The sequence below is a fragment of the Papio anubis genome, unplaced genomic scaffold (assembly GCF_008728515.1).
Source record: "Papio anubis isolate 15944 unplaced genomic scaffold, Panubis1.0 scaffold63, whole genome shotgun sequence".
In the NCBI taxonomy this organism is placed as follows: domain Eukaryota; kingdom Metazoa; phylum Chordata; class Mammalia; order Primates; family Cercopithecidae; genus Papio; species Papio anubis.
In genome coordinates this window covers 7,106-290,618 of record NW_022166522.1, presented here as the reverse complement: position 1 = coordinate 290,618, position 283,513 = coordinate 7,106, and the positions used below count along the sequence as shown (strand labels likewise).

Below are 283,513 nucleotides of genomic sequence, written 5' to 3'. Positions count from 1 at the left end.
ACAGATAAACATCCCCATAAATTATTTGATTCCTTTTTATTTACTGCTTTTAAAAATAATGAGTTGGTTCCCCAGTGTGTTCTCTTATGTTGATCAATTAGATTTCTTTGATATGCTTATGAGCTCATGATTTTAAAAATATCTAATGTGTCTCAATTCATTGCATTTATTTTCCTTTTTATGCTCAATTGTCCCATCTTTGGCTATAAGGGCCTTTTAAAGTGGGCTCCTGAGTCCTTTTGACATGATGCCATTAGTCATTTATAGTTTTTCTTGCTGTCTGTAGGACAATTTGTTCTGGGCCGGGAATCAGTCATTTCTCTAAATAACTCTGGCTGCTTTTAATGGGAAATGGTATTATAAGACTATCGTTTGGCTGCTAGGGATACTTACTGCTACTAGATCGGTCATCATTTCTCTACTTTTTCAGTAGATAAGGCTAAGATTTATTTTTTTAAAAGAGATAAAATACATGACAAATTTAAAATGATGCTTCAATTTAAATTCAGACTACAGCTTTTATTATTTAATCTCTTCTATTGTGCCCTTTCTCCCATGATGAAAATTCTGATTTCAACAACACTGAGGATGACAGAATTTGAATTTTATGTAATTATTCATTTGTTTTATGTAGTAATACATACTCTACAACTTAGAATAACAATATCAATTTCTACAAACAATATGATTACTGAAAACTATTTAAATATATTTAGGAATAGTTTTTTGTCTTTGGAGTATACCCCACTACAGTTGTATGGTCAAAGTATTGCATTTTAAAATTACTTGGAATAGTTTCCTAGTTTTTTAACACTTTATTCTTAAATATGAATGGACAGCTTAGGATCACTAGTTATTGCTCTAAAGTCTTCAAAATAAAATTTAAAAATCCACCAAAAAAACTGACATCAAAAAGGATAGCCATATTTTTTAAAAGCAATAGAAGAGTTTGAAGATACAATTGAGAAAATATTTCAGAAAGTGAGCAAAAACAAAAACAAAAACATGAGGAGAGATAGGTTAGGGGATCAATCCAGAAGACTCAATTAGTAGGAACTCCAGAGTGATCAGAGAGAATAAAGAAGAAAAATTATCAGACAACCTTCCAGAACTGAAGAATATATTTCTAGGTTGAAAATGCCCAGAAGAATCAATGAATGAATGATTGAAGAAAACTAATTAAGATACAGGATAGTAAAATGTTATTACTTCAGAGATAAGGAGAAGATGGTAAAAAACTCAGAGGAGGCTGGACATGGTGGCTTAAGCCTGTAATCCCGGCACTTTGGGAGGCCAAGGCAGGCAGATCACCTAAGGTTGGGAGTTCGAGCCTGACCAACATGGAGAAATCCCATCTCTACTAAAAACACAAAATTAGCTGGGGGTGATGGCGCATGCCTGTAATTCTCCACTTTGGAGGCTGAGGCAGGAGAATTGCTTGAACCCGGGAGGTGGAGGTTACGGTGAGCCAAGATTATGCCATTGCACTCCAGCCCAGGCAACAAGAGCAAAACTCTGCCTCAAAAAAAAAAAAAAAAACTTTAGAGGAAAAATAGGTGCATAATTACAATTTGCAATCAGAATCATATCAGACTCTTCAAGAGTCACACTGGAAGCTATTAAGACTATGGAACAATGCCTTCCAAATCCAGAGGAAAACTTATTTCCAGCTATCATTCTACACTATTCAAATTACAAACAGGTATAAGAGTAGAATAAAGAATAGCATTAACCCTGACTCAACTGTTCATCCATCATATACTCTTTCTTAGAATGATATGGAAGATATATTTTAGCAAAATAAAGGATAAATGAAGAGTAAGACAGGAATCCAGCAAACAGCAAATCCAACACAGGGAAGAGGAAAAGGAAGGTTCCAAATCAATCAACCAAATTAGGGCAATAGAAGCAAGCGCTCAAGGAAGGAGGTACCAGGGGAAAACATATTTAACTGTAGATTATCAGATGTATTTAAGCACTTGGATAATAATATTGACAGATATTTGTCATATCTGTTAAACAGATTTACTTGAGGATTTGGAATGTAGTTTCATAAGCAAATTTAAAATGAGGCAAGTATTAACTCTAGAAAAAAATTAAATGTTGTACTACAAAGGAGTCATAACTATGGCATACTTTTTGGCTCAGCAGCAAATATATGTGTATCATAGTGTAAATACTGACTTTTCTTTGAATAACCTTTTAACTTAGGAATAATTTTAGATTTATAGAACAGTTGTCAATATAGTACAGAGAGTTCCTGTATACCCTTCACCCAGATTCCCTGCATTTTAATATCTTCCATAACAATGTGACATTTGTCAATACAGTACTATGTGACACTAGAGACCATTTTAGTTTTACCAGTTTTTCTATTCCAGGATCCGATGCATGAGTCCACATTGCATTTAGAAACACTGACTTGTAGTTTAACCAAAAATTGCACTTTAACCACATTAGGGGGATTAAGAAGAAAATGAGGGGGCTGTCTAAAAGAGGCAAAATCTTTGTCTTCATAATAGGATACCATGGCAAATCTCATCTAAAACTCAAAAGTCAGAAAATGGTAAGGTATCACTTCCATTTTTAATTTATTTCCATTTAATTTTACTTCCATTTAATTTACTTCCATTTAATTACTTCCATTTTCCATTTAAAAATGGAAGTAATATAGAAGAAACAGCTAAAAAATTGAAAGTAGTTGCTTCTGACACCTGAGAATAGGTCCTGAGGAGGGCTTGAGAGAAAGACTGTTATTATTTTATCACAAATCTTTTAGCACCCTGTCACTTTTAACTATATGGAGGTATTATTTTTATAAAAGTAAAAGTAAATTCAAATATATAATAAGAAAAATAAAACTAATATTCTTGCTGATTAGAAAACAGATTCTAATAGATCAAAAGGCAAAGGTTATGAACAAACCATTTTCATGAGAAAATAATGTAGTTAATAAAATATTTGAAAACAAATTCAATCTCTCTAATAGTCAAACAAAGGCAAACTTTAAAATAGCAGGTTAACATTTTGCCAATGAAGTTACAAAAGTATAACAAAATAATATTCAATATTGACTTTTTCGTGATAAGGCAAGCACTCACATAGAGATATTGACATTGGAGATGTGTACTATGGTAGTACTTTTTGTAAAATACTGGATAAAAATATGTACCAAGAATCTAAAAACTTTTTATGCTCTTTGACCTAGTTAAAATTACTTTTTAATTCTTACCTTTGAGAATATATGTTAAGGAAATAACCCAAAATATACAGGAATCTTTATTTGTAAAAACTTTATCATTAAAAAAATGATATTTAAGAAGTTCATCTACTGACATTACAATATGCTAATATTATGATATTAAGATTTAGAAAAATAATACAAGTTTGTGTATATAGAGTGATATCAACTATGTGAAAGAAATACTGTAGATAAAACATTCAAGGAAATTCATCAATATTGAAGTTAATGGTTATTATCACAAAGTGGTGAGATTGTGGGTGATTTTGATTTTATCCTTGTTTACACATACTGAACTGTCTATATTGTTTTATATTAAGACTGTATTGCACTTACTACCCAGAAAAACTTTAAGTGTTATTTAAAGAATGTGAGGTATGTGCAATAGACACAAGGCATGAACTGCCATTTTGAAAATGTGTCTTTGACTCCACCTTTGCTCTGGTGTCCCTGTCCCCATCCTGTTCCCTTTGTAGCACTCTGTCTCTAGCCTCTGGTGCATTGATTTCAATGTTTCTTTAATTTTTTAAATTCACCAGTTATTCAATACCTACTTGGTCTAATCCTTACAAGGTGTCATGTACTAGGCAACTTGATGAAAAGCAGAAGCAAACATGATCTCCTCAATCAAGCGGCTTTGAGTCTCATGGGAGACACAGATACAAAATAACTATAGCACAAGGTAATAAATACTATTAAGCTGAACCACATGAAATTGCCACTTTTTTACGTCGAAAAGAGTCAACCACTGGCAATTTCTTATAGTTATAAATGCTGTGAATGGAGAGAGGTCGGTCAAGTGGCTTTGTACCTTCCAGTGGTATTATCTTTGTAGTAGGGAGTTTCTTGTAGTAGAATATCAAGCACTGAGATAGTTGCTAGGTGACATGGAATGATAAGATGCTAGTGAGAAAATCCTTTGATTTTCCTGAGCTGTTATTTGTGAGGGACAAACGACTGAATTAGGTTGCTGAAAATTATAGTGAGCTTTCTTAGAGCCAGTTGAGAGTTGTCTGCAGGGAGATAATGGAAACCAGGAGAGTGGGTGTGCTTGGAAAGGGAGATGCCAAGAAAAAGAAGTGAATGCATTATGTAGTGGGTGAAGAGAGCCAGACAGAGGAAGCCAGAAAGAGAAACAAAAGAGTACAGGTTCTGCAGAATCAAAGGAGAAAAGAGCTCCAAGGATGCAGCATGCCGGAGTATTACAGAATTGATAGAGATGTGGACAATTAACAAAGGCTATTGGATCTGTCCATAGGAGAGCATCGGTAACCTGAGAAGGGCATGTTTTCTAGGGTGGTCAGAGCAGAAACCGGACTGTGAAGGGTAGGAATAAGGCAGTGTGCACAGTGGTTTTAACAGCCCTGGGCCCTGGGGTCAGATGGCCCAGGTTTACTTTCTGGTTCCACAGCTAAGAAGCTACGTGACTTTAGGCATGTTACCATCTCCATGCTTCCCCATCCTCAGGTACAATATTAGTAAAATAAAAATAGCCCCTTCTGTGATAGATTGCTCTAATGGATGCCGTTCTTCACGATTTCTCATATCTACATCCTTTGTAATGTAACCTTGCAGTACTCTCCCACTCTGACTCTGGGCTCAGCCTGTTGCCTTTTTTTGACCAATAGAATGAGGTAGAAGTGACACCAAGCCAGTTTTGACCACGAGAGGCCTTCTATGCTTCTTTTTGCTTGCTTTCCCCTCTGCCATCACCTGCAGAATATACTCAGACAAGCCTGCTGAAAGAAGAGAGGCAAGTTAGGGTAAAGCTGAGTCTTTCTAATAGTCCCACCTGGGGCCTGCCTTGATCAGCTGACACCCAGTATATGAGTGAGCCAGTCACAATCAGCAGAGCCACCCAGCTGACTCCAGATACATGAGCAATAAATGTCTATTATTGAATGCACTGAGACTTTGCTGTTGCTTATCAGGCAGCAATACTGTGAAAACAGACAACCAAAATACAGGTTGGTTGCAGGATTAAGTGAGATAGCATATGTAGACTACTTTGAACAGTGCCTAACACATAGTAACTGCTTAAACACGTGTAACTCATTATATCATTTTCAGAGATATGATTGTTTTCCTGGGGCGACCCAGGGACAGCTGAAATACAAAGGTAGCCTATGTAGGCTAATCATTTGATGTTTCTCCAAATTGATATTTTTTCTTTCTCGTTGTTTGTTTAGTGAGGGAGGAAGAAAACTGGATTCCTTTGAATAATTTTTGGAGCCAAAACTGATTTACTTAGTAAGCCATTTTTACGAGCTGAAAAAGCGCTGATGTTCTAGAAAATAGAATAGCAAATTATCTGCCACATTTTTGAATTATACTTCTTCTTTAGTGTTCTTTTGGAGTTTCCAAACAAGAAAACTTCTGGGGCAGGACATTAAAGAACCTCTCGTTTCCAGTAAATGACACTATTCTATGCATTATTCGGTTTTGGAATTTCAGCTGAATGAGACTTCTGACTCTTAGCTGACTGACTACATGTTGAATCATAAAAATACTTGACAGAAGTAGGATGCACTCACCAGGAAGTTTTCCTTCTTCTTCTCTTTATTATTATTCCCACATGAAATCAAGGTCTGGCTCTGTAGAACCAACTTTTTTTTTTTTTCAGTTCATTGCACTGGAGGTTTAGTGTTCCTTAGATAAAGCAAAGCTCGTGGACACCTTTACAACTAGCCCACTGCTTGCTTGGCTTTTGGGCTGTGAAGAAGCTGCATAATCAGATGAACCTTTTTTAAATGCATTTGCAGATGCTGGCATAAAGAATCAGGTGGGACAATTTGGCATCTGATGTAAGCATCTTGCTTTATAGTTGTAAAAGATTACTAGGTGTAGAATAGAAAGTAAAAAATATGCTCTGTCAAACCAAAAGTTTAGAACTCTCTAAATCCAGCCCCAGGTTTTTGTCCCTGCCTTTCCTTCCATTATTTACTGAAGCAAACCACAACAGGCTATTAACTATTCCCTGAAAAATAAACGTTAACCACAAGCAGCACACCACAGTTCCGGAGTTTATGCCCCAAACAGGTTCATGTGATTATCCGACAGGCTTCCCTCCCTCTCAACTGTCCTCAAAATGCTGAGAGCCCTATTGCCAAGGAGACTTCTGAATCTTAGCTATCAACTGCATGCTGAGTCATAAAAATACTTGACAGAAATAGCATGCACTCACCAGGAGGTTTTCCTCCTCCTCCTGCTCCTCTTCCTTCTACCTCTCCTCTTCTTCCTCCTACTCCACCTTCTCACATGAAATCAAAGTCTGACTCTGCAAAATGAACGTATATTTTTTCAGTTTACTGAAATGGAGGTTTAGTATTCCTTAGGTTAAGTAAGAGTCCTGGATATTTTTACAATTAACCCACTTCTTGTTTGGCTTTTGGGCCAAGCAAATCATTTGTACTTGTCCAAGCGTAATGAGTAGCATCTCATCAGTAAGTCTCTCATCCTATTTCACTGGGATCAAATTCCAGCTTTACCATGTACTAGCTGTGTGACCTTGGGAAAATTGCTTAACCTGTCTGTGTGTCTGTTTTCTCATCAATAAAATGAAGATGACGTTGCATAGTACTTTATTGTTTTGAGAAAATTCAAATCAGTAATTCATGTAATGTAGTGGTCCAGTTTCTGCTAATAGTGCCATTTTTTATTCAACAAATAATTATTGAACATATTATGTACCAGACACTGTTGTAGAAATTTAACAAAACAAATCAAGAATGGCATAGGTCTTACATTCTAGCAAGGGATACAGACAAGCAACCATAAATCAGCTGAATGGGTAAATTTCAGAGTATGTTCCACAATGATAAGTGATATGAAACAAAAGGAAAATGCAGGGTAAGAGGGATGGCGAGGTGAATGAAGTGTGGGGAAAATTGCGGTATTGAATAGAAAAGAAAAATCTTATTAAGGTGGAATTGGAGCAAAAACTCAAAGGAGGTGAGGGAGTGAGTTGAGCAGGTAACCAGTGGAAGAGCATTTCGAGCTTGAGCCAAGCCCAAGTGTGAGAGACCAGAGGATTAGAAGGAGCCAGGAAAGAGTGGCAGAAGATGAAGTCAAGGTGATAATAGGTTTCAATCACTTGGGGCCCTGAAAACCACTGTAAGAGCTTTAGTTTTCACTCTGAATGACATGTAGAAAGACTGCAGGACTTTGGGCAAAGGAGTGGCATGATCTGACTTACATTTTAAGGGACTCCGTCTGGCTCTCTGTTGAAAATAGTTCGTAGGGAAGAAAAGCAAAATCAAGGAGACCTGTTGCTACTGTTGCACCTTAGGTGGTGGATGATAGAGGCTCAGGTTGGAGTTTGGGGGTGGGAGTAGGGAGAATAAAAGGAGGATAGCCTTGGAGATGGTGAGAAGGGTTCAAATTTGAGATGTGCTTTAAGGCAAACCTAATTAAATGCTCTGAGAAATTGGATATGGAATGCAAAAGAAAGAGTCAAGGCATTAAGCCTGAGCAACTGAAAATATAGAGTTGTCATCTACTAGAACAAGGAAGGTTGTGGACAGGAAAAAGCAACAGTTCAGTCTTGTTACTTAAGAAACCTTAGCTACTTTTCTTATTATCACGTTCGGCCTCATACTGTTATAAATGCATGTACCTGTCTTATCTCTATCCCCAGATGGCAAACTACTTGAGACGAGAAACCATAACATGTTCTTTTAAATGGACCATAGTTCTATCACAGTTTAGTTGATACGGCTGTACTCCATATTTGCCACACATACTAGTTACTTTCCTGGTACTTGCCAAGTAAACAAAACAACTATTGTTCATCCTTCAAAATCTTATCTGAAGAAAAAAAAAAGGAAAAAGGACAAATAGGAAAATCAATGGAAGGAAAAATTCAGGGTGACATCAGCAAGATGGCCAAACAGAAAATTCCCCCATATCACTCCCCCGACAAAAATACAACTGGAAACTGTTCAAAGACAAACATACCACACTGAATTTATCCAAACTCAGGGGAGAAGTGGAGGAACCCCCTGGGCCCACAGAACTGACAGAAACTGCAACAAATAGGAGAAATGGTCATTTCAGACTGCGCCACCCCTACCCCAAGCCAGCATAATGCCACCCACAGAGAATTTCCTTGGACCCAGTTTCTGAGGTAAGAGTAGGGAGTTGTAGATAGACATTCAATCTCCTCACTAATCTGGGAATCTTCACAGGAAGCCTACTCCATTCTGATACCTCAGAAACCACTGGGAGAGCTAAGAGAGAACCAAAATACTTGAGACAAATTGAGGACAAAGAGTGGGGTGCTGACTGCAGCAACTGGCATGCAGATCTTGGTAATTACTCTGCACATCCATCAGTGGGGACACCACACTGAAGAGGCTGGCAATCACCTAGTGCTGCAGGAGGCACAATCCATGGGAAGGCCCAGCTGCCTGGTGATATTTTCTACAAAGCTCAGGTGTTTGCAAGAAGCCTTCCTTTGACCTGAAAAAACTAAAAGGTGGGGATTAAGTTCCAGTGTGTGCTTAAGTCTTCCCCAGAGTGGGAAACAATGGCAGGGCAGTGATTTAGTTCTGGGGCAGCCTTTAAGTTTTGGTGCCCTCTGTAAGTTTTCCCCAGATTGGGAAACAACAGGGCAATGAGTTAGTTTCAATGTAGCATTTTAGTGCTGGGGCTCACTATACATTATCCCCAGAATCAGAAGCAACAACAGACCAACATTGAAATTCTGATGCTAAGTAGTAAAGCTCTAGCATCACCAAAGAACATCTACAAAAACTAGAAGAGGTGGCTGCTTCCTCAAATATGCAGGCGTCAATGTAAAGATACAAGAATTGTAAAAGCTTGGAGAAATATGACAACACACACACACAAAAAAAAAAAAAACCCCACAAAACACTAGCAATGGACCCAAAAGAATTACAGATCTATGAAATGTCTGATGGAGAATTCAGGATAATTCTCTTAAAGATGTTCTGGAAAACACAAAAAATATGGATGGAAAACCAAATGAAACACTGAACTGAAAAACTCATCAGAAAGTTTCAACAGCAGACTTGATCAGAGGAAAGATTTTGAAAACCACCTGGTCAGAATATATGAAATTACCCAATCAGAGGAGCAAAAAGAAAAAAAAATTAAAAAGTGAAGAAGGCTTATGAGAATTATCTCCACATAACAGGAATTCCTGAAGGAGATGAGAGAGAAAATGTCATATTAGAAAGCATATTTAAAGAAATAATGGCTGAGAATTTCCTAAACCTGGAGAAAGACAACAGCATCCAGGTATAGGAAGCTTAGATATCACCAATCAAATTCAATTCAATGAAGTAGTTCCTGAAGGCATATCATAATCAAATTAGCAAAAATCAAAGACAAAGAAATAATACTTAAAGCTGCAAGAAAAAGAAACATATCACATTCAACAGAGCCTGAATACAACTTTCAGTAATAGTAGGTGACTTCAACACCCCACTTTCAACAACAAACAAATCATCCAGAAAAAAAATCAACAAACATTGAAGTTAAACTCTACACTCTAGACCCAAATGGACCTAACAGAAATTTACATACACTACATCCAACATATACAAAATACACATTTTTCTCAACAGCACATGGAACCTTCTCCAGGATACATCATACGGCAAGTCACAAAACAATCTTAGCAAATTTTAAAAAATTGAAATGATATCAAGTATCTTTTCTGACCATAATGAAATAAAATCAGAAATCAAAAACAGAAAGGATGTTGGGAACTGTACAAATTCATGAAAACTAAACAACATGCTTCTGAACAGAGAATGTATCAATGAAGAAATTTAAAAGAAAATATGAAATTCCTGAGACAAATAAAAATGGACACGTAACATACCAAAACCTGTGGGATACAGGAAACGCAGTTCTAAATGGAATCCATATGGCAATAAATGCATGCCTCAGAAAAGTAGAAAGACTTTAAGTAAACACCCTAATGATATTCTTACTTTTCTAGAAAAGTAAGAACAAACCAAACCTCAAATTAGTATAGGAAAAGAAATAATAAAGTTCAGAGCATAAATAAATAAAATTCAGACTAAAGAAAAACAATGTAAAAGATCAACAAAACAAAAATTTGGGTTTTTTAAAAATAAAATTGATAAATTTTTATTTAGACTGAGATAAAAAGAAGACAGAAATAAAAGCAGAGACAAAAAAGAAGACATTATAACTGATACCACAGACACACAAAGCATAATTAGAGACTATTATAAACAACTATACACCAACAAATTGAAAAATATAACAGAAATGGATAAATGACTGGACACACACAACTTACCAAGACTGAACCATGAAGAAATAGAATAGCTTAACAGACCACATAGCAAGTAATAAGACTGAAGCAGTAATAAAAAGTTTCCCATCAGAGAAAAGCTTAAGATCTTATGGTTTCACTGCTGAATTTTATCGAATGTTTAAACAACTAATACCAATTTTACTTAAAGTCTTTTAACATTTGAAGAGGAGAGAATCATTTCATATTCATTCTATAAGGCCAGCATTACCCTGATATCAAAACCAGAGAATGACATAAGAAAAAAGAAAACTACAGGTCAATATGACTGATGAACATAGATGTAAAATCATCAACAAAACACTACCAAACCTAATTCAGCAACACACTGAAACAATTATTAATCATGATCAGATGGGATTCGTCCCAGGGATGAAAGGATAGTTCAACATATGCAAATCAATAAATATGATACATCACATTAACAGAATCAAGAACAAAAACCACATGATCATTTCAATAGATGCTGAAAAAGCCTTTGATAAAATCCAATATCCCTTCATGATAAAAAGCTCTCAACAAACTGGGTATAGAAGGAGCTTACTGCCAACAAAAAAATATATGACCAAACCCACAGCTAACATTATACTCAATGGGGTAAAAATGAAAGTGTTTTCTCTAAGATCTGGAACAGAACAACAATGTCCACTTTTACCACTTTCATTCAGCATAGTACTGAAAGCCCTAGCCAGCGCAGTTAGGCTAAGTAATGAATAAAGGGCATCCAAATTGGAAAGAAAGAAGTCAAATTATCCTTGTTGGAAGACAGCATGATCCTATATTTAGAAAAGTCCAAGGAGGCCTGGCACAGTGGCTCACGCCTGTAATCCCAGCACTTTGGGAGGCCGAGGCAGGCGGATCAGTTGAGGCTAGAAGTTTGAGACCAGCCTGGCTAACATGGCGAAATTCCATCTCTACTAAAAAATAAAAAATAAAAAAAAAAAAAGCCGGGCATGGTGGCACATGCCTGTAGTTGCAGCTACTGGGGAGGCTGTGGCAGGAGAATTGCTTGAACCCAGGAGGCGGAGGTTGCAGTGAGCTGAGATTGCACCACTGCTCTCCAGTCTGGGTGACAGAGTGAGATTCTGGTTCAAAACTAAAAAATAAAATAAGAGTCTAAGGACCCCACCAGAAAAAAATTATTAGAACCAATAAATGAATTCAGTAATGTTTCAGGTAACAAAATCACCATACAAAACTCAGTAGCATTTCCATAAACCAACAGCAAACAACCAGTATAAGAATAAAGAAAACAACCCCATTTACAATAGCTACAAGAAAAAACCTAGGAATAAATTTAACCAAAGAAATTAAAGAATCCTACGATGAAACCTATATAACACTGATGACAATTGAAAAAGACACAAACAAATTAAAAGATATCACATGCTCAAGGATAGGAGGAATTAATTTAGTCAGATGTCCATACTACCCAATGCATTACCTATCAAAACACTAATGACATTCTTCACAGAAATAGAAAAGCAATTCTAAATTCATGTGGAACCACAAAAGATCCCAAATAGCCAAAACAATCTTCAGCAAAAAGAACAAAGATGTAGGCATCACAATACCTGGCTTCAAAACATACTGCTAAGCTATATTAACCAGAGCATCAAGGTATTGGTATAAAAACAGACACAAAGACCAATGGAATAGGATAGAAAACACATAAATAAATCCACACATTTACAGCCAATTTATTTTCAACAAAGGCATCAAGAACATATACTGGGGAAAGTTCAGTCTGTTCAATAAATGATGCTTGGAAAACTGGATATCCATATGCAGAAGAATGAAATTAGACCCCTATCTCTCACCATATACAGAAATCAAATCAAAATGGATTAAAGGCTCAAATTTAAGACTCAAACTATGAAACTACTAGAAAAAAAATTTGGAACAATACTTCAGGACATGGTCTGGGCAAATATTTCAGGCATAAGACCTCAAAAACATAGGCAACCAAAGCGAAGATAGACAAATGAGATTACAGCAAGCTAACAAGCTTATGCAAAGCAAAGGAAACAATAAACAGAGCAAAGAAACAACATAAAAGATGTGAGAAAATATTTGAAAACTATCCATGTGACAAGGGATTAACAACCAAAATACACAAGAAACTCAAATAACTCAATGTCAAAGCCAAAATAATCTCATTAAAAATGAGCTAAAGATCTGAATAGACATTTCTCAAAAGAAGACATACAAATGGCCAACAAGTATATGTAAAAATGCTTACCATCGCTATTTATCAGGAATATGCAAAAGAAAATCACAATAAGATATTAACTCACCCCAGTTAAAATGGCTATTATCAAAAAGACAAAAAATAACAGATGGTGGTGAGGATGTAGAGAAAGGAGAATGCTAGTACTCTGTTTCTGGAAATGTAAATTAGTACAGCCACTATGAAAAGCAGCATGGAGGCTGTGATAGTTAATATTGAGTGTCAACTTGATTGGATTGAAGGATGCAAAGTATTGTTCCTGGCTGTGCCTTTGAGGGTGTTACCAAAGGAGATTAATATTTAAGTCAGTGGACTGGGAAATACAGATCCACATCTGGGTGGGCACAATGTAATCAGCTATCAGCGTCCAAACAAAAGCAGGCAGAAGCATGTGGAAAGACTAGACTGACTTAGTCTTCCACCCTACATCTTTCTCCCATGCTGGATGCTTCCTGCCCTCAAACATTGGACTCCAAGTTCTTCAGTTCTGGGACTCCTGGACATTTGACCACAGACTGAAGGCTGCACAGTTGGCTTCCCTACTTTTGAGGTTTTGGGACTTGGACAGACTTCCTTGCTCCTCAGCTTGCAGGTGGCCTACTGTGGGGCCATACCTTGTGATCACGTGAGTCAATACTCCTTAATAAACTCCCCTTTATATATACATCTATCCTATTAGTTCTGTTCCTCTAGAGAACCCTGACTAATACAGAGGCTCTTGAACAAACTAAAAATAGATCTGTCATATGATCCAATAATCCCTCTATTGGGAATATATCCAAAAGAAAGAAAATCAGTACATTGAAGAGACATTTGCATTTCCAAGTCTTTTGCAGTACTATTCACAATAGCAAAGATATGGAATGAATCTAAGTGACTACCAATAGATGAATGGATAAAGAAAAGTGATACACATACACACACACACACAAACACACACAAAATGGAATATTATTCAGCCATGAAAAATAATGAAATTCTGTCATTTGCAGCAACATGAATGAAATTAGAGGACACTATGTTAAGTGAAATAAGCCAGGCTCAGAAAGGCAAATATTGCATGTTTTATGTTCTGACTCATACGGGGGAGCTAAAAAGTAGATCTCATGGATGTAGAGTAGAACCAGAGCCTGGGAAGAGTAGAGGGAAGCGAGGAATGATGAGAGTTTGATTAATGGGTACAAAATGGAATAAGTTCTAGTGTTTGAAAGCACTATAGTTAATGATAACTTACTGCATATTTTACAATACTTAGAAAAGAAGATGTAAAATGTTTCCAGTGCAAAGAAATGATAAATGCTTTAGGTGATTACCATTAATTATTCTGATTTAATCATATTCTATGCAGGTATTAATTATCACATGTACCTCATAAATATGTACAATTATTAAGTATCAATTTTTAAAAAAAGGATGGATGGCCTGAATGGTATAGAGGACATTCCTTCACAGATACATAAACTTTATCCCTATATTAAAAAGGGCATCTATACATGCTAGATCCCTGATTTGTAGCACACATTTCTAAAATACTTCTATTAACAGTGTTTTGAAATGATGCCTTTGGCCAATATGGAGAAATTTTATAAGAAACAGCCCTTTAAAAATCAGTGCTGTGTTTCCTATATGGATGTAGCTGAAGGTCTAGTTCAGTACATGGTAGTCTTTTTTATTAGACACATTTTCCTCCTGACACTATTTTCCCTCCCTAATACAGCTCAATATCTGTTTTTTAAAAATATGCAACTCAAGACTGTTGTCTATATCATGAGTTGGCAAACTTTTTCTGTAAAGAATCAGAGAGTATTTTAGGCTCTGCGGGACAGTGCATTCTGTCACATCTAATCAGCCCTGCTATTGTAATGAAAAAGTAACCACAGAAAGTACACAAGCAAATAGGCCTGACTGTGCGCCCATAAAACTCTATTTGTGGGAGCAGAGCAAGATGGCCGAGTAGTAGGCTTTACTGAATTTCCTCCCTGAAGGAGCATGGAATTTAATAACTATTTACATAATCCAAGCATGATGGCTCACATCTGCAATCCCAGCACTTAGGGAGGCCAAGGCAGGAGAACTGCTTGAGCCCAGAAGCTTGACACGAGCCTGGGCAATGTGGAGAGATACCATCTCTACAAAAAAATCAAAAAATTAGCTAGGTGAGTGATGTGCACCTGTAGTCCCAGCTCCCAGCTACTCAGGAGGCCAAGGTAGGAGAATCTATTGAACCTGAGAGGTTGAGCCTGCACTGAGCTATAATTGAACAATTGCACTCCAGACTGAGCAACAGAGCAAGCCCCTGTCTAAAAAACAAACAAACAAAAAACTACAGAAAACAAGCACCTTCATAAGAACTCAAAATTAGGTGAGCACTCACAGTACCTGGTTTTAATTTCATATCACTGAAAGAAGCATTGAAGATGGTAGGAAAGAGAGTCTTGAATCACTGATGCCACCCCTCCCTCAACCCCCAGCAGTGGCCACATGGAGTGGAGAGAAAATCTGTGTGCTTGGGAAAAGGAGGGTGAGACATTGTACTGAACTCAGTGCTGTCCTGTCACAGCAGAAAGCAAAACCGGGATGAACTTAATTGATGCCCACCTACCGATAAAATATTTAAACCAGCCCTAGCGAGAGGGGGGAACCCATCCAAGTGGTCAGAACCTGAGATCTGGCGAGCCTCACCACTGTGTGATAAAGAGCTCTGGGGTTCTAAATAAACGTAAAAGGCAGTCAAAGACACAAGAACTGCAGCTCCTAGGCAAGTCCTACTGCTGAATTATGCTCAGAGTCAGTGAACTTGGGGGGCACACAACCTACTAAGACACTAGCTGGGCGTCTAAGGAAGTGCTTGTACCACCACTCCCCAAACCCCAGGCTGCACAGCTCATGCCTCCAAAAAAGACTCCTTCCAACTGCTTGAGGAAAGGAGAGAAAACAGAAAAGAGGACTTTGTCTTGTACCTTGGATATCAGCTCAGCCACAAAATAGGGCACCAGTCAGAGTCATGAGATCTCCTTCCCAGCCCTAGCTCCTGGGATGACATTTCTAGACATTTCCCATCCTAGGCCAGAAGGAAATCCACTGCCTTAAAGGGAAGGAACCAATTCTGGCAGGACTCATCAGCTGCTGACTAAAAAGCCTTGGACCCTGAATAACTAGTAGTGATAACCAGGTAGTATGCCATGGGCATTTGGTGAGACTCTGAGACTTGCTGGCTTCAGGTGAGACTCAGCACATCCCTAGCTATGGGGAGAGACTCCTACTGCTTGAGAAAAGCAGAGGGAAAAGTAAAGCAGACTTAGTCTTGCACCTTAGGTACAGGCTCAGCCACAGGGGGATAGAGCCCCAAGTGGGCCCTTGGGGTCCCCAATTCCAGGACTTGTCTCTTAGATGGCATTTCTGGACCTGCCCTGGACCAGAGGGGAGCCTACTGTCCTAGCAGATGAGTCCCAGGCAAGGCAGCATTCACCACAAGCTGCCTGAAGAGCCCTTGGGCCTTAAGTAAACATCAGCAGTAGACTGGCAGTACTTCCCATGGGCCTGTGGTGGTGATGGCCACAAGATTTGACTCCTCTTCCTATAGAAAGGGGAGGAAGAGTGGGAAAGACTGCCTCACACGTGGTTTCAGTTCCAGCTCAGCTGCAGTACAACAGAACACCACACAGACTTAAAGTGTTTGACTCCAGACTCTGTCCCCTGGATGGCATCTCAGGACCTATCTACAGTCTGGGGAAACTTGTCATCCTGAAGGGAAGGACACAAGCCTGGCTGGCTTTGCCACCTGCCAATTATAGAGCCCCAGGGCTTGAGCAAACATAGGTGGTAGCCAGGTAGTGGTAACAGCAGGCATTAGATGAGACCCAGTGCTGTCCTGGTTTCTGACCAGTGCAGCCATAGTGGTGGTGGCCACAAGGGTGCTTGTGTCACAACACTCCCAGCTCCAGGTGGCTCACAACAGAGAGAGAGAGAGAGAGTTTATTTGTTTGGGAGAAAGTAAAAGAAGAGAACAAGAGTCTCTGCCTGGTAATCCAGATAATTTTTCTGGATCTTACCTAAGACCATCAGGGTGGTACCTCTATGAGTCTGCCAGAAACAGAGTGTCACTGGCTTAGAGTGCCCCCTAATATAGATACAGCTTAGATCACAACACACAAGTCCTTTGGAATACCTGGAAAGCCTTCCTAAGAAGGACAGGTACAAATAAGCCCAGACTGTGAAGACTATAATAAATACATAACTTTTCAATGGCCAGACACACACAAACATCCACAAGCATCAACACCATCCAAGAAAACATGACCTCACCAAATAAACTAAGTAAGACACCAAGGACAAATCCTGGAGAAACAGAGGTATATGACCTTTCAGACAGAGAATTCAAAATGGCTGTTTTGAGGAAACTCAGAGAAATTCAAGATAGCACAGAGAAGGAATTTAGATACATTTAACAAAGAAATTGAAAAAATTATAAAGGAGCAAGCAGAAATTCTGGAGTTGCAAAACACAATTGGCATACTGAAGAATGCATCAGAGCCTTTTAATAGCAGAATTGATCAAGCAGAAGAAAGAATTGGTGAGCTTGAATACTGGCTATTTGAAAATACACAGTCAGAGGAGACAAAAAAAAAAAAGAATGAAAAACAATGAAGCATACCTACAGAATTTAAAGAATAGCCTCAATAGGGCAAATCTAAGGGTTATTGGCCTTAAAGAGGAGGTAGAGAAAGAGATAGGGTAGAAAGTTTATTCAAAGGGATAATAACAGAGAACGCCCCAATCTAGAGAAAAACATAAATATCCAACTACAAGAAGGTTATAAAACACCGAGAAGATTTAACCCAAAGAAGACTATCTCAAGGTATTTAAATATTGAACTCCAAAAAGGTCAAGGATATAGGAAGCTTCCTAAAAGCAGCAAAAGAAAAGAAACAAATAACATTCAATGGCGCTCCAATACGTCAGGTAGAAGACTTTTCAGTGGAAAACTTGTAGGCCAGTAGGAAGTAGCATGACATACTTAAAGTACTGAAAACAATACTGAAATGTATATGGAACCAGAAAGAAACCAAAAAAGCCAAAGCTATTCTAAGTAAAAAGAACAAAACTGAAGGAATTATATTACCTGACTTTAAATTATACTACAGAATTATAGTAACCCAAACAACAGGGTGCAGGCATAAAAACAGACATATAAAAAGTGGGACAGAATTAATATCCCAGAGATAAATCTACACATCTTGTCAAAGGTGACAAGAACTGACATTGGGGAAAGGGCTGTCTCTTCAATAAATGGTGCTGGGAAAACTGGGAGTCCATATGCAAAAGAATGAAACTAGACTATAGCTACATTCAATCTTGCCATATGCAGAAATCAAATCAAAATGGATTGAAGACTTAATCAAAGACCTCAAACTGTGAGACCACTAAAAGAAAGCAATGGGAAAACTCCCAAGGACATTAATCTGGGAAAATATTTTTTGAGCACAGGAAACCAAAGCAAAAAATGGACAAATGGGATCATATCAAGTTAAAAAACTTCTGCACAGCAAAGGAAACAATCAACAATGTGAAGAGACAACCCACAGAATGGGAGAAAATATTTGCAAAAGAGATTAATAACCAGAATGTATAAGTAGCTCAAACAACTCTATTGGAAAAAAATCTAATAATCTGATCAAAAGATGGGCAAAAGTTCTAAATAGACCTTTCTCAAGAAAAACATACAAATGGCAGACTGGCATATGAAAAGGTGCTCATCATCACTGATCATCAGAGATATGCAAATCAGAACTACAATGAGATATTATCACACCCTAGTTAAAATGGCTTTTATCCAAAAGTAAGACAGGTGATGGTAAGGATGTGGAGAAAGGAGAACCCTTGTATACTGTTGGTGGGAATGTAAATTAGTACAACTACTATGGAGAACAGTTTGGAAGTTCCTCAGAAAACTAAAAATTGAGCTACCATGTGATCCAGAAATCCCACTCCTAGGTATATACCCAAAAGGAAAAAAAAAATCAGTTTACCAAAAAGATATCTGCACTTCCATGTTTATTCCAGTACTATTCACAATAGCCAAGATTTGAAAGTAATCTAAGTGTCCATCAGCAGATAAATTAATAAAGGAAGTGGGATCACATGATCCCATAAAGAAAATTTTGAAATATAGTAATATATACAATGGATTACTATTCAGCTATGAAAAAAACTAAATGAGATCCTGTCATTTGCAACAACATGAATAAAACTAGAGGTCATATGTTAAGTGAAATAAGCCAGGCACAAAAAGGCAAACTTTCTATGTTCTCACTTATTTGTGGGAGCTAAAAATTAAAGCAATTGAACTCATGAAGATAGAAAGTAGAAGGATGGTTACCAGAGGCTGGGAAGGGTAGTAGAGCATGAGGGAGAAGTGGAGGTGGTTAAGGGGTACAAAAAAAATGAATAAGACAGTTTTTGCTAGCACAACAGGGTGATCATAGTCAAAAATAATTGTATCTTTCAAAATAACTAAAAGAGTATAATTTGATTGTTTGTAACACAAAGGATAAATGCTTGAGGTGATGAATACCCTATTTGCCCTGATGTAATTATTATGCATTGCATGTCTGTATCACAATATCTCATGTAACCCACAAATGTGTATACCTACTATGTACCCCCCCAAAAAAAGTTTAAAGTATTTTTAAAAAATTTATTTGCAAAAACAGGTGGCAGGCCAGATTTGGCACACAGGCAATAATTTGCTGAGCCTTGGTCAATATCATTATCTCCAGTTCATCCTGAATTCTCTCAAACTTGTGGACCTCTCAACTGCCTCTTATGGAAATTACCAATGACCTCTGTGTTGCTAATTCCAGTGGTCAATTCTCAGCCCCTATTTTAATTTGACCAACAGTAGCATTTGACACAGTTGATCACTCTCTCCTCCTTGAAATTCTTCCTTCTCTTGGCCTACAGAACACCATGCTTAGCTTGATGTCCTTCGACATCACGGACTCCTCTTTATCTTTTTTCTTGGTTCCTCATCTTCTCCCTGATTCTTAACATTGTAGAGCCCAGGGCTCAGGCCACTTCTCTTTTATATTTATACTCCTTCCTTGGTGATCTCATTGAGTTTCATGATATTAAATATAATTTATAAACTGGTGAATCTCAAATTTTTGTTTCCAGCCCAAACCTCTCTTCCATCTCCAGAATCTTATTTCTAATGGCTTATAGAACACCTCCAGTTGGAGTCTAACAAACAAACTCAAACTCAAATTGTTCAGAACTAAATTTCTGCTCTTTGTCCACAAACCTGATTCCCCTTCAGTCTTCTTCATCTCAATTAACCTTGAAGTCTTCTTTGTCTCCTCTCTTTCACTCACACCCTACATCCAATCCACTAACAAATTCTACTGACTTCACCTCCAAACCTATATTGACAAACTATGTTCCCATTTTCCCCACTGCTACTTTCCTGTCTATGCCCTGTCATCTCTTACCTACGTGATTGATGTAGCCTCCTACCTAATTTCCCTGATTCCTTGCTCCTTCCCACAGTCAATTTTCAACACAGCAACTGGAGTGATCATTTTGAAATTCAAGCCAAGTCATAGCACTCCTCTGTCAAAACCCTATTTCACTCAAAGTAGATGTCACAGTCTGTACAATTCCCAACACTATCTCCTGTGCTGCATTTCAAGGCCCTCTGCCCTCTCTGATCATCTCTTTTACTGTTTTTCTCTGGACTTTCTCTGTTCAGTGTGCCCTAGACACACCAATCCTCTCTGACCCCCACCAATGTAGGGCCTGTGTCCCTGCTATTTCTTCCACCTAAAACATTCTTGCCCCCAGATACTCATAAGGTTCTCTCACCCTTCAAGTCTTTGCTCAAGTGTCATTTTCTTATTGATATCTGTCCTCACCATTCTATTTAGAATTGTAGCCTCCTCAATCCCCAGAAGCTCTCATTCTCCTTACCCTACTTTATTCTGTCTACAACACCTATCTCCCTCTAATGTATCTCTCCCTGGCATGTCAGGTCCACATGGGCAGAGGTTCCATATGTTTTCTCCACTGCTGTATCTTTAGCACCTACTACAGTGCCTGTCCAAAGTAAGCACTCACTAAATATTTGAATGCTCATAGAATTAGGAATAATCATGCTCCTAAGTAAATAGTTTATTTTAGGGACAATGTGAGTTTTGTAGCTGACCATACTTTCCTCTTCACTTCAGCTACTAGGAATCTTAGAATCAAACGTATGGAACATATACAGAAACTCACCTGCACTTTATGGTGGTAAAGAACTTCAGTTCTGGAGCTGGCAGTCCATTGAGTCCCAGTTCTACCAATTTACTAGATGTGTGATTTGAGTCAGGTTGCTTAATCTTTTTGTGCTTCAGTATTTTTTTCTTGTAAAATGACTGTAGTAGTAATAACATACTTGAAAAGGTTATTGTGAGAACAAGTGAAGACAGTAGATGTCAAGTGCTTAGAACAGGGCTCAGCATATTAAAAGAGCCCCATAATGGCTTACTGATAATATTAGAATTACCAACCATCTCGGTGTGCCTCGGACTAAGGCGTTTCCCCAGAAATGAAACTGTCAGAGCTAAAACCAGACAAGTCCCAGGTACATCATTTTATTTTTCTACAGTGACATTTCCCTTTGCCTCTTTTTATTTCTTATTTTTATTTATTTTATCTTGCTCTACAAATTTTTGAAAGGTGCTTTATATTTTTTGAAACAAAGTACAGACTGAATAAATCACACATGTACCCACACACAATGTGCACATTATTTACCTTAATAAAAATTAATAATTCATATGCTTTATAAAGGAAAAACAGATGACTGATGAAGGCATAGTCATTTCTTCCCTAACAGAGTTTAGATTCACTTTTTCAATACTGTATGCAAAGCAAAGGTAGAAAAAGATGAGACAGAGATGACAAAGCCTTTAGCACTCCACCTTAAGTAAGTTTAGTATTATACCAAACCACAAGATTATGTAAATAAAAAGACTAACATTGTTAAGTGCCACACAAATGTTAGTTGATGTTATTATAACAATCTGGTCTTATGATACCCTGAGGCTTCTTGAATAACAGAGAGGTGCTAATGGAATCAGGCTGTATATTTTCAGAAATACAATATAAACTCTGTGACTGCAATTCTCCACAAGTTCTTCTTATTATTAGCTACTTCTATGATTGCCAATGTTGGCATTTTCCCCCTTCTATAACCTTTGTGAATATCTGAAATATAAAACATTTCAAGACTTTTTAAACAACAAGTTATTAAAACCAGAATTGCAGTGTAAGGAGCTCTACAGACTCTCTCCCCTGCAAATCATAACTGGTGAAAATGATTCTTAAATTGTTTAAGTCTCTGGAAATTGTCCTAAGAGAATATGACAAATGGAGAAACATTTTTTTAAAACATGAATATCTTAGTAAGAAGAGTGAGAGTCTGTGGCATTTGAGCCATGACCTGCTCCCTTCTCTGTCCTCCAGCTCAGCATAATGAAAGCTCTACTATGGGTGGATGAACCAAACATCACAGGACTATCTTTTCCACAACTCCTAGTGTAGGGCTACAGTATTATTCCAAGAGGACCAGGCCATCAGCATTTCTCATCCCCACCCCTACCCTCAAACCCACTCCCAGAGTCTCTGTTGCAGAAGCTAAATTCCAGGCCAGGGTAGCTGAGAGATACGGGGCTCCCTTCTTTAGCATAGAACCCATTCATATGGTAGAAGCTCTACCATGCAGCAGGATGAGCATACTGAATCCAATTGCTCACACTGCAACTTGCTCATAGGGTGAAAATTTTATGCTAGGAGAAGCAAACCAAGAACAGAGGCTAATGCAACCACCTAGTGTCCCACTCATAAAGCAGGGGTGTTACTCCAAAAGAAATGAGTCACTGTCCCCACCCCCAGCTCTGGAATAATGGTGCAGATGTTTTGTCCAAGGATAGGGCCAGGTCCCAAGCTTCAAGCTCCCCTCAAGGGAACTGAATTTATTTGGAACAGAGTGTGGAATTTCAAGCCCACAGTTGCTGTTAAAAGCAATGACAGCAACACACTCAACAGTAGGGCAGCTATACATTTAATACAGAGAACCAAGGAAAGCAATAGCTAGAGTTGAAACAAGCCTCACAGATTTGTCTTCAATAACTACTGTTCCAAAGAGGCCTAAATTTAGATGGGAATGTTGTGACATTTGTACTCCATAGCATTACTGAAAACAATAGAGGAATCAGCCAGCAGTTAGTGGAGGCTATCAGCACGTGTGATAGCAATAGACAGGCAGCTTAACCAAGAAATCAGGAAAAGAAACTGTCGAAGAGAACCATGTTAAACCAATTGTTACTCCAGGGAGACTGTGTGCTTATCCAACCCTGAACTTTCTGAGAAATGACATCAAAGGCTACATACAAAGAAAAGAAATAGACTGAAATAGCTCAGCTAGATCACTGAACAAAGAAACCAGCAAACAACACCACCAAGCCACTGTGTGTGTGGAAGAGGGAGAGGCAGGGGTAAATCAGTATTCAGAATTGCTACAATGCATTATCTAAATTTTCATTTTTTAACAAAAAATTGTGAAAAATGCAAAGAAACAAGGAAGTCTGACACCTACACAGGAGAAAATAGGCAGAAGAAACTGCCTATAAGAAGGCCCAGATGTTGGAATTATAAGACAGACTTCCAAGGAGATATTATAAATATATTAAATGCACTAAAGGAAATCATACTTAAAGAAGTAAAAGAAGGAAGATGAAGATGTCTCATCAAATAGAGAATATCAAGAAGTAGATATAAATTATTTTAAAAGATAGAAATTTTTGAATTAAAATGTACAATAACCAAAGCAAAAAGTTCATGAGAGGGCTCAACAGAGGATTTGAGTTGGCAGAAGAAAGAATGAGCAAATTTTAAGATACATTAGTGGAGATAATTCAATTAGAAGAACAAAAAGAATGAAAGAACATTGAATGGAGTCTCAGAGAAATGTGGGACATTATTAAGCACCTGAACACAGGCATAAGAAATCAAGACAATGTGGTACTGGCATAAGGACAAATAGATTAATGGAATAGAATTGAGAGTCCAGAAATAAAGCCACATATATGTATATGGGCAATTGATCTTCAACAAGTGTACAAAAAATTGTGATGGGGAAAGTATATTCTTTAAAATAAATGTGCTGTGACAACTGGATATCCACATACAAAAGAATGAATTTGGACCCCTACCTCACACCATATAGAAATGTTAATTCAAAATGGATCAAAGACCAAAATGCAATAACTAGATCTAGAAAACTCTTAAGACAAAACTTAGGTGTAAACCTTTATGAAGTTTGATCAGTCAATTGTTTCTCAGCTATCATACCTAAAGCACAAGAAGCCAAATATAAAATTAGACTCTATCAAAATTAAAAACTGTTGTACTCTCTTAAGCACTTTTTAGGATGCTCTCAAGAAAGGGAAAATATAACACACAGAATGGGAGAAAATATTTGCAAATCATGTATCTAACAAGAGTCTATCCAGAATATATATAAAATCTATTCAAAATATATAATGAACTCTTACAACTCAATCAAAAGACAAGTAAAACCAAAAAAGGCTAAAGGGAATGGTTTATATAAACTTTTCTTCAAAGACACACAAAAAGCCAATAAAAACATACGTTCAAAATTACTAGTCATTAGGGAAATCAAAATCACAGTGAGGTGCCACTTCACACCCACTGTGATGGCAATAATAAAAAAGACAGAAAATAACAAATATTTGTGAAGATGTGGAGAAATTGGAACACCCATACATCACTGGCAGAAATGTAAAATGGTGCAACTGCTTTGGAAAAAAGTTTGGTAGTTTCTCAAAAAGTTAAACACAGAGTTGCCACATGACGTGGCACTTCCACTGCTAGATATATACCCAAGAGAAACGAAAACATATGCCCACACAAAAGCCTGTACACAAATGTTCATAGCATCATTATTCACAAGAGTAAAAAAAATAGAAACAACCCAAATGTCCATCAGCTAATAAATGCATAAACAAAATGTGGTATACCTATACAATGAGCTGTTACTCAGCTATAAAAGAATGAAGAATTTACAAGCTACAACATGGATGAACCTTGAAAACATTATGGCATGTTTAAAAAGCCAGTCACGAAATGCAACATATTATATGATTATATTTCTAAGAAATTATAAGACTAAGCAAATTAATAGAAAGAAGGCAAATTAATGGTGCCTAGGGGCTGGAGAAAAGGGGAAATGAGAGTGACTTCTAAAGGGTAAAATATTTCTTTTGGGGGTATTGAAAATATTTTGAAATTGATTGTAGTGATGGTTACCCAAATGAGTAAATGTTATGGTATGTGAGTTACATATCAATAAGGCTGTTTAAAAAGTTAATGGGGCTGGGCACGGTGGATCACACCTGTAATTCCAGCACTTTGGAAGGCCGAGGCAGGCAGATCACCTGAGGTCAGGAGTTCGAGACCAGCCTGACCAACATGGTGAAACCCCATCTCTACTAAAAATACAAAAATTATCTGGGCATGGTGGTGCATGCCTGTAATTCCAGCTACTTGGAAGGCTGAGGCAGGAGAATTGCTTGAACCCAGGAGGTGGAGGTTGCAGTGAGCCAAGATCATGTCATTGCACTCTAGCCTGGGCAACAAGAGTGAAACTCCATCTCAAAAAAAAAAAAGTTATTGAAAAATTATTTCAAATAAGAATGTATAACAAAGTTTCACATATTCACTAAGTATTTATTAAGCATCTGTTACATGCCTGACACTGTTCAAGGCACAGTGAATATAGTAGTAAACCCAATAGACTTAGATCACTGCCCAAATGAAGCTGGCCTTCTAGCCAAAAAGACAGACACTACACATACAAAGACGATACATTTTTAAAATATTTTGGAAGATTTAGCAATGAATAAAGTCTCTGCTCTCATGGAGTTTGACATCCTGTGTTTTCATCTTTAAATCTCTGGTCCCTAGACATTGTTATGTAAATGGGCTGAATGAAAATACACATATAATTTACACATACTGAAAATTCCCATGCTACCCAAATCATCCAAATTTGAGACTACTTATTCAAAGTACTCCTCTCACATATATAGTAACTGTCTCCAGCTATTCCTGCTGCTATAACAAAATATTTTAGACTAAGTAATTTATAGATGATAGAAATTTATTTCTCACAGTTCTGGAGACTGTGAAGTCCAAGATCAAGGTGCTGGCAGATTTGGCATATGGTGAGGGGTGCTCTCTGCTTCCAAGATGGCACCTCTTGCTGCATCCTCACATAACGGAAGGGACAAATGCCATGTCCTCACATGGCAGAAGGAGCAGAAGGGCAAAAGGGATATAATCATCTCCTCAAGCCCTTTTAGAAGGACACTAATCCTGTACATGAGGGTGGACCCTTATAGTATAACGCCCTCCCAAAAGCTCCTCTTCTTAATATCATTATATTAGGGTTTGACTTCCAATATATGAATTTTGGAGGGGCACATACATTGAATCCACAGTAGTGAATAAAGACAACAGAGAGATTTTCTCATCTAGTAGTAGGCTTTTCTGTATCTCTCACATATTCTGGGATCTCAGAACTCAGAGTCACTCAGTACCTTGGACTTCCTGGAAATTTGCTACACATTCATCTCTCTAGATGAAAGTGAAAGTATGCCAGTCCTTTCTCTCTGGATTGTCATAATTTAATCTGAAGCCTAGACATAATTCTCTGGCTTCAGGTGTTTCATTAATGGATGTTTCATAATTGTATATAACCAATTTCCTATTGTGGAACATTTAATTCTCCCCAGATTTTGGGCTAATTTAAATATTGTGAGGAGACTTCTTAGCATAATATCTTCATTTACCTTTGCATATCAAGGATAGGACCTTTCAGGTGGATTTCCCAGAACTGATGATTTGCCCAAAGGTCAGTTTCAGTCAACAACAGTGTAAATTAGAGAATTATTAGAAGTTTTGAAACTACATTTTTTCTGAGTTATACTATTCCAATGTCATACAGGGTCCTAAAAGAAAACAGAGGGCAAGCTCAAACTAGGTAAACTGAGAAGTGTTAAAAGTTGGGGGTGGTTTATTTACTAAAAGTAAGCAGAGTGTAAGGAAAACTGTCAGAAGAGGAAGATAGTAACCTAAGGCTAATAAAAATGAGAAGCTAGTGTTGACCCCCTCCCTAAGGGGGCAAAGGGAGGAGGCAATCATTAGATTTTTTTTCATTCAATAAATACTGATTAAATATATGCTATGTGTCATGGGGAGTGCAGATACAAAAAGTGAGATGTTTAGGTAACAGGTATTTCATTGCTATTACCACCATTTGTGATCAGAGCAGTGCTAAAGACACATATATTATCTCCTTTAATATTAAACTGCCTTTGAGGAAGGTAACAATAACATTTTACAGATAAAGAAATTGAGGTTCAGAGTGGTTAAGTAACTTGCCTGAGTTTATAGAGCTTATATTAGGCAGAGCTAAAATGTAAGCCCAGGTGTGCCTGACTCTAAAGCTTTTAGCCTCTGTGTGTTTCTTCGATATAAACCACTGCTAAGAAAGCAAGAATGTATGTAGAGATCTCTACCTTTGCAAAATAAACCTGGCCTTTGAAAAGGAAGACCTTTTTGAAATCTTTGTAGTGAAAACAGATTAGTTGTACCTATTTATCAGTGTGAAATTGGTTTTTGATCCTCTGCTCTAAGCACAAACACACTCAGAGCTGCAGCTGAGTTTTTCTGATTTCTCAACTTTTTATTTATTTAAAGAAAATTGAGCTGACACAAGCAAATACAGCCATCTCTGCACTTGTCTTTTGTTTTGGAAATGCACAGAAGAAGGCCCCCTGTGACAATTAATTTTATGTGTCAACTTGAATGGGTCACAGGATGCCCAGATATCTGGTTAAATATTATTTCTGGTTGTGTCTGTGAGGGGTCTAGAAGAGATTATCATTTGAATTGGTGGACTGAGTAAAGCCAATGGCTCTCCCCAATGTGAGTGTGCAGCATCCAATCCATGGAAGGCCTGAAGAGAAAATAGAAAAGACAGAAGGTTGGATTTACTCTCCCTAGAATATCTTGTTGTGTATATACATATACTTGCTCTTCCTAGCATATATCTTCATATAATTTTTTATATATAATTGGTTGTTTTTCAGCCCTACTGATTTCCTGTGTGATTCAGCTACCCATCAAATTCTAGCAAGTTCCTTGGCTACTAAGGATCCCATAAAATCACACAAGTCTGTAATAGTAAAATACCACTATGGAAAAGAAAGGAGACTTGGCCCATTTCATCTTCAGTTTTCACCTTAATTCAAATATCAAATAAAACAGTGTCTCTGGACAATGATTCTCCTCAGATATCAGCAAATTTTAAAGAACTGTTACTGCAAACATTTGCATAATTTCTTTCAGAAGACAGATAGGAAGATTTATGTGGCAATATGGTATCTGAGTAAACAGAAACATTTCAATAGTGTGCTTTCTTTAGAGAGAAGGCTTTATGGTTTAAAAAAATGGTGTGAAATCTAATTTGCAACTTATAGCATTCCTTTATGACAGGTTTGACTCTATTCAGCAAAGAAAAAAAGTGGAAACAGAAGATAAACAAATTACCCAAAATTATACAGTTTGATATTGCAAGAACTGACATAGAGCCCACTGCTTCTGATTCCCTAGAAAAATCATCTTTCTATTACACTGCAAACCCCAAAAGCAGACAGGGACCCACCTTGTCTCTTACTTGGAACAGATAAATCTGTTAATAGAAAAGCCTTATACCACATGAACTTATCAGGTGCTGCTACTCTCCCTTTATCATAGATAACAGATTTAGTTACAGATAGATGACCAAGAAGACTGAGCAATGGGTTGAAGAATTTGCCAATAGAAAATTTAAAAGTTTGAAGAATTAGAATGTAAAATCTATGTTGTTAGAAATTGCCTTTTTTGAATGATGTTTTTGTAGACAAAGTTTTAAAAAATGTTCTAATATCTCCCCAATGTCTTATATGCCTATTATTAACATGGAGATTTCCCTCAAAGAACCTTGAAGCATCTATTCTTCTGAACCAATCCAGACTCTAGGTCTTTCTAGGTCTGCTATCTATCTGAACTTCTGAAATGTTCTTTCACTGTGTCTCTCTGTTAAAGCTCTTTGCTTCCTGGATACCATGTCTTCCTTTCTTCATTTACTCCCTTCTTTTGCTTAAGTACTCCTCTATTAGCTTTTAAGACAGGACACTTGGGAATATATTTTTCAATCTTTCAAATACCTGAAATTGGTTTAATTTTTCACACTAGATTGATAATATGGTAGGTATAGAATCCTACCCTGAAAGTAATTTTAACTGAGAATTGGAAAAGCATTTAATTTATTCTGGTAATATTCAAAATTGTTGTTAACATTTTTCATTGGGGACCTTTGAAATTGCAATGGTGTCTTTTCTGGAGAGCCTTTTTTTTTTTTTTTTTTTACTAGAAAATTATTTCTTATCTTCTGATTGTGGGTGGGAGTTGGTATACCCCTGGCTTCTGTCATTCTGGAAGCAGTGCTAGGGAAGGGGGCCAAGGTCTGTTAGTAAAGGAAGCACATGCCTATTATTACCCAACTCTGTTTTCAGCACCGTGTCTCATTTAAGCTCTCTAATGTGCCCAGAGTCCTTGAGGTACTACTGTTCACTTTCCCCAGAAAATAAACTTCCAAAACCACAATGACCTATCACCTTACATACATTAGAATGGCTATTATTTAAAAAATCAGAAAGGAACAAGTGTTAGCAAGGATGTGGAAGAATTAGCTCTTGTGCACTGTTGGTGTGAATGTGGAACAGTGCAGCTCTCATGGAAAAGAATATGGAGGTTTCCCAAAAATTAAATATAGAACTACCATATGATCTAGTCATGAAATTTCAGTGTATTTATTCAAACAATACGGAAACATGATCTTAAGGAGATTTTTGCAAACATGTTTATTGCAGCATTATTTACGATAGCCAAGAGGAAGAAGCAACCTAATGGTTAATGAGCAGATGAATGGATAAAGAAAATGTGGCATATGCATACAATAAAATATTATTCAGCCTTAGAAAAGAAGAAAATTCTGCCACATGTTATGACATGGATGAACCTTGAAGACATTATTATAAATAAAATAACACAGTCACAAGAAGACAAATATACAATTCCACTTTTATGAGATGTCGAAAGTTGTCAGACTGTTAGAATGTGTAATGGTGGTTGGGAGGGGCTGGAGGATGGGAGAAAAGAAGGGTTGTTCAGTAAATACAGAGTTTCAGTTTTGTGAGATGAAAACGTTTTAGATGTCTGTTGCACAACAATGTGCATACAATTGACACTTCTTTGCTATACACTTAAAAAAGGTTAAGATGGTAAATTTTATCTTATGTGTTTTGAACACAATAAAAAGAGATACTTTAAATAAATAAATATATGTATTTGTATACACACATACAAGTTAACATAAAGCAATAATGAAAACATGAAACCCTTAGTGGAAAATGGATAAATAACATTAAGTAAAAAAGTAACTCCTAAATTATTTTACTTATGGGTAAATAAAATCAAATTAAAACCATTTTTTTAGAAAACAAAACCCTAGAGAAACCTTAGGTTTCTCTTTTCACCAGTCTCCACATGTGCAATCATTGTAGGTGAGTATATATACATATATATATGTATATATATACACACACATATATAGATCATTTTATTATGCTTCACTTTATTATATTCTACAGATAGTGCAATTTTTTACAAATTGAAGGTTTGTGGTAACCCTGCATCAAGCTACTCTATCAGCACCATTTTCTTTTTCTTTTTCTTTTTTTCTTTTTTTCTTTTTTTTTTTTTTTTTTTGAGATGGAGTTTCGCTCTGTTGCCCAGGGTGGAGTGCAGTGGTATGATCTCGTCTCACTGCAACCTCCGCCTCCCAAGTTCAAGAGATTTTCCTGCTTCAGCCTCCTGAGTAGCTGGAACATAGGCGCAGGCTACCACGCCTGGCTAACTTTTATATTTTTAGTAGAGACGGGGTTTCACCATGTTATTCAGGCTGGTCTCAAACTCTTGACCTTACAGCACCATTTTTTAAACAGCATGTGTTCACTTTTTATCTCTGTGTCATATTTTGGAAATTTGTACAATATTTCAAACTTTTCTTATTACTACATACATTATGATGATATGTGCCCAGTGATTTCTGTTATTACTATTGTAATTGTTCTGGGGAACCATGAACCATGCTAATGTAAGACAGCAAACAATAAATGTTGTGCGTGTTCTGGCTGCTCTACTGACTGTTTTCCTCATTTCCCTCCCTCTTTTTGGGCCTTCCTATTCCCAAAGACACAACAATTTGAAATTAGGCCAATTAATAACCCTACAGTGGTCTCTAAGTGTTAAGTGAAAAGGAGAGCCACATATCTCTCAAATTAAATGAAAAGCTAAAACTCATTAAGCTTAGTGAGGAAGGCATGTGGAAAGCTGAGATAAGCCAAAAGCTAGGCTTCTTCTACCAAACAACTAAGTTGCGGAAGCAAAGGAAAAGTTCCTGAAGGAAATTAAAAGCACTACTCCAGTGAACACATGAAAGATAAGAAAGTGTAATAGCTTTATTGCTGATATGGAAAAGTTGTATTTGTCTGGATAGAAGCCCAAACTGGTCACATTCCCTTAAGCCAAAGCCTAATTCAGAACAAGATCCTCTCTCTTCAATTCTATGAAGGCTGAGAGAGGTGAGGAAGCTGCAGAAGAAAAGTTGGTAGCTAGTAGAGGTTGTTTATAAGGTTTAAAAAAAGAAGCCATCTCCATAATATAAAGGTGCAAGGTGAAGCAGCAAGTGCTGATGTAGAACCTGCACCATGTTATCCAGAAAGAGCTCTAGCTTAGATAATTGGTGAAGGTGGGTAAACAACAGATTTTCAATGTACATGAAGTAGCCTTCTATTGGAAGAAGATGTCATCTAGGACTTCCATAGCTAGAGAGAAGTCAACACCAGCTTCAAAGCTTCAAAGTGAAGACTTACTCTCTTATTCGGTACAAATGCAGCTGGTGACTTTAAGTCAAAGCCAATGCTCATTTACCATTTGGAAAATTCTAGGGCCCTTAAAAATTATGCTAAGTCTATTCTGCCTAGCTCTATTAATAAAACAACAAAGCCTGGATGACAGCACATTCATTACAGCACAGTTTACTGAATACTTTGAGCCCACTGTTGAGACCTACTGCTAAAAAAAAAGAAAGAGTATTTTTAAAATATTACTGCTCATTGACAATGTGTCTTGTCATTCAAGGGCTCAGACAGAGATGTACAAGGGGATTAACATTGTTTTCATGCCTGCTAACATAACATCCATTCTGCAGCCCATGGAGCAAGAAGTTGTTTTGACTTTTAAGTCCTGTTATTTAAGAAATACATTTTGTAGGCTATAGCTGCTATTGATAGTGGTTCCTCTGATGGATCTGATCAAAGCAAATTGAAAATCTTTTGGAAATGATTCACCATTCAAGATGCCATTGAGAACATTCATGATTTATAGGAGAAGGTCAAAATTACAATATTAACAGGAGTTTGGAAGAAATTGATTCCAATTCTCATGGATGACGATGGGGAGGTTCAAGACTTCAGTGGAAGAAGTAACTGCAGATGTGATGGAAATAGCAAGAGAACTACAATTAGAAGATGTGACTGAATTGCTGCAATCTTATGATAAAAGTTTAACAGACAAAAAAGTTGCTTCTTATGAATGAGCACAGACAGTGTTTTCTTGAGATGAAATTTATTCCTGGCAAGATGCTTTAAACATTGTTGAAGTGACAACGAAATATTTAGAATATTATATAACTTAGTTGACAAAGCACAGGTAGGATTTAGAGGATCGACTCCAATTGTGAAAGAAGTTCTAGTGTGGGTACAATGCCATCAAACAGCATTGCATACTACAGAAAAATCTTTCATGAAGTCAGTTGATGTGGAAACCTTCATTTTTTGCCCTCGTTGTTGTTTTACTTTAAGAAATTGCCATAGCCACCCTAACTTTCAGTGAACACCACCCTGATCAGTCAGCAAAGCAACTGTCAACATCCAGGCAAGACCTTTCACCAGCAAAAAATTATGACTTAGAGGCCAGGCACGGTGGCTCACGCCTGTAATCTCAGCACTTTGGGAGGCCAAGCTGAGCGAATCACCTGAGATCAGGAGTTCAAAACCAGCTTGGCCAACACGGTGAAACCTCATCTCTACTAAAAATACAAAAATTAGCCAGGCGTCGTGGCATGAGCCTGTAATCCCAGGTACACAGGAGACTGAGGCAGGAGAATAACTTGAACCCAGGAGACAGAGGCTGCAGTGAGCCAAGATTATGCCATCGCACTCCAGGCTGGGCGACAGTGAGACTCTGTCTCAAAAGAAAATAAATAAAAAATAGATTATGACTCACTAAAGACTCAGATGATTGTTAGCATTTTTAGCAATAAAGTATTTTTAATTAAGATATGTATATTATTTCTTTAGACATAATGCTATTGCACACTTAATAGACAACAATGCTTTTACAAGTATTACATACTTTTTACATGCATACATAATTATTTAATACAATAATTACTTTTTACAAGTATGTAAAAAGTATGTAATACTTTACATGTGCTGGGAAAGCAAAAAATTCATATGACTTGCTTTATTATGATATTCTCTTTATTAAGGTGGTCAGAACTGAACTTGCAACAACTGTGAGGTATGCAAATATATAATTTCACCATATATGTATGTATGTGTGTATATTACATGCATAATCGAAATATCTCCTTCCAGAATTTCTCCCATACATTTCATTTTCTTTACTAGTTATATTATATATAATATCCATTTCTTCTTTTAATTTTCCAAATAGACAATCTGAATATTCATACAATAACAGCAAAGAAGGTAAAGCTGAGTGCTAAGTAATAGTGTTGACACCCATATTTTCATGGTCATTTATGTAAAGCAGTCTCACTGTACTGCATTGCGTTTTGTGTGTGTGTGAGTGTGTGTGTGTGTCAGATATTTACATAAGCCTTTTCCACCCCAGGTTTATACATATATACTATATATACATATATACTATATATACATATAATGTGTACATATATAATATATAGTTTTAATTGTGATATATGCACAAGTAGCAATAGGACTCTTACATTGCATAGATCATAAAAATGGTACAATGCACGAAAGTGTTAAATAGTTAGTAAATACTTCTTTCTTAATATAAAATAAATAAAATTGCCCGGGTATCAACAAAAACAACGATTAGAAAATCAACTCAATCTTTCTAACATAAAATGGATCAATTTCAGACAACCTTATTGCTTGTAAGTGTGGTGTTAATTTCCCACTTGTCTTAGGTAAACAAAATAATGGTAAATTTAAAAAATAAGTTCCCTCTGAATATGTCATAAAAGGCTTCCATCTTAGTGATAACTGGATTTCTCACAGTAATTTTTATTTTAATCTCATTAAAAAGAAACTCTTTCTCTACTAACACTTTTTGAAAATAGTGGTTTGGTAAGATGACATGGTTCTGCTAAGCCCTGGAAAAAGATCAGCAACATTCTCACTCAGGGCTAAGCATCTAGGATTCAAAACCTAGTGGGAAGATACTGGACTGAGAATCACCAAACTCAGTTTCAGTGCTCCCTCCACTAATAATCTGTTTATTTTAGTTCCATCGGCTGCTCAGGCCTCAGATTTTTTCACAATAGCAAAGGTCACATGCCACATTTCCAGCAATAAAAAAGCAAAGGTTCTAAGAATCACTGGGTCAAGAAACATCACTTTCACTTTAGTTTATTTTGGTGATAAAGAAATGATTTGTCTTAGTCATTTACCATGGAGCTTTAGTTATCCAGGAAATAAATTCAGAAGTCAACTGTGCCCCCACCTTTGTCCCTTATCCCTCCCAACCGCAACCACAACATCTTATAAACAAATTTCAGAATGTTCATGCTTATTCACTGTAGGAAATGTTTTATCAGTGATAAACAGTCTTCTCACTTTTGTTCTGCTTAGTAGTTTAGGATTACAGGGCTTTAGCCTGAAATCATTTGAGAATAAAAATCTGGATTTTTTGAAACATTTAGCCTCATGAGTCTTATCACTAGTTGTAAATATTAAAATATCATGTCCTCAGTGGACATGGCCAGGGCAGAAGATGCTTCTATGGGGAAAATGACATTGCTGATTCAAAAATATTATCAGGGAGAAATTACAGTGGGAAAGTTGAGAGATTTAAGCATTAATCATCAGTTCATGATCATGCGTTTGTGTCTAAGTCAGCTCCCCATTGTACTCTCTCTTACTACCCCCGAGTCTTCTTTCAGAGCAGCTATAATGATTCATAATTATGAATTTATTAATGGGATCATTTGTTTAATGTCTGTCTTTCTCACTAGCTTCCTTGAAGCAGGTATCATGCCTGTTTGACTCACCATTTGTTTCTATTGCCTAGAAGAATGCCAGGAACATAGTAGGTGCTCAGTAAATATTTGTCGAATAAATAAATGAAGATTCTGCAAACAGGGAGAACTGAGAATAATTTATTTTCTTCCTAAGTTCCAATTCTAAGCTATTTTCTTGTCTTGAGCCAAAGGGCTGCTCAAACCAACAAGTACTGAGTATAAGAATTTAGACACTTTTGGGAATCTCAGCAAAGAGAACTGTGTGTGTCTTTCTCCTCAAGAGCATCACAGCCTGGAGATGAGAATCAGAAAGCAGAAGATCTTGGAACAAAACTTGGTACTCAGAGACCTGGAATAGGGAGAGAGATTTGACCTTGCCCTCACATGAGCATACTGGTCACACAACTCATAAAAGACTAAGAAGGATCTGCATGAACTGAGTCTTCTTGCCTCAGAGGCCTCAAGAATACATAAAGACCAGGGAGCAGGGAAGCTTCCTCGGCAGAGAACTGACAGTCATTCTGCTTCTACAGAACACACCTTCCAGAAGCTACAGAGTTCTTGTGGCGTAGGGTGTTCTAGTGGTTAACCCTGAGTCCTGGAGAGACAACCCACCTAATGGGGCAGAGGAGCCAAAGAGAGGAAAAATGGGGGAGGAAAAAAAAAAAGATATATCCGGTGGAGTTTTCACACTCAACCATGACAATACAACCACACCATAAAGCAGGGGTGGCAAACTTTTTCCATAAAGGATCTAATAATCATATTTTAGCTTTTGAGGGCCATACAGTCTCTGTGGCAGCTACTCAATTCTGCTGTTTTAGTGTGAAAGCAGCGATATAAAATATGAAAAATGGGCTTGCTCTAATACATTTTACAAAAAATGCAGTGGGTCATATTTTGCCAGTAGATCATGGTTTGCTGACCCTTGCCCTAGTGTAAGACCAAGCTTAGTCCTGCCCTGGTGACTTCTAAAATCAAGCTTTGACAAGATCCACATAAAAAGTAGGTTTTGAAGACTGAGTCTCAGCCAGTAATATAAGCTTGGAAAACACCTTAGAAATATCAGAGATTTGCCCTTAAAAAGCATAAAACCAAACCATACAAACTCAAAATGATCAATCAATCAAACTGACAGCTAGAACAAAAAATAACATTCTTCATAGGAACAGCACTCAGAGACTCTACAATGTATTATTTATAATATCCAGTATTATAAATTATAAACAAAAAATTACAAGACATGTTAAGAAATAAGAAAAATGTCATCCAGAGTCAAGAGGATAAAAGCCAGTAGAAAGAGTCTCAAAAGCGAGCCTGAGGTTGGACTTAGCAAAGACGTTAAAATGTCTACTTAAAATATCTTGAAGGGCCTAGAGAAAAATACAGTCTTGATGAGTGAACAGACAAGGGGTCTCAGAAGAGAAATAGAACTTATTTTTCAGAAAACAACCAAATCAAAATTATAGAACTGAGAAGTACAATAAATAACACTTAAAACTCACTCACTGGGCTTAACAGCAGATTAGAAAAATTGTAAGAAAGGGTCAGTGAACTTGAAGACCAATATAAATGATCAAATCAGAGCAAAAAAGAAGACTAAAGACAAATGACCAGAGTCTCAGGGACCTCTAAGACAATATCAGACTAACGTAACGAATATTGGACTCCCAGAAACACATACAGTGAGCATAAGGCAATGAAAAATAATTGACAAAATATTTTTCAAACTTGATGAAAAACATTGACTTCAATACAGTAAGCTTAGTAAACTCCAGCCAGTATAGATGCAAAGAAAGCAACATCAAAATATATCATAGTCAAATCACTTACAAAAAAAATAAAAGATGAGGAGTCAACTGAAAGGAATCAGAGATCACCTACTAGGAATTAAAAATAAAAATTACTACAGGCTTATCATAAAAAACAATGGAGGCCAAAAGACAAAAGAATGCTACATTTAAAATTCTTAAATAGGCTACCCAGAACTCCATATCTAGTAAACATATTCTTCAAAGGCAAGTGTAAAAATAAAGATAATTTTCAAAGAGATAAAAATGAAGAGAATTTGTCATCAGCAAGTCTACACTATGCAAAGTGCTAAAGAATGTTTCTCAGGCTGAAGGGAAATAATACAGACAGAAACTCAGATTTAAAGGAAGAAATGTGGAATACCAGAAGCAGGAAGTGAGTAAATGTAAATATAATCTAATTTTTCTCTTTTTATAATTTTCTTATAGGACAACTGGTGTTTAAAGCAAAACAAGACAAAACAAAAAGAACAACATTGTAAGGTAGGTGAGGTTTAAAATAAGTGAAGAAAAAATATGATAATGGCACAAACAATGTAATGAATATGAATGAATAATAATATACCATTGTAATGTTGTTACATTTTTGAAAGGGGAAGCAGAAAGTAAGAAGTGTCCATGAAGTGTGAAGTCAGGTCCTACAATATTAACTCTAAGTAAACTTTGATAAATTAGGATACATGTTGTTAGTCCTAAAGCAGCCCCTAAAAATAATAAAAAGAGTTGTAGCAAGAAGCAAATAGAAGAAATTAAGTGGTGTATTAAATGTTTTTCAATTAACCTGAAAGAAGGCAGAAAGGGGGAACCAAGGATCAAAGAAGATATGTAAGTAAAATAAGAATAACAGGAAGACACGAGTAAAACCTGATTAAAAAATAATAGCATACTTAAGGAAGTTGAAATGAAACACAGAAAAGAATGTTTGAAGGTAGAAAACATAATTTCAAATTACATAATTTTGTGGATGAATTAAAAGGGAATCTGCTCTGTTGAGACATAAGTCAGTGGCCTGCAAGAACAAATGCAAGGAAGAGCTCCAAACAAAGTATAAAATATAAACAACAACAATATAAAGAGATGGCAACCATGAGAAAAAAAATAATAGACAATAGGTCCAGGAGCTTTGACATGCCAATAATATTAATAGTTTCCAAAAATGAAAACAGAAACATTGGAAAAGAGGCAATAATTAAAGAGATATCAGTAGAAAATTTCCCCGTAATTACGAACGCCTGAGTCTGCAGTCTGAAAGGGCCCACTAAGGCTCGGGAAGGATTGAGAGGAAAAAGGGCCATGCCTAGGCATATACTGGTAAAATTCTCCAACATTAAGTATCGGGAGAAAATCTTACAGGCTTCCAGGAGATAAAAACAAACAACAAAAAATGTTAAAAATCCTATTGACATTGAACTTCTCATCTACAGCACTAGAAACTAGAAGACAGTGGACTAATATTCAGAGTAAACAAGTTTGATCTGAGAATCTTCAACCACCCAAGGTATCATGGATCTTTTGGAAGACATCTAAGACTGGTCACGGGAAATGAAGATTTGCAAGAATTTAAAGAATATGTCAAAATACTCATGTTCTTCATCTATGGAAAATATTTGAGAAAAATATCCAATCAAATAGAAAATGAAAAAGATGCGAAAATAGAGTAAGAGAAACAGGAGAAGAAACAATGATAGACCATAAATTACTCTCCATCCCTCTCCTTCCCTAAGTCCATCTCACTATAACGTATTTTAGACCATTAATGAATGTGCTTCTAGAACAAACATAATTTTCTTATTAAAAACAAAACACCTAAATTGACTAATAAATATGGAATCACTAGATATTCTTAAGCTGTCATAAAATTATCTTGAAAAAAGCTGCTAGACCAAGATGCTTTTCTTTTTTTTTTTTTTTTTTTTTTGAAACGGAGTCTCGCTCTGTAGCCCAGGTTGGAGTGCAGTGGCGCCATCTCAGCTCACTGCAAGCTCCACCTCCCGGCTTCCTGCCATTCTCCTGCCTGAGCCTCCTGAGTAGCTGGGACTACAGGCGCCCGCCACCATGTCCGGCTAATTTTTTGTATTTTTAGTACAGACGAGGTTTCACCATGTTAGCCAGGATGGTCTCGATTTTCTGACCTTGTAATGCACCTGCCTTGGCCTCCCAAAGTGCTGGGATTACAGTCGTGATCCACCGTGCCCGGCCCAAGATGTTTTTTAAAAAGGTAGTTCAAAAGTCCAAGCATCACAAAATCGGTTTGCTACAAAAATGATTCCAGAGCATAGAAAAATAATAGTTTCCAACTGTTTTTATACAATTTTGACACAAAAGTGTGACTAAAATAGAACTTTAAAAAGTAGTCCCAAGTATAGATTACCAAATACAAAATTAATTGTAAAGTCAAATGCAGCAAAATTTTTAAGAGTTATTTATTCAAGTAATGCAAAGATGACTTCAAATTTTAAAATACATTAACATAATATTGTCATTTCAATAAGCCAAAGAAATATAATATTCCGCACAATATGGATAAAACAAGTCTAGTAAACTAGCATATTTTTAAAAATTCGTAAAACTTCCATTACGATGGAAGAAAAACATACCAGAGTTTTTTTCCATCAAACACAGGAATAAATTCTAAAGTTATTTAACAGAATTGTGGAAGTCATGATGAATACACTAAGGCATGACAGACTAAGTACAATAACTTAGGAAGGAGACAAAATATGTCCTTATTAGATACCATGTAAACAATACCCAGAAAACCCAAGAGCATCAACTGTGATGATCCCTTTGAATTGATGAGCAGAGGTCAAAAAGCATGGTCCATAAAGGGTCCGATAAAAAACATTTCAGGCTTGCCAGCCAGACCATCTCTTGCACAACTTCTCAGTTTTGCTTTTGTAGTGCCAAATCAGCTACAGACAATATGTAAACAAATGGGTAGTTCTGTGTTCCAATAAAACTGTATTTAAGAAAGCTTTATTTATTCAAGAAAAAAGTGTTATATTTGTCCCCAGGCTGTAGTTTTCTGACTTCTGATCTACAATTTATAATATTATTTTTTATTCAAAAGATTTCCTGAATATCTATGGCCAGTTTAAAACTATGAGAATGATCCCAATTACAATAAATATGCATGTAAAATTCCCAATAACTTTGAGAAGCAGTATGTGAGACCTACAAAAAGAAAATTACAAAAAAGACTGAGATTATATGAAGAATAACTTGATCAGAGAGAAACAGGGTAATTATATTCTTTTTAAAAATGCTTTCAACTTTTATTTTAGATTCAGGGGGTACATGTGTAGGTTTGGTACATGGGTATATTGTGTGATGCTGAGGTTTGGAGTACAGATCCGGTCACCCAGGTGCTGAGCACAGTACTCAGTAGTTAGTTTTTCAATTCATGCCCTTCTCCTAACCTTCCCCCTATGCAGTGTCTACTGTTACTGTTTTTTGTTTGTTTGTTTGTTTTTGAGATGGGGTGTCACTCTGTCACCCAGGCTGGAGTGCAGCGGCATGATCACAGCTCGCTGCAGTCTCCACCTCCTGGGCTCAAGCAATCCCCCCAGCTCAGCCTCCCAAGTACCTGGGACCACAGGCCTGCCCCATCCTGCCTGGCTAATTTTTCACTTTTTGTAGAAACGGGATCTCCTTATGTTGCCTAGGTTGGTCTCAAACTCCAGGGCTGGCCTCAAATCCTCTTGCCTCAGTTTCCCAAAGTACTGGGATTACAGGCATGAGCCACAGTGCTGGCCTATTTTTTCCATCTTTACTTCCATGTGTACTCAATGTTTAGCTCCCACTTATAAGTATTGACATACAATATTTGGTTTTCTGTTCCTGCATTAATTCACTTAGGATTATGGCCTCCAGCTGAATCCGTGTTGCTACAAAGGACATGATTTCACCATTTTTATTGCTGGATAGTATCACATGATATATATGTACCACATTTTCTTTATTTAATCCACTGTCAGTGGGCACGTAAGTTGATTCCACATCTTTGTTACTCTGAATAGTGCTGTAAGTTGATTCCACATCTTTGTTACTCTGAATAGTGCTGTGATGAACGTGCGACTGCATGTGTCTTTTTGGTAGAATAACTTATTTTGCTTTGGGTATATGCCCAGTAATGGGATTGCTGGGTCAGACGATAGCTCTGCTTTAAGTTATTTGAGAAATCTCCAGACAGCTTTCCATAGTAGCTGAACTAATTTACATTCCCATCAACAGTGCGTAAGTGTTCCATTGTCTCTGCAGCCTCGCAAACATCTATTATTATTTGAGTTTTTAATAATAGCCATTCTGACTGGTGTAAAGATGGTATCTCATTGTGGTTTTGATTTTCATTTCTCCGATGATCAATGATGCTGTTTTTTCATATGTCTGTTGGCCACTCGTGTGTCTTCTTTTGAGAAGTGTCTGTTCATGTTCTTTGCCTATTTCTTTTTAATTTCAACTTTTATTTTGGATACAAAGGGTAGATGTGCAGATTTTTTATATGGAAATATTGCATGATGCTGAGGTTTAGAGTACTGATCCTGTCATCCTGTTAGTGAGCAAAGTACTCAATAGGTACTTTTTCAACCTACCCCTTTACCCTCCAGCAGTGCACAATGTCTTTTGTTCCCATATTTATGTCCATGTGTGCCCAATGCTTAGCTCCCACTTATAAGTGAGAACATGTGGTATTTGGCTTTTTGTTCCTGAGTTAATTTGCTTAGGATTATGGCCTCCAGCTAATCTATGTTGCTGGAAATGATATAATTTCACTATTTTTATGGCTGCACAGTACTCCATGATGTATTCCATGTCTTTTTGGTAGAATGATTTATTTTATTTTGGGTATGTATCTAGTAATGGCTTTACTGGGTCAAAAGGCAACTCTGTTTTAAGTTATTTGAGAAATCACTAGACAGCTTTCCACAGTGGTTGAACTAATTTATATTCGCACCAACAGTTCCTAAGTATTCCCTTTTCTCCACAATCTCATCAGCATCTATTGTTTTTTGATGTTTTAAGAATAGTCATTCTGATTGGTGTGAGAGGTTATCTCATTGTGGTATTGATTTGCAATTGTCTGATGATTTGTGATATGGTTTGGATCTCTGTCTACACCCAAATTTCATGTTGAAATTTAATCCCTAATTCCCCAGGAGGTGGAGCCTGGTGGGAGGCGATTGGATCGTGGAGGTGTGGTCTCTTGGTTTAACATGATCCTACCTTTGTGCTGTCATCATGATAGGGAGTTCTCATTAGATTTGGTTGTTTAAAAGTGTGTGGCACCTCCCCACTCTCTCTCTTTCTCCTGCTTCAGCCATATGACTTGCTGACTCCGCTTTTGCCTTCTGTGATGACTATAAGTTTCCTGAGGCTTCCCAAGAAGCCGAGCAGATGCCAGCATCACGCTTCCTGTACAGCCTGCAGAAACGTGAATCAATTAAGTCTCTTTTCTTTATAAATTCCCAGTGTCAGGTAGTTCTTTATAGCAGTTCAAGAATAGACTAATACAGAAAACTGGTACCAAGAAGTGGGCCATTTCTATAAAGATAACTAAAAATGTGGAAGTGGCTTTGGAACTGGGTAATGGGCAGAGGTTGGCACAGTTTGGAGGGCTTAGAAGAAGACAGGGAGATGAAGGAAAGTTTGGAACTTTCTAGAGACTTGTTGAATTGTTGTGACCAAAATTCTAATAGTGATATGGACTGTGAAGTCCAGGCTGAGGAGGTCCCAGATGGAAATGAGGAACTTATTGGCAACTAAAGTAAAGGTCACTTTTGCTATGCTTTAGCAAAAAGTCTGGCTGCATTGTGCCCCTGCTCTAGAGATCTGTGGAAATTTGAACCTGAGAGTGACAATTTAGGATATCTTGCAAAAGAAATTTCTAAGCAGCAAAGCATTCAGTAAGTGACCTGGAGGCTTCTTACAGCCTATGCTCATATGCATTAGCAAATAAATGATCTAAAACTGAAACTTATATTTAAAAGGAATGCAAAGTATAAGTTTGGGAAATTGGCAGCCTGGCCATATGGTAGAAAATAAAAGCCCAGTTTCAGGAGAGGAATTCTCAGGAGAAGGCTACAGAAACTTGCATAAGAGGAGCCAAGTGCTGACAGCCAAAATAATGGGGAAAAGGCCTTGAAGGCATTTCGGAGACCTTTGCAGAAACCCTCCCACCACAGGCCTGGAGGTCTAAGAGGAGAGAATGGTTTACTGAGTCAGGTCCAGGGCCCCACTGCTCTGAACTGCCTCAACACACTTCTTGCTTCCCTGCCACTCCAGCCCCAACTGTGGCTCAAAGGGGTCCAGGTACAACTCAGGCATTGATTCAGAGGGTGCAAGTCATAAGCCTTGGTGGCTTTTATGTGGTGTTAAGCTTGTAGGTCCACAGAGTGAAACAACTGAGGCTTGGGAGCCTCTACTTAGATTCCAGAGGAAGTATGGAAAAGCCTAGATGTCCAGGCAGAAGGCTGCTGCAGAGGTAGAACCCTCACAGATAACTTTTGCTAGGGCAGTGCAGAGGGAAAATGTGAAATTGGATCCCCCACACAGAGTCCCCACTGGGACACTACCTAGTGGAGTTATGAGAGGAGGACCAATGTCCTCCAAACCCCATAATAGTAGACTCACTGACAGATTGCACGCTGTACCTGGAAAAGCCACAGGCACTCAATGCCAGCCATTGAGAGCAACGGTGGAGTCTGAACCCTGCAAAGCCACAGGGGTAGAGCTGTACAAGGCCTTGGGAGCCCAACCCTTCCACCAGTGTGCCCTGGATACGGAGTGAAAGGAGATCATTTTGGAGGTTTAAAATTTAGTGACTGCTCTGCTAGGTTTTGGACTTGCATGGAGACTGTAACCCCTTTATTTTGGCCAATTTCTTCATTTTAGAATGGGAGTATTTACCTACACCCCCACTGTGTCTTGGAAGTAACGAACTTGTTTTCTTTTTACTCTTTTTTCTTTTCTTCTTTTTTTAAACAAGCTTATAGGTCAAAGAGACTATCCTTGTCTCAGATGAGGCTTTGGAATGTGGACTTCTGAGTTAGTGCTGGAATGAGTTAAGACTGGGGGACTGTTGGGAAAACATGATTGTATTTTGCAATCTGAGAAGAATATGAGGTTTGAGAGGAACCAGAGGTAGAACAATATGATTTGGATCTGTATCCTAACCCAAATCTCATGTTGAAATGTAATGCCCAATCCCCCTGGAGGTGGGGCCTGGTGGGAGGTGATCAAATTATGGGGGTAGTTTCTCACGGTTCAACACTGTCTCCTATTTTTGCTATCATCACAATAGTGAGTTTTCATGAGATCTGGTTGTTTAAAAGTGTGTGGCACCTCCCCCTGCTTCCTCCTGTTCCAGCCATGTGAAGTGCTAGCTCCCCCTTTGCCCTCTGCCATGACCGTAAGTTTCCTGAGGCCTCCCCTGAAGTCAAGCAGATTCCAGCATCATGCTACCTGTACAGCCTGTGGAATTATGAATGAATTAAACATCTTTTCTTTATAAATTACCCGGTCTCAGATATTTCTTTATAGCAATATAAGAACTAAATAATACAATTAGTGATGCTGAGCATCTTTTCATGTTTCTTGACCACCTGTTTCTTCTTTTGAGAGGTGTTACGTGATGCTGAGCATCTTTTCATGTTTCTTGTCCACCATGTTTCTTCTTTTGAAAAGTGTCTATATGTGTACTTTGCCCATTTTTAATGATGTTGTTTTTTGCTTGTTTGTGTAAGTTCCCTATATTCTCAATATTAGGACTTTGTTGGAAACATAGTTTGTAAATATCTTCTCCCATTCTGTAAGTTGTCTGTTTGCTCTTTTGATAGTTTCTTTTGCTGTGCAAAACCTCTTCAGTTTAATTAGGTCCCACTTGCCTATTTTTGTTTTTGTAATAATTGTTCTTGGAGACTTAGTCAAAAATTTCTTGCTAAGGCCAATGTTGAGAAGAGTGTTTCCCAGGTTGTCTTCCAGGATTTTTATAATGTGAGGTCTTACATTTAAATCTTTAATCCATTTGAGTTAATTTTTTAATACATCAAAATGTAGCAGTCCAGCTTCAGTTTTCTGAATATGGCTAGCCATTACCCATGCACCATTTATTGAATGAGCACTTTCTCCATTGCTTGCTTATTTTTGTCAACTTTGTCAAAGATCAGATTGTGGACACGTGGCTTTATCTCTGAGTTCTCTATACTGTTCCGTTGGTCTATGTGTCTGTTTTGGTACCAATACCAGGCTGTTTTTGTTACTGTAGCCTTACAGTATAGTTGAAATCAGGTAGTGTGATGCCTTCAGCTTTATTCTTTTTGCTTATAATTGGTTTGGCTATTTGGGCTTCTTTTTGGTTTCATGTGAATTTTTAAATAGTTTTTTTCTAATTCTGTGAAAAATAATGTTGGTAGTTTGATAGGAATGGCACTGAATCTGTAAATTGCTTTGGGGAGTATGGCCATTTTAACAATATTGATTCTTCCATTTCATGAGCAAGGAATATTTTCCCATTTATTTCTGGTTTTTTTTTTTTTTTTTCCAGCCATGCTTTGTAGTTCTCCTTGTAGAGATCTTTCACCTCGTTGGTTAGAGATATTTCTAGGTATTTCTTTTTTTGTGGCCATTGTACATGGGATTCCATTCTTGATTTGGCTCTCAGCTTAAATGACATTAATTATAGAAATGCTACTGATTTTTCTATATTGATTTTGTATTCTGAAACTATACTGATGTCATTTATCAGTTCCAGGAGTCTTTGGCAGAGTCTTTTGGGTTTTCTAGGTATAGAATCCTAATGTCAGCAAAGACAGATAGTTTGATTTCTTCTTTTCCTGACTTATGCCTTTTATTTTTTTCTCTTACCTGATTTCTCTGGTTGAGACTTTCAGTACTATGCTGAACAGAAGTAGTGAGATTCGGCATACTTGTCTTGTTCTGGTTCTCAAGAGAAATATTCCAGCTTTTTGCCCATTCGGTATGATGTTAGTTGTGGGTTCCTCAAAGATGACTTTTATTATTTTGAGATGTGTTCCTTTGGTGCTTAGTCTGTTGAGGGTTTTTATCATAAAGGGATGATTATTTTATTAAAAGCTGCATCTATTGAGATGCATTTTTCTGCATTTATTGAAATGACCACTTTTTTTGCTTTTAATTATGTTTATGGGACGAATCACAATAATTGATTTGCATATGTTGAACCAGCCTTGCATCCCAGGAATAAAACCTACTTGATTGCTATCTGTTAACTTTTAACGTGCTGCTGCATTCAGTTTGCTAATATTTTCTTGAAGATGTTTGCATCTATATTCACCAAGGATATTGGTCTGGAATTTTCTTTTGTTGTTTTTGTGTTTCTGCCAGATTTTGGTATCAAATTGATTCTAGATTTATATAATGAGTTAAGAAGGAACCCCTCCACCTCAACTTTTTGGAATAGTTTCAGTAAAATTAGTACCAATTTCTCTTTGTACATCTGATATAATTTGGCTGTGAATCCATCTGGTCAGAGCTTCTTGGGAGTTAGAAAGTTTTCTATTACTGGTTCAGTTTTGGAACTTGTTGGTCTGTTCAAGTTTTTACTTTCTTCCTGGTTCAGTCTTGGGAAGTTATGTATTTCCATGAATTTATCCATTTCCTCTAGATTTTCTAATTTGTGTCCATAGAGTTGTTCTTAATAGTACATCTATTGTACAAAATCTTTTGTATTTCTGTAGGATCAGTTGTAATGCCATCTTTGTCATTTCTGATTGTACTAATTTGGATCTTTTCTCTTTTTTCCCTTGTTAATATAGCTAGTAGTCTATCAACTTTGTTTACTCTTTTGAAAAACTAACTCTTGGTTTTATTGATCTTTTGTATGAATTTTTGCATCTCAATTTTGTTCAGCTATGTTCTAATTTAGTTATTTATTTTCCTCTGCTAGCTTTGGGGTTGGTTTGTTCCTTTTATTCTATTTCCTCTATATGCAAAGTTAGATTGTTAATTTGAGATCTCTCTAATGTATTGATGAAGGCATCTAGCACAATGAACTTTCCTCTTTTTTTATTATACTTTAAGTTTTGGGATACGTGTGCAGAACATGCAGATTTGTTATATAGGCATACACATGCCATGGTGGTTTGCTGGACCCATCAACCCATCATCTACATCAGGTATTTCTCCTAATGCTAATTCTCCCCTAGGCCCCCACCCCCTGACAGGCCCCACTGTGTGATGTTCCCCTCCCTGTGTCCATGTGTTCTCATTGTTCAACTCCCACTTATGAGCAAGAACATGCAGTGTTTCGTTTCCTGGTCCTGTGTCAGTTTGCTGAGAATGATGGTTTCCAGCTTAATCCATGTCATTGCAAAGGACATGAACTCACCCTTTTTTTCTGACTGCATAATATTCCATGGTGTACATGTGCCACATTTTCTTTATCCAGTCTATCATTGATGGGCATTTTGGTTGGTTTCAAGTCTTTGCTATTGTGAATAGTGCTGCAATAAACATACATGTGCATGTGTCTGTATAGCAGAATGGTTTATAATCCTTTGGGTGTATACCCAGTAATGAGATTGCTGGGTCAAATGGTATTTCTGTGGTACTTCCTTGAGGAAGCACCACACTGTCTTCCACAATGATTGAACTAATTTACAATCCCACCAACACTGTAAAAGTGTTTCTATTTCTCCACATCTTCTCCAGCATCTGTTGTTTCCTGACGTTTTAACGATCACCATTCTAACTGGCATGAGATGGTATCTCATTGTGCTTTTGATTTGCATTTCTCTAATGACCAGTGATGACGAGCTTTTTTTCATATGTTTGTTGGCCACATAAATGTCTTCTTTTAAGAAGTGTATGTTCATATCCTTTGCCCAAGTTTTGATGGGGTTGTTTGTTTTTTCTTGTAAATATGATTAAGTTCCTTGTAGATTCTGGATAGTAGCCCTTTGTCAGATAGAGAGATTGCAAAAATTTTCTCCCATTCTGTAGGTTGCTTCTTCACTCTGATGATAGTTTGTTTTGCTGTGCAGAAACTCTTTAGTTTAATTAGATCCCATTTGTCAATTTTGGCTTTTGTTGCCATTGCTTTTGGTGTTTTAGTCATGAAGTCTTTGCCCAAGCCTATATTCTGAATGGTATTGCCTAGGTTTTCTTCTATGGTTTTTATGGTTTTAGGTCTTAGGTTTAAGTCTTTAATCCATCTTAAGTTAATTTTTTTATAAGGTGTAAGGAAGAGGTTCAGTTTCAGTTTTCTGCTATAGCTAGCCAGTCTTCCCAATACCATGGCTTGTTTTTGTCAGGTTTATCAAAGATCAGATGGTTGTAGATGTGTGGTGTTATTACTGAGGCCTCTGTTCTGTTTCTTTGGTCTATGGGTCTGTTTTGCTACTAATGTCATGCTGTTTTGGTTACTGTAGCCTTGTAGTATACTTTCAAGTCAGGTAGCGTGATGCCTCCGGCTTTATTCTTTTTGCTTAGGGTCGTCTTAGCTATATGAGCTCTTTTTTGGTTCCATATGAAATTATTTTTTTTTTCTAATTCTGTGAAGAAAATCAATGGTATCTTGGTGGGGATAGCATTGAAACTATAAATTACTTTGGGCAGTATGGTCATTTTCATGATATTAATTCTTCCTATCCATGAGCATGGATTGTTTTTACATTTGTTTGTGTCCTCTTTTATTTCCTTGAGAAGTGGTTGTAGTTCTCCTTGAAGAAGTCCTTCACATCCCTGGTAAGTTTTATTCCTAGGTATTTTATTCTCTTTGTAGCAGTTGTGAATGAGAGTTCACACATGAATTGGCCCTCTGTTTGTCTATTATTGCTGTATAAGAATGCTTGTGACTTTTGTGCATTGATTTTTGTATCCTGAGGTTTTGCTGAAGTTGCTTATCAGCTTAAGGAGACATGGGGCTGAGACGATGGGGTTTTCTGAATATACAATCATGTCATTTGCAAACAGAGACAATTTGGCTTCCTCTCTTCCTATTTGAATACCCTTTATTTCTTTCTCTTGCCTGATTTCCCTGGCCAGAGCTTCCAATACTATGTTGAACAGGAGTGGTGAGAGAGGATATCTTTGTCTTGTGCCAGTTTTCAAAGGGAATGCTTCCAGCTTTGGCCATTCAGCATGATATTGGCTGTGGGTTTTTCATAAGTAGGTCTTATTATTTTGAGGTACATTCCACCAATACCTAGTTTATTGAGAGTTTTTAGCATGAAGGGTGTTGAATTTTATCAAAGGCCTTTTGGGCATCTATTGAGATAATCATGTGGTTTTTGTCATTGGTTCTGTTTATGTGATGGATTACCTTTACTGATTTGCTAATGTTGAACCAGCCTTGCATCCCAGGGATGAAGGCCACTTGATCATGGTCGATAAGCTTTTTGATGTGCTGCTGGATTTGGTTTGCCAGTATTTTATTGAGGACTTTTGCATTGAAATTCATTGAGGATATTGGCCCCAAATTTTCTTTTTTCTTGTGTCTCTGCCAGGTTTTGGTATCAGGATAATGCTGACTTTATAAAATGAGTTAGGGAGGAGTCCCTCTTTTTTTTCTTGTTTGGAATAGTCACCAGCTTCTCTTTGTACCTTTGGTAGAATTTGGCTGTGAATCCAACTGGTCATGGGCTTTTTTGGGTTATTAGGCTATTAATTACTGCCTCAATTTCATAACTTGTTATTGGTCTATTCAGGGATTCATCTGCTTTCTGGTTTAGTCTTGGGAAGGTGTACCTGTCCAGGAATTTATCCATTTCTTCTAGATTTTCTAACTTATTTGCATGGAAGTGTTTATAGTATTCTCTGACGATAATGTATTTCTGTGGGGTCTGTGGTGATATCCTCTTTATTAATTTTTATTGTGTCCATTTGATTCTTCTATCTTTTCTTCTTTATTATTCTGGCTAGTGGTCTATCTGTTTTCTTAATCTTTTCAAAAAATCAGCTCCTGGATTCATTTATTTTTTGAAGAGCTTTTTGTGTCTCTGTCTCCTTCAGTTGTGTTCTGATCTTAGTTATTTCTTGTCTTCTGCTAGCTTTTAAATTCGTTTGCTCTTGCTTCTCTAGCTCTTTTAATTGTGACGTTGGGATGTCGATTTTAGATCTTTCCCCTTTCTCTTGTGGGCATTTAGTGCTGTAAATGTTCCTCTACACACTGCATTAGCTGTGTCCCAGAGATTCTGGTAAGTTGTGTCTTTGTTATCATTGGTTTCAAAGAACTTATTTATTTCTGCCTCAATTTTGTAATTTAGCCAGTTGTCATTCAGGAGCAGGTTGGTCACTTTCCATGTCGTTGTGCGGTTTTGAGTGAGTTTCTTAATCCTGACTTCTAATTTGATTGCACTGTGGTCTGAGAGACTGTTACGATTTTTGTTCTTTTGCATTTTCTGAGGAGTGCTTTACTTCAGTTATGTGGTCAATTTTAGAATAAGTGCAATGTGGTGCTAAGAAGAATGTATATTCTGTTGACTTGGGTTGGAGAGTTCTGTAGATGTCTTTTAGGTCTGCTTGGTCCAGAGCTGGGTTCAAGTCCTGAATATCTTTGTTGATTTTCTGTCTCATTGATCTAATATTGATAGTGGGGTGTTAAAGTTTCCCACTATTACTGTGTGGGAGTCTAAGTCTCTTAGTAGGTCTCTAAGAACTTGCTTTATGAATCTGGGTGCTTCTGTTTTGGGTGCATATATATTTAGGATAGTTAGCTCTTCTTGTTGCATTGTTCCCTTTACCATTATGTAATGCCCTTCTTTGTCTTTTTTGATCTTTGTTGATTTAAAGTCCGTTTTACCAGAGACTAGGACTGAAACCTCTGCTTTGTTTTGCTTTCCATTTGCTTGGTAAACATTCCTCCATCCCTTTATTCTGAGCCTATATATGTCTTTGCATCTGAGATGGGTCCCCCGAATATGGCACACTGATGGGTCTTCACTCTTGATCCAATTTGACAGTCTGTGTCTTTTAATGGGGTATTCAGCACATTTACGTTTAAGGTTAATGTTGTTATTTGTGGATTTAATCCTGTCATTATGATGCTAGCTGGTTATTTTGCCCTTTAGTTGATGCAGTTTCTTCATAGTGTCAATGGTCTTTACAATTTGGTATGTTTTTGCAGTGGCTGGTACTGGTTTTTCCTTTCCATATTTAGTGCTTCCTTCAGGAGCTCTTACAAGGCAGGCCTGGGGGTGACAAAATCCCTCAGCATTTGTGTGTTTGTAAAGGATTTCATTTCTCCTTTGCTTATGAAGTTTAGTTTGGCTGGATATAAAATTCTGGGTTGAAAATTCTTTTTTTTAAGAATGTTGAATATTGCCCCTCACTCTCTTCTGGCTTACAGGGTTTCTGCAGAGAGATCCACTGTTAGTTTGATGGGCTGCCCTTTGTGGGTAACCTGACCTTTCTCTCTGGCTGCCCTTAACATTTTTTCCTTCATTTCAATCTTGGTGAATCTGACGATTATGTGTCTTGGGGTTGCTCTTTTCAAGGAGTATCTTTGTGGTGTTCTCGGTATTTCCTGAATTTGAATGTTGGCCTATCTTGCTGGGTTAGAGAAATTCTCCTGGATAATATTTTGAAGGGTGTTTTCCAACTTGTTTCCATTCTCCCTGTTATTTTCAGGCACACCAATGAAACGTAGATTTGGTCTTTTTACATAGTCCCATATTTCTTGGAGGCTTTGTTCATTCCTTTTCATTCCTTTTTCTCTAATCTTGTCTTCACACTTTATTTCATTAATTTGATCTTCAATCTCTGATATCCTTTCTTCCACTTGATCGATTTGGTTATTGATACTTGTTTATGCTTCACCAAGTTCTCATGCTGTGTTTTTCAGCTCCATCAGGTTATTTATATTCTTCTCTAAACTGGTTATTCTAGTTAGCAATTCCTCTAACCTTTTTTCAAGGTTCTTAGCTTCCTTGCATTGTGTTAGAACATGCTCCTTCAGCTAAGAGGAGTTTGTTATTACTCACCTTCTGAAGCCTACTTCTATGAATTCTTCAAACTCATTCTTCATTCAGTTTTGTTTCCTTGCTGGCGAGGAGTTGTGATCCTTTGAACAAGAAGAGGAGTTTTGGTTTTTGGAATTTTCAGGCTTTGTGCACTGATCTTTCCTCATCTTCGTGCATTTATCTACCTTTGGTCTTTTATGTTGGTGACCTTCAGATGGAGTTTTTGTGTGGATGTCCTTTTTGTTGATGTTGATGTTATTCCTTTCTGTTTGTTAGTTTCCTTCTAACAGTCAAGCCTCTCTGCTGTGGGTCTACTGGAGTTTGCTGGAGGTCTACTCTAGACCCTGTTGGCCTGGGTATCACCAGTGGAGTCTGCAGACTAGCAAAGATTGCTGCCTGTTCCTTCCTCTGGAAGCTTCATCCCAGAGGGGCACCCACCAGATGTCAGCCATAGCTCTCCTGTATGAGGTGTCTGTCAACCCGTGCTGGGAGGTGTCTCCCAGTCAGGAGGCATGGGCATAAGGGACCCACTTGAGGAGGCAGTCTGTCCCTTAGCAGAGCTCAAGTGCTATGCTGGGATATCTGCTGCTCTCTTCAGAGCTGGCAGCCAGGAACATTTAAGTCTGCTGAAGCTGTGCCCACAGCCACTCCTTCCCCCAAGTTCTCCATCACAGGGAGATGGGAGTTTTATCTACAAGTCCCTGATTGTGGCTGCTGCCTTTCTTTCAGAGATGCTCTGCCCAGAGAGGAGAAATCTAGAGAGGCAACCTGGCTACTGCAGCTTTGCCAAGCTGTAGTGGGCTCTGCTCAGTTTGAACTTCCCTGAGGCTTTGTTTATACCGTGAGAGCAAAACCGCCTACTCAAGCCTCAATAATGGCAGACACCCCTCCCCCCACCAAGCTCAAGCATATCAAGTTGACTTCAGACTGCTGTGCTGGCAGTGAGAATATTAAGCCGATGGGTCTTACCATGCTGGCCTCCATGGGGGTGAGATCCACTTAGCTAGACCACTTGGTTCCCTGGCTTCAGCCCCCTTTCCAGGAGAGTGGACAATTCTGTCTCACTGGTGTTCCAGGCACCACCGGGGTATGAAAATAAACTCCTGCAGCTAGATCAGTGTCTGCTGAAGTGGCCACCCAGTTTTGTGCTTGAAACTCAGGGCCCTGGTGGTGAAGGCACCCAAAGAAATCTCCTGGTCTGCAGGTTGTGAAGACCATGGGAAAAGCATAGTGTCTGGGCTGGAATGCACTATTTCTCACAGCACAGTCCCTCACAGGTTCCCTTGGCTAGGGGAGGGAGTTTCCTGACCCCTTGCACTTCCCAGGTGAGATGACACCCCACCCTGCTTTGGCTCACCCTCCATGGGCTGCACCTACTGTTTAACCAGTCACAATGAGATGAGCTGAGTACCTCAGTTGGAAATGCAGAAATCGCCTGCCTTCTGCAATGATCTTGCTGGGAGCTGCAGACTGGAGCTGTTCCTGTTCAGCCATCTTGCCTAAGAACCACTTATTTTCATTAATTTCAATTCTTTTTATTTCTTCCTTAATTTTATTGTTCATCCAGGAATTACTCAGGAGAAAGTTGTTTAAAGTTCATGTATTTGTGTTGTTTTGAGAGATCTTCTTGATACCGATTTCTGTTTTAATTCCACTGTGCTCTGAGAAGATACTTGGTATGGTATTAATATTTTGAATTTACTAATTTACTTGCTTTATGACTGAGCATGCAATCCATCTTAGAGTATGTTCCTTGTGCAGATAAGAAGACTGTATAGTCTGTGGTTGTTTGGTTGTGTATTCTGTAGATACCTTTTAGGCCCAGTTGGTTGAGTGTCAAACTGAAGTCCAGAATTTATTTATTAGTGTTCTGCCTCAATGTCTAATGCTATCAGTCTGGCATTGAAGTAGCACATTATTTTTTTGGCTGTCTAAGTCTCTTTGCAGGTCAATAAGAACTTCTTTTATGAATCTGGGTGCTCCAATGTTGGATGCATATATAGTTATAATAGTTAAGTCTTCTTGTTAAATTGAACCTCTTATCATTATGTAATGCCCTTCTTTATGCTTCTTAATTATTGCTGGCTTAAAGTCTGTTTTATCTGATATAAGAATAGTAACTGCTGCTCTTTTTTGTTTTACATTTGCATGATAGATCTTTCTGTATCCCTTTACTTTGAGCCTGTGGGTATCATTACATTGAGATGGGTATCTTAAAGATAGCAAACTTGCCACTTAAAGATAGCAGCTTGCCACTCTGTCTTTTAAGAGGGCCATTGAGACTATTTTTATTCATTGTTCATATTGATATGTGAGATTTTGATCCTGCCATCTGTTGTTAACTGGTTATTTTGCAAATGTGGTTGTTTCGTTGCTTTAACTGTGTTTTGTGGTAGCAGTTGTCTTTCTTTTGTTTTCATATTTAGCTCTTCCTTAAGTACTTTTTTTTTCAGACAGACTCTCGCTTTGTCACCCAGGCTGGAGTGCAGTGGGGCAATCTCGGTTCACTACAACCTCCACCTCCTGGGTTCAAGGGATCCTCCTGCCTCAGCCTCTCGAGTACCTGGGACTACAAGTGCGTGCCACCACACCCAGCTAATTTTTTGTATTTTCTTTTTTTAGTAGAGATGGGGTTTCATCATGTTAGCCAGGATGGTCTCAATCTCCTAACCTTGTGGTCTGCCTGCCTCACCCTCTCAAAATGCTGGGTTTACTGGCATGAGCCACCATATCTGGCTGTAAGTAAAGCTGGTCTAGTTGTAATGAGTTTCCTCAGTGCTTGCTTGTCTGAGAAGGATTTTATTTTTTGTTTGCTTATGAAGCTTAGTATGGCAGGGTATTGAATTCTTGGTTGGAATTTATTTTTCTTTAAGGGTGCTGAAAATAGGCTCTCAATCTCTCCTGACTTATAAGGTTTTTGCTGATATGTCTGCTGCTGGCCTGATACATAAGCTGACTCTTCTCTCCAGCTGCCTTTTAGATTATTTCATGTTCACCTCAGTGAATCTGACAAATGTGCCTTGATGATGGTGTTTTGAATGATACCTAGCAGGAGATCTCTGTATTTCTTGAATTTAGGAAAATTTTCATGGACTATGTCTTTAAATATATTTTCCAAGTTGCTTACTCTCTCTCCTTCTCTCAGGAATTCCAATGAGTAGTAAGTTTGATCTCTTTACATAATCCCATATTTTTCCGAAGTTTTATTCATTTTTAAATCCTTTTTTTCTTACTTTTGTCTGACTGACTTGATTTAAAGAACTTTTCTTCAAGCTCTGAGACTCCTCAGCTTGATCCCATGCTGTTTCTCAGCTGCATGACACTGGTGTTGTGTCTGCATTTCTTTTTTTAGGTATTCTGCTGGTAATACTTCCAATTGTGTTATGAAATTCTTATAATGAATTTTTTGGCTCCAGAAGTTCAGTTTTGTTCTTTCTTAAAATTGCTATTTTATCTTTCAGCTTTTTGACTATTTTGTTGGATTCCTTGGATTAGGTTTCAACTTTCTCCCAAATCTTGATGAGTTTCCTTGACATCCAGATTCTGAATTCTATGTCTGTCATTTCAGTCATTTTAGTCTCGTTAAGAATCATTGCTTGGGAGCTAGTGGGTTTGTTTGGAGTTAAGGGGACATTCCAGCTTTTTGAATTGTCAGAATCCTTGTGCTGATTCTTTTCATCTGGGAGGGCATATGTTCCTTTAACTTTTGTGTAAATTGAATACAGTCATTTGGCTTCATTTCTGGATGCTTTCAGAGGGCCAAAGATCTGTATAGTTTCTTTATTTGTGACTGGATTCTTGACCTTGGTTTCACAATGACAGAATATTTTTGGAGCTGTAGTTTGGGTTGTGTTTCAGTAGACGGCACTAAAGAATTATGGCCAGAAGATAAGTGCTTATCTGCAGGACTTTATTGTATTTCTTCACGTTTGCAGCTGTCCTCTGTGGTGGAGGAGGGGGAGGTGACTCCCTCACCAGGTCCATTTCTAGGCCTTGGGGGAGACCCCTCTGATCACTGGTGTTCTGTCTGCATTTCCTTTATTAGGTGTTCTCCATGAGACTCCCTCAGGCAGAGGCTATGGCAGGGCGATAGGCAGTTCTTTGCAAACTGGCCCTGTGGAGGGAGGCACACCCTGCTCCCACTCCAACCCATGAACCCATATGTCTCACCCCTTTCAGTGCTCTGAGCATGGGGACTCCTCCCCAGCTCCAGTACCAGCCACAGATCTCAGCTCAACACTCTCGAGCTCTGTGCCACAGCCCCAGGGTGCAGGGACCAGTCAGCAGTTTCATCCCCTGGACCCTTGAGTTAGGTTCCAGCTGTACTGGGGGATCTGATGTGCTCCCAAGCCACTGGGAAACTACTCGGGTGGAGCAAAGGATCCAGGCTAAGCAGCAGAGGCTGTGCCATGTGCATACTCCTGCAGGATGGCCAGGCAGGGGTCCTGGGAAGGGCTGGTAGGCAGGTGGGCCTGCAGAAAAGATGCACCCCAGTCTCATGGGGAAGCACCAGCCCTGTTCTTTTCTGGTCTGGTGGTCAGCTGGGGTTAGAGTTACTTGGAAGAAGATAGGGAGCCCTATGGGTTCCTATGGCTATACTCCACTGCAGCTGCCCCAGGCACAAAAGCCCCTAGGCTCTGCTCCACTTGAAGCCCTATCTCTGCCTACTCTCTGGGAAGATCCCACTGCCAATTCAAACATCCAGGGAGCATGTGGGGTCCACTGTAGGTAAGATCCCAGAGGGCCATGGTGAAAGTAAGCTGTCCCTCCGTTTCTTTACTCACTCCTTCCCCATGATCCATTCAGGGCCATGCACTAGCCCTACCATTCATGTATCCTGCAAAGGGTTCCTAGCTTTCTCCCTCTTCACTCTCAGGGTCTGTATCATCTTTCCAATAACTTTTGGTGTTTTCTCTCTGAAGGTCTGCTCAAAGTATGTGCAATACTTTGGTCTCTCTCAGTGGAAGCAGTGCTTCCTGGATGCATCTAGTGAGCCATCTTGTCCCCTCTGAAGACAACTGCCAATCTCTGCAGCATGAACTGCTTCATGCCTAGGGGCTCAAAGGTGCCACTGACCACAAGGGCTACAGCCATGCAGAGCATGAGCGTGCAGGCCTGGGTGTCGAGGGTGGGGAATAGGGCTCTGGCTTCTTCAAACAGTAGGCACAAGCATGCTGTCCCCACCGTCAGCTCAGGCACTGGCAGGAGGAAGGTGCCACTCAGGAGTCTGTGAGAGAAGGATCAACAATTTTTTTTTTAAACAGGGTCTCGCTCTGTTGCCCAGGCTGGAATACAGTGGCACTATCTCAGCTCACTGCAACCTCCGCCTCCTGGGTTCAAGCAATTCTTCTGTCTCAGCCTCCCAAGTAACTGTGACTACAAGCACCCACCACCACGCCTGGCTCATTTTTGTATTTTTAGTAGACACAAGGTTTCACCATACTGGTCAGGCTGGCCTCGAGTTCCTGACCTTAGGTGATCTCTCTCCTCGGCCTCCCAAAGTGCTGGGATTACAGGTGTTAGTCACCACACCCGGCCAACAATTATATTCTTGAAGGGAGAAGGAGGTAGTATTATAAACATGATAATTTTTCCAAATGAGTATTGTATTTAACATAATTTTAATCAAACCTCCATGGGAGGTGGAATTTGAAAAAATTAGTCTGAAATTTACCTAAAGAGAGAGAATAGTAAAGAATTTTTAACAGTAAGAATAATAAGGGTGGAAGAGCACGCTCTGACACATAATAAAACTGATTTTAAAAACTATAATACTCAAGACAGTATACTTTTGGCAACACTAAAATAAAATAAAATACAGATGTCTGAATTAAACAGAATAGAAACTTCGAAAATGACCATGCAAGCCAATACCATGCAAAACAATTTTAATAATCAATAGGAAAATTATAATCCTTCATAAATGTCTTAAAAATTATCCTGTGGTTAGTTACAAGTGCATAGAAAAATGGAAAAAAATGGAAAAACTAATGTTTATTTAGCACGTCGGAATTTTAGAAACGTTGATAATTAAAGTGCTATATTTATCTGTAAAAAACTCACCAAGAGTCGTTTTAACATTGCTCACCTTCTTCTTATGGTATATCTTATGATAGGAAGCAAGCTTCTTTTCTGTATCTTGGCAATTTGTCATATTCCTACTTAAGTTTGGATTCGTTTACATTATTTTACCCTTTGCACTTTTGATACTATAAAATGTCTCTGAGAATTTTTTTAATGCTGAGTTTATTCCTGGCAGCACTTCCTCAAGGACATCTTCATTCTTTTTGTCAGAACCACTTTCCTTATTTACACTATTAAGTAGACTTTTACTAAGTTCCTTCTGGCTTCTTATCTAGAATCTCTCCAACGACAGCAGTGTCAACATTTTTATGGTCATTTTTGCTGGCAGATTTCCTCTTTTTATTATTCATCTTTTGTAAAACATCACATGTTTATCATTGTGAGACAAGGGGCACTATAACTTCTCACTTTTCTGTGTGTGCATAGACTGATAACAGATGCACAGTGACTAGTGATAGACAGACTTTAAAAGAATGTGGCTGGTCATGGATGATGATGCACATCTTTTTTTTATGCAGTAATTTGTGGGCTTAAACTTATACCTCACACAATCACTCACAATATACCATGATAACTGAAATTTAATTCTGTTGTTAGGAGACTGGTGTCATTTAATCAAACCATAGTAACTAAAATCCATGCATATCAGAACCATGTCAAGTAAGGAGTTCGTGTGTGTGTGTGTGTGTGTGTGTGCAAGAGACTACTATAATTCAGGGTCAAAAGAAAGGGAAGAATAATTCAGGGTCAAAAGAAAGGGAAGAATATTGTATAAGAGATGCTGGGATAGTTGATGTTATTTGAAATATGACAATGTTTATATCTGTCACACTATAGAATAAAGTCAAGGTTTCTCATGTTAAAAATAAAATCATTAAGCAGTAAGAAAATTATGTGAGACTTAAAAACAGTTTGCTGATAATATAAACCGGGGTCTATAAAGCTCAGAACAGTGTGTGGTGGTTGAGCTCCTAAAGTTTAATAAAGTAAACTTTATTGAAAGGTACTTTTAAATATATTATATCATTCTATCCTTTCAACAATCTTGAAAAATACCTAATAATGATAGCTCATGTGTAAGAATGGCTTCGTTCTTATGAGATACAGGTTGAAGTATTTCGATATGAACTGTTTTGATGTCTGCACTCAACTTTCCAACAATTTGGCCAAAAATATGTATATCTCTAGATAGATGACATAGGTAAATAAGTAATGGTGACAAAATATTAACAACCAATACGTGTAAGTTAAAAATATGTAGGCGTTCATTACACTATTCTTTCACAGTTTCTGTAGTTTTAAAAGTTTTTAAAATGCAAAATTTAGAAAAATAAAGCATCTTCAGTGTATTTTTAAAGGATGCTTAAACAAAACTTTCTTCATAAATTCTGGATTTATTATTTTCTTTAATGAGAGTCAGAAGAAAAATTTATTAATTTGAATATTTGTCCATTTTGTGCTTTTAGTATTAAATATTTACTACAGTTCTGCTGTCTTTTAGAGACACAGATAATTTTAAGGATTCATGTTGACAGCTTTTTCTTAGTTAAAAGCTAATCAAAATAGATTTGGTCCTGAGAATGAGGGTATGTAATGAGGCACTTCTGGTAGGGCTGAGTGAAAGATAAAGCATTGTTTCAAGTTTATGCTTTTATAAACCAAAAAGTCTAATTGTGTCCCTATTGTCTCACATAACTTTTTTCAACTAGCTTATAATTGACCATCATTGGCAATTGATCTTCTTGACTATCCAGGACACAAGATATGGATGTGACAGTTGACTCTACAGGCCTCTCCAAAAGTAGGAAGTGCGAGGGCACATGTGGAGCTGCCTAAAGATTGCACAGAGATGTTGCTCCAGAAACGGAAACCACACAGAATTCCGCAGGCATCTAAGCCTGGAGCAGCCTCAGCTGGGTGCCATTCTGAGCCCAGAAACCAGGGATTTACAGATATGGCTGCAGCCACTGCACTGCTCCAAGGAGGGAGAAAGGAGAATGGGTGCACTCATGCACGCTCAGGCAGGGACTTGCTTCCCTGCTACAATCATCTGTTGAGACTGAGACTCAAGTGGACCACACTTCCCACAGCTTCTTGCTCATGCTGCCAGCCTGGGTGGTCCCTGGCTCTCTCTGGTCCCAAGCCCAAGGCTCCATTTTGAGAGTTTAACTCTGGACTGTCCCCCATCTTCAGCCTGAGCTCAGGTTGATGCAGCTGCAACCACTGCCTGGCTAAGGAGGGACAGGGAGACCAGGTCATCCTACTCATATCTAGGACAATACTCACTGCTCTGCAACAGGCTGCTGTGAAACTGACTAAGATGTGAGTGAACCACACTCCCCACAGCTTCTTGCCCACACTGCTTGCTGGAGCATTGCCTCACTCTCCCTGGATGTAAGCCCAAGGCATCCTTTTGAGAGTTTAATTCTGAGCTGCACCTCACCATTGCCGTGAGAAAACTATGCATCGGACCAAGGACTAATATCTGGAATCTATAAAGAATGTAAAGAAATCATGAAGAAACTCCCATTGAAAAGTGGGCAAAGTTCATGAACAGACACTTCTCAAAAGAAGACTTACAATCAGCTAAAAAACATATGAAAAAATGCTCAACATCACTAATCATCAGAAAGATGCCAATCAAAATCACAATGAGATTACTGCTTCACACAAGTCAGAATGGCTACTAAAAAGTCAAAAACTAATAGATGTTGGTGGGGCTTTGGAGAAAGGAAATGCTTATGACTGTTAGTGAAAATGCAGATTAGTTTAGCCCTGTGGGAAAAAGTTTGGTAATTTATCAAAAAAACTAAAAATATAATTACCATTCGACTCAGCAATCCCATTACTTGGTATATATACCCAACAGAAGTGAATAATTCTACCAGAAAAATACATGCACTTGTATGTTTATTGCAGCACCCTTCACAGTAGCAATGACATGGAATCAACCCAGGTGTCCATCGACAGTGGATTGGATGAATAAAATATAGTATATATAACCATGGAATACTACACAGCCATAAAAAAGAACGAAATCATGTCCTTCACAGCAACATGAATGCACCTGGGGGCTGTTATCCTAAGCAAATTAATACAGTAACAATGAACCAAACACTGCTTATTCCCACTTAAAAGTGGGAGGTAAACATTGGGTACACATGAACGCAAAGATAGGAACAATAGACACTGGGAACTTCTAAAAAGGGGAGGGGTGGGTATGAGTTTAAAAACTACCTATTGTGTACTATGTTCACTACTTGGGCGATAGGATCATTAGAAACCCATGGTATATTGCATCATGCAATATACCATGTAACACACTTGCACATGTACACCCTGAATCTAAAAGAAAAAGCGAAATAAAAATAGCATATAAATAAATAACATGAATAAATAAATGGTGCCACCATTGGTCAAGGTTTCCAATTTAAAGTCCTGGAGGTAAGTCATCTTTGACTTCGCTTTCTACCTCTCCCTTTATCTTAGGGGTTCGGTTGATTTCGCAAGGATGACTAATCACTCCCGTTTGCCAGGCACTGAAAGGTTCCCAGGATTTTGGACTTTCAGTGCTAAAGAAAAGGAAGATCTAAGACAAACTGGGACAAACTGCTTACCCTAATTCCACCCTTAAGTATTTCTCAAAACCCTCCACTTCCCACCATCCCCACTGCTTTAACTCAGACAACCACAGTCTCAAGTTAGAAATCCTCCAGTGGCTCTTGCTCTAGTCTCCCCACTCCTAATCTTACCCTTTCCCATACATTCTCCATATTATTGATAAGATGCTCTTTCAGAGACGTAAATCTGATTAGCCTCAAATTAAGTCATCCATTGGCTCCTACTGTCTCAAGGATAACTTCTAACTGTTTAACACAATCCACTGCAAATCCTCCCAAATGTGGCTCTTGCCTGCCAGTTCCATTCCTTAATTCCCTTCCCTTTTTCACAGACATGCATGCTCCAGTCATATGGAATGACTCGTAATTCCTCAAATATGCCATGGGATTAGATGCTTCTGGGTCTTCCCAACAAAATCTACCTATATTGCTCTCCTTAGTTTCTTTACCTGGTAACCACCTACTTTTTACTGAAAATTCAGGTTCAGAGTCACCTCCTCAGGAAACTTGTGTCTGATTCCCCTTCTCTACTCCAGCTTGAATTAAGTGTCACCTTTGCATGCATCAAGGTGCTCCCTGTCCTGGGAGCTATCATGGCACTTATTGTGTTGTGTTAACTGATGTATCAATCTCTCCATTAGACTATGGAATTATTGAAGGGAGGTGATGTGATTTCTTCTTGTTAATTCTACTGCTTTGGATATGCCCAGAATAAGAAAAAGCAAGGAACTGGGAGTTTGAAGGTTTGAGAAACAGTCCTGGCTCTCCCCTTAAAAAGTCACTTATTTTTCCTGGGCTGTAGCTTCCTGTCTTCCCTTTGCTTGGCTGCCACTTCTCATTCTTCAGGTCTTAGCTCATATATCACTGGCTCTGAGAAACCTTCCCTGAACCCCCAAGACAAGGTTTGGTGAAATCCTATAGCACGCTATGTTGCCCCCACCTGTTGTCTATACATCTCATTAGTGGAGGAATTATTTCTATCTTGTTTATCTCTGTCCCCAACATCTAGCATATTACCTGGCACATGGTAGAAAGTCAATAAATAATGGTTGGATTAATAAACTTTAAACTACAGGGCATCAAACAGAAGAAGATGATCTCTAAGATTCCTTTAGACTTTAACCTTCCAAGCAGAGATAAAGCCCTATATTTCCACAGTGATCAAGAAGCATTAAATTATGATCGCCACCTTTGGAAACTGCTCTAAATGCCATTGCGTCATCCATTGTTCAGGCAAACACACATTCAGTCGAGTTTCTGCCAAAAGTAGGGGCATCATGAGATAGAAATTTGAGTAAAAAGAAAGGGTTATCTAAAAGCAATGCTAGAGAAAGAAGGAGCATGAAAGGCAAACTATTGGTTCCTCATGAGTGCAGGAAATGATGCATCCTCACGAGAGGACCTGACGCCAACCCACAGCAGGCCACATAGAACCTTCTAGCATCTCAGTTTGGAAAGGCCATGGATGCTCTGGTACCTTGTCCATTCTACCTACTCCCACCACAAGGGACAGGGAGAACCCTTAGGTCAGCCCTGGGACAGAGAAAGCCTTCAGGCCTTGCTCTTGCTGTTGCTAACCTGAAGAACCATAACTGTCCGACTACACAGGCACACCCAGCCTGAACCAAGCCTCCCTAGCTGTCTAAACTGCAATTTCTTCACCTCCCACTATCCAGAAATCCCTGTAGCTCATGCCTGTCCAGCCTACTTTCCTTCTGACAACATTCTCTGTTTTGGCAAATGGAGGGAACTCAATTAGAATCACTGGCAGTGACGTCTTGTTGTTGCTATTCCTACATAATTATATTCTTCCTCAGAGAGTCACTTTCTATGTCTGCTGATTACCACCATGGCTTCCCGCCCTTTATCTCCACAGTACAGCTCTGTGTTAACTTTAAATCTAAAGAGAACATGGATCATTCATTAAGCCTTTTTCCAGTCAATTTCTTAAATTATCTGCCAAACATTCTCCTCAAGCCAGAACTGAAAACTTTCAAATGGCCAGACAAGATTAACATACTGCTGTTAGGAGGATTACTTGGATCCTAGAGATTTCTCTACTTCTTCCTATTATTGTCATAGTCTTTCAATTTCCTCTCCTCGTGAAGAAACGGCTTAACGTAGAAAAAGCTTTAAAGTAAAATACGAGTCTCATGTCCAAAGGGCTGATTCTAGAACTTATGGGAGTTGGTGAATGATGAGAAAGAATAAGGCTATGAGAAAGAATAGAAATTAACTTCTGTGGCGACTCCTGTGTGAGTCCTGAGGAGAAAGTGGCTGCAGACAGAAATGGAAGGCACTATTTTACTGAAAGACTCAGTCACTGGGATGCAAAGAGGGTCACACAAGAGGAAGATGGATAATGCCCCCAATTTCTTCTTACTCTTATGGTCAGAGAGTCTTGAGGGTGGCAGCTCATTGGTGGGCAGCTGGGACAGCGAACTTCATAGGCCTCATTAAAAAAGACTAGAGAAGGGTAAAGGAAATAGCAAGTGCTATGTGGTGGCTGGAAGGATTTGTTAATAAGCACTGATGAGAGAGTCTCTGGAAATAACTGGGAGTTTTCAGGGTCTAGAGGTCCTTTTAAAAGAGGATGGGGGCCGGGCGCAGTGGCTCAGCCTGTAATCCCAGCACTTTGGGAGGCCGAGGCAGGCGGATCACAGGGTCAGGAGATCAAGACCATGGTGAAACCCCGTCTCTACTAAAAATACAAAAAATTAGCCGGACGCGGTAGCGGGCGCCTGTAGTCCCAGCTACTCAGGAGGCTGAGGCAGGAGAATGGGGAGAACCCGGGAGGCGGAGCTTGCAGTGAGCCGAGATCGCGCCACTGCACTCCAGCCTGGGCGAAAGAGGGATCTCCGTCTCAAAAAAAAAAAAAAAAAGAGGATGGGGCCAGGAACCAGTGTATTCAGATTATTGTAGTTAATATGACCCTAAAATAAAGTGTGGTCTCTGTGAACAGAGGTTATACATTGGATGTTCTAACCCAAGGTTTTTGATGAATTCTGATATAGTGCCCATTTGCATAATAAAACACTATTCATAGAATAAAACCAGGAGGGCATCTGCATCATGGCTGCCCGACCACTGGCAGAGTCATGTCTTGAAATATGTGCCAATGTTCAAAGATTAGGCTGGTCCCACTTCCTTTTATCCCCAAGGTAGGGAAAAAAAATGAAGCTAGTCAACTTCCTGGGGGATAACACTGATTGGACTTGATATGGCAGACACAGAGTTGGACCTTCACAAATTCGTGAATAGCTTTAAGTGGGAAAATTGTTAAATGAAGAGAAGTACTAGAAGCCAGTATCAAAAGAAACCAAATTTATGAAATTATTTTTAATGGGGTCTTTCCCGTAGCTGGAAGAAAAGTCTTATGATAGAAAGTAAGTTTGGATCAGTTCAAACGCCCTTTGAATCCCCTGGGATGAGCTTCTGCAATAGGCAAGAGGGAAAGCAGTCAGGCCTGGAGAAGAAGCAAATGATACACCAGATGTACATGTTTGGAGACTTGGTGACTCCCAGTTCATGCAGAAGAAGATTTTGAAATTGGGTTAGAATGCACTGCTGAGGTGGTGCCTGCCATGGTCTGAATGTTTGTGTACGCCCAGAATTCATATGATGAAACCTAATTACCAATATTAGAAGGTGGGGCCTTTGGGAGGTGATTAGGTCATGAGGGCAGAACTCTCATGAATGGCATTTAGTGCTTTTATAAAAGAGGTCCCAGAAAGCTGCCTTATTTCTTCCACTATGCAAGGACACAGCAAGAGGTTGCCATCTATGAACCAGGAAGCAGGCCCTCGCCAGATATCGAGTCAGCTGTTGCCTTGATTTGGACTTCTCAGCCTCCAGAACTTGGAGAGACAAGCTTCTGTTTGTGGGCTGCCCAGATTATGGTATTCTTCAGTGGCATCCCAAACAGACTAAGACAGTGCCATAATGGCAGGTCCCTGAGGCAAGGAAGAGAACAAAAATCACAAAGTCAGTGTTTCTTCCATTAGAGGTCATTGGAGCCTTGAAGTGACTGACTGCTAAAAAGCAGGTGGAGATTTAACACTGCCTCACAGTCCAGGCAAACTACCCCCAGCTGGACCTATATCAAAAGTAATCATTACAAAAAATAGTGAAGAAGGGTCAGTAGATTTGAAGACTGGCTAATGCAGGCCTATTCAGAACCTGTGACAACAGATGCTATAAACAGTGACATGCTACTGTGGATACTCAAACTGCTTTAAAGTCTCCAGGCCTCTTTAGATTTTCACTGTCACAGTTAATCAGGAAAAGGAAATGAACAGAAGAAAAAGCACAAGACACAGAAACCCTGCTTCAGGCTTTAGTGGTAGAAGTCAAAGCAAATATGGCCCAGCAATTTGAGATCACGTTAAGGTCATTAATGCTTTCAGGGGGTAGACAAGACAAGGTCTTATCTCTATTAGCAGAGAACCACCCCCAACACACACACACACACACACACACACACATTATTCTGCAGGGAAGAGGATGGGAATAATTTATCAGCTCCAATGGTTGGGATAAACCATCCTCTGACTGAAAAAAAATTAGAGGGAATATCAGAAAAGTATATTTCTTTTTTACATTATGAAAAAAAACACCTAAAGTACCTTAAATATAAATGAACAATATATTGGATAAGTATAAGTGAAGACTCACATAACCACTACACAGGACAAGAAATAGAACATTGCAGCACCTAGAAATCTCCTATATGTTCCTTTTCAAAATACTGCCTAGAATTTTTTATTAATTGCTTACTTTTTTCTTTAAATTATTACTACTTAAATATGCATCCTTAAAATTATAATTTACTTTTTCATGTTATTTAATTTATATAGAGAAAATTTATTGTGTATGTTCTTCTATAGCTTGCTTTCTTTCCATTCAGCATTATGTTCATAAGATTCATTCATGTTTTTGTGTGTTACTCTAGTTCATGCATTCTCATTGCTGTATATTATTCATTGTATGGCCATAGTACAATGTGTCTATATATATATTACTGCTGATAGACATTTGTGAAGTTATTGGGACAGCTATGAACAATGTTGCTGTTAACATTTTTGTCTGTGCATCTGATATTCACCTTCTCCACTTTCTCCATGGTACATACCCAAAGGTGGAATTACTAGGTTGTATAGTTAGCATATGTATTAGACCAAGTTATTCAGAAAAATAGAACTGATAGGATGTGTGTCTATATAGTAAGAAAAATATTTGTTTTAAGACACTGGCTTTTGTAATTATGGAGGCTGGCAAGTTCAAAATCTACAGGATGTGCCAGCAAGCTGGATACTCAGGAAAGAGCCAAGCGTACAGTTCAGGTCCAAAGACCATCAGCTGCAATTTCCACCTATTTAAATGTTAATCTCATCCAAAACACCCTCACAGAAATATCCAGAATAATGCTTGACCATGTATTTGAACAGTATGGTCCAGCCAAGCTGAGACACAAAATTAATTATCATAGTATATGTTCAACTTTTGTAAGTGAGACTATTTTCCAAAGTGACTATACTAACATAGAGTCATTATGGATGGGGATCTTCAACTTCTCATTAGGATATGGTTGACATTGATAAGCACCCTATTTTATTCCTATAGAATGAGTAGCCTCCTAAAACTCCCAGAGAAGTGGGGATTTTGAAAGAAGGCCTTGACTCCTGATGCTCAGTGGCTAATGTAATTGTCAAGTCTTTCTGTCATCAACAACAGGCCAGCTTTCTACTATAAAAACTAACAGGATGGGGTGCCTGGGTCTTAGTGCTTTCACTTCTGCCTGTGTTTTCCATCAGTGAATGATGTCACAATCCACCGAATAGTGCAATCAGAAACTCGGGTCTCGTCTCTGACTCTACCACCTGTTTATAGCTAATAACTCATCAGTTTCTGTTGACTCTGCCTCCTATGACTCTGTCAGACTCATCCATGTCACTCTATCCTCTCTAAAACTACTGAAGTTCAGGTTGCAAGAATCTCCCAACTGGATCCCTGCCTCCTGTCTTGCCCACTCCAATCCATTCTGGACTCTAAGAAGCCAGAGCAATTTTTCTAATACATATTTGTGAAGTTACCACTCTCCTGCTTAAAATGCCCACTTTCACATTGAATGAATTCCTTTCTCCCTAAAATGAATTAACAAAACTCAGCACAATGAGCGCCCCTATCTGGCTTTTCTTTACTGTCTTCTCTTAATTCCTTCTCCCAATATCGCCCTCACAGCATTTCAGCCACAGAACACTTCTGTCAATTCCTTCAATGATCCACATTCTTTTTAGTCTCCAGGCTTTCACATACGTAATCCTCTCTGTCTGGAATACTCTTTCTCCCTTTCCATTCCTTTTATCTCATTAACTCCTTACAACTCTTTAGGTTTTTGGCTAAGAGGAGACAATATTTTATGTTTATAAAATGCAGTTTAATATTTCCCTTTCTTGGGCACATGGAAAAGTACACTTCTCAGCCCTTGTGATATTAGGGGAAGCTATTTCACTAGCTTTTACCAATGAAATGTGATCAGAAGTGATGTGTGTCATTTCCAGCCTGCGGCAGTGAAAGCTTCTGCCTGATTCTCATGTCTTGCTTCACCTGCTATTGCAAACTCAGAGGTCTCAAGTTGAGAAGGCAGAGCCTTAAGCCTGAAGCGGCAGCATCTCTTGAGTGACTACAGAAAAAAGAGTCAGAGTCACCCAAGCCGACAGCAGGCTTTGTGTGAGCAAAAAACAAGAGGTTTTGTTCTTCTTGTTGTTGTTAACCCATTAAGCTTTGGAAATGTTCCTGACCATAGCATGGCCTGGTATTTTCCGACTGATACAGAAAATGGTGTCAGGAGTTGGATATTACCACAGCAAAAACTAATATATGTGGCATTGGCATAGCAGATGGGTAGCAAAGGTAAGAAAATAGATATTCAAGGCTGGGAAAACATTAATCCATGTTATAAAGTTGTAAAATATTTAGTAAAATTGTTTTCTGTGAATACTTGGAAACGACTTCCCTAGTGAAGTTGTTCAGCTCTAATGGAAGACACTGGAAAGAAGAAATGTAATAATCTGTGTTATTTGTCATTTGGCTGCATTTGGCGGGGAATTACAAAAAGAGTTGGAATGAGGAAATGAATTAAGCAGAAATGAAGAACAGACAGCTCAGAAATTGATAACTTTGAAGGACCAGAAAAGCCAATTTCTTTTGTTCCTCAAACAGGAAGAGATAACAATGTTAAAAAAAAAAAAAAAAAAGAAAGAAAGAAGAAAGAAAAAAAAAATGAGTGGTGGCAAAAGCCTGCTAAAATTCAGTCTTGGGTCAGAGATGAGGCTAAATGTGAAGCCTTTCAATAAACACTCCAGACCTCCACTAAGACAGCTTGGGGGATGATAAAGCAAAAAAAGAGAACACGTATGAGAAGCGTGTTGTGATGGTTAATATTAAGAGTCAATTTGATTGGATTGAAGGATGCAAAGTATTGTTCCTGGATGTGTCTGTGAGGGTGTTGCCAAAGGAGATTAACATTTGAGTCAGTGAACTGTGAGATGTAGACCTACCCTCAATCTACAAAGCAGGCAGAAGAAGGTGGGAGAGACCTACTTGCTGAGTCTTCCAGCCTTCATCTTTCTCCCATGATGGGTGCTTCCTGCCTTCAAATATCAGACTCCAAGTTCTTCAGTTTTTGGACTCTTGGACTTACACCAGTGGTTTGTCAGTGGCTTTCGGGCCTTCGGTGACAGACTGAAGGCCGCACTGTCAGCTTCCCTACTTTTGAGGTTTTGGGACTCAGACTGGCTTCCTACTCTTCAGCTTGCAAATGCCCTCTTTTAGGACTTCACTTTGTGATTGTGTGAGTCAATACTCCTTAATAAACTCCCCTTCATATATACATCTATCCAACTAGTTCTGTCCCTCTAGGGAACCCTGACTAATACACATGTCTTATAAAGAACTTTGGGGATGAGTACAGACACAAGACACTGAGAAGAATTAAATAGACATGTTTTTGAAACAGTTAAGCTATCAAAGAAACCAAGAATCAGGAAAAAAAAAAACAAAGTTGTGACTATTCAAGACTTTTAAATGACACTTGGGTCCCTCATTTTACAGAGGTAACATCTGTGTTGCACTCAAGGAGAAATATTCCTCAATACTCCATTTAGATGTGACCATGAAGAAAAATGGGGGGGAAAGGACAAGGCTCCAAAAAGTAAGAACTAAGACCCAAAGCCATAGTGGATGAAGACACAAGATCAGGGTCTACTCCAGGAATCCTTCTTATCCCAAGCTCAGGGTTCTCAGCCTTGGCATTATTGAACTTTTGGACTCAGTAATTTTTTTGTTAAGGGATGGGGGCTGTCCTGTGCATTGCAGGATGTTTAGCAGCATCCCTTACTTCTACCCACTAGATGCCAGTAGATTCTTTTCCCCAGCTGTGACAAAAAGAAATGTCTGGAGACATTTGTCAAATTTCCCCTAGGGGACAGAATTGTCCCTGGCTGGGAACAACTGCTTCAGGTGAAAGGTATCCCGTAAAGACTGCCCAGGATGATTTCAGAATTATCATGGACTAGTGACTGCTATGTATTTTCTATCCTTCTCCCTTCTAAATGAGAATGTTTATTGTGATTTCACCCATCTTATTTTACAATCGCATATTTGGTGTAGGGTGGAAGCACAGATACTTGTCTATTTTTAGTTCATATGAGACTCTGTCAATACATTCATACCTAGAAACATTTAAATATGCATGCTGTACCATATTCTTAATCATCTAATTTATCCAGAAATCCTGGACTTCGAATTTGATACTGTAACTGGCTGAGATACTGAATTGACTGTATTCTATGTGTGGAAGAGAGAATAAAATGGGTATCTGGTAGCCAGAAAGATGGATTGTGGCAGAGACAATGCCATTCAAAATTCTGTTTCACAGTCCTCCTTTCTGAGTTCATGACAATCACCCTTCCTGAGCTCCGGGGGAGCTCAGGGGGACCATGTGATTAGTTGTGACCAAGGAACTGTAATTAGAATGTTTCCTACAGAAGCAAGAAATAAACCTCCATTAGTTAAGCCACTGGGATGTGGGGGCTGTTTGTTACCACAGCATGGCATAGGCAGCTCAGATGTCACCCCATTGTGAAGCCTGCCCTGACTCTCCAGCTCAGGGCCAGGTTCCCTTTATGTGCTCCATGTTTCCCCTAATATTACATTTATCATGCTATATTGTACTTGCCTTTTTACATGTTTCTCTTGTTCGGAACAGAAATCATACTTATTTACTGTATGTGTAGCACAGAATTTGGCACTTGAATATTTGTTGAATGAACAGATAATGATTACTATCTTATATTGTTGAGATTGAAATTCACTGAACAGATTATAGAAAGGTAGAGACAGCTGTTGTGACTGTTGATATCCCATGGAAATAGTAGGAGGGAAAAACCCTTGAGTGGGCAACACTACCCCATTAAAGGTTGTGGCTGATAACAAATATTTAATTATGTTCTCCATTAATTGTGCCAGACTTCCAACCAGAACGTGGAGAAAAGTAGAAAACAAAATAACTCACAAACCATATTCGTCCCCAGCACTGTTCTAGAAAATTCCGTAAGCTGAGTTCAGACAGATTTAACTTTGATGACTTTTCAGTTTCTGAGACATGAAGGAGAGACTGAAAGAAAGTGCAGGGGGAGCAACACAGTTTTCTCCATGGAATATGATATGGGGTGTGTCAAAGCAACCTGAGCATCCTGAAGCTAAATGACTCAAGAGCATTCAAGGAAAGATCTATTGACAATTAATGACATGAAGAATTATATTAAAGAACTGACGTTTAACTGGACCATTACCAAGATCCATAGTCCATATGCTTTTCCCATTGTGGTTATGAGAAAAATGTCTGGAAACATTTGAATATGTGTGGTGTATCATACTCTTAATTATCTGATTAATATTGATGATTACACAGCACCCCAAGTAAAAGACATGTTGGATTACTTGATAGGAAGTCGAAGGTTCACTGCTTTACCATTTCAGAGTAGATATACCATATGCCAATGGCTCCTGAAGAGATAAAGAAAAACAGCCTTTATCTGCCTGGAAAGCTTTTATCCATTTTGAAAGGTGCCTCAAAAGGTTTCCAGAGCCCTTCTTAATTTTAATGCTTAAATAGAGAAGGTTGCAGATGAAAAAACTACTTGAAGATGCTCACATACATAAAAAGGCATTAGAGAGGCAAAAGTCCTAAATCACCTGGTTGAATCTTCTTTGAAATTATCCCTGGCCAATGCCAGCCTTATTGAAACTTTACAAAATAAATTAGGTGTATAGTATTGTAGGTGAGAATGAGCAGTGGCTCAGAAAAGATTTCTGCTATTACCTTCTTGATCATGTCACAACATCTATTGAGATTTAAAGAACTATGCAAAGTTCTGTGGAAGAATTAAAGAACTTCGTAGAATTTTAACTCTAAGAAAATTTGTAAAACAACATTTTAACATCATACATTTTTTTAAAATCTGACACCAGAGTATCAAGTCCGAGCTGGGGCAATGGTTAAAAAATAAAGTCAGGGATATTTTCTCTTTGGAGGTTGGTAGGAAGATGAATATGAGAAGGCTTTCAAAGCTTCACTGGTCTGCTTGGTTCAGACTCTAGTGAAGGCATTAGCTGACCCTCACAAGCTTTCTCTTGTTGTTTTGAGGTTTTGTTTTGTTCTGTTTTTTTTTTTAACTATTGCTGGTTAAACTCTATTAGGAAGATGAAAGGAGTAAAAAGCTCATGATTTTGCCAGAAAACACCTGTCAAATAACATGATTGGACACTTTGTCTATAAAGATAGAATTTTGGCTCTGAAATGGGTAATCAATTTCCTTCATAGATATTTGCTGACAAAATATCCTGTACCTGTGTGCTTACTAATGCCAGCTTGTCACCTCAGAGAGCCAGGTAGAAGCCAAGGTGATCAGAATGGGAGAAGATCAAGACCACAAACATTAAGCTTCTCTGGGCTCATCTTCCACTAGAAGTGGACACTGGCATTAAATCAGAGCATTATTCAGCTGGTGCACATTGTAATAGGGGAATCTGGGGGCAGTGGAGGAGGTATGGAGGAACTTCTATATTTTCTGCTCACTTTTTCTATAAACCTAAAACTGCTCTTAAAAAGTAGTCTATTCATTAAAAATATATTGAAACAATTCCATACTTGTCAATAAATAAGTGCAGCCCACATCCCTTAGCTGTGTCTCACCCCGGCCTAATCACTGGCCCCTCTCCCCTTCAGGCTTTGCCTTTTCTTAAGGGCTTAGTAAAAGACTAAGAAACTGAGTAGACATTTCAATAGTCTCATTGGGCTGAAAATACCCAAAAAATGGAGTTTGGTGATCATGAGGAAGAAAGGATCCTGATCAATGTCCAGGTTTGTCACCTGGGGCTCCCAAAGAACATTACCCTAGGAGTAATGGTGAGCTGAAAATAGACCAGGCCTCGTAAGTACTAACTTTTTTCCATACCTTGATTGGATTAAAGTCATCCTAACCATATGCCAGGAGCAAAAATAACTCCTCTCTGAGGAAATAAAACATCATCCTGCGCCTCAAATTATCCTATAATTTTTCAGACACCTTTTCTGTCATAAGATGAAAATAAATTAAGCATGCACAAAGACAATGATGGACAAAAACCAGGAGAAAAATAGATAATAGAAACAAACCCATAAGATACTCAGATATTGGGCTGGGCACAGTGGCTCAGGCCTGTAATCCCAGCACTTTGGGAGGCCAAAGCAGGTAGATCACCTGAGGTCAGGAGTTCAAAACCAGCCTGACCAACATGGTGAAACTCCATCTCTACGAAAAACACAAAAATTAGCCGATTATTGTGGTTGGTGCCTGTAATCCCAGCTACCCAGGAGGCTGAGGCAGGAGAATCGCTTGAAGCTGGGAGGCGAAAGTTGCAGTGAGCTGAGATAGCACCACTGCACTCCAGCCTGGGCAACAAGAGTGAAACTCCATCTTAAAAAAAAAAAACTCAGATACTGGAATTATCAAGCATGGACATTAACGAAAATATAATTAATGTGGTTAAGAAAATAAGTAACAAGATAAAAAAATTTCCGCACAGAACTGGAAACTTTGTAAGAAATAAATGAAGATTCTAGAACTAAAACATAAAATATGCACTGCAAATACTAACCAAAAAAAGGTAGAGTAGCAATAGCAACATCAGAAAAAGTAGTTTTGAAAGCAGGAGATACAACTGGAGATGAAGAGGTACATTTTATAATGATAAAAGGATGAATTCAACTGATATATACATAAAATCTGTATAAACATAACCATGTCCAAATTTACAAAGCAAAACCTAACAGAATTAAAATTAAAATGTCTTTATTCCCTTCAACAATTATATACATGGAAATTCCAGAAGGAACCTAAAACTAAGTCATGAAAATTAAAAAGTGAATTTACCAAAGTCTCAAATATAGGGTCAAACTACAAAGATCAATTATATATCCATATATAACAACACTTAGAAAGTAAAATTTGAAAAATTGCCACTTACAACAAAATTATAAAACATCTAGTAATGTATGTAATGAAAGATGTTCAAGACCTCCATACTGAAAACTACAAAACTTAATTGAGAAACATCAAGAAAACCTAAATACGTAGAGATATGCAAACTATAGATTCAAACCAATCCCAATTTAATTTGCAGCAGAGTTTTGTTGGTTTTGGTTTGGTTTGGTCCTTTTTAAAATAACAATTGATGAGTTAATTGTAAAGTGTGTGTGGAAATGCAGAAGGATAAGAAAAGCCAAGGCAATCTTGAAAAAAAAAATAAGGATTTATATTGCTAGATTATAAAACAGGTTATTATAGAGCTAAAGTGGTATTGAGGCAAGAATATACAAGTAGGTCAATGGAACAGAACAGATAATCCAAAAGTAGAGCTTCTCACACAGAGATACCTGATTTATGCAAGAGGTTGCACTGAAGACACTAGAAAAAGACATTTTTCTAAGTAAATTGTCCTAGGACAATTAAATACCTATGAGGATGAAGATGACTCTTAACTCCCAACTTCATACTATTCATATTTATCAATTTCAAGTAGATTATAGATCTGGAAGTAAAGTTAAAATAATCAAGTTAATGGAAGATAACATGAGAACATCTTTATATCCTTGGGGCAGCAAAGATTTCTCAAACAAAGTACAACCAAAAAAAAAAATTGGGATTTATTAAAATAAGAAATTTCAGACCGTTGAGAGACGTAGGCAAACCAGAGTACAGAAAGATTTGCAATACACATAACTGACAAAGAATCCATTTTATTATATATAACAAACTCTTACAAATCAATAAAAGAGACCAACCAATTTTAAAAATTGGACAAATAACTGGAACTAATATAATATGAAAAGATGCTCAACTGCATGTTCTCATTCATCAGAGAAATGCAAATTAAAGGCACAGTAGGATCTATTATAGTTATCTCAACTACCAGAGCGGCATGAATTTAAAAGACTGACAATACCACTCATTGATAAGGAAGTGAACAGTCATAAAATGCATGTGCTGCTGTGGGAGTGTAATTGGCACAAGCAATTACATGTTGGTAAGTATCTACTAAAACTGAGCATATGCAAATCCTGTGACCTGGCAATTGTTCCCCCAGGCATATATCCAACAAAAACACATAAACTTGTTAAAAAGACAGAGTAACATTATTCTGATTGCCCAAAAAAAAAAAAAAATCAAGTGTCCATCAATAAATGAATAAAGGAGTATTTTCAAAAAATGGAATGCTACATGGCAACAAAAGCAAACACACTCTTGTTACAACAACATAAATGAATCTCACATTTGTACCGTAGGGTGAAAGAGGCCAGAGAGGTATGATTCCATTAATTTAAAGTTCAAACTGAATCTATAGTTTTAGAAGCTAAGACACGGTTAACATTACACCTCAGCAACAATGAACATGTCTAGCACCCTGATTTTGGCTCTTCAGTACAATTTTCTACTAAAAAGAATGATAATTTCCTTCAGAGATAATCTTCAATAATCCACTCACTTAAATTGACTTTCCTTCTTTCCCTGTTTTCCTCTTGCCAGACTCTGCTTTTTGGAATCACTTCCCATCATAAATTATCTGCAAGCAAGGTCCTCTCTCTAGGCTTTGGAGGAAATCTAGGCTAAAACAACCGCATTTTACAACTACCACAGTAAGAGTTGATTCAGGCAAAGATCATCAGTGGATGCTAAATGGTTCAGGTGTAAGATTGTTGGAAAACAAGATATTCACATGTTCTCAAAATGTCAACAACAGATTACTTATTAATTACCAAGAAAATCTTTTCACAATGGAGAGATTCTGAGGACATTGCCTTAACATGATTAACCAAAATTGAAAGCAACTGATATTAAGCACCTGCTGATACAATGCAATGGAATATATGCAGAATCCCCTTCATAATGTTCTGGATAAAACATTTCTTAATGCAATCATGATGTAACAATCAGACACTTCTGGATTGTAAAACATTCTACAAAAGTATTGGTATGGACTTTTCTTTTCTTATTTCTTTTGGTTTTTTTGTTTTGTTTTGTTTGTTTGTTGTGTTTGTTTGTTTGTTTTTGAGACAGAGTCTCACTCTGCTGCCCAGGCTGGTGTGCAGTGATGCTATTTCAGCTCACTGCAACCTCTACCTCCCGGGTTTAAACAATTCTCATGCCTCAGCTGAGATTACAGGCATGCCACCACGCCCAGCTAATTTTCATATTTTTAGTAGAGGCAGGGTTTTGCCATGTTGGCCAGGCTGGTTTCGAACTCCCGGCCTCAAGCAATCCACCCACCTCAGCCTCCCAAAGAGCTGGGATTACGTGAGCTACCACGCCTGGCAACTTTTCAAAAAAAATGTTTGAAAATACAAGTTAGACTTTTCAAAAAATACCAAGTTAGTATTTGTATTTTAATTAGTATTTTCAAAAAATAATAACTTGGTTTTTTGAAAACACCAATCTCAAAAAATACTAACTTGGTATTTTTTGAAAAGTCCATGCCAGTAGTCTTATAGAATGTCTTACAGTCTGGAAGTGTCTGATTGTTACACCCTGATTGCATTAAGAAACATTTTATCAAGTGTGGCTCACACCTATAATCGCACTTTGGGGGACTAAGGCAGGAGAATCCCTTGAGCCCAGGAGTTTGAAACCAGCCTGGGAAACATAGTGAGACCTTGTCTCTACAAAAAAAATTTTAAAAATAGCTGAATGTGGTGAAATGCACCAGTAGTCCCAGCTACTTGGGAGGCTGAGGTGGGAGTATCTCTTAAGCCTGGGAAGTCAAGGCTACAGTGAGCTGTGATTGCCCCACTGCACTCCAGCCTCGGCGACAGAGCAAGACCTGTCTCAAAGAAACAAACAAAAAAATACCAAATTCACTGAAAGATTTTTTTCAAATAATAATACATAGAGAAGTATTCAAGATTAGAGAAAATAAAGTAACATGACAATCAAATGAATACAGCATATGGTCCATGATTTGATCTGCATCAGAAAAAAAAAAGCTAAGAAAGACATTTTAGGATGATTAGAAAATTAAAAATATACCATCAATTAGATAATAGATAATAGATTATTGTATTAGTGTTAAATACATGACAATATGACAATGTTATTTTCATTGTATAAGAGAATGTCTTTGACTTTAGGATGATGGGTCTCAAACATTTTTTGATTTTTAGAGCCAGAGTCTCACTTCATTCCCCCAGACTGGAGTGCAGTGTTGCAATCATAGCTCGCTGCAGCCTCGACCTCCTGGGTACAAGTGATCCTCCCACCTCAGCCTTCTGAGTAGCTGGAGCTACAGGTATTTGCCACCACACCCCAAACTGGATCTTAAACTTAAGAATACGTCACAATCATCTGAAGGGTTTATTAAAACACAAATTGTGTCCCTTCCCTATACTAGCACCTTCTCCTTCAACTCTGTTTCTGATTCAGTAGATCTGGTCTGGGGCTCCAGAATTTGCATGAGCTGGATCAGGTGTCCTCCCATTCGGGTAGAGGAGTGTGTGGAGTGATGCAAAGAGGAATCCCTCAGCCAGCAACTGGCTGGAGGGCCATCCAAAGGCAGCGCTGTTGGCAGGGTGATTATTTTTCCTTTTATTGCCCTTTTCCATATGCAATTTAAAAAATTATTACAAATTACTTTGATAATAAATAAAATGGATACAATTTTCAGATTAAAATTTTTCCAGTTCATGTTATGGAGCAGCATCTGAACCAGGCAGACTTAATTACCATCCTTCCAAGTCAAAAACTGGTGCCCAGCATGAATAGATGTATAGCAGAGCCTCGTTCACAGTTGTTCTGGAGTGGGAACCGCTGCTATCTGACAGGTTTCAATGTCTTCCCAGATCCTAGTATGGTGCCTCCAGTGCTGAGGGATGAATGAGTTTAACAGCAATGCCCTATAAATAGCTGCATTTGCAAAACTTGAGAAGATGGCAAAGCCCCAAAACGTGCAGCCATCCTAAAGAGTCTATAACCAGGATCTGAGACATCACTCCAACTGGATATGGCTCAGAAGATGGCTTCATGAGACAAGGTTAACCACTTCCCCAAGCCACTGGTTGCCTGAAACTCAATTTGCCCAGAGACCTCAAAAGGCATGATGCTCAGGCCTGCCACATGTCACATCCAGGAGCCAAAACAAAGGAACAAGCAAACAATTATCAAGAGCGAAACCAGTTTCGTACAGAGGGATTTTGCAACAGGATAATTTTGCCATTTGCCAGAAGATAGTTTCATGAGTTAAGGGAATCACTTCAGTCACGTTGATTATTATAGTACAGGTCACCAGAATGTACCCCTGATTTTCTTTAATAATTTTAGAGAATGTCACTTTAAAAATTTTACTTTTTTAATATTAAAAATACTAATCATAAAAGATTTGGGAAATACTGAAAAGTAGAGAAAAGAACATTTTAATTGTCTCTATGGTACCCTGCTAATTTTTAGTGGGTCTCTTTTCAGTCTTTTCTCTCATAAGTAATATATGTACTTATTTTTACAGAATATGATCAAATTACAGACACCATTTGGTATCCTGCCACTCTCAAACATCTTTGCCACATCATTAAGTTTGAAAATATGATTTTTAATGGATGGATAACATTTCATTATAAGGATATGCCATGAATTAACGAACCCCAATCTTCTATTATTGAACATTTAATTTATTTTTATTATTTGCTGTTACACATAAAGCTGCAGTCAGCCTTCCTAAACAAAAATCCCTGGTTTTTATTGATAATAAAAACCTAGAAATAAAGTCACTGGATCAAAGGGATAAGTATTGTTTTAAGGCTTGTAATACCTAATGTCATACTGTCCTCCAGAGAGTTTATGTCAATTTATACCTTTGCCAGCCAACGATTTGATGCCAAAGCCCTAGTAATAATGTCCATCCGCCTAGGGTCCCATATATACATCTGGCCTTCAGTAACATGGGATCCAATAGGTGATTGGTTCAGGATTTGAGGATATTGGTTTCCAGCCATTAATTTCTTTGTACCAAGTGTTTAAAATTTATCAGCGTAAGCTGTTGTACTTGGTATTATGCAGTTTTCTCTTATTTTTTAAATCTCTCTTACTGTTTATATACATAGTTTTTTGTTTATTTGAATTTTGCATTTCTTAAATTTTTAATCTGAAGTTTTATTTCAAAAATTTTAATTCTTTATATAATAAATTATATTTTGAAACAGAATCATCCTTAGAGTAAATTTAAATTTTTTATGGTTTTGGAAGAGAAGAATAATTATTGAGTTAATTTTGTTTCTAAAAGAACTCTAATTGAGCCAATTTATTTATTTAACACTGTATTTTAGAAGGGATGACAGCATATGAAAATATTGGTTGATACTGAGTTCTCTCTGTCAAATGTAATATATGTGAAACAGAGACACATTTAAATATGTACGTTCATAGCCCTAATCTAAGGAAAACATCACCGTAGCTATAAATCCTGGGAAATACAAGTGAAAACAAAACTATAATTAATATATTTATTAATGTTTCATCTACCGTGTATTCATTAGCTAGAATCTTAGTCTTTAAGAGGCATGTCTTTGTTTTAAATTTTATTCCTCCTTTCTCTTCCACTTTGCAAAGAAACATTCAGACTCTTATGCTCACTCTGCATCTTCCTCAAATTTTTGTATATACTCTTCTTTGTCAGATAGAGACACTAAAATGCTATTATCCTCCACTCATGCTGATATCAGTTTCCAGCCCAGAAACTCACAGTACCCACAACCCAATACAGATGTCAGTGGACCTAGAGCATCTGCTCACTCTTGTGCTCCACCCCCGCCCCCATCCTAATAACAGCTTCTTTTCTTCCAATTGTCACTTAAATGGCAACTCTCAATCAGTTCAGCTAAAATAAAATAATTTGTTTAAGGCTGTTGGTGGCAACTTTCTTCTCTAAAACTAACGCACACATCCCTAGGTCATTTACTCCCTAAAGGCGTGCTGATGCCACTCTAGCCCTCTAATAAACAAAGCCTTTGTGAAGGAGCTCTTCGGACAGATCATAGCCTCTGTCCCTACTCTGACTGAGCAGACCACACTGCCGTCCACACCACCTCCAGTAGAGAGGGGTCTCACTACTCAGTACATAAACATCTGTGTGGAAAATGGCTGGAGTGAGATCAACGTTGCTTAGTGAGAGGAATAACATTCGCATACAGTTATAATCTCAGTCAGTACTCATGTTATAAGTTAGAAGTGCTGACGAAAGTTCAAACAAGATGCCTGCACATAAAGCAGGCAGAGCAGTTCTGGCATACATAGACACTTTGTAAGTGCCAGCTGCCCTTCTCTTCTTCCCCTGGCTTCTTGTTATTACCATTAATTTTTATTACTGTTTTGTGTTGGGATGATTTACAGTTTGATGATTTCTTTTCTGTTGCTGCCATCCCACCTCATACTACCTTCCTAAAACCAACTATTTTTATGCAAGTCAATCCAGTTTAATACGTACGTATTGCTCATCCACTTGAGTAAAGCACTGTATGGAAAGAGGTGCTAGAAAATGAATAGTAGAATAACATGGTTCCTGTTCTCAGGCAGCTACAATCTAATTTGAAAGAGACATAATGCACACCAGACAGTTTACCTCATGAAAGGATGGCTAAGGAAGGGAGCCAGTGACTAACAGTAACTCATCGACTGCAGACGAAAGAAGGGAATGCCTCCATATCCAGCTTATGAGGACCTGAACATAGTTGCCATCACTCTCCCTGCCAATATTGTCTTTCATCAGCCAAGTGGCTTCAGAACTTCAGGGCAGCTGGACGTAAGTGGGCCTTGAGAGCTCTGTTGGAGGGTTGGGCTGAGAGAATGACAGAACTGGGCAGGGCTTCCTCTGGCAGGCTGGGCATTGATGGGAGATCAGGAAAGAGACCCAGAGGGAGGACCAAGACAGAGGAGCCTGGGTAGGATGTGGCACTCAAAATGTCTCATGTACCCCATACATATATACACCTACTATGTACCCACAAACATTTAAAAAATAACAAATAAATAAAATAACATTGAGGGAAAATTTTAAAAACATCTGAGAATCGGAGTGGCCATCTGCCCCATGTTGGACCAGGGTGATTCCTTACTATCCAAAAGGCCTAGAGGGAGAAGGAAGAATGAGGTAGGTCTCTCTGGCCCTGAGACAACAAAATGAAAGACAAGGAGGCTTTCTGGAGGTATCCCAGCAGAACTCTGATAACCTGCCAGCTTCTTGATTAAGTAAGTGAAAGGAGGAGAAGGAACTAACCCTAACACTAATCCCCCTACTTTTTTAATGACGTGGGGGATCCCTTAATGCCCACTGTTTAGGGTACACCAACCACCAGACGTGAACCCTGGTGACCCAATAAGGAAAATAGCTACCATATCTTAATTATGCATAATGCTGCAATAAACATGGAAATACAGCTATCTCTTCAACATACTGAATTCATTTTTTTGGATAAATATCCAGAGATGGAATTGCTGGATCATATGCTAGCTCTATTTTTAATTTTGTGAGAAACCTTCATACTGTTTTTCATAAACACTGTACTATTTATATTCTCACCAACGGTGAACAAGGATTCCCTCTTATTCACAGTTGTCAAGATATGGAATCAACCTAATTGTCCATCACTGAATGAATGAAGAAAATTATAGATATATAATTTTATATAATTATATAATTATATATAATTTGTATAAAATTATATATAATTTTATATAATATAATATAATCTTATAATTATATAATATAATATAACTATGTACATAATCCCATTCCATTCTGTGTGTACATGTGTATGTATGTATGTGTGTACATACACAAAATGGAATGGAATATTTTTCCGCTTTTAAAAAGAAAGAAATCCTGTCACTTGCAATGACATGGATGTTGGAGGACATTGTGTTAAGTGAAATAAGCCAAGCACAGAAAGAAAACTATCACATTGTATTAGTCCATTTTCATGCTGCTGATAAAGACATACCTGAGACTGGGCAATTTGCAAAACAAAGAGATATAATCGGACTTACAGTTCCACGTGGCTGGGGAAGCCTCACAATCATGACAGAAAGCAATGAGGAGCAAGTTCCATTTTACATGGATGGCAGCAGGCAAAGGAAGAATGAGGAAGACACAAAAGTGGAAACCCCTGTTAAACCATCAAATCTTGTGGGACTTATTCCCTACCATGAGAACAGTATGGGGGAAACTGCTCCCATGATTCAATTATCTCCCACTGGGTCCCTCCCACAACACGTGGGAATTATGGGAATACAATTCAAGATGAGATATGGGTGAGGACACAGAGCCAAACCATATCACACATGATCTCACTTATATGTAGAATCTAAAAAAAAATTGAATTCACAGAAATAGAGAGTAGAATGGTGGTTACCAGGGGCTGGAGGGAAGAGAGCATGGAGAGATGTTGGTCAAAGGCTACAAAGTTTCAGTTAGATAAGAGTCATAAGTTCTGAAGATCTATTGCACAACATGGTAACTATAGTTAATAATAATGTACTATACACTTGAAAATTGCTAAGACAGGAAACCTTAAATGTTCTCACCATGAAAAAAAAAATGATAAATATGTGAGGCAATTAATATGTTAATTAGTTCAGTTTAATTACTGCACAATGTATGCATGTATCAAAACATCATCGCATTGTACCCCATAAATATATACAATAAAAAATAAAATAAAATAAAAAGGAAAGAAAATAGCAACCTAAGCAAGGGTACCTCCTAAGAGAGAGCTCCTGAAAGAGCTCAAAGAACACCTGAGTAAAACATAGCAATAATGATGTGTCCTTAAGGAGATTCAAGTGCAGTAAAAGTAAAACATTATTTTCAGAAGCTAAACAATAACTTTTGGCTAAAATATTCAGTAGCTGTATTGAAAGACCCGAAGGAATGACTTAGAAGATCAAATGCGATAAATATCTTTGAGCACAAAGCAGAAACATAAAAAAAGATAGAAACCACGAGAAAATTGTTGACACTTACAGAATTGCTTTCAATATTTTTTATGGCAACCTATGTTTCAAAAAATAGAGTTTACATTGAAACCCTGTACACAGAGGGAAGTAATGAAAATCAAAGATTCACAAAACAGTAATTACCCTTACTATATCTATTATGCATTCTGATATTTTCTAGTCTGTGCTATTTTATTTTTTTAAGTGCTAATCACCACCAAGAGGTCAGGAATAGTTTTTAAAACATTCAGAGAATGAATGCAGGAGACATAGCATGCCAGCAATAAAATTACCAAAAGAGAAAAAAAGGACCGATGAAGAAGAGGTAATAATTTCGAAAAATACTAAAGGAATATTTCTTTGAGATGAAGAAAGGACTCACCTAGTTTCATGCTGGGTTTAAAATAAAAGACTTACATATTTTCAAAACTTGCTTGAAGATAAGACTTATTCAGAGGACTTGTTAAAAACAGATTGCTGAACTCCAGCCCAGACCTACAGAATCAGAATTTTCAAGGGAACATAATAATGTTTACTTAATAATCACCTCAAGAGCTTCATATCATCTGATAATTTGGAAAACACTGAACCTATTTTAAGTTCCTCAAACCTTAATGTGCATATAAATCAATAAAATGCAGATTCTGGTTGAGTAGTCCTGGATCTGTTCAAGAATTTGCAACTAATTCCTGGTAATGCCAGTGCTGTTAATTCAGGGACTAGGACTGAAATTATTTCTGGCTATAGTTAAAGATGAGATTCTTCTAACTTCATTTTTTTTATTAAAAAAACACTAATTCTAAAATCTGATCAAGAAAGAAAACTAAAGAAAAAAATCTATACACCAATCTCACATAGAGAAATATATGCAAAAATTCAAAATAAAGCATTAGCAAGTTGAATCTAGCAATATATCAAAGGAAGGACACAGCCTCTGACCAAGCAGAACTTATGCCAGGAATGCAAAGGCGGGTCAGTATGAGGGTCAGCATTGGGAAGTATATCCACTTAATCCATTATGTCAACAAGTTAGTGAAAAAACTTACACAATCATCAACAGATTCTGAAAAAGGCATTTAAAAATAAAAGAAATAACAAGCCATTTCTATTAACACTTCAAAGTAAAAAATAAAGTAGAAAGAAAGTATATAAACATAAAGATTATTAACAAGAAATTTAACAAGATTTTTTAAATTTAACAAGAAATATTATTCTAAATGGTGAAAAAAAGAAACTAAAGCAACATTAATTTAAATTTGGAACCTCTACAGAAATACCTGATATCTCTTTTTTTTTTTTTTTTTTTTTTTTGAGATGGAGTTTCACTCTTGTTTTATGTTTGTAGAGACAGGGTTTCACCATTTTGGCCAGGCTGGTCTTGAACCCCTTACCTCAGGTGATCTGCCTGCCTCGGCCTCCCAAAGTGCTGAGACTACAGGCATGAGACACCATGCGCAGCCCTTGGTATCATTTGGAATTTAACATTGTCTTGGTAGGTAAAGGAAATTCAGTGAGACAAGAAAATGCTAACTATGTGCTTGAAAACTAAGGAAACTCAAAAAACACTAGAATAAATTTAAAAATAAAATGGATAGGATATACAGCATACATATGCATACATAAACACACACAGAAGTCAATAGGTTTGATCTAACAAAGAAAGGGAAAAATGTATATCATTTACAATAGAAACAACCCACAAAATACGTGGAAATGAAGTTAATCAAAAGACTAGAATTATTTTAGACAACATTATAAAATCATTTTTGAAAGATATAAAATAAGACCTAAAGAAATAGAAAGGCATATCATGTTCCTGGATGAAAAATTTTAATATCAAAAATATAAATATTGTCAAAATTAACAAGTAAATTTCAGACAGTTTCAATTAGAATACTAATACTAATGCAGTTTAGTCTCCTAAAGTCTTCCAGAAATGAAACCAGTCAACTGGCTTGGGGTTTTTAATTGAATAAAAAATATTCAAGTTTAAATGTGGTTCCCAGAAATAGATAAGAAAAGCATGTGATGAGCACTTAGGTGAACTTGTCTTACCAAATATCAGAATCTTTATTCCTGTAATAGTCAGGATGAGTTATTGCATGGCGAGGAACAAATTAATCCAAAGCTCTGGTGCCTTAACACAACAAAAATTTATTTCTTGATCATGCTACATGTCCATAATGATTTGACAGGGGTCTGTGCTACACAGTCACTTGGCAATTCAAGGTAATAGAGACCTTCCACCTTGTAGCTGGATTATCTGGAACAAGGGGACTTGGTAGTGGAAAGAGAATACATGAAGTAGTCTCTCTGTCTTTCTTTCTTTGTCTCTCTCTCTCTCTCTCTCTCACACACACACACACACACACACACACACACTTTTATGCTTCAGACTAGAAGTGACATACGCCATTTCCAGTCACAACATACTGGACTGAATTAGTCACATGGTCTGCCTGATTGCAAGGGATAGAAAAAGTAGGAAATTATGTGGTATATATAGCAATGCCATAGGAATAAACAAATGGATCAGTAAGATGATTGGAGAATATAAATATTAAATCACATGTTTGAAAACTTAATCTTTGACAATAATAATGGTTTAATTCACTAAAAAAACTAATGCAGCTGTCAAAACCAGCTAACCACATGAAAGAAAATAAAAGTAAATGTTTTTACTTCCTTTAATCATATACAATAACAAAACTCCAGGTGAATTAAAGACCTATATGCAAAAATAAAAAAAACAAGAAACCACCAAGAAAATCTAGCACACTATGTTAAAAAAGCCATACTGGAAAAGCTAAATACTATTAAAGCAAATACGACTACACAAAAATTGTGTAAGTTTTTGTGACAAACACATCAATTCAAGAGAGAAATAATAGCATTAGAAATAAATATTTGAAATATTTATGAAAGGAAAAGTGTTTATATCCGTAAATATACAAAGAACACTTAGAAAAAAAAATGTCTAGAAAGCAATTCAACAGAAAAGAGGCAAGAGATGTGAATAAACAATCTATAGATAGGAAAATCCAAATAACCGAAAACAGAACAAAACAAAAAAAAACGTAAAGAAGTCCAAATTCTGTAGTAGTCAGGAAAATGTACACTCTATCATAACAATGTCATAATGTTTTATAGCCAACAGACTGATAAAACTAACAAGGTCAGTAACTGGAGTAGATGTGGGGAAAAGATAATCCAATTGCTAGTAAAATATACAGATTGCTTTTTTGAAAGGTAATCTGGCAACCTTTAAATACAAATAGAGTCCTGCCACACTGCCACTGCCACTGGCATGAGCACACACAGGAACACCACAACCCCACTCCCCCTGGTATCCCACCCCAGCCTATACACATGTACCCTGCTACACTGCTGTGGCTGCAGACACATGCAAGTAAGCGTGGATCCCACTGCGATCTCCCCTGTGAAGCACTTTAGCCAGCACCACTCATCAGAGTGTTGTAGCCAACGGACTGAGAACACCTCTGCCTCTCCAGTGCAGAAGGTTCTTAACCTTAAGTGACCAGAGAACAAAGCCAGAAGACTGCTACCAGCCATGCAGAATTAGAGAATGCAGCCCAGGAGTGCTGAGCTGAGCCTTAGTTTCCTAAAATTGTCCAGAAACTAATCCAGTAGACTGAACCCATGTTACACCAAAATCAAACCTCCAAGGGCATTAGAGAAGAGAAAAGCAAAATAACTCATCCAAAGAACAGCAGCTTCAAAGACTGAAGAAACATCAGCTCACACAGATGAGAAAAAACCAGCACAAGAACTCTGACAAATCAAAAAGTCAGACTGTCTTCTTACTTCCAAACAATGGTGGCACTAGTTTCCCAGAAATTGTTCTTAACCAGACTGAAATGACAGAAATATAATTCAGAATATGGATAGGAACCTAGATCATGGAGATTCAGGAGAAAATTGAAACCCAATCCAATGATTCTAAGGAATACAATAAGACAACGTGAAAGATTAAATGGCCATTTTAACAAAGAACCAAACTGATCTGATAGAACTGAAAAGCTCACTGCAAGAATTTCACAGAACAATCACAAGTATTAACAGCAGAATTGACCATGCCGAGGAAAAAACTTCAGAGCGTGAAGACTGATTCTCCAAAATAACTCAGTCAGACAAAAATAAAGAAAAAAGAATATGAAAGAATTGACAAAACCCCCAAGAAATACGGTATTATGTAAAGAGACCAAATCTACAATTTATTGGCATCCTCAAAAGAGAGAGAGAAAGTAAGCAACTTGGAAAACATATTTGAGGATATTGTTCATAAAAATTTCCTCGACCTTGCCAGAGAGGCCAGCATTCAAATTCAGAGAATGCAGAGAACCCCTGTGAGATACTATACAAGGTTACCGTCACTAAGATACATAGTCATCAGATTCTACAGGGTTGAGGAAACTGGCAGATAGGTGGCAGGACTAACATGCAACTCCCTCTTGGATGGACACAGCAGTGGAGACTCACACAATTAACTTTTGCTCCAAGAACTGCTGCAGAAACACACCAGGAAAGGCAAGAGAATCCACAGACCTCTTTGAAAGAGGCAGTTTACCACTGCAGTCCCCATGAGACAGCTGAAAAACTGTGAGTGTCCGAAGTGTGTAAGGGAAAACATCCATCCCCAAACATACATCCTCACTGGGAAAACTGAAAGTCCAGATCACAGCAGGAGTATTTGACCTTACCTGGGGCTGAAGCAGAATTAGAAAGCTAAGCAAAAAATGCAGGGAGAGGAAGCAGTGGGAAGAGCCCTGTGGGCACTCTCGGTCCCCAGGGAAGCCGTTTCTGACTTTGTCTCCCAGAGGTCTTTAGGAAGGACTGCCAGTATAATTGGGGAAACACCACAGAGAGAAGGAAACTTCTAGGTGAACTTTGTAATAATTTTGACTGAACATGAAGTTTCCTGGACGGAATCTGGAAAACGGGGTAAACGCAGAATGCAGATACAAGCACAGAAGCCGCAGCAGGTGGGGAGGTGCAAAACCTGAAAGCCCTGTTTGCTTTTTCAGTGGGAAAGCTTGTGGCCTGGGGCAACAGCTCAGTCCTGCTTCTGACTGCCCAGAAATAAACTTTGTGCTGTTGCAGGGGCATGATGGGAGTGAGACTGGCCTTGCAGGCTGTGCGGGAATTGTGTGAGACCTGTTACTTGTCTGATTGCCCTGGCCGGAACTTCCAATACTATGTTGAATAGAAACCCATCCCTTGCTCATAGGTGGGTAGAATCAATTGTGAAAATGACCATACTGCCAAAAGCAACCTTCAGATTCAATGCAATTCTCATCAAAATATCACCATAATTCTTCACAGAACTAGAAAAAACAATCCTCAAATTCATATGAAACCAAAAAAGAACCTGCATTGCTAAAGCAAGACGAAATAAAAAGAACAAATCTGGAGGCATCACATTACCAGACTTCAAAGTATACTATTAAGGCCACAGTCATCAAAACAGTATTGTACTTGTAATAAAAATAGGCACATAGACCAATGGAACAGAATAAAGAACCCAGAAGTAAACCCAAATACTTAGAGCCAACTGATATTTGACAAAACAAACAAAAACATACAGTAGGGAAAGGATACCCTGTTCAACAAATGATGCTGGGATCACTGGCAAGTCATATGTAGAAGAATGAAACTGGATTCTAATCTCTCACCTTATACAAAAATCAACTCAAGATTGATCAAAGACTTGGGAGGCCGAGACGGGCGAATCACGAGGTCAGGAGATCGAGACCACCCTGGCTAACATGGTGGAACCCCGTCTCTACTAAAAAATACAAAAAACTAGCCGGGCGTGGTGGCAGGCGCCTGTAATCCCAGCTACTCGGGAGGCTGAGGCAGGAGAATGGCGTGAACCCGGGAGGCGGAGCTTGCAGTGAGCTGAGATCCGGCCACTGCACTCCAGCCTGGGCGGCAGAGCGAGACTCCATCTCAAAAAAAAAAAAAAAAAAAGATTGATCAAAGACTTAAATCTAAGAGTTAAAACCATAAAAATTCTAGAAGATATCATTGGAAAAACTGTTCTAGACATTGGCTTAGGCAAAGACTTCACGACCAAGAACCCAAAAGCAAATGCAACGAAAACAAAGATAAATAGGGGGACTTAATTTGACTAAAAAGTTTCTACACAGGGAAAGAAATAATCAGCAGAGTAAACAGACAACCCATAGAGTGAGAGAAAATCTTCGCAAACTTTGCATCAAACAAAGGACTAATATCCAGAATCTACAAGTAACTCAAACAAATCAGCAAGAAAAAAATAATAATAATCCCATCAAAAAGTGAGTTAAGGACATGAATAGACAGTTCTCAATAGAAGATATACAAATGGCCAACAAACATGAAAAAATGCTCAGCATCACTAAGGGAAATGCAAATCAAAACCACAATGTAATATCACCTTACTCCCGCAAGAATGTCCATAATCAAAAAATAATAGATGGGCCAGGTGCAGTGGCTCACACCTGTAATCCCAACACTTTGGGAGCCCAAGGCAGGCAGATCACCTGAGGTCAGGAGTTCGAGACCAGCCTGGCCACATGGTGAAATCCTCTTTCTTCTAAAAATACAAAAATTACCCAGGTGTGGTGGCATGTATCTGTAGTCCCAGCTACTTGGGAGGCTGAGGCAGGAGAATTGCTTGAACTCAGGAGGCGGAGGTTGCAGTGAGCTAAGATCATGCCACTGCACTCCAGCCTGGGCAACAGAGCAAGACTCTGTCTCCAAAAATAATAATAATAGATGTTGGCATGGATGGGGCAGAAAGGGAACACTTTTACACTGCTGGTGGGAATGTAAATCACTGTGGAAAACGGTGTGGGTATTCCTTAAAGAACTAAAAGTAGATTTACCATGTGATCCAGCAATCCCATTACTGGGTATCTACCCAGAGGAAAAGAAGTCAATATATGAAAAAATTTTGCAATTGAAAAAAATATGAAACCAGAACAAATGCCCATCTGTCAACGAGTGGATAAAGAAACTGTGGTATATATATATGTGAGATGGAATACTACTCAGCCATAAAAAGGAATGAATTAATGGCATTCACAGTAACCTGGATCAGATTGGAGACCATTATTCTAAGTGAAGTAACTCAGGAATGGAAAACCAACATCTACCAGAGGCCCATCTCACATGCAATGACACCCATAGGCTCAAAGTAAAGGGATGGAGAAAAATCTACCACGTAAAGGAAAACAGAAAAAAAGCAAAGATTGCTATCCTAATTTCAGACAAAATTAAAGCAACAACAATCAAAAAAGACAAAGAAAGGCATAAAATAATGGTAAAGGGAGTTCAATTGAACAAGAAGACCTAACTATCCTATATATAGATATAGATACATATCTCACCTTATATGTCATATATAAATAATCTCTTTAAATATAAATATATAGGATAGTTAGATCTTCTTGTTCATATATATATATATAAACACCCAGATTCATAAATCAAGTTCTTAGAAACCTATGAAAGATTTAGACAGTCACATAATAATGGTGGGAGACTTCAACACCCCACTGTCAGTATTAGACAGAACATCAAGGATGAAAACTAACAAAGATATTCGGGACCTGAACTCAAAACTTGATCAATAGGAATGAATAGAACTCTCTGTCCCAAAACAACCTAATTTACATTCTTCTTAACTGTACATGGCACGTACTCTAAAACTGATCACACAATCAGCAATAAAACAACCCTCAGCAAATTAAAAAACAAAAACAAAATTATGCCAACCACATTCTTGGACCACAGCTCAATAAAAATAGAAATCAATACTTTAAAAATTGCTCAAAACCATACAATTACATGGAAATTAAACAACCTGCTTCTGAATGACTTTGGGTACAATGAAAATGACAATGTACAATTGTCATTTGGCACAATGACAATGAAATTAAGGCAGCAATCAAGAAACTCTTTAAGAATAAATACATTCTCAGAAAGAATAAAGATACAACATACCAGAATCTCTGGGCACAGCTAACGCATGTTAAAAGGGCAGTTTATATCACTAAACACTCACATGAAAAAGTTAGAAAGATCTCAAATTACCAACCTAACATCACACCTAGAGAAACTAGCAAAGCAACCTCCAAACTAGCAGAAGACAAGAAATAGCCAAAACCAGAGATGAACTGAAGGAAATTGAGATGTGAAAAAATCATACAAAAGATTGAGTCCAGGAGTTGGTTCTTTGAAAGAATAAGTAACATGGGTAGAATACTATCTAGACAAAGAAAAAGGGAGAGAAGATCCAAAAATTTTTTTAAAACCCACACAATCAGAAATGACAAAGGAGATGTTACCACTAACCCTACAGAAATAAAAATTTTAAAAAACCTTTATAGACTACTATGAACATCTCTATGTATACAAGCTTGAAAACCTAGACAAAATGAATAAATTCCTAGAAACACACAGCCTTCCAAGATTGAACCAGGAAGAAATTGAATCACTAAACAGACCAATGAGTTCTGAAATTGAATCAGCAATAAAAAGCCTATCAATCAGAAAAAGCCTAGGACCAGATGGATTCACAGCCAAATTCTACCACAAGTATAAAGAAGAACTGGTACCGTTCCTTCTGAAACTATTCTCAAAAATTGAGGAAGAGGGACTTCCTAATTCATTCCTTGAGGCCAGCATCATTCAGATACTAAAACTTGGCAGAGACACAACAAAGAAGAAAACTTCAGACTAATATCCTTGATGAACATTGATGCAAAAATCCTCAGCAAAATACCAGCAAACCCAATCCAGCAGCAAAACTAATCCACCATGATCAAGTAGGCTTTATCCTTGGGATGTAAGGTTGGTTCAACTATGCAAATCAATAAATGCAATTCATCACATAAAGAAAACTAAAAACAAAAACCACATGATCATCTCAATAGATGAAGAAAAGGCTTTTGATAAAATTCTACATCGCTTCATGTTAAAACCCCTCAGCAAACTAGGTATTGAAGGAACATACCTCAAAACAGTAAGAGGCATCTATGACAAACCCACAGCCAGTATCATTCTGAATGGGGAAAAACTGGAAGCATCCCCTTAGAGAACTGGAACAAGGCAAAGATGCCCCATGTTACCACTCCTATTCAACAACAGCACTGAATGTCCTAGCCAGAGCTATCAGGCAAGAGAAATAAATAGAAGACATTCAAATAGGAAAAGAGGAAGTCAAACTATCTCTGCTTGCAGATGATACCTACAAAACCCCACGGTCTCTGCCCAAAAGCACATAGATCTGATAAATTCAGCAAAGTATTGGGATACAAAATCAATGTACAAAATCAGTTGCATTTCTGTATAGCAACCACATCAAAGCTGAGAGCCAAATCAAGAATTCAATCTCATCAAGAATGCCAAAAAATGAATAAAATACCTAGGAATACAACCAACAAGTGAAGTGAAAGATCTCTACAACAAGAATCTCTACAACAAAACACTGCTCAAAGAAATCAGAAATGACACAAACAAATGAAATAGCATTCCATGCTCTTAGATACAAAGAATCAGTATTGCTAAAATGGCCAAACTACCCAAAGCAATTTACAGATTCAATGTTATTCCTATCAAACAACCAATGACATTCTTCATAAAATTAGAAAAACAATTTTAAAATTCCTGTGCAACCAAAAAAGAGCCTTAATAGCCAAGGTAATTCTAAACAAAATGAACAAACCTGGAGACATCATATCTGACTTCAAACTATACTACAAGGTTACAGTAATCAAAACAGCATACTACTGGTACAAAAACAGACACATGGACCATTAGAACAGAATAGAGAGTTCAGAAATAGTGTCATACACCTATAATTATCTGATCTTTGACAAAGCCAACAAAAGCAAGCAATGGAGAAAGAACTTCCTATTAAATAAATTATGCTGGGATAACTAGCTAACCATATGCAGAATGCTGAAACTGAACCACTTCCTTATACCATATCCAAAAATTAACTCAAGACATATTAAAGACTTAAATGTAAAACTATAAAAACCCTGGAAGATAACCTAGGATATATCATTCTGCACCTAGGGCCTGGCAAAGATTTCATGATAAGATGCCAAAAGCAATTGCAACACAAACAAAAATTGACAAATGGGACCTAATTAAACTAAAGAGCTTCTGCACAGCAAAAGAAATTATCAACAGAGCAAATGGACAACTTACAGAATGGGAAAAAATACTTGCAAACTATGCATTTAACAAAGGTCTAATACCCAGAATCTGTAAAGAACTTAAATTAACAGGCAAAAAATAAACCTCATTAAAAAGTAAGCAAAGGACATGAACACTTTTCAAAAGAAGACATACCCATGGCCAACAAGCATGTGAAAAATTGCTCACTATCACTAATTATTAGAGAAATGCGTATCAAAACTTCAATGAGATACCATCCCATATCAGTCAGAATGGCTATTATTAAAAAGTCAAAAAGTAACAGATGCTGGTAAGGTTTCAGAGAAAAGGGAACACTTGTATACTGCTGGTGGGAATGTAAATTAGTTCAGCCATGGTAGAAAGCAGTGCAGCAATTTCTCAAAGAACTTAAAACAGAATTACCATTTCACCCAGCAATCTCATTATAGGGTATATACCCAAAGGGATGTAAATTGTTCTACCACAAAGACACATGCCCTGATATGTTTATTGCAGCAACTATTCACAATAGAAAAGACATGGAATCAACCTAAATGCCCATGAATGGTACATTGCATAAAGAAAATGTGGCACGTATTTGTGTATGTACCACATATATAAATGTGGTAATATATACATGTAAATGGAATACTACACGGCCATAAAAAAGAAGAAGATCATGTCCTTTGCAGCAACATGGAGGCCATTATTCTAAGCAAACTGAAGCAGGAACAGAAAACAAAATACTGCATATTCTCACTTAGAAGTGAGAGCTAAACGCTGAGTACATATGGACACATAGAAAGGACAACAGACACTAGGGCCTACTTGTGGATGGAGGGCGGGAGGAGGGTGAGGATCAAAAAACTACCCATCAGGTACTATGCTTATTACCCGGGTGACAGAATAACCTGTCCACCAAACCCCTGTGACCCACAGTTTATCTATATAACAAACCTACACATGTTACTCCTGAACCCAAAATAAAAGTCTTTTAAAAACCATGCTGGTATCTGTGTATGTGCAAATATATGGGCAAATTGCAAATAATTCATGTTTTTGCTTTAAAAAGTAATATATGAAGTCAGTATAGACTCTTAGTTATTTGTACAAAATATAGTAAATAATTCAAAGAAACAAAACTTTAAAACTTTTAAAAAATAAACAAACATAAATAGAAACTCACAACATATATACATATATGCATAGGAATATAAATATAATCTACTTCCCAGCAATTCCACTTTGAATCTACCCCCATAGAAAGAAAACACCAAGATGCAGAGAATGTTTATTGTTACATTGCCTTTAGTGACAAAAACTGGAAACAAAGTTAATTTTCATGAATAGGGAATTGAATATATAAATTATGGTGTATCCATAACATAGAAGTAATATTTAGCCACTGAAAAATGAGTTAAATCTGTACCTGTTGACTCCGAAACAGTTGGGCAAAGTTTAGAGTGGAAAAAACAAAATACAGACAACAATGAAAGCCCTATATTTGCATTTACATGTGTGAATATTATGTATGTTTGTATTTCCATCTAGATAGTATTAAAGAGTCTGGAATAAGGAAGGATTTACACTACACTGTTAAGAGGGTTTACTTTAAGATGGTTTACTTTAAGACGGATGATCCTGTGTTGAGTGTCAAGGAAGATGTTCAGTGAAAAGAGGAACCAAGGGGGGAAAAGGATAAGAAAACAAGAATATCGGCTCTTGGAGGGAAATAGCATGTGTAGAATTTTGTCTATACATTTGTGCAAAGTTGTAGGGGGAAAATTCATTACTTTATAGATGGGTGACGCTAGATAAGGTGTCTCCTCATATCATGGGTATGAACCAAAAACAACTTCTGCTACTGTATAGCTGAGGCTTTTTTTCCTTCAATTGTGAACCCATCATGAATATGCATTTTTTTTTTTTTTTAGAAGAGAAACTAACTTTAGCAGTCATATGGATTCCTAAGATGGCTACCAGCCATGAAAATCCCAGAGTAGAAAGAAAAGCAACTCCAAGCCAGACTCATCAACACACCAGAGTTGAAGGCCAGGGCAAGGAATGTAGGTGTCCCAGTGCCTGGCACCAGTTCCACCATTCGAGGTGGCCTTGGACAGGCATACGTAGCCTCAAAGTTAGCCAACGGCTAGGCAGGATGGAGGCAGGGAGAGAAGGCGGGCTGACCTGCGTTGCAGTCCCTATGCAAACCTGGAAGGTGAGCAGGGAGAAGAACCCCTGATGCCACCCCGTGCCGGCAGGCTGACAGGCGGGCAGTCATTGTGGGACTTTAAGCAGAGTGACGAGGTTTGATTTATAAAACTTCTGCCTGAAATATTCGCCTTTTTTCCACCCTCAACCTCTTCCCATCCTAACTCATTCTTCACGCTTCTTCATGGATGAAATTTTCTTCCATCTGTACGGATACCCCTCATTGTTTAGGTTAGGTGGCCTCCCTCTTCTCTTCTCACTCAGGGCTTAATACCTTTGGTTATCACAATACCGCCCGTTTTGTATAGTTAATTGCTTCTCCTTTCTCCTTCACCATCCTGTAAGTGCTCGTTCATCCCCAGCCCCAGTGCCCAGCACAGTACCTGCTTCAAAATATCAACTTGCTGTACTAATGGAGGATAAATGGATTAATGTTTACTTTTTAGCTATTTCATATTCATTTTATATTTAGCTCTTATTACATACTACATATTTAGATTTTATTCAATTAGCTTTCTTGTTCTCCCCTAACCACTGAGTAAAGTTCCTTTTGAAAACGTCAGCCTGGCTCTGTTGGACAGGGAGAAAGAAGAAAAGATAATTTTAAACAGTTTAGAAGGAAAATTAAAGATAGAGAAGCTTTCCCCTCCCCCCTGCCAACCTCTCTCTCCCCCCGCATCCCCTTCCCTCTCTCCCTTCTCCTCCCTCTCTCTGTCAGCTCTTTGAGACGGTGGAAGCCTCAAGGAGAGATCCAAGGTGGAGGAGGCATTCCCTTCCACAAAGCCCTCCTGCGCAGCCGCTCTAAATAAAGGGACGCTGCTCTCTTCAAGGCATCTCTGGAGTTTTCTATGCAGTGTTTACGGGTGCGTGGGAGAACCTGGCAAAGCAATGTGCGGTTCCTATATACGCTAAAATCCCAGGCTCCGAAAAAAACAGAGTGAACCAGCAGATTCCCCTCCCCGGCGTGGGATCCAATTTTTGCCCAGCATAAGGGTGCGGTACATTTCCCAGCCTTAAAGCGCTTCCCAAGAGATGGTTTGAGCGCTAGCGGTACGGATGCGTAAACGCCGCTCCTGGGCGGGCGCGGGCCGGAGCCAACTCCAACCTGCGACAAGTGTTTACTGCCGGTCCGCGCTCGCGTCCCACAGCTGCGAGTCCCCGCAGTGAAAGGAGGGGGCAGGGCACAGGGGTAGATGGCGCCCTGAGGACTCCCGGGGTTCAGTTTTCTGCGGAACTCGAAAGGCCTGCAACAGTCTGGCGGGAACACGCTGCGGAGCTCATTCCATCTTGGCTTCTCCAAAAGGGTTCATACGGACTGGCGAGTCTTTCCCCTGCCTCCTCCAAGTGTCTGGCCCCAGTTCTACCGTTTGAAATGGTCTTGGACTGGGATACGAGGCCTCAAAGTCACGAGAGGGCAGGGCAGGATGGAGGTGGGGAGAGAAGGCGGGCTGACCCGTCCTCCAGCCCCTATGCAAACCTGGAAGGGGAACAGGGAGAAGGACCACCGAAGCCACCTCGGGCCCGGCCCTGGCCTGCAGGCTTGGCAGGCGCGGAGGCGGAGGCTGCCAGGTCCCCGGGAGGCAAACGCAGCGCCGCAGTGGGTGCTGGCGGAGAGCCCAGAGCCGCGCGTCTGAGCGACAAGCTGCCTATGAGTGTGGCTTCTGCACTCAACAAGCTTCGCAGGGAGCTCAGCCCTGTCCCCAGTGCTTGAGCAGAGGCTCATCCAGAGGGGTCAGGTGGAGGGCTCCAATGGAGCTTCTCCTGGAACGAGGGGCCCAGTCAACAGGGGGGCTGAGGAAAGTGTCCTCAAAGCTTAGAGTCTGTCACTTCCCAGGTGAATCAGCTCGCCAGGAAATGGAGCTAGATATTTCGTGGGGGTGTTTCCTAAACACAGTCTCAGGAAAGTTGTTTTCGGGACACCTGGACCAGGGAGTCGCCTCGGGTTTCTCGGTAGCTGGAGCGCGGCCCGGCGCGCGGCGCTGGCACATCGCCCCCACACTTGCCCGTTTCCCATTGCCACAGGCAGGCCGCCTCTGCAGAGCTGTCGCAGGGCTCTGGGCTTCCCTCCCTGGAAGCTGATTGTCCTGCACTCCAGCTGTTTCCCAAATCTTTCCTTCCTCCCAGCACCCCTAGTGAAACGACGATTCCAGCTGCGGACCACATCTGTCTCAGTTACTTCCAAGCCACCTACTGCCCCCTCGCGGAGTGCGTGGGGCTCCCGGCTCGCAGACTCCCACGGCAAGTAGCAAGCAGCAAAAGGCGTGGTAGCTGCGGCGGTGGAATGAGACAGTTGTCAACAGCTGGCGCAGCTGCCGCGCTGCGCACCGGGACTGGCGAGTACGCAGCCCAGGTACTGCCCCTTCCCAGTGACGTCTCTGCAGCGGGTTATAAAAGCCTCGTGCGCAGCTAACTGCCGAGCTGAGCAACCCGAACCGAGAGGTGCCCGCGAAACTGCAGGCGGCGGCAGCGGCAGCAAAAGCGAAGGAAAAATCTCCAACTGGACACGGAGCTCCAGAATCCTGACCATAGGCTCAGAACTTTTACAGGTCGCGCTGCAATGGGCCCCCACTTCGCTCCTAAGTCCTCACGTAGCACAGGGCTTTGCCTTTCCCGGCGGAGGAAGGGGAAATAGGAGTTGCAGGGAGCAGCAGGTGCATAAATCATAAAGGCAGGGATCTCTTGCTTCTTAGAACCATGACCGGTGGAATTTCTTTCCCTTTTTCAGTTTAACGCAAGAGAGATGCTGTCTCCAGACTTCTGAACTCAAATGGCTCCTGCAGCTTGAAAGTGGAGGAATTCAGAGCCACCGCGGGCAGGCAGGCAGCGCATCCAGAAGCGTTTATATTCTGAGCGCCAGTTCAGCTTTCAAAAAGAGTGCTGCCCAGAAAGAGCCTCCCACCCTCCTGTCCGACTTCAGCAGGACCCTGAGCCCCAGGTGCCAGCCACAGGACTCTGCTACAGAGGGGGGTTGCGTACAGATAGTAAGGTTTTACCGCCTAGCTTCGAAATGGATAACGTCCTCCCGGTGGACTCAGACCTCTCCCCAAACATCTCCACTAACACCTCGGAACCCAATCAGTTCGTGCAACCAGCCTGGCAAATTGTCCTTTGGGCAGCTGCCTATACGGTCATTGTGGTGACCTCTGTGGTGGGCAACGTGGTAGTGATGTGGATCATCTTAGCCCACAAAAGAATGAGGACAGTGACCAATTATTTTCTGGTGAACCTGGCCTTCGCGGAGGCCTCCATGGCTGCATTCAATACAGTGGTGAACTTCACCTATGCTGTCCACAACGAATGGTACTACGGCCTGTTCTACTGCAAGTTCCACAACTTCTTCCCCATCGCTGCTGTCTTCGCCAGTATCTACTCCATGACGGCTGTGGCCTTTGATAGGTGAGATTAGCCTTTGTGAAAAGGCGAGAAAGTGCTCATAGAGAACCATGGCATTGCTATGAGGTTTGGGGCTGGATGGGGTATGGGTCAAGGGGAAGGTTGGCCACCCATGCTCTGAGGGTTTTTTTGCTGATATCAACTGAGTCAGTTGTTGATGGGAACTTCATCTTATCTATTTTAACATTTTTTCTACTCTTTTTTACCCATCACTAATCTCTCTTCCTTTCAACACACATCCCCCTTTTCTTCATTTAACTCCCCTTTCTTCATCTCTTCTCCACTCATCTTCCTGACACTTTCAACTTCTGCTTTGCTCCTTTTCATATATTCCTTCTCCCCTTTACCCTTGCAGGCTGCAAACAATACCTAGGGCTTGGTCAAAGGACTAGACCCTGGATGGGGCTTTGTAAATTCCTCCCGGCCTATTATTCTATCAGACAGCCTCTTGTTGCCTTCATGTTTTAAGTACACCTAGAGGATTCTAGAACTTTCTGCTCCCACTGCAACTCTCCAGTTTTTTGTTGTTGTTGTTTGGTTGGTTGGTTGGTTTTTTTGTTTTTTGTTTTTTTTTTTAATGTGAAATTGCATTTCATCAGTATTATAAGATACTCAGAATTCTAATTCAGTTTACTCTATAATGCTAGGAATTCTTATTCAGGAATGAGAGACAACTATGTTATCCTTAAGAAACTCCACAGATAGGGATCCAGGGAACTTATCCAAGAGGTGTTCTAAATTTCTCCTACAATGTAAAAGTTACGTATTTAGCCTGTCTCTATCCACAGAGAAACATGCTTGGCAAAGGCATTTGAGAGCTCTTCCGTTCCTGCAACCAACAGGTTAGGGTTCCCGAAGCTGATTGAAAGTGAAAAGGTTGGCATTTCAAACACTGGGGCTGGTATTCTGGAATAAATGGCTCTTCAGGTAACATGATGGAAAATTGATTATTGTAGCACAGCTCTATTGGTATTGTCTCCTTTGTGAGTATCTTAGGTCTCCAATGTGTATGTCTATGTGTGCACAGGTGTTAAATGTTTACCTGGGATGTGAAAGTGTGTTTAAAACACCTACCGCTGTGATTTTAAAATGGATTCTTTTGATGTCCTTCCTGAGATAACTGAATGTGAGAAACTCAAAGAAGGAGCTAAGACAAAACTTCCAAAAAAAAAAAAATTCCAAACTATTAACCCTCTTTGCATAAAGATTGTTTATAACTTGCAATTTATTAGAAGCCTTTTTTAGCTCCTGTAGTCAATGAACACTTTTAAAATCAGGGCAATCTTCATTTCCATCCTTTGCAGTGGTGTCCTAATACTGATTTGCTAGTTCCATGTACATCTCTCTATATGCAGCTCCTATGTGCTTACTATGTTTTATGTAAAACAGATTGTGGAAAATCAGTGTATGTTTTAAATGTAGATGGTAAACCAATTACTCAAAGTGGGAGTGAAATGAATTATTTTGCAAATTTATCTTTTGTACTACACTGATTTTCAGATATTCAGTTTGCTGAAAGTGAGGTACACTTGTAAATCTTTCTGCATTGACATGCTCCTTTAATCTCATGACAACTTCCTTAAACTTAAAAAAGTCAATAGCATGATATATAAGTGAATATCTGGGTAGTGAAACCTGATGCTATTTCAGCCTTTCACACACTCTCTTGATGCCCCCTAAATTAGGGGGGAAGTTTTTTTGGGGAGGGGGTTGTTTGTTTTTTCTGCACTGGGGCTTTGCACAAACTCTAGGAAGACCTGTCAGTCAGTGTGAGCTGGAGCTTTCAGTAGCTGATGGAGCACCAGCAGACAGCTCTCTCCTTTTGGCTTACACAGAAACATGTTCTGCAGCCCTGATCTTTCCTCTGGAACTTAGAAGGTTAGGGGTGGGGATAAGAGTCAGAGTCCGCACAGCGGATCGGGCAGGGAGCCAGATTTCAGCTCCATTGTTGTTTTTCTCCAAGTAAACCATCGCAGAGCCCTGACCCTCTGTGATACCTGCTCAGTGAGATCAAAAGTTCTCAGATGCCAGAGCTTTAGGAAATGACAGCAACAGGGAATGTCACCATGTTTCCAACATACAGATACAGTCCAGGGAGGTTATCAATGGCATGCCTAAGATTAGAGTTCAAGGTAGAATTAGGGATGAGACTTCAGGTCTCTGTCTCCATGTCTGCCAAGTGCTCTTTCTGTTTTTCCTTGCTTAGCCTGGTGAGCACACTATAAACTCATCCCCTCAGGCCTTCCAGTGAATGTATTTCCTACATGTGTGGTCATCCATTCTCTCCTGGAAAGAAAGGAGGATTTAAGTCCTCTCCCTGTAAGTTATCTCTCCTTTCTCCAGCATGGAAATGCAGACTAAGAGGAAATAGTAAATCAGCTGTTTGTATATTCCTTGAATTTTTAACAGACAATCTTTGAATCAAGTCTTTAAAAATAACAGCAATGTGGTTTTCCTGATTGTAAAATTAAACCTGTTCACTGCAGAAGACTCAGGAAATACGAAGAGCACAAAAATCCAATCCCCCTTACCTAACCGACCACAAACAACACCTGCTAATATTTGAATTTCTCTTTTATGACTATTACACTACATAATTGAGGTTAGATTCTATATAATTTTTTAGCCTACATTTTTCCATTGGTATTAATGAAAGACATTAATAACACCTTCCTGTGTTATTCAAAAGTTTTCAGAAACATAATCTTAATGGCTTCATACTATTCTATTATGTGAATATGCTATTATTATTTATGTAGTCATTTCTCTACTATTGTGTATTTAGTTCATTTCTAGATTTTTGTGATTATAATTAATAATCTAAGGAATATTTATATGTGATAACTTTGTTTTGCCTTCTAAATTATTTTCTTAGGATAGATCCCAATAAGTAGAATTACTATATCAAATAAAATGAATTTTTTAAAAAGCTATATCTTCTCATTTTAAAGAATTTTTAAAGGAATCGTTGGGTCAAACTAACTTTGCCAAATTCCCTGTTAGAACCAAGATATATGCAGAGAAAAAACTTCAGCTGCAGATTGCAATACTAATTTAAATGTTTCCTGTAGTCTTTCTACAAATGGTGGGATAGGGGCAGGGAAGGGAATAAAGGGAGGGGGGAAAGGACAGGAAGAGAGGAGAAGGAGAGGAGAGGGAAGAAAAGCGGGAAATGGGAAGGGGATAGGAGAGGAGAGGAGGGAAGAAATATCTCCGTTAGAAAGAATTTTAGTTTTTTGAAGGTAGTGGTTACCTAGAATTTAAAAATGTTTTAGAGACAAGTATAGCTAAATAAGATCAGGTTTACCTCTATGTAAACTCCAACAAATACCAGGGATTTTAGCTACTGAAACTATAATTTCTCTTAGAATTTAAAAATTCCTTACAACTATAAAACTAAAAGGTATGTGTGATGTTTCATGAAATTTGAAAATGGGGGACACAGAGAGGTGATGACTCCCCCCCCCCCCCCCCCCTCCTCCCTCCCCCCCCCCCCCCCTTCAGGAGTTGGTGACAATTACTGGTTCTATTATGATGCTCTGGCAAGTACTGTGGAGCAGAATCTAAGAAGGGAATAGTGGAAGGGAGGCAATCCCTAAGCCCTGCAGGGAACTGGGTAATAGGCAGCAGATAACCTGATTTGAAACCGTGCACATAACAACAGGAGCAACAGGCAGGTTCAGACAAGCACTGACCTGGTATCACTGCTTCTCTACCTGGTAGGGCAAGTATAATTTCAGCAAAATGAAAGGTAACAGTTGCTCACTCAGACTCCAAATAGAGATGGTCTCTCTGAGACCAAAACATATAGTTACCCAGAGAGAGTAATGATTGAAGGCAAAAGAGGCATTGAGTTCTCTGAGAGAGCTGATAATGTAAAAGAGGAACCTAGAACAAAAACATGCATAAATCACAAAAATTTTGTCCACTGAACTCTGGTTCTATACACTGTGTCGCAGCCATACTCAGCTACCGATTTAAATATCCTGCTTTCCAGGTCTCTATTAGACCTGCAGTCTGTCCTTGAACTTTACCTTGTTGGCTGAACTGCAATCTCATTGTTTATCTCAGAGCAGTCTTTCCTCACCCCACCTGGAGGGGGAATTAAATTCCAGGATCCTTTGCACTAATTCAGATATCCCTGGAAACCCATTACCATGCACTGCTGTAATGCTGTGAATGGCCATTCACTAGAAGCTCATTGGCCACAACTGGCCCTGTCTTTTCCAATGTCAGCACTGATGTGGATCAAAATGGAGTTTGTTAATTCTTAGATGGGTCATTTAGATTTCAGGACCTTTCCTCAGGAGGTTCAATGCCCACCTCCTCTCTGAAGCTGCTCCATTACATTCGCCACACTCTCTCCCGACTCCTGGGAGCCTGCAGTGTCCTGAATGGTCAAGGGTGTTACTTTTTAAAGAAACTGGAAGAAATCATTGTTTGAATTCGACGCAAATAAAGAATAATTCTCAACATAAAAGCACGTAGTAAAAGCACAAGACGCTGTTACTATTATTGTTGCTGAATTAGAATGAGGATCATGAGACAGAAACACCATCAAACTTAGACAAAGCTATTCAGAGTTGATGCCATCAAGGTAAGGTGATGTTTCCTAACTCACAGCCTTGTTTCTTCCCTCAAAGGGCTATATATGAGGGCAAATAAGACTGATTTAGAGGTAACTAAAATATAAGGTATTAAGTAAAATGTTTAATATGGGTTGTACAGTTATATTCTATAGGAGACAAGAGGAGGGACATCTTGCCCAGCAGTGACGAAAGATCAAGAAAGACCTCAAGACAGGGCAATTGAGTTGGGCCTTGATGATTAGATAAGATTTTTAGAGAAGATGATAAAAAAAAAAAGAGATGACATTTCAGGTAGAAGAAGCTGTATGACAGAAGCATGGAAGTCAAATGTTGCAAAGTGCCTCGGGTCAATGACAGACTGATTCAACTGAAGTGAATTCACAGGTGAATCAGGGAATGAATTGAGGAGCTGCTTGGAAGAAAATGAGAATACTCTATGTTGAATTTAATGCTAAAGTATAATGATTAGTTGGAATACCTGAAAAGAAACTTGAGAAGTGAGGTGGGAGAGAATGAAAAGCTAGGGATCAAAGAGACAGTATCAGCACAGAATGGTAAGAGGAAATAAAATTAGAAGGCAGTGAAGGGAATGGCCTTTCTCCTCACTCATCCATCCATCCATCCATCAAACCACTATTGAGCACTTACTGTGTGCCATATTCTGAGGCAGTAAGACGTGACTTTGCCATTGTGATCTCAGTCTCTGGAGTGTAACAAGGTCATAAACAGCATATAACCCAATGCAATCAATGCCATGCAGAGAGAGCAGAGTTAGAGCAAAGAACTACCCTTGGGAATATAGGAAAGACTTCCTGGTAAAAAGAGAAGCAGAAGGAGAGGGAGGGCAATAGGGGAGAGAGGAGGGAGGGGAGAGAAAAGAGAAGGAGGAGACAGAATGAAAGAGAATGAAGAGAAAGAAGAGGAAGAAAAGGACAAAGAGGAAGAGGGGCAGCAAGGCACAGGGAAATGAATGTGGAGTTTTGTTTTTTAATTAATTTCAAGAACGCCGGATTGGGAATACTCATAATAATTTATTAATATCCATCATTTAGAAACTAGAAAGGAAGTTTTATGTTAATAAAATTGATAATGATACCTTTTACTTATGGTCCCTCCAGTCCATTATCTCATTTAATCCTCATGATGCCAATGAGGATTCTGTTTCAACCTGGAAGAGCGATTAGAAACAATTTCTTTTAGCATTGTCCTCCCACTCTCCAACCCCTCAGAGCTTGGAGACCTATGCAATTTACTTTTGTGTGCCTTAGACATCTGCCTACATGTTCTTGCACTTGGTGGCTTTTGGATGATAACTTATTTAAGTAAAACTGTCATTGGAGGCAGAAAAGCAATGTAAGAGTCCTATCACACAAGAGAAAATATTAGAGGCAATATTTTGAGGAAAATTGACAATATTCCACCTAAATAAAAGTTCAACCCCACAACTTTCCAAACAGGGCCATTATAAAAGTACCAAACTCTGCTTAAATATTCTACTCAGTTTTTTCCATTTGTTAAATTCAATAAATTATTAAATCATCACAAAATTATTCCTTTCCTTAAAATGAAATCTGCCTCTTTGGTTTTAGACTGCTCCTACTTGTCTCAGACCTCTTCCATGTAGCAGGCTTTCCAGTAAGTATAAGTATAAGGATAAGATATTAAGCTTCTATTTATCTTGAAGTATCCCCAACTCTGGTTAACTGTCTCTGGTTCCTCCAACTTTACATCATCATTAGTCTCTACTGGTTATTTCCATTTGTTAATGGTCCTCTTAAAAGGAGATGACCAGAACGGAGCTACCTTACTACCATCACTCTGTCTAGGACCACCTAGACACCTTGGACTGGCATCCTCCCTGGTGACCTTGTGTCCTCTTTGACTTAGCTTAGTGCTTATACTAAGATGCTGCCCTTGACCTGCAAGTCTAGCTGAAGTGTCCTTATATTTCCACAGCATTTATCCCATGGTGTTGCAAATGTCTGTACCTTGTCTATCTCTCCCACACTCCCTGCTCACTAGACTGCAAGATCCATGAAAACAGGGATCCCTTATTTGGTTTCCTGTTCCCAGCACCTATCCAAGTGCCTGGCACGGAGTAGGTACTCATTAAAATGTGTACTTCATGAGCAAACTGGCCATGCTTCTCTTCTGCACACATCAGCCAAAATCTGAAAACCAGACCCCATGCCTCAGGCAGACCGTACAGCACACTTATGATGCTATGCCTTGATGCAAAAGAAAAACTAGGCCAAATTTCTGCTTACCATAAAGGTTTGTTACAAAATAGAACGCTTTTGATTCAGAATCCCCTGTTCTAGAATAACCATGGCTTCTAACTCACACTTACCTCTTCCACACTCCAGTTGACTGAGCCTCACAGGACACCTGACCCACACCTTGCCACCCTCAACAGGTATTGTGCCCCAGGAAAAGACTTCCAATTGGAGGAAGTGCTTATCACTTCCATCCTACCTCCAGTCTACTCAGGCATACCGGAAGCTCAGAGAGATGAAAAGTATAAGCACCTCCTCCATTTTATGGGTTCTTCCCTGGCCTAACTGCTGTCAACCCCCTGGATTTTTCTCTAACACCCCCCACTAGCAGCAGGTGCACTCTCCCCTTTACTTGTCCTTGCTGAGGTGAAACCAGCAGAAACCTACCCTCCACCCAGCCCTCCAACTCCTGCATCCACAGTAGTTGTCTGATTGTTCACACCATATTAAAATACCATAGACACACGAAAATTCCAGCATGCAGTGGTGCATGTGAGGTCCTATGTATGTGAGACAGACAGGGCAACTGGCTTACATTGCCCCAAACTTCCCTCTTGCCACCTTGAGAGACTTCAATTCCACCTCAGTGGAAGGGGAAATATGAGGCTGTCTGGATGAGGAGTACCAAGGATGAAGAGGTGCTTTAATGATGGCCTGGAGGCATACTCATCAGCATGCGTTTTAACGCAGCATATGAACTGCTCAAGGAAACTTGTCTAAGCAGCCCTAGGCCTCATCTCCTGCCCTTCTCTTGTATAGTTCTTAATCTACTTTCCAATTCAGCTTTATCACTATGTTTAATATTTGGGATTCCCTGTTGAGTGCCTTTCATGTCCTTTGTATGAGCATGCCCTTTAATAACCTTACTCCTAGCCTTTGGCAGTAGAATGGTTAAGCAAGAACCCAGGTGATGGGTTCCAGTGCTGGTTCTACCACTTACTAACTGTGTGTACATATGCAAGGTATTTAACCTATCTGGGCCCCCAGTTTCCTCAACTGATAAAATGGATATAATGAAACTTACCTTGTAGAATACTGTTGCAAGGAGAGAGGGAAAGATTTGAAAAGCCTCTAACTTATTGCCTGACGTCCTCTAAAATATCAGTTAATAGTAATTAATATTATGCTCTCTAGTAAACTGTGACAAACAATCATATCCATTATACAAGTCCATTCTTGTCTCAGCCTCCTCCTGGATTCCTTCTACATCAAGTACAATAGCTACAGGGTAAACACTTATGTTCTTCCCCCTAAAGATGGTAGTTTAAAACTGTCCTGACTGGGTCAGCAAATCTCTTGCTAAATGCTTTTCAGCATTCTTTCCATCTTTGGAAATGTACACACAATCTACCAGTTGTATATCATGGTCCAAAAAACCCAAATGTTTTCTTTTATACCATCCCCTAAACATTCATTTCCAATCCTTTATGTCGCAAAGTCACCACGCTTATATGGAGTGAGCATCATTGTTTAATATCTGAATGAAAATGCATTCATTGCAAAAAGCTCTTACAGCTGTGTAAGTTTTAACTGATATTCAATTTGTTGAAGTTAGAGTGTTTTTAGCCTTTGAACATATTTTATAAATCATGGAAGTTTTCTTATAAATCTAGTTTGTGTGTGTTAAAGTATGAAACATTCATTTGCCTTTGTTCTTTGACTAAAGCTCAATAAATTGTTAAACATGAGACAGAATACTTCCAATTAAATATTTGAACACAATTTTCAAACTTAATCAAGTCAACCTCACATATTTTTGTTAGTCACAATTTTTATAAGCTTAACAAATCAAATAATCTTTTAAAATGTAAACAGTATTTATAAACTTGATTAATTAAATTCCTCTAAGCATTTCAAACTATACTCACAAATTTGATACATCTGGCTTTGTTAAAATCTTAAAATCCCTAACAGGAAGACTTACAAACAGAAGAAACAAAATCTTTCGCAGGACTTACTTAGCTCTTGTAAGACTAATAAATCAAAACTTCTAAATTTAGCATGCAAATTATCTTAAAGCATTTCAACCTCCTGAGAATTAAACGGATAAATTCAGGTTCTCCTGAGCATCCAAACATTGACTACAAAATTAATTCGTTAAATCCTCCTAGGTGTTACAATTAAAATTGCAAATCTTGTAAGTCAAATTCTCTAATATATCAGATTCTCATTTCCAACATCTTAAAAGCAAATCACATACAAAGGAACGTGTATCGATCACAGAACTCACTACTACACATGCACTACTTACGTAGAAGTACCATTTCTTTATTGCCTACTTACTTTTTTAAAATGTCTTCTTAGGGTTACGAAGTCATACAAACAAAAGTGGCAGAATCATCTTCTCTGTAAGAGGCAGCCAAGGTTCTGGAATCAGGGGTTTAGTTGGAGACCCAAATCTGGCTATGCCTCACAGGGGTCTTGCCCAGAGCTGCATCCCAATACCTGAGCCCCTACTCATGGTGGAGCTCTGCCTGCCTGGTGCCTACAGAGTCCACTCATGCTTTTCCACTGGAATGGAAGTTTTGTAGTTCCAGTGTAAATCCTTAACTGATTCACACAGATGGAATCATGCACCGCCTCACCCCACCCCTAGTTTGCGTCCTTTATCTACCCTATCAAAGTTAACTACATCCTTCGTTTTACCTTTCTATTGACATGAAAAAAAATGACCAAAAAGAAAAAAGAATCACCACAAGACCTTGTCCTGAAGTTGCCTTTTTGAGATTTTGAGATCATGAAAAATATGTGCCAGATTTTTTCTGGGTGTATCCTATTTACCCACATAAATCATCAAAAATAGGATAGTATGTGTTGGGTTTAACAAAACCAGGCTCTCAGTATGGTTCCAACCTGTACTCTTATAAAAAGAAGGTCTACATAGCAGCTTTCTTGTCTCTTGGCATGAGGTCGTCAGTGGCAGGGACCTTCTTCCTGGAGCCTGAAAACCACCTAGTACCCTTGAATCCTTCAACTGGATGATTAGAGATTCCTTCTTTAGATTAACTGGGTTTCTCCTTCAGGCCAGAGCCTTATGGCTTTTTCATAGCTCTAGGAGTGCTGGGTTTCTTCACTTTCCCTTCCACTTTATTGCCATTATTTCAGATAATAAAAAATAATCTGCAGTGATACTCTGCCTTTACAGCTTATCCCAGTGCCCTAAGCCACAGATGGACTGATGGGCAGCCACCTTCACAAATCACACAGCTGCCTGAGCTCATGAGGGGAGGGTGCTGAGCAGTCATGCTAGCAACACCTCTGTTCTCTCTATCATAGAATATAATTGAGACACTAATTTTTAAAACCCTCATGTGCACATTGAGTGGCATGTGAGGAGATTAGGAGCATCAGCTTAAATACCCACTTTGTATGATTTACTAATTTTATTTTACTGTGGAGAAACATCCACTTGAATAGTTAATATGTTTTCATAAAAGAATTTGTCTGACTCTGAAAATGTTTAAACAAAAGAAAACCCTACAAACAACTGAGAGACTCTTCTAAATAGTCCCAGCGAGCCAAGGGGAACATTCAAATGCCTTTAGAATTCGTGATGGGAACCAAAATGAATGCAGCCCCGAGCTTGAAATACGAGTTAGCTCAACAACTTAGCTGGGCTCTTCAAACATGAACTAGGAAGATAAAAGAAAACTTCACTGAAATTTTCATCATTTAACAAATTCCATTTTTTAAATTTGTTCCTGAAGTTCTTTTCTCTTCCCAGCTAGAATGATGAGGGGTCTGGAAGTCAATGTGTTAAAGATTCAGCTAGATTACCTGCCAAATCAAAGCCATCATAGGTTTTCAATGATCCAGTTAGGACACTGGCATCCTAAGACTTCAGGCAGAATGCAAAGAAGGCACAAATACTATCCCCTTCGTTTTTGATGGTTTCCCTCCAATAATGCTATAACCAGCTAGAGTCTGCATTGAGGTGCTCCCCAATCCTGCCTTACAAATGCAGGATCCCAAATTACTGCTCCATTCCCTTCATAGCCAATTCAATTTAGTAAGCTGAGTTGAACCAAGAGAAGAGCAGCTAATTAAAATCACACTAAGGTACGAACAATATGGACGTCTTTCTACCTGCAAGGTCCCATTTGTATCTTAAAACGGGAATGTGTTCATTCTAGTCACCTACTCCTTGAACAGGAAAGATTGTAGAGAATTAAAACAAACAGTCCTCGGAACTGTGCCAATATGGAATGTAAGAGGTGCTGGAGTTTAGGTAATACAGAAGTATCCACAGTTTGGCTTTCAAAAAATAGTCCCAGGTATCCACCAAGGGATCTGCTGGAGGATACTGGCGGGCGGGCAAGGGAGCGGTCTGTCACCACAAGCTGTCAACCTGCTATTGAAAGACCTTTTCCTGTCACAGGTGGAATTACCTTTGCCCTGAGGTGCTAGTGAATTCTGCATCTGTTTGGGTATTTGCTTCCGTCTTCTTCAGATTTCTTATAAGTCACTAATTGTCTTGATAAATATATAATATCTTTACAACCTGGAAGGATATTAAGAAGGGACTGTAGAATATATTATCAGCCAGTCCAGTGGGTTGGGGTTAAGGGGAGCAGGGCAGTGCTGCTGAGATGGCCAAAGCAGATTCTTCACCTCTCCTGCATCTTCATCATTGAATTTGTGCTGTTTACAAATCCTGGGGTGAGGGCCAGTTTTCCAAGAGCTGGGCTTTCTGCCAGGGTCTGTCTGGACCCACACGTCATCTGGAAGCTTTCATCCTTTTTTCTTTGTCTGCATCTTTCCTTTCTTTTTTTCCGTCTACACCTGGATAAAAATTCCTTGCTTCATTTCCTCCCAATCCTTCCTCAGCATTTTGAAAATAGCACAGCTTCAATAAATGTCAGTGACTGAAAAATGGAGATGAAACAGATGAAAACAAAAACTGCTGTATATAAAACAGTTGATGAGTACAGCAATAGAAAAAATGCAAATTACTAACATTCTGATTAAGCAGATGAGTCCAGAAGGATCCTGAAAGGATTCTTGAGGCTGTTCATTTAGGTAAGAACTTAAGCCACCTTTTTTTCTTTTTTTAAGAAAAATAACTTACTGTTGAATATTACCTGCACAACTCCAATGTTTTTCTGATCACATTTTAGTTTAAATTATAGTTTAATATAGTTAAATTATAAATAAATCGTAAAATATTACATATTAAAGAGAATTAGCAACTTACAAAAAAATACTTTGAAGAAAAATAAATGTAAAATCAACACTCATCTCGCTGCCCAAGCACCACTATTGTCAAATCTTAGGAATTATTTCAAGCCATGACTTTCTTTTTTTTTTTTTTTTTTTTTTTTTTTTTTTTTTTTTTTTTTGAGACAGAGTCTTGCTCTGTTGCCCGGGGTGGAGTGCAATGGCATGATCTCAGCTCGCTGCAATCTCCTCCTCCCAGGTTCAAGCAATTCTCCTGCCTCAGCCTCCTGAGTAGCTGGAATTACAGGTGCGAGCCACCACACCCAGCTAATTTTTGTGTTTTTAGTAGAGACAGAGTTTCACCATGTTAGACAGAATGGTGTTGATCTCTTGACCTCGGGATCCGCCCACCTCAGCCTCCCAAAGTGCTAGAATTACAGGCATGAGCTACTGTGCCCAGCCCAAGACTTTCTTTCTATGCATAGAATCTTCATAATTATAGTCCTACAGCATATACAATTTTATTTTTGTTTTACATAATAGAGTAAGAAATATTTTATGTAATAAACTTTATTCTATAAGATCATGCCAAGTGGTTACAAAGTATCATAATTTAAATAATCCTTCATGCTTAAACCCTGGGGATGTTTTGAGATTTTGCTACAATATATAATTTGTCATCAATATGTTTTAGCAAAACTAGCACACATGGATGATTATTAGGATAAGTTCTTAGAAGAAAAGTTGTTTGTTCAGAGTATTAGCCTTTTTTTGCTTCATTCTGTTAAGTCACTCTTCAGAAAGCTTTAGTAACTTGCAGCATGAATCAGAATATATAGAGCCAACATATTGGAGTGTTCCTTTATCCATATTCCTAACAATTTTACAAAAATCTTTTTCAATTTAAAAGATTAAAATGTTAGTTATGTTTGCATTTCTTACTAGTGAATATATTTTAATATATTTGTTATTCCTTTGTATTTGTGAATTAATAGAGTTTTAAATTTAAATCTTACTTTTTAAATTCCATATTGAATTGCAGAAACTATATGTTGAGGCTGTATTAAAGGCTATAACCTTTTGACTGGTATGTGAGGCAAAAAGTTTTTATATTTCAGGTTAAAATGTTCATTTCTTTTTCAGTGATTATTTTATATTATTTTATGTTGTTATGTCTATCTGCCTTTTCTTTCGTGCTTTCTCCCTTTGTTATTATGCTTAAAAAGACCTTCCTCAGCTCAAAAGTAGACAAATATGCATAAATAATTTCATTTACTATACTTCCATAATTTAGAAGTTCTTATTTAATATTCCACTCCAATGATTTAATATAATTAGATTACCTCTTTTTTAAATGCCATATAAGTTTATCCTATTGTTTAAACACCATTTATTGATTGATCATTTCCCTACAGATTTGAAATATTACTTTGTCCTACGATGAATTTTATTTATGTTTAGGCTTTCTCTGATCTATCTACTTTGTTGACAATTTCTTTAATCATATCAACATGCATATATGCTTCCTGATAAATGCTGGATTCATAATCTAAAATACCCCTATGGATAAGTCATGTTGAAATTTTTACTGGAAATACAATAGATGCATTAAATTTAGAAATTAGCTTTGGAAAGAATTATTAGCATATCAAGTTTTTTTCAGTGTATGAACATGACGCATAGTCCATGTAGTCAAACTTTTAACATGCTTTATAGGTTTTTACATTTTTCTTCTATAGATCCCACACATTTTTAAAAAAGTTTTGTTATATATTGCATAATGCATAATATAGAAGCTAATATATATTACTACATAGGTTGTATATAAATTATAAATATAAATTTAACATTTTTGGTTGCTAATGAAAATACAATATTTCCCCTTGGCTTTTTTTTTTTTCTAATGGATTATTATTAGTGTACTAGAAGGCTATTGATTTTTTAATGGTTATTTTGAAACTAGCTATCTTAATAAGTCCCGCAATTCAATTGAAGTTCTAATGATTTTTCTGTTATTTTTTCTCAGGTTTTCCTCAGATAATGGCATAATCTATAAATCATTGTCATCTTTAATCTTACATCTAGTGTCTGTGTCCTTTACTTTTTTTATTAGATCTTTTAGAACTAGTTAATTAAAACTCATGATCATAAGCACCTTTTTTCTAACCTGTGATGGTAACGTTTCTCTTAATATAATTGCTAAATATGTTGCCCATCGGCTTAAGACAGACCTTTAAAAATTACATCATTTAATTTCTAGTTTACTAAGAGATTTAATGAAATCTAGATATTTAATTTGCCAATTGTGTTTTTGGCATCTATCAATACATTTTTTCCTATTGCCTACTTTCCTAATCTTCAACTGTTCTAGAACTCCTAGAATAAACAATACCTGATCTTGTGCTTTGTCCCTTTAACACACTACTAGATTTACTTGCTAACATTTCACTTACGGTTTTGCATCTTTGCTATAAAATACAACTCACATAAGCTTTAACTTTTAATGCTGTCTTTTCAAGTTTAGATTTAAGGCCATGAATAAGTGAAATAAGTATTTTCTAAAATTCTGTTGACTGAAATAAGTGAACTTCAGTGAGAAGCTTTTCTTCCAACCAATTTCCTAAATAATATCAATTCCTTATTTTTCTCTGTTTACTCATCACACAGTAGCACAGGACTTTTGCTGAGCCTTTCAGGTGAGGCAAAAGAATAAAAGAAATAACACAATACGTTATTGACACAGAAAACTAATGGGAATGGAGTCTTCACAGTAGTTTGAGCATTTTTACCCCCTCAGCGTAAGGGCTTTGCCAGACAATGATATAAACGCAGAGAAAGAACCCCAGCTGTGTACTCCTTTCTGGGGTGATCAAGGCAAACGCCAGCTCCGGGCAGAGCAGGGGAGGGAGGACTGCAGTGGTTCTCAGTGAGCAGAACCTCGGTGCTCCATCTTTTTACTGGCATACTACATGGTTTCCCGAGGAGACACATCCTCATGGGCATAGATTTTGACAACACCCTGGGAAATGTAACAGATAAGCAAAGTATAGCAATGCAGACTTTTTCACTTGGCTGTGCATTTTGTAAGACATTTGACAAGACTGTGATTAATATAGCTGTTGATTTAAGGATCTCAATAATTAACTTTTTTAGAGAAAAAACATAGATAAACGTTGCAATTTTTAAAAATTTAACTTTTCTTTTAAAACATTGGGTTTCATTTTTTCCAAGCCCTCCCTTCCCATAAACTATACAAGTAAGACAAGCAAGTAGATACTATTGAAGAAGAAATAGAAATAAATCTTACTTTGTGCTGCTAATGTGTTCTTATTGCGTGTAAGTTATTGGTTTCTAACACTATTTTTAATACAAGTCAAGTTTGGCACATTTTATTTTTCTCATGACTTTGCTTTATTATTATCTTCTACTGACACTTCTATGAACACCCTTATGCTTGTAAATGTAGATCTAAATATTTATAGAGCTCCTACATCATATATACCTGAGCTTCAGGGATACAATAGCAAGAATCAAACACTATTTCTGCCCTCCAGGAGCTTACAGTCAATTGGGAGAAATTAGTATTAATAAGACATTAATCCAATGATTATTCAAATCATTGTATAACTATAAACTGTCTTAAGAGCTAGTAAAGAACATTAATGCTATAAGAGTACAGAAATACATCGCTTAACAGTGGGGATACATTCTGAGAAATGTGTCACTGGGTGCTTTTGTCATTGTGCAAACATCATGAACAATGTGTAAGAACTTACACAAATCTAGATGGTACAACCTACAATACACTTAGGCTATATATGGAATACCCTGTTACTCCTTGACTACAAACCTATACAGCATGTAATTGTACTAAATACTGTAGGCAATTTGTAACACAATGGCAAGTTTTTGTCTATCTAAACATACCAACCCACAGAAAAGGTAGTGTATTGTGCTACGACATCACTAGGCAATAACAATCTTTCAGCTCCATTATAAACTCATGGAACCACCATCATATACGCAGTCTGTTGTTGACTGAAACATTGTTCTGTGGCACATGGCTGTATATGAAAATTCACAGTCAGTATGGTTCAGGGCTGAGATCTAAAGGAAGAGCAGGAGTTCAGGGTGAGAGTGTCAGGGGTGGGCATTGTGGCAGATGCTATAGATTGACCACATACAAGCCATTTACAGTTGCCTCCCCTTTGCCGTCCCCTACTAGTGATGCTGTCCACATCCAAGCCTTCCTTGCACGGAGCACAGGCCATGAGACAAATTTTGGGGCAGTGGGGATACAGGAGAAGTCCCTATGTTGAGCTTCTCTTCCTGAATAAAAAGGCAACAGCCACAAGGAGAAATACTTTTTCACTCTTAGCTTTCCCCCTTCTTTCTGTCTGAAACACAGGCGAGAGGCCTGGAGAAGAGCACCAGGTTTGATTTATGAGAACAAGCCCTGCCTAATCCTCAGCCCAAGCTAAGGATTAGAAAGTTAGAAAGTACCTGGAATTCCCTTGAGTACATCACTGATCCTCAGACCAGCTCTAAACTGACTAGCTCTGGGCTTCTTGTTAAGAAAAGCAATTAAACCTCTAGTTCTTTGAGCACTTGATAAACAGATGTTCTGTTATTTGTAACCAAATATAGTCTTAACTATTTAAGAGGAGTGAGGTCAGGTTGGGAGGAAAGAGTTGTAAACAAGTTAACTGCATTTATGAAAACCCTGGGCAGGAGGAAGCATGACTCCTTGGAGGATCAAATAGTTTTCATTTATACTTTCCATCTCTTACATTAAAAATTTATCCATGAATAAAATTAAAACAAAAAGGGGAGAAACATAAAATCACAACTTATAAGCACTGTGGTAATTCACTACCACCCAACTATTAATGGAGCCTCAGTAACAGAAACTCACTGCAGGCTGGAGTTCAACCAGATAGTCTGAGTATTATTGGAATTTGACACTATGAATTCACCATTTATTTCATACTCAGAAGAACAAATGAATGAGAGTGACATGACCATAGGGATAACGTTAAATCCACTATTGTTTTTAAAAATAATTCTAATATCTCATTTTATATGGGGAAGGATAAATTAATTTTAACATCAGACAGTTAAGAACCTGTGGTCTGGAGTATGTTTTCTTTGTCATTTTTTATTTTATTTTTTTCCCTTATTGAACTTGCTCAGATTGTATTTCCTTTTTTTTTTCTTTTTAAATTATTTTCTAGATGTTTTTAAAGGAAATTTTGGAAAGAAATTTTTCAAAATGACCCCTCAATTTTTAAATTCATATTCGTTTTTGAGGCTAATAAAATTAAGAGAAGTGGGAGAATGTTGTAGAGTGGGGAAGAAATAATTGGTAGTGATTCCAAATAGGAAGTTATTATGATATTGAGGCAAAATATTATTCAAAACATGGGACTAGGGAAACAAGATTCCAGAGATTTGGGGGTGGAATTGGATGATCTATTTGGCCATTAGATGTTTGCAAGGGAGTAAAGAATTACAAATGAGAATGTGGAAGAAGTCAAAGCTTCTCCCAGCTTACCAACTTGGAAGACTGCTGGACAGATGGTTAAATCAGGAACACGGAGCAGGTTGTAAAAGAGCATCTACATATTCACTGTAAAACGTCTACAATATCCCCTGCAGAAATTCAACAGTTATTTATTGAGCCTCTGCTGTATCAGTTATATATTGCCACAATAATGTTGTGTAACAAACAACCACATGACCTCAGCAGTATACACTGAACAATTATTTAGTTCATTAGTTTGGAGCACTCAGTGAATTTGGGCTGTGCTTGTCTGAATCTTGCCTGGGCTCACTCACATGCCTGGGGCCAACCAGCTGCCAACTGATCTAATCTGGGCCCTGGAGGGTTGACTGGGGCCACTTGGCTCTGCTCCACGTGTCATTCATGCCTCCACAGGCTAGCTAAGGTATGCTCTCGTGGTTATCCCATCACAGCAGGATAATTTTGGATTTGAAAAGTGCAAAAGGCACACAGACACATGCAAGCACCTTCTCAGGTCTATGCTTGTGCCACATCTAATACCTCCCACTGGCCAAAGCAAGTGCTACAGCCAGACCAGATTTAATGTAGGGAAGCTATATTCTACCTCGTCAGTGACAAGAACTGCAAACGCTCATAGAAAAGGGCAAGTATGGCCGGGCGCGGTGGCTCAAGCCTGTAATCCCAGCACTTTGGGAGGCCGAGACGGGCGGATCACGAGGTCAGGAGATCGAGACCATCCTGGCTGACACGGTGAAACCCCGTCTCTACTAAAAAATACAAAAAAAACTAGCCGGGCGAGGTGGTGGGCGCCTGTAGTCCCAGCTACTCGGGAGGCTGAGCCAGGGGAATGGCGTGAACCCGGGAGGCGGAGCTTGCAGTGAGCCGAGATCGCGCCACTGCACTCCAGCCTGGGGATAGAGGGAGACTCCGTCTCAAAAAAAAAAAAAAAAAAAAAAAAAAAAGGGCAGGTATACAGAGAGGGATAAATAGTTAGGGCCATTAATGTAATTAATACACACATCAACTGTAAGCCAGTATTGTTCTAGATTCTAAGGATACAGCAAAGAACAATAAAAGCCCTTATTCTCCATTTAGAGAGATAGACACCAAGCCATAAACTATAAAATACGTAATTTTGAGTACTGACAAGGGTAAGAGGATAGAGAGTCTTGGAAAGTAGAAGGAAGTTATTTAAAATAGGGAGATTGCAGAAGGCTTTTCTGAAGAGGTGATACTTGAACAAAGACCTGGAACTTGCCAAGTGATGATCTTAGTGAAGGACTTTCCAGGTAGAAGGGACGGCTAGAATAAAAGACCTCAAAGCAGGAGTGATATTGGCAATAAAGCCTGAGTGGTTGCATTGGAGTGAGTCAGGGTAGAGGCGGGAAGAAGGCCATATAGACCACAATTATTAGTCATGGCAGGCTATGATATGCTGGAGTAACAGGCAAACCCCCACATCTCAATGGCTTTATCACTCAGCTTATTCATCACTCTCTCTAAGTCTACTCTATTGTAGGCACAATTTCTGTCCTGGGAAACTCCCTGAAAACATTACTTGATTGAAGGTTGTTTCCATCACATGGCTCAGCCATCTCAACCTGAGTTCCTTGGTTGCTACATTAAAGGATGAAAGAACTGAGAATTGCACAGGAGGTTTAACCTGTCCCAGTCCAGAAGCAATACACATCACTTCTCTTCACAATCCATTAGCAAGAGCTAGTCACATGACCAGGCCCAACTTCAAGGGCTCTGGAAAATGTGGGCAAGCCTGTGAATATTTAGTGAGCATTAAAAGTCTCTGCCACCACAGGATAAGCTTAGATTTCATTCTATGCATGATAAGAAGAAATATGAGGATCATTAGCAGGGAAGGGACATTATCTTATCTACAGTTTTAAAAGATCATTTGGCTGATGTGTGGCAAATAGACAGTAGGGGACAAAAGTGGAAGCAGGCAGACCAGTTAGGAGCTCTCCTGTGGTGACCCCAGGAAGAGATTATGGTAGCTAAAACCAGGGTCTGGTGGTAGACATGGTGAAAAGAGATCAGATTTGGGAGACATTTTGAAAGCAAAGTCAAAGGATTTGCTGATGGAGTAGATGTGAAATAGAAGAGAAAAAAGCACAGTCAAGAATGACTCCTAGGTTTGATGCTAAGCAACTGGGAGAATGGTGATTTCATTTACAGAGATGGGAAAGACTGGAGAAGAAATAGGTTCAAGAACAGAAATGAGGAGTTATTTTGGTCCCAGGAAGTTTGAGGTAGGCAGTAGATAGGCAAGTAGAGATACTGCGTGAATAAGCAGTTGATTTTTAAACCTGGAGCTCAAGAGAGCAATAATGTCTGGGATACAGACGTGGGACTTACTGACATATAACTAAAACCATAGGACTGTATACAATCACCCAGGAGAAAGAGGGAGATAGAGACATTTTCCTGCCTGAGCCCTGGCGGACTCTAAATTTAGAAAATCAGGAAGATGAGATGGAACTAGCAAATATGACCAACAAGGAATAACAGCCAGGGAGTTAAGAGAACTAATAGGTAAGGTATTCTGGAAGTTAAATAAGAAAGCATTTCAGGAAGAAGGGGTACCTACTGTGTCATAAACTGCTGAGAAGTTAAGTAAAATGAGGACCAAGACTGGAAGACTAGATTTCACAAAATAAGATCATTACTGACTCGAGAGTGGCTTCGTTCAAGTGGTGGATTAATAGAAGAATGTGAGGGGAGAAGTGGAGTTATAAGGGGGAGAAAAGAGAAAGTATATTAGGTAGAAAAGTCATTGATTTAAGGGATTTTTTGTTTTAATGGGGAAAGGTATTGTAGCATGTTTGAATAGAAATAAGAATGGGGAAATTGTCAGGTGTGGTGACTCAGGCCTATAATCCCAGCACTTTGGGAGGCCAAGGCAGGCAGATAACCTGAGGTCAGGAGTTTGAGACCAGCCTGGCCAACATGGTGAAACCCCGTCTCTGTTAAAAATACAAAAATTAACTGGGCATGGTGGCAGGCGCCTGCAAACCCAACTACTTGGGAGGTTGAGACAGGAGAAACGCTTGAACCCAGGAGGCAGAGATTGCAGTGAGCCGAGATCATGCCGCTGCACTCCAGCCTGGGCAACAAAGAGCAAAACTCTGTTTCAAAAAAAAAAAAAAATTAAAAATGGGGGGTGGGAAATTGAGAGAAATGTATGATGCTAGTGAGGGATGAATGAATGTAGGAGCAAAGGTTTTAAGTGAGCACATGGGTCCAGGTTAGCCTTCAAAATGAAGTAGATCTTCTGAATCTGGAGGGAAGGTGGACATATGGTGGACAAAGGTGAAGATAGACTGGTAGATTTTGTGATAAAACGACAGCTCATTTTTATTGCTTCTGTTTTCCCAATGAAATAAAAATTAAGGTCCTAGATGAAGGTGAGGAAGGAGGTGTCAGAGGTTGAGAGGAGAGGAAAAGTGAAATCGCCATGTTGTAGAGCTAGAGGGTGACGTGACTAGAGAAGTATTTGGGGATTATCAAGCAATGTTGAAGAGTCCCTTGAGATTTGTGAATTAATGGGAGAATTTAGAAATCAGTCAACATAAGGTATGGTTTCCTATCATGTAGGCATAGAGCAGCCAGAGAATTATTAGTATTGGGGTTTTGTGAGAGGAGTAAAGTGGAGTCAAGGGCATATGTGAGGAGTGACTGTAGGGTGGTTCATGGAATCTAAGTGAGGTAAACAGAGAAGCAAGGACATGGGTGGGAGATAGAAGATAAAAGTGGCGCAATGGGCTGGAGATCCTGATGAGTATTAAGAATTGTTGGACTTTAGCTGAAAAGTGCATGAACTGGAAAGATAGGAGCCAATGGTCAGAGAGTAAGAGGCTTGAAATAGACATTTTGAAAATGATGTAGTTATTGTTGATAACAAAGTCCAGATAATGATTTAACATGAAAGTGAAAGGCTAGAGGCAAGTGGAGAAAACTATATTGGAAGTGAGGAAGACAAGAAACTGAGTCAGGGAGTTGAATTAATCATGTATGTGGATACTATGGTCACCAAACGTGAAGACAGGCACAGTGGTAGGGATGAAGACAGTGAGCCAGAGTGAAGAGGTCCAACAAACGAGAGGGAATGAGCAATAAATGAGTCAAGAAATGGCTTCAATATAGTGCAGCAGGCAGATGGTGTAGTCATGTGCTTCAGAGGGGGTGGGGTCTGAAAGAGGAAGAGGAAGTAAAAGTCTGGAAGTGGTGGTGGGGGGCAGCAAGTACTCCTGGTCCCGGCTCTGTGGTGGGTGGACTGTGGAAGAGGAACAGCCACCATCTGAGATGACCGCAGTGTTGGAAGTGGTTTCCTGGAACAGTCAAGTTTGAGGTAGTGAAACCTTTGAAGAAGAGGATGAGGATTTTGCTGAAGACAGTGTTCCTTGGGGGTCAGGGAGGGCAGGAGAGTACATCAGACTAGGAAAATGTATGGAGTAATATTGGACATAAAAGCCTAGTCACTGTTAACTGGAGAAGCCCAAACCTCTGGTGGTGGTCAGGGAAGTAAGGGATGATGAGATTGGTCCTGGGGGTCATTAAGAGGAAGGCCCATAATCTTCCTAATTAGAGTTTCCTACCTGACATTAGATGCTGAGACATCTTGTGATAAGGCAGGTAGTGCAGGGAGGACAAGGTAGAGGCCTTGCCAAGAGCGCATGGGGCTCTATCAGTCCCCAAAGTCCTGCTGTGGAACAGCAGTCTAGATGAAGAGTCTCAGCGGGCTAGCGGCCTCCCCCAGAAATCTGGGAAAGTTCATTTGGGGAGTGAATGCCACCAGAACTATGCTACCAGAACTATGGAATCTATTATGAGGGAATGGCTTGATGAGCTCAGCAAGGATAGGTTCAGAGGAGTTTTAAAGGAGACTGAAGTTTTAAAGGAGATTAAAGGGAGTGAAACACAATACATAGTGTTGGCCTGGAGAAGACGCTCCAACCGAGAAAGGCACCTGGAATCTGAGATGCCCATAGCCAACTTAATGCTGTACTTTAAAAAAAAAAAATTTATAATGTCTCCTTTACTATAATGAAAAAAATTTCTAGATATTACAATCTACCTATATAAACAATTTCAAGCAAAAAAAAAACCAATATAATGTCCTAACTGTATTATAAAAGAAAATGAGAAAAAAGCAGTTTATAATAAAATACTCTGTTGTTCAATATGGAAATTGAACATCAGACACAAACATTGGGATAGAGGATGAATCTGCTAGGCTTACATCTTTATTTAAAATAAAAAGAATGTAATAGCAACGGATGGCAGATATTAGAGTGGGATTTCTTTTTCCTGTTTTCCTTTTTTTTTTTTTGGACAGCTCACATACAGTGAGCCATGCTGCTGTCAGTAATGTGATTTCTGAAATGAGGATTAATTCTTGGTAATAAAACAAAATAAAATCTTCCTTGACGTATATGGTAGTTAGCTTCTGAGAAAATCCAGGATATCTGTTTTCAAAGTTCAAAATGTATATTTTCTATGATAGGCAGAATAATGCCTTCCCAAAGATGTCCACATTGTAATCCCTAGAATGTGTGACTATGTCACTTTACATGGCACAGAGGACTTTACAGATGTGATTAAGCTAAGGATATTGAGATAGGGAGATTTCCCTGGGCTTTCTGGGTGGGCTCAGTGTAATCACAAGCAGCTTGCAGTGAAAGTGGGAAGCAGGAGGATCAAAGTCAGCAGGAGGGTCAAAGTCAGAGAGAGATTTGAAGGTGCTATCCTGCTGACTTTGAAACTGGAGGAAAAGGTCATGAGCCACGGATTAAAGGTAGTCTCTAGAATCTGAAAAAACAAGGGTCAAAGTTATTCTCCTAGAGTCTCTGGAAGGACACCTTGATTTTAAGCCAGCAAAACTCATTTTGGATTTCTGAACCCCAGAACTTTAAGAGAAGAAATTTGTGTTGTTTTGAGCCGCGAAAGGAACTATTCACTTTATTTTTATTAAGATCAGAGCTAGGTTCTAGGTTTGAGTAATTATAAGATTTTTCACCTGCATGAATATCTGGAGGGACATTCAAAAATCATTTGGGGCATGGGACAATATTTCCTTGTGCAGGACCAATACCACTCACTGCAGGACATCTTGCGCTCCTGGTTCCCACAACAAAATGCCGGCCGCTCCCCTGAGTCATTGTGACAAAACACACTTCCACAAATATCCAATTTGCAAAAGGAAGTACTCACCACCTAGAAGCAAAGGGATTTGAGGGCATTCATATCTGAGGACTTCTTTGAGCTAGAAACAGTATCAAAGATACTTTCACTGGCCTTTAGTTACTTAGAACTCAGTAGCCTCAAAGGAGACATTATTTCAGGGTAAAAATCAATAAACTATTGGGATTCTGATCAATCTATAAAGACTCCTGAATTGATTTCTTAAAAGCCTATGTTCAGCCCCTCCTCATCCTCTGCTCCTGAAATTGGGCCTGAGAACAGAATCTCTCTTTGGTAATAGAAATCATCAAAATCCATAGCTATCTAGTTTCCTAGGGAGATATCTTTAATGAAATCCCCAACCATTATACAAATTCTCAACTGGGGAGAATGAATACAATCAAAATGGAAATAGAAGTGATTCTCCTTTCATTCTCCATTGCTATGGATTAAGAAGCGAGAAAAAAAAGAACTTCTTTTACATTACACCTCTTCCTCTGTCAGGAACCATTTGTTGTTACAATAGTCCCCCTTTATCCATGGTTTCAATCTCTGCAGTTTCAGTTACCCACAGTCAACCAGGGTTTGAAAATATTAAATGGAAAATTTTACAAATAAACAATTCATAAGTTTTATATTTCACACCATTTTGACTAGCTTGATGAAATTTCACACCGTCCCACTCCAGCCCACCCAGGACGTAAAACATCACTTTATCCCAGTGTATCTACTGTCTATGCAACTACCACTAGTCACTTAATAGCCCTGTTGGTTATCAGATCAAAAAAACATAAGTTAGGTCTATAAATATAGGGTTCAGTACTATCCATGGTTTCAGGCATCTGCTGGGGGTCTTGGAATGTAACCCCTGCAGGTAAGAGGAGACTACTGTATCTGCAAAGGTGTTGCCTATTTAGCAACTTCTCTCAGTAGAGAAATATTAGAAAACAATACAGAAGAGTCCTTGGTGTTGCAGTGGATGTCATAGCAATGATACCACTTGAGGGTTCAGTAGGGTATTTGGGGTATCATATCAAGAGAAAGGACCACAGAATTCAGAGATGGTAATGTGCAGACTGGGAGCCAAGTCAGGAAAGTCCCTGGGTTTGGGAATGAGGCAGGAGAGAGGGTGAGGAGTGAAGCAAAGAGAATGTTTTGTTCCTGAGCGGCAGTGTTGTAATGAGCCCTCACCAGGGAGACTGGTGTTTAGCACATCAGGCTGTCTGTCCTCCGGGAAGGCCGTGTGGCTCAGAAAAAAAGGGGCAGAGGAAGACACCTCATTACAGAACTGTTCTTTGCTTACAAACGGGAAGATCTCATTTCTGCCTTTCTCTCGACTTAAGAATGTAGCTTGATCATTACCAAGTCAAAGGATGTTCTTTTTGGTGAGGGAAAAGTATGATGAATATTCTTTCAAGTTAAAAGAGTAGATAATTGTTGTGTAATTAGACAAAATTTCAACTTAGGATTGGTTGGAGGTTCACCGCTGCAGGGAGGTTAGGGAAGGAGCTGTTTCCTCCTTTTTCCCCAGCTTCATTACAGAGATGGCAGCTGCTAAATTCCTCCAGTCATTTCCATTCTTCCTTCATTTTTTACATTCCTTTTTTAGTTTAACCAGATCTGCTTGTCAAGTAGATCAAAAGCCAACTTCCATGATGGAAATGACCCCTAATTATTATTCATTTTATTTGATAAATAACCCCAAAAGTCATAATACAATTGGCAGTGATGAGGTATGGTATAGCTACAGTAAAGCAGGCTCAAAAAAAATCACTTATTTATAAACAAATATTTCATGACTGGAACTTCCAGATTAATCTGGCAGTCAGGCTTTATTCTTGCAATGTAATACTCAGCAAAGCCTTAAAGTCCATGTCTCACATCCAGGTCATGCTGATGCAAGAGGTGGGCTCCCATGGTCTTGGGCAGCTCCGCTCCTGTGGTTTTGCAGGGTACAGCCCCCCTCCTGGCTGCTTTCATGGGCTGGCATTGTCTGCAGCTTTTCCAGGCACATGGTGTAAGTGGTCAGTGGATCTACTCTGGGATCTGAAGGATGGTGGCCCTCTTCTGACAGCTCCACTAGGCAGTGCCCCAGTGGGAACTCTGTGTGGGGGATCACCCCCACATTTCCTTCTGCACTGCCCTAGTAGAGGTTCTCTATGAAGGCTCACCCCTGCAGCACACCTCAGCCTGGACATCCAGGCATTTTCATACATCCTCTGAAATCTAGGCAGAGGTTCCCAAACATCAGTTCTTGACTTTTGTGCACCCACAGACCCAACACCACGTGTAAGCTGCCAAGACATGGGGCTTGCACCCTCTGAAGCAATGGCCTGAGTTATACATTGGCCCCTTTTAGCCACAGCTGGAATACAGGGCACCAACTCCAGAGACTGCACAAAGCAGCAAGGCTCCTGGCCCAGCCCTTGAAACCATTTTTTCCTCCTTGGTTTCCTGGCTTGTGATGGGAGGGGCTGCAGTGAAGACCTCTGACATGCCCTGGAGACATTTTCCCTATCTTCCTGGAGATTAACATTTGGCTCCTCATTACTTATGCAAATTTCTGCTGCTGGCTTGAATTTCTCCTCATAAAATGGGGTTTTCTTTTCTATGGCAGCATCAGGCTGCAAATTTTCTGAATTTTTATGGTCTGCTTCTCTTTTAAACATAAGTTCCAATTCCAAACCATATCTTTGTGAATACATAAAACTGAATCCTTTGAACAGTACCCAATTCACCTCTTGAACGCTTTGCTGCTTAGAAATGTCTTCCACCAGATGCCCTAAATCATCTCTCTCAAGTTCAAAGTTCCACAAATCTCTAGGGCAGGGGCAAAATGCTGCCAGTCTCTTTGCTAAAACATAACAAGAGTCACTTTTGCTCCAGTTCCCAGCAAGTTCCTCATCTCCATCTGAGACCACCTCAGCCTGGACTTTATTGTCCATATCACCATCAGCATTGTGGAATCAAAGCTATTTGACAAGTCTCTAGGAAGTTCGAAACTTTCCCACATCTTCCTGTCTTCTGAGCCCTCCAAACTGTTCCAATCTCTGGCTGTTACCCAGTTCCAAAGTGGCTTCCACATTTTCAGGTATCTTTACAGCAGCACCCCACTCTACCAGTACCAATTTACTGTATTAGTCTGTTCTCATGCTGCTAATAAAGGCATACTCGGGATTGGGTAATTTATAAAGGAAAGAGGTTTAATTGACTCACAGTTCCACATGGCTGGGGAGGCCTCAAAATCTTGGCTGAAGACAAATGAGTAGCAAAGTCATGTCTTACATGGCAACAAGCAATAGAGCTTATGTAGGGGAATTCCTCATTATAAAACCAGCAGATCTCCTGAGACTTATTCACTATCACGAGAACAGCATGGGAAAGACCCACGCCCATGATTCAATTACCTCCCAACAGGTCCCTCCCATGACATGTGGCAATTATGAAAGCTACAATTCAAAATGGGATTTGGGTGGGGACACAACCAAACCATATCACTGCCTTAGATTCTCTGAATATACAAGAAAATGTTTCCTCATCAATGGAAAAGTCAGATGAGAAGAAAATCAAAAGGGTCTGGCTAAGAGAAAGGAAAAAAACAAAAGAAATCTAAAAATACAACCTCGGAAATAAAATTGCATTGAAGGTAGTAATGGAAACAGAAAACCCAAATTTGTCATGTGGAAGAAAAATTCAAGTTCTAGAACAGAGAAGAAAGGGGAAGAAAAAATGAAAACTAGAGAGAAAAATCATCAGTTATGTAAAAGACAAGCCAGAAATCCAACTCCACATACTAGGTATTCCTGAACAAGAAACCAGCATAAGTTGAATAGCCATCATAAAATTACAATAGAATAAAAACTTTCCTGAGCAGAATCTGCTTTCCAGAATCAATATAAAACGAGCTTACATATTCAAAGTAACATTAATGGAAAACAAAATCTATACCCATTAATATTCCTTTCACTTTATGGTAAAATTTTGAATTCCAAGTTTAAATTGTAAAATGTCTTCATCTATCCCAGCAAGAAAAATAAAAGATAACTAAAAGAAACAAAAATTATTCTGATCTCAGTCTTCTGATAGATGGCAATAAATGTCAGACAGTAATTGAGCAAAATCCATACAGAATTTTTAGCAGAAAATATTATGACCTTATATACTTAGCCACATTGTTACTCATTGTTATTCCTGCATGAAAGATATTCTCAGATATGCAAGGTTTTGAAAGTAGAACAGTCACATCCTTTTCCTGGATAAAAACTAAACCAATACAAAGACATTTTATAACTAGTGAAGAAATGAATCAAAATTGAGGACTCAAAGGAGGAAGAAATGATACAAAAGAAGTGATTATGAGAATTGTAGTCTGTCAAATATGATTTCCACTCAGTTGTGATATGTAATTAAATTGAAACCAAAAAATGAAATTGAAAAAAAAAGCCTTGAAAGAGATTTATATTTTATTAAAAACAATAATACTTTTCAGAAAGTATTAGATAAAGATTTAGTTAGGGTTAGAAGGTAGAAATAAGTATTTGCCTTAAGAAATAAAGTGATTGTAAATTAGTTTATTCTGATTTAATAATTACAGAAATGTAGATTAAAGTGTATTTTACCTAATATTTCTTTGTATTTTTTTCTGATTACAAAGGGAAGATATGTTTAGTTTGGAAAATAGAAAATCAAGTAAGGCAAAAACTCTCTAGTAATTACAACACCCAGAAATAATCATTGCTGCTATATTCATATTTCATCATTGGAACTAGGCTGCCATCCTTAAACAATTTTGTAGTCTGCTTTTTACATGTAACTAAATAGATTCTTAACCAAAATGATTTTGAATTACTGATAGCAAAACATCCCATTTGTATCAGTTTTCCATTGCTACTGTAACAAATTACCACAAATTTAATGGCTTGAAACAACACAAATGTATTATCTTACAGTTGGGGCAAAGTCTGCCACAGATCTCAGTGAGCTAAAATCAAGGTGTTGGCAGGGCTGTGTTCTTTCCTGACACTGAAGGGGTGAATGTTTCCTTGCTTTTTCTAGCTTCTAGAGGTCAAAGGCCTTCCTTGGCTCACTGCCCCCTTCCTTCATCGTCAAAGCCAGCAACACAGCATCTCCATGACCATTCTGCTGCTGCCATGTCTCTCTGGGGCCACAGCTAAGAAAGATTCTCTGCCTTTTAAGACCCCACCTGATTAGGCCGGGCAGACCTAACTAACCAGGATGATCTTCCCATCTCGAGGCCCTTAACTTAATCACGTCTGCAAAGTCCTTTGTTCCATGTCAGGTAACAGAATCACAGACTCCTAGGATTAGGGTTTAAACTTTTGGGAGTGGAGGGGGCACTATTCTCCCTATCCCATTGTTATATGGTCATAGTTCATTTAACCACCTCTCCTTTGTTTGACATTTGTTTCAAGATTTTAAAACTAATAAACAACAAATATTATTCTACATAGTCTGTGAAAACTGAGTATTTCCACAGGGCAAACTTCTAAAATTGGAATTTCAAGTCAAATACTATTTTTTTGAATACCAAAACTCTTGACATGTTGGTGAATTTACTTCTTGAAAGTTCTGAACTCATCTTTCTCCAGTGGTGTATGAAAATGCCCAATTTTGCTTCTTGGCAACTGGGGACCATGTATCTAAATTTTTTTATATTTGACAATTTGATGAGTAAACAATGGTATCACATTATTGCACTGACTACATTTCTTTGATTACTAATGAGTCTAAACAGTTTTTTTTTATATTTTACTGGCCATTTGTATTATGTTTTAAAATTATTTTTAAAAGGTTTAACTCCTTTACCCATTTTTCTGAGTTTATTGGCTTATTTCTTAAATTGGTTTGTAAGAGTTGTCTTTGTGTTAAGAATATTAACTCTTTTAATATAAAATACAAATATACTTCAAGTTAGTTATTTTTTCTTAATTTTTCTGAGATCTTTTTGACATTGAGACTTTTACATAATATGTCAGGCATTTAATTTGTTCACTACTGATTTTTAGTTTAGAAAGTTCTCTGTTGCCCCAAGATATTTGCCTCTATTTCCTTGTAGTTTTTGTATGAGTGAGATAATGAATTTTTTTTTCAAATAGTTTAGCAATTGTGACAGAAGAATGTCTTGGCAAATGTTTCTCTCTTCCATAAATTTATAATGTCATGTTATATTAAATTCTTGTATGCAGTAGGGTTTGTTTCTAGGCATTTTATTACAGTTATTTGATCCATCTTTCAATCCTCATGTTGATACCACAATGTTTTAATTATTAGGACTTTATTCTGATATCTGACAAGGCAGGCAGGTACCTTCTGCCACCCTTCAATATATGCCATGCTACTCTCTGTTTCTGATCTGTTGGGCCCTTTTGCCAGTTTACTTTCCTAGGTGAACTTTAGAATCACTAAGTCATGGTCCAGGAAGAATTTCATTGTAATTTTATTGGAATTGCATTAAAACATAAAAACATTGGGAGATAATTAATTTCCTTTCAATTATAAGCCTTCCGTTTTCAAGTTTTCCATTTTACCTCTGACAAGCGCTGACTGTGTTTCTCATACAAATGTCCTGCACATTTTAGTTTCATTGTTCCGGTTGTTTATCTTTTTGTTGTTAAGTGTGGAAAAATATTTTTATTCTTATATGTAGTCTTATTTATTGTTATTGTGAGCATATTTTTTGAAAATCCAGGGTTTGCTGTCTGTTTAGTAACTAACTGCCTCTTGGTATTAGCTCAATTCAAACTACCATAAGCAAAAAGCACATTTTATTATAAGAACACTAAGGCATCTATAACCCAAATGTAGCACAGCAGCTGCATCTCAGAATGACCTAGAACTAGACTTTCCTATCTCTGCACTTCTCTGTATGTCTGCTCCATCCTTCTCTCTCTTCCAGCAAATAGTTTTCCTCAGATAACCTGAACCAAATAAAAGAGGATGTAACCTCTAATAGCATCCAAGTTTTACATTTTGCAACCCCAGCCGCCCACAATCTCTAGCCCACTCACTTGCTGTGCTCTCATTCTCTCACTCTTGCTCTCTTTGAAAATATCTTGAGACTGTTGGCCAGATTGATTGCAGTTTCTGTCTCTGGAAGAGTCAGTGAGAGCCCCAAGGCCAAAGACCAATAAAGGTGTGTGGGAGTGGGGTTTGGGAAGTGGTAAGAGAGAAGGAGTGCTGACTGATTGGCCAGTGACTAAGTTTTCATCACTATCCTCTGGAATGTTCAAGTCAGTTGATTATATTATTTTATTGAATTTCTTAAAGCAGCCTTAATATTAAAACATATTAAAATATGTTTATATTTAAAATTTTAAAATACGTTTAATATTTAAATTTTTAAAATATGTTTAATATTTAAATAATGAACATTTCAAATATAATGGGAATGCTTTTATAATTTCATCATTCTATGTTTGTTGATTTGTGATACTTTTCATCCTGTAAAGAAAAGATTTGCCCTAGTTTCTGAGATTTTATCAAGAATGGATGTTGAATTTTACTGAATCAATTTCTAGTCTCTCTCCAGATGGCCACATGTTTTTCTCCCCTAACCTAATCATGTGACATTTTATTATTAATGAATGTTTTAATATTAAATCATTTTTGTTTTAATAGAGCAATGTGCCTATATGATTGCATGTTTGGGATTGTCTTAGAGTCTCATTCCTCTCTAGTCACAGTGAGGGGAAAAGTATCCCTTTAGGAAATGTTCATTTGCATGACTTTTTAATTAAAGACTAAGGGCTTAAAGGATATTTGTGTGCTTCTTTAATAGATGTTAGTTGTTTGAATTGGCCCATTAAAGTATGGGGTTTTTCTTCTTGTTAAAAAGTCATTCCAAAAGAATTGGCAAGAGTTTGCTATACAACGGAGGGACAGAGAAACATGAGCTGGGGAGTAGGCTCTGACAGAAGGTGGGCTGTCTTCCTGACTCCATCGTTGGGCATTTGTCATATCAGAAGCGGAGGACAAAAAGAACAGGGACCTGAACCTAAAGGATTTGCCAAGATGAGTACCAACGTTAGCCTGGGCACACCATATTTTATGAGAACTCACTCTTAGGGGCAGAGAAGTCAAAGGCCCCTCCCAGACTACTCCAGTGGCCCAGTGCTCTGACCCGAAGAACAGAAAATGGGACACCAACCCCAAGTGGGCATCGTCCCTTGAGTATCCTTAATTAAGGAGGTTGTAGTGAGAAGATAGATCCTCCTTCCTCTCCTTCTTTCAGGATCTTTCATTCAAAAAGGAATTAAGGCCAGAAGTGGGAGTTGTGACCAATTACGCTGAGACATTTTATCTTAGTGGTTTTCTTTATAGGGGTCTAATCCAAACCCTCGTCTAGCTTCTGACAAGCCCCTTTGGGAAGGTAGTAAGACTCACATGGATGGTCAGGTGGTTGATCCAATGCTCCTGCTAATGCTGGGTCCCATGCATCCACTCCTCTACACATCCTCTACAATAGGATGAATCATAAAATTCAAGAGAAGGGTTGGGACAAGTTCAGTGTCACACGGTCATGGATCCAACTTCATGCCTTGACTTTGCTCTATCTATGGCTTCCTATAACTAATTATTTTAATAAAGTGTTAATGGAACTTGGGACTGAACATTGTCAGCACCCTCTGCAAAGGCCAAGTTAAGGCTTGAGCTGGACCAATTAGCAGTGGGCACGGTGAGACAGGAGCCCAAATGACAGGGCCTTCTAGGAGCCCTCAGAGCCAGAGTAACTACAGTCATAGAATATTAATTCTGCTTCATGAAATCAATTCAGTGGTTTTACCTATTTTTCTTTGTACAGGAATAGTTTATATATCATATAATTTATTTTTTTAAGTTTACCTTTCAAACTGCCTGAGCCCAAAGTCATTCAACAGATTATTTTTCATTTTCTTCCAAGATTATTGTTCTTTTTAGATTATCAGTTTATGCTTCAGTTGGTTTGGGTCATTTGTATTCTGCCAGAAAATTATCTATTTCACTTACTGCATTCAATTTTCATTATTGTTATACCTTTTTAGATAATGTCTTTAATTTTTACAAGATAATTCATTTAGTCATAATTATTTTTCTATTATTTTTATTTTGTACAATATAAATATTGTCACTCCTGCTTTTGTTGTTTTTTTTTTTCTTTTTTTTTCACATAGAGTCTTGCTCTGTTGCCCCAGGCTGGAGTACAGTGGTGTGATCTTGGCTCACTGCAAGCTCTGCCTCCTGGGTTCATGCCATACTCCTGCCTCGGCCTCCCAAGTAGCTGGGACTACAGGCACCCACCACCACACGGGGCTAATTTTTTGTATTTTTAGTAGAAACGGGGTTTCACCGTGTTAGCCAGGATGGTCTCGATCTCCTGACCTCAGGTGATCCACCCACCTCGGCCTCCCAAAGTGCTGGGATTACAAACGTGAGCCACCATGCCTGGCCCACTCCTGCTTTTTTAGTTTATATTTGCTTGATTGTTTTTGTACCTCCATTTGTTTATTTTTTTAAGAGATTTTTTTTCAAGTCAAGGGTGATAATTTATATCACTTCATGAAATACTCCAAAGAAATAGAAGAATCATTTTGTGCAAAATATAGACTGGTTAACTAACATGAAGAAACTTAAATGATTCATTTTAAATTTCATTGAATCAAATGACTAAATCCATGAAGATAATGCAATATTGGCATACAAATGACTCTCTCTCTCCCTTGCTCTCTTCCCTTACTACTAAGACATCCACAGTTTTATACTGAATTGAATATTTTCTTCAAAATAAGTCATAAAATACTTCTAATGAAAACAAAGTTGAATATAATATTTTTAACACACCTGTGCACCAACTTTGTAAAATAAGTCATTAGGGAAGAAGTTCAGAGTTCACTGTTTCTATTTCAACTTTTTTCTCATTTATCTGATAAAGATTTAATTTAAAAATTATAAGAAATCTGGCAACATTTACCTTTGCCCTGCCAAGCAATCAATTTAGAATTGCATTTAATACAATATATGCCTATGAAACACAAAACTTGTTATTAAGACTTATGTAAATGCCTTTATTTTAGAGCTTGTTCATTTTAGCTGCTGTGAACTGATTCACATTTTCATTCAAGGAAAATAAATATTCTTAGGTCCTGAAGAAGTTGAGCCCAAAAGGAAAGCACAAAAAAACTTATGTAAGGGTAAATAATTAATAGAAGTTGCAATAGACAAACCCTGACTTCTCTAGTTAGCACAACAGTTTGGTGCTTGCTCTCCCAAAGTCTCCTGTGAGTCAATGGGGGCTCTCCACCATCTGCTGTCTCAGGGATCAAATCTCCCTCCATTCTGTGACACTGTCATTTCAACACATGACTTACAAGGTTGCCATGACTGGGTAAGTGGGAAGGGGAAGTCAGTTCTTAACTGCCTTAGCCAGGAAGTGGCATGCATCACTTTCACTCACATTTTGTTGGTTAAACTTATTCATACACCCTTGCGTAGTTGCAAAGGCAATGGGCAGTATAATCTCTTATGGGACTGGGACAGGGAAAATATGAGATAGGCCCAATAATCTCTTCCACAGATGATAAATGCATAGTTCTTCATACTCAAGTATAGCAGATTGTAACTGGAATTCTAGCATGGAATTTTAACAACCTTGAAACATCAACAAAATTTTAGAGTCATCTATCTTTCAGTGAAATGGTAATATACAATTAATGTGCAAAATGATTTTAAGCAGAAAAATGTTGGAATCTTGAGTATCTCTCAGACAAAAAATAGTGCACAAAAAATTGCTAAAAATATAATCATACTGACCTTCAATTACAGGGAACTGTGTTCCTAACCAAGAAAGTCATGAAATATAATTAAGTATGTCTGAGATAAAACAGAGCTCGAATACATCTATTTCCTTTGATATATTTTTCACTTCTAGCTGGAGCTTCTCAATTTTCACGGGCGTGTTTTATCCTAGTCCCAAGGTTCTCTTTCCTAAAATAGAAGAACTAAATACTGTAAACTTTCATATGAAGGCACTGGCACTCTTCCAGTACTATTTGGAAATCTAGAACCATTGGTCCTTGGCTAGAATTAGTTAGGGAACAAAACACTGTGTGCCTCTAACACATTTTTTAAAGATTCTGTCATTTTGCTTAAAGAAATATTTAGGTGGGGTAATGAAAGCAGGCAATACGTTAGGATGCCTTTGACCTTCATAAATCTGATTATGTAAACTTTTAATTGGATGACTGTATTCTACTGAATTTGTAAGTGTCACAAAGCAATAACATTTTATTCTAAAATGCACTTTCAGAACATTCTTTGGCTTACATTCTGCAAACGGATTTTCAATACGCTCCTGAGTGATATTAGTTGGAAGGTTTCCAACATTTCCCCCCAACAGACATTGACTCTTTTTTTTTTTTTTTGAAGAATCAGTACTTGTTAGCATCTCAATTGGTCTTCTCCTTCAATTTGACAAATTCATCTAATATTCACTCTGGATTAGTGATTACCTGATACACTCACTGACCTAGATTCAATATTGCCCATCTGTTTCTCTCTATAGAACTGATGAGAAGATACAGCTCAATCTCCACAAGCCATATTTGTACACAAGTTGTCCATCTTTTAGTTTGTAACTTTTCCTGAGTAATAGTTTTTTTAGGAAGTCCATATGGTTTTTCACATGCGTCTGACCTTTTAGAGTCATTTTTGTTTCATAAAAGTGTTTTAACCATTAATGTTTCATGTAATAGTGACTATGCCTTGTCTACTTCTGCTTCTATTTTAGGTGATTTGTTGTTGTCTCTACTGTTTTCATTTTTACACCTCCTTTACTACATGGACTATTTTCTTTGACTTTGTTTTGTCTCATGACTTGAAAGTTGCGCATTCTGTTGTTATTTTCCTAGTAGTTTTACATTAAAAATAACTTACTTGAAACTATTATTTTCTTCCTATCAATGCCAAAAATAAAACTGTATTTATTGTACCTCTGTGAAAGATTAACATTTTAGTATGCATTTCTAATTTCCTTTTCTTTTCTCTCACTGTCCCAGTTTTTATGCAATGTTAACTCACATTCTTACTATTAAATATTATGCGGTATATTTTCTCCTTAAAGGGCTATTTTTGACATTTGTAATAAGCCTCATAACAATATTACAACTTTTATTAAGCTTTAATTTTCAGTTTAAATATTTGCAAGATTTGCTATAATTCTTTTAGTAAACAGCTTTCCTTTTTTAATATTCTTCTGAACCATTTCTCCCCACGGAATAATGTCTTTGAGTAGTGAGATTTTTGTTTGGTTGTGGGGGGTTGATTTTTGTTTATCTTTTCAGGAATGGTATGTGAGTATACTTCCTGATCTCTTATATTCCTGAGAAGTTCTTTCTGTTACCTTAGCCCGTAAATCACAACTTAGGTAGACAATTATCATTCCGTAAGATTTCTCATGTCATAATTTTGTAAATGTGGCTCTATTATTTTCTGGCATTGTAACAGCAGAGGATTAGAGCCCAGCCTGATATTTTTCCTTTATAGGCAAAATGTTTACCTTCTTGGATGACTGGTAGAATTCTTTCTTTACCGTTGAAATAAGAAAACATATCAGAATGTCTCTGGATATGTATCTCCTCTGTCACATGTATTGATTTTGCTTAGTATGAGTAGATCCAGACTTTTATTCAATTAAGGAGCTTTTTTTTGGGTTATGTCTTAAATCATTACTTCTATCCAAATTGTTTAGTTCTCCTGTCCAGGAATCTGTTTCCTCTTTATTTTTTATCTTATTGTTCTTTTCCTTTTCATTCTGGAGCAACTTCTTTTTATTATTATTATTTTTTTATTATTATTATACTTTAAGTTCTAGGGTACATGTGCACAACGTGCAGGTTTGTTATATATGTATACATGTGGCATGTTGGTGTGCTGCACCCATTTGCATCGTCATTTACATTAGGTATATCTCCTAATGCTATCCTTCGTCCCTCCCTCCACCCCATGACAGGTCCCGGTGTGTGATGTTCCCCTTCCTTTGTCCAAGTGTTCTCATTGTTCAGTTCCCACCTATGAGTGAGAACATGCAGTGATTGGTTTTCTGTCCTTGTGATAGTTTGCTCAGAATTATGGTTTCCAGCTTCATCCATGTCCCTACAAAGGACATGAACTCATCCTTTTTTATGACTGCATAGTATTTCATGGTGTGTATGTGCCACATTTTCTTAATCCAGTCTATCACTGATGGATATTTGGGTTGGTTCCAAGTCTTTGCTATTGTGAATACTGCCGCAATCAACATACGTGTGCATGTGTCTTTATAGCAGCATGATTTATATTCCTTTGGGTATATACCCAGTAATGGGATGACTGGGTCAAATGGTATTTCTAGTTTTAGATCCTTGAGGAATCGCCACACTGTCTTCCACAACGGTTGAATTAGTTTACAGTCCCACCAACAACGTAAAAGTGTTTCTATTTCTCCACATTCTCATTCTGGAGCGACTTCTAAAGCTGGTTCTTTCATTTCTAATTTGCTTTTCTGCAATTTACCTGTCCTAATGCTGAATCCGATTTTGTAACTGCATTTTTAACTCTTTCAGAACTGTTTCTCATCTCAGTCATTCTTTATTCCTTCCTTTTTGTCCCCAGCAAGTTCCTTTTTACTTCAGCTTCTATTCCTTTGATTTCCAATCAGAACTGTTCCACAGTGTCCATGTTATGAATAGCTTTTAAAGTCCAAAACTACCATATTTTCTAATTTATTTTGAAAAACTGTTAAAAATCTTCTTTCTAAACTGTTTTTTCTGCCTTTCGAGCATTATGTTCCCCTCCTTTTATAATATGTACTCATAATTCATTGTCATCAAGTTCTTTTTTTTTTTTTTTTTTTCTATTTACTCATTCTTTAATGTGCAAATGTCTGCTCAGGAGAGATTTTCCTGTAAACTCCCAAAACTCCCAATGTATGTTTTAAATTTTGTTCCCCTGGCTGTCCACATAACTGCTGATATAATTCTTTTCTCAGATCTTATGAGCAAGTGTTGTTTGATATTCTTACTTTCCAGCCCATCTTTTGCTGTCTTAAAGTCTTGTATGTAGTGTGAATGTATTGCCATGGGGAAATATCCAGTCCCACTGCCTTTCTTTTCATGAGTGGTATTGATTCCTGTAGAGTCAGGCCTACTTCCCAATTCCTTATGTGCCTGATCGAGAGAATGGCACCTCTATTGACACGTAGTAAATGCTCAGTAAATAGTTTTTCCAGGATTCAGTATAACTCCCAGAATGCACTAGGACTCTGTCAGACTCAGCTCTTTCTAGCTGCCACCCAGACCCTCTAGGTATAAGCACTCCTAGTTACACAGCATTTTATGGGTAATTGTAGCCTCAGGCCAATGCAAGAAAACAGTAACTAATAATAGGGAAAGTGTGATGAAATGGCTCTATTATTCTAGAAGTCGAATTGGGGCTAGCTTTCCTTTCTCTGCTGGGAAGACTCCATGTTTCTAAGGAAAGTATCTAGAGTGGGCATCGCTTTATTGAATTTAAAAAGATGGTAACCCTTATCCTTTTACCTGCCTGTAACTTCCTCAGAACTTTGGCTAGTGGAAACTCTTCCTGTTTCCTGGCATATCATTGAGGAATTCTAGGAGTTTCCAGTTTTACAGAAACTAGTTTCTCTTTGTTTTTTCTTAGTTATTTCACTGGAAGTTGGGGGGGGATCAGAATTTATTAGATTTTTAAATAAAAAGATAATACAATTAATTCATAATTATTTACATTTCACATGTCTTTCCTATCTAAATTCTTTACTTTGGTTTGTGTTTCAGTTGACTTCAGTGCTTAACACTTTAAATGACATAACTGAGGAGGGCTTGTGTTCGGGATATGCTTTCTGAACCTTTACAGACCTAAAATTAGTTACCAGTCAAGCTGGACTAAAAATCGTGTCCCCTACAAAACTAGCTACTTTGGTCTTTCGTACAAAATTAGTTACATTGCTTATCTCTCTAAAACATGAAAAAAAAAGGTACCAATAAAAAATTATTTTACCAGCTAGTGGTTGTGGTAAGAATTAAATGAGATAATACTTCTGAGTCACTTAACACAACAATCTTCCGAGGTTGGTACAATTACTAGCTCCATTTACAGATGAAGAAGCAGATGCTCAAGGTTGAGATAACTTGCTGGAAGCTGCACAGCTGGTTGGTGGCAGAGCCAGGCCTGGGACATGAGACCCTCTGAGTTCAGAACAGAGCCTCAACTCCTGCTAAATCACCACACTGCAAGCATCTCACCCAACCACCCATTCCTCTCTTTTCAGCTCTGCTTCCTTTGAGACCCTGGGCATATTGATTTGAAGAATACTCAGCTTTCAGGTCCCAGCTGCCAAATTAGATTATGTTGCAAACATTCAGCTGTCTCCCTACGCTATACCACATACTACTCAGCAGGCATTTCAACAAAAATTAATTGATGAAAATATATGGCAATCACCCAGAGCTGATAAAAACAGCTTTTAACCCTGCTGCTAAATACTAACAGATTCTAAGGTTAGAACTTTGCCTGAGGCCTGAGATAGAGCACTCTTCCCTCAGGACCATTTCAATTTTTGCTATATATCAAAATGAATTTTTTTTATATTTTAGAAAATAGATGTCCTATTGCTGCCTTTTATAATAATCCCTCTTATTAAGCCAGACACTGGGAATATATAATATGCATTTTCTGCCTGGGAAAAAGGCAGAGAGCAAAGGAAAGTTAATAAACCATGGAAATCTCTCCATGTCCAGTTGGTCAAATTAAAATTCTACTGATTACATAGTTGCCTAGAGTCCATATGAAGATCTCAGGAGACATTTATCTGAAGTGAATCAGATCCAAAGATAGTAAAAAGTGTTGGAGGACCCAGTTGGGTCATAGTTGGAGTCTTGAGTTCTCTCTGCCCTTAACTCTGTCTATGATTTTAGATGCATTCTTCACACAGCTGGGTTTCCATTTTGTCAGTCTTAAAATGAGGTTTAGACCTAACCTGTGAGGTAATAATGAGAATTGCCCAAACTCATGTGTACATATGCAAGTTCCTTGAGAAACAGGCTCCAAACTAAAGCTCGTTTGATTGGGGACTTGGATTCAGATGCTCTTACTTCCCTGTCTCTAGGTAGAAACACTGCGAATTGCTTTGCTGTTGTAAATTCTCTTTCAACAACCAGAAGATTTTCTTTCAGTCTTCTTCCCACATCTTCCTGATAATGGCCAGTAGCCAGAACTGAAAGAACAGAATGAAATATTTGAATTGCTTAAAACCCACATCTCCCTGCATAAGATTAATACATGTATCGGGTTTTCTTTCTTCTTCTTTTTTATAGAGGAACAGTTCCATCTAGTGTAAGGACAGGACACTCCTGTTCCTGACTTCAACCCTGAGGTGGGGGATGTTCCCAGTGAGCATTTGTCACGGTCCTGGCCCCAGGCTATTTCAGGGCTGCCTGGCCACTTACCTGCCCCTTCTCTGACACATTGTTTGTGAACAGGTAGAGGAACAAGGTGGGTACAATCCCCCTTCTTAACTCTGAACAATGCCACCTCTGATTTTCCTATGTCAAATCCTGTCTTTGTAGGTCGTTATGATGCCTGTGAAGGGCTTCTTCGTCAGGGCCTGAGTCCTCTCTTTTGGGAGAGTAGGAAAGAGAAGTGTGAGTACCTACCCAAGTCACTGGGTAAGCCTTGCTTCCATGGGTGGGTGAGGAGGACCACAGTGGGCAGATGGTAGAAAGGAAAATGAAAGGAAAGGGAATTGGTTTAGACTTGGAGGAGAGGGGTCTAGCTTTCCTCCAAGCCTCCGTTACCAGTTAGCTCCAAGGTAGTGCCTTTCCTCCTTCATCTTCCTCCTATCAATCCCCCAACCTGCCACTGCCACAGACCTGAATACAAGCTGAGGACATAATCCCTTCCAGCCTCTGTTTCTGAAAACCACTGATCCAGGTCTGCAGCTGGAATGCACGGGAGACGTGAGTTCTTTGGAGAAATGGATGGAGCACCCAGCCCCGACTCCCATCTCCGTCATGGGAGGAGAAGAGCTGTCAGCTTCATAATGCTGAGCATTCTTTCTCATTTTCTTAGGCATTTTAATAGAAATGAAGTGCATCCCTACATTTCACTACCTCTTTACTTCATTTAGAAGAAAATTAGACTTTCTATGAAAGACCAGTGTATTCATTTCCTAGGACTGCTATAACAAATTACCACGAACTGGGTGGCTTGAAACAAAAGAAAATTATTGTCTCACAGTTATGTAGACGAGAAGTCCAAAATCAAGGTGTTGGCAGGGCTGTGCTCCCTCCAGACACTCTTGGGTAGAATTCTCACCTGCCATTTCCAGGTTCTGGTGGTTCCAGAGGTTTCTTGGCTTATGGCTGCATAATTCCAGTCTCCACCTGTTGTGACCATGGCCTCATCCTCTGTGTGTGTTTCTTCTCCTCTTCTATCACTTACAACGACACTTGTCATCATATCGAGGACCCAACACAATAATTTGTATGCACCATATGATATTTGTCACCACTACTCAACTCTGTGTTATAGCACAAAAGCAGCCATAGACAATATGTAAACAAACAATGTGACTGTGTTCCAGGATAACTTAACTTATGGGCATTGAAATTTGAATTTCATAGAATTTTTACTTTGTGAAATACTCTTCTTTTTATTTTTTTCAATCTTTTAAAAAGGTAAAAATTGTTCTTCACTCAGAAGCCATATAAAAAATAGGCAGCAGGCCAGCTTTGGCCTACGGGCCATAATTTACCAATCCTGACTTAGAATATATCCTAACCCATCTTGATTCCTTTTTGATGGTGTCCAATAGCCTTCTAATAACTCCAACTATTTATTCTGTCTACAGTATTCTAAGTATTTCTATGTCTCTTGACATACATTTGACCACTCTCCTTTTTAAAATTTTCCCTCCTGTCATGTGGATATGATAAAATGTAAATGTAGCTTCACAAGAAATATAATAATGGAGGGGAATTGGTGATTTTCCAAGGCAGAAGGGTGGTTGTCCTGACCTTGTTTCTCTGTATCTGAGTTATGTGACCCTAAGAACAGGAGACAGTGGCCTCTCTGGAAGGATACAGATTTTACAGGTGAGCTGGACCAGATGAGCTGGTGATACACAGGTGAGGGTTGAATGGGGCAGTTGTGAGGCACTTGTGGACATTAGAGAGGGAGAGACAGAAAGAGGAGAGAAAGGGGGAAGAAGAGCATGTAAGCAAAGGGAGGGGGAGACAGGAAAAAGAGGAGAGGAGAAAAGAGGTAGAAAAATGAGCCAAGGTTGCTCACGGCAAGAGAGGTAATTAAATCCAGATGACGCTAAGTGAGCTTGAGGCTCATTAAGCCATACCAGGAGAGAGGACAGTTAGAATTGTCCTTGAGCTGAAGAGAAGAACTATGTTAGGAGCTTCGATCCCAAGAAAGGAGAGAGGGTCCCAGAAATCTTGAGGATGGGTGAAGATGCTGGGGCTTGGGAACAGTTCCTCAACGTTTTTGGGTTTTTAGGTTTTTTTGTTTGTTCTTTAAATGGAGGTCAAAGTGTAACAGCCTTCCAAACTAAACTAAGTTGTCATTACACAGCCCTTTCCTTTGGTTTGAAAAGGTGAGGTCAGAGATGTGCATGCTTAGTGCGTATTTGGAGACGCAAAGGAGAGAGGCAGAGCACAGACTCATCTGGAGGAGAAGGGCAGCTTCCTGCATCATTGCTCAGGAATGAGGTAAGGAACAGGCCAAATGCAAACTTGGAAGCCAGTGGCAGAGGCTGGGCCAAAAGGAATGATAAGGGAGTACCAGGAGATAAGCAGTGTTGTGGAGAAACTCTTTAGGGGACTCCTCCAACAGCAGCAGGGATGCAGGGTAGATAGGGAGAGACCTGGAGCCAAAACACCCAGAGGAGAAGACAAAATAGTTAGGAGACTCCAGCCACAGTCCAGGCAACATGCACAAGGGCCTAACTTACAGCGGGGATGAAAGGGAACGATAGCTGGGAAACCCTCCTCGGAGGGAATCACCATGGCTCATTGGCTGACAGGTTGTCATTTCTCACTCAGCTGTGCTGGGTTAGTGCTGAATCCCCACTGGGTTTCTTCTGTGTGTGTGTGTGTGTGTGTGTGTGTGTGTGTGTGTGTGTGTGTTTGGCTGATTATCTCCCTGGACCAAATTTCCCATTGTAAATCTCCCAGAGTGAGTGGCTTCAGCAAAGCAGTCCTTTCTTGTGACATGCTCAGTCTGGAGGTTCTGCCTACTCCCCCATGAGCCCCATAGGGGAGCTATTTGTTGTTTAGGATTTTCAGAAACAGGATTTTCCTGCTTGGGCAGCAACAGCATGACCCTGAGTGTTCAGATCCTGAGGGAGCCAGGAGCTGGGAGGAAGGCAGCAGCAGGCTCAGCTTCCTGTGGGCCAAGCATTGCTTTGGGCAGTGAGAGGGGGCATCCAAATGAACTTCAGTTGTGCACAGCAAGCCCCACACCCCCGCCCTTCAATGAATCAGTGAGCCAGCAAGCTTGGCCTTTACTGAACTCCTACAGTGAGGCCAGTTTCCTTACCAAAAGTGAATGGCCTCATGGAGAGACGTCAATCCCACACCCTGAATAAAGCTGAATAGTGCTGCTCACAATCAGTGATTCCAGGAAAAAAAATTTAATGAGTCTGATTAGAATACTTAGAGTACACTGATGACCTGGAATTAGCTTTAATAGGAAGAGAGGATACGTGAGAAATTAAATCCTTGCACACAGAAGTTAGAACCACCTCCTCCCTTTTGCATCCCTGGTTGGCCCACCTGGATCCTCTGTCTTGACAAGTTAAAAGGATTAGCAGCCACATGGAAGGAAATAAGGAATGTGCCAGGCGAATTTCAGAAGTTTTGCCGTTGCTTCTCCCCAAGTTGTACACAATTTCAATAATACTCTAAGAATTAAGAGATGTATTTTAATGTTTTTTTTTCTGATTCTAAAAACAAATCTTAGGTCATTAGATCTGGAAGAGACCTCAGACCTTATGCTCTGCTTCCCTTGTAAAACTGAATGCCTTTAGCAGCACAGATCAGAGTACCGTCAGTCAATATTGACATTCCACAAGAGAGGGCAGTAATTCTCAGCAAGTAGGTAGCTTGTTCTAGCTCAGTCGCCGCACTTAGGTGTCAGGACTATCTTCTGAGAAGCAGTCTTTCATAACATCCCACTGAGGCTTGGATGTCTTCAGAAAAGATTTCTGACAATTCCTGTGCTTTCTTGCTGTAGCATCTTGTTCGACTCAGTCAAGGTGACTGCGATCATGGTATTGTTCCTGCCCTGCCCTCTGCTGACCTTTTGCCTGAAAGAACTCTTATAAGAAGTCTTAAGCCGGGTGTGGCAGCTCATGCCTGTAATCCCAGCACTTTGAGAGGCCAAGGTGAGCAGATCATGAAGTCAGGAGTTCAAGACCAGCCTGACCAATATGGTGAAACCCCATCTCTCCTAAAAAATACAAAAATTAGCCAGGCATGGTGGCACGCACCTGTAGTCCCAACTACTCAGGAGGCTGAGGCAGGAGAATCACCGGAACCCGGGAGGCAGAGGTTGCGGTGAGCCAAGATTGTGCCACTGCACTCCAGCCCGGTGACAGAGCGAGACTCCATCTCAAAAAAAACCAAACAAACAAACAAAAAAGAAGTCTTGGCCCCATCTTTCTTTGGAATTAATAGCCTTCGATCCATCCACTAGAAATGGTAGAGTGAGGTGTACAGTCTATTCTCCTAAGGAACAACTCCTCAGGAGTGAATTTCTGTAATGGGAATGCATTGGGGTGACTAAGAGAGCTGTTATCTATACACCTGTTTAGTGATATTTATCAATCATTTATTAAGCATTAATTGAGCATCTACTATGTACCAACTGCTAAGCTTCCTGTTTTCTGATTTAGAAGGACTCAAACCTCTGACACTTCAACTCTCAGGCTTGGAGCATGTATTAATCCATTTTCACACTGCTGATAAAGACATAACTGAGACTGGGAAGAAAAAGAAGTTTAACTGGACTTACAGTTCCACATGGCTAGGAGGCCTCAGAATCACGGCGGGAGGCGAAAGTCACTTCTTACTTGGCAGCAGCAAAATAAAATGATGAAGAAGCAAAAGCAGAAACCCCTGATAAACCCATCAGATCTCATGAGACTTATCCACTATCATGAGAATAGCATGAGAAACACTGGCCCCCATGATTCAATTACCTTCCCCTGGGTTCCTCCCACATGACGTGGGAATTATGGGAGATACAAATCAAGTTGAGATTTGGGTGGGGAAGCAGCCAAACCATATCATTCAGCCCCTGTGCCCTCCAAATCTCATGTCTCATGTTTCAAAACCAATCATGCATTTCCAGCAGTCCCCCAAAGTCTTAACTCATTTCATCATTAACCCATTAACCCACAGTCCAAAGTCTCATCTGAGACAAGGCAAGTCCCTTCCACCTATGATACTGTAAAATGAAAAGCAAGCTAGTTACTTCCTAGATACAATAGTGGTACAGGTATTGGGTAAATACAGCCATTCCAAATGGGAGAAACTGGCCAAAACAATGGGCTTACAGGGCTCATACAAGTCTGAAATCTAATGGAGCAGTGAAATTTTAAAGCTCCAAAATGATCTCTTTTGACTCCAGGTCTCACATCCAGGTCACACTGATGCAAGAGGTGGGTTCCCATGGTCTTGGGCAGCTCCACCCCTGTGGCTTTGCAGGGTACAGCCTCCCTCCCATCTGCTTTCACAGGCTGGCGTTGAGTGTCTGCAGCTTTTTCCAGGTGCATGGTGCAAGCTGTTGGTGCATCTGCTATTCTGGGGTCTGAAGGACAGTGGCCCTCTTCTCAGAGCTCCACTAGGCAGTGACTCTGTGTGGGGGCTCCAACCCCACATTTCCCTTCCACGCTGCCCTAGCAGAGGTTCTCTATGAGGGCCCCATCCCTGCAGCAAACTTTTGACTGGGCATCCAGGCACTTCCATACAGCTTCATAAATCTAGGCAAAGGTTCCCAAATCTCAAGTCTTGACTTCTGTGTACCTGCAGGCTCAACACCATGTGGAAGCTGCCAAGGCTTGGGGCTTGCACCCTCTGAAGTCACCACCCAAGCTGTACATAGGCCCCTTTCAGCCATGGCTGGTGTGACTAGGACACAGGGCACCAAGTCCCTAGGCTACACACAGCACAGGGACTCTGGGCCGGGTCCACAAAAACAATTTTTCCTTCTGAGTCTCCTGGCCTGTGATGGGAGGGGCTGCCATGAAGGTCTCTGACATGACCCACAGACATTTTCCCCATGGACTTGGGGATTAACATTAGGCTCCTTGCTACTTATGCAAAATTCTGCAGCCGGCTTGAATGTCTCCCCAGAAAATGGGTTTTTCTTTTCTATCACATAGTCAGACTACGAATTTTCCAAACTTTTATGCTCTGCTTCCCTTATAAAACTGAATGCCTTTAACAACACCCAAGTCAGTTCTTGACTGCTTTGCTGCTTAGAAATTTCTTCTGCCAGATACCCTGAATCAGCTCTTTCAAGTTCAAAGTTCCACAAATCTCTAGGGCAGGGGCAAAATGCCACCAGTCTCTTTGCTAAAACATAACAAGAGTCACCTTTGCTCCAGTTCCCAACAAGTTCTTCATCTCCATCTGAGACCACCTTAGCCTGGATTTTGTTGTCCATATTGCTATCAGCATTTTGGGCAAAACCATTCAACAAGTCTTTAGGAAGCTCCAAATTTTCCCACATTTTTCTGTCTTCTTCTGAGCCCTCCAAACTGTTCCGATTTCTGCCTGTTACCCAGTTCCAAAGTCGCTTCCACATTTTCAGGTATCTTTTCAGCAATGCCCCACTCTACTGGTACCAATTTACTGTATTAGTTTGTTTTCACACTGCTGATAAAAAGCATACCCAAGACTGGGAAGAAAAAGTTTAATTGGAATTACAGTTATACATGGCTGGGGAGGCCTCAGAATCACGGCAAGAGGTAAAAGGCACTTCTTATATGGTGGCAGAAAAAGAAAATGAGGAAGAAGCAAAAGCAGAAACCCTGATAAACTCATCAGATCTCGTGAGACTTATTCACTATCACAAGAATAGCATGGGAAAGACAGGCCCCCATGATTCAATTACCTCCCCCTGGGTCCCTCCCACAACACATGGAAATTATGGGAGATACGATTCAAGTTGAGATTTGGGTGGGGACACAGCAAAATCATATTAAAGCATATGTTTATTAAAGTTCTTATCTCACCAAATTGTAATTAAATGACAGCATGTTTCCCTTTTTCACTAAACTCTGAGCTCTTCAAGGGCAATTCAATATCATTCATCTTTTTAAACCTTATTCCTGGAAAAGTGTCTGGTGTTTCATACATGCTTAACAATACTGAATTCACCAGCACATCAAAAAGCTTATCCATCACTATCAAATCAGCTTCATCCCTGGGATGCCAAGACTGGCTCAACATATGCAAATCAATAAACATAATCCATCACATAAACAGAACCAATGACAAAAACTCATGATTATCTCAATAGATGCAAAAAAGGCCTTCGATAAAATTCAACACCGCTTCATGCTTAAAAACTCTCAATAAACTAGGTATTGATGGAACATATCTCAAAATAATAAGAGCTATTTATGACACACCCACAGCTAATATCATACTGAATGGGCAAAAGCTGGAAACATTCCCTTTGAAAACCGGCACAAGACAAAGATGCCCTCTCTCACCACTCCTGTTCAACATAGTATTGCAAGTTCTGGCCAGGGCAATCAGGCAGGAGAAAGAAATAAAGGGTATTCAAATAGGAAAAGAGAAAGTCAAATTATCTCTGTTTGCAGATGACATGATTGTATATTTAGAAAACCCCATCATCTCAGCCCCAAAACTCCTTAAGCTGACAAACAACTTCAGCAAAGTCCCAGGATACAAAATCAATGTGCAAAAGTCACAAGCATTCCTATACAACAACAACAGACAAGCAAAGAGCCAAATCATGAGTGAACTCCCATTCACAATTGCTACAAAGAAAATCAAATACCCAGGAATACAGCTAACAAGGGACATGAAAGATCTCTTCAAGGAGAACTACAAACCACTGCTCCAGGCAATAAGAGAGGACACAAACAAATGGAAAAAACATTTTATCCTCATGGGTAGGAAGAATCAATATTGTGAAAATGGTCATACTGCCCAAAGTAATCTACAGATTCTATGCTATTCCCATAAAACTACCTTTGACTTTCTTCATATAATTAGAAAAAAATACTTTAAATTTCATATGAAACCAAAAAAGAGCCCGTATAGCTAAGACAATCCTAAGCAAAACACAAAGCTGGAGGCATCATGCTACCTGACTTCAAACTATACTACAAGGCTACAGTAACCAAAACAGCATGCTACTGGTAGCAAAACAGACACATAGATGAATGGAACAGAACAGGGACCTCAGAAATAACACCACACATTTACAACCATCTGATCTTTGACAAACCTGACAAAAACAAGCAATGGAGAAAGGATTCCCTATCTAATAAATGGTGCTGGGAAAACTGGCTAGCCATATGTAGAAAACTGAAACTGGACCCCTTCCTTGTACCTTATATAAAAAATAACTCAAGATGGATTAAAGACTTAAATGTAAAACCCAAAACCATAAAACCCCTACAAGAAAACCTAGTTAATATCATTCAGGACATAGGCATGGGCAAAGATTTCGTGACGAAGACACCAAAAGCAATTGCAACCAAAGCTGCAATTGACAAATGGGATCTCATTAAAATAAAGAGATTCTGCACAGCAAAAGAAACTATCATCAGAATGAATAGGCAACCTACAGGATGGGAGAAAATTTTTACAATCTGCCCATCTGACAAAGGTCTAATATCCAGAATTTACAAGGAACTTAAGCAGATTTACAAAAAAAAACAAGCAACTCCATCAAAAAGTGGGCAAAGGATATGAACATACACTTCTCAAAAGAGGACATTTATGCAGCCAGCAAACATATGAAAAACAACTCAACATCATTGATCATTAGAGAAATGCAAATCAAAACCACAATGAGATACCATCTCACACCAGTCAGAATGGTGATGATTAAAAAGTCAAGAAACAACAGATGCTGGAGAGACTGCGGAGAAATAGAAATACTTTTACATTGTTGGTGGGAATGTAAATTGATTCAACCATTGTGGAAGACAGTGTGGTGATTCCTCAAGGATCTAGAACCAGAAACACCATTTGACCCAGCAATCCCATTACTGGGTATATACCTAAAGGAATATAAATCATTCTGCTATAAAAATACGGGCATACATATGCTTATTACAGCACTATTTACAGTAGCAAAGACACGGAACCAACCCAAACGCCCATCAATGATAGACTGGATTAAAAAAAAGGTGGTACATATATACCCAGGAATACTATGCAGCCAAGAAAAGGAATGAGATTGGCCAGGTGTGGTGGCTCACACCTGTAATCACAGCACTTTGGGAGGCTGAGGCAGGTGGATCACGAGGTCAGGCGATCAAGACCTTCCTGGCTAACACGTTAAAACCCTGTCTCTACTAAAAAACTACAAAAAAATTAGCTGGGTGTGGTGGCACGTGCCTGCACTCCCAGCTACTCGTGAGGCTGAGGCAGGAGAATTGCTTGAACCTGGCAAGGCAGAGGTTGCAGTGAGCCAAGATTGCGCCACTGCACTCCAGCCTGGCCAACACAGCGAGACTCCATCTCAAAAAAAAAAAAAAAAAAGGAATGAGATCATGTCCTTTGCAGGGACATGGATGAAGCTGGAAGCCATCCTCAGCAAACTAACACAGGAACAGAAAACCAAACACCGCATTTTCTCACTCATAAGTGGGAGTTAACAATGAAAACACATGGACACAGGGAGGGGAACAACACACGCTGGGGCCTGTGGAGCAGGTGGGGAGCAAGAGCATCAAGACAAATAGCTGATGCATGTGGGGCTGAAAACCTAGGTGGCAGGTTGATAGGTGCAGCAAACCACCACAGCACGCATATACGAACTTGCACATTCTGCACATGTATCCCAGAACTTAAAGTAAAATAAAAATTAAAAAAATATATACTTTGTAGGGATGGATAAAGGATGAAAGGAATGTGGGGATAAACCCATTATGTTATGACCACTTGATGGTTGTCACTGGAATGTTCCCACTGAGGTTCTGGGGAAATGTCAGCCCTATGGCCACACAATAGAAGTAAAGGAAAATTGAAATGTCAGCTGGTTTTGGCCATATGCCAAGCATCTCAGGGTTCTCTTTGGTGGGGGCATTTTCCAGCTAAATTCTGGGAAGGAACATGGTGTTTATTTAAGTGCTGGCATCTACTTAGACAAACAGGAAAATATTCTGCCACCTAACTTGACTGGAACTGGAATCCTACTCACCATCTGATGGTTGAAACAATGCACAGTATTGCAAAACATTTCAAATCAGTTGACTTCCCCCAGCAGCTTAGTTTGCGTCAGTGTAAATGCACACAGCAGATTGTGTTTCTGTGTTAAAAGGGTTACAGAACCCATCCTGGGATGAAACCCTGGGATCACAGAAAAGGTGATGGGGAAGTTGTTCAAGGCCATTATTTCAGTGCCATCATCATTAGCACATTTCATGTTAAAATGTTGCCTGGAAGATCACCAGAACCAAAAATAACGCCGTCTGTTTGTATAGCGGTTTATAGTTTAAAAAGCATTTTACAGTCATTATCACACTTTTTTACTGCAATTGCAACTCTATTTTATAGATGAGGAAATTGAGACTCATTAGGATTTGGTGACTTCACTCAGTAACTAGTAGATTCCACATGTACTGGCTCCTCTATGGTTATTAGCATCACAAGTAACACAATAATCCTCCTCTCCACTTTGGCACCCCTACAGCTACAATGAATTAAAACTATTCTTGCCATTGTGACCAGTAATCTCCTGGAAGCCAAATACAGTGGACTCTTCTTCATCCTTATCTTGCCTGATTCCTCTGTAACAAATGACCACGTGGGCTACTCCCTACCTTTTGAGGCTGTCTTCTTTGGTTTCTAAGATGCTGCTGGCAGGGAGCCGTGGCTCATGCCTGTAATCCCAGCACTTTGGGAGGCCAAGGCCGGCAGATCACCTGAGGTCAGGAGTTTGAGACCAGCCTGGCCAACGTGGTGAAACACTGTGTATACTAAAAATACAAAAATTAGCCAGGCATAGTGGCACATGCCTGTAATCCTAGATACTCAAGAGGCTGAGATGGGAGAATTGCTTGAACCCGGGATGTGGAGGTTGCAGTGAGCCAAGATTGCGCCTCTGCACTCCAGACTGGGTGACAGAGAGAGACGCCATCTCAAAAAATTTAAAAAAAAATTTAAAGGTGCTTCTCTCCCCTGGTTTTATGCCTTCCTTCTATGTCTTATACCGCCCCTCCTTTACTCCCTGCTCTGCCCCAGCATTCCTTGTGAATGTTAATATTCTCTAGGATTTGATCTTTGGCCACTCTCTCTTTGAATTCCCCACAGTGTTCTGGGGGATCTTATCCCCGTTCATGGCTCCAACCACTCACTCTTCAATAGTAACTCCCACATCTCTGTCACCAGATTTGTAACCCAGATCTCCCTACCGAATTCAAAATATATATCCCAGCTACCTTCTGCACCTCTCCACCTGGATCTGCAATAAGAACCTCAAGTTCCACACACCTAAAAGTGACTGTACTAGAGTATCCCAACAGTGCAGTATTAGGTCTGCCCATTCGGCAACATGTAATGCTTCTTTGCTTACTCAAATTTCTAATATTTCTTTTAGTAAAGGAATATTTGACAGTTTTATTCATATAAGTCCCACATATTTCAGTATGTATTTATGTCTAGACATTATATACTCTCATAACCATTGTGATCGTATTTCCATTAGATTTTGTAAATGGCTGTGCTCTTATATAGAAAAGTTATTGACCTTTAACACATTTGTTTTGAAGCCAGCAGCATTCTGAAATCAATTTGTTCTTGTTTTTCAGTAGATTTTCTTTTTTTTTTAGATAAGCTATCATCTACAATAATTATAGTTATCTCCTACTTTACACTATTCATATCTTATTCCTTTTTCTTGTCTTAGTTGCACTGACTCGCGTTCCTAGAACAATATTACTACTAATAATAATGGTCATTACTGTAGTTCCTGACTCACAGACAGACCACTTCTATTTTTCATCATTGCACTTAAGATATTTTCACCATTAAATAAAATATATACACTTCATTTAATTGAAGACATATTATTCTATTTCTATCTTGCATTAGAAATGATGATACATTTTTATTAAATGTCTTTTAGTCATCCAAAGAAACGATTATAATTTTTTTCTCTTTTGGTTTAATCATATGATAAATGATATTAACAGTGAATCATCTTTGTGGTAATGCTTTTTCTAGAAAGGACCCATTTAATTTAAAATCTTATTCAGCTCAGGCTGTGTTAATCCATTCCAAATGTATTGATTATTGCATTTCTTTCTAAAATTCCTACTATACTCTATTTTATCTCCTAAACCTACCCCTCATATCTCTTATATTTTTACATATTATATTCATCTCTATCTTTTGCTTCTTGGTTTTTGGGGAATTTCTCAAAGTGGACTTTCAAATCATCAATGTCATTTTCTGTGCTATCCAATCTGTTATTTATTGCTACCACTTCCAATTAAAAATTTGAAATTTAAAATTTGGATTTATAAATTTATAAGATAAATTCACATTTAATTTTTTAGATGTTTAAGAGTAATATTTCTGATATCAGTTAGTTGTGTATAGAATGAGTGCTTGAATCTCAAGTCTCATTGATAATATAAATCAGTTTTCTTTTTGATTATGTCTCACTTTTTGGAATAAGATTCTTTTAGTGGAAAACATTTGCTCTGATTCTTCAGATGAGTTTCTTCAAACTGCTAAATCATTTCATAGACCCGGTGATTTTTTCTGTTTATCCATCTTTCCTGAGAATTCACTCTATGTCCATGGTTCCAAGTTAGGATCGTTTCTCTCAGAGGCTGTCGGGATGCTTATTCAAATCTTATATCTAAGAAAAAGAAAATGATAAATAAATATGCAGCTTCAGTTTGTGGCGACATAGTTGGCTGTGAGGAGCAGAAAGAGGCCACAGTCAGAGACATCTGCACCAAAGAGAATCTCATGTTGTGCTGAAGGATTCCTTCCAGTCTATCGTGAAGTCCACGTTATTTCAGAAGCCCACAGGCTGTGCCCATGCTTTAATTATCACACCTCTCCAGTCCGGGGAGCTCCATCGATCAGCTCCCACTGTACTTCCGTATACTTATGTAAGACCACACTTTTTGTATCAATTGTGGCCCCATGGAGTCTGGACTTTACTGCTGAAAGTTAGGAACATTTGTGCCAGGTTAAAGTTTCCCATGATCATGGAAACTAGGAAACTAATTACCAAGGAAGACAGTCCTGTGGTAGGGAGCTTCACTGCTAAGCAGGTGAGGAATTGATCCTCTTCTCTTGTTCTATGTACCAGCATTAGAATATTCCCTCTACATGCTTGGAAGTTAGGAAGGTTACACTATGTACCCTGTTCACCCACTGCCTGAATCAACTTTTCCTTCATATGCACAGAATTGGGGGCAGTGGGCTCATCAGTCAATCCAGGCCACTAGCACCACATTTTTCAATATATCAAGCAATGTAATGCTGTGAGTAAGCATCCAGTCTCCAGAGCCAGTCTCCTTGGGTCCAAATACTATTAAGTTGGTGCAAAAGTAATTGCGGTTTTTGCTAATTTGCTTTCATTTTGCACCAACCTAATATCACTAGCCATGAGACCACTGGAGTTAGTAATCTTCCCTGTGCCATAGTTTCTTCATCTGTAACAGGAGGACAATAATAGCTCATCAGTGTGGCTAATGACAGCATCTCTTTCATGGAATACCATGAAAACTCAATTAGCTAATAGATGCTAAACATTTCAGACAATGCCTACACACAGTAATACTCGATCAATGTTAACCGACGCAAACCGATGCAAAACAGTGCCAATACTTCTGGTTTGAAGAAGGCATCCTTCCCTGATGTTTTCTTTTTTCATACATTTCTTTGGACATTTCAATGGGCTCTTAGGAAAACAAGAGTTAAAACTGGAAGAGTCATGTTTCCATCTTGCTCCAGAAGTCCTAAAGTGATGTTTTTGAAATGAATCAAAAATGTCAAAAATGTCTGAAATGAAAATACGTCAAAAAAAGGTAAAATTCAAACTTGTTGGCATATCAGCGAGGCCAATCAGGATCCAGCCTGCTTTCTACCTTTTCTCTAACCTTGTCCTCAATTGCACCTCAGACTGTAGCCCAACCAAACCTCCTGGTTTCATTGTGGCAGCTCACACCACAGGGTCTCCGCTCAGATGAGGCCTTCCAAGTGGAAAGTCTGTCCTCCCTCCCTTGTTAGCACCCCATGCACCTAATTTGCTTGTCTGTAATTCTGAGGGCTCACTTCATATATTGCCCCCTCTACAAAGCCCAGAATCACATCAGCTGACCCGTCCTTGGCATCCAGCCTGCACCCAGAGCAAAGTTCTCTATACTGCGTCTGTGAGGCTTTACTCCACAACTATCACGGTTGTTGAAATCAATGAGGGAGCTTATTAAAAGTACAGATAATGGCTCTGGAAGATTCCAATTCATTAAGCCATGGATAGAGCCCAGGAATCCATATATTTATAAAACAACTGGGATGATTTTGAGAATCAGCTGGATTTGAGTTAATAACACATCCCCTCTGGTTTGCTTGCCCTCTCCTCTGGTAACCTTCCCTCCCAACTGGTTAACTTGACTTCCCCTCTGGTAACCTGCACTCCCCTCTGGTTAGCACATCCTACTCTCTAAGAGGCTGTAAATTCCTTATCTGTCTTATTTGTCTTATGTCTCCAGCACCTTGCACAGTTCCTGGCACTCAAAAATGTGTTCATAAACGCATGAATAACTGAATCACCGCTTCCCTCCAGTGGATTAGGTATTTCTATTGTTGTTATTCATTGCTTTTACCCACCACATTTGATTTTCAGAGACTTAATTGAAGAGCTTGTAAGACAGACAGGAACAATTGTTTCTGGTTTGGCAACATACACCAGACTTGTTTGCCAAACTTACTGTGAACCTTCTGTCTTCTTGAGAAAGGAGGCCCAGGGGATCAGAGGCACTATTGTGTAACAACCTTCTCCTGAGGCTTAAATATTTGGCAACTTTAATCCTGGCGTGAGAATTGGCACAAGGAATGAGAAAAATGGAACACTCAGGAAGTGTGAGCCAACACCTTAAATGGACTTAGTGGCGAGCTAGCCAGAAGGTGGAAGCAGAGGCTGGAGGCTGTAGAATTGAGCCTCATCTCCTCTCCACTCACTACCTCACCTCCAGCTGGTTACTTTAGGCAAGGCATTAACCACGCTGAACTCTGTGTCTTCCTCCACAAAAGAGGTCTAAAAGCAGATTGTCACAGAATTATTTGAAATAGTATACATGAAAGATCAAGTAGAGTGCAATAAATGTTTCCTTACTTCTTTATGTCACATCTCAAGCTGTGTCCTAGAAAATTGTAGAACAGTTGAGAGAAGCCAACCAGAGCCCTGGGGTTGGACTCTCACAGTAGGATGGGCAGATGTGGGGTATGCAGCTTCAGGAAACCAGAGAGAGTCTACTAAAGCCCAGTCCCAGGTATGAAAAACAGAGCAATGAAATTTGACCCTCTCAGAATATCCAAGAATCCTCATGGGATTTCTGTAATACATTTGAGCACATATAAGTTCTTTCTGGGGAAAAGGCCATGCCTCATTCATCTGTGTATTCCTAGTGCCCAATAGAGTGCCTGATAGGACCAGGAAATATTTGTAAATTGAATAGTGGGTTGACAAAGGCGTAATTTGGTACCTTCTCTCCCTAATTTCCTAGTTCTTTCCTAGTTCCATCCTCCAAACAAATCTTTGGGTTTCTTTTTTTTTTCCTTGCCTCCATGCCTGGATGTGGTTAAGCCAACCAGACAGAGCCGTAATTCCCATGCTCCTAAGCTTCAAGGCTTCCAGAGTCTACATAGCTTCCCTCTGCGTGGCAACTTTGAGCTTCCTGTTGTTAAACAAAGTTATAAGTGTTGTAAAGCGCTTTCATTAGGGAGGGTTTTATCTTGGAGAGGCAACAAGTTCTATTCAATGGAATAGGGAAAAGTTAACATTTAAAACTCCAGCTATTTTCTGAGGATGGTAGGTCCTGTTATGAGTTGACTTTGTTCTGCTGAGACCATACAAATGTGGATTTGCAAACTGGAAGAGCTAGAAGATCCTAAATACTAAAGGAAGAATGTCTTCTAGCTCCTGAGGTAATACTAGACGGAGATAAGAGAGGAAGAGAGAGAGCTGAAAAGATTATATGAGTTGCCCAATGAGACCCTCCTGAGGTCTCTAAATTCCCAGTTCTTACTAGACTCACCAGCTTTTATGGAAGTCTATAAAAGAGTGAGTTTTGTAACCATGTTAATGAGAAGGAAAAAAGAGATAGTCTATGGTATTTTGAACTAGTCACAATGGGAGCCATCAAAAGAAAGATGATAAGAATTCTCACATATCATGAATAGGGCTTTGGGCTTCATCAAGATTGTTAAACTGGGAGTTTGAGTCAAATTTATTCAGCTCATTGGAGGGGTCGGAAAGAGACATCTCAAGTAATATCTGAGTCTTCTGAACTTGATATTATTCTAGACACCACAAGGAATGCATAATTAACACACAGCCTGGTCCTTTTCCTCAAGGAGCTTACAATCTCATTGTGCAGACAAGATATAAAGCCACTGGGCAGCACGCCTTCAGGATGCGTTTTAATTTCAACAGAGAATGATGATGGAGAAGATCAGAGAAAGGCCTCAAGGAGGGCTTCTTAAGGGGCCACCCTGAGTTCTTCAGAGCAAGATGACAGTATTTGGTTTGGCAGAATCCCAGGAACAGCCTTTTCAAGAGCTCCCTGACAGGATCTCTTGAAACAGACCAACCAGGAACTACCCAAGACAAAAGCAACTCCATCTACTGCTCATTTTAAGCACTTGCCTCACATGATCTGCTTGTGTAAACTTTGCAGGCAAATTTGATTTCCTTTTTCCTCATACTGACTTTAAAAATCATTTTTCCAAATGTACATTTACTTGCCTTTGCTTTTTTTTTTTAAAGTAAAACAAAACTTTTCTGCCACTTCTAGCATTCCACTCTCATTTTCATTTGCCCCTTGCCTTTCTGAATTAACTTGAGTGGGAAGAAGGTGTGCGCTTACATCCACCCAGCCTCCTACCCCTAAAAATACTGTCTACCTTCAGTGCTAAGGAAAGGAGGCTACTGTGAGAATTTCAAAGTTGTAACTTCCAAAGGCTAATGGATGAATGTGAGTATTTCCATTCTCATTGTGGCCAGGAAAGATAGAGATAACCATATAGTACCCAGAAAATGACTGCTTCATATCATGAGGATTTGATTTCCATTTTAATGGAAACATGTTCATTTAAAAGAAAGAAAAGCAGATTTCTGAACTATGTCTCCTCTCTCCATTAACAACCTGGATATGCATCTAGAATTAATGAGCTACGTTTTTATTTCCATTTTGCTAAAGAGACTGACCAAGGCTGTGGCATTACCTGATGTCTAATCTTTCCAGTGCTCCCCTCACGTCCCCCCTCACTGTTTTCTCCCTTATGAATGAGATGTTAGTATTTTGGCTTTGTCTCAAATAAACTTACAAGTTGAGTTTTTATTTCTCCCCAACGGAGCCTCTCAAATCCCTTATCTTCATCTCAACGGGAAGGAAATGACTTTGTTACCACAATATTGAACACTGATGATTTACTTGTTCATACATAGGGGGAAAAAAAGCTCTGACATATTCTATTTCCTATACAACAGTTCCTAATTCTCTATGGGGAGATCTAGTGGCTTAAGGGCATAGAAAGATGCCACTGTACACTGAGCAGCAAAGAAAGGACAGATAAGCCCGTGTTCCGACGGAGCTGACCATGTGCACAGCTATACATTCGTGGCTACAAGTGGGGAAGCCAGACAGCATAGATTCTCCTTTGCTGCTCTCATTTTAGTCAAGAAATTACAGATGCTAATGTCAGATAGCCTGAACTCAAATCCTGTCTGATCTCTGATCCTAGCCTGAGAGGCCTGTTCAGATTCCTCCTCTGCACGAATTCCTTGCTAGCAGTGTGACCTTAGGCAAATGACTTAATTGCTTTGTGCCTCTGTTTTCTTAGAGGCAAAATATGGATGCTAATACCTGACCAATGGAGCAGTTCATAAGAAATGATAGCTATGAAGAGTCTACATGATACCTGGACAACTCTATTTGTTAAATATCCTATATTGAATGCTTAAACAAATGTTAATTTCATTTCCCTTTCCTTTAGAAGCCTTAATTAATACCTTAACTATTTAGTACAAAGCTCAGTAAACTATGGCCAGCAGATCAAATCCATCCACCCTTTATTTATTTATTTATTTTATAATAAATAAAATAGATCCCTTTGTTGCATGTTCTCATGACCCTTTTTTTCCGTAGGACTTACCACAGTTGTAATTGCACATGTATTTGTAGGTTTAATTGCTATCCATCACTCTCATAAGACTGGAGCTTCCTGAGAGGAGGGGTGGTAGTTATGATCTCTTCCTCTGTGTCCCAGCTCCTGCCATAGTGCCTGGCTCTGATAGGTACTCAGTTAGTATCTGAATGAATCAATGAATGAGTACATGAGTCTCCAGGCTACCACCCAGCCATGGGTCAAGACTACAGAAGTGACCAATGAGGACAGAGCCAGGAGAGACAGATCCCCTAGTCCTTGACAGGACGACAGGCCAGCAGAAATTTGTTTACCATGGTATGTAATAACATACCACAGTCCAAGGCTTCGTCAAAACACAACCGCATCAACTGGGTGACACTCCCACCTGACTGGGATGGACTTGTTCAAACATTTCCTCAGTTTTGAGTCAAGAAAATGGAATTTCTTCATGGGAAAGAACCAGTTCAGCCCTGTAGTGTATTTCTGTAATACTTGAGTAGCCACCACCTTCCTTGGGAAGAAGGCAAGAGCCCAGGCTAGGTAGTTTTAGTCATGGGTAGAAAGCAAAGATTCAATGAGTTTATTCACTCATTAATCTGCCCAAAGGGGAACTATCTTGTGGTACACAGCCCCTGGCACATAGGAGATGGAGAAGACAAATAATCGCCAGCAGTAATGCTAAAGTCTGTGACTGAGCCATTCCCACTGCCCTGTCTTCCTGCTGGGCCTCTGCACTGTGGAACACTCACATGCCCTTTTCCAAGTGGAGAATTTAAATCAGGCAGAACTCATGGGTGGGGTCCCCATCTCTACTCTGTAACTGCTGCATATCCACAAACCCCAGTTTCCTCACCTGCTGTCAAGGGAGAATGTGATGGTAAATGTTTGTCTTTCCCAGTACACCTCACTACTGGCATTCAGAGTCAGTGCCGTTTTATCCATTGAAGCTATTAAGCTGTCTTGGATGTAAAAAGGTCCTAGGTAGCACTGATGAAGCCTACGACTGTATGCTTAATACTCTGGAATGTCTTATGCCAAAGATCCCATCATAAAGAAACACAATAAAGATCTAAGAGTCTAGAGAAAGTAGATGAGTACAGGAACGACAAAGACGCTCTAAGTATCTCAAGTACTGGAAGATCCTAGAGGCCAAAGAGTCTTCCTGGACAGCTGGATTTCTTTGCTTTTTTTTTTTTTTGACAGAGTCTCCCTCTGTCGCCCAGGCTGGAGTGCAGTGATGTGACCTCGGCTCACTGCAAGCTCCGCCTCCTGAATTCACGCCATTCTCCTGCCTCAGCCTCCCGAGTAGCTGGGACTACAGTTGCCCACCACTACACCCAGCTAATTTTTTTTGTATTTTTAGTAGAGATGGGGTTTCACCGTGTTAGCCATGATGGTCTTGATCTCCTGACCTTGTGATCTGCCCGCCTGGGCCTCCCAAAGTGCTGGGATTACAGGCGTGAGCCACCACACCCTGCCGACAGCTGGATTTCTAAGGAATATTTTCTCTTGGACCTAGAAGATGCAGGGAATTGGAGGGAGTACCATGCGAGACCACTCTACCTATATGTCTAGGATTCCATTTATAAAAACTCTATTTCATAAATACTAATTTTAAATAACTTGTAGAAGTGAAATAAAATAAGCCGTTCTTTCTATTAGAAAATACGGCCTTTTTATTATGCTCTGTAAAGACCTGGAATGTGTTGTTTGAAATCCTAAGGATGTCAGAAACATGCAAATTCTGGGTTTGCCTGAAGTCCAGTGGCCGCAGGGAGATCCAGTGTTCCCTAAAACACCAGGGGTGTTTGGAGGTTGGTATGCAGGCCAAAACTAGAGCTCACCACCTTAGTAGGACAGGACCGTAGTCTTAGCTCCTTCTAAGGGTGCAGGTGTACAACCACCGTTTATATTACTTCTTTTTTGGTACAAGAGCAGTTTTCAGAATTTATCTGATTCAAATTAGGGTCTCATTACCAAGAAAGAGAAAAGAACAAAAGTTGAGGTGGGCCACCAGCTGGCTCTGCTCTAGACAGTGATTAGATCGCCTATCTGAGAATGGTGAATGGACATCTGATATAAAGAGCATCAGAGAATTTCAGGGAGGCACTGCTTTCTGGATGGGGGTGGGTGGATAGTCACTGACCCCACTGGATACTCAGAAGTACGTGAATGTAAGTGGATGAGACTTGACAGAAGATGCATGCTGATGCAGCTGGAAGTCAAACCACTGCTATTCCAGACGTTTCACTAGACTCCTCCATCCCCTTCCTGGGCCCCAGCCCATCTCCCATCTCATATCATTCCCAATCGTTTCTTAAGGATGTACCTTAATGCAGTAACAGTAACAAAGAGGAAAGTCTGAAGGATGGAGAAGTAATTTTCTGCACATTACTGGAAATCAGAAAATTATTTCTACATGTTGACCCCACTCAGTTAAAAAAGGTCATATCAAATCTGTTGAGTCAAACCATCCTGCTTCATGTCAGGCGGGGTACCCGACTCAGTGGCAGGGCCAGGTGACATTTCAGGAGCCACTGGAATATGAACTATCCAGCCCCTTTAAAGACAATAGTTCCTGAAATGGCCCACGGCCATCTCTGTCAGTTGGCCTAGTCACCCAGGGAGCCTGCAACCACTCAGAGTAAAGAGTCATAAAGAAAGAAAGAAAATGTTGGGAGGCCTCAAAGCCTCTGGTAGCGATGAAACAGAAACAAAGCCACTGAAGCTGTTCAAACAAATGTCTTTAATCTGTGACACCTGTCACCAAGGCACAGAAACAGTACTGCAAGGTCAGAGGCCTTCATGACACAGTAGGAGAGGGAGTCCTTTCATGATCCCCTCAGAGGGCATTTTAAAGCTGGGCATAAATCATGACCTGTTCTGTGTGCAGTTATTCTTATAAGTAGAATCTGATTTTAATAAATTCCATCAACCCTCCAAATTGCTTTTTGTGGGAATAGAGTTGGTGCTAATGAGCTTGTTGCTAGAAATCACTTTCCTGAGCTTCTAAGTCTGTGTGTGAGATGGAGGTTCAGGCAGGCGCCTCTCTGTAGTGAAGAAACATTCACGGCCCAGGCAGGCCCCAGCGCTGCTCCTCCCTTCTGCTTCCACGGGAGCCTGGCAGAGGCAAGGTTGGGGCTGCCTAGGCCGGATGGTGGGCTCGTTGCTGTGTGGACCAAGGAGGACTTGCTCTCCTTCCCCTTTTCCTAAAAATGTTCAGATGGTCAAACCTAGTGGGGAAGAGCAGGAGAGTCCCAGGGCCTCAAGCTGCATTGGTACCAAATGAAGCTTTAGATCTCTCCCATCTGCCTCAGCTCTTCCCTCCTATTTTCTGACATGGACAGTTCACACTTCTCCAGTTTTATGTAAAGTGTTAAGCAAAAGCAGCTTCAAGACAACCTTCCCCCATTCCCTCAGCTTGATTTCTTCCCCAGCCCTTCCAATATAGAAACTCTGGAGCCACTCCTGACTTCAAGCACAGAATCCATCTTGAGTGTCCATGCCGCCTCTCTGGGCCCCACGGTCCTCAAGTGTCTAGTGAAGGGACTGAACCAAACAGCCTTCAATCCCCCTCCCCATCCTAACAGCCTACATACTAACTGAGGTCCCTTGCACCATGAGTATACAAGGAACACTCATGCTGACCCAAATCCCTGACTCAAGCGACTTCTAGCCTAGTGAGATACCATTGACCTAACCATTTCTCCTTACGTGCCTGGGTTTCTTTCTAAAAGGCCCAAGTTCCACCAACCCCTTCCCACCCCCCTGTGCTTCCTTCTTGCTTGGGGAGGTGCTTTTCTCCACCTGTGCAATCCTGAGATTCACAATCTATGCTGCTTCATCCTCTGACAATGACCCACTAGTTCCTGCTGTCCCTGGTGGGCCTCTAACAACCATTCTCAGAAGTGAGATTTGCAAAAAGATGATGAAACAGAATTCCAGATGGAGAGGGGAGAATATAGGGGAGGTGGGAGAGGGTGAATCAGGCTCTTCCTCCACAGGAAAGCTAAGTCTTAAGGTCCCCCTGCAAGGAAGCAATTCGTTCCAGCAAACTCTGGAGGAGGTTCAATATGCAGCTGCTGGGTGTTAGTGCCGCCTTTACCGGTCTGCAATTTCAGCAATCGTCGTGCTTAAGGGTCTCTGTGGAATTAGCATGTGTGGACTACGGGGATGAATAATTCTACTCCAATTTACTTTCTCCCATGAAATACTATTTAAGTTATAAATTGAGTATTTCCATCCTTGACAGCAGCTATTAAGCTGACGCCACTGCCTCATTGGCCTTTTGCTGTTTTGAGTGTCTTTGGGCGCCTGGCCCTGGTTCCAGCCAGTAGCACGGATAGTTTAAGTGTCTGGTGTCCTGGGTACCCTGGGTTTCAGCTAGGCACTGAATCTCTGGAAAGAGACCACACGGCCTCTGAAAGTTACAAAGATAGGAAGGGGAATGTGATCAAGTGTTGGGTGCCTGCTACGCACCAGACTTTGTCTATTCCCTTCATGCATATTATCTTGTTCGGCATCACTGCCCAGTAAATATTATGAATCCTTCTTTCAGAATGAGAAAACTGGGATTCTAAGAAATCACTTTAAGAAGGATTAAGTAGCTGAAAAAGCAATAAGTAAGAGTAATGGGGAGAGGGAAAGAGATATGTCCTGTGCTGGGGGCCGCATAGGAAGAGGAAAGTCATAATTCAGGCAGCAGGGGTTCCACTGCCAGAGAATCCAAACCAAGGAAGTCTTATATCACCAGTAAGACAGGCCACAGGGTGGTCTGTAAACACAGATCTGGGAAGTGTTTACTTTCTGGAGAGCCTATTTCTCTCTTGCTCTGTGTTTGGCAGCCCTGGTTCCAGCATCTTTCGTGTATTCCTTTGAAAGCTAGCATTCTCTCTGAGCACTTCACCAGCAGAGGCCTGCGAGACCTTGTCCTTCCTCCCTCAATCCTCTATCCTTGTTTCTTTATCAACATCTGAGAGTCAACATCTCTGCCTGCTGCACGCTAAATAGAAAGAAGAAAGGAATCATTAAGTTAATCAGCTGGTAGTTACTAAGGAGCTTTCTTGTGCCTGGTCTGGTGCCATGGGGATTCAATGAAATAGAAGATGCAATACTGACTCCTGATAAGCATCTAATAAAATGTTGAAAGAGATTATAAACAGCCATTTATTTTTGCTTCTCTGGGCCTCTGTATATGCTGTGGCCTTCTCCTAGAAAGTATATTGCACACAGCTCTCTATAGATTGTGCGTGCCAGCTCATTCTTCCAGGTCAAATTCAAATGTCACCTACACTGAGAAACTCCCCCAACCTCCCTGCCCAGGCATAAATGTCCTCCTGTCTGCTCATGCTTCTAATGCACTGCAAGTCCTCTGGAGCACACAGCAAATTGCATTTTCATTATCATGTGTGTCCCTCTCCAGAGACAGCCACTCCTTCAGAACATGAATATACTGAACTCTTCTCTGACATCTAGAAAGGGGGTTAAATAAGGCTTATTGAACGAGTGAGTTAAAAAGCAGGACAGGAAACAGTACGGATATGTTACCAGAAAGCCATGCTGATCCAGGCCCCAAGAGAGGGTTCTTGGATCTCGTGCAAGAAAGAATTCAGGGTGAGTCCATAAAGTGAAAAAAGTTTATTAGGAAAGTAAAGGAATGGCTACTCCATAGGCAGAGCAGCCCCAAGGGCTGCTGGTTGCTTATTTTTATGATTATTTCTTAGTTATATGCTAAACAAGGGGTGGATTATTCATGCCTCCCCTTTTTAGACCACGTAGGGTAACTTCCTGATGTTGCCATGGCATTTGTAAACTGCCATGGCACTGGTGGGAGTGTAACAGTGAGGACAACCAGAAGTCACTCTCTTTGCCATGTTGGTTTTGGTAGGCTTTGGCCGGCTTCTTTACTGCAAACTGTTTTATCAGCAAGGTCTTAATGAACTATATCTTGTATCTTGTGCCTATCTCTTATCTCATCCTGTGATTTAGAATGCCTAGCCATCTGGGAATGCAGCCCAGTAGGTTTCAGCCTCATTTTACACAGCTCCTATTCAAGATGGAGTTACTCTAGTTCAGATGTCCCTGACAAATATATATCTTTATATGTTCAGAGAAAAGAAGGTTGTACTCATTGTTGACAGTGGGTGTGAGGATCCTGGGTAGTGCCTTGATAAAAAGCAAACCAAAGGTGCTGAAGCCAGACTTCCAAGTTTAAACCCAGCTCCAACACTTGGTGGATGAGCTACTTAACTTCTCTGTGCCTCAATTTCCTCGTCTGGAAAATGGAGGTCATAACATTAGCCTGCCTCAAAGAGTTAGTTAAAGATGAAATGAATTAATGCAAAGAAAGCACATAGAATGGAGTGGGGCACTTACCAAGTGCTTGGTATGCTAACTATGTGTTACTCCTAAGGACTGAAGTCAAAGAGAAGCATTCCCTTTACACCTTCCTGCATTCTTTAAATTTTTACTTGGAACAGTTAGACAACAAAAAGAAAAATGAAAAATAAGACAGCAGCAAAGTGACAGACTAGATATCCTGATTGCTGCTCTTGAAATTAAACCAAAAATGCTGAATAATATACCACACACACAAAAATTTCTTCGTTAAATCATTCATTGTCTTGCAAGAAAGTAAAAAAATGCTCAAGTTAAAATTTAACTAATGGCAGGAATTCTACATATTGACAGCAGTGAAGCTGGCCTTTGTCTTAAGGGCATTTGACCTTGACCTTGACTCACAGAGTATGGGGACAAGAAACAAAGCCTAGGACCTGCCCAAGGTGGGTTGTCTAATAGGCCACCTTCTCTTGAAGTTGGAAACCAAAAAGCTATATCCTCAGTGTAAAAGAGAACTAGAAATGAATGCCTCGCCTGCCAACAGCTGCAGGAAACCTGCCCATCTCCAACCTTGGTGCTGTCAACAGAAAACAAACAAACAAACAAAATCTCTTCTGAGAGTTTGTAGCAGAAAAAGTATCCTCACATGGGGATGCAGACCAAATTCATATCAGTTGGTTGGTCTAAAACAAACCTCACTCTGAAATCCAGTTTACAATGGTCCCAGTCTGGAAGTATTCCCAGGTTTCTGTCAAAAACAATTGTATATCATCTCTGAAGGAACCCACCTTCAACATAGGCATCAACAAATTCTCAAAGATAAAGTTCCAAAGAAAAGAAGCAGGATGCAGTCGGCATAAAACAGATAATGGAAGAAGTCACCATGAGTGAGAACCTGCAGAAGCAAACCCAGAAACTTAAGCTGTTAGAGTTAACAGAGACACTAAATATAAATTATGTTTATTATGTATAATGAAATAAAAAAGAAGCCTGACAATATGAGGAGCGAGTAAAAATTATAAAGAATGATTAGATTTTTTTAAAGTATGCAATCAAAATTCTAAAAATGAATAATAATAACAGTTGAAATGTAAAACTCAGTGAACGAATCTAATAGCAGATTAGACTTGCTGAGGAGAGTCAATGAACTGGAAGATAGCCAGAACGCAGCGCAGAGGTACAGAAGGTTAGATTTAAGAGATAAAACTAAGAAGACAAAACTAAGTTGTCTTAGTTGACAGGTTGTTTCATTTTAGTGTTTTGCCAAATTTAATCACTGTATACTTGTGAGAAATGCAATTTTCTCAATTTTATACTTTATTTTGATAGAGAATGTTAATAATTTACTAAAAAAACAAGAAATCCATCAAAAGATTCTTTCCTCTAATCAAAATATTCCTAAGAGCAACTCAAGAATCTCAAAATCAAATTGTGCACCCCATAGGAGCTTTCAGTTTTTATTTTATGCAGTTTGTCTCTGGCTTTTATAGAAATGAATTTCAATGTCTTTTTGTTTGCCGGATTTGTATTGAGAAATTGCAACTTGCCAAAAGCTTCAGAAGTTAAAAATTTAGGAGTACTCCCTTGAAAATATTTTGATTTACAATTTTCAACTAATTTTAAACAAAATATAACCAAAACTTTGAGGACTCATTTACAAAAAGTTTGGTACTATTACTTAGGTTAATTCATAAAACAGTCAAAGGCTCAAACACTTTTAAAATCCTGTGTAGTATACTTTTGTATTCATCATACAAAACCACACCCAAAATAAATTAGTTCAGTTACTGTATACCTACGAAACGTTTTATAAATTTCAGCTACAGCTTCTATTTCAATTAGTAAGATATCACAGTTTATTTGTACATAGTTGCAAATTATGTGTATCACAACCTATTACAAGGACATTTCTGTTCCATGCCTTCCTTAATTTAGTAAGCACATTATTTTTACCACAGTGTATTCATATTAGTACCAAAACAAATTAATCTTCACTGCTGAACTTTGAAATGGACTCATGACAACATTCACAACAATGTCCGTGCTTTCACCTTCCAAAAACTTTGAATCTATGAATTGAATTTTTTTTAAAATTGGCTCATTATTGGCCGAGTGCGGAGGCTCACGCCTGTAATCCCAGCACTTTGGGAGGCCAAGGCAGGCAGATCACAAGGTCAGGAGATCGACACCATCATGGCTAACACGGTGAAACCCCATTTTTACTAAAAATACAAAAAATTAGCCAGGCATGATGGCAGGTGCCTGTAGTCCCAGCTAGTCGGGAGGCTGAGGCAGGAGAATGACGTGAACCCAGGAGGCGGAGCTTGCAGTGAGCCGAGATCGTGCCACTGCACTCCAGCCTGAGTAACAGAGAGATACTCCTTCTCAAAAAAATAAATAAATAAATAAAAATAAAAATAAAATTTCTCATTATTGAAATTAACTGATTTTCTATTTGAAAAATCTGATGACACTGACATAAAATTAGAATCATTTAGCTATTTGCCAAATTTCTCTGATAACTGAGCTAACATATTAATAGCTATTACTCGACCTTTTGTACATGCACAAGAAACATTGGAATTGAAAAAGAGTGAAGTTAATTTAGAAGAACGGTCGTTTAATCTAAGTGAGAAGTCATGCTTCACAGAATGATGAGCAAATGCACCATTTTCCCTGCATAGGTTAGATAATTGTCTTTGAGCATGGTTGTCTTAAAATAACTACTAACATTTGGTGTATATGCTGCTGCTGCTTCAGCAGATGTGTGTCTTTTGGTTTTCACAGGTTCAGTGATTAACGCTTTGGCCTGATAGAAGGTTAATGTCTAAAATCATTTTGTGCAAGTTACACATTCATCATGAACTTTTACGAAAAGCAGAAATCCAGTACTAAACTGTTCATTTGACGTGTGCTCCTTTGAAATTATAACTTATTGCTGTCAAAGATTTTTTTTTTTTTTTTTTGAGACGGAGTCTTACTCTGTCGCCCAGGCTGGAGTGCAGTGGCCGGATCTCAGCTCACTGCAAGCTCCGCCTCCCGGGTTTACGCCATTCTCCTGCCTCAGCCTCCCGAGTAGCTGGGACTACAGGCGCCCACCACCTCGCCCGGCTAGTTTTTTGTATTTTTTAGTAGAGACGGGGTTTCACTGTGTTAGCCAGGATGGTCTCGATCTCCTGACCTCGTGATCCGCCCGTCTCGGCCTCCCAAAGTGCTGGGATTACAGGCTTGAGCCACCGCGCCCGGCGCTGTCAAAGATTTTTTTAACTAAGAAAGCACTATCAAAACTAAATAAACGGTTGTGGATTTATACTCTACAAGAGAAAGCAAAATCACTGTATGTAGCAAGGGTGCCCAAATGATATTCATACTCTCCAGAGAAGGATTACTCAGCATCTTTCCTGTTCATGTTAAACTGTTAGGGGCTTCCTGCTGAGCCTGCCACCCCATCTGGTGGTTGCAGGCACAGGACGCAGCACAACAGACTGGTACATCAGCTGCCTGACGGAGGCAGTGGCACTGAATAATGCTGAGCACCTGAGTCTGAGTACACTTCATTTGATTAGTGATTGTCTTGCCTGCTGTACTTCAGTAGGAGACATTTTCAAGGCTGGGATTAGGGTGAGGCAAATGTAGCCTTTGCCTGGGGTGCAAAATTTAAGGGAACCCCAAAAGTTCAGCAATCAAGACAAATAATATTTTAATGCAATACATTAAGATATCAAATTTAATGCACAACAATCTATGATTAACAAAATATCAAAATTTTAAATAAAGACAGGATTTAATTCCTCACTTGCACTGTGAGTGCCTCACTCACCTCACTCCAATCCCATCCCACAGATTCTGCTTTTGTGGGTCGAATAAAAGAGATCTGTGGGAGAAGAGAGGCTACCCTGAGTGAGGAGGCAAAGAAATTTCATTCTCCCTCCTAGCCCTTCCTTTGGCCCCAAGTGCCTCTGCTTTAAGTTTTCTGCTGCCAAAATTAAAAGTCAAGCCTATGGTCACCCCGAAAACATGCCTACCACTGGGGGAAATAGGATGCCAGAGAATCAGGGAAACTCTAAATATATTTGTGAGTGACTGCAGCAGTTTTTACATAGCCTGCCAGGCCCAATGCAATGGATGGTTCAGCCCTCCAAAAAATGCATCATTTTCTTCAGATTTCAAAAAATTGTTTATTTGTTTTAATTGACACGTAATAATTGTACATATTTTGAGGTGCAGTGTGATATTTTGATACATGTATACAATGTGTAATGGTCATATCAGGGTAATTAGCATACCCATCACCTCAAACATTTACTGTTTTGGGGGGTTGGGAACATTCAAACTCCATTCAGCAACAATTTATTGTGCATTTTCAAATAGCTAAAAGAAATGCATCTTTGATGTTGTTCACAAAAACTTCAAAATTGGTCAGAAGAGAGCATTAATTATTTAATAACTTAATATCAAGGCCACACTGCAAAAGATGAAAATACAATTCAAAGATACAGCCAACTACATTTTCCTAACTAGCTTACCACAGAGGACTACTCAATACTGCAGTGACAGCAGAGGCCAAAAAGCACAGTGCCAACAATTTTAAAGATGCCCTAAATTTGAACTTCTTTCCATTATTGAGTTCCCACTAAAATCATGAATTTCAATCAGTGCAATTCCCCCTTTCCCTTACAGTAATTAAAATCTCAGAGACATCACAATCCAAACTATTCTCTTCTCTTTTTTTTCCTTACTCTGCTGCTGGAGCTAATGTGGTCCTACTGTCACCTCCCCAGTCAAATTTCTGTAAACCTGAGTCTCCCTTGTGTCCCCACACACCTCCTACCTAAGTTTTAGCTCTAAATCGCAAACAGGTCAGTGTCACAAAGGATCTAGTTTGTCCCAGTAGCATTAACCTTTTGCCCAGGGGATAGCTATTGCTGTGTGTATCTGTCTTACACATGTCAGCACAGCCTCAGGAATGGAGTCCCAAATGCAAGCATGAGATGCCACAGAGGAAGAAAGCAGTAGTTACAAATGTTGTGAGCTATCAAGTAGCTTCTGCCAACCCTTGACAGGAGCCCTCAAGCTGGAAATGAAATGGTGTATTACTTTACTCACCTTCCATTGCATTACAAACTTGCTACCATTTCTCTTTTCAGGGAGAACAAAAAACGCATGCTCTGTCTTCCTGCTTCACCCTAGCCACTCCCATCCTTAGTGCCAACCCTGAGGGGCAGCATTTTATTGTGAAGGGCAGGATCCCAGCGATTAGCTGACTGGTACTCCTAGTGTTGCTCATTCCCAATGCTTACTGCCTGGCCCACCTACTGGCAGAAACACTCAGAATATTATACTTAACTTGGACCTTCACTGTCTTTTCCCCTTAGTTCACATCAGATCTTAGTCATATGTATTTTTATGGTAGCCCTAGCTCTGCAAAAATCAAAGGGCTTAACCTGGGCTGCTTAGGGGACATCTTCTATCTATTCCCAACTAGGGCGCTTTATCAATCCTGGCTTAGTGCCTAACATTCCAAAATAGCTTTAAGGAGTTCACTGTTGAAGGAGTACTCCAGAATTGTATCTATCCCTTTGTAATCTTGTCTTTTAAGACTAGTCTGAATGCCCTAAGTGGAGCCGCCAGCTTGCAACTGCTGAATGAAGATGGAGTTCTTTGGTCAAACATCAACTGGCACATCCAGGCAAACTTTTACCAGTTGTGTAAGGCTCTTTGGTAAGTTTACCAAAAGATAAAAATATATGTGAACACAACCCCTGCCCTCAGGAAGCTTACCGTCCAGTGATGGGATAGAACAAGAGCACAGATTGTCCTGCTATAAAATAAAATGAGATGGTTGCATAAGGGAGGACAGCTAACAGGAGCATGGGATGTGGTTATGATTATCTCCATGAGATTTTTGAACAGTCGAAAAAGTTTTCCTGAAGGAGATGGATTCCGATCCACATTTAAAGGATGAATAAAATTTCTACAGATGGTAGTGAGATAGGAAGTAGAATCTAGACAAGGCTGGTAGGCTCCCATGGTCTGGTATCACCTCCTCTCATGAGCTCCTATATCAGGTACTTTGTTTCCTAATAGCCCAAGGACTCTATTTCTGAATCTTCTTTGAACAATATGGGTCATTCTTTGATCACACATGAGACAGGACAGCTCAAACAACAGTCAACTGCATCCCCTCCTTCACTTCACCCTAAACTGTCACAGGCCTTCAAATCCATCTGTCGTTACATCCATTTTTTATGGTCTTGTCGATGGTGCCCTTGCTGTCTGCTGGCACCTTTTGAAGTGGGTCCATTGATGATGCTGTGAATCTGCACTGCACATGGAGATCAAAACCTCATGCTTTTTAGAATTGTGCACAACATAGCAGTGAGGACGCAAGGGACTCTGCTGCTAATATTAATAAACAATAATTAATTAATAATAGAAATGATTTAATGGTGTGTGAACTTTGTGTCATCTCTGCAGGCTGCTAAAGGCCTCTTTGGTTATATAGCTCTGTGAGCTTGAGCTTAGCGAAATAGATAAGGATGCTAGTCAAGTGATATGCTTAAATAACATCCCTGAATTTTGATGGTAAAAAAATATCCTGGAAGAAAATCTCAACTGATGAAGTGTTAGTGACCTCAGGTAAAAAGACTGTGTGCTCCCTGAAATGGATGGAGGATGGAAGGAGAATGGATGGAGCAATTTGTTCAGAAGAAGAGCCAGAGGGTGATGCCATATAGAAAGACAGAATCCAAATTTACTTCCGTCAACAGTATATAAGTGTTCCCCTTTCTCCACAACCTCGCCAGCATCTGTTATTTTTCGACTTTTCAAAATAGCCATTCTGACTGGTATGAGATGGTATCTCATTGAGGTTTTGATTTGCATTTCTCTAAGGATCAGTGATATTGAGATTTTTTTCATTTGCTTGTGGCCACAAGTATGTCTTCTTTGAAAAGTGTCTGTTCATGTCCTTTGTCCACTTTTTAATGGGGTTGTTTGTTTTTCTCTTGTAAATTAGTTTAAGTCTCTTACAGAGGTTGGATATTACGCCGTTGTCAGATGCATAGTTTATAAATATTTCCTCCCATTCTGTAGGCTGTCAGTACGCTCCATTGATAGTTTATTTTGCTGTGCAGAAGCTCTTAAGTTTAATTAGATCCCATTTGTCAATTTTTGCTTTTGTTGCAATTGGTTTTGGTGTCCTTGTTATGAAATCTTTGCCCCTTCCTTTGTCCTGGAGGGTATTGCCTAGGTTGTCTTCCAGGGCTTTTATAGCTTTGGGTTTCACATTCAAGTCTTCATTCCTTAAAGAGCTAAAACCAGAACTACCATTTCACCCGGCAATCTCATTACTGGGTATATACCCAGAGGAATATAAATCATTTTATCATGAGGCTACACGCATGCATATGTTCATTGCAGTACTATTCACAATAGCAAAGACGCAGAGTCAACCTAATGCCCATCAATGACAGATTGGACTTTTAAATGTGGTACACACACACCATGGAATACTATATATAAAATAAAATTCTTTCATAAAAAAGAATGAAATCATGTCTTTTGCGGGAACATGAATGGAGTTGGAGGCTATTATCCTAAGCAAACTAGCACAGGAACAGAAAACCAAATACCACATTGTAAGTGGGAACTAAATGATGAGAACTCATGAACACAAAGAAGGAAACAACAGACACTGGGGCCTACTTTAGGGTGGAGAGTGGGAGGAGGGAGAGAAGCAGAAAAAATAACTATTGTGTGCTAGGCTTAATATGGGCGATGAAATAATCTGTGCAACAAACCCCTGTAACATGAGTTTATCTATAGAACAAACCTGGCACATGTACCCCTGAACCTAAAATAAAAGCTGAAAAACTAAATCCTGCACAGTTCCCAACATATAGTCAACACAAAAGTTAGTCAACAAGTAGTTATTGAGGCTTTATTTAAGGGCTTAATGTCAAGAGATAAAAAATTCTGGAGAGCCAGGTCCAGTGAGGTCACTCCTGCAGGATGATCCTGGGGGATGTCTATATGACAGAAAACACTTTGAGCAATAATTATTCTCACCTAACAGTCTTACATGTGTTGAGACTGGGAGGAATAAAGGTATACCATATACGCTTTTCTCCTGCTACATTTATTTTCACTCAACAAGGCTTTATGAAACCATTGCTATGTGCCAAGGTATCATTTACGCAACCAAACTTTCATTGAGTATTTACTACATTCTAGGCACCTGGGCAGGCCAAGGACCTGTGGAGGGTGATAAGAGAAAAGAAGGATATGAAAATAGAAAAATAGAGGCCCAGCACAGTGGCTCATGCCTGTAATCCCAGCACTTTGGGAGGCCAAGGAGAGCGAATCACTTAAGTTAGGAGTTCAAGACCAGCCTGGCAATCATGGTGAAACCCCTTCTCTACTAAAAATGCAAAAAAATTAGCTGGGCATGGTGGCGGGTGCCTGTAATCCCAACTACTTGGGAAACTGAGGCATGAGAATCACTGGAACCCGGGAGGCAGAGGCTGCAGTGAGCCGAGATCACACCACTGCACTCCAGTCTGAGTGAAAGAGCGAGACTGTCTCAAAAGAAAAAAAGAAAAGAAAATAGAAAATAAAGTGAAACGTGGTCAGCACAAGGTTTAGAGATCTTCACAGCAGTAAAGGTAGGGCACCAAACCCAGCCACAAGGACATGATGACTGGGCCAAGTTGTGAAAATAAACAGGAGCAACCAGGAAGGGACTGAGGAGGAAAAACATCCCAGATTGACCACTGTGCTCATGTAAGAACCAGGGCCATATGTGATTCTGGGTCATGACTGGCCATAGACCACCTTACTGATTGCTTGTGGGACACAGGAGTTATCTACCCAATGAGTTCCCATCTGCCAAAGGTAAAGAGTGTTTCTGAATATTACACCATCTTCTCCTATGGTTCTAATTCCTCCTGCTCTTCACTTCCCGTAAACCAGACCTGGGGACAGCAAGCTATGGGCCAGGGGCCAAATGCAGCCTACCTCTTATTTTTGTAAATAAAATGTTATTATCATACAGTCATGCCTAATAGTTTCCTTGCTGTCTGTGGCTGTTTTCACACTACAAAGATAGAGTTTGATAATTACAACTGAAACTATATAGACCACAAAACTCAAAATATTTAATATCTGTCTTTCCCAGAAAAAAATTGCCAATCCTTGAGCTAGACTACAGCAGCCATACTCTCAGCTCTTACCACCCTGGTTATCTGAACTCAGGAAGATATGGTCCCTTAAAGGAAACTTGTAACACCCCAGGAGTGAGTGGGAGAAGCGAGGGCAGGAACTGGAATTGGATGAGAAAGACTGTGGAAGAAGGGCCCCACCGGACAAATCTCATAGTAGAGGAAAGACATTCTCTCTGCCGAGTGTTTTGGGACCGGTATAAGAGGAAGTTATGAAGATACTGTGGCTTGTCAGAGGATTGAAATTCTTTTTCACAGTAAGATTGTTTCACACTGCCTACAAGAAAAAAAAATGTGCAGCAGAGAGTTCTTTTCATAAAGCATCATCACGCAAGAGGAAGGCTACCTCTCAGGTTTTTCAGCTGGGAGGACACATACAATTCAAATCAGAGCTGATGGCCCTCGGTGGGACTGGAACCACCTGAAGTAGAGAACGTAATCCACATCCCACACACCTCCAGACCCCTGTCTCTGGCAGCCTGATGATTAATGCTTACACCAGAAAGACGTTTCATTGACTGCCTTAGAGTCCCGTGAGCATGATGCAGTCAATAAATATTTATTAAATGTATTTTCCTTGGGCTTGCAGCACTTGCTCATAACCAAATAAGCAAGAATTGCTCAGGATGGTTCCAGAAAAATATATAAATGTATGTTAATGGATCCAAGCTTGAAATGGGGAGTAGGAAAGAAAATGTTCATCCATCTGTGTACAGGTTATCCAAATGGTGCTAGCTTTTGGGTAAATAAGAAAAAAACATGTTAAACAAGTCCCAGAAATGAGGATTGCAAGAGAGAGATAGAAGAAAGGAGGAAGGAGAGGAAAGGAGGGAAGGAAGGAGGGAGGGAGATTTACAAATACCTCTGCTTTGAACAAATGAACATATATACATTTTTTAAAGCCAATCTTTTTTTTTTCTCTCTGGCTTTATGTGGGTAATACTTTCATCTGTCACTAAAATGGCTCCTACACTCAAGGAACGGCAGAGAGTTAACTGAAATGGGTTCCCAAATTGCAACTTTTGCAATAAGGATAAAATATGGCTTTCTGCCACCCATTTGGAGTTACAGTGCCAATATGCTGATGCAATCCCCCATAAGCCCAGTCACATTAGATTCTGAATGGTGTATCGCCAATCTGAGCATGGGGAGTGGTGTTAGGATTTGTTTATTTAAGACTGAGCATTTATCCTGAATGAGAAACAAATTAAAATCTTGCATTTGAGGTAATATTAAAAGAGGGCAATGCAATTACCACATTCTCCCCTGAGCGTCCTCCTTAAGGTACTGTGAAGCCTGAGAATGCGCAGCTGCCAGCGGGGGTAGGAACTGTGCAGTGCTGGAGGTGAGATAAGGCATCTTCACGGCTGCATTTCCAGCTTTGTAGGGGGAAAACAATTTGCCTTTGGGAAATAACCCAACAAGCAATCCTATGGTTTTAATACAAACACTCAAAGAGGTTTTGGCCATGACCATCTGGGTCCAGCCCTTCACTGAATTGGAAAGACAGCAACGATAATGGTTGAACAGGCCTACCATGTGTTGGCTCTGAGTTTCCCCCCCCCCCCCCCCCCCCTGCCTGAAGAGGATACAGGGCTCCACCACTGTCAGGCATCAAGGAAGACACAGGTCTAGGGGAGAAATCAACACTTCTCAGGGTCCTTTTCAGGGGTCTACTGCAGAGATGGAAGGTCATCTAGTCTATGGTGTCCTGGACCTGCCTTGGCAGTAGTCATGGCCCTTTGCAGGTAATCTAAAGGAAACAGACAATGCTTGATTTGCAACATCGTGAGAGTTGTTTTAGCCCTTTTGATGACCTTCAGACAGCATTTGAGTGATAGGCTTTACAGCATCAACAGAACCAGGGAAACTTGCCCAGAGATGTATAGATTACTACACACCCCCAACATCATATCTTTTCCAAGTCCCTTCCTATAATTCCACTCTCTCCTGACTTTAAGACCACCTACCCACTTTCTAAAAGAGGCAGAAGGAAGAGTTTCTAGGAGTTTCCTTCCTGGGAGTCGTCATGACTTCTGATATAAAGTTTGACATGAAGTGTCCTCCTAGTAGTCAGACACTATACACTGAACACTTTCAGTGGCCCTTACAGACCAGAGAAGGAAAGCCCAGGTCCCTAGCACCAAAATGCAGAGAAAAGTTTCTAAAGTTTACAGTGATAAGAGGATGCTAAAGGAAGCCTTCATGCAAACAAAGCCTAATCCTAACATGGAGAAAGAAGAAAGCTGCAAACGCTTCCTGCCGTTGGGGCAGGATGCTCAGCAGGCTCACTCAAATCCAGCACACCTCTTGAAGCCCCTCCAGTAGACCACCTGCCATTCCAGGGCTTGCGTGTCTCCGCAGCTCCCCTAAGACTCTAAGGTATTGATCCAATTACCACTTGAGGTCACTTATCCTACTGCTGTGTTTTGAGCTGCTTATTGATGCACCTTTTCTCCCTGGAGAAATTACAAGCTCATAGCCCAGAAGGAAACACTGTGCTCTACCGTGGCAGGTGCCCAGTGGGAATTTATTGAGCGCATACTGAATAAAATTGCTTTACTTGTAACCCTGGCCCTAATTCTGGTCTAGAGATCCTAGGAGTCCAAAGAATACAGCAAAATAATTATGTGGAATGATGTGGAGCCAGCTGACAGCTGTGCTGCTCTTTGTCTGCAGATTTTTTAAGTCTCCGTTGACCATTCTGTCCCATGGATGTTGGAAACACCTGACTGTCAGAGAATCAATGTGTAATTCTGAGGTTTTGTCAGATAACATTTAAAAGCCAAAGGCCCTATAAGATATCATTCCTTCTCTTTAAAAAATGCTTATTTTAAGGTATAGAGCTATAAACTTTACAAGAAAAATATGCATAGAGAGATGCCTTTGAAAATGAAAGAGGCAGAATTGATGTGCTTATCACTGATATGAAAGGCTGATAGGAAGTACCTATCCTTCAAATCTCTGCAACATCTCAGGGGCTGTGCACAAATTCAAACATGTGGGCACATTCATTCAGATGACACTGTTTAGTGCCAGAGCCCAGGAGTGAGGAGATGGAGGAATGGCTTCAGACATGAAGTCATCATTTGCTGTGCTCCACTCTTCCTGCAATGAAATGTCATCCACACTGGTCCTTTGTGCATTCTAGTCTGTCTGCCTCAGCAGGTAGAGACCGTCTTTCTCCTCATGAAGTATGTATAGTCAGCCACACACTGACTCCTAGATGCTCAAAGAATTGATCACAATTTCTCCAGGAGCTGTTGTTTTTTGCTGACTTTAGGCCAATGCTTTGTCACAGAGACATGTTTACTTCCCCTCAAATTGTATGGACCGAGGTAGGACTGCTAACCTTTTATAATATCACATAAGGATTGAAAAAAACTACTATTCTGATCACCATTATCCCTTAATCCAGAAAGAATGAAAGTCAGTCTTTATATTAAATAAATTTACAACATTGTTCTTATTTTTCTGATTTCACTTACCTATACTTGGCTGTCCTGTCCCCAGCACAAGCATTTCAATAATGAAAATGTCTCTCCTTGAATGTTGCTAGATGGGTTCGGAAATACTGAAAAATCTAGCTGGCTTTTCTTAGGCATGATGGCATTGTATGGCATATCATAAAGCTTAAGGATAGAATATGGAAAAGGAATTGGAAAATAATTGTATAAATCATCAGGAATCAAAGGGTTTCCATGAATTTTCTTATTGGCAGGAAAAATATGGAATCTCTGATGCAGATTTTGGTGACCAAATCAGAACTTTATTCTTTCTTCTCTGTTCCAGGTACATGGCCATCATCCATCCCCTCCAGCCCCGGCTGTCCGCCACGGCCACCAAAGTGGTCATCTGTGTCATCTGGGTCCTGGCTCTCCTGCTGGCCTTCCCCCAGGGCTACTACTCAACCACAGAGACCATGCCCAGCAGAGTCGTATGCATGATCGAATGGCCAGAGCATCCCAACAAGATTTATGAGAAAGTGTGAGTAGAGATGACTCCTCATGCCAAAGCAATGATGGTGCAGGGTGCCTTCCTGGCCCCTTCTTGATCTTTCTTTCTTTCCATATTCTTTTGATGGTACCGATTTAATGTGTATCCATAAGCATTTCTCACATATACTCTCATATCACGTTACTATGTCCACAGTTATCAGGGGACTGTAGTATCCCAAATACTATTTTAAGCATTGAAAGATAATTTTTGAAATATAAGATCTAGATCCTGTTATAGCAGAGCCATATCCCTCGGGCCTTTTACCAGAGACATTACCCTGCCGGGATCTGCCTTTCTTTGCCTAGGAACTTTTTCCTAAGCTACGGAATGCGGAATGCCGCTCTTCTCTCCTGCACAGGATGCGGGAAGGTGGGGAATTACCTCCCACTCCCAGCAGCTCTCAACAATGACTGAAGGGCTGCTCTGTCTGTGAGTAGCCATTCTTTTATACCTTTACTTTCTTAATAAACTTGCTTTCACTTTGCACTGCAAAAAATAAGAAGAAGAACAAAGCCTGAGGGGAGCTGGCATCTGAACACCCGTCTCTCACCCCTCAGGGGAGTGTGTCTCTGTGGTGTGTGTTTTACATCATGTCCAAGCTTTTCTTGTGGGATTAATCTCCAGGGGTAGCTGCCTGGATAATATACCCTTTATTGGCCACTGTGTCTTCCCTATACTACAGCCCCCTTTTCCTACTGGTGTTTCTTCTCCCTGATAAGGTACTTGCACTTGAAAATCTTGAGATAGAGATTCCCCTTTGCAGAAGACCAAAACAATACAATTACACCCAGGATGTTACAGCTGGAGAAATAGAACATATGCAGGTGAAACACAGGTGAAGGCCAGGCCAGGCATTGAGACCTTATGAGCTACGGGTCCCTTACAGGGCAGACAGACTTACCTTCTAGGGGCCTGCCTGATCACATTTAGGGTTTTTCAAAGTATCCCAGCAATTTTCTCCAAGACTTCTTATCCTCGAGGCAACATTGAAATGGCATATTCTTTGTTTTGCTCTGCTCGAGTGAGCCACAATGTGACATTTATATTACAGTTAGTTTTCGGGACTCAGAGCACATAGATAACGTGGATCTTTTTGAAAGCCCTCTATAATTCTCCAATCTCAGGTTTTTTATGTGAATCATAAAAGAACACTGGTGTTAGAATCAAAAGATCTGAATTTTAATTACAAGATTGCCAGTTACTGGCCATGTGACCCTGGGCAAGGGTCACAGCCTCTCCTCGTTATTCAAATAAGAGATAATAGAGCTCTGTTTCCTATAAACAATTCTTGTGAAGATCAAACTAGATAATATATTCTCACCTTGTAAGCTATTAAATGCCATACAAAAGGTATGAACCAAATTGATCAGCTGGCTCAGATAGCAGTATAATTATGAGACCTTGAAACTTGAGTTAAAATGAGACGCCACACCTGTCATTCCCCCCAAGATTTGAGGGCTGAAAGCCTGTTGCACACAGTTACCCAGCTGCTTCTGTTCCATGAGCATGGAAATGCAGCTTGCCAGAAAGCAATACATAAAGCTCAGACGTCGCCTTCCAGACACAAACAGTGGGATTTAATCGATCAAGCAATGGAGGGATTAATGCTCAGCCTAGGAAATATTGAAAATTATTCTTTCAAATGAAACTACAAGCCTGAGCAAGGTCTCAGAGGGAGAAAGAACACAGCTTGTTACAAGCCATACAGGACCTGTGAACGTATTCAAGCCAGAGGGTTTCCTCAAAAGGGAAAAAAAGTCTCTGAATTAAAGCTCATTATATAAACTGCTTCAGAAATGTCGCCCGTCGTTTCCATGGGCTGTAGCTCAGCTCTTAGTTTTTCATGGTCTTTTCAAAATCTGATCACTTTCTACAACTTTTGTTTCAAATACTCATAGTTCTTTAATCTTATAACAAATTCAAAGTTTAACTTGGAAATAAAGATTAATTTTCCCACAGATCTCTGGGGTCTTTTCCAAAAAAGAATACTGTTTTGGGGGGAGTCTTATTTTTGAACATTTTGGTGTTTTTTGGTGTTTTATGCTTATGAATGAATAGAAAATCCCTTTGAGACTCAACATGATGTGTTGGATTGTCTTGTTTCCTTGCTTTGAGAATTTAGGGTAGCTGCTACTGGATATACAGTTACGATTGCAATTGTTGTTTATTTCATCATTTTAACCTAAAAAATAAACTTGGCTTAACAGCATCTATTGTTATCTATTCATGAATTGTAACATGTTTATTGATACAATAGTAAGTCAAAATAGTGTATTTGTCACTCACTGAATGACAGTGATGGAAACATAAGTGCATAGCATAGCTTTATTCAAACCTATTTTGTTTTTGTCAGTATCATTCAAAAAACATTATAATATATTTCTAGACAATTTCAATTTTACCATGTCTAAGCAAACTACTTAATTATATTCTCTTCTTTTAGAAGAAATGATTGCCACTTTCAGAGTACACAACAATCCCAAATTTGAAACCAGATGGAAACTTTGTTTTGAGGCAGTATAATAATTAGAAGAGTGTGTGCTCTGGAGTTAGATGAGCGATCAGCTCCCAGTCCCATCACTGTCTAGCTGACTCATAATGGTCAAGTAATTTAAGGCTCTGAGCCTAATAGTACAGACAGTCCCCCATTTGCGAAGGTTCAAATTGCAATTTTTCAGCTTTACAATGGTGGGAAAGTGATATGCATTCAGTAGAAACTGTAATTTGAGTATTCATACAACCTTTCTGTTTTTCATTTTCAGTATAATTTTCAATAAATTACATGAGATAGTCAACACTTTATTACAAAATAGGCTCTGTGTTAGATGAGTTTGCCCAACTGTAGGCTAATGTAAGTGTTCTGAGCACATGTAAGGTAGGCTGGGCTAAACTATGATGTTTGGTAGGTTAGGTGTGGTAAGTACATTTTCAACTTAAAATATTTTCAATTTATGATGGGTTTATCTGGATCTAACCCTATTGTAAGTTGAGGAGCAGCTGTACATTCCACAAAGAAGCATAGAGAGATGTAAGTAAAAATAACCTACATGAAATCCTCAGCCTAGTGCCCTGCATAGAGGTAAGGGTCTAGTGAATGTTAACTACCAATGTTAGCATCATTCATTAATCTGGGTTCACTGGAAGATGACTGGCAGCAGACAGTGTGATGGGCAGATGCTTAGACCCAATTTAATTGATGAATAATTTGTGTAAGCTAATTACATGAAACTTTTCGTGAAAAATCTCAGGCTGCTGCACCTGCCTTCTGGCTGTATGGTGGGCCTGCAACCATGATCATTCATTCAAACTCTTTACTAACTTTTACAAATACAGTTAGATTAACATTTACTAAAACATCGATTAAATTAAGCCCTATTAAAGACAGGAAATCCGATAAAAGAACGGACAAAGGTTTTGAACATGGGCTTCACAGACACACACACACACACACACACACCATCCACACAGCCAATAAATATATGAGGAGGCACACAAATTCATTTGTTACCAGTGAAATGCAAATTAAAGCGATAATGAGATCTTACTACACAGCCATCAAACTAGAAAATATTAAGAAATCTGACAAAACTAAGTGTTTCAAACTGAGCAATAAGAACCTTTGTCAACTGCTAGAAGAAGTATAAATTAATAATTACATTGGAAAAAAAATTTTTTTTTTTAAAGATGGAGTTTCACTCTTGTTGCCCAGGCTGGAGTGCAATGGCGCTATCTTGGCTCACTGCAACCTCCACCTCCCGGGTTCAAGCAATTCTCCTGCTTCAGCCTCCAGAGTAGCTGGGATTACAGGTGTCCACCACCACGCCCAGCTAATTTTTTGTATTTTTAGTAGAGACAGGGTTTCACCACATTGGCCAGGCTGGTCTTGAACTCCTGCCCTCAGGTGATCCACTGGCCTCGGCCTCCCAAAGTGCTGGGATTACAGGCATAAGTCACCATGCCCAGCCCAGAAAATACTTTCATAGTGTCTAGAAAAGAAGAAGCTATGCATACCCTATAACTCAGAAATTTCACTTGCAGGTAATTACCCTAAGAAAAACCCATGCACGTATGCTCTCGATTACATCAAACAAAATGTTCCTATCAGCATTGCTCTTAATACCCCCCAAACTGGAGATGTTTCAAATATCCATCATCAGTAGAATGGATTAAAAAATTAAAAAATGTGGTGGCCCAGTGCGGTGGTTCTTACCTGTTATCCAAGCACTTTGGGAGGCCCAAGCAGATGGATTGCTTAAGCTTAGGAGTTCAAGACCAGCCTGGGCAACATAGTGAAACCCCATCTCTACAAATAAATTAGCTCTGCGTGGTGGCAAGTGCACCCGTGGTCCCAGATACTCGGGAGGCTGAGGTGGGAGGATCGTTTGAGCCTGGGAGGCAGAGGTTGCAGGGAGCTGAGGTCACTCCACTGCACTCCAGCCTGGGTGACAGAGTGAAACCCTGTCTCAAAAAAAAAGAAAAAAAAATGTGGTGTCTTATAAAAATTTGAAGTGCCTTATATAAGTAGAAGTCAACACAAATATAGATTGTTTCTCTCTTTATAAGACAAAACATAGCCTATTATGCACACTGTTATGCACCTTGTTTTTTTAAACTCAGTATGTCTTAGAGATATTTCCATATTGTTCATAAAGAGCTTCTTTTTTTTTTTTTTTTTTGAGACAGAGTCTCTCTATGTCACCCAGGCTGGAGTGCAGTCCCATGATCTCAGCCCTCTGCAAGCTCTGCCTCCCGGGTTCACGCCGTTCTCCTGCCTCAGCCTCCTGAGTAGCTAGGATTACAGGTGCCCACCACCATGCCCGCCTAATTTTTTTGTATTTTTAGTAGAGACAGGGTTTCACCATGTTAGGCAGGATGGTCTCGATCTCCTGACCTCGTGACTGTCCCTCCTTGGCCTCCCAAAGTGCTGGGATTACAGGTGTGAGCCACCGCGCCCGGCCCCTTCTCTATTATTTTCTTAGTATTCCACTTTTTGAATGTATGCTATTATTTAACCCATCATTTATTAGTGGAGTTTAGATTGCCTTCAATGGTTTGCTATTACAGAATGCCACCATGCATAACATTTATAAATATCATGCAAGAATACCTATGGCATAAAATCTCAAAAATAGACTATATCATCTTAATTTTGATATTTGCCCTCCATGCAGGATTGTACTAATTTACATTCTCACCTGCAATGTGTGAGAGTTCCTGTCTCTCCAAGGCCTCACCAGCAAAGTATATCATGAAGCTTTTAGATTTGTATCCATATGATGGGGAAAAAAAAAAAATGAGAATGGGATCTCATAGTTAAAATGCTCATTTCTCTTTTAGGAGTGGGGATGAACATCTTTTTATAATTTAATGGTCATTCGTATATATATATTTTATAATCTGCTTATTTCATTTACCATATCATAAACGATTTCCTATGTTATTAAAATTGTTTCTACGACATGATGTGAAGACACACACACGCACGTGCACATACACACATATGTTGTTAACAAATCCCCTTTCGAAAATGTATTACTTCCGTGGTTTCTCTTAACTGACTAGTAAGATAAGCCACTAGCTTCAAAGTGAGCTGCTTCTAGCTATATTCCTAGATCCCTGAAGGAACTGGTTCAGTTTTGTCTGCCATTCCCTGTCTATGTTTACAATCCACAGTTATAGATGATTTCGCTAACATTATAACATTCATGAAAATGGGGACTTAGGCTCATCATTAATACAATATTATCATAATTTTTAATTAAGTCCTGCAATAATTAGCAACCCAGCAGCTTAGCATGGCTGCTCTGGCAAAACTATGACACTACACAGGAAGTTCTAGGAAGGTGGAGATGACTGACAGGTAATAAAGAAAGATTTTACATGTGATCAAAGGTGACTTTTCCCATTGGAGAAGAAAGCACAGAAAAAGAAAGGTGAATGCATGAAGAAAAATTTGGCTTTGCAAAATGTATTGACCGTTTCCTTTTTTCTATAAAAACTGTGAGGAGTATGCAGTAGTTTTCAAAGATAATCAGAGCTACACCCACTCTTGTAGTTGTTATGTGGGCTGTAAGATGGCGATGGTCCCAGAAGGTACTAGGGCAATGCCCCTGAGGACAAGGAAGATGAACGAGCCACCATTTCTTCATCAGAGGACCCTCCACCAAAGCCAAGAAAAAATCTGTAATGAGGATGAAAAATGAAAAAGACATCCAAAAAAATGAGATTTAGACAAGCTGGGAATTTCTGCTTCCCTGAGTCATTTATTAATATTGGCCATATGTCATTTTCTGATAATTAAGTTTCTATGTACATAACATTATGGTAGAGTTTTAGCAAGAAGTAAGACATTCCTATTCTGAATTCTAAATATTACCAATAATAATGGGAGAGGAGACTATGTTAGAAAACAGAATCGTTCATTGATATTTTGTGGAAATGTGAGTGAATATGAATATGTTAGCTCTAATATAATTCTCTACAGGTACCAACTGTAACAGAAGCTACAAAAATATGCCATTGTCATTATTTACAGCACTTTATCTTTTGTATATTATGATTCATTATCAAAAATCAGCTGAAATGTTTATATTTATATGTATTATTTACTTTCGTTCACAATAATAAAAATTGAAAATCAGCTCATTAACAGGGAGTAAGACAGGAATATTTAAAAATATACCTACAGCACTACTTCTCAAATTTTCCACCTTCTTGATTATTTTACAAATTAAAAACAAAAAATGTGGATCCTTTGCCAAGCTGCTCTAGGCCTTGGCCAAAGGGGTGTCAACATATTTGTGTTTCCGGGATTGACTGTTTATGCTAGCTGTTGTGATTAATCTCTTCCCCTGACACCCTCTACACTTATAAAGATAGCCCAGAGCCCCTAGTATTATCGCTTTGGCTGATGAAAAGCAATTAAACTGAGAAGGAAGAGTGCATTGACACTGCAGGGGAAGATGCTAGCATAAAAACATGCCCTTAACCTTGACCCCCAGACAGAAATCAGAGTGAACAAAGTCAAAAAAAAAAAAAAAAAAAGGGAGGAAAGTCCACGTTACTGCAGAAACTAGGAAGGTTGCCACACAAATGTCAGAAATTTTACTACATTTCTGGTAGACATTGTACAGATAGGGCCAAACAGGAAGCAGCCACCAAGGGCTGTTATGGCCTCTATATACCAGTAGCGCCTAATTAGGAGGTGAAAGTGTGAGCCTTGAAGCCTTGAGAAAGATGGGCCCACCCAATTTAGGACTCCTTTGGGGTGCTGCCATCAACTTCCGGAGGCAGCTGCCCTCAGATGGAGAAAGAGAAAGCACAGAGGCCAGAGAGCATAATTCACAATAAGATTAAATGGATGATTTTCTACAAAACCATAAATTATCAAACTGATACAGCTTGGAGGTAAAGGGGAATGAAACTACTGTTCAAAAATTACATTTACAAAAGGCACTGGTATCAAAATCTGTGCAGGGAAAATCTTTCAAATACCCTTATAAGTTATTCAAGAGTACAGAACAATGTGGAAATCTTGCTCATTTATTATAGAGATTTGGTAAAACCTAAATACAGAAAGCTAACAAAGACAACTCCAAAAACAAACCTTCAGACCAACTCCATTTACAAATATAGGTACAAACATCCCAATTAAAACATTCACCAAAAAAATACAAATTATATTGAAACAGCAATGTTATGTTTTTGAGCATGACTTTTTCTAGCAAATAATACTAGTAAATAAATTATCAGGAAATCTGTTATTATATTTCTTCAAATTAATTTGTTAAAGGAGAGCATCATATATTTGCCTCAAGAAATGCCAAAATTAAATTTGTTAAAATGTAATACGTGTTGAAGAAAAAAGTAGCTCATTTCAGCAATAATTATTCAGCAATAATCCTTGACAAAATAAAATGAATAATGGATCTCCTTTTCAACAAAAACAAAGTAAGAATCCTGAGAATAATTAAGAAACAGCCAGAATTTATGTGAAGAAAATGAAAAATATCATGCTAATTTAGACTTTACTGGATGGTATAAGAAAATATTTGAGAACTACATTCCACGTGATTCAAAATGCAGAAAGTGTTTAAGTGTATGTAGAAAACAGTTTCCCTTCTATCTTTATATAATTCTTAAGGATATCAGTTCTTCTCAAACTATTCCTAAGAGTATGTTTAGGCAGTTTGATAAAGTGAATCATCTGAAAGAGTTAATGGATAAAAACTGTTCAAGAAAATAATAAACAAGAAGAATTAATTTTGATATCAGCAAAATAACTTTTAAGAGAATAATAATAAATGACTTGCCATTCAAGATATCAAAATACACAGTACTAGAAGCAGAATCGTTCAATAAAAGCAAACTAGAAATTACACACGCACGCACAAAAACTCAAACGTATAAAAGTTTGTGTTTAGTATATGCTAAAGATAGCATGTCAAATTTGTAGGGATTATTCCATAAATATTTTTGGAAACCTGAATAACCTAAAATTGTAGGATTCTGTACTTGAATGAGTTTGTAGATTACTCTCTATTCTACTGCTGCCCACAACTTGGAGAGTCACAATATATAATAGCATATTGGAGCCTTTGAGATGGTTTCCTTTTCAATTTTTTAAAATTTTATACATAATATATTTGTGTGGTTTAAAAATCAGGGAGTGTAAAAAAGTAATTAGGAAAAGATTTCTCTCTCTTTCTCTCATACTTGCCCTCTTTCTACCCCTACCACTTTATGGATAACCACTATTCTTGGTTTCTAATAAACCTTCTAACATTTCTTAATGTCATCTAAGAAAGTGTAAACATATATTGTTACTGTCTCCTTTCTTAATGTACAATACAATATATAATATATTCTGACTTTTTCTGTTAGCAATCTTGGATATCCTTTCCCATCAGTATTGCAAGCATTCTCACTTCTTTTCTTTACAGCTGCATAGTATTCCTTATATGGAGAAACCATAATTTACTTATCTAGTATGATATTGACATATCTTTGCATTGTGTCTAATGTTTTGCCACTTCAAATTCTATTGCAAAGACTAGTCTCCATTCTGGTAAGTGTTGATTGCAGTAAAGAAATTCAGTGGTTTTTCCTAAACCTTGTGCTTCTCAAACTTATTTGATTGTGAAATCCTTCTTTTAATTAATCCTGTAAACATCACACAGAAGTATTATCCATAAAACATATTCTGGGGAAACTCTGGACTAATCATAATACTGGATTCCTTTCTCACAACTTAAAACCAATATAAATTCCAAATAAATTGAGATGGAGTAGAGGCTTTCAAAGCATAACCCTCAAGGCAGAAGCCGTAATGAAAGATTGCTGGTTTGCATATGTAAGTAAATAGATACACAGATACAGATGTAGTTATAGATGTGTTTGTTAAATTCTATATATCCAGAAACTCCAAGAAGAACTTCTGCATGTGACGAACTGAGAAAAAAATTATAATATATGAGGAAAACTAACATAGAGGACTCTAACTTATCAATAAGAGTAAGGCAACCCTCAAAAAACTACAGCCCATAAAAGATTATGAAAAAATTATATTCCAAATAATGGATGCAATTTTTCCTTTATTTGAGTGGCCCATGTTAAAACTTAATGAAAATGTTAAGTATCAATGAGGTTATAGGGAAGGTGGGAGCTGTTTTCAGGAGCAGAGTTTGACAATATCTGTCAAGGTTTTCAAAAGTATAGTTGGTTTGAATCAGCAATTGCATTCTTAGAAAGTCTTAACTGCAATTATACTATGTAAGATTTGATGTCCGCATGGTTTATAGAGCTGTAAAATTAGAAACAAATACCAAATCATAAAAGATTGATTAAAGAAATAATGGATCATTCATACAAAAAACTATACAGCTGTTAAAATGGCATTATACAAGCACATTAATTAATGCAAAAATATTAATAATATTGATCATATATTATGATCATATTATTTATCATAATATTACAATTAGTAAATAAAGCAGGCTTCAAAGTAATATGTGCAGTTAGTGCCCCTTGTATGTTTTATAAAGTGTATCCATGTACTTATGGGTTGTAGGTGAAAAGTCTGGAAAATTATGCAGCAAAATTTAATACGCAATGTTTTTACTTTGATGTGGAATAGTAGGTCATCTAAACCTTTTACTTTAGCTTTTCTGCAGTTTAAAATAATTTATCTCTACTGAAAATAAATTCTTGCCTTGACTGCATTTTTTAATTAAGTAACATGAACTTTTTAAGACATCTACTTTTAGAATAAAAATATTATCACTTGAAAAAAATCACCAGGAAATAAAAAGATGAAATAAAATGAGTATTTTAGCACCTGAAAAATAGACCACAATCATTTTCTCACTAAATTCTTAAGACACTGTTCCATGGTCTTCCAACATTTACTTAAGTGAAGAAATCTGATACCATCTGATTTTTTCCCGTTTTACATAATTTGTGATTTCTGCCTGCATACATTTAAGATTTCTCTTTATCTTCTTGTAATTCTTCATTTCGTACTGTATTTTCAAAAGCCGCACCAGAAGACATGTATATGTAGAGGATTCTGTCATTTTCTGTCATTGCTAAGAGCTTTTAATCTAAAGTCAGATCTCTAGTTCAGGGAAATTCTCCTTTAAAAACACATTTTTTAATGGCCTGCCCTCTTTTCTGCTCTCCTTTCAGAGTTACTGCTACACATAAATTGTGTGCTTTCCATGCCCCTTACTATTTTACTAACTTGATTATTTCTTTCATCTTTTTATGGTTTCTGGGTGAATTCTTAGGCATTTCTGATGAAACTGTAAGATGAAGAGATTATCTGCTCTTCACGGCTTCCTCTGCATTTTTAATGTTGTAATCATGTTTTCATTTGAAAGCAGTATTTTCTGCCCTTTTCAAAAGTGCAACAGTATTTTCAGTTCTGTAATTATGTTTTCATTTGAAAGAAGTATTTTCTGCCCTTCTCATAAGTGCAACAGCCTCTCAAATCTCATTTAAAAACAAATATGGGATTACTTTGAATTTCCACCTGTTTCTTGAAGTAAGATATCTCACAGACACTTACTTTTCTTCCCACATTAGCTTCAGCAAACATCCAACCGTTTTCTCTTTTTGCTCATTCTAATAACTGTAGCCCGGAGAGTTAAAATGGATTCCAAGTTACAGAGATCCCTACTCAAGTCTTTCAATTCCAGATTTAAAAGGGGTACGTGTGGCTTTGCTGTGGTTCTGCCCTTCCCAACTGCGTCAACACTGTACAGGAGCAGCCTGGGGATATTCAGAGCCCTGCCCCTACCTCATTAGTCATTACAGTTCATGTCTCCAGATGATCAAGCCAATGGGAAGTGCACATTGGCCCGCGAGCTGTCAGTTTCTTACCCTAATGCCAATTGCACATCCCAAAGATAACAGTAGGTTCAAGGTTTGGCCTCACCCCTTCTCTCAAGCCCTTGGTCAGCTCCACCCTGCAGCCTTCAGCGCTGCAGCAAGTTCCTTACAATTGTTTTCCCAAAAAGGTTGTTCTTCCTGCAGCAGCCCAGATTCTCCTTCAGTTTGGTCTCAGCTGCTCAGTAACTGAAGAAATTTGTTCTGGCCAATGGGTGACCTCCTGCACTTGTTTCCAGAGCTGAGATGAATTTTTACATTCCTTTGATAATTTCAGGAACCGTTTCAGAGGGAAAAGGAATTAACTATATTGAGCTTAAATTGGAGTATTATGTACAAATTTTGAAATGATTTCTTTCATATTTTCTAGCTGGTGATATATCAAAGTAAGTTAGTTTTGTGAACTTATCTTTTATCTAGCCAATTTTTTGATTCTAATAGTGATTAAGCTGTTTTTTTCCAGGAATACAATCATATCATCTATAAATAATTATTTTGTCTCCATCTTTCTAGCAGTTATGCCTCTTATTTCTGCTTCATGTTGTACTGGAATGACCCTAACTTTCACAGTATTAAATAATAATAATTTTGTTAACTTTCTTGCTTTTCTGGAAACACCTACAATACTTTACCATTAAGTAGGTTTTTGGTTATTGGTTTCACAATTAAGTTGAGTGTTCAATGAACTGCTGAGAAGACTGTTTATCAATAGTCACACATTTTATTATTTTAAGAAGCATTATACTATTCCCAGTATGACAGAGTTTTGCAAAAATATATCAGCATCTGTTGAGAAAAGTATTTTTAATATGCTCCATGTATGCAAATCATTTTAATTCTATTCCCTGTATCTCTTCAGTAAATCTTAGTTGGTCACGTTAAGTTATGCTTTTAATATACTGACTAGTTATGTTACATAGGATTTTTATATCAACATCAAAAAGTAATATTTGCTTGGTTTTCTGTGTGCTGTCTTTGTCAGATTTTGGTATCAAGGTTAGGGATGCTTTTAAAAACTGTCTTTGTTTTCCAAAATAGCATTGAAATTGGCAAAAGAACTTACCCATAAAACCAGCTGGCCCTTGAGCCCTTTATGAAAGAAACTCTATAGCACATTTTATTTCATCACTGCCACTTTTAGTTTATCTGCTTTTTCAATTTGTTAATTTATATTTTTAAGAAAAAAATCTATTTCATAGTGACTTAAATTTAATAACATACAATTTTACATCAATTATACATCATCTTTTCACATTTTTAATTTCTACTTCCTCTGTTTTTATTCCAAAATACTTGCCAAAATAGTTTATTTACCAGTTCTATTGCCTTTCATTCTTTAATGTAGCTTTTATTTTTATTTTTCTCCCCCTACCTAAGTTCGTTTAAATGCGCATTTTCTGGATTTTTTATTTTATTGCTCAGTTCATTTATTTTCGATTGTCAAATAGTGAAAACATCTACCAATAAAATTCATTTTGTCTCCATTCCATAAACACTGATATATAGTGCTCTCGTATTCTTTACTTTTTAAACAATCTACCACTATATAAATTTTTTTATTGACTCAATAGGCATTTAGGAAAATTTTAAGTCCACGGTAGTTCAACTTTTCTTTCTTTCTTTTCTCCTTTCTTTTTTCCTTCCTTTCTTCTTTCCTTGCTTCCTCTCTTCCCCCTTCCTTCTTTCATCCTTGCCTCCATTCCCTCTTTCCTTCCTTTTTTATGCGAAACAGACTATGGCATATACCAAAGGTTACCTTTTGGGACTTATTAGAATGCTTTTTATGGCCTGAAATATGGAGACAGATGAGGATTCAAAGTTGGTTAGTGAATCATCTTACTATTTTGTTCAAATTGTTGCTATTATGGATTTTTGATAACCTATCCAATCACAGAGCGAGAGTGATACCTTAAAATCTTTCATTGTAATTGTATTTCTGCTAAATTCTCTTTATATTTTTAAAAGCTTTGCCCTACATGTGCTGAAGATATGTTTGTTTTCACTAGGGATTATACTTTTAGTAATAGAAAATATATTTATAACTCTAGTGCTTTTTTGCCATTAACACTACTTCCTGTAGTATTAATAGTGACACCTCTGTTTTGTTTACTTATACTTTTTCATCATTTTGTTTTAGTTTTTTCCATATATTTAGTTTTTCTCTATCATTTTGTTGTGAGACTTCCTCTTACATACAGTATATTTTGATATTGGTTCATAACTTAAGAGTCTTTTTTCTTTTAATAGGCTAGTTGAACATTTCCACACTCATTGTCTTTATCTATATATATTGTTATAGATGGTCTTCTTTCATCATTTGGTTTAATACTTTCTGGTTTTTCTTTATTCTTTGTTCTATTTTTCCTTTATAGATGGTTTTGTTGACTATTATCTTTGGTAATTTCAAAGATACATATGTTTTATTTCATTATATAAATAGTTATCTTAAAGTTTTTTTAAAAAGTTCCCTACTTTCATAGCTATTAACATTTATAATATTTATAATGTCACTTGGCATTATATTGACAATTATTGACATAATTTTGACAACAGAATTCATTTTTTACTTCCATTTATAGGAAAAGGATATTTGTCACTTTCTATTCTCATATTCCCTTGCCAGTTTTTCTGTTAATAACCTGGGGTTTATAACCTGTGTGTTCTATAATATATGTCAGCATTCTCAAAGTATAATAACAAAACTCCTGCGATACATTTAAGAGGTATATGAGGTTAAAATTACTTATATAAAGACAGGAAGACATTATTTACCTTTTTCATACTCATTCTTTCATGAGCCTACAGTAGAGTTTTTCAGAGGTTCCATGACTTCTGATATCACAACACACTGAATATAGAAGCAGATATGAGAATCCAGATGTCTATCAACCTAGATATTAAAGGGATTTGCAAAAATCCAAAACAATGCTCCTCTCTTTAATAATCTTTTGCAATAAATAGAATAGTTTTTCTTTCATGTATTATTTATGTTAACTTTCAATGAGTTTATCATTGCCATTTTTAATAAAGTTATATTTTAGAGCAGTTTTAGATTTACAGAAAAGTTGCAAAGATAGTACAAAAAGTTTCCAGATACTCCACACCCGGTTTTTCTTAGTATTAATGTCTGATTAGTATAGTACATTTATCACAATTAATAAACTCAATATTTATAAATAATTCATAACTAAAATCTGTACTTCATTCAGATTTTCCCAGTTTTCCTTTTCCTGTCCCAGGATCCCATCCAGGACGCCACATTACATTCTTGTCTCTTTAGGCTCCTCTTGGTTGTGACAGCTTCTCAGACTTTCCTTGTTTGTGAAGTCTTTGATAGTTTCAAGACATAGTGATCAGGTTCTTTGTGGCAGATCCCTCAGTTAGAATTTTTTTGACATTTTTTTCATGAGTACACAGGGGTAATATGTTTTAGGAAAAAAAAAACATAGAGGTAGAGTTCCATTCTTGTCACCTCATTAGAAGGTATACACTATCAATATGACATTACTATTGATGTTAATCTTTTTTTCAGCTTTATTGAAGTATATTTGACTAATAAAAAGTATGTGCATTTATGGTGTACAATATGATGCTTTTATACATTGGGAAATGATTAAACCAAGCTGATTAAAATATTTATCACTTCAATACTTATCATTTCTTTCATGGTGAGAACATTTGAGATCTACTCGCTTAGCAATTTTCAAGTATACGATGCATTATTATGAACTATAGTCATTATGTTGTACAATAGATAGTTGCAACTTATTCATCCTGACACTTTGTGCCCTTTGACCAACATCTCCATTCCCCTCCACCTCCAGCCCCTAGAATCTACCCTTCTGCTCCGTGATTTTATGAGTTCAACTGTTTTAGATTCCACATGTCAATGAGATGATGCAGTATTTGTCTTTCTGTGCCTAGCTTATTTTACTTAGCACAGTGTCCTCCGGGTTCATCCATGTTGTCACACATGACAGTATCCTCTTCTGTTTTAAAGCTGAATCATATTCCATTGTGTATATTTATCACATTTTCTTTATCTATTCAATTATACATCATCTTTTCACATTTAATTTCTACTTCCTCTATTTTTATTCCAAAATACTTGCCAAAATAGTTTATTTACCAATTCTATTGCCTTTCATTCTTTAATGTAGCTTTTATTTTTATTTTTCTCCTCCTATCTAAGTTTGTTTAAATGCACATTTTCTGGATTCTTTATTTTAATGCTCAGTTCATTTATTTTCAATTGTCAAATAGTGAAAACATCTACCAATAAAATTCATTTTGTCTCCATTGCATAAACACTGATATATAGTGCTCTCGTATTCTTTACTTTTTAAACAATCTACCACTATATAAATTTTGTTATTGACTCAATAGGTATTTAGAAAAATTTTAAGTCCAGGTTGATTCCATATCTTGGTTATTGTGAATAATGCTGCAATAAACATGGAAGTGCAAATCTCTTATCAACATACTGATTTAATTTCTTTCAGATATGTACACAGAAGTAAATCTGCTGAGCCGTATATTTCTATTTTTAATTTTTTTAGGAACTTCCATATGGTTTTCCACAGTGGCTGTAATAATTTACATTCCCATCAACCATGCACAAGTATTCCCTTTTCTCTACACCCTCTCCAACACTTGTTATCTCTTGTCTTTTTAGTAGTAGCCATTGTAACAGGTCTGAAGTGATAGCTTATTGTGGTTTTAACTTGATGATTAGTGCTGCTGAGCATTTTTCTCATATACCTGAAAGCCATTTTTATGTCGTATTTTGAGAATTTTTCCTCTTGTTATTGATTTCCAGTTTCATATCATTGTGGTCAAAAAAGATACTTGATATGATTTTGGTCTTCTTAAATTTGATAAGACTTGTTTTACATCCTAACATGTTATCTGTTTTGGAGAGTATTCTGTGTGTGCTTGAAAAGAATGTGTATTCTGCTGCTATTGGATGGAATGTGACATATATGTCTGTCACATACATTTGGTCTAAAGTACGTTGTAAGTCCTATGTTTCCTTACTAATGTTCTGTCTAGATGATTTATCCATTGTTGAAGTGGCTTATTGAAGTCCCCTACTATTATTATGTTGCTGTCTATCTCTCCCTTAAGATCTGTTAAATTAATATGTGTTTTATATAGTCGGGTGCATATATATTTACAATTGTTGTATCCTTTTGATGAATTGACCCCTTTATCATTATATAATTATATTATTTGCCTCTTTTTACAGTTTTGACTTAAAGTCACAAGTCTTTAAGTCTGATACAAGTATAACTACACCTGCTCATTTTTCATTTGGATGGCGTATCTTTTTCTACGCCTTCACATTCAGTCTTTGTGTGTCCTTAAAGCCAAAATGAGTTTCTTACAGGCAGAATATACTTTGGTCTTAATTTTTCAATCCGTTAAGCACTCTATGTCCTTTGATTGGAGAATTTAATTCACTTATTTTCTGTTTTCAAGGTAATTATGGATAGGTACATACTTACTACTGTCATTTGGCCAATTGTTTTCTGGTTGTTTTATAGATTCTTTGTTCCTTTCTTCCTCTCTTGCTCTCCTCCTTTGTGATTTGACTATTTTCTGTAATGGTATGTTTTGATTCCTTTCTATTTATCTTTTATGTATCTACTATATATTTCTGCTTTGTGGTTACCATGAGGCTTATGTAAAATGTCTGACAGTTATAACAGTCTATTTCAAACCAACAACAACTTAGGCTTGTATCCCCTACTCCACCATCTTTGTCAGATTTCTCCACAAATACTAAAATTATTATTTTTCCCCTCTTTCCCATACTGTAGTCTTTGGAAGGAAGTCACTGTGTGAAGGCTATCCTTAAGGAGTGGAGAATAACATTCCTACTCCTTTACTGCAGAGTAGCTACATAAATTCTTTGAAATTTTTATGCACTGAAGATTTGTCTCTTCTCCACCATTTACATGTTTATTTATTTACTCAATCATTTATTTATATTAGTATGGATTCATGGGTATTTATTTTGGTCTTAGGGTATAATTTCTTTGAGTTACTCAATTTATTTTATTGCTCAAATTGTTCCAGTTTGGGCCATTGGGGCCACTTTCAGGTTTCTTCTGTATCTCTTTGACATACCCCATTATGAAATATTCCATACTTATAGGGATTTGAGGGTTTTGTTTTGTTTTTAGTTTCTAGTTTTGTGCTTTTTGTGTTGTGTCATGTGTTTTGAGGACTTTCTTACTTTGTGATACTACAGGATGCCCCAGGCTCATCTTGTATATTTCCTGCCCCAGTTCTACAATCAACCACTTCTCTAAGAAGCCCTGGTTTCTTTTATTAGGGAATGATATTAGAAACTAACACCTAGGGTCTCAGTGTATTATTGTTATTTTTAAACGACTTAACACACACTGCCAAATGGTTCTCTGCTTTTGTTTCTAGTGTAGTAAGTATTGATAGATATGACCCACAGGAACAAAAGTTCTTTGGGAGTCCTCAATTATTTTTATTAGTGTAAAGAAATACCAAGACCAGATAAGTTGGGAACAAGTGATAGAGATCTGCTCTCTTAAAAATGTTTTCTATTCCATTTCATAATTATGGTTCACAAACAATGATTTACTGTCCTCTCTATATATTTTTATTTTACTAATAATCACCAGTTTGTTAGTTCTATGGCCTCATTATTTTGAATTTTAAGTTTTGATCCGTCATCCATCATTCTGAATCATGTCTTTTGGTAGTTTCTCTGCAGAAAATAGTACTTTCTTGCATATTTGATAATACCTTTCTTTGGCATATAAATACAAATGGCTGCTTGACTGGGTATAAATTGTGGGAATATCACGATTTATAAATATGTAAATAATTTTTTTTTTCTTTTAAGCTCAGCAGAGAGTGTTCCTTTGTTGTTTGAAGCCAAAGTGATATCTTCTTTTGTGGATAACCTAAAATGTACCCTCAAGATACTTGTATGACTATATGTTAATCTAGAAAATCCAAACGGGATTTAAATAGCAAGTCTTCCCATAATCTAACACTTACTGTCGATGTTCAGACCAAGATATATATTAGATCTGAAAAATAAATTTTAGTCTATTACAGTTAGAACCTTTGGCTTCAAATAATAGAAGTAAAACTTAAGATAGTGTATCAGTTAGTTCCTGCTGAGTAACAAACCATTCCAAAACTTACTGGTTTAAAGTAACAACTGTCCATTTAGGTCATGATTTTGTGGATTGCTGGCTGCTCTGGTTTGTGCCAGCTCAACTGAATTCTGTGGGAGTGTCTCATATGTCTGCAGTCACCTATGGGTCATATGGCTGCTGGATAACCTAGGAAGCCTTATTCACTTATCTCGTACTTGGAAGATTGTCAACCAGGATGACAGAGGTAACAGAACCATGTGTTTCTCATTATCCAACAGGCAAGTTTCAGCTTCTTTATGGTGGCCTGAGTTCAAAAGCAGGAAGAGAGGACAAACCCCATTGCCCTAATGCTTTTTGAGCCTCTGCTTATCTCATATATGCCAGCATGCCACTAGTCAAGCAACCCATATGGTATGTCTTTATTTTATTTTTATTTTTATTTATTTATTTATTTTTTTGGAGAGAGAGAGTCTCACTCCATCACCCAGCCTGGAGTGCAGTGGCATGATCTCAGTTCACTGCAATCTCTACCTCCAGGGTTCAAGCAATGTGACTCAGCCTCCTGAGTAGTTGGGACTACAGGCACGTGCTACCATGCCCAGCTAATTTTTGTATTTTCAGTAGAGATAGAGTTTCACCACATTGGCCAGGCTGGTCTTGAACTCCTGACTTCAAATGATCCACCCACCTTGGCTTCCCAAAATGCTGGTATTACAGGTGTGAGCCACCATGCCTGGCCTTTATTTTCAATTGCCAAAGAGAGCCTAGCATTTATTTCTTAGGTGCAGTTCCAGAATCATGATGATGATTTGCCCAGTGTGAGTCAAGGGCTCACTCCCAAAGTAATCTACAATGGGGCTACCACTCATGAGCTATGTGACTTTGGCAAGTTACTTTTTACTCCTCTGAGCGTCAGTTTCCTCAATCTGAAAATTAGGATAATAATAGTACCTACATCATGAGTTATTGTGAGAATTAGATAAAATATTGTATATAAAACCCTTAGCACAGTGTCTGGTACGCAGTGATCATTCATCCACCTTTAAGATGCTTTACTTTAATGAGAGGACTTATTAAAAAGATGCTGACATTATTTTTACTTTTTGCTTCATCTCGATTATTCTTAATCTCTTTCAGAAAATCTTCTTATTAGAAGCTAGGATTGCTGAGAATCTCACTTCCATTTCTATTATATTCTTATCTGTATTTTCACCTTGTTTTCCTTTTTCTAAAATATTCTTAGTGAATAATCAACTTGTCCTCTGCCTGACCAATTCAATTTTCTGTTGTGTCCAACGTGCTATTCACCATTCTTTTTTTTTTTTTTTTTTTTAATTCAGCAACCACATTTTTTATCATGGTTGGCTGGGTGTAGACATTGGAACTCATTTCATGGAAGTCTCCTTGGGTTTCTTGAAGACAGATGTTATTAAGTACATAAATTAGCTATTTCAATAGTATTTTTTTCTTATAGTAATCTATTTCAGGGGACACATTTATGTTACCAACAATATTCAGTGAATTGAAGGTTGCATTCTTCTGAACCACAAGATTTCCTTATAGTTACCAAGAACATTATTTTCTTATTTATTCTCACAATGAGAGAGCTATGGCTCTGCAATGTGATTTATCATTTTATTCATTCACTTAGCAAATATTTATTAACCATTACTTTATAGTATGTACTATGCTAGAGATAAAACAATGACCTAACGCACTCCTCACTTCAAAGCTCTTAGAGTCTACTGGGCATGCAGACAGGTAAGCAGGCATGTGAATACAGTAGTTAGTGCTGCAATAAATCCACAGTGCCATTCATTACCACAGAATCATGAAATGCTCAACAGACAAAGATAGTAACCATCTGAGTCCTGGAGGTTATATATGAGTCAGTCATATGGCATTTGGGGGATGAGGGGAAGCAAAGCAGTAGGCAGGATTTGTTGGAAAAAAGAATTCCAAGTCGAGGCAACCGCATGCACAAAGATTTGAAAGAGAGGTTATAAATTATGCCAAAGAAACTAAATTTAAAAATAATAACTGCTAACATTCATTAAGCACCTATTATGCTCCAGGCACTCTGCCGAGAACTTTGCATGCATCATCTCATTTCATACCCTCAGCAGCTCAATGTGGTAGGCAAATTGCCCAAGATGCTCCAGCTAGTATGTGGCAAAACCAGAATCTGAACTAAGGGAGTCTGTCTTTGGAGCTAACTCATCAGCTACTACATCATCCTGCCTCTCTGAAAAAAAACTCAGCATGGTTATGTGGAGTGTGTGATGTGTGTAGGGGTGTGGGTGGCATGGTAGGTGAGGAAGAATGGGAATAAGGGAAGAGATCCCAGGCTGGAAATCATAAAGAGTATTGTAGGTCCATTGAGTTTATGCTTTACTCTAACAAAAATGGGGAATGAATGCTGTAAGAAGAGGGTGGTCATGAAATGCCTGTGAAATGCATCCCAGTGGACATATGTGTTCAGTGGGATCTGAGGTAGAGATAGAATAATGTGAGTCATAAGCTCATAGATGGATTTACAACCTTGGGGACAGATTAATCACCTGGGGAGAGCTGGCTGAAGGTCTAGACAAAGCCCTGAGGAAGTCAGTAGAATAGAAGGACTTGATAAAGGGGGTTGTGAGCCAGTGGCCAGAAGGGTAGGAGGGAAACTAGAGGTGTGGTGTCTGAGAATGCAAGGAAAGGGGCCCAAGAATCTACAGTCACATCTGTCAACCTGGCTGCACAAACCTCTCCCCGGGTTCAGCCTCTGGGGCTGCTGTGGGTAAGAATATGGGTGGCTGGATTCATCCCAGCCTGAGATTTTTATCAGATGAGTATCATAGAAGGAGGAAAGAGTAAGGGAATTGGAGGTGACTTGTATAGGAGTGATTAGATTGATGGACAAGGAAGGAAAGAAAACATGAAGAGGCTGAGGAATAGGGAGAAAGTATCAGGTTCGGTGAATGTGAGTTTCCACAGAGAGAATTGTAATAGCAGAGGTACTTAGGCAAGTGACCTGAGAGGATGGACATGGTATTTATGGACGAGATGTTTTAAAAATTCATGAATATCCTAGGTGTGGCCAGGATGCAGATAACTGAGGCAAAAGAGAGAGGGAGCTCACTGGAGATGAGGAGTCTCAGCACTGAGATGCCAGAGTGCTGGGTGGTCCTCCTCAGGGAGGATGAGGTCACTGGGGTGAGACGGAGGGTGGGATGGAGAGGGAGGCTCCGAGCCAGAGCTGAGGTCTTCAGTGATCAGGGAAGAGTGACCAGGAGGCTGGAGAGTGACAGCAGTAAGTGAAAAAGAAGATGTGGCAAGATATGTGCTCCTCAGAGGGGTGGCGTCTGACAAGACACAAGGGGAAGTAGTCTGGAAATGGCACGGAGGAGCAGGAGAACCCTCACTCCACCTGCTGGTTCTGAGGGGAATAAATGTGAGAGCAAGAAAAGAAAAAAAAAAAAAAAGCCTTAATTTGCAGGAACAACAGAGAACACATATTCTCAGGAAGCAGCCAGAGTTCTATTAAGGCTAGAATTAAAAAGAACATTCCTAAAACTTCAAGTATTGACAGGGGTTTGCCTGCCACAAAGCAGGAGCCCAAAGGCAGAGCAGGAGAGTTTGAGAGGAAAGTGGGAGAGACTGGGTTAGCTAATGGACCAACCCAGAAGTCAGGGGATGAGAATCCACTCCTAGAACAACCTGGACATGGTGGCACACCTGCACGTCATTCTAATTTTCATGGCTGTAACCTAGTTCATAGTAAGGCTTCAGGTAATTGACCAGAGATACCAGCATTGTATACTGCTTTCTTCCCACAGCCTCCATTAGAGGAGGGAACTCACTGAAGGGTAAGGAGTCTGGACAACCTCATGAAAGAGGTGATATTGATCTAAATCTTGGAGAAGAATAGGATTGGATCAGCAGGGAGGGAGGGTGTTTTGAGAGGGAAGAAAGCAGGGGCTGAGGTTTAAGCACTGGCATGAATGGATCAGTTTTGCAAAAGTGGGCACTGTTGGATGGACTCATTCAGGTCAAAGGAGGAAAGGCCTTGAATGTTTAGGTAAAGAAGCTGGGCTTACCCTCAGGACAGGGGCTTTTGGGTCAGGAGAGTTAGCACTCGCCTGATATCCAGGAGCTCTCCCTCATGACTGGTCTTCATTGTAGTTAGTTGAGTGACTCTGGCAAATGGGAATGTGAGCAGAAGTGACACATCACTTCCGGCCAGGAGTGCCTGTGGGATGCCTCATCCATCCCGTCCCTTCTGTGTGCCCTTCCCAAGGTGCTCCTAGTGGTGGTGAGCAAGGCTGGTAGGGATGAGGTTTGGGGACGAGGCTTGGAAGTCTCTCTTAGATGAGTCCCTCACTTCAAGTCTTGTGGTCCCTCAGGATTGGCCAATATTGAGGCAGCTATTCCCAGAGGTCTCTCTTCATCTTTCTCATCAGACAACTATCTGCTCCCTTAGGCATCTCCAAAAATATTTCTGGGATATTTGAGGATGAATTTTAAGGTAAACAAGATCATTTTCTATGAAAAATTAGAGACAAACCCAACATGCCATGATATGGTCTGGTTTGATGATGCATTACGATATTCTATATTATAAAATGAAAATGTTTAGGACAAATTTGTGATAACATGAGAAAATGCTCATGTTATGTTTGGGTAAAATAAGAAAACAGAACTGCAGTATGGTAATGACGATGTAAAAACTAGGCACTAAAAGCAATCTATGCATAGAATTGCCTTTCTTTCTTGAGAATGGAATATATCAAATTATTAAGTCTTTTTGGAGAATGAATCTGTCTCCCAGTACTTTTTTTCTCTCTGCATCTGCCCTGCATTTCTATGATCTTCAGATTTTCTATGGTATGTGTATTATTTTTAACAGAATGTGTGGCATATTCAGCAGTGTGCCAGAGCCAGCTGGCAAAAGCCAACTGTGCACATCTCTTCCCAACTCCATATTCAGTGACATCACATTGTGTTTTGAAATTGTAATTAGCTGTAGCAGAAGTATTGACACCACAGAATGCTACAAACTGGAGCATTTTTCTTTTCAGAGAGCCAAGTGTTACCAGCATACCACTGGCCATGTACTAGCACCAGGAACAGGCAAGGATTGGAGAGACCAAATGCTCCATTTGTCCTTACCTTAATGAGGATTCCTAGGGAGAAGAGAAATCACTTGTTCACATTTCAGCTGAGCAAGAGAAAAAAACAAAATATCTCTTGAATTTAAAGAGTAAATAATAGCTGCCTCAAGTTTGAGTGACCCTGGGCATGGACAGTGGTCAGATGCTCACCCCAAGACTGGGAATAGGAAGGGTGCCTAAGACTGGCTTAGCCTCCCACAGTCCTGACTCATCTTTGATGATCTGTCACTGTCATTGCTTTTAACGTGTTGAGTTCCGTGATTTTGCCATTTATTTAAAAAGATCCAGGTTTGCTCTAATCCGGAATGTGCCATTTAATAGGTAAGAGGATGTTTAGGTCAAGTCTCCAAATACTTATGTACTTCACAGAACAGAAATAGTTTCACCACCTACAGTAGGAAGAAAAAAAGTAATGAAGCAATGGTGTTGTTGAAAACCCGGAGTGGGAAAGGATAAAAGAAATGTTAGTGAGTTATTTCACCTAGTTCCTTCATTGTAGAATATTTTTTAAGTACTGTGTACCTACTCAGAACAAAAGACTGAAAAAAAAAAAACTTCCCTATCTTTATTTGTCCACATTTATCACTCCCATGAAAAATTAATTGACTGTTTAATTGTGGTCAGAAGGCACCTACTTCTATTCTTCCCACCAAATGCACATGGAAGTGGGGAACCTGAACTATTCTTTCAGAAGTGTATGTGGTAAAGAGAAGGAGAGAAAAATAACACTTAACTTTATGAGGCAACATGCTAAAGTAATGTCATTTTCCAGAATACAAGAGACTTCCACACATTATCTGACTGAGATGATGGAAGTACTGGCAGATACAAGAGAGATAGGGGTTGATTGGTGGAGCAAAGTCCTGAAGGAGGTGTAATAGAATGGGATGTGAGCCCACATGGAGGATTTGGCCTTAGGTCTGAGGAGGATCTCATCTTCCACTGAAGCAAGAGAGAAGAATGAGTGGATGTGAAGAGGTAAAGAGAGAAGTTGAGATACCTATGTTGGAAGCTCTCGATATTCTCAGTGAAGTGGGAGGCAAGGTCACTAACAGAAAGAAGTGAGAAGGTTCTGGAATGTACATCATAGACAACGTGAGAAGGTGTTGTGAGCCCCCGACTGAACCAGTTTTGCAGCTATGCACTCATGATAACAAACAAAACCCAGATACGTACCAAAACATCATTTATATATTTTATCTCCATTTGCACAATAGCCCTGTACAGTGTAAAGTGCCATTATCATATCCAATCTTATATTAAGAATATAACCCAAAGTGATCAAGAAATTTACCCCAATTCACACAATTAAATTTATCCATCATACAACTGGTGATGCCAGGATTTAAATCCAGATCTTCCAGATCCAAATCTGGCACCCTTTCCTACTACCTGGGCATTTTCAAACTGGACTCTGAGTTGCATGAGGAATATTGAGCAGCCGCCACTGGGACTGGTTGATGGTTACAGAGAGCAGAGAGGCCCTGCTTCAGCTAGAGTACAGCCCTTCTTTTCAAACATGTCAACCCAACCACTCCACAGTGTTCAAAGAGCAGCGCAGGACAAAGACTGGTGCCCAGAGGAAAGGAGAGGGATTTCATGAGTTTTACAATCAACCTCTCTCCCCAGTGCCCAGAAGAGCACTGCACAATCTGATTGCTTCACAGATGAAGAGGACTTGGCTTTGTACATGTCCTCTCTTGTACAAAGTTGTCCCCTCACTGCCTCCACTATTTCTCACCTTGACACTAAGCCTTAGAGGCTGTCAAGATAGTTGCTCTAACAAAATAATCCAAAACCCCAGATCCTTATTACAGCACAATTTTATTTCTCACTCACAGTTTAAATCCCACCCAGGCCAGCAGAATCTTTCTCCTCACAGTCAGAAATTTGGGTGATGGAGGCTCCGCCATCTTGCAGCTGTACCACCTCAAGCACCTAGAAGGGCACACAGAAGGGACGCGGGGATGGATGAGGCATCCTAAGAGGAATTGGCTGGAAGTGATGTGTCACTTCTGCTCACATTCCCATTTGCCAGTCACTCAACCAACTACAATGAAGACCAGTCATGAGGGAGAGCTCCTGGATATTAGGCGAGCACTAACTCTCCTGACCCAAAAGCCCCTGTCCTGAGGGTAAGCCCAGCTTCTTTACCTAAACATTCAAGGCCTTTCCTACTTTGACCAGAATGAGTCCATCCAACAGTAGTCCATCCAACATCCAACTTTTGCAAAACTGATCCATTCATGCCAGTGCTTAAACCTCAGCCCCTGCTTTCTTCCCTCTCAAACACCCACTCTCCCTGCTGATCCAATCCTATTCTTCTCAGGATTTGGTCAACCTCTTTCTGTGAGGTTGTCAGACTCCTTACCCTTCAGTAGGTTCCCTCCTCCATGGGCTGTGGGAAGAAAGCAGTATACAATGCTGGCGTCTCTGGTCAATAACCTGAAGCCTTACTATGAACTAGGTTACAGCCATGAGAGTGGTCATGTACCCAGATTATTGCCCACTACCCGAGTGTGCACCTCCCAGGAGTGAAGGGACAAGAAAAGGGTGAAATCCAGCCACATATCCAGTTCCTCAGCCAGGGTTACTCAAAACAGTTAAACAGACACCAGACATTTTCAGAAAGCTTACCATGTACTAGACACAGGAAGAGATCTTATGGAAGAGCCAAGGGACACAATTCCCCACCTTTGCCCTCATGGAGAGGATCGCTTATTACACAGAGCATGACTCTCACTCCATCCTCACTCCCAGTCAGTGGTCAAGTTCTGTTGATCCTCAGAGGACTCTCATACCTACTCTAACTTCTCTATCCTAAAGGCTACTGCTGTGAGTGAATTCCTTATCATTGCTCATTTGAATGATTCCAATCACATTCTAGCTGTTCTCTTTGCCATCTTGGGGGAAAAAAAAAAAAAAAAAAGTGTGTTCAGAATTCCTGTGCTAGCATCCAAGTTTTCACCAGGTGGCCCCAATGCACCTATCTGAAATTATCTTTCACATTCTTATGACATGCCAGTCACCCCGCATTCCAGCCAGTCTAAGAAACTTACCCTACCTAAGCTGCTTCCTCAGCTTGGAATTTCCATTCCCACAAACTCTGCATATTGAAATTCTTGCCCATCCTTGAATGCTGAATGCAGATGGCACATCCTTCATCACTACCACTGCCTCCACCTTCACTGCTACCACCACCATCACTACCACCATTTCCACCACTTCCTCACCTCCACCACCTCCACCTCCGTCACCACCATCATCATCACCACCACCATCATGTCCACCTCCACCACTACCACCATCACTACCACCAATGCAACCACTGCCATTATCACCACAAGGACTACAACTCACTATCTTGGAGAACCCTCACTACAGAAGGGTTTGGGAATCACAGACTATGTAGACTTGACATTCTGTAAATATTGTTAGCTTTAAGAGGCCAGCTACCATGCAAGGAGACTTCAAAGACCATGAGGTCCCTGGACTGCAGTGAACACCCCTCCTAGTGATGGACAATTTCATGGCTTGTGGAAAAATCAAGGAAATGAAGCTTTGGTTCTGTTTTCTTAATATTTTACTTGACTAAATTCCATAGCCTACTTCTCTTTATTTTAATTCAAAGAGTGTATATGGAACACTTAATCTGAACCTGGAACAATGCCTTAACTCTCTTGTTTATTCAACTTTATCCCTTGCATTTAGAAAACTGTAGAAGTTTTTTCCCCACGTCATCCTATAATTAAATCAGCACCAACAGCATTGTCATCATCCACTCACAAATATGTTTTAAGGAGCTATTTGCATGTGGTGCCATCTGCACATGGGACAGAATATCTTAAATAAAACCATGAAAACATGAGGTGGGAGCATGAAAACATCAGGTGGAAGCACTAAACTGTTCAGAGTTTGGAGACTCGGTCTCTAGTCCTAGTTTTGCCTCTAACAGGCTGAGTGACCTGAGTACATCTCTGCTTCTCTGTGGGCCTGTTTCCTCATCTGTAGAAAGAGAGAGCCTCTTGAATGAGATCACGTCTAATGCCCCAGGATTCTAAGGCAAAAGCACTTAGCTTTGTCTCATTATCCCACAGGTAAATCCAATTATCAAAGGGGATAGCCATGAAACTTTTCCAATTAAAATGCCTAACAGCATTTATTCTAATGTTTAATAAGAATAATACATATTATTCTTATTTATAAATCACTCTCTGCCAAACAGCCTATATGGTTGGTTGCTGGGGTGTTACAAATCAAACAGAATGTGCTAGTCATAACCCCACAAAGACTTAGAACAGCACCCAACCAAATACGAAGCAGGGAGCTCCTGCAGTCTACACAGATGGGCGGGCTCAGGGGCTGCAGACTCCTGTCTACTTCACAGATGTTAAAGCCTTTGTCCTCAATGCCCACCCATAGCACTTTATTAATGTCTATAACCAGTGCAGCCTGAAGTTTGTTGAGAATTCCACAGGGGGTACTAACAGAAGATCAGACTCATTCTGCTCCAAGTTCACTGATGGAGAAAATCTAGCTAAGAGAGCAAGGCTTACAGCTGTCACTGACAAGCCTTCTGCTTCCTTTCATTGCCCAGCCTCTAATTCCTGAGATCTGTGAAACTTTTGCTGCATAGATGCTATGCAAAGATGGAAAATTTAAATCTTTAGCGTTCAGGTATAGTCTTTTTCTGCTCTGTGGAAAGTCATATAGGAGAATTGATTTGTGAAAAAGAAAATGAGGATTAAACATGTCTAGACTGTCGCAAATTGTAATAATGAAACTGCAACATATTGTCACCTTCTGTCCTGTCCCCTTCTCCTTTGCACTCTTAAGGGGTCTCACTCGCAGATACACAGCCTGTTTCTCCTGTTGCCTGCCTCCCATTGGTGGATGATTAATAACTCACTAAGACATTGTAAATGAACTTAGTTTACCACACATAAAATAACTTTTCCTGTAGATAAGTAGTTGAAAACTCTTGATCAGAAGTTTACTTATTTTGATAACTTTAATTCCATTTCTCCATAACTTTGCAACTCCCACTGAATGGTGATCAGTGAGATTGGTCTCATGAACCAGATTATAGAGGATCCCATGTATCTGCCCAGAAAGTAGGGGTCTGATGTTCTGGGTGAGGCAATTCCAAGTGGTCTTTGGAGGCTGCCTTACCCCTCCCCCAGGAGCTTTCACAGATGGATTAGCTGTGAGAATTCAGTGGGGCTCTGGGTCTCCACTCTACACTCAACCAGTGTAGAGTGACAGTTGAGCTTTGGTGGCTGTATATAGTTGGTTCAATTATTCTGACCATAGGAGGCTCATTCCAGAGCTACTTTATCCAGTGCTGGATTTTCTTGATCCATCTATAAATCTTTTGAAAATTGTACTACAATGCCCCCATTTCCCATTTTCTAGCATCTTTCTGAATCATTCTTCTAAGTTACCAAGTAAAGTTTTTGTTGACGAAACTGATGATGATAATATATAAGGAAAAAAAATCTTTATTTTTTGTAACCCCAATGACTGACCAAAGAAAGTAAGTCCTACTGGCAGGGACTTGGTTTTCTGAGCACCACAATACATGAGGTCAATACATAAGGGTCACGAGTTTGGAAATTAAAGCTGGTGGTGGGACCTTCAAGCCCAGGTTCCCCTTCACTGCTCCCAGTGGTATTGCATTCTGCATAATTAAGCCGGGAGATTTCTAAAATTGGGGGAGGGATGGGAGGTAGGCTTAGCTCCATGTGAGGAAAGGCAACCCAGAATGTGAATATTAAGTTGTTTGCTACGGTGTATGTGATATAAACCTTCTCTTCTGTCACCCTACAAGATCATCACCCTCTGCTGCTCACTAGTGTGTGTGTGTGTGTGTGTGTGCTTTTGAGAGAATTGAAAAGTATGCTGAGTTCTGCATTCAGACTAGTTTGAAACAAAAACAAACACCCCCACAGATGTTATGTTCGTTTCCTCATATAAAATTCCCCTCACAATCTTTGGAGATAGATGTCATTGTCCTTATTTAATAGATGAAGATAGTTTGTAAACTGAGGCTTACAGAACTTACATAACATGTTCACAGCCATACATTAGTGAGTGGAAGAACTGCTTCCTCCCCATGTGGGCTGCCTTCTGCCCAACTTCCAGCATCAAGGAGCCCTAAGAGTGCATGGCGCAGCCCACGCAGCAGATAAGTCACAGAGCCAAGCAAGAGAATGTGAGTGAATCCCTCTTCTTAAGTTTTGGAACCCACTTCTAGAGTTCACGTCAGATTATTTGTTGTGCCTGGGCCTGTCAGTCATGGCTAAGAGTGATATGAAAAAGTAGAAGACACAGGACAGATCAGAAAGCAGAAAGGAACACAGGCTGTGACTCAGGGTAGAATCCCAGCCCTATTGCACTAACAGACTCACTTGAGCACGCTGGGTTTTTTAACAGTTATGAACGTTAGTTTTTCTCATCTTTAAAATGGGTATTACAGTACCTCCCTTATAGGATTATGGAAAAGATTGGAACTGACACAGTTGAAGGGTCTACCAGGCCCTTGTGAATGAGAACTGTCATGTTATTATTGGTCGTGAACCATGCTGTTAAACTGCCTATAATCTCCTAGAATGTGAAATCTGAGGAGGGCTTGAGCATCATCCAGTTCAACTCCTTATCTATAAAATGGAGAGAATGAGATCCAGAGTGGTTGAGTAACTTCCCAAGTTCACCATGAGTTATGGTAGATTTAGGAGTGGAAATTCAGGGGAGATTTTTTTTTTTTTTTTTTTTTTACCTCTGAGCACATAAGAAATTGAGGACTACAGGAAGAAGTTCTGTCAAGCACTAAAATGTATGAGATAAAAAATTTACTCCATGAGCAATCAGGAGGAAGCAGAATTGATGCAAACCAGAGCCAAGAATGAAGGTTATATATTGATTGGAACTTGAAGGAAGAGTAGAATGCTAATGGACAGAGAGTGGCTGCCTTTTCAGATAAGGTGAGAAGTGCTGGAAGCTAGCTAGGTGGCCCCATTTCCACAATGTGACTACAAGAACAGACCAGTCTGAGAGATAACAGAAGCAGGGAGACCTGTATAGTCCAAGTTCAGAAGTGTCCTGAGTTATAAGCACAAGTTACTCGGGAACACTTCTGAACCTGGACCACACATTCTACTCTTCAGAGAGGATGACTTTGGGATCATGAAGGATACATTCTTGGTGACAGCGTGGGTCTGATGGGGAATGATCACCACTCTTCCTTGGGAAATTTTTGTCCTAATTCTCAAAAGGTTTAAGATAGCATAGAGATTAAGAGAGTGGTGATTTGGGATGGGATAACAACTACTAGCTGACATTTGTTGCTTATTATGTGAGAAACTTGAACTTAATTTCTTACCTACAGTTTCCAGGCTGTAGGTAAATTTGAACATTTTTTGGATGACAATTGGTTGAGTTTGTCTAAAGACTTTGGATCAATAGAGAGGATTGTTTGGTGCAATAAGAGGTTGTGGAGACCAAAGTTTTGTCATGCAGGTGAAGCTTTTAGCTAGCAGGCTTCAGAGAGAAGAGGCTGTGAAATGTTTAAAGTCCGTGTTAATGTTATTGCCCCATAGAGGTACGATGAGGCCTATTCGACTCCACTTCCCTTCATGGCCTGAACCAGTCTTTCAGATTAAATTTTAAGAGCCCTGGCCGAGGAAGAAGTCTGTTTAGATGGTTGGGGGCCCTTAGAATTTTATTTTTGGTTTACAAAGTAAATTATGTCATATGTTAGAAAGTGAAAAGTGCTATGGATAGAAAAGAAAAAGCAGAGCAGGTTAGGAGAATGGACATTCAGGGGAGGGCACAGCACAGAACTGCACACCCTAGCAGGATGATCATGTCATTGAGAAGTGACCTTTGAGCAGACTTGAAGGAAGTGGGGAGTATACTTGTTTTAGAAAATGTATGTGATAAGTCCTAACATTCTCCTTATTGACAAAACAATGAAATACAGGCAATTAGTTGAATGGTGATGATGATGATTTTGATGAAGATTTTAATGAAGATTAAGATGGTAATGAGCTGCTGGTCCAGGTGGTGCTTTCCAGAAGTTTGTTTCTTTGAGATTTGTAAAACCTTTGTAATGTACTATGGTTTGGCTGGGGTGAGAGGACATGGGGTGGTAGTGGTGACAAAGCCAAGACCTTCAAGCCCAGGTTCCCCTTCACTGCTCCCAGTGTCTACATTAAGAATGTAAACTCTCTCGGCCTCACTTTCCTCACCTCTCACCTAAGGTACTGACAGCCTCTGCCACCAGCGCACCATGTGACTCAGCAATGTGTCCACATGGCCAAACATCTCATTTCTCTAAAATATGCAGAAGTAAAATCTACATATGATTTCATTTAATGAAAGGGCTCCACTTATTCTTTTAAGTTTGAAACCATTGCCTTTGTCTCTAAGGTCTTTTTTAAGTCATCAGATACTTTCAAGCAAGAGTGATGAGTCCCTAAAGGGCGCTCTTAACCTGCTCATGTTTAACTGTAATCTCAAAGGTTTGTCTTTCTGTTTTCAGAATAAAACCAAGGAGGAGTCCAATGAAAAGTTAGGAGAAAGACATTAGGTCCACACATTTTCCAGATGAAGTCTGAGCAGAGTCCTGGAAGAGGTGAGGGCAGGGGCTGCCAGTGGAGGTGGTAAGAAGTGCTATTCCTCTTGGTATATCTTCGAAGGGATAGCTAGAAGATTTTACCAATGAAAGAAAGCTCTCATTTATGCAAAAGGCAAGTCATTCTGTACCTACTATATAAGGTCATGACAGCTGTGATCTCCAGGAGACGAAGAACTCTCCACCAGTGGACTCATTTAGAGCTCTGTGCCTGGCTTGCAGCCCTGTGTTCTAGGCCAAAGGGTAGCACATGTGATGAAGTTAATTGAACCTGTGTGATTCAATTAGGGTGTGTTAAAACTAGAAACCACTATAATCAGATGGAAAAGTGCCTACATGCATCCCAAGAGAGCTTGATGCTCTCTGTGGGAAACTGCCAAACTCGCAGGAGGGTGGGGGCAGCATGTGGAAAGGGAAGGAAGAGAACCACACGCAGCTAAAGCAGATGAGCTATGGGGAAGAGCGAGAAGATGTGAAATTAGAGAGAAGGAAATTGCAGGGAGTGAGGAGAATCAACCCAAGCCAGGGGAATAAAGAAAGGAAGAATGATTCGAGATTCAGGGGCGAAGGGGATGCCATAACTCATATCTTTACCATATGCCCATGCTGGCCTTCCTTGTCACCGACCTACCTAAACCCCCATCACCCCACACATGGTGATTATGGTCTAAAGCACAGGGGTCTCCTCCACCTGCTAGAAGGAGGAGAAGACAGGGGAGTTCCCCCTGCCATGCAGACAGCACCTGCAGGAGGCCTCCAGCAGTCTGCAGGAGAAACATAACAAACACATTTATACACTCATTCAGTGAATATTTATTGAGTCTCTAACCCTGGGATACAACAATGAACAAAACAAATATTATCCCTCTAGCTAGCTAGTCAAAACCAAGTAGTAAGCACAGACTTTATATAATTATATAACCATGTTGACTATATATCATTAGCTGTGATAAACACTTTGATAGAAAAGTCCAGACCCTCATGACAGCAAATAAAAAGGCTGGAGATTTCAGGAGCTAAGCTTTGAGGAGTTAGCTGCGTGGAGTGGGAAGGAAAGAGGGTGTATTCCAGGCAAAGAGCACTGCAGGACCAGGACATAAGGGTGGACAGCAGGACCTGATCAAGGACAAGAGCCAGGGCTAGCCAGAGTGGCTGGAGCCAGGTGCAGAGGAAAATGGACTGAGTGTGGCCACAGAAGGAGTAGGAGCAGGTCAGGCAAAACATCACTGGCTACATGGATGGTTTGATTCTTTAACCCAAAAGAAGTAGGTTGGAGCTTTCAGCTAACAAGATCCAACTGCAAGGTAGATGTCAGCTAGAGAAATGAGGACCCAGACATGGGGGTACTACAGATGAGGGAAGTTCATTCCACCACAAAGGAGAGCTTTCCTTAGAAGGATTCCAAAAACAATCCCTGCATGCCTGCCACTGGAGGCTGAGTTCGTCATCAGTGAGTAGTTCTTTATGTAATGCTATGTAGCACTTTGCCAAATACCACTAACAGCAAAGAGGCAATGAGACTCCTGAACCTGCTACAGCTGTGACAGATGTTTAAGTCTCAGTATCAAAAACATTTCCATTTTTCCAAGGGGATGGACTAGTTATGTCTAAAGGACTGGGCTTTAGCAGGGGAAAAGTGATTAAGAATGGCAAGGAAGTGAACAGAAATCCAATTATTTACTGTTTCAAATGGCAAGAGGTGAGGGGAGTCACTGACAATGTGGAGATACAGCTGGGGAAACGTAAACTAGCACAGAAGGGAGTTTAATCACAGATTCCTGCTTAAAGTTGCTTGGGATTGGTGGGGCTTCCTTAGGCAAGGGTTTTAGTTAGTTTCAAATTTACACTTCTATAGCCTTTCTTAACAGTAAGTTCTGTCAAATGTGCATGGTGAATGATGATTGTTCTTTGCAATCATCTATTAATGGTGTCTTCCGAACACTCCAGAGAGAAAAGCACGTTTTGCAAAGGGAGGTTTGCAGAAGTTTGTCACTGGTGGTCTTTGGGGAAGAATTACTGCGATATCTTTTCCTGGATCTGTTACCAGGTCATCTTACTTCATCATTCTAGACCAGCACAGTCAACGTAAATAACATGCAAACTACAAATGCAAGAAGCAAATGGAATTTTAAATTTTCTAGTAGCCACATTTCTTAACATACAAACAAATAAGTGAAATAAATTTTAATAGTATATATTGTTGAACCTATATATCCATAGTAGTATTTCAATATGTAACCAATATAAAAAGTATGAATGACATATTTTCTATTATTTGGGTAGAGGTGTGAGTGTGGGTGTGTACTGTCTTCAAAATTCAGCATGTATTTTAAGCTTACAGCACAAGTCAATTGGACTAGCCACATTTCAAGGCTCATTGGCCACATGTGGCGACCATATTGGACAAGATGGGTCTAAACAGTGATGATTTCTCTTACCAGATTGAAATGTGAAAGTCATTGTCACGTTGACAATGACTCTCAAAGTCTCCTCTGCTAGGAAAGATGACCTAAGAGTACCTGAATCTGCCACTATCATCACAAACTCAGAGGCCGAAGTTGAATTAAACGTTCTTGCTCTTTTGAAACTTCCCCATTTCTGATTATCATCATTTTTGGATTCCATTTGCAATAATTTAGTCCCTTTTATTATTCCTTTGAAGTATCTCTCATATCCATCCTTCCCCTACACTGCCAAAACCTTGACCAGGCCCTTTTCCTCACATATGGACCATTGAAATAGCATCATAATCCCCCATTACACAAAATCAGGCTTGCTTCCTCCTGGAAATACAGTACAATGGACTGAGTGTATGAGACTCCCCAACCTGGTTCATTCATTCAGTCAGTCAGTCAGTAAATATCTATTGAGTGTCCACTGTGTGCCAAGTGCTGCACTTGGACCTGAGAATAATTTGCACTTTATAAAACTGGCATGATAAATCTTACAAGAGAGTTGATTTTTCTCAGTGATAAGTAATTTAAAATTCTATTTTAAGAGAAGAAAAAAAATCATGGACTAGAAATCTGCATGAGGTTTTCAGATAAAACAGGAGATTCTATATAAATGTCTAGACTTGACATGCATAGCCTAGGGCTATGCTCTCAGTCTCCCCAGAGGATACACATTCCCAGTTCCTCTGCTGTGAGAAGCAACTTTCCTGGAAAAGTTTGAGAAGACCAATAATTGATCCTCTTCTTCCACTTTCTCTCTCCTCAACCCAAACAACACAGAACTGTTAAGATGATCTTATCACAGCCCAGTTTCATAGTCACTTGGGGTTTAACTGAAGAGTTCTTGATCTCTGGGAACTTCTAAGAACATGAAACTAATATTCCATAAGCTATTACTTTCATAATTAAATTCTATACTGGGTAGTGCCAACTAATCTATGGTGTCACATACAATAGCTTCTCTAAAAATGCTGGTGAATACTGGTGGTGTAGATAAAAAATTCCAGAGGTGATCAGAGAAAGAGGATGAGTTTATGGAATTATTTGAAAAAGTTCCACCGAGTAAGTAGAGCTTCAATAAGATGTAAAAAAAAAAGCAAGGGAATTTAACCCCAGGGAAGAGTAGGGAGAGTGGTTGGGACTGGAAGGAATCAAAAGTGACTGACTCCAGCCAGGTCACCATCATCACCCTCATTATCTCCTGGACATTGCTCAGATTCCCAAGCCTTGGAATTCCTTCCCAACTTAATAGCCAGTTCAAGGTAAAAGTCAGATCCCACCTCCTCAAATCCTCTATGATATTTGCAGTTAATTTCAGTAAGAATTAACTTTCTCCCAATCTTAATATTCTGAAGTATAAGTAATAAACATGAAACAACCTTTTGCAAGATTGGAGAGTAATTACTTCCTCCAGTGTGATTGCTATAGGACCAATGGGTTTATATTACCATTGTTCAGTAACAGACCAATTCCACTGAGACAGAAGCGTTTGTAGCAGAGAAAGAGTAATGATTGCAGGACACCATGTGAGGAGATGGGAGAAGACCCTCAAATTTATCTCCCCAAGGAGTTCTGGGCTGGGTTTTTTAGGAGATCATGGAAGGTAAGGGGTTGGAAAATTGGGGGTGTTGATTCGTTGGAGTAAGGGGAATAAAATCAGCTTCTGACAGACGACTTTCTTTGCACCTTGTGATGCGGCAACCTGTCCAAGGTGATGCATAGGCTTAAGAAATGTTGGTTTCTCCCTTCTCCAAGCTACTGTAGCACTCAGACCTATAACTAACATTTGCAAGGCAGAAACAAGAGCACAGTCTGCATATCATCTCTAAATATTTAAGTTATAGGTCATGCTAATAAATGATGAATTAAAATCTCTGTCTCTTACCTTGAAAAATATGCATTAATGTGGACCTGGAGACCAGATTTGAACCCCTGGACTCCTTGGAATTATTTGTGGAAACTTGCCCTTGAAGGACAATGCAGCCCATAGCTCTCAACCTGGCCCACTTTCTTTTCCACCCCTCCCTGACTCTGCCCCCAAGAAGGGTCTTATACATGTGACACCCCAACCTCTATATCCAGGTTATTTTCACCCTTTGGCCACCCCTAAGGCAACAAGAGCAGCATGGTCCCCCCCTGGAGAGACTAATCCAATGGAAGAGGCTCACACAGGCCCTAGAAGAGGCTCCAGGGAATTTCAGCATCCCCTGTCCAACAGCATAATGAGGGTAGAGGGGTCACCTGCATGCATGTCTTCTTGGCCCTGTAGATTTCTCATTGTATGGGGGTGGGTTGGTCATGGAAGAGCCTTCATGGGACCCCTATATCACAGGACCAAGGACAGGAACCCCTCTTGCCTTAATATAAAGGTAGGCCTGGCAGCACTAATACACTTTCCCTTTATATAATTTTTTGTTAATTATTATACAATCTTGTTTTGTTTGCTAATTTACATCGTGTTTCTCTAGTCAATGTGATTTCCCCCAGGGCAGGCCTGGCTCTTCTTTTGTATTCCTCCTAGCACCTCTGGTGTGATGAATTGAGAGGTTGATGCATTGATTGGCATGCCCATTTTTCTCTCGAGCAATCTGCCATATGGCCTGGAATTATAGCAATTTCCCAATTGATTTTATAAAGATAATCCTTCCCTCACTCTTCCTGACTCATTCATCCATTCTCGTTCTGTCTTTTTATTTCCTTATCTGGTTTCTACCCATGGCTTCCTTCCTTCCAATTATCCCCATCCCAGGTGGAGATGGTTTAAGAAGTATTTCTTTTGTGTGTGCTAATCTATCAGCTAATAGGGTAACAATTGAGTAATAATTACATTAACAACAATAATATTTGGGTGCACTTTTTAACTTTCTGAAGTATTTTCACACCAGTTATTCCTATATACCCTCATAACAAGCCTGGGAAGTAGGGAATGGATCTGCTAACCCTGTCTGGAAGTAGGAAAGGATAAAAGACTTATTCAACCTCATGAGATTGGTGAATAGAAGAGCTTGAATGAAGGCTCTGATCTTCTGTCCTCTGTAGTCAGGTGATTTCCCCCTAAACCAAGTGATGGCTCTAGACATCAGGTTCCTAAGCCAGATAATAATGCTCTTATATAGTGGGCAATTCAATATGTTTCCAAAGTTCTGAGCTAGGAAGACTATAAAATCTGACTATAACTGACCCAATGGGACAGTGATTGTGGGAATAAAAAATCCATATAAATAGCTATTTTTGAGGATACCAATGGAGATAGATGCTCAAGTGAAGAGATGATGGTTGTGTGTGCATGCTGTGTGTGTGTGTGTGTGTGTGTGTTGTCATGCATGTGCTCTGTGTGAGTTCAGCCTCTTGAAGATTCAACCTTTTTCCAGGATGGAGTGACTGAGCACTACATTTCTCTTCCTCAGCACATTTCAAAGGGACATTTAGCATTCAGCCCTTCGAAAAAAATGTGCATTATATTCTTTTAAATATTTATACCAGCTTAATCAGAAAGTTCTAATTGCATTTAGATTTCTAATTTCAGTAACAATTAACCTTATCTCAATCTTACTATCTTGAAGTATAAGTAATAGATATATAATAACCTTTTGCAAGATTGGAGGGTAACTGCTTCTAGTGCTATGATCTGTGGACAGAACAACTTAATTATTTCAAAATTAGTTTCTGCCAACCTTCTCTGTACCTTGTGATGCAGCAACCTGCCCAAGGTGACACAGCTCCTGATGAAATATGGTGGTTTCTCCATCTGCAGTCCTTTATTTCTCCCCTAGATAGCCCCCAAAGACCAACATGGGATCAATACTCCAGAACATTGTTATAACTAGGTTAACCCCCTGCAGAGCAATCTCCCAGAGGATGAATAGACATGACTCATTCCAGAGTGAGACCAAAAAAAAAAAAAAAAAGCATTAGGTTTCGATGCACAGTTTGGACTTTCCCTGAGATGTAAATGAATCTCATTTGAATACAGAGGGTGAAGTGGGGGGTCCTTCCAGAGAGAGAATAAATATGGAACAAGTGAAATCAATAAGGCAGAAAATCACAAGGTATTTTTGGCAACAAATTGTCCATGGTGCCTGGAGATAGCACTGGGTACCACTGGTGTAGGCGTACAGTAGGAGAGGAATCAAGAAAGACAGACTGGGCATGGTGGGATTACCAGTGGACAGCAGGGAGGACACCACAGGCAGCAGCACTGGCCCAAGTGCCAAGTTTAACACTTTAACCAGTAGAAAGTAACTGGGTTTGGGAAATAAAAATCTGGCACAAATAGGGAAGATGGATTGGAAGGGAGAAAGACTACACACAGAGAGACATGCTCAGGAAACTTACTCCAGTAGCCTATTCAAAATGATAGCAACCCTACAGCAGCAGCCATGTGTTGGGACAGGAAGGGATGTATATGAAAGACAGAATGAAAAGCTGTCACATGGAAGAGGCATGGGACTTACTTTGGGTTGCTCCAGAGAGCAAAATTAGGACAAATGAATGGAAGGGATGTGAGGCGTGTCATGTGGTTTCTATGTAAAGGCAACTTCAGGAATAATTACTCCTGGACATTAATGGTATAGGCTGCCTGGTGAGGTGGTGAGCTCGCCAGCACTGGTAGGACCTCAAGCACAGACAGCATTTTGATGTTTCGATGTGTTTGCCAGAGTGTATGTTTACTTTACCGGAACTTAAGAATATTTTGTCACATTTTTCCCTTAAAATGCTGGGACTCTTCAGGATTTGTGACTAGATGGAGAGTGAGTAGGAAAAGGTGGTCTAAAGGAATGAAAGCTCTTTTCACCCAGAACCTACAAAAGACGGATCATGGTGCTTAGCATTTTGCATACGAAGTGATTTTCAGAAAAGGAATAAATAAACCTGGAATATCCATCGTTTGAAAACCACTTAGAATTACTATTTGCTCTTCTGATGCCCAAAGAAAATCCTTAGTTTCCCTGAATACACTCCTACAAGGGCACAGTTTCATCTTTGTGCTACCCCTATGATGTTGGAAATGACACAAATGATGTGACTGGAGCAGGTTGAGGTGGAACATGGGAAAGCAAACAAAGATGCCATTGGATATATTGGCTACAAGAAGAGTATCTTAATACAAAGAAAAAATAATAAAATAGAGACAAGGCAGAGACTAATAGAAATTAAACTGTTATTATTTTAAATAATTTTAAGTTTTTGTCTAGCTCCTACCATGAGCCAGGTACTATGCTAGGCACTTTAAATGAATCATCTCATTGAATCCTCACAACCTCCTATGAGGAGGGCTATAATCTCTTTTCTACAGATACATAAATTGAGATTCAGGGCGTTTAGAAATCACTCAAGGTCATGCAACTTAAAAAATAAATCATGCAAACCTCCAAGTTCAAAAGAGACAAGAGCCCAAATAGAATCTGAACGGGGGCACTGAACTGGGCTCATAATTCAGCTAACAAGTATTGTAGTCAAAATCATCACACTTCACAGCTCCTTCAGTTAAGCTCTGTGCCACTCTTCTTCCCTCTATGATGGTAGTAGAGACCTACTTCGGTGATCTGGGGGACACCCCCTCATTCTTGATTTGAAACGTTGTCCTGCTCCAGTAATAGCAGTTACACCAGTAGAGAAGTGGTTAATTCAATCTCAGGAGTCCTAGGTTAAAATGCAGATTCTCCAGAAGAAGTAATGCAATAGATATGAATGAGCTTTCCAACTTGAGCTCACTGATTCAAGTTTGATTATGGGAAGAAAGTGAGATGAACACAGAGCTGGGACTGACTAAAATGGGGAAATTGGAGAAGAAACGGAAGAGGAAAAGATCATTAGTGGGTTATGTTCCTGGGGGCCTTCCCTCATACCTCTTATCTGGGGAGGGGTCCAGCTCCATGCTCCCAAGGATGCCCCTAAATTCTCAGTAGCTTTGAAGTACAAGAGAGGAGGGACTGGTCTGTGTTGTTCATCACTGTTACCCCAGCATCTCAGGCCTGATCCACAGTAAACACCAAAAAAATTCAATAAATGGACACAGGAATTAATGAATGCAGACACTGACCTGTTGCCTGCAGGGTTCTGCCTCAGGATAGCCTGCTAAGCATCACTTACCAGGATGTTTGTGTATTTGTGTTGTTCCCACATCCAGTATCAGATACTTGTGGATTTTACCAACAACCTCTTCTCCCAGCTTCTTCTGGAAGAGTCTACCTTACAGGAATGAAAATTCACAATAGGTCCATCTAACTTCTTACTGGAGATGTCCTACCCACTGGAGAAGGTTGGTTGTAGTGCAAACAGTGCAGTCTCTAGTTTCAAAGACCTAAGTTCGAATCTTGTCAACACTGCTATCCAGAGTATTCTCTCTCTGAACCTCAGTTGTCATTAGTAAAATTAAAATAATAGGCCGAGTGCAATGGCTCACGCCTGTAAGCCAAGCACATTGGGAGGCCAAGGTGAGTGGATCACCTGAGGTCAGGAGTTTGAGACCAGCCTGACCAACATGGAGAAACCCCATCTCTACTAAAAATACAAAATTAGCTGGGCATGGTGGCACATACCTGTAATCCCAGCTACTCAGGAGGCCGAGGTAGGAGATTCGCTTGAACCCAGAAGGCAGAAGTTACAGTGAGCCAAGATCACACCATTGCACTCCAGCCTGGGCAACAAGAGTGAAACTCCATCTCAAATGATAATAAAAATAATAATAATAATAATAATAATAATAATAATAGATGTGTGGTGAAAATTACATGAAATTACCTGCGTAAAGCATCTGGAATCTAGTAGGCACTTGGTAAATTTTAGCTCACTTCCCCCTTCCTACTGAATAAAAAGTCAATTAACAGAAGAGATATCCTACCAAAACTTAGAGTTCTCAGGCCCCACCAGAGATGTGAAGGCCTCAGAACCCAATCCCATCACTTCAGAAATGAGGAAGAGATGTAGAGACAAGCAGCAGATTGGCTAATGTTGCCCCAGTGATTGTCAAGTCCAGAAAACCTGCCCCAGGCTCCTGACTCCTGGTCTTGGGCTCCTGTTACCAAACTAGCATTTCCCAGTTCACCTTTTTATGCTGCATTTGAAATTACCATTTAGGGAAGCTGTACTCCAAGCTTTCACAGATGGCCCCTTCCATGTTTCCAAGCATGCATGTCTTGTTAGTGTCAGCCTGCCAGTGGAATCAGTCCATACTGACTTCCTCTCTCACCTCCTAATTGACTTTGAGAGACAAACCAGACATGTAGCTCCAAGAAGCTGGATCTATGAGTTTTCAATCTGTTGGCCCTTGAGCTGACAAAGAGATTTATAAGCTTCTGGGTGTGCAAAGCTGCCTGCGATAGGTAGCGGGGGATTTGAGAGTGGCATTTTCAGGAAAGACACAGGTAATGGATTATCCCGGGACATGCTGAGTAAAGAGCGCCAGCTGCCACTGGTCTCAGAAGCATCCATCATGTGACAAGGCTTTTTCCAGGCACTCACTGGCATGGGAGTATGGTTATTTCATGGAGTCCTCACCCATCTGGTCCAATTCCCTCTTTTCAGGTATGAGAAACTGAGGTCTAACAAAAAGAAGAGACTTGCTTAAAGTCACATAGAAAATAAGGAAGGACAGAACAGGCAGAAAAGGCAGATCAAAGCACAAACCTGCTATTCATATGCTGTGTTTACATCTCCCACCACAGTTGTGAATTTGTCCAATTCTTCTATTAATTCTGTTGGGATTTGCTTTATATACACTGAAGACATGTTATGTAGATTCAAACAAGTTATATCTTTTTGGTGATTTTGTAAAGACTATCAATTCCTAATGCTGGATATTAAGATATTATATATTCTTATTTTTGCTTCAACGTCTATTTGTCTGATGTTAACATATTTACTTCTAGATTAAAGTGTCTTCTTCTGTCCTTTTACTTTTAATCTGAGTCTTTGCATTTCACATATGTCTCTAATAAACAGCAATTAGCTGAATTTGTTCTTGTTGCTGATGTTTCTGTTTAAACATATTCTTACCATCCCTGTCCTTTAACCAATGAATTTAGAGTTTTTACATTTGTTGTGAACACTGACATATTTTGATTTATTTCTGCCTTCTGATTTTCCTAAAACAGTTATTATATATTTTTAGTTTTACAAATGAATGTATATAGCATATATGTAAGTAATGGGACATAATAATAATTTGAAACATGTAATCCTAACACCCATCTTGTGAACTAAAGCATTATTAGGTCATAGAAACCCTCTCTTCATATGATTCCTGAGGCCCAAGTGCAGGAGCTTCTCTCTGTCATATATTTTAAAGTAAAATTCATTTGGGTTTGCACATGTTCAACTTTATAAGATAATTGCTTTCCAAAGTAGGTGCACCAATTTACACACCCACCAGCAGTAAATAAGAGTTCCTGTTGTAACATGTCCTTACCAACACCTGGTGTTGTCAGACTTTTTATTTTTTCCCTAGCTAGTAAATGTAAAATGCTATCCTATTGTGGTCTTAATTTGTATATTTCCGAGGAAAGAGACCGTCAAGTAGGAGGGAGTAATCAGCTGTGTAGAATGCTGCTTCTCAGCTTTAATGGTTTAATGGGTCAGCCTTCTTAAAGCTGCCTGCATTTGAATATGGGACAATTCCTGGACTCAAAAGAATAGATCTTAAATAGTAGATGATAAGCCCTGTCACATGCCAGTGAGGGAGAACGAGAGCAGGTTCTCAGTGCTTCCACATCTAAAGTGATGAACCATCCTAGTTTGCCTGGAACTGAGGGGTTTCCCTAGCCATAGGCCTTTTAGTTTTGAAACTGGAAAAACCCCAGGTAAATCAAGACCCGTTGGTTACCAACCCACGCTACACACATAGATGTTCCAACCCTGTTATTACTAAAATGCTTTATTCCATGTACAGAGCCTAATCCTCAGGCACACACACGACCCAAACACAGCTGTCTTCTCCATAGCAGAAGGCAGCCTATAGACTGTGATCTGAAGCCACCTTCTTACCTGGAAAAAAAAAAACCTGCCTTCAGGGGCCGTTCCTTAATGACTGAGGTGAGTGAAAGAATTTTCTCACTTTAAAAGAAAAATCTGGGTCATATTACTTTTTATTATAGTGTATTCCTCGCTAGCTGCTCTTCTTAAAGTTTCTATTTCCCCAGGCTGGGAAAATGTGACATCTTAACAAGACATTTCAAAACTGACACAACAAGCTCTAGGGCCAATCTTCCTGGGAGAATGAGCCACATGCTGTAGGGCCACGTTACACAGACAAGAAATCTGATCTCTGCCTTCCCTACAAGACCCAGGGGCTCCGAATAGATGCCTATGTCTAAGAGCAGGTTTAACAGAGCTCTTGCTAGAGGCTGAAGTTTCAGGGAATTAAAGTGACAAGAACCCCTGTTGTCAATTTCTCTCCTTTGCAACAAGTCACAACTGCACAGCCAACACTTGCCACTTGCATCAGTTTCTCATCCTGCCAATGAGCTTGGTGCTCCTGGTGAGTAAAGCTGGCGTCCAGCAGGAGCACAGGTTACAGCTGCCCCACTTGTGAAAATATTTTGAATTTTCCTCTCCATTTGGTAAATAGTATTACATGACAAGTATTTTTTTAAAATGAGTAGAAACATAAATTCTGGTATGTATGCTTTATCTCAGGCACTGACCATACCATATAATATCAAGACACATTTTTGATTTGGGCAAGGCACAGAATGAGAGGGGTGAGGACCACCAGAGATCCATTTCAGGGGTTGAGGAGTTGCCTTCAGGTTCACAGCCCTTGAGTAGGAAAGGGCCTCTCAGCTGTGCCAAGGAGAACATATCCTATAAATGTCTAAAAGTAATGCCTCACCCTATCCAGCAGAAGTAGCCCTTCTGGTGAGAAGTGGCCATTCCTCTGTGAGGCTGTAAGAAGGAGAAACTGCCCAGGGCCTCATCACAGGCCGGAAGAGTGAGTGAGTTTCCTGGCAAATGGCAGGAGAATTTTCTTCTCTGTGCCTGGTCTCCAGACAGAGGAGCCTTTTGTCAGCTCCCACCTCCCCCCAGACCCAGACACACTGCCCCCTCCTGCCAGACCAGCCTCAGTGGGTGCCCACCTGACACCCAGGCTTCCCAACCAGGGAAAGCCTGACCTTCACCTGTGAGCACACACCATCTTCTCTTCCTTTATTCCCCCTTGTTTTCTTTCCCTCTTTGGCCTTGGTACCACTTGGTTACAGGGCTCAAACCAGTTGCTGCCTTGTCTTACCTTACCAGCCAATGCCATCCTCGTGTATGGTCCCCTTGCCACACACACTTACTCCCTTGAAGGGGGATGTCAGTCCAAAGAAGTTGGCTCTAAGCCCTGGTCACCAGGTAGTCACCACCTACTACTCCTCTCTTCTCCTCTTGGAAATAAAGTGACTGTGTGAGAATTCCACTGAGAGTGTCCACACACAAAGGATGTAGGAGCCATCTTTAAACTGTAGCTTTTCTGTAAAAATTAGACTGCTGGGTTTAGGAACACCTAAAGCTCCAATCAGGGTGATTGTGAGTAGGTGGAAATGAAGTCAGCTGTGCTGTAGCTCTTCTGGAAGGTGACTGTAGATTCTCAGGGGTTTCCAAACACCTGGTCTCTATTCCTGTGAGTAGTGAGTTTTTCCTCTTAATATAGTGAGGTTTCTATATTTAAAAATCTGCCTTTTTTGCTGAGATTATGCTCTTGTTTTCTGGTGTTGAGATAGCATTTAATGAATGTGGTGATGATGACAATAGTTGTTTAGTTTAGTTTAGCTTAGCTTAGTTTGTTAATGTGTTTATTCGGCAGACTAAGAGACTGAAAAAAAAATCTACATCAATCCTCAAATTTTGTTTAAACATTTTCCATAAAATGCAGAAAACTTGGAACCATAGACCTTGATGATTTGAGGAAAAAAAGTCCTGAAGTTGGTCTCATCCTCCTAAGCCACCTCCAGGACACCAGCTGTGTGCCAGGCACTGTGCAAGGGCAGCAGAGCTGGGTGCCCTCAGGGCAAGCATATCCATCCTCCTGACACTCAGGTCGTCACTGTGGAGTGGAGTGCACACGCCCTTCAGGCTATCAGAGTCTGATGCCAGGAAGCCCTGGAATCAGGGCTTAGGGTTAGGTTTAGAGTTGGGCTTTTCATGCTCTCATGGACGATCCCCAACCTCAACTTTTCTGCGCTGTATTTTCCCTATATTTTCTTCCCTCTCACACCTGGGTCTCCAAGGAATGCCAGCAAAAGATGGGAAACCAGGCTAATTGTGGCCATATTGATTCATGATACTTGGCGATCTTTCAGCACTTCTCTTACTGAGGCTGTCGGCTGCCTTCCTGTGGCTGGTCTCAGATTGCTAATCCTGTCCTGCATCCTTGACCTGACAGATGACTCACGTCAGACTCACTGAATAGACAGAAACTGGATCCTTTCTTTCTTTCCTTCTCTTCTCTTCTTCTGTGCCCTGGATCCCTCTTCCTGCTCCTCCTGAGCTGACCCTAACTAACTCCCACTTCACGGTGCCATTGACTCCTTGTCTTTCACCCACAAATCCACTCTGTGCTCCCCGTAGACTAAACACTGGCCTCCTGGCTGCCACTCCTCCAGTCCCTCCTTAGCACAAACAAACATCTATGCTAAGCTTGCTGCAGTTACTTTTTTCATGACGTACGTACTCCTTCAGTTCCTGCTATCTGGCTTTTGTCTCCATCCTGACACTGAAATTGCTCATGAGTGACCTGATAATTGTCAAACCCAGTGGTTTGTTCTCAGTTCTCTCTTCTAGTTTGGCAAGGGCATGAGAGAAAGCAAAGAGAGGGAGAGCAGGAGGGAGCATTGATGGAGCAGGCACTCTATGCCAAGCATTAATCTGGACACTAAGTAGTGAGAATTAAGGTTGGGAATTACATTATGGAGAGTTTAACTGTTGTGCTAAGGAGTCTGTGCTTAATTTCATAGGCAATTGGAAGCCTGGACAGGAAGGTCATTTGTATCAATGATCAGAGCAGGGTTTTAGAAAACTTAATCTGTGGTTGATAACATAGGGAGTGAAGAAGAAAGATATGTGAGGTCTCTGGTTTATAGGAGCCTGCAGAGCACTTGGAAGATAAAGCTAATGTGCATGAAATGAAGAACTGCACAAGGCATCAGCTAATCAAAAAGTAAGTCGATGCTGAATGCTCTGGGAGATGAGAGTGGGGAGGGATTAGGAAGACCGTACTGGTCCAGAGAAGCTCCCAGCAGCACAAGATGGACCTTGAAGAAGGATAAGATTTGGACTGGTGCCAGATAAGGGAGGGCATCTCCATAGCAGAAATAAGGCCAGTGAAGGTACAGCATTGGCAAGAGTTGGGCCCAGCCTAGGCTGCTTTCCTCTATAATAGTTGTAACTCAGCGCCTTCCCTTTACAGTTTTAAGCTGATGACTTTAGATTTTTCCCTTAGAGCAGGGATCAACAAATTTTTCTAAGAGACCAAGTAGTAAATATTTGATGCTTGGCAGGTCCTACAGTCTCTTCCACAGCTACTCCACTCAGCCACCAGAGCACGAAAACAGACACAGACAATACTTATGTGAATGCGCATGACTGTGTTCCAAGGACATTTTATTTACAGATATTGACATTTGAATTTTGTAATTTTTACATGCCATAAAACAATATTATTCTCTGGGTTTTTTTTTTTCCTGGTCATTTAAAAATATAAAAACCATTCTTAATTTGCAAGCCATATAAAAACAGATGGTGACTTGCTTTGAACTGGGGCCATAGTTTGCGGCCCCTGCCATAGAGGACTAGAGCCCATGGCGTTGGAGGGTCTGAGTCCATGTCTGACCTCTGCCACTCACCAGATGCATGGCTATGCATAGCCTGCTTACCTGTCTGTACCTCAGCTTCCTCACCTACAAAGTAGAGATAAGGATATAGCAGTACATGTTTTCTCTGGTTGTTATGAGAATTAAATGAGTAAAAAGTCTTGAATCCATGAAATTTACCCAGAGACACGTAGGAGAAACAATGCAGAAAATAAAAGTGTGGCTAGAAGAAACTTAAGGCTTGTTGCCATGAGGTTCGGGGTCTAGTTCGAGGTCTGCTGTGTGACCTTTGGAGGCCATTTCCTTAGTTTCTTCTAAGGAAGAAATAGGATAATTTTACTCACTCTGAAAGATACATGTGGGAAGAAATGGCATAATTAACATGATTTCATTTGGAAAAGTTAACAAGGCTCTGTACCACCCAGCATCTAGATGGTGGTTTTTAATACCATTCTCCAATAAAAGGAACCAGGGCTCCTTAGAGAAATGGTTGATTGTATGACAGCAGCAGTGCACTGACATGAGCCTGAAGCACCTGGTATTTCCAGAAAAGAAGTGCTCAAAACACACACACACACACACACACACACACACACACACAAAGTTGTGGGTAGGTCAATTGAATGGGCTCCGAACGTCCAACGTTGAAGCAATTAGAGCAAAATAAATGAGATAATATTGAATTATAATGCCAAATATATAATAAATTTCATGAGTCCATACTGATATAAAGGATTGAATAAATAAATAATAAATGAGAGAGAATAGACAAATCTCCCACACAGGATAATTCCAAAAAGTTCATATCGATATCTGTTTTCAAAGAGGGAGCATACCTCCTCATCTTGTGAATGCAGGCAGCACATGGTGTCTTGCTTCCAAATACTAGAGTATGGAAAGAAAGAAAAAAGAGTTTCTTCACAGTGGAGAAACCTGACAACGCTGTCTCAGCCTGGAGATCAAGTAACAGTGATAAATAATAATGGCATATACCCTTGATACGATGTGATAAGAATGGCACTTCCTCCCAAAAAGCCATAACCCCATTCTAATCATGAGAAAAACATCAGACAAATTCCAGATAAGGGACTCTCTACAAAATATCTGACCAATACTCCTCAAAACAATCAATATTATCAAAAACAAGGAAAGTCTGAGAAACTGTCACAGCCCAAAGGGGTTAAAGGAGACATGGCAAGTAAATGGAATGTGAGATCTTGGAGCAGAAAAAAAATCAGAGAAAAACTAAGGATATCTGAGTAAAGTGTGGACTTTTAGTTAATAATATGCCAATATTAATTCATAAATTGTGACAAATGTACTACACTAATAACATGTTAGTAAAAGGGGGCATTGGCTGTGGAATAGCCACTGTGAAACTCTGTTTATCTGTGCAACTTTTCTGTAAATCTAAACTATTCTAAAGTAAAACTGTTATTTTTTAAAACTCACTATATTAATAAATATATATATATTTATATATATACTGTATTAGTCTGTTCTCACGCTGCTAATAAAGACATACCTGAGACTGGGTAATTTATAGAGGAAAGATGTTTAATGGACTTAAAGTTCCATGTGGCTGCGGAGTCCTCACAATCATGGGAGAAGGCAAAGGAGGAGCAAAGTCACATCTTACATGGCGGCAGACAAGAGAGTTGGTGCAGGGGAACTCCCCTTTATAAAACTATCACATCTTGTGAGACTTACTCACTTTCATGAGAACAGCACAGGAAAGGCTCACCTCCATGATTTAATTACCTCCCACCAGGTACCTCCCATGACAAGTGGGAATTATGGGAGCTACAATTCAAAATGAGATTTGGGTGCGGACACAGCCAAACCGTATTATGTATATATAATTTTTAAAAAGTATGTATACCATACTGATGGCATTCCTTCCCATATAGTTTTATAATTCTTTCCACCCTTAACAATGCTAATCTCTACAATGGAGAATTATTGGGCCAGTTACTTGAACTGTCTCTCAGGGTCAACTGGATTGCACAACTCAAGGGGGTGCTATTTACCCAATAGTCTCTGTGAATGGTGTCCTGAGTTATGCTAAGTGCAGTCCGTAAGCACTTTGCAATTTTCGTACCTGAGTTTTACTATCTGTAAAACAGAGATTGCTGTTGGGAGAACTGAATGAGGTTATATATGTAAAACATTTAAAAGAGAGCCTGCCATATAGGAAATACTGTATCAGCGTCAGCTATTAACATGTTTATGGTGGTGGTAGTGGCAGTTATTATTACTGTTACTGGAATGCTTCCAAATCATGCCCTGAATTTTCCCAGCTCTTTCCATCCAGCTGTGCCCTTATGATGGTTAATTTTACACGTCACCTTGGCAAGGCTACTTGTTAAACACTAGTCTATATGTTGCTGTGAAGGTATTTGTAGATGCGATTAATATTTATGATGAGTTGGCTTTTAATAAGGCAGCTTACCCTCCATGATGTGAGGGATCCTCATGCAATCAGTTGAAGGCTTTAAGGGCAAATGCTGAGATTTTCCAGAAAGAAAGGAATTCTGCCTCAGGACCATGTCAACTTTTACCTGAGTTCCCAGCCTGCCAGCCTGCCTTGCAAATGTTAAACTTGCCAACCCCCACAATTGTGTAAGCCAATTTCTTAAAATAAATAAATCTCAATAGATAGGTAAATAGCTACTTAGAGGCATAGACATAGATATCTCCTATTGGCTCTGTTTCTGCAGAGAACCCTGACTGATACAGCCTTCCAGTCCCAGTCTCCATCACATCTTGCCCAGATGAAAGTGCAGCCTCTCACCAGGGCCCAGGCTTGCATATCAAATCAAAGCCAGATCATATCCCACCCTGCCTAACTCCTTCAGTGACTTAACTTGGCAATTTGCAGGCCCAGCTCCTGACAGCATGGCCTATAGGATCCTAGAGGCTGTGGCCCCCGCCACATCTCAGGGCCCTCACCTCTCAACCCCTCCACTCAAGCCACAGAGGCATTCTGTTGGCTTCTCAAATGTGCCCAGCTCATTTGGACTTTAGGGCCTCTGTGCCTACTCTTGTCTCTGTATCGGGCACCCACCACTGCATGATTCACATCACTGCTTTGACCTTCAGGTCTCTGTTAAACATTACCTTATCAGAGTCCTTTGTGTGGATACCCCTGGTACTCTCTACCACTCCCCTTGTTTGGTTCCTGTATTCACTTAGCACATTTATGATTTTATGTTTATTTGCGGATACATCTGTTTATTATCTGTCTTCCCCACTATACATTAAGCATCTCAAAGGCAGGGACCATGTCATTTCTTTTCACCATTAAACCCTTAGCACCTAGTACAAAATAGAGGGTTCATGAACAATTGGGTGGCTGAACCCATAAGGCCTAGTGGCAGCTACGCAGCCTCGTCTTCCCATGTTCCTCGCCCATAACTGAAGATGCTACCTCAACACAGGGCTGGCCTCAAACCTGAACAGGTGACTTTGCTAACAATATATATGAAACCTTTATAAAGCCTAAATCTGCATGATTCAGCATCTAAGAACTGTCAAGTTGAGGAAGCCTGGCTTAATTAGCAAAAGTGATAAAATAGAAATTCCATTAAAAAGTGCCCCCAAACAATTGTCCACCACAATACCTATTTAAAAAAAAAAAAAAATCCCTGTCTTAGCTAACCTCCTGCTCTCATAATCCCCTACTGCTCCCCTCGGACCCTCTCCAATCAAAACCTCCTCTCCCTCATCCAATCTGCATAGACTTTCTGTCTCAATTGCAAAATTAGCTTAGCTTTTCTTCCAGCAATAAAGACTTTTTTTTTTGTAAAAGGAGGAGGTTGCATAAAAGATAGTCCAGAAATTATTAGATTCTCCTTGGCTGCCTTGGGGAGGTAGAAAAATCTGTCAACACTCCCACATTAAAATGTTTGTCCTCTCAAATACAATTCACAACAGACTTCAAATTGATTAATGTAGTATCTTTGATGATTTCTTGTGAGATGCATAAATTGCATTGCCGAATTTGTTAATGGAAACTGAAGACTGGCAGCCTATGTGCCTCATGGCCATGACATAATGGTCTATTGTCTATGCTAAGAAACTTTTGGCTAAGAAACAAAAAGTAGGGTGTTTGTCTTTCCCACATATTTCAGTCAACCGAGAGTCTCTGTGGGCTCAGGGTTCAAGACAGGAACAGGCTGTGGAAATACAAGAATGAATCCGACATAAAATGGAATCCAAGACTTGGCCGCATTCCAAGTCACCCATCTAGATGAATTTCAATCCTGGGCCTGCTTTTTTAAGCTACACAATTTTTCAATAAACTATCTGCCATTATAAAATGCTGCAGATAATTTTTGTGCTTGATGTATTTGTTCATTCTTGAAAAACTGTGGTTTCCCTGCTCTGAGCGACATTTATCCATTCTTCTTCTTAGCTCATCTGAGCAGAAAGAGAAAGAAATGCACAAGGTTGAAATTAGACAAGGACTGATCTGTTTTCCATTCCCATTTCAACCCTGAGTGACTTGAACAAGACAATTACCTTCCCTACAGCTTAATTTTTCCTTTTAAAATGGGGTTAGCAATATCTGTCTTTTACCCGAAGTCCCAGAGGTAATGAGATGAAGTGGAATCCACTCTCCAGAAACACCTTTACAATGAAACTACTGTAGGTAGAAAATATGAAATTTCTACATCTTTTGCAAGCCAATAGCTATTTACATTGTATTGCACTTGATAATAAATTTCCTCAGAAGAAAGGTTCCTGGCCAATTGTTAGTAGTGGCTGTATTAATATTTGTCTTGTGAAGAGTACATATTTTCAGGGCACAGCAAAGAGAATGGGCACTTAGCATGAGGGCTATGAGTCTGGATGCTTAGTCCAGACTTAGAGACATGGATGGCTATTAGTCACAGGCTATTGGGACTAAAGTGTTTTGATTATTTTAAGTGCTTTTTCAAACTCCAGAGAGATGAGAGGAAGTGTAAAATACCAACCAACACCCACATTTGTGGTGTAACTTACCTATATCAAGAAATGTTTACTCATATCCGTTGGCACCAATTGAAGCAGTTTCTAAACAATGTCCCACCAAAAATAAGCTTATTTGGAGTGCTTGGCAGAATGATAAAATACAAGTTTCACTTCTGCTGTGTGTATCCAATCCGTCTCCCACAACCTCCACCCCCAGCTCAGTGTTCATTCCAGCTGCTGCAGCGAGAGAAGTTCATCCCAGATCTGTCCCTGCCTACCCACCCAGCAAAAAGCCCTCCACTGCAGCGATGCGATAGTCAGCTAACTCAGCCTCAAGCAGAGCACAACACGATAGAGTTAAGAGGGTTTGAAAGCGGGTGGATTATATCAGCAAAACATGTATCAGTACCCACTGATACTCAGAGCAAATGTCATATATCAAATGCAGTCTTGTCCTTAATAGGGTTGCAATATTCCAAGGGAATTTGCAAAACTCATGCTACAGAGGTTTAAAACAAAATACCCCACATACCGGAAAACTGTACCATGACATGGTAAGAAATGTAGGGGTTGGGAGGTGGGCACTGTGTGGCGTGTAATGAATTCTACCTCATAAAATGCATGCTGCTTTCTTGCTAGGTTACTGAAATGCCGGTCACCTAAATGAATCCTGATTGGTCCAGGTGCCGGCTGCAGATTGGCGCCACCTGGTGGCAGTTACCTGTCTCACATTTCTGTATCTGGGGCTGGGGGACTTGAAGAACATCCTCAAGAGATTCCAGGAATCTTCAGATGACTGACATCTTGCCAGGCTGGGAAGGCTGACCAGGGAGCATCATACAGATTCAGGAGGTCCCTTTCTGCCTCCCTGCTGCCTGAGGCAGGGTCTCCCTCTCCACCACATCCCGTTCCCCACCCTAAGAACCTTAACTTACCACTAGGCGCTTTGTGGTTGCCACCAGCTCTGGCCTGCCCACTTGGCTCCACTCTGGGAAACAGTCACTCTCCTTTATTTTCTCAAAGCCACACTACCATGGAATTTTTGGATGAGGCATATTTTACTAAAGATTTGAGGAGTGGAATCAGGGAATTACAGCCTAGGACAAAATTGTGTTTTCTTGAGTCCGCACTCAGATACCACTGTTCTTACAATGCACTGAGCAGCCATCCCTGCAGGAAATGTCTTGCTGGCTGTGTCCTTTTGCAAGTCCCTCTTCCAACCATGGGGCTCAGGTGTACCCATGCTCTTTCTCGCCCCTCTTTCTGTCATGCTTAATATGGAATCTTTCTCCCTTTTTCTTGTTACCTGTACTCTTGATATTTTTTTCCCACAGAGATCAATTTAGCATTTTCACTCCCCCCTAAATTAGGCTTCTGGCCTATTTTTTCTTATCCCAAAATACAGTAAGGTCCCCAGCCAACCCAAAGACCATCTAACTTGTTCTCTCACAGCAATTCAAAGCCTGCAGAAGCTTTAGAATTCAAGTTTTGTTTGTTTTCTTAACATATCCACCCAGCTGAAATTTCAGGCAAGACTATCAGCCACTTGCCTCCTCAAATACCATTACTGCCCTCCCTCCTCTCCCTAAGCAGACTGGAGTGAGGAGGAGTGTGGGTGAGGGAGCTCAGCTTCTTCCTGCGTGAGTCTGTGTTTCAATACCTCTCGTGAGAGCATTCCCAGACTCTTGAGCCATTCCTGGCAACATACCCTTTCCAGAAATTTTTTTTTTTTTTTTTTTTTTTTTTTGCCTAAGACTGCTGCCCAGGAAAGAATCTGTAATGGGGACATGAGATCCAAGGCAGACCAACAGCATTCACCACTACACTTCATCATGCATGTCATGCTGGGAGGGGCCAGTGGATTTACAACCTGATCTCTTCCGAGAAGCTGACAACCCGGCTGTGAATAACTGAGACCATTCTTTAACCTTCTTCATAAGAAACGTGCAGGTCTGAAGCTATTTTATTTTAAAAACTAAGTAAAATTCAGGACATTCTAATGGTGCAGCCACTATTAAGGGTTCATTTGTTCAACGATTCAAGTCCTGTGTGATCTGAGTTCAGACCACAGTAATCCAGGTCAGTTTCTATCCCAGAAATAAGAGGAGATTTGTACTGCCATAGATAAAGGATGTATTACAAAGTCATAAAAATTGAGATGGTGCAGAGCTGACACCAGTAAGGAGGGATAGATGAAGGAAACAGAACAAAAACTCAGAAACAGGGCCAAGAATATAGCGAATGGTATGTGGTCCAAGTGCAAATTCAAATCATCAGGAAAAGGATAGAGTATCCAATAAGTGGTCCTGGGAAAAATGTAAACGACGTTGGAGAAAAAAATATTTGGAGTTTCTTCTCATAATACTCACCACAAAATAAATCCTTCATGGGCTGAATAGTTATAATGAAAATAAATAAGTAAATAATATCAGTAAATGTTTTTGTGATTTTGGAATGGAGAAGGCCCTTCTAAGTATAATATGATAGACGCCATAAAGAGTTCTTTGCAAATTAGGAAAGACAATGTGAACACCCCAATATACAATTGGGTAAATTATACAAGCAGGCAGTTCACAAAAAAGGAAATGAAAATGATGAAAAAGCGTAATTATTGACATAGTTTGGCTGTGTCCCCACCCAAATCTCATCTTGAATTCCCATGTGTTGTGAAAAGGACCCAGTGGGAGGTAATTGAATCATGGGAGCAGGTCTTTCCCATGCTGTTCTTGTGATGGTGAATAAGTCTCACAAGATCTGATTGTTTTAAAAAGAGGAGTTTCCCTGCACAAGTTTTTCTCTTGTCTGCCACCGTGTGAGATGTGCCTTTCACCTGCTGCCGTGATTTTGAGGCCTCCCCAGCCACATGGAACTGTAAGTCTAATAAAACTCTTCCTTTCGGAAATTACCCAGTCTCAGGTATGTCTTTATCTGCAGCATGAAAATGGGCTAATACAATTATAAAATTTTAATTTACAATGAGTTAAGAATTAGAGGACCATGTGTGACCTATCATGTTGGCAAACACTGTGATACTTGACAATGCCCAGTGCAGCTGTGCAAATGAAAGGGTAATCTCATAAACTGGTACAGATTGGCACACATTTTCTGGAAATTGACCATATATATCAAACCTTTTAAAAACCCTTTAACTTAGGTCTGGTGACTTTAATCTTGGGAAATAAAAATGGAAGCAACAACACATATTTGAATATGTTAATTAAAGTATCACTTAAATATTAGAATATTGTAAATAACTCAAATGTACCAAATAGAAGAAATAGAAGACTAGCTAAATAACTACGGTACCTCCATGCAATAGAACATTATCGCAGCTATTAAAAATTTTGTTATAGAAATATTTATTGACATAAAAAGATGATTGTGACATAGCATTGTTTTTAAAGTAATCTAATAGTATGCTTATGTGTGTACAAATATGAGTGTGTGTAGGAAGATATAGGAAGGTATCAATCCATTTTCTCAGAATTTATTTCTAGGTGACATGATTAGAAAAACCTTGAAGTTTTTTTCAATGCCTGTCTGTATTTTCAAATCGACAATGAGTATATAGTACTTGTAGTGAGAAACCTATCTATTACAGAATAAATAGGTAAGAAAAGCTCAGGCACTCTCATTCAAGCAGATGCTGGGCCAATTTCTACGGAGAATGCTGTCAAGAGGGCTTCTTGCTGGATGAGGGGGACAAGTATGGTGAGAATTCTAATGTTTTTTGAAACCCGAGATGATATTTTTCTATGAAGTATTTCCTTGGTGCCGATTTGGTGATGAAAATAGAGGAGCACCACATGGGCTCTGCCTATAAGGAACATTTAATCTAATCAAGCAGATGAAATAGTCGTATATAAAAAGTAACCTGGAGAACAACACAACGAAATTCTGACTTGTGCAATTTGAGCAGAGACTGCAGTAAGAATTTGCTTCGTTCCCTGTCTTGTTCATTGGTAGGTGTCAGTGTGGCCTTCCCACTGAGGAGCTGCCCCAGGGGAATTGACTCCACCAGGAGGCAGCGGTGTTTGAGCATGGGGATCCTGTGACACCAGTTCTTCCATGAATTAAATATGTGCGCTTGAGCATCTACCTTGATGGCTCACCCCATCGCGAGACAGGGTGACTCTGGGACATTCCTGCCCAGGACTTGTGTCTGGATGCAGTTGATGGAGGCCTTGTCCTGGCCTGTCTCTGAAGAGCAGAAAGATGGGACATGTACTCGGGTCTCTATAACCCAGGGTAGACATATCCCCTATCCTTTCAACCAGACACACAGACAGCTTCCTTTGGCCCTTGGCCCCAATTAACGACTGCTCTCTCCCCTCCTTCCCATGGCCAAGTGTATTAAGAATGGAGTCTACACCCACTGCCTCTAGTTCCTCACTTCCCACTTGACTCACCTGGTCCATCATCACTTTCTCTGATGATGCCACTAAAATTGAATCTGACCTGGGTCTCTGATGTCCAAAAACAGAGATCAAGTTCCCACCCTCACAAAGGCAGACTCTACCTGCCCCTGGAGTCTCTCTCCCCCGCTCCTCCCTCTCCCCTCCAGCCTTTCCCCTGGTGTTGCCCCCACCCCCTAGATGTGAACCTCCTCTCTTCGTGTAGCCGTCTTGCATCCCCTTGTCTTCTTATGGTTTTTGGACACATGAGGACTCCCAAATCTAATACCAGCCCAAATCCAGATCCAGACATGTAACTACTGGCCCTCAAGGTCAACATGTCCAAAAGACAATCTACCAACTCCCCCCGACAAGCCTGTTCCTCTTTCCTGGGTCCCCACACTAGTGACAGTCACCTTCACTCCCCAATTCACCCAGGCCAGAAATTCAGGTAAATTCTGCCATCCACAGCCAAGTCCACTAGCTCTTCCTGCAAGCCACAGTGCTTCCTGAATCTCTCCCCTCCTATCATCCATCCGTCCTGCCACAGCCCTCACTTAGGCCAGCGCCACATCCTGCCGGGTCCGCAGAGCACCCCAAAGGCTCACTGCCTCTGGGCTTTCCCACCTCCGTCCACTTGCTCCACTACTGCCAGAGCACAAGCATCTGACCGTGTTTCATTCTCTGTTTAAAACCACTTCATGGTTTTCCACCAACTTCAGAATAAATCACAACGCTCCAGGCTATCATAAAAGGCCCTTTGTGATTTGCTTCTGTCTTCCTTTCTAGCCAAGTCTTCTGGCACTTCCTCACACAGCCATGTCCTGTTCAGTTCAAATGGCATCTTAGTGCCCGCCTCATGCCAGGCTCCTTCGCCATGCCTTTGCACTTGCTCCCTCCCCTCCCGATAGTGCCCACCTCCCCTGCCTACCTCCTACTTGTGTATCAGGGCTTAGCCATGCAATTCTCCTCCAGGAAGCTTCCCTGACCAGCTTGGTTGAATATCTCACCAACGCATTATACACTTACACACATGCACAAAACACTGGACCATTGTATTTAGGCTTATTTTTCATTTTTACATTGTATCTATATTTGAAAAAGGCTCACTCACGCCCCTACTCAATGTCTCCACTCCCCTTGAAGAGGTAACCACTGTCAGCCACTTCCCATGGCACACTCTTCAGCACTACTCCCCTGCAGACTGTGAGCTCCAGAAGAAGAAAACAATTGGAACTCTCCTCAGTGTCCGCAGCCCCTAGCACAGGACCAGATATAGAATAGGTGCTGAATAAATCTTTGTTGAATTTATCGATTAACCAGTTGCAATTTTTGCCTGCCTCCAAGAGAACTTTCAAAGATCTTTGGAATTTGGCTGTAACATCCAGATGTGAGTCAACCAAGAAATACATGAGTATTGCTTTCTTTTACTGTCAAGAAGCCACATTGACCTGCTATTTTTTTTCCAGGAAGTAAAAAGTCAAGAATCTAGCACCATGTTGTGAGAAGGAGAGAGAACATGAGGGACATTTGAGAAAGAGCAGGAGGAACGAGGCTGCTCAGCTAGTATCAAATGAGAGATGGCCTCAAAAGCCCTCAATGCAAAGGGGGCTCTGGGGAACCACAAGTTCATGGTCACCTTGCGTTTGCAGGACCATCCCAGAAGGTTTGCAGATTCAGGTTTGCTTGTGATGTAGGATTAAGTGTGAAAGCTACATGACCACAGGTTATTCACTGGGTTTAAGGAGGAACTGCATCAGTCGCAGCTACCAGCATCAGAAGTCTCAATGCCAGTGATTCTCAGCCCCAGCTGCACAGGAGTATCACCTGGGGAGCTTCTAGATCTCTGGAGCCCAAAGCTTCACTGCAGGCCAATTAAATCAGAAGCTCTAGAGTGGGATCTACACATTGGAATTTTTCAAGGCTCCCCAGGCAATTCCAATGTGTAACCAAGACCAAGAGCTGTGTGCTTCCAATTGAACATACACAGGAATTACTGGGTAGTCTTGTTAAAATGCATATTCTGATTTTGTCCCTCGGGGTGGAGCCTGAGAGTCTGAATCTCTAATAAGCTTCCAAGGGTCACTGATGTAGCTCAGCTTTAGAAGTAGTGAGCAGCATGTCACAAGGGGTATTCAAGAAGATTCTGGATGATTATGTGGTATGGATATTGCAAAGAATGGTAATGCATTGGATCAGGGTTGGGATTCTATCAATGCTCTTTGACCTCTTTGTAACAGCTGAAATTTTCTACCCACCCACCCCTGAACAATATCATCCACAGAAAGTCAATATATAAACCCAGCAAAGCAGAGCTATCTCATTAGAATAAAGATGGAGAACCCAGAGCTGTGCCCTCTTGGCCGCCTTCTTCCCCTACCTTAAGGCACCCAGAGTCTCCACCAAGTACACTATGACAACACCTAGTTATTATTTAATAAACCTATCAACCTTGATTTCAAATCCTGAGGATTATTTCAGAAACTGAAACTATTTTTGCTTTCGACAATGATCCCAGCTATGGGACATAAGGAAACCTAGATTAGTGAGCACCAAGATATTACGGCATTAAGGACAAGGGAATCTGCAGGATTTGAGGCTACATGGTCTGCATTCAGCAAGCTTATCCTGTAAAATGTGTCAAGCCTCATTCACTGCTTACAGGGATGAACAAAGGCATGAAGTTGTTGCTTGAGCCTTCCTTCTGAAAGTTCCGTTGAGTCCATCAGCAGGATTTAATGATCAAAATCATTGTGCTGGGTTCTCTCATGTCTATGACAATCCAGCACATATCTCACCAGCTGGAGGCCAGCCAGTCTCTTCTGTTGCTGCCTCTTGCTGTTGCTGTTATGCTCACTTATAGTGTATCTTTAACCCCAGATCTCTTCTCCCAAGGCAGATATTTATTCTGAGAGCTGATAAAATCCTAACTGGCAGAAATCTAGGAAATAGCAGAATGAAAGCCAAAATAAACATGGAGCCAAACAAAATAAGATTGTGCTGGCTCATTGACCAGCTCTCTAAAATATGATTTTGACAAATATACACATATAAATAGACGTATCTCCAGTTAATTACAAGATATGGTAAAAAATATATACATATATATACTTTTCTAAAAAGACATCAAGGTAAAAAAAAAAGTATTGAATTTTATATTTTCTAATAATGGAATTTCATTGATTTGACCTACATTCGTTTATAATTTTTGATAAGTTGAACACTGTTTGGATTGACCATTTGTAATTTCTATGTAAATGGGGTTTATCTGAGCAATATTTAGAAGGATGTGTTTAACCTTTTATCTCATCCAAGAATCAAATCTGCCTTTTATTTTTCAGTGGGGATGTGGCACGGGGAGGGTGTAGTTGTCAAGTGCCTCGGGGGAGCAAAAGACTGTGAATCTGGAAACCTAGAATGCCAGCTTAGCTCAATTTTTCTTACATAATTTGTTACTAAATTTATTGTGATAAAATATGTATAACAAAATTTGCCATTTTATAGTGTACAATTCAGTGACATTAAGTAAATTCACGAGGTTGTACAACCATCACTACTATCCATTTCCAGAGCTACTTCTTTATTTCAACCTTTCTGTAACAGCTGAAATGTTCTACCCACCCACCCCTAAACAAAATCATCCCCATCTTTGTCTCAAACAGATTCTGTACCCATTAGACAATGGCTCCCACCTGCTCCCTCCAACTCCTGGTAAACCTCTCATCTACTTTCTGTCTCCATGAGTTTCCCTATGCTATATAGATCATATAAATGGAACCTGGCAATGCTTTTCCTTTTGTGTCTGGCTTATTCAGTTAGCAGAATGTTTGCAGGCTTCATCCATGTTGTCACACATGTCATCACGTCCTTCTTTTTTAAGGTTGAATGATATTCTATTGCATATAGAAGCCACGTTTTGTTTGTCCATTCATCTATTGGTAGGCATTTGGGTTGCTTCTACCTTTTAGCTGTAGTGAATGATGTTGTGTGCAGATTCAAATAATGTCTGTGTGAGTCCTGGCTTTCAATTTTTGGTGTCTATACCTAAAAATAGAATTGCTGGATCCTATTTCTATGCTGTATTTAATTATCCCTATAGGAACATGGAAAAACCAATGTTCCTGACTGTAACACCTTTTAGCTGAAATTAAGCCCATATTTTTTGTTGTTTTCAAATAAATAACAATTACTGTTGCTTCTTTAAAAAGGGAAGGATTTTTAAAAGACTGATATTTATCTTTGCATGTTCATAATGATCTGATCTGTGATTTCACAAAGGGAAAGAGCAGATTGTATTTTGTATTCAGGTATGGTGCGGCCAACAGATCAGGACGTGGTTGCCACTGAAAGACACTTATTACTCACAGTTCCCAAGCTAAAGGGCCATGGCCCCACACCAAGCCAGGCCACACAGGAAAGCCTTTATTGGGGTTTTCTCAGGGAGGAGCAGGCAAGGCCAGGTAAACAGGTTTAAGATTGGCTGGTTTGAATGACTTCAGCAGCCTCCAGGGTGTAGGAGCTGCCCCTAGTTGTCTGATGCCTGCCTTTGGGTGATTAGGGCAGGAAAATAGTGTCCTACCTTGTAAGAGCCCAAGAAAGCAAGCAAGTGGAAGTATGGGCTGTGTTTCGGTTAGTTTGCATATGAAAGGCATCCAAGTGGAAAGTTGTTTGTTTTCTCAAAGAATTAGCTCTGAAAGAGTCAGTCCCTCCCTGAGCTGCAGGGACCCAGATGCCAAAGCCTCAGATACAGAACCAGAAAACACAGTTAATACACACTTTAATAAAGTCATTGAATCACAGACAACAATGGAGTCCCAATAGGCTTGCATACCTAGGGTCTGAAAGAGTTCTCAGTGCTAGCTGTCTATTAGAATAACTTGGGGACAGTTTCTAAAATGTAATTTCCTGCTCCCACCCGCAAGCCAATTGAATAAATACCTTTGGGCACTGATCATTTTAAAAGTTTTCCTGGTGATTTCTTGTGCATTTGGGGTTGAGAACCCTTGGCCTAAGACAATGTTTCTCAAAGTCTGAATCACAAACAGCAACATCAGCATCTTTTGAGAACTTGTTAGAAATGCACATTCTCAGGCCCACCCCAGCCCTGCTGAGTCAGAAACTGTGGATGGGACCCAGCCCTGTGGGATTGTAGAAGCCCTCCAGGTGATTCTGAAGCCCACTCGAGTTTGAGGGCCACTGGTCCAGGGTAAGGAGCATCAGCGAGTTGACCAGAGTGTCCTCCCATCACACTCCGACCCAATCTCGCTCAGTGCCCTGCAGCAATGTCTCGGCAAAGCTCAGCTGACATGTTTTGGTCACAAACGATTAGTCTGCATGAGGCAGGGCTATTCTTTCAGGTAGGAGAAGTCAGTGCAATTTGGAGGTTTTCAGGTTCTCCCTACCCCTGTAGTCTCCAAACATTTTGCTTCCAAGCAATGCCATTACAGCAACCAGGAGGGACTGAGATCAGCTAGGAAACACAATATGTAATCCCTGCCATGGTGGCTGGAGAGCCCTGAGGCTCCCACAGGAGATAACAATTCAGAGGGCTTTGAAAGCCAGGTGAGACTGGAGCAGCCTGTCTGCACAGAACACATGCACTCACACCCTGCTTGGTGCAATCTGTGATTTGTCACTTAAGCACTCTTCGAGTATCTTCAAATGCAAATTTGATATGCAGAGGGACTGAATAAGTAGCAAAAACTATGGGGCTTTACAAAAAAGCAAACAGAGTATCTACAAAGGAGAAATTGAGTGAATAAGTGGGTGTTCCTCATTGGAAGAAAATCATTGCATAAAATAAGCATGAATGGTGAACAGAGAGGAAGAAAAAAATCATTGGGTGACTTTTCTCCATTGACAAGAAGCTGGTTTTCTGACATCACAGACCTGAATTCTAATCTCAACTCCTCCCTTTACCAGCTGTGAATTTGAGAAAATTAATTAAATTCTAAATTTGGTTTCCTCGTCTACAAAATGGGATTGATAGTACCTACCCAATCATTTGCTTAAGGATTAAATAAGATAATGCTAGTAAAATGCTTGGCTTTGTGCTTTTTATCAACACTCAAATTTAACTACCATTTCTGCTATTAATACTGTCATTAGCATTGTTATTTGCACAGTGACCTAGAGGAAAGTGCCCCCAAATATTAGCTGTTCTTCCTAGTATTATTATTATTATTATTAGGAATTCTGAGTATCTCCATTGTACTCATATCTAAGAAAAGGGCTGTAACTAACCAGACAACCCAAGGACCCCCAACCCCCAAGAAAAAATACATTTTCCCAAAATTCAAAAACCTAATTTAAGTCTTCTACTTAAAAGAAGCCTTCCCTTTAACAGAAAAGGATAAATTGTGCTGCCGTAACAAACCTCAACATCTCAGAGGCTTAACACCACAAAGGTTTATTTCTTGCTCATGTCCCAGTCAAATGTGAGTCAGTTGGCATCTGTCCTCCGAGGGGTAATTCAGGGACCCAGGCAGCTTCTATGTGAAGATATATTCTTAAAGCCTAGGCTTAGAAATGGCTTATGCTATGTGGCTTTCACCCACCCACTAATCCTAGTTCTAGGATTAGTCTTATCTCTCTCATTCAAGCTAATTATTCTGATACGGATAAATCCACTTATCACATAGCATGAACTGGGCCTTATCAGCCATCACGGTAGTTCTCAACTGAATGTACTAGTTGGTGTACAACGCTGTACTAAATTGAGCATAAGTGTAGTCTGGCAGGCATGAATTGAGTGATATAATTACCTCCTTCATTTAGAGACCGTAGTTCTATTAATGTAGCCTGAGTTTGCATTTTTTGCGGGGGGGGCAAATGATATTGAACTGATCAACTGAAATTGCCATGGGTATACAACAGATTCAGTGCCCTGTCATCAATGTTTTCTTTTTTTTTTTTTTCAATCTGAGCAGGAGTATTCATTATGGAAGAAGTCCACAAGAAAAACATAAATTGAAAAGATTTGTTTTCTGTAGTGTATTCATTAGTATCACCTCTCCACCCTATGCAGGTGACAAGTCTCCCTGGAGTGTGCTTTATAGCCCAAGCTCATTAATGGCAAATGCTGAGAAAGGTAGCTGCCAAGCCTTGACTGCCCCTGCAATAACAATAACAAACAAAAAAAAAACTAAAACAATAAGTATCTTATACTGACCTTTCTTGTTTACCTTGCTGTAGGTACCACATCTGCGTAACTGTGCTGATCTACTTCCTCCCCCTGCTGGTGATTGGCTATGCATACACCGTAGTGGGAATCACACTATGGGCCAGTGAGATCCCCGGGGACTCCTCTGACCGCTACCATGAGCAAGTCTCTGCCAAGCGCAAGGTGAGCAGGGGGCAGGCAGAACCAACCCACCCTGGCACAGACAACAGGCTGTCGAGAAGGGACGGTACACTTGTGAGCCCCAGAGGCAGCAAGCACAAGATATCCCTAGGTCTGGGGAACAACAGAGAGGAGAGGAATCTTTCTTCAGTGTCTTTGGAACCCAGATCTGGCTGGACAGGCATGAGCCACCTCGCTTGCTCTTTAAGAGTAATTGCAACCTGTTGATCCATTAAAACACACACATTTAAATAAAAAATCAGTGAAGAGTGATTTGGTCCTCTTTTTATTATTTATTTAAAGTTTGACAAGATAATACATTCATGTAGTTCAAACATCAAAAAGCATTCAAAGGAACAAAATTATAGTGACGAAGAATGGATCGGGGTTGCCAGGAGTCAGTGTTTGGGGGTGCTTGGGAGGAGTGGCCTTCAAAGCAAGAGCATGAGTTTCTTTGCAGCGATGGAGCAGCTCTGTATCCTGACTGTGCTTGTGTTTTTATCTATACCTGTGATGGAATTTCATAAATCTATACACCAAAAAAAGAGTGCATGTAAAAATTGGCAAAACCCAAATATAGTCAGTAGTTTGATGAATGGTCAGTGTCCTGGTTTTGATAATGCGGGATGGTTATGTGAGATGATATCATTGCAGGAAGCTAGTTGAAGAGTACCTGGAATTGCTTTGCACTACTTTTGCAACTTCTTGAGGGCCTTCAATTAGTTCAAAATGAAATATTTTTAAAAATTTAATTCTTATCATGGGAAGCCTCTCTCCCTTCTAGATCTGCCATCTACCCAGGTCCCAAGCTTGCACACACACACGCACACATGGGCACACACAGAAATGCATACAATGCTAACCATTGTTATTTGCTTCTTAACCTTTCTAGATATTGGCATTTATAAGCAAGTAAATATACATATTTTCTCTTCTTTTTTACACAAATAGTAAATACATGCTGTTCTCACTTGTTTCACTTAAAATTGACAAGATCTTTGAAAATCAGTATATAAAGAGCTTTCTCATTCCTTTTTTTATTCTTTGGTAATTCTTTGCATAGTATTCTCTGTTGGTACTTCTCTGCATAGCATTATATGAATGCTGTAGAGTTCTTTGCTAAAGATGTCTTGGGAAGGGGTTACATCGCCTGGTGTCTTAGTCCATTTGGGCTGCTATAACAAAATGCCTTTGACTGGGAGCTTAAAAACAACAGAAATTGATTTCTCACAGCTCTAGTGGCTGGAAGGCCCAAGATCAAAGCACAGATAGATTTGGTATTTCAGGAGGACCCGTTTCCTGGTTCATGGATGGCACTTTCTATGTCCTCAGATGGTGGAAGGGGGGAGGGGTCTCTCTCAGTCCTATTTTATAAGGGCACTAATTTAATTGGTGAGGGCTCTGACTTGAAGACCTAATTGGTTCCCAAAGGCCACCTGCTAATGCCATTACCTTAGAGGTTAGGATTTCAACATATAAATTTGAAGCGACACAAACATTCAGATCATAGTATCCAGTATTCACAAAACCTTCTTTTAAATCGCTTTTAAACATCTGGTGCTCCCTGAATGCAGCTAGTCAAATCTTTTCCCTTCTCCTTCCCTCCTCCTCAGTCTCCAAACCAAGCAGCTTGCCCTAGCTCACTATGTCTCCCCTTGTCCCACCCCTTCTGTTGTGCCCGCCCACCCAGCCTGCTGCCCCAGGCCTTTCCCTCCTGAACAACCTTTCACGTTTGCTCATTAATTTGTCTCCCTGGGTTCCTCCAGTCATGAAGAATAATGTAACACAGTAGTCCCCAAATGTGAGCATGCATCAGAAGCATCTGAAAGGTTTGTCACACTCAGAATTTGGGTTCCTATCCCCAGAGTTTCTGATTCAGTAAGTCTGAAATAGGGTCCAAGTATTTGCATTTCTAACAAGTTCCCAGGGGATGGTGATGATACCGGTTCTGGGACCACATTTTGAGAACAGCTGACTTAACCAAAGTCTTGTAGCACCTTCTTTTAAATACTTCCCGCTTTATCCCATACTGTGCACAGTGAGGGCATGGGAGGAAAAAGGAAGCAGTCATGAGAGAGGGGGATGTGCTGGTGGTCTCACCTATCTCACCCTCTTGCCAGGTGGTCAAAATGATGATCGTCGTGGTGTGCACCTTCGCCATCTGCTGGCTGCCCTTCCACATCTTCTTCCTCCTGCCCTACATCAACCCAGATCTCTACCTGAAGAAGTTTATCCAGCAGGTCTACCTGGCCATCATGTGGTTGGCCATGAGCTCCACTATGTACAACCCCATCATCTACTGCTGCCTCAATGACAGGTGAGGATCCCAACCCCATGAGCTCTCCAGGGGCCACAAGACCATCTACCTCATCCTAAATGGGTAAACCCAGCTGTGAGACAAGAGGGACAAGCGGGGACTGCAGCTAACTTGTCATCACACAACTCAGCCTGGCTGATTATCACCATCAAGGAATGGGAGCCCAGAGTGGATTGATTTTCTTTTTTTCTTTTCCAAGGGGAACCAGAAATCCATATTATTGTCCAAACTCTTCTGATTTATAGATACTGGCAACTAGTGGGGGAATTAAAAACTTCTGTGGTTAATGCATTGTAAGGCAGGTCTGCAAGCTGGATCTAGGCTCCAGGCCGTGGCGTGTGAGTTTATTCACTCTGCTCTGTGGATCCAGTACACAGTGGGCTATGCATGCAGAAAGAATTCCATCCCCGCACAGAGCACATTTGCCTTCTCTGATCTCTCACTGTCCTCTTCCCATTTCATCTTATGATGTGAGCAGCTTTACCCACTTTCTTCCAGCAGTTCCAGCAGGACAAGGTAAGGCAAAAAGGAGTTGTGACCCCAGAGGCCCCTCACTTTGTCAAATGGGTTGGGGAGAGCCATCCTGCAGCAGAAACCAATGTCAGAGAAGTAACAGAAGGCAGAGCCCTTCAGGAATGGTGGTCAGCGGTAGGGAATTCACCATGGGGTGCAGAGGGCTCCCAAAAGCAGTCTGGGACACACAATGGCTGCAGCACAGTCTGTCGTCCAGAGCACCACCAGCCTCCGGGTGGGGAAGGAGGCGGGAGAGGAAGGAGAAGAATAAGATGCTTGTTACCATCTTTATATCCATCAGTCCTCAGCCTGTAAGGTGCCTTCTGTGAATCAGACACTCGGGTACTAGGAATTTGGGGAAAGACCTTCTCTTCAACTTGTCCAAAGGGTCTCTGTTAGTCTAACTCACAGATTCACCCTTATTTCTAAAAGTTTCATGACCCGCCTGCACTTTTTTTTAGGTTAAATCTAGCAGCATACCTTTAAGTAAAGGTTAATTCTTCCTATTTAACAACCGGAGAAACTGAGGCACACTGAAGGAACATGATGGCGGAGAGTCCTCCTTCAGTCAATGGGCTACTCGAGGGGAAGGACTGAATCTTGATATGTGTTTTTACCACCCAGTAACTAGCACAGCGCTGTGCACATAGTAAACACTTAGTGAATGTGTTTTGTTGATGTAGAATTGACCCAAAGTCTGCTGACCCCATGTGGGGGGAGACAGCATAGTTCAGGGCCACCCCTAGTAAAGACATATTTCACATAAAGATTGTTCCAGTGACGGATTTTTTTCTAGTCTTGGATTTGACCTTGTTGACTGACCCTTAAGCCTTTTTGGCCTCAGCATCTCCAGCTGTGAGTTAATTTTAAAAACAATAACAGAATCATGCTTGGGTATGTCCATGTGTTAACAAGCTGATGCAATGGTAGGCAGCCCTCTGAGCAGGCCATCCCAAAGGGTCACCTCTTCATCTGCTCACTCTCCAGGTTCCGTCTGGGCTTCAAGCATGCCTTCCGGTGCTGCCCCTTCATCAGCGCCGGCGACTATGAGGGGCTGGAAATGAAATCCACCCGCTATCTCCAGACCCAGGGCAGTGTTTACAAAGTCAGCCGCCTAGAGACCACCATCTCCACAGTGGTGGGGGCCCATGAGGAGGAGCCAGAGGACGGCCCCAAGGCCACACCTTCATCCCTGGACCTGACCTCCAACTGCTCTTCACGAAGTGACTCCAAAACCATGACAGAGAGCTTCAGCTTCTCCTCCAATGTGGTCTCCTAGGTCACAGGGCCTTTGGCAGGTGCAGCCCCCACTGCCTTTGTCCTGCCTCCCTTCATGCATGGAAATGCCCTTCATCTGGAACCATTAGAAACACCCTCACATTGGGGCTTGCAAAAAGGGTCAGTATGGCTTAGGGAAAACGTTTCATCCTCAAGTCAAAAAAAATCTCAATTCTTCCCTATCTTTGCCACCTTCATGCTGTGTGACTCAAACCAAGTCATTGAACTCTGCTGAGCCTGTAAAATAAAAGGTTGGACCAGCTTTTCCCAAAAGCCCATTCATTCTATGATTCTGGAAGTGACTTTGGCTGCATGCGAGTGCTCATTTCAGGATGAATTCTGCAGCACAGCTGCAGACCCGGAAGACTCATTTTCCTGGAGCCCCGTGTTACTTCAATAAAGTTATTTCACATTAGCCTCCTGCAGCTGGAGGCTCCCATCACCCCAGCCTACACTTGACAGGATGAACAAAAGAAAGCGCCACATAACATCTAAATGAAAAATTTAGCCCTTTCTTCAAAGCATCTGTGAAAAGAAACATATGTATTCCCCTTTTTGGCATCTCAGTATTTCAGTGCATTTACACATCATGAGATTAAGAACCTCGAGCTTCCACATTATGTCCCCAGTGACTGTCCTGAGCAGCCGACGCAAGCAGAATATATCCACTGATACCTGCTAATGTCTCTTACAGACCAGGAGTTGGTAGACTTGCACTACATTTAATGTGTAGCTGACCCTCTTTTCCTACTTATAAACAAGAAGGCTGAGTTAGATAATCTAAGTGTTCCTTTGAATCTTAACATCATATGGTTCAACGTTGTATGGGGGGTTTTTTGTTTGTTTTATTAAAAAAATAATAATAATAAAAGAATAGGAGCAGTGAGTTTCATAAATAATACCCAGTTCCTGGAGATGTAGCAACTGCTAAGGCCATCTGTAACTATCCATCTCAGACATTCTCCGATTTGTCTTAAAATCCTGAGTACATTCCTTCTCCGGGAAAGTTTTGGCTTTTGACAGAGCAGAGGACTTCGTGCCAAAGCCTACATCCATCCAGTTTTAGCAGGTTGAATTTCACCGCTGCAGAACACTGTCAGAGAAGACAAACATGGGCTTCCTGCTTTGACCTTTTGGGTATTTTAGGGTGGGGGCCCTAACCTTGATTCTTAATTTTACACTCGCATCGTGCTCATATGTGCGACAAGCAAGAAGGCTGCACTTTGCAGCTGCACTTCTGGGAAGAGAGCATCTTGCATCTTCCCTTCAGACTCTCTGAATGTCTCCTCCCTGCCCCATGGCTTTGCCAGCTTCCTGTCTCTACAAGATAGAATGACTCATCAACCCTAAAGGACAGTCAGTCTTCCAAGAGCCATGAACTGAATGCTTTGAATCCTAATTCGGATTTAGAGTTTCCAGAAGATGAGCACGCAGTTTTCTTTTTCTGTCTCCCAGATCTGTGTTTTGTCCAGATTTGGCTGGAAGCAGAAGCTTCGTGTAACATCCATGAATGTCCTCCTGGTAGTTTACATAATGGGTGCACATGTGCCACATCCATACCATTAAGGGGAGAACAATGCACTGTTTACAGCCTTTGCCAGTCCTGTTGGCTCTAATTCTACCAGGGCATCCGCAGGCCTGGGGGAAGACGCAATAGTATAAGCCAGAAAACCTCGAGAACCACATTCTCCAAAGCAGCATAGGAAGTATTAAATAAACTAAGTGAAGCCAGATCATTGCAGATATATAAATGGAAGACAAAATTTAGCAGCAACAAAAGTTAGTGCCCTAAGCATTAGTCATACTTCCAAGAGACCCTTGCTGTGTATGGATTACTCACTTTGGAAGGATGTAAACAGCTAACATGATTATGAGAAGTACCTAAGAAGACGGTGTCAAGAAGTTGGGGACATCCCATCTATGGAAGAGAAGGTTGGAGTTGAGCTCAACGAGGATTAACTGAGCGCCTGCTCTGGACTTTGCCCTGAGCTGGGGACACACAGCCCCTGCAGCTCTTGAGGAGCCCACCTTATTGGCCATCACTAACTAACTCACCAGTCCTAGTGAGTCCAAGGTGCCCAGCAGTCATGGAGGCATCTGAGAGGACAGATTCTCCACAGTGTTCTAAAAACCCACGCTCAACATGGGCAGTCAAGCCAAAGACTGGGATCTTTGGAGAGCCTCTGGAATGAGAGTTCTCTGGGGTACTTACAAAGGGAGCTGTCAGTCATTCCAGGGGACCTAAAGGAATAAGGTTGAACAGCATCATCTCTGTGCATAGTAAAAGGGAATGTTGCATGGTCCTGGGCAGTTTCCAATATGGCAAAGCATCTGCTTGGAGAGTGCCAGCAAGCCTTCCTCTGACCCAGTCTCCAATGTCCACTAACACAAAAATGTCATCATCTCCCACATGTGAGAAGCACCGTGATTTGTACTGTGCATGGGTCACATTCTTATTCTAGAAATGCGTCACCCTGTGTTTATCTAAGTGTGTTTCCTTGGTGTAATGTCCAGTAGTAATAGAATATGAAATATCAAGGAACCATCTTTGTTATGTGACTTTCAAAATGTGAGATCTCGTTGCTGACACTGTGATATTTGTATTGTGCCGATCTCTTCCTCCTCCTCCTCCTCATGCTTTCTCAGGGAGGAGCCCTGATGTATGTCCTGAACTCACAGTTCCTAGACCACACTAATTGAGGAGGGGAGTGGGGAGCCTTTATGAGAGGAGCTAGAGAACAAGAGTCCTTCCCCTCCTTATGCCCCAGGAGAATACTAAGAGATAAGGACAGAGTGGAATCCTGGGGAAAGGGGACTCAGGAGCTGACCTCACTGGCCTAATTTGTGGGGAGAAGAGTATAAGTGGAGAGGGGCCATTCCTGAGGTTTCCACATTTTCAAGCCTGGGGTCCTGGAAAGAATATCTACACAGAAATAAAGTATGTGTTTCACTCTCTCACGCCTCTGTCTCTTCTCTAGCGGTCCTAAACATCCTATAGGACACTAAATGGGATGGTACTAGGAACCCTAATAACTTGCGTAGCTAGAAGGATGGAATCAATGTTCAGCAAACTCTTACCTCTGTGATGAAATGGGTTGGGAAGACGTGGGAACTGTTCTCAGGTTGAGATCTGGGAAGGGAGGTGGGATTATGTGAAATGACAGTGATGTTGCCTATGAAGAGAGCTGTGTCAGGATGCAGACACGACAATCGAGTTATAAGCACAAGAGTTTTCATAGGACAGGAGGTTGGGGGAAATAACATCTGAGAAAGACAACGGGGAAAGAAAGCAGAAGTACTCAGAGACAGCCTTCAGACCACCATGCCAATCTGACACCTGGGAAAAAAGGGGTGGTTAGGAAGAGCCTTAGACTGTAGTGCAGCTCCCAGCCCAACATGTGCAAAGATTGCCCAGAGAGACACTGCATGTTAGCAGAAATGGCTAAGCCTGATGCCCTGCCGTGCTCAGCCACTGGCTGGGGCTCTCTGGGGAAAGTGCTCTGTGTTTGAACACCATGGTGGATGCCGAAGCCCTGCAGCTGGAGGCTGTCAGCCAACTGCCCTGCCATTCTTCCTCAAAGAGGGATCTGAGCCATGTACCTCCACAACTACCACCCAAGCTTTGATCCAGCCCCCTGTGTTTGAAAACACATGTCAGGAAACCTGTGGCAGGCTTTGAAACATCAGTGATAATCCCTGTGAGCCCTGGCAATCTGCCTCGTACACCTTGGGTTGCCTGTCCCCTGTGCCACCTCACCCCCAGCAGCTCCATCAAAAGAACAATAAGCAGCTGGTAACAGACTTGTAGTGGCAACAACTGCAAAGGCACTGAAAGAGGGAGTTTTGAGAACATAGACTATCCAACACAGTTAGTATCAGAAACAAGTAATACAGATGTTTTATTTAAATCGAGGCATCTTCAATGGGAGTACGTGGATAAGCTTTAAGGAATCTGCAAGTCCCCTCCAAGTTCCCCACAAATCATATGTAAAACATTGTGTGTGTTTAATAAGAGGTGCAATTAAAGCTGAATCTTCTCAAAAGAAATCATTCACCCTCTGTTCCCCAGGAGGAGGAGACAATTTAAATTGTTTATAAAAGAGTGGCAAGAACTGGAGACTTTCAGAGCGGCGAGAGGCAGATGAGCCCTGGGAGAACCAGAATGGTTGCTGGGAAGCTAGAAACAGCTTTGGAATAAAATCATAGCTCACCTCAGATACTCAGATGAGTTAAAGCTGTAGAATGTCATTTAAAATATTTTCGGCAGTAAAGACTCCAAATTCATAACGAAGGGGTATGCTCACTCTTCCCTTGTTAGCTAAGGGAAGACTGCGAATTGAAGAAATTACAAATCAAGAAATAACTCAGGATGCGGAGTGCAGACATTCCCGTGCAGAGTCAAAGTCGTTTTCACTTATTCCTAGGCATGTGTGGCCTGCCTGCACAATGAAAGTGCTCAGCCTTGGGCACCACACCTGGCTTTAGTAATACTCTCTGATGGAGCTCCTAAGCTCAGAATCCAAGAGCAGTCTTTCAGTCACGGCTCCTAGCACAGTGCATATGGTGGGGACACACCAGGAATGTTCTCCTTCATCTTCAAAGGTGAAAGGAGCAGCTGATTGTAGAAGTTGTTTCCCTGAACCCCACAGGCAATGCTCAGAGACACTGTTCTTTATTTCTACCCAGTTCAGGAAAACAGAGGAAGAGGACAGAGGCCATGGAGCCTCATATCTCACAAGCACCAAATTCAGCATCAAGGAGTTGCATACTTTGGTCCTGGCTTCTCTCTCAAGCAGGGCAGCTTGCAAAGGGAAAAGACTGATAATTAGAAACAAATGACTAAACAACATCAGCAATGACATGAACCCTAAGGGCCAGCTGCCCTGTCACAGTCACTATCTGATGGCATGTTGGCTGTACATATTCCAGTAGCTGCAGAGATTATCACACGGATTCAAAACTAGGCTTCCTACATTTTGTGTATCTCTCTCTCTCTCTCTCTCGCTCTCTCGCTCTCTCTTCCACCTTCCTTCCTTTCTTCTTTTTACTTCCAGTTTCTGTTCGTTTTCTACTCTTTCATCCAACACTGCTCCCATCCCTGGAAGCCCTCTCCTCCCAACGCTCTCTCTGCTGAAATCTCTAGGTTTTATCTCACTACTCTAGATGCTTTACTGGTGCACTAATTAATAGAAGACTTGGTATGGGTTATATTATAGACTGCAGCTTTGTGTCCCCCCACCCCACAAATTCAAATGCTGAAACCATCACCCAATGCGACGAGTCGAGGACTTTGGGAGGTAATTAGGTCATGAGGGAGGTGCCCTTGTGATGGGATTAGCCCTTTATAAGAGACACAAGAGAGCTTGTATCTCTCTCTGCTCTCTGCCATAGGAAGGACAAGGTAAGAACATGGCCATCAGCAAACTAGGAAGAGTGCCCTGACCGGAAACTGACCATATTGACACAGTGACCTTGGACTTCTAGCTTCCAGAACTGTAGGAAATAAATCTCTATTGTTTATGTCACTCAGTCTATGGCATTCTACTATAGCAGCCCCAACTACCTAAGACAATGAGAACCTACCGATCCCTACTCACAAATTCCCCTTATCCATCTCTCCGAAGCCCCTCACCCATCATATGTAGTCACCCGCCCACACTTTCCCTTTATTCCCTAACCCTCTCACCCACTTTCCCAAACTGAGATGGCTTTCACCGCAGGATGCCCAAGTCGGTCCCAACACTAAAAAGAAGCAGCTGAAAAGAAGGCACTACAACTGTTCTACATCAGCATGCAGGACCTCAGAGCTCATCCCCAGCGATCGCCACGGGCAGGCAGCCCTTGCCTTTCCTGTGTGCTCCCCTCATGCTGCAGAGCTCTTTGGCCTGGGTGTTCATCTGTATACTAAATGGGGTGGGAAAAGGCATACAGCACAAGATACCCCCAAGGTCCTTGCTTGATAGAAGAAAAGGGCACATGAATGAAAATAGAAATGTGTGCTCCCAAAAAGTTGGAAGCTCTGAAAAGTGGAAGAACACAACTGCTTCCTTCTCTCTCCCCATTTCAAATGTTATAGTAATTACTATAAAAATAACAGGCATTACTCTGTAGATCTTGTGCCAAGCACTGTATGTGCATTATCACATTTAATCCTCATACTCCATGAAATCAGTATCATTGACCTTAATTTAATTTGAGAACAATGGGGCATAGTTGAAGTAATTTCTCTGAAATTTCATTGCCAGAAGTGAATCTCAGTGACGACCAATTCCAAAAGCCCAAGGTCTTAAGAAAGATCCTCGGCCGGGCGCGGTGGCTCAAGCCTGTAATCCCAGCACTTTGGGAGGCCAAGATGGGCGGATCACGAGGTCAGGAGATCGAGACCATCCTGGCTAACACAGTGAAACCCCGTCTCTAGTAAAAAATACAAAAAACTAGCCAGACGAGGTGGCGGGCGCCTGTAGTCCCAACTACTCGGGAGGCTGAGGCAGGATGATGGCGTGAACCCGGGAGGTGGAGCTTGCAGTGAGCTTAGATCCAGCCACTGCACTCCAGCCTGGGTGACAAAGCGAGACTCCATCTCAAAGAAAAAAAAAAAAGAAAGAAAGATCCTCTTCTGTCTCTTTTGCTTATCATATTCCTGGACCTCTATCCTTTTCTTAAAGATGCCCAACCCAGGCTGGCATGACCTCCCTACACACATTGCCAAGAAGCTAGTTGATGTGGTAGTATTTCAAGGAGCAGCAAGCTTCCGTAACCCCATTAGATCATTGGACAAATATTTCAAAGGGTAAATTGTCTTCACAGTCACTATAGTCATCCCTACAATTAGGTAAGATGTACAGCTGGACTCTAACTACGATTTGAAGAGTGCTTACCAAGATTTCCCGCTGAAATTCATCTTGGTACATTTAGTCTTGAGTGCACAAAATTCCCTAGATATGTATTTCCTTGGAGAATAAAGTCTTCTTTTAGAAAGACAAATGTCACTGGGCAGGATAATATCTCATGTTTACAACTAACAAGTTAGATATCCATGTTCTGCCCATAAGGCCAAACTCACCTAGATATTGGAATCAGGAGTGTGGAGTGGGACTGCTTGATTGCCTGAGAAAATGGTGCACAAGGGGAGGGTGTCCTGAGGCTAAGATGAGCCAGAAAATTACCTAAAAGGTTGCCCATAGGATTGCTGATTCAGGAAAGAAAGGTAAGCTCAGTACCCAAGAAAAGGAACCAGGAATTTGAAAACTAGAGGGACCAAGTGAATGGTTTTCAAACCCTAATGTGCATAATTTACTTAGTAAGTTTACTAAAATCTGGATTCCTGGCCTCATTCCCAGAGATCCTGAGCTCTGGCTAGGCCAGGGAATCTGCAATTTAACAAGCATGTCAGTGGTTATAGTGCAGATGGCCCATGGCACCACCAGAGTAGGCAAAGCAGAAACAGAAAATGGGTTGGAAAGTCGATGAGAAGGGGCTTTGACAGGAAAGAATGAGCAGGTGAACGGAGGGGGTTCTTCACACGCAGGCTTGCCTCACATGGTCAAGGTAGCCTCTCAAAGGACTGAGCATGAGAAGCTGACTGGGTGCACGGCCACAGGGTCGGCACCACCAGAGAGAAGAGAGACAGTGGGAGGAGTTGTAGGGAGGTGGAGTTGCCACCCAGTCCACTTCTCAACTTTGCCCTATCTGGACATTCCCAGTGTTATTTTTTCCAACATTTTAATTCTACTCCTCTGAAGAAAGGAAGCTCACTATCCCCCACCTACTACTCCCTGTTTTAGTCTTCCTTCAAGGAAATTTGCCAAATCAAAACTAATATCTAACACTTTCACTTTCTAGATTTTCAGACATGTGCCATAGAGGCTGACTTCTGGGAGGCCCTAATCTTGAATGGTGTCCACCTCAGAGTGGAATGGTTTTTCCTAAATTCTAAAACAATTCCCAGAGCACTTTATAGGAAAATATTTTTATACAATCCTAACATTCAACCCAATTTTATGACTTTGTTGATTACTTACAGCTTCCCTTTTATGCTCAACTCAGAATCCTATCCAAGCAAGGAAAGAAGTCTATATAACAGAGCAATATTGTTTATGTGGGCAGTGGAAAAGAGCGAGAAGGAGATCAAAAAGCAAGTAAGACAAAAACAGCAGAAGTCAGATAGATTTTTCTCTTTTAACGAGTAAAAGATAATAATAATAAAATAAAGACTATAAGCCATAACTCTTCCCAGTTTTATCCACCTTTAGATAACAGTACTGGGTTCCATGATATATCATGATGACAGGAACAGCCTCCAGCATGTGGTTAGGAGCTGGGTACACATATCTGCATGTTCCTTTTTGGCTACATAATAAGAGAAAGGTTAATTGTGAGATTCCCCAAAACCCATTCTTTCAACAAATATTTACCAAAGCCCTAGAAATATTTCTTCATAGAAGATAACTCATTCCCATGGACGGAGGGCAATGTTGGTGCTTTGATACACCAGAAATAATCTTTGATGACCCCTATGACAAGAAATATAAAGCATCCTTCAAGCCAGGACACCTAACTCTTCATCCATTCACTCTTTGATCTCCTGCAACACATCAGGCCCAGTGCTGGCATCAGGATGCAACAGGAGTAAAAACAAACATGGTTCCCACTAGAAAACAGCTTTCAGGCTTATGGAAATGTATGCTAATCAAATAACCCACTAATGAGAGTATAATTAACAGCTGAGATAAGGATGATTAACGGAAGAAAGGCTCTTTTATGAGAGCCTGTAACAACAACAACAACAAAAAATGGATCCACAACTTGAGGTCAGGAAAATCTTCCCTGAAGAAGAGCAAGAGTTCATTAGACAGAGAAGGGAAAGACTTTTCCAAGAATTGGTGTGGAGAAAGTCCTGTGACTAAAGAGAATATACCATTTTGAGGTACTGAAAAAACAAGACCAATGTGGCTGCTTGGAAGAGGGAGGAGAGTGTGGTAGGTGAGGCTGAAAAAGAGGGAGGCAGAGAGTATTGGAGAACCTTGTAGGCCATGATAAGAATTTTCGTCTTTAGTTTTAAAGCAAAGTCACCAAAAGATTTAGGAAGTGATAGAATCAATCTGCTTTTGGAAAAGATCACTCCAGCTGAAGGGAAATTAAATTAAAAGATAATTGCTATCATTCAAGGAGGAAGAGGTGGGGTCTTGGACTAAACTGGTGGGTGTGGATGGGTAGGAAATAGATGAATTTTAGAAGTGTTTAGAAACTATATGAGAAACTTTTGTGTGGTGATGGCACTGGTTGTAAGGAGAAGGGAGGTTTCAAGGGTGAATTTGGCTTTTCTTATGTAACTAATTGAGTGATGCCACCATTTATTGAAACAAAGAACACTGGGATACCAAGCTTGAGAGAGGAGAGAGGCAGAAATATTGTGAGTTTGATTTAAACATGCTATATGCGTTAACTTTTAGACATCAAAGAAGGCATCAACTAAGCAGTTGGGCTGAGAACATAAATTTGCAATTCAATTACAGATGGCAGTCGATGCTATGGGCATGAATAAACTTGCCAAGTGTGATAGCACTGGGTAATCAATTGCAACTTTTAATAGCTGCATAGAAGAGGAGTCAGATTGTGCCCAGAGAGAAGGAAAAAAAAAAAAACCAGGGAACGTGGTGTCTTGCAGGCCAATGAAAGAGAATATTCCAAGAAAATATTTCTATGACATTGAATACTGAAAATTAATAGAGAAAGAGGGGAAATAGAAAATGCCTGGTAAGTTTAATGATAAAAAGATCAGTGGTGGCCTTACCAAGAGTTGTTTGAAAGGAGTCATGAGTTAAAAGCAGATCACAGTGAGCTGAAGAATGAACACATGATGAAGAAAGAAATAGAAATACAAACCTACAGAACTCCTTCTAAAAGGCTAGTTTAGAAGTAGACGGCAGAGAAGATGATAGCTAGAGGTAGTATGGGACCAAGGGGCTATTTTAAACTTGTATTTGTTGTTCAATAAAATAGACAATTTCCTGCCTCAAGGGATAATCCTTTTGAGAAGGCATAGCTTAATATACAGGAGAGAAAACAGAGAATTGTTAGTGAACAATTTCTGAGAAAGCAGGACAGTGGAAAGGAGAGCACAGCAGGAAGATGGCAGACAAAGGGGGAAGGCAGTCTAGGAGACTTGATGGTTGGATATCAGAGAAATTCTTCTGGTTTCAATTTTCTCGGAGAAGCAGAAAGCAGAGAAGGAGGCAGGAAGTTGTGGAACAGGGCTATAAGTATACAGAAGATTTCAAATAATCATTGCAGATTCCTTAGAAACTATGATTCAGTGGTTCAGGGGCAGTGCCTCCAAATCAACATTTTAAATCACACAGCTGATTCTGATACAGGGACCAGGCTTTAAGAAACACTGGCCAAGAGTTTCAAGACATGTTCCTTTTTATGTCCTCATGTGAAACCCACCATCAAGAGCAGAAGAAATAGATGTTTCCAAAAAGATCATACTGGAGCACACAATTCCAGGGAGTTGCTTGACAAAGCAGCTCTGGACCCATTCTTGACCTTATGGGAAATTTAATAGATCTTAATTCAGTTCCAAGGCACTCAATATTAATTCAAACTAGTCTTTTATTCTGACTTTAGGTCCTTGTTCTAATAACAAGGTGCAATGAACTGAAGCTTTGTGCCCTCACCTCCAAAATTCATGGGCTGAAACCTAATCACCAATGTAATGGTACTTGGAAGAGGGGCCTTTGGGAAATTAGATCATGAGGATGAAGCTGTCATGAATAAGCCTAGATCCTTACAGAGAGGTCTTTGTTCCCGTTTGTCATAGGAGGACACAGCAAGAAGACAACTGTCTATGAACAGGGAAGAGAGTCCTCACCGAACACTAAATCTGCTGTTGCCTCGATCTTGGACTTCCCACCCTCCTGAACTGAGAGAAAAAAAATACCTGTTATTCAAGTGTACGATATTTTTTTTACTAGCTGGATCAGACTTAGACACCAGGATTATGTTTTGCCCATGTTCCACTCAACCCTTCCATCCGCAGAATTACCACGAGTTACAACACTAATCCTTATCTAATTTATCTATGAGAATTTCAAGGTAACAATACATGCATGAGTATGCACAAAAAGACAGATCAAAATCATCTTCGCCCAGCTTAATTTTGAAAGAATAACTGTACAAGTTTTACAAAAGCATTGTAACTATGCCAAGATTATGCATTTTGACACAAAAATAGTTTCTGTCCATGAATTTGAAGCCTGAGCATAGATTGATCAACTCTACAAAGGGTCTTACTTGGTTTTGGTCATATTCTTCATGAACTTCCCCTCACCTTTGCTTAGTTAACTGCCATTTATCCTTCAAATCCTAGATCAAGTGTTACTTTCTTGGAAATGTTTCCCATCACCCTCAGTCCCATTCCGAATAGATCCCCACATTTATTCTCTCTTATATCATCCTGTTCTCTTCCTTCATGGCACTATAACAATTTCTCATATATATTATTTGTATGAATTTTTTAAAGTATGTAATCTCTATTAGACTCTAAATCCTATGACAAGGAATTTAGTTTTGCTTTACAATGTACACCCATTTCTTAGCATGATATCAGGCATGAAGTGCTGATTTTAGATTAGATTAGCTTAATAAATATCTTTTGAGTAAATACAGTAAATGAGTGAATAAATAATTGAGATAGAATGAAGTTTAATAGGGGCTGTTAATACTGTAGCTGTCTTTGAAACCTATTTTTTCTTCATACTGAATATTCAATTAAGAGATCCAGATCTGGCGGGGCGTGGTGGCTCACGCCTGTAATCCCAGCACTTTGGGAGGCTGAGGTGGGTGGATCATGAGGTCAGGAGATCGAGACCATCTTGGCTAACACGGTGAAAACCCATCTCTACTAAAAATACAAAAAATTAGCTGGGCGTGGTGGCAGGCGCCTGTAGTCCCAGCTACTTGGGAGGCTGAGGCAGGAGAATGGCGTGAACCCGGGAGGTGGAGCTTGCAGTGAGCCGAGATTGTGCCACTGCACTCCAGCCTGGGCGACAGAGCAAGACTCCATCTCAAAAAAAAAAAAAAGAGATCCAGATCTGAAATATGTCTCTAGAGTGAAGCTAGCAGAAGCTTTAAACATTACTGGTAAAGAAATAACTCTAGGATTAGGAAAAAATAATTAGTTATCCTTTTTTGAAGATGGGTAAAACCCATTTTGAGTTTTCAAGGTATACAAGGAGACTATATTGCTTAATATTAGATGGTCCACAGATAGTGTTATGCTGGTAAATATTTAATAACTGGCTCTCTGGAAAAACATTTTTGTGACAGTTGCTGATTTTCCCAGTGTAAACAATACCACTGTGGCCAATTTCAAACTACCAATGATTTAATAACCATCTCACTAAATTTCTGAAAAAATGGACAATTGACTCTCATAAGGTGGTACAGACCAGTTGTAGTACACTATCACAGACATGGTACTGAAGTGCTGAAAATTTTGTAAGGCACCATCTTCTCTGCCATGTTTGATAATAAAAACCCCTTGGTAACTGAATCAAGGACTTCATTCAAGAGTTAGAGTAGATCAGACCAGGCATGGTGGCTGGCACCTGTAATCCTAACATTTTGGGAGGCCGAGGTTGGTGGATCACTTGTGATCAGGAGTTTGAGACCAGCCTGACCAACATGGGGAAACCTTGTCTCTACTAAAAATACAAAAATTAACCAGGCATTATGGCACATACCTGTAATTCCAGCTACTCAGGAGGCTAAGGGAGGAGGATCGCTTGAACCCAGGAGGCAGAAGTTGCAGTGAGTTGAGATCAGACCACTGAACTCCAACCTGGATGACAGAGTGAGACTCCATCTTTAAAAAAAAAAAAAAGAGAGAGAGAGAGAGTTAGAGTAGATCAATAGATCAAACTTCTTGAGAAAGAAAACAAAACAAATCTGGCATTGATTGAAGTTATCACCATGGCTCACTTCTGTATAGAGGCAGGCTGACTTCCTCACTTCCATCTGGGAATGATACTGGAGAGAGGCTTTCAACTTTAATAAAATTGTATCAACTACCTCCGGTCATTTGGAACAATACAGGGTCCAAATACACATTAGGAAGTCAACCCTACACTATCCTTGCTGGTTTCCAGAGCAACATGTAGTGATGGCCCTCCAAGCGCTAGTCAGTCTAGCTGAGAGATGTGATGCCCAGAAAAGAAAATCTAAGGCAGTGGCTCTCAATTTTTTTTGACTGGTCACTTAGTCAGAGAAAGCTATTCCAACAGACAAAATTCCATGAGGACAACACCCTGGAACAAATACGTTTTGAGAAGATCATACAAACAGTAACTTCAGCAATACTGTTAATGCAAATTGTGGGGCTAGCCAAACAAACTTCAGAAAAATAAATTAATACGTTAAAAATCAAGGACAGTTTCCATGGAAAAGTCCAATAAACTCAGGATACTGCTAACGATGAACTGATAAGAAGCCCTCCCACTCTCTGAACTTTGCAGTGTCATCAAGCACTGTGGAGTAGCCAGACTTCTTGGTAGGATGCAGAATTAGGATCCTCAGCAAATTTTAGTATAATGTTAATGGGAGTTTTTTGAACACCAAATTTTAGTAACCCGTAATATTTCACTTAGCAGTTACTGGTAAGCAACTTACTGAAAGTCTCTAGAATTGCACATTTTTGCCTTTAATAATTTGTATTTTTTAAATTAGTTCCCTGCTCAACTGATGGACCCTCATGGATTACTGCATGGCCAAGAATCATATTTGCGATGGGTTGTCTAGGAGTTGTGCAATCCGGCCATTCCTCTAGGTCCCCTCTGCTCTGTTACTTGATCCTATGAGGCAGCCCCATGCTTGGACCACATTAGCTATGGCTCCAGCTGGACACCTTCACTATGCTCTTGGATAAAAACAACTAAATAAAATCTGCTTCTGCATTTGCTATAAAACTGTTATTGTGAATATTATTAGTGTTTATTAATGCATCAATGTATTTATTAATTACTTTAATAATTATTAAATTATTTTTAAATAATGTAATTATTAATTTAACAATGTAATATATATGTAATTTTAGATCATGCTGACGATGATAGTTAATGTTTATTAGAGTTTACTATGTGTCAATCACAAGTCTAAGGGTTTAGCATGTTTTGCTTTGTTTAATCTTCATATATCCCTAAGGAATAAGGTGTTATTATAAGTCCATTTATCCACAGTGTCACACCATACTCCTTAAATAATCTCTGCATGAGAATTTTTCTTGAAGTTTACTGCCAGGAAAATTTTGACTCTACTGGGAAACTGCTGTACTTTCTCCTTCCTGATCTCGAGTTGTGTAATATTCATTGCCTGTCTTTTATCCCTGGATTCCAGAAACCTCACAATAGAATTTTGAGTCTTACACACAGGCTGGTGCTATCTTATCATTAGTATACTTATTTCCATGTATTTCTCTTTGTCTGACTCCATTTTCATTTTATTTCCTTTGTTGCATATATTCTTGCTAATAATTGCCTCAGAACTTTTTGGAAAGAGGAAAGGCAGGAATAAATTTAATTAAACACACAAAAATTACACACTTTGACTTTATCCTAAGAACATTACGCCTGAGGAATCAGTAAATGGAGATTGAGAACAACAGCCCCGTCACTTGGGACAAGCTTGAAACAATTTGGGAAGCAAAATATCTTTTCCTCGAGCTTCCGGGATATGATGGCTATTCGTATGTTTTAATGAGATAGAGTTATTGACTCTCATCTGGGGAGAGCCCTGAGATCTACAGTAAAGCTCTTGGCCAGAATATCAGAGGTCTTTAAAGGAGGTGGAATTTCTCCTATTATAAAAATCATCCCAGAAGCAGCTATCTTAGTACATACGCACCTATTCGGTGCCCTTTGCTGTAATATGAATACATTATTTAAGGGAAATATTTTATTTATAAAGTATTTTAACCTTCAACATGCATGCGTTGCTAGGGGTCAGAGGAACAAAGAATTATGCAACTATCACACTCTGTTTCCTCTGGCAAATGAGTACAGCTGCTCATAAGAGTCAACGTATAAGAAAATAATAATAATAATAACGTATTCAGAATTAACAAGGTTTATTACAACTCTTTTCTTTTATCTAATGGGAAATGGTATTGTCAGTGTGCTTCAAGCAATGGGTCTAGAAATGCCAAATATTTTATTTTATTTATTTTTTGAGACAAAATCTCGCTCTGTCGCCCAGGTTAGAGTGCAGTGGTGTGATCTCGGCTCACTACAGCCTCCACCTTCCAGGCTCAAGCGATTCTCCTGCCTCAGCCTCCCAAGTAGCTAGGATTATAGGTGTGCACCACAACACCCAGCTGATTTTTTGTATTTTTAGTAGAGATGGGGTTTCACCACGTTGGCCAGGCTGGTCTTGAACTCCCGATCTCAGGTGATCCACCCACATCTGCCTCCCAAAGTGCTGGGATTACAGGCGTGAGCCACTGTACCTGGCCAAGTGTTGCATTTTAGCAGCTATGGTGACCACAGAAATGTGGTCATATGACACCTAAAATTTCTTGGGACGTGTGGTTTAAAGGTTAATAACAAGTGGCATTTACTATTTGAATTTCATCAAAAAAGAAATTTTAAATACAAAGTAATTGCACTTCTTTCTGTGCCTCTCATTAGACTTTTCTTAGCCAATTCCTGCTGTAGTTCCGTGCAGACCTAGAACTCAGAATGACGTTTATCAACCCCTTTACCACTCTAATGCCTCCAGCCATCCTCAGCAATGGTGCTTCCAATCTAAATGTTGATTGCTCAGAATCTCGAACTTTATTAGAGTTCCAAAGGGGTTTTGATTACTTCCTTAAAAGTTTGTGCTTCAAGTGATCAGGCTGATTTATTATGAACTTGTAATTTAAGAAAAAAAACTCTCAGTTTGTTAAATTTACTTCCTCTTAAACCTCTGTGCTCAGAATGCTTGATTAGGATCCAGGAATTTGTATCTGGTTTAAAGAATTTTTTAATCTAACAAAATACTCCAGATTTTCATTCTTTTCTTTTCAATTCCTCTCCTTAAAGCAAAAGGCACACCTGTAGCCTTTGGTTTAGGAGATGTAAGAAGTATCTGCATCCGGAAAGAATGAGTAAGGCTCTGTTCATCCCACCCCTTCTCTATAGACCAGCATTTCTCAACTTCAATATGTGTATGAATAACCCGAGCATCTGGTTAAACTGCAGCATCTGATTCAGTAGATTCAGGATAGGACCTGAGATCTGATTTTCTAACAGCTCTCAGGTGATGTTGCTGGGGCTGCCTCACAGACCACACTTAGAAAAGTGAAGAGCTGTAGGATCCGGAGCACGCAGAACACATGCAACTGTAAATGTACAAGTAGCCACATTAAAAAGTTAAGAAGAAGCAGGCAGAAATAATTTAACAATATGTTTATTTAACCTAACATATCAAAATATTATTTCAACATGTAATCAATATAAAAATTATTAATGAGGTATTTACATTCTTTTTTTTCCATTCTAAATCTTCAAAATCCAGTGTGGATTTGTCTTAGTCCATTTTATGTTTCTGTAACAGAATACCACAGACTAGATAATTTATAATAAACAGAAATGTATTTGGCTCACAGTTTTGGAGTCTGGGAAATCCAAAAGGATGGCACCAGCATCTGGCGAGGGCCTTCGTGCTGTGTCATCCCATGATAAAAGGAGTAAGGATGAGAGAGGGTGAGAGACAGCAGAGGGCCAAACTTTCATAACAAACTCACTCATGTTATAATGACAGTGATCCATTCATGAGGGCAGAGTTGTCATGACAATCATTTCTTAATAGCCCCATCTCCCAACACCGTTGCACTGGGGATTAAGTTGCTGCCACACGAACTTTGGGAACATGTTCAAATCATAATGGTATTTTACATTTACAGCACATCTTAAACTACACTAACCACATTTCAAGTGCCCAGTGCTCACATGTGGCTAGTGGCTGCTGCATTCAACAGTGTAGGTCTAGAGGGTCTCACTGTTTCCTTGAAGAAATTCTGTCCAGTAACTTTTGAGTGTTACAGAAATCTGTGAATGTCAGGATGTGAGATCACCCAAGATGACTATCTTTAGAGTAAGGGCTGCACCTAAGCTGAAAATGGCAGTTCTAATTTGAAAGATGAGTTTACTCAAAAGCAATACAGCCTCCCTGGGTGGCAAAAGCCTCTTGTGCATTGGCCACAGACTTAGCACTGTCTCCTTTGCCTTGGCACTTCCTGGTTGCAAGTTAAACAAGGTCCATGGGTAAGAGAAGGCACAGAAGTTTTGAGGCCTGAAAACAGTTTAAGGGGCTAGGTCAAAATGTATGAGATGGGAAGTAATAAGCCAGGATACAAGCAGAGACCAGGTAGTACAAGTCCTAGAAATCCTCACTTAGAGGTTTGAATCTTATTTAAGAGCAATGAAGAACCATTCAAAGGTTTTAAACAGAGAAATATGATCAGGCTTTCATTTGACTGACTTATTTATTTGAGATAGGGCCCCAGTCTTTTGCCCAGGCTGGAGTGCAGTAAAATGATCATAACTCACCACAACCTCAAACTCCTGGGCTCAGGTGATCCTCCTGCCTCAGCCTCCCAAAGCACTGGGATTACAGACCTAAGCCACCATGCCCAGCCCAGGTTTTCATTTTAGAAAGATCTATTAGAAACAATGGAAACAATTTCTGAACGAAGACAAGATTGAAGGCAAGGAGACTAGTTAGAAAACTTTTTCAGAAATCACAGTAAAAGATGATAATGACCTGAGTTAGGACACTAGTTCTGAAGTTGGAATAAAAAGACAAACAAATTTTATTTATACTTTAGTGATAGATTAGTGAAAGAAAAATGATAAGAGAAGAATCAGGGATGATGCTCACATATATCAGACAGGGCCTGAAACAGAAACTCAAATTAGAACATCAAGAGGATTAATAAAGGCATTGTTGACAGAAGTGTGGACAGGGTGTAGGGGAGCCACAGAGATCAAGCAGTTCCCCAGAGGTGGAGCTGATACCACCCATAGGCCTGAAGGCACAAGAGAAAGGAGCAGTTACTTGACTCAGAAAGAGAGTGTTGTGTAACAAGGGCCGCCATGAGAGAAACAGTGACCTCTGGTTGAAAAACACAGCCAAAGAGAGGCAATCCAGCAGCATGAGCCTGTGGGAAAAATATGCAGTTCTCACTCTCCTCCTTTCTTGTTTCTTTATAGGACTCCCCATTCATTGGCTGACCCCTCCCAGAAGCCAGAGAGCAAGGGAGTCCTTTGGTGTGGTCCATACTGCACCCACCTGGACACAGAAGAGGACAAAGAGAGAGTAGCTCTGGAAAGGTAACAGAAAATATCTGGCAAGCTGGTTTTCTAGCCAAGGTGGCTGTGTGGAGCCATTTGTTGAGATAGAGGACAATAGGATGCTGGTGTGGAAGGAAGAGGGTCTTCATGTGTCTCAGATTCACACTCATCCCTGGAATCTCTTTCTACTTGATGTGATCTTGCAGCCCCCCATCCTCAACTCTTTCTGTTAAGACCCCCAAAAAAGAAGGGAGAATCACCATGAACTTGCAACAGCTCCTCATGGTCTTCCTGATTGCTTTCCAGCTCTACAATCCATTCTCAACACACCTCTGCTAATATCAATCAGGTCATATTTTGATTGCCTTGCTTAAAGGCCTTCAGTGGTTTCCCATTGCTCTCAGAATAAAATCCAGACTCTCAGCCACAACCCACAAGGTGTTGTAGATCCGGGCTCTGCCCTGCCTTTGACCAATCGTTTTCACCCACTCACCCCACACTCTCTTCTCTCCAACCCCCACTCACTATGGGGTGTACTTCTCCCAGATCCCCACATGTGGGCAGTGAGTTCCCTCTCAGCTCCCCATTAGCTCTCTGGGGAGTACTCCCAGAGCCTACCAAAGTAGGAGCTCCCCCGTCCCAGCTTCCCTAGCACTTCTTATGAAATGAAATTGTTTTACTTTTTACTCTCTTCTTCCAGTAGGAAAAAAAGCTCCAGTATATACCTAGGTATCTTGCCAGTCTTATAATTGCTGTTACCCTCCAGCTAGAAAAGGGCCTGGCCCATAGCTGGTACTCAAAACATACATGATACATTGACCACAAGTACGAATGAGTACAAAATGCCAGTCCCACGAATGGACCACTTCAGAGGAAACCAGTGGGTTTCCTACCCTGACTCTGAAAGCTGTACAGCTAGTACCTGAGCTGAGTGCAGGGCGTAGGCCTCAGTGAAGACCCAGGGCTATGTATACATGATCTGGTGCATGATCTGCATATGAGGTTTTCATATGCATGAACATATACCTGTGGAAATTTAAAGAAAGGAGAATATGTTAAATTAAATACTACCCTTCATGCACATTACCAATACTCCCACCTCAGAGATAACACTAGTAACAGGTCCCTGTGCAGTCCTCCCCACTCTACACTTAAATACATATATAACATATATATGCATACACATGGTATATATTATACATACATATATAAGCTATGTATATATAAAGTATTTAAATATATATACTTACCTACTTCTGCTTTTAAAATATAGATATATACTGTATATGCATACACACACACCTGTGGATACCTGTAGTATTTAAATACAAATATGTATATACTTCTGTACTTCGACATTTAAATATATAAATAGTTTGGGGTTTTTTGCATAAATAGAAACATCCTATATGAATTTTATCATGTGGCCCTTTCACTAAACAATATGTCTAAAATATATTTTTATATCAGTACAAACAGAATTATCACTTTTTAATTGCCATGTAACATCAAGACTTCACAAATTATTTAATCACCCCCCTCCGGATAAATATATAGGTTATTTGCTCCTTGCGCACAAGTAAGGTTATTTCTTCAGGAGAGATGCCTAAAAGTTGAATTGCTGAACTGAAAATTATGCATACTTTAAATTTCTGTAGAAACTGCCAAATTGCTGTTTCATTTGTTCCCAAAAGTCTGTTTACTCTGCCACCAACAAGATGGAAGAGTATCTATTTCTCTCATGTCTTATGAACAACGGATATGATCAATCTTTCAAAAAACATTTGCACATTGTTAATTTTATGTGTTAACTTGGCTAGGTTACAGTATCCAGATATTTGGTCAAACACTAGTCTGGATGTCACTGCAAAGGTATTTGTTTATATGAGATTCACATTCAAATCAGTAAAACTGATGAGACTTAGACTGATCAGACTTTGAGTAAAACAGATTACCCTCCATGGTGTGGGTGGGCCTCATCCAATCAGTAAGACCTCAAAAAAAAAAAAAAAAAAAAAACCGAAGACCCCAAAGAAGAGGAAATTTTGCCCGCAGACTGCCTTTGGACTTGAGCTGCAACTTTAATTCTTCTCCATGCTGGATCCACGCTGGATCTCCAACATGCGAGCCTGCCCTGAAGATGTCAGACTCACCAGTCTCCACAGAATTGTGTGAACAAATTCCTTTAAATAAGTATACACACATTCAAACACACACACACCATGCACTATTGGATCTGTTTCTCTGGAAAATCCTGACTGATGAACTTATTTAATGAGAAATTACTCCTCAGCTTAGTTTCAGTTTGCAATTTTCTGACCACTAGTGAAGTTTAAAGTTGTTTATAGGGCTACTTTTTACCATTTTTTTCTTTTTCTGTTAATAACCTTTCCCCATTTTCCACTGGACATTTTGGGTTGGTCTACCAGAAGTTGTTTCCAAGTTTGTATTTGATTGTTTCTTTCACAAATTGCACATATTTCGCACAATCTCCCCTCTGTCATGAAACATGGTGATCTTGCCGCCTCTGACTTTAGACATGCTGCACGGTCTGTGAGGAAGAATGGCTCTTCCCTCTCAACCACCCTCACGACCCTCTTTGGAGTTACCATTTTCTGCATGCTGATTTCTCCACCATTCAATCCCATCTACTTTCTATCTTTTGAGAACTCTCAAAATTTCTACTTTACCATTTTGTGGTTTTTTTGTGGCTGCATCCTTTTTTTTTTTTTTTTTTTTTTTGAGACAGAGTCTCACTCTGTCACCCAGGCTGGAGTGCAGTGGCCTGATCTTGGCTCACTGCAACCTCTGTCTCCCAGGTTCAAGCAAGTCTCCTGCCTCAGTTCCCAAGTAGCTGGGATTACAGGCGCCTGCCACCACGCCCAGTTAATTTTTTGTATTTTTAGTAGAGATGGAGTTTCACCATGTTGGCCAGGCTGGTCTTGAACTCCTGACCTCAGGTGATCTGCCCGCCTCGGCCTCCCAATGTGCTGGGATTACAGGTGGGAGCCACCGCGCCCAGCCGCATCCTTTTTCTTATACCTTTTCTGCCATTTCAAAAGGATTTAGGAAGGGCAGGAAGGTAAGTGTGGGAGCTCAGCTGACGACATCCAATGAAAATCTAAGGCAATCACTTAACAATGGAAGCAGGGCAAGAGTCTTCAAAGTCTCTGGGACTCTGTTGGTCATATTTTTAAAAACCTATTCAAATGTAATAGTAGCACCATACAATTATCCCTAACTTTCCATGAAGAACAAACGGAACAGTAACAGGCTCTTTAAAAAGTGTTATTAAGTGCCTAATAAGTGGGATACGTACAAAGAAGACTACAAGAATATGCTTTTTGGAAATCAAAAAGTTTACCACAGAGAAGTGGTGATACAACCACTGAAGGAGTTAAAATAATATACAATTAAACAAATTTTTGCTTCTTTTTTATATAAAGTTCTGTTTGGTTTCCATGAAACAGAGTTTCATTTGATTGAGAAAATACTACTTTTTACACTATGTGTGACTTACAAACAAGAATTAGACATCTATGAAGCCAAAGACACTCCCTCTCTGAACAACATCTTAACACAGAACAATTGGGGACAACGTTCACAGATACTTAGGGGCACACAGCAGGTTTCTAAACACTGACTGGCATGGTGTAAACAGCATTTGTGGGTGAGAATGGAAACAGGCATGAGATTCGCCTCCTGAGTCAGAAATGGATAGCCAATTCCACTTTCCCCATCTCCCAACAAACCCGATGCTTAACAGAATTCTGGGACGGCTGCTATATTTGCCATTTCCCCACCCCAATCCAGCTAGCTCTTCTCTGTTTTCCTTTGGGGAGATCTTGGGGGGAAGGGAGAGGTACATGAGCCAAGCTGGCCCCAGGACACAGTTTGCAGTGGAAAAAAAAAAAAATAAGGACACTTGTTCAACAATTTTTGAGAGTTTCAAGATGGCAACAGCACAGCATTAAACTAAGCAGGGGCCTTTTGAAGACAGGTACACACCCTTGAAGCCAGCCCTGGTTAGCCTGTTGGATTCTTGAGAGGAGAGCCACAGTGGGGAAAAATAGGGAAGCTGAGTCACCTCCTGCATACAGCTCTGCAGAGACGTCCACTCATTCCTGCAATCAGATCCCCAGGACCACCTGGCCTCTGCCCTTTCCTTTCCAAGGCTTGGTTGTCCTGTTCTCCGGCTTTGCCTATAATTCTGTGAGCTCTCACCTCATTCCAAAACTTTCTTTCAATTTTTCTTTTGTTTTTCTTTGCAAGTTCCTGTGACTTGCACTAATTTTACATGGGAAGTCAACAAGTGATTCCCATTTATTGGGCATATTTTTCTACTAGAACTAGGGGATGAAGCAGTGAACACTCAGTAAGATCCCTGCTTTCATAGGGCCTCCTTAATGTAACACAAAAACAGTTAAGTCAATGAATAAATAAATCATTTTAAACAGTAAAAGATACTAGGAAGAAAATAAACAGGATGATATGACAGAGGGTATCTCAGGAGAGGAGCACTCCTGGCTCAGGGCCTTGGTACCAGCTATTCCCTCTCTGGGAACACCATTCCCAGACATTCCCTTTGCTCACTCTCCCATCTTACCCAGCTCCCTACTCAACTGTCATCTTATCAAGGTAGCTTCCTCTAATAACCCTATTAAAGTGGCCCTGGCTCTAATTCCTGCCTCTATTTCGTCTCCCCTGATTCTGCTTTTATTTTATTCATAGTATTTGTCACTACCTGATGCATCACATACTTATTTTTTTACTTATGAATTATCTGACCCCGCCCGACCTGATGGGAACAGTCTATAGAGAAGACGGGTTTCATCTTTGTTCATGGCTGCACCATTGCACTGAGAACAGCACATGGCACTGAGTAGATGCTCAACAAATATTTGTTGAGTAAATAAATGCAAAAATGAATGACTAAGAGTGGTCAGAGAAGGCCTCTCTGAGAAAGTAACTTTAAGGCTGAAACCTAATGAGGAGAAGGAGATGGCCATGTGTAGAATGATCCATGCATGCAGAGGAAGCAGCAAGTGTGAAAACACAGCGATGGAAACGTGGTTCTTGTGTTTGCAGGACAGAAAGAAAGACAATGTCGGCATCCATTTCACCCTAACTTGAGGTGAAAAGAGGCTTAAGGACAGCTATGGTAGAACAGGCCACTGGGGCTCAGACCACATGTAGAGGTCTACCCACTGCTGTCCTCTGGGTCCACAGGCGGCCATCTACCACTGTCTCTGGTGGCATTGCCAGAGCCCCCTGGCTGCCTGAGGCTGTGACGGCAGCTGGGTGTGAGGTCAGGGGCCTGACTGTGGGCAGCAGGTATGGCAGCTGGAGGCTGGCTGGATGCAGAGACGATGAGATGGTAAATGCCTGCCATTCAGGGTGGTGCTGCCAGAACCTTACAGTTCTTAGAGGATGGAAGGTGCTACTTGAGGATGAGTGAGGCAGATGGGGTTTAGAACATGAGGGATCACCAAAGAAACCATAGGCAGAGAGGTACAAAGGAGTGTCTATAGCACATGGTGACGCTTCTGAAACCTCAGGTCCATCCTGTGTTGGTACAAAATAGGGTGTTTTATAGGCAAGAAAGTAGCTGGTATGTGATAATACCATCAACAGGACTGGCTAGTACTAGGCACAGCGCAGACAGTTCCCTCTCCTTCCACCATGACAGATGCCTCTTGTCAGTCATAGCACTCTGCTGTAGCTGAGCCCAGAAACTGACCCCAAACCCCTCACAATGCAGTGTTCCAGGCAGCCACCACTAACTGATTGGAGTTGGCATGCAACATGCATTTGCTAATCCTAACCTACAGGCTGATGCCCAGAAGTCACCAGGGCAGAGTTGCAAGTGCCTCATTGGGAATTTACAAAAAGAGGAGTCTTTCTACCTATAGATCTGCAAACCCAATTTTGCAGCTTTAAGCTTCTTTCTTGAACTATGACAAACCTACAGGAAGGTATACAGATTGTAAGGCCACAGCTTGTGAATTACCACAGAGTGGCCACTCAAATCAAGAAATACATTACCAACACCTAGGACCTCCCCTTACCCCCTGCCAATCATTTCACCATCTCTCCTCCCAAGGGGAACTACTATCCTGACTTCAAACACCATAAATAAGTTCTGCGTAATTTCAACTTTGTATAAATAAAAGCAGACAGTATGCATTTGTTTGTGTTTGGCTTTTTTCATTCATTATATTTGTAAGAGTCATCCATGTTGCTGAGGGGAGGTACTACTGTTAGAATATATAAGGTCTTGGGCCAGGTGCAATGGCTCACGCCTGTAATCCCAGCACTCTGGGAGGCCAAGGCAGGCAAATCAAGTGAGGTCAGGAGTTTGAGACCAGCCTGGTCAACATGGTAAAACCCCAACTCTACTAATACACAAAAATTCGCTGGGCTTGGTGTCGGGCATCTGTAATCCCAGCTACTTGGGAGGCTGGGATGACAGACTTGAAAGAGGCATGAGAATCACTTGAACCCAGGAGGCGGAGATCGCAGTGAGCTGAGTGTGCGCCACTGCACTCCAGCCTGGGTAACAGAGTGAAACTGTGTCTCAAAATATATATGTATGTATGGCCTTGGAGGCCAACCTAAGGACCTGAGTCTTTACTTCAAGCAAGATGGAAAGCCAGGGTGTTGTTTGAGCAGTGGCATGATGCCCTACAATTTATACTTCTAAATGATGGTTCTGACTGAAGTGTGAGAAGAGCTGGTAGACCCACAATGGCAGAAGCAGGGAGACCAGTCAGAAGTCTCCTGAAATAATCCAGTGAGAGTGATGGGGCTTGGACCAGGGGAATGTACAGAGGTGGAGAGAAGTGATCTGTTTCCAGTTGTATTTTGGAGGCAGAACCAAGAGGATTTGCTGGTGGACTGCAGGTTGGTGTGAGAGAGAGGGAGGAGTCAATAATGACTGCAGGATTTGGGGACTGAGTAACTGGGGAATGGAGCTACCATCCTCTGAGATAGAGACGGCTGCAGAAGGGGCATATTGGGGTCAGGGGATCAAAAATTCTGTTTGAGGCCTTTCAAGTTAGAGATGCCTATAGTCATCCTAGTGGAAGCATCACGTAGGCAGTTAGTTGTAGGAACCTGGGATCCAAGACAGAGAGGTCAGCACGAAGATGACTTAGCATCAGTCTATAGATGGTATTTAAAGCCACAGAACTTGTGAGATCACAAGGCAGGTAAGAATAGAAAGAAAGGACAACTGCAAGGCTGGCATCTGAGCTGAGCCTAAAGGATGAGCAGGATCCCATAAGTGAAAAAGAAGGAAAAGACAAATGAATGATAATAGCAGTAGTTGGCATTTATTGAACACCTACTCTGCATCAGGCTCTACACTAAGCACTCACGCTATCATCCCATTATCACATTTAGCCCCCACAGCAACTGTACAGAGCAAGAACTATTTACCATCCCCATATTACAGATGAGAACACTGAGACTTGAAAGAGTCAAATTTGTTCAAGTTCTGTAAGTGATAAAGCTGGGCTTGGAATCCAGACAGTCTGGTTCTGAAGTCCTCATGCCTAAATACTATTCTCTACTACCTGTCCATGGACACTCCAGGCAGAGCTAACAAGATATGCAAGTGTCTGGAAGTGCAAGTGTAACCCAGATATCCCCACGAAATATCAAAATAAAATGATCAGCCCTCTATCTCACATAAAGACAGGATCTTGCTCACCTTCCTCAACATCCTTAGTGGTTAGCTTTTTCCTAGAACTATGTCTTTGGGAGAAGTAGAGGTTGAGCTCACGTCCACTGCTGGGGCAGCCCAAGCTAGATGTGGCTCTGCTGTTCCCTGACTCTGAACTTAGACCTCCAATTCTGGATTTCTGATCAGCACACCTTGCTCCTGATCAAAGCTCAGAACCCAAGACTCACCACCCCCCATCTTATGTATATCCCCCATGCACATACCCACCCCCAAAACACTAACACACCACTGCAGCATTCTCCAACTTTTACTAAAAGGAACAATGGTGGGGATAACCTCACAGCACAGAACTAGCAGCCAATTAAAGCTGATTAGGCATCATTATCCCAAAGCACAGATCAAGAGCAAGACTTGACTAACTGGGCCATAAAGTAAAGATCTGCATAGGAAGAAGGAGGGAGGCACCTGCCTCTCACGGAGCCCTAGGCATTGTGGGGAAGGGAAGAAAGAGAAAGAGTAAAAATTAAGAGATGTATTCTCATTTTAGCTCCCCAAGGTTTAGCCCACAGGAGAGAGGAATGCCCCATTTAACACTCACAAACCAGGTAAAACTTATTGCTAATTTTGTATCCACTGCTTGAGTGGTGAGAGGCTCATGAAGACTCAGTCAAATACAGACAAAATGAAGGACCAGGACTGCCATTTTCTCTTCCCATTGGATGCAACACTTCTTATATATAAATTTCAGAAACACACTATAGTTTTGTATCTTTCTTTTTCAATTAAAATTTACATTTTTCTGTTGTCATTGAAAATTCTGTATAATAATTTTTATATTTTCAAAATATATCTAGAGGTGTCTACTGTAATTTGCTTAACTATCACCCTATTTAGGCTTACTTTTTCCATTTCACTGTTTAAATCATGAAGTGATAATCTCTTTGCATTCCTGGTTATTTCCTAGAAGTGAAAAAGTTAAAATTAGTGAATACCATTTTTGGTAAGTTCTGCCACATCATCTTGCAGAAACAAAATACTAAAATTAACAATTACAGCAGCAGTGGATGAATGAACGGATTTCACCAAAACCTTATGATCATTTATTCAACAAATGTTTATCAAGGGTCTATTATGAGCTAGTCATTATTCTACATGTGGGAGATACGGTAATAAATGAGACAGAAAACATCTCTTTTCTCAGGGAGCTTCAATATAGAACATGTCGCGTAGCAGTAAGTTCTGTGAAAGAAAATAAAACGAGGTAAAGGGATACAGCAGAGGCCTGGCAGCCACCTGGAACAAATCTTACCAGCTGCCTATTTCTGTAAATAAAGCTTTATTGAAGCACTGCCACAGCCATTCATTTAAGTATTGTCTGAGACTGCTTTCCACTACAATGGTGAAGTTGAGTGGTTGCCATAGAGACCATATGGCCCACAAAGCTCCATGTGTTGGCAGCACCCAGCTTGTTAGAGTAAGACAGGGCCAAAGCATCCTGGGATGCAGTCTTGGTATGTTAGACTAACTGCTGTAACAAATAGACTCCAAAGCGAATGGTGGCTCATACACAACAGGAATTTATTCTTGTTCTCATTATAGTAGTGGATATGGGAATAACAAGCAGGATCCAATCTATCTGGGTCTTTCAGGGACCCAGAATTGACAAGGCTTTACTTTCTTCAACACTTGGCTTCAAGGTTATCCTGGGGTTGCCCTCTATTCTGGCCAGCCAGAAGGAACAAAAAACATGGTATATTTCTATGCAGGAGGCTTTTAGGGGCCCAGTCCAGAAAAGGCTTACATCAGTTCCACCAACTCTCCATTGGCTAGAACGCTGGCACAGGGTGGCACCTGACTGTATGGGTTACAGGGAAATGAGATCCCTTGCCGCTCAGCACTTCCCAGCATGATGTTTGGAGCAAGCAGGCCATCTCTGTCTCAGAGAGCATACAGCTTCCAATTTTCAACCAGAGTTGGCAATCCACTATGCTTTATTGTGCATTTCTTTGATTAACACTAAAGTTGATATATAAAATGTGTTTTGTCTTGTTTTTCTTTTCTTTTCTTTTCTTTTGTTTTTGAGTCTGAGTTTCATTCTTGGCGCCCAGGCTGGAGTGCAATGGCGTGATCTCGGCTCACTGCAACCTTCACCTCCTGGGTTCAAGCAATTCTCCTGCCTCAGCCTCCTGAGTAGCTGGGATTACAGGTACCTACCACCACACCCAGCTAATTTTTGTATTTTTAGTAGAGATGGTGTTTCACCATGCTGGCCAGGCTAGTCTCAAACTCCTGACCTCAGGTGATCCACCCACGTTGGCCTCCCAAAGTGCTGGGATTACAGGCAATATATAAAATGTTTTAGGGCCAGCCCCAGTCATTCACACCTGTAATCCCAGCCCTTTGGGAGGCAGAGGCAGGAGGATCACTTGCGGCCAAGAGTTCGAAACCATCCTGGGCAACATAGCAAACCCTTACTCCCCCTACTCCCCACTGTCTCTAATAAAAAATGAATAAAGCTTTATAATATATGTATTAGTCATTTATAATTTCTCCTTTCTGAATTTCCCATCTTCGTGTCCTTTGTTCATTGAGATCTCAGAATTTTTTAATCATTTTTATGAGTGCTTAAATGATTAAAAATTATAGTCCTCATTTGTTGTTTTCCTTTTCATTTTTACATAGTTTTTGAGGGGTGGAAAATTTAAAACTTTATGTAATCAATTCTATGTGTTTTTTCTTTGTAATTCCTTCCGTTGTTTTCTACTGGGGGATTTTTTTTACCTATTTAGAGATTGAATACGTAATCTCTTCCTTGCTGTTTTTTTTCTTTCAAGTTTTTTTAAAGCTTTGCATACACTTTTAAGTGAGGTTCTAAGTTAACTGCTTTTGAAAATAGCCAATTTTCTCAACACCAGTTATTAAACAATTCATGTCTTTGTAATAGATCTGTGATGACTCATTTGCTACATTTTAAGCTATTTAATCTTCCAGAGTGTGCCTCTATTCTTGTCTTAATTCAGTACCGTGAAACCTTCACTGTTACATTTTTATAGTCTTTTCATATTTTCACATCTGGTAAGGTAAGCCCTTCCTATATTACTTCTTGTTTAAATATTTTAAGAGTATTTCTCATGTTTTAATAATTTTTATCTCATTGCAAAAATAATAAATACGAATTTTTATTTCAAAAATACAACATGAAAATAGAAAGTTCTTAGTTAACTTCAGATAATTGTTTAAATTCCTTTTAAATTTCTATTACTATTCTAATTGTGTCCATATAATATCCACAGATTAATTTGGGAAACCGACAACTTCAAAACATAGAAAAAGCCCCTCATTGTTGTTTTATGTTTTTCAGGAACACTTTTTGACTTTCTTCATACAGATCCAGTGTATTTCTCATCAATTTTATTCCTAAGTATGTTATAGTGTAATGGTATTTAAATGTAATATTTTTTCTATTTTATTTGTACCTGGTGTTTGTTGGCATGTTGAAAAGCTATTAATTTGTACATAGTTATGTTGTAACTGGTCATATAGGTTTTCAATTAATTTTCTTATGCTTCCTAGAGAAATGATCATATTCTCTAGCAAACAAAAATAATGATCTATTTTTGTAAATAAATCTATAGTTCTTTTTGTACTGCTTTTCAGTTCCTGCTTCACCGCAGCCCCTAGCACAGTGTTGTGTAATCCACAGTCCACAGGGCCCTAGCATCCCATGAATTTGAAAAATGCTGGATCCTTCATCTCCCTCTTGTAGGTTCTCTACTTATATTTGAGTGTTGAGAGCTTTGAAAAGTCATGTGATAAAGAATCCTAGCTAAACTTATTTAACCTTGCGTCACTACTATACATCCACTAATATGCAAAACATCCACCAATATGCCTCAGGACAATGGCAGTCCTGTCTCCAACACCCCCATGCCACAGCCTGTGTCCTCTTATCCTTTCCTACCCAGACCTTCCACAGCCACCACTGCTTGGAAAACCTGTGTTACTGGATTGAAGTTAGGATAATTCTGCACAATTTCCTAAACAATGCTGAAAAATAGCTGTGATGAAAAAAAAATAGCTGTGATAAATCCTTTGATTCATTGATGTGACGTTCAGTACATAGGTAAATCTGTTTGTGTTCTCTTTTTTCTTCTGAATAGACTTGCCAGAAGTTTATATAACTTATTGCTTTTTTGAAGAGGCTGCTCTTTGATTTATCAATGCTATAATTTTTGTGGGTTTTAATTCAATAATCACTGTTTTTATATTTATCGTGTTTTCCTCCTACTTTCCTTAAATGTATTTTGCCATCATCTCTTCTAACTTGGGGAGCCAGGTACTTAGTTCATCTATTTTTGTATTTACAACCACATATCAAACTGTATGGAACTTAGCCAAATGCCAACATGCTCCCATTATTAGAGAAAAGAAAGGGAGAAAAAAGATTAACTCATTAAATTTCAGGCTCATTGCTTTTCTCACAGAATCTAATACATTAATTAAACTTTATCTCAAAAAGAGCTAACATAGATAAAAATAGAGAAGTACTGGTTTTTTGAAACAACTTTGAAAAACTAATGAAGTGTGGAGAACTGGAACACCCAGAGTCCCTTCAGCTCCAGGCAAATCAAAGTCATGCATAGAAAGAGCTCAGTCAAACTTCATACCCCATCTTCCCGGGCTCTTTTAAAAGTAAAGGTTGGCTTATATTCAGTTCAAATTTGTCCTACAATTTTAGAGTCTGCTTATTTGGATTCCCTCCAGAGGCCAATCTTGAGGCAAGAATCCCCAAGCAAAGTATTTTATTGGGGAGGCAATCCCAGATAGCACCACTAGGCGAGTAGGGAAGTGAGATGAGGAAGGAAGGAAATGAGTGAAAGGATTATTATCAAGCAAGCTAATACATAAGCAACTGGAGCTTGATTCTGCTGTGCAACTCCAAGACCAGTGTAGAGCGTGGGCCTCAGGGTTGTCCCACCCCCAGGGTGAGCGGCTGGGGTATTCACATACACAGACTCCTGTCAATCAGTGGAGGGCTGCTGAGGGTAGCGGGGAGGCTGGCCTGCAGCTCCCACGGGAAAAGCCCACAGTTTCGGAAATGCAGGCGCTGACAGTAAGACAGCAGCAGAGAGCGATGGGATGGGGAGTGCCCTGGCAGCCGTTACAGGGGCATTGGATGTTCTTGTCTTCAACCAGCCATAAATATCTCACCCAGGCTTGAGAACAGTGCCTGGAGTTACTTATGGGCTGATTTTCTTTCTGAGAGATATAAAAGGGATTTTTTTCTAGGGTTAACCCATAACCTACTGTACTCTCATCATCAGAGACGCATCTTTTGGATGTGCAACAAAGAAGGAGCACAGGTTGTGTCTGACCGTGGTCGCTGTGCAGAGATAGTCAAGCCGCGTGGGAGCCAGGGCTGAGGATGGTAAAGTGAGGAGACGTCAGAGGTCCCTGGGGGTGTTGCTAAAGGGATTCAGACTTTGGGCAGCTGAGATGGACTGGGGAACAGAAAGCACAGAGGAGACAAATTGCACCTTCATGACAATTTTATTGTCTTAATAATTGCTTTCCTCTTCTAGGGAGTCCCCTTGTTAAAAGATCCTAAACCATTGTTAAGAAAAATGTCGTGTCTCCTATGTGTAGTTCTATCTGAATGACCTTGAGTCACTTTCTTCACTGCTGAATAGGAAGGGAAATAAAAACTGCTTCACCAGGAGAGTAGTTGTAACAACTGATTAGATGAAGGGAAAGCCGTGTGATTAATAAGTGCTTGCTAATAAAAGTAAGTCCTCCTCACAAGAATTTGTTCAGCTTAATTAATGGGACAATCTTTTCTCCAAAGCACAACATAAATGCAATATAAATAAAAGGGATTTGACCCTATTTGTCATTGCCAATTTCCCAATAGTGGAGAATAATAAAATCTATGTTCCAGTCAGCTCTTTATGCAGATAAATTCACTCTCTAAAATGACATTTTGAAAATTAAAATGCTTTCTTATCAATATCATGATCTTTTAATAAATGTAGCTTTCTCCCATTCATTAGCTGAGTTTTATAAACTACTTACTACAGCCACAGTACAACAGTCACCAATAGTACTGGCCTTTATTTTGCTGTATGGAACTCTGAGTAGATACTATGAAAATGCTTTTCCTCTGCAGAAAATATATTACCTAGGTCATCGTCACCTGTATGCCTTTGACAAATGGCTTCCTCAACTAAAACGCTTACATGCTGCCAGGTACAGTGGCTCACGTCTGTAATCCCAGCACTTTGGGAGGCCAAGGCAGGCAGATCTCCTGAGGTCAGGAGTTTGAGACCAGCCTGGCCAACATGGTGAAACCAGTCTCTACTAAAAATACCAAAATTAGCCTGGCTTGGTGGCAGGTGCCTGTAATCCCAGCTACTAGGGAGACTGAGGCAGGAGAATCGCTTGAACCCAGGAGGCAGAGGTTGCAGTGAGCTGATATCACGCCATTGTACTTCAGTCTGGGGGACAAGAGCAAGATTTTGTCTCAAAATAAATAAATAAATAAAACCCTTGCATGCCAATTTGCAATTCTATGTTTTCCTCCCTATTTCTGGTGACAAACAATGGTGTCCGCATAAAACTCCTTCCCTGATTTCAGCTTAAATGCAGAGCCCAGCGAATGATCATACTAGGCTCAGTGTCTATGCCATTCAGGTGTATGCACATGCCTTGCTTTCTGGCCCTAGAAGTAGCTTATGATCGTGGAGCCAGGTCACTGCTGCTGCCACCAAAGCCACAGGTCGAGAAGCCCCATGCACAGAGCAGACTAAGAAAGATTGCTGCACCTGCAAACCTGCCAACTTCTGGTGACGTAGCCAGGGGTACACCCCCTAGAGTGACTTTGATCACTGGGAGACCAAGTGGGATTGGAGCTAGGAGAGAACTTCTTTTCCCTTTCTTCCCCAGGTGGACTATTTGGAAGGTGTACTATAAAACCACACAATTAGCTGCACTTACAACTCTGACAACAGCTCAGTAACATACCTCCTTGCATTTCTTTTCTTTTTTTCTCTTTTCTGTATGTTATGTGGTAAAATGCACATAATACTTCCTTGTATTTCTTTTCTTTTTTTGTCTTTTCTGTATATTACGTGGTAAAATGCATATAATACTGTATAAATATATATAAAATACATACAGTTAAGTGGCATAAAATTTTCCATCTTAACCATTTCTAAATGTTCACAATATATTAGTGCCATCTACGCACACATCATTGTGCAACAGATCGCTAGGACTTCTTCATCTTGCAGGACTGAAACTCTGTACCCACTGAACAGCAACTCCTCTATCCCCCACCCTACAGTTTCTGGCAACCACCATTCTGCTTTCTGTTTCCACTTCTGTTTGACTACTTTAGATACCTCAAATAAGTGGAATCATGCTGTATGTATTTGTCCCTGTGATTGGCTTATTTCACTTAGCCAGCGTCCTTAATATTCTCAAGGGTTCATCTGTGGTTTTGCCTATCACATAATTTTCTTCTTTTTTAAGGCTGAGTAGTATTCCATCATATATATACACCACATTTTCTTTATTCATTCTTCCATCAATGGACATATAGGCTGCTTCCATCTCTTGGCTGTTGTGAATAATGCTGCAATGAACATGGGTATGCAAATATCTCTTTGCGATCCTGTTTTCAATTCCTTTGGATGTGAACCCACACCTCCTTATATTTGCACTGTTTCTTTCCCTACCTCACTTGCTTTTTCACTACCTCACTTCCTTTTTCCCTCACTCCTGTTGCCTGGGGCCTCTGCCAGTGATGTGCTGGTGAAGTTTAATATCTGGCTCTCAAGTATAGTTCCAATGTAAATGTTAGCTGATATTTTCATTTAAATTAATAAGTAAGATGAAAGGGAAAGTACAAAGACATATGTCTGAACTTTGCTCGTCATGGCATGAGCAATTTCTTTGTTGCATTGGACAACAGTTTTCACATTCTGGAAGAATATTTCAATTTTATGTAGTATTCCCAATATAATGGCTCCAAACATGACATGCTTTTAAGTTTAATTTGTATTATTAACATTTTCTTCTTCACTTTCTTAACTCCATACAATCGACAAGACAAATGGAGCCCAGATCTGTAGCTTTTGCCTCTATCTGTGATGTACAGTACTCCCAAAATGTCTGATTTCAACCTAAAACATAATGTTATTGGAAGTGGAGTTGCTCTGATAACACATTTTTTTGGTATTTCCATAATAAATGTAAATAACCTCAAAAGCATAGATAATAGGAAACTATAGTCAAATAATTAGGAAGTGATGAGTTTTGGGTATTTATTGCTTTTGTTTTTAATATAATGTCTTCTAATTTTATATTTGTGTAATTTAATTTTTAATAATGGCTGTGTTCAACAACAATCTCTAAAAATTAAATGATCAGCTTTTGTGAGACAGTTCAAGCTGGCTCCAGCACACCACTGGTTTGCATTCCTAAACAAAATATTAAGCCATAAGCTTTTCTTCTCCAGTTTTATTGAGGTAAAATTAACAAATAAAAATTACATGTAGGCTAGGTGCAGGGGTTCATGCCTGTAATCCCAATACATTGGGAGGCCAAGGTGGGAGGATCACTTGAGGCCCGGAATTTGAGACCAGACTGTGCAATATAGTGAGACTTCATCTCTACAAAAAATTTAAAAATGAGCCAGTTGGTGGTGGGTGCCTGTAGTCCCAGCTACTCAGAAGGCTGAGGCGGGAGGATCACTGAGCCCAGGAGGTCAAGGCTGCAGTGAGTCATGATCATACCACTGCTCTCCAGCATAGCTGGCAATAGAGCAAGACCCTGCCTCAAAAAATAAATAAATAAAACTGTATATATTTAAGGTATACAATGTGATGCTTTGATATGTATATACATTGTGGAATGATTACCACCACTATCATGCTAATTAACATATACATTACCTTAGTTATTATTGTGTGTGACAACATTTACGATTACTCTTTCAGCAAACTTCAAGTACACAATACAGCATTAGTTACTAGAGTCACTGTACTGTGCATTAGACCTCCAGAACTATTCATTCTGCCTAACCAAAACTTTGTACACTTGACCAACATCTCTGCATTTCTCCCGACTCCCAGCCCCTGGAAACCACCATGCTACTCTTTGGTTCTATAAGTTTGACTTTTTTAGATTCTACCTATCCATGAGATCATGCAGCATTTGTTTTTCTGTGCCTGGCTTATTTAACTTAGCTTAATGTCCTCCAGGTTCATTCATATTGTCACAAATGGCAGAATTGTCTTCCTTTTTAAGGCTGAATAATATTCCACTGTAGGTATACATGTAGAATTTCTTTATCCATTCATCCATTGATGGACACTTAGGCTGATTTCACTTCTTGGTTATTGTGAGGAATGCTGCAATAAATATGGAAGCACAGATATCTCATTGAGATAATAATTTCATTTCCTTTGAAATACCATAGAAGTGGGATTGCTGGATCATATGGTATTATACGTTTAAATTTTGAGGCACTTCCATACTGTTTTTCATAATAGCTGTACTAATTTGCTTTGCCACCAACTGTGTACAAGGGTTCCCTTTTCTCTACATTCTCATCAAGACTTGTTGTCTTTTGTCTTTTTGATAACAGCCATTCTAACAAGTTTGAGGTGATATCCTATTGTCATTTCAATTTGCGTTTCTCTGATGCTTAGTGATATTGAGCACCTTTTCATATAACTGTTGGCCACTTTTATGTTTTCTTTGGAAAAATGTTTATTCAGGTCCTTTGCCCATTATTAATCAGGCTGTTTCTTTGCTATTGAATTGTGTACGTTCCTTAAGTATTTTTGATATTAACCACTTATCAGATGCATGGCTTACAAATATCTTCTCCCATTCATAGGTTGTCTCTTCACCTAGTTGATTGTTTTATTTCCTGTACAGAAGAAGCTTTTTAGTTTGAAGTAATCCCATTTGGATGTAATCACATCCAAAAAATCATTTCTAAGACCAATGTCAAGAAGTCCTATGTTTTTTTCTACTAGTTTTACAGTTTCGGGTCATATATTTGTCTTAATCCATTTTGAGTTGAATTTTGTAAATGGTATGAGATAAGGGTCCAATTTCATTCTTCTACATGGGGATATCCAGTTTTCCCAAAACTATTTATTGAAGAAACTATCCTTTCCCCATGTGTGTTCCTGACACCTTTGTCAAACATCAATTAATCATAATCATGTGAGTTTTATTTCTGGGTTTGGCTTTCTGTTCTGTTCCATTGACTTACGCATCTGTTTTTGTGCTGGTACCATGCTTTCTTGATTACCATAGCTTTGTTGTATATTTTGAAATCAAGTAGTGTGATGTCTCCAGTTTTGTTCTTTATGTTCAAGATTGCTTTGGCTATTCTCGATTTTTTGTGGCTCCATATAGACTTTAGTATTGTTTTTCTATTTCTGTGAAAAATGTCATTAGAATTTTGATAGGGATTGCATTAAATCTGTAGATTTATTGCTTTGGGTAATATAGACACTTTAACAATATAAATTCTTCCAATTCATGAACATAGGATATTTTTCCATTTTTTTGTGACTTCTTGGATTTCTTCCATCAGTTCTTTATAGTTTTCAGTGTATAGAGCTTTCACCTGCTTGGTTAAATTTATCCTAATTATTTTTATGCTCTTATAAATGGAATCATTTTCTTAATTTCTTTTAAGGGCTAGTTCCTTGTTAGAGTATAGAAACTAATGAATAGTTCACATATAACTATTAATTTTGTATATGTTAATTTTGTGTTCTGCCACTTTACTTAATTTGTTTATTAGTTCTAGCAGCTTGGGGGTAGAGCTTTTTTTGGGTTTTCTATTTATAAGATCATGTCATCTGCAAGCAGAGAAAATTTTAGTTTTTCTTTTCCAATTTGGGTGCCTTTTATTTCTTTTTCTTGCCTAATTGCTCTGGTTAAGACTTCAATGCTATGTTAAAGAAGATGTGACTAAAGTGGGCATCATTGTCTTTTTCCTGATCTTAGAGGAAAGGCTTTCAGCTTTTCACTGTTGTGTATGGTATTAGCTGTGGGATTGTCATATGTGGCCTTTATTAAGTTGAGACACATTTCTTCTATGTCTCCTTTATTGAAAGTTTTTTTATCACAAAAGGATCCTGAATTTTGTCAAATGTTTTTGCTGTCTCTATTTAGATGATTATATGATTTTTATCCTTCATTTTGTTAATATGGTGTATCACATTTATTGATTTGCATATGTTAAACCATTCTTACATGCTTGGAATAAATCCCACTTGTTCATGGTATGAGATCCTTTTAAGGTGTTGCTGAATTCAGTTTATTAGTTACACCATAAACTTTTGCCTTGGGTTCTGCTTTCTAGGCAAATAGACTATGAGAAATACCCTCAAAACAATTGTGAAACACTTTATTATTTCTTATTAGTTTAGCCTTTTCTTCCCCCATTTATCTACCTACTATAAAGGAAAAGAGAGAGAAAAAGAAAAAAAAAAACCACAGCACTCAACAGTAGCCAAAAACCTCATAGTCCTCCTCAAATGTTTTATTCTTCATAAAGCCCCTGGAACCTTTATACCATTCTGAGGCAAAGAAGGGCTGAGGGAGAAAGCCCTACAGTACAATTCCCCTCTCATCCAACAGGATGGGGACTCAGAGTTGGTTTTATTTTATTTACATTTACAAGGTTGGGCCTTTGTTCACAGAGCACAGCCCCCTCCTGGTCTGTCCCTGCTTCCATCACTTAACCCCATAATAAATAGGGAGGGTGTCAGGGGACTACCAGAGGACCATAAAGAAGGAATGCCAAAATTAGGAGTCTGTGCCCCTCCCATTTGGAAATGTTGGCCCTTGGGCTTTCCTCTCATGATCAAATCATCTCCATTGGAAATCTTGTTGACCCCTTGAAGGTGCAACCCGTTCGTGAGCAGTGCAAGATTCCACACTCTCACATTTTTATCACAAAATATCTCTAGGATGTCCACATGAATTCCCCAATCC

The 283,513-nt window shown here is 39.7% G+C and overlaps 1 protein-coding gene across 2 annotated transcripts; it reads left to right on the top strand.

Annotated features, from left to right (window-relative positions):
- Positions 1-97,954: 97,954 nt before the first annotated feature.
- Positions 97,955-248,425, top strand: LOC116273389 (substance-P receptor). Of its 2 annotated transcripts, XM_031662417.1 has the most exons (6): positions 98,153-98,285; positions 98,465-99,135; positions 176,890-177,084; positions 241,212-241,362; positions 243,480-243,676; positions 245,177-248,425. In XM_031662417.1, exons 2-6 carry the CDS (start codon positions 98,747-98,749, stop codon positions 245,466-245,468), a joined length of 1,224 nt encoding a protein of 407 aa, XP_031518277.1. In that variant the 5' UTR covers positions 98,153-98,285; positions 98,465-98,746; the 3' UTR covers positions 245,469-248,425. The 2 variants fall into 2 exon arrangements, with proteins under 2 accessions (XP_031518276.1, XP_031518277.1); XM_031662416.1 differs by having other exon boundaries at positions 97,955-99,135.
- Positions 248,426-283,513: the final 35,088 nt, after the last annotated feature.

Bases quoted from the DNA above. Each gene is read 5' to 3' on its own strand.
- LOC116273389 (XM_031662416.1), top strand. From the start codon at position 98,747: ATGGATAACGTCCTCCCGGTGGACTCAGACCTCTCCCCAAACATCTCC. The intron at 99,136-176,889 runs GTGAGATTAGCC...TCTCTGTTCCAG, and splicing joins ACGGCTGTGGCCTTTGATAG to GTACATGGCCATCATCCATC. The intron at 243,677-245,176 runs GTGAGGATCCCA...CTCACTCTCCAG, and splicing joins TACTGCTGCCTCAATGACAG to GTTCCGTCTGGGCTTCAAGC.